Source organism: Podarcis bocagei, assembly GCF_964188305.1.
Source record: "Podarcis bocagei genome assembly, chromosome: 12".
Taxonomy (NCBI): Eukaryota; Metazoa; Chordata; class Lepidosauria; order Squamata; family Lacertidae; genus Podarcis; species Podarcis bocagei.
Window position 1 is genome coordinate 36,329,966 of NC_138137.1, and position 264,416 is coordinate 36,594,381.

The 264,416-nt window shown below is 43.7% G+C and overlaps 3 protein-coding genes and 3 long non-coding RNA genes across 12 annotated transcripts; 2 read left to right on the plus strand and 4 right to left on the minus strand.

Annotated features, from left to right (window-relative positions):
- Positions 1–3,317: 3,317 nt before the first annotated feature.
- On the minus strand, positions 3,318–132,627 carry ITGA8 (integrin subunit alpha 8). 2 transcript variants are annotated; one of them, XM_081163149.1, is made up of 31 exons: positions 132,359–132,627; positions 125,871–125,995; positions 106,167–106,267; positions 96,810–96,933; positions 95,775–95,836; positions 94,189–94,234; positions 93,328–93,453; positions 92,403–92,447; positions 90,875–90,918; positions 89,744–89,800; positions 89,164–89,216; positions 83,441–83,646; positions 82,738–82,929; positions 73,195–73,240; positions 69,699–69,806; positions 60,905–60,960; positions 59,551–59,705; positions 58,497–58,634; positions 57,923–57,990; positions 56,422–56,569; positions 49,630–49,722; positions 46,350–46,429; positions 44,667–44,747; positions 41,001–41,106; positions 39,797–39,955; positions 37,764–37,886; positions 34,053–34,166; positions 24,402–24,503; positions 11,476–11,598; positions 3,889–6,418; positions 3,318–3,763 (listed from the first exon to the last, which is right to left on the minus strand). In XM_081163149.1, the coding sequence occupies exons 1-30, from the start codon at positions 132,610–132,612 to the stop codon at positions 6,332–6,334; spliced, it is 3,222 nt and encodes a 1,073-aa protein (XP_081019275.1). In that variant the 5' UTR covers positions 132,613–132,627; the 3' UTR covers positions 3,318–3,763; positions 3,889–6,331. The 2 variants fall into 2 exon arrangements, with proteins under 2 accessions (XP_081019275.1, XP_081019276.1); XM_081163150.1 differs by lacking the exons at positions 3,318–3,763; positions 3,889–6,418; positions 11,476–11,598; positions 24,402–24,503 and adding an exon at positions 31,417–32,005.
- LOC308569440 lies at positions 7,178–8,939 on the plus strand. The gene is made up of 2 exons (XR_014000736.1): positions 7,178–7,238; positions 7,549–8,939. It is a non-coding gene; the product is annotated as an uncharacterized lncRNA (long non-coding RNA).
- Positions 132,628–138,577: 5,950 nt separating the features above from the next.
- MINDY3 (MINDY lysine 48 deubiquitinase 3) lies at positions 138,578–178,571 on the minus strand. Its single transcript, XM_081163278.1, has 16 exons — positions 178,374–178,571; positions 177,902–178,161; positions 171,664–171,743; positions 170,955–171,012; positions 169,890–170,063; positions 160,368–160,419; positions 159,139–159,253; positions 157,651–157,724; positions 157,197–157,276; positions 152,378–152,448; positions 149,369–149,449; positions 143,303–143,375; positions 142,207–142,279; positions 141,278–141,365; positions 140,862–140,933; positions 138,578–139,785 (listed from the first exon to the last, which is right to left on the minus strand). The coding sequence occupies exons 2-16, from the start codon at positions 177,996–177,998 to the stop codon at positions 139,636–139,638; spliced, it is 1,338 nt and encodes a 445-aa protein (XP_081019404.1). The 5' UTR covers positions 177,999–178,161; positions 178,374–178,571; the 3' UTR covers positions 138,578–139,635.
- Positions 178,572–178,727: 156 nt separating this feature from the next.
- On the plus strand, positions 178,728–204,628 carry LOC308569413 (uncharacterized protein). Of its 5 annotated transcripts, XR_014000700.1 has the most exons (5): positions 178,728–178,855; positions 185,032–185,201; positions 202,046–202,222; positions 203,549–203,635; positions 204,527–204,628. XR_014000700.1 is itself a non-coding variant. In XM_081163363.1 (4 exons), exons 1-4 carry the CDS (start codon positions 178,829–178,831, stop codon positions 204,570–204,572), a joined length of 420 nt encoding a protein of 139 aa, XP_081019489.1. In that variant the 5' UTR covers positions 178,728–178,828; the 3' UTR covers positions 204,573–204,616. The 5 variants fall into 5 exon arrangements, 2 of the variants coding, with proteins under 2 accessions (XP_081019489.1, XP_081019490.1); XR_014000701.1 differs by lacking the exons at positions 203,549–203,635; positions 204,527–204,628 and adding an exon at positions 181,950–181,985 and having other exon boundaries at positions 202,046–203,275; XM_081163363.1 differs by lacking the exon at positions 203,549–203,635 and having other exon boundaries at positions 204,527–204,616.
- A 10,927-nt stretch (positions 204,629–215,555) lies between these two features.
- On the minus strand, positions 215,556–219,931 carry LOC308569820. Its single transcript, XR_014000885.1, has 4 exons — positions 219,830–219,931; positions 218,025–218,188; positions 216,439–216,629; positions 215,556–215,798 (listed from the first exon to the last, which is right to left on the minus strand). It is a non-coding gene; the product is annotated as an uncharacterized lncRNA (long non-coding RNA).
- Positions 219,932–222,039: 2,108 nt separating this feature from the next.
- LOC308569819 lies at positions 222,040–223,838 on the minus strand. 2 transcript variants are annotated; one of them, XR_014000883.1, is made up of 3 exons: positions 223,776–223,838; positions 223,096–223,300; positions 222,040–222,153 (listed from the first exon to the last, which is right to left on the minus strand). It is a non-coding gene; the product is annotated as an uncharacterized lncRNA (long non-coding RNA). The 2 variants fall into 2 exon arrangements; XR_014000884.1 differs by having other exon boundaries at positions 223,742–223,818.
- Positions 223,839–264,416: the final 40,578 nt, after the last annotated feature.

Consider the following 264,416-nt stretch of genomic DNA (forward strand, 5'->3'; position numbering starts at 1 on the left):
AAGCACGTGCTTAGTTTGCTTACTGGGTAAACCAGCATTGTTTAGGTTTAACTATAATTTCAATGGGGTGAAAGCTAATTAGTAAAAAAGGAAACTCTGAATTATTATAATAATCTCCAGTGGATTTATCAGTTTTCTTGGTCTCGGGAGAAGAGTCTTTCTGGCAAAGCAACACTGCATTGATCTATCCTTGTTTGAATGGGGGCTGGGAGGCAGACTATGAGTGTAATGCTCCCTACTCTGATAAGGTGTATGGTGTTTATTTCCTATGGAATACAGTGGGATGAATTGAGTGTTGAATTTGATCCCTACCTAAATTCTTTCTCTGAATCAGCTTCTCTTTTTTGCGCTCGCACACAGGCACACACACACACACACACACACACACACAGTAGGGCAGCAACACAGAACAGCGATGTCTCTGCAATACAATACGAAGTCAGTCAAAACAAGCACCAGTCCTTAGATATTAAAAACATTCCTGCTGTGTCACATCATGGCGCCGGCATAAGCTAAAGTCAAGACTTTATATTGTCAAGAGGCACTAACTTCAGACTGCATTACAACATGGATGTTTGCCAGCAAGCATAAATAAAGAACTCGCTCATAAACAATATCTTGAGGCAGTATGTCAAGCAATTTTTTCTTTTTCTTTTTTGCAGAAAAGAAAGCTTGCTACGACCGTCTGTTTAGGACTCTCTGTTGTCCTGTTGATCGTTGAGTTTTAAGACAAGCTTTATAGCGGTTCCCAGATGCTGGTGTATCTGGCAACGGCAGTTGCAAGAAAATGAATGAGTAAACAGTTTGTAAAGCTTACGACTTGCTAGCTCCGGCATTATACACCTTCATTTGTATGCATCCAGATCCCAAGGTGGGATAGCCTTCTCAGCAGATTCCAGAGGTGTTCAGGCACCATTTTTGTGAGAACTGGATTTGAACAAAACCTGAATCTTGAGCCTTGGAGGAATTTTTGGATTGACAGAGGTGAAACAGGATCTGTATAGGGCTGCATAAGTCAAAGAAGGGAGTCCCAAAGTGCTCTGTGGTGCCACGCAGATACAGCCTCCACTATCCTCTGACCTACACTGCTTTTAACCTTCCCCTGCTTACTCCCTTCTGCTGACCTTCACAACAGGTTGCATCCAATGTTGCTTCTGCTGAGAGTGGGCCCATTAATTTGGCTGCTCATTTGTTTCTGTGTTCAGTTCAGGGAACCCACTTTCGTCCTAATAACTTAAGTGTCAGGGACTGGGCAGAGGAGAAATGGTGGAGAGCGCCTCCCCAGCTTGACCCTTCTCCAGTGAGGAGGAAGGGGAAGACGGTTTAGATTTACAACACGAGTTTGATGGAGGTCACAGCTCAGAGGCAGATGAAGGGAAAAATTTGGGAAATAATGGGAGAGGAGGAGGAAGAGGAGGAGGAAGCACCAGGGGGGCGACAGCTGATGGATACAGTGTCTTTAGAAAGCATTCCAGATCTTCCATCTCCCAGAACCCGGCAAGCCTTGAAAGTAGAAGAGCAAAGAGCACAAAGACAGAGGGCACTTAGCAGCATCCGTAGGAGAGACAATGAGATTGATGGATGAGAAAGTGGGGGAGACAGAGGTGGACATTCACTTGGGACAACGCCATTATCCAAGAGGCTGGATTCTATAGCCTCTCTCTGTAAATACTGAATAAAAAGTGGACAGTAAGAAACATTTCCTTGTCTTTGTCTACTCCTGGGCAACCAGCCAGGAGTCGCTGGCAGCAGCCTGACACTTTGGCCCTAACAGCTGAAAGACCAAGTCCTTCCTTACAGACCTTCCTGCAAGTTAAGATCAGCAGATGGGGCTCTCTTGGTAGGTCCACCTCTGTCAGACTTGAGGGTGGGGGTGCCTGAGATAACATTCTCTTTGGCTGCCCTTAAGTTGTGGAATACACACAGAAGTGCATTTGGCTTCTTCACTATACAGCTTTTAGCAAATGCTAAAGACACAATCCTTTACCTAGGCCTTTGATCCCTGAGATGTGTGTTTTCACCCTATTCCAGTGATTGTAATCTGTTTTGACTGGTTTTAATTTTGTTGTAACTTGCCCTGGGACCTGATAGTGAAGGGTGGGTAATAAATTTAAGACTAATAATTTCAATGGGTCTGCTCTGAGTAGAACCTACTTGGTTATGATCCTTGGAAACCCTTGGTTATGACAATGGAAACCTCAAACATGCTCAACCTCGTCAATTGATACACACATTTCTAGGATTGCATTCTGGTATATTAACTTTGGTCTGAGAACCAACCTCAAATGAAGACCTGGTCATACCCATACCTTCACATAGACATAGCATTTCTGAGCTTTCAGTTTCTGATTTATATCAACAAATCTAAGGAAACTGCTAAAAAGCTGCAGCCTTTGACAGCAGAAAAGCTACAAGGCTTCGGTGAGGGAGTGTAATATGCCAAGGACTAGAGATCTGAAAGTAAACAATGTCAGCTCATGCGCCTTACTTGCCTTCCTGTGACACTGTGCAGCTGCAGCCAATGGACTTCAGCCAAGCTAGTCGTGACTGATGTGCTTGTTTCCATTTCTGTAGCTTCCCATTACTGCTCTTCATTCAAAGAAATGTTAATGGCTAGGAACTAGGGATGTGAGGGAAATTTTGCTTGGGTTTGCCTTTTAATGTGCATCTTCCTAACTGAGGTTTCCTAAAACAGCATTTGAATAGAAATGCAGCTCTCATTTCTGGAAATGCTCTGAAACTTGCATTGAGTTTGCCCAATTAAAAATGTCTACTACATTGCATATATCAGGGGAAAGTGTACACAAATTGGACACAAAACTGTGTTCATTTGTGAAAATAACATGGCACAATGCCACTTGCAAAAATGTGTGAATAAGGAAAAAATGCACACTTAATCACTGACAAATATTTGTGACTTCCCCCCATGCAACTGATGCAGAAATGTGGTGATTTGAACTTAAGAAAAGAAAAACGAGTTACTAATATAATGTTGATCCCTATTGAATCAAATGCAAGTTCATTTGAATCCCAATTGCTCTGGGTGCTTCAATGAATGCCCAGTTGCTTTCTTGCACTGCGTTGATTCCATTCATTTAAATAGAGGAGCAGATCTGTAGGATGTGCAAATGATCTGCCTTCTCTATTGAAATGAATGGGATCAGCCTATGTAAGAAATCCATAGGATAGCCCTTGTAAAATCCCCATGGTAATAGGGAAGCAATGAGCCAGTTTCATTGTGTTAGTACATCTCGTGGCATCAGAGGACCCATATTAAACTGAAAACATTTTAAACACATGCTAACAAAGCCTGAAAGTAAGGCAGGGAAGTTATTTTTTTATTTGGTTGTTAATCAATATATTCAAAAGTTTTCAGAGAATCACAAATGCCAGTGTAAACATGCGCCAGGTACATAGATAATATAAAGTATTGCACATAGAAAAAATATATATCATCCACATTTCCTAATGATGTTTCATCTATCTGTAGTTGATGTGTAGGTGTTCAGCCAAGCCACCATTCTGGATAAACGATGGGTTTAAGTCAATAATTCAGCATTTAGAAAAGAGATACAACTCACTTCTTTTCCAAGGGTGGCTATGTGAATAAGCTGGCAAGGGGGTAGAAATCTGCAGCATGGTTTTGATACCTGAGGCAGTCATCCTCTGCATCTTATGAGTGCATAAGAGAAGTAAAAATGGTTGTAGCAAGAGGAAGTCCCCATCTTCACTGTCCTGCCTTGTTTCAACCAATAACTGATCCCTGCCCCCCTCTATTTAAACACATGCTAACAAAGCCTGAAAGTAAGACAGGGAAGTTATTTTTTTATTTGGTTGTTAATCAATATATTCAAAAGTTTTCAGAGAATCACAAACGCCAGTGTAAACATGCGCCAGGTATGGTTCTCTGTAAAAACATAGCTCAACAGTTAATTGGACGAGGGATTCAGGAGCCAATTGTCCATTTGTTCTTCCCAGTCTCTGGCAATAGTAGTTTGGGTTTTGGCAAGGCAACAATTAGGATAATGGGAACGATTGAACCTGGGTCATAGGGTGCTAAACATGATTTCAACAAGCCAGGCAGGGAGAAGGGAAGAAAGTGAGCAGTGTTAGTACTTTTCAGCACATTTACATTGAGAATTTTACTTGTGGATTCAAAGGATATGAGTATAGAAGGTACAGGAAGTTCAAAACCTCATGCAGATATATTTTAAAAAAACAATTTATCCCAGTGCATTCAGTTTTAAGCAAGGTTCACCATGAGTGGAAGCTAATCTGGTCCAGCCATTCCAAAGTCTATGGATTGGTGCCTATTATGAAAGCTCATGTTTACAGGAATACCTTGGAAATCTTCCTGGATTAGGTCCAATGATTATCCTGCTGAAATTACTGGGCCTAAACTAGTCTGAACAGGACTAATGCTAGATAAATTTGTAAGAGACAACAGGAAAACAAAAGTCAACTGTGGATAATAATAAAAAAGATCGTTGCAATTCAGAAACCAGGTGTGTACACGGTGCTCCTCCATGAGCCATGACCCCATTACTCTCAGTGGCACCCTGCTAGTTTCCACACATGAAAAGGAATGCACACAGATTAGCCCTCTCCATTGAAATTAATGGGAAACCATTCCATGTGCAGGAGTTCCCTACACACGCACCGCAGCTCTCATGTTAAAAAAGAGCCTTGCTGGATTGGGTTGTTAAAAGCCCAAGTCTCTCCAAATGGTTTGCTAAAAATCCAATAGTATGGAACTTCCTTAGGAAAGCTATGGGAGCAAAAAAAGAAAGACATGACCCTTACGTTGGTTTCAAACTAGATCTGGATACATTTATAAAGGTAATTTTTAATCTGTTATACAGATGTGCCACACTAGGATTAGGGGAGGTTTTGTTTCACTTTACATCTTCTTCACTTTGAATCATCAGTGGTTGTCTCAATTGGAAGCAGATGCTGAATGTTGGAAGCTCACTTGTGCCAGTGAGCCCAAGCTGAACTTTCCTTAAGAAGGCTTGGTGAACGGGGTTTGTTTTGCAGCAAAGGCTTAACTGATTTCGTTTAATTTACATTGGATGTTTTCTCCCAAATCAGGTTGGCCAGCTGATTTTTTTCGCTTTGCCCCACCTTATTGTATGTAGCTTAGGATCACAGGAAGCTGCCCAGTCAGACAATTGGCCCATCGAGCCCAGTATCATCTACAGTGATAAATGGCAATTCTCCAGATTTTCAGACAGGGGACACTCCCAGCCCTAAATGCAAATGTCAGGGACCTTCTGCATGCAAAGCAAGTGCCCTGTCATTGAGCCATTGCCCTTCTTATTTCACCTTACTAGCAGTAACTGGATTGTATTACTTGAGTATGCACAATTTACTACTGTCTTTTCTACAATTAGGCTGCAATCCTATATAGGCTTTGTTGGGAGTAAGTTCCAGACTTTCAACTGAGTATAGGATTGCACTCTGTGTCTCTAACATGGGATGCCAGACTTCTCTTTGCTTGGCAATCAGGATATAGTGGATAACCTTAATCTGCTATGTCCACGGTGTGGAGCGATTAAATAAATGGAAGATTCTATGTCATGTTTCTTAGGGTTCAGAGTTGAACTATAATCTTCAGGGTCACTTCCCAGGCCTGTGATCCTGCAGTTCTTTATCATACACTCCATCCTATAAAATAATATATACTTTTGCTTCCGTTCTGACTCTTATAACTGGTATATGGAATGTGCAGGATACATCCACTCTATTTACATGCAAAGTAATGTTATCATCAGTATAAAACTTCAGCGCCTATTTTGGTTAGGATGCCCAGTCTACAAAAAGATGGAAAAATAAATAATTGTGCCTCGCTTATGGAAAGTGTTTTAGAAGGCTACTTTTGCTTGTCAGAAGTACTTTCACAGTACCAACAATATTGCTTGTCTCCCTGAGCCAGAGTTTCATAGAAATTCCTATCCTTAGGGAGTCACCACAACATTATGCCATGATACAGTAGAGTTTTAACATTTTGTCTTTAAGCCATACAGCAACGCAGGCGATTCACCACCACATGGTCCAGACTACAGGAGTGCTTCTAATGCCGTCCACGTGTGAATGACTCAAGTGATCCTTTGTTTAAATAAAACTCTCTCTCTCTCTTTTTGCTGCTCATCAGCTGGTTACGTTTTTGAGGCAGTGATCATTGTTCTCGTCTTCCCTTCTAAGGTCATTTATGTAGTGAATGCGTAGAACTCTGCATAGTTTGGATTACGACCACATCTTGGCAAGAAAGTTCCTGGTAAGTGGAATCTGTTGTACTTTTCTGCTCTTGACCAGGACGACTCTCCTCTTCCTATGTGTCAGTAGTCTTGTCACTTGTCAGTTGCACCCTGTCAGCCATGTCATCTCGAGGGGGCCTTGCTCTGTCAAAGAAGCCGCACTGGAACAAAACAAAGAGTCATGTGTAGGCAAGTTGGCAAAGCAACCATCTTTTCTCCCTTTTTCAGGTCCTGCCCTCAGACTCAGACATTATGGCTTGGTGTCATACACCTGTATAAACATGCAGAGGAAATATATATGCATTGGCAGTGCTTTTGCCTTAAATTTTAACCAACCATCTCTGTATTAAAAACAAACCAACCAGTTTGGTTACCTGGTTCTGAGAAGTTTTCAAGCCTTAAAAAGATCTCACAACCAAATATCCAGGGATTCTAAACATTAAACCCCTTGCTGCCCCACTGGCTGCATATAGAATTATACCACACGGAAGCTGTTTGTAATAGGTATGAGTTACTGGTGCCTTTCTTGGTTAATTTGCCTTGTTAAAACTTTCTGACTGCACAGCCCCTTCTCATGGTGGCTGCCTCAGTCACTGGCAGAATCCGTCAGTGGGCGTTTCTTGAACCTCTTCCAACATAAAAGTTGTTTGACACCCAGTCTCCTCCTCCTCTCACTGCACGGGAGTCTTCTGTGCAGGGAAGGCGTGGGTAGCGGAGGACCTGGGCTCTCCTCACTGATGTCCAGTGAAGAGTCCTGGAGCCCTCTCTCCACTTCCCCCGTCTGCCTCCCTTTATCCCCGGTGTTGCGCTGATTGGCTTCCCCCTCTACTGAGCTGTTTCTCCCCCTGCTGCTGGGTCCTTCGCCAGCATAATCTGGGAGCCTCCCCTTCGCCTCTCGCTCCGATGTCAGTTCCCTGACACTGTTTTTAAATGCCTCCACAAATTTGTGTGATTGGCTAAGTGCAGCATGAGATTGAGGTTGTTTTCTGCTGCTCAAGAGAAGCGGACACGGAGCAATGGATTCAAACTACAAGAAAGAAGATTCCACCTAAACATTCGGAAGAACTTCCTGACAGTAAGAGCTGTTCGACAGTGGAATTTGCTGCCAAGGAGTGTGGTGGAGTCTCCTACTTTGGAGGTCTTTAAGCAGAGGCTTGACAACCATATGTCAGGAGTGCTCTGATGGTGTTTCCTGCTTGGCAGGGGGTTGGACTCGATGGCCCTTGTGGTCTCTTCCAACTCTATGATTCTATGATTCTATGATTCTATGATTCTATGATTCTATGAATAGCCCCCCCAAAAGCAGTCGGGGCTGCCTGTAGGAGCAATCACTGAAACGAAATGTTTCAGGGGGAATATCTGGTGTGGCATGAATTGCTCACAGCCACTGAGATCAATCAAGCTATTCTGGACTAAAGGCTATTGAGTTTGCACCTTGGCAACTCAATTAAAAAGCGAATTCATTTGAACAAACAGTCAAGGTGGTAACTGAAATGGAGAAGCCACTACAAGGTGATATTGTTTAAAAAAGCAGCAGCAGCAGCAAAAGGGCTGCTTGAATGTCCTGCAATGTCATAGTTATATGGACTCAGCCTGCTAAGTCATAAGCTCCTTGGAAATCTGCAATCTTATTCATTCTCGCAGCTTGCTTTTGAGTGAAGACTGAGCTGTGTCTTTCACAACAATGAACAGCCTTCTGAGCAAAAATTAATTGACCCACCTTGGCATCATTTATAACTTCAGCTATTTATCTGAATACGCCCTAAGCCTCCCATGCTATTCCAGATGTTGCCGCAGTGATGTATTGACAAGGCTGCTGGAAGATACCCTGGGACAAAGATACCCTGGGGAAATTGCAACTCTGTAGTTCTTCATCTTTGCAATGCGAACAACCTTTGGTTCTGTGATGGTGACCATGGAGCAAGTGTTGCTGGTGCTGGTGGAAACCAGGTGTTCAGCATCCGTGCTCTAGTCTGCAAACCTTCACAGCTGTGAGCCATGAATCATCTAGTGGGGTAGATCAGAACAGTTGGCGAGTGCTCTGCCGAGTCTTATCTGTTCACTTGCCATGTCATACAAACTTGCACTGTGGTTGACCTGTCCTGAAGTTGACCTGTTCTCAGAGGCAAGATGTAAGTGTGGGGTAGATGACGAAATGACAAGAGTTTGGTGTTGGGCAAGAGCCTCTCACCTGCTTGACTTACTAGTCTAAGCGACTGGATTTGATTATCTGCACCATCCTTTGGGGAGCTTTTAAGTTCAAACAGAGATGATATAAAGGAATGGAATGCATTTTAAAAATATTAAATCTCTGCATGGCAGTCTTTGAAATTATCTTTTGGAAGGATTAATAGGAACAAGAAGCACACTTGCTCTGTTCTTCTGAGTTACTGTGCCAAGCCCGGCCAACTTGTGACCCTCCAAGAAGAAAACAAGCCCACCCAACATGTGTGCCAGGGGCTCCACAGAGCTCCTGTTTTTGCTGTCTTCCTGCAAAAACAGAGGGGCAATCTAGCTTGGGCAGGATTTGGTCAGATTTTATACAGGCCTATCTGCCACGTATGGAGGATTTCCTTGCTGAACTGCCAACCTGATACCTTGGAACTGACATGATTTATTTCAGAAGCCAAAAGTCAATGTGAGAGTTCCTGAGCATTTTCTACATTCTTAATGTCAAACCTTTTTTAAAAAAAGATGGAAGGGAACAAAGAAGTTTGAAATGGACATGAAACAAGTGGTAAGGTAGATAAATATTTATTTTATTTTAAATCAGATGTTTCAGATTGTTTATTTTAACTGTATTGTATTAGGGTTGTTGTTGTTTTTAAAAAACAGTTCAAAACCAAATGTATGACCCTCTGTCAAACAATTTCATTTCTGCATTAAACTTGCTATTCTATGTTAACGGGAAACCCTGGGGAACAAGATTTGACTTCTGAGGTCAAGCATTATAAATATGAGAAAATAAACCATGTACGGCATTTATTATTGTTGCAAGTTATGAATATTCACCACTCTTATCTACCAAACAACATGAATATTTACATTTCATCTCATTACTGTTTGACACAATACTTGTCAGCTTTGCTTCTAAAAAGTTCAGGGCACAGTCTAGCACACTTAACTCTACAGAATTATGGCCCGTGTCTTCCATGAAATGATTTGCTTAGTGTCCTTGCACACGTACAAATAATAAAAAAATATATCTATTAAATTCATGCTAAACAGACATCACTCTGTAGTGCAAAAGGCATGTAGTGGGCTACATGACAGAAACTTTGGGTTATGATCTTAGCAAGATAAAAGTCCTGTTTAGTTGCCAACCAATATATTTTAATATTCGTAGCATTCAATTAGCATGCACTCTTGCTCAAGAAATGCATTAGTAATAAAATGGGAAATGTGATTTTGAATCAATTACTAAGGTTTTCTTCTTCTTCTTGGGGATTTAAGTAACCATTTAAATGGCCTTGATTTAAATTACTGCACTTGATATACGATCTTATCATAGTGTTAAAGTATGTCCAAACCAGATGGCTTTCTGGATTTTCTCACAGGATTGTTTTGGGGATAAAACAAGAAAGGGGAGAATTATGGGATGCTGCCTTGAGCTTGTTGGAAGAAAGGTGGGATATAAATGTAGCAAATAAAATGAATAAACATCTAGTTACACACAATTTTGGTATGTGGTATCTATGGTATTCTTAAAGATAAAATAATCAAGCCTGTAGAAGAATAAGTCTTGCTAAGCAGAGCCAGCACGTATCTGCAAGGACAAGTCCTGTCTCATGAAACGGTTAGAGTTCTTTGAGAGTGTCAACAAGTATATAGATAGAGGTGATCTGGTTGACTGACACAACGTATCTCGACTTTCAAAAATCTTTCAATAAGGTAGCTCACCAAAGACTCCTGGAATAAGAGGCGAATCTTGACCCTATTGTGGATCAAGATCTGGTTAAGGAGCAGACAGCAGGAATAAATGGGCAGTTCTCTGAATGCAGAGATGTAGAAACCGGTGTCTACCATGAATCGGGACCTGCACTTTTTAGCTAGTTCATAAAAAACCATCTAGAGTTAGGAGTGAGCAGTGAGGTGGCAAAGTTTGCTAATGATACTAAATGGTTCTAGGTTGTTTAAACAAAAAGAAATGGCAAATACTTCCAAAAGGACCATTCGCAGAGTGAATGGGCAGTAAAATGGCAAATGCGATTCAATGTAAACAAGTGTAAAGCGATGCTCCTATAGGAGGCAGTGATGGATAGCTTCAAAAGAGGATGAGACAAATTCATGGAGGAAGAGGCTATCAATGGCTACTAGCCATGATGACTGTGTTCTACCTCCACTGTCAGAGGCAGTAAAGCGTCTGAATATCAGTTGCTGGAAACTGTTGGTAGGCAGAGTGCTGTTGCAGGCTTCTTACAGGATGAATCTGATTGGCTACTGTGAGAACATGAAGCTAGACTAGATGCAGGCTCCCCATAAGCTCTTACAGAGGCCTATTTCAGTGGTGCTTACCAAGGGGGAAAGAAGGAAGGAAAGAGGAAAATGAAATAACTGGGAAAACATTGGATGAGGATTCAGAACTCAACATGGTCAGTAATAGGCATGATATAGACCACCGTGGGAAATGGCACCCATCAAGCTGGAATTAAAAACAACGTCTACACAGCAGAGACATAGTTTTAAGTACTTTGAAGTCAATTGTTTCCAAGTCCCTGAAACAAAAACTTGTAAACTGCTAGTGACTCAGTGATTGCAAGACTTTAGCGATGTAGTAAAAACATCAAACAGAGCCTACCAATATTAAAATAAAATCACTTGCAGCCTTAAAAAGATAACATTTCTTTTCCTCTGAAGGGGGTGCCCGGTCATGTTTCAAAAGATAATTCCTTGAGGTACTTTGGGAGAAACAAACCTAGAGATGCTTCACTGCAGCATGCTGCCGAAATCTAAATTCCCCAGACAAAAGAAGATCACAGGCCTTGGGAATCGCAGCCAATCTCTCACTGCTCACTTCTAGCTAGCCTTCAATAATGCAAACAAGCCACCTCTTTTGAAAGGTCAGAAACACAAACATGTCAGCGATCCAAAATAAATAACACACCCATCTCGTATGTCCATGATTATTTTGCTCAGAAGATCACACATTCCACCACCCCCACCTCCCCATTTTGTTTTGGTATCATCTTCTCTAGTTTAACACCATTCCATTACATACCTTCCACAATGCTAAGGTCAACATAGCCAAAACCAGCAGTCCAAGGAGTATGGCTAATATTATAACCCACAGCGGGATTATAAAGGAAATGTTTGGAGTAGCCCAAATAACAGATGTTTTGGTCTGAAATGGAAGATGAGAAGGGAAAAAAAGATGAAAGGGTAAAATGAAGATGAGTTATAATACAACCTGAAAGTGATTATATATGCAGAATTAGAAACTAATGGTGTATTCGTAAGTCCGCTGTTTTAAAAACTCAGCATACAGCATCTGCCAGAACTTCACAAAACTTAAGTTCTTGCAGTTCTAGTGAGTGGTACAGAACTATGTTTTATATAACCAAGTAGGCCCAATGAAATTAATGGACATGAGGTAGCCACACCTATTGATTTTAATAGGCCCACTTTGAGAAAAACCTATACAGTGGTTTCTCGGGTTACATACGCTTCAGGTTACATACGCTTCAGGTTACAGACTCCGCTAACCCAGAAATAGTACCTTGGGTTAAGAACTTTGCTTCAGGATGAGAACAGAAATGCTCTGGTGCCGCGGCGGCAGCACGAGGCCCCATTAGCTAAAGTGGTGCTTCAGGTTAAGAACAGTTTCAGGTTAAGAACGGACCTCCGGAATGAATTAAGTACTTAACCCGAGGTACCACTGTACATTTAAAGTAGTACCATACCACTTTAAACTGTCATGGCTTCCCCCAAAGAATCCTTGGAACTGTAGTCTGTTAAGGCTCTTGAGAGTGGCTAGGAGACCTTGGTTCCCCTCAAAGCTTGCTGGAGGCATCAGGTAGGATAAGAGTAAACAACCCTGTGGGGTAGGTTGAGAGATTGAGAGATGGTGACTTGTCCGAGCCCTCCCAGTAAGCTTTAATTGTTGCTAAGCAGCGGATCAAAGCTCAGCACTTTGACCACTACATCACATCGAGTCTCAATTTGGTTTTACTGCCATGGCTTCATCTCCAAACTGTAGTTTGTGTGGGAAATAGGAGCCACTTATCAAGGATTCTCAGCATCATTCTGCACTTAAGGTTCTATGCTTGTATCAGCCTTTCCCAACCTACGGCCATCCTGATGCTTTGATGACCTGCATCTCCCATTACTCCTGGCCATTGGTCATGCTGGCTGAGACTGATGGAAGCTGGGAGTCCAACAACAGCTGGAAGGGACCATATAGGAGAGGCCTGGCTTGCCAAGTCACTTTGAAGCAGACACATGTAGAAATACAGGTACATGTATTTTGTACTTGGGTATCTACCTGAATGCTATATGTCAGCTGAACTCAGAAAACCACAAGACCTAGGTTTGCTACAGTTAAACAGGTTTAAATTTATATTATAGCTTAAACCAAATAAATCTGAGCCTCTATAGGCAATGGAGTAAGCAAGAACGAATGTCAACATTGCAATGATTTGTATTAGACATTGTGGTCTCTAGTCAGCTGACACAGCTACATACCTTGGGCAATATGCCACTGGACAAAACTGCTAAGACAAAAGCACTCAGTCTTCTCATTACAGGAATAACATGAAAAGGGTAACATTAGCTTTCCTCCCTCCACTTTGAAAAAGCATTTGCTGTCATTTTTAAAGACCGTCTAGTACACTTTGTAAAGTGGCAGGTAACAAGTCTTTTACAACACATCACATATAAAAATAACTTGAAGTTCAACAGAAATATAAAATGTATTAACACCATTCCCCTACATTCTGGCTTAGCCCAGACCACAGAAGCTGGACCAAATAAATAGATCTTACAAAGCTTTTGAAATATACTTAAGGTTTGGCTTTACTGGGTCTCCAGAGGAAAATTATGTGCTTTCCAGCAAAGTCAAATTATATATATTTCTAATCCTGTACATTTTCCAACATTCTAAAGCTCTCTTTCGGTAGATGTATATATGAAATACCCAGTTTCCATCCATCTGAGGTTTATGGTTTTGCTGAACTCCGATGTTGCCCATTCAGATTAATGGTGTGTTAACTGGAATTTGAACACAGACTTCCTATTGTGTGTATACTATAGATGCAAGTGCCACTAGGGATTTTGAATGCATGCTTGCTATGTTGGCCTGTGAATCTTTCCTGCGGTCAGACTGGTGACCTACAATGGACTCCAGAGCACGTAGCTTTGACTATAGGTGAGGTCTGCAATGTCAGCAGTTTCTAAGCTGAGAAATCGCTTCCAAGTCAGTGCTACTCCTTTAGCTTTGTCCACTCTGTTTTCCTCATCTCCTGGTCTCCCCATTTGGAAAACCACCAACTCATCCTTTCTCTAAAGCAACCTGCATTTGCTCTTCATTAGTACAAGCCTTTCTGAATCAGCCACTTTCCCCCAATTGCCATACTGCAGCTTACCATATGGGGCAGTGGGTGGCAGTTCGTGACAGTACTTAAAATTACCTATCAACAATGATTCATGCCCAAACTCTCTACAATCTCTTGCTTCCAACAAAACAGTTCTCTGAGCTTTCCAGCACAAAAATTAAATAAAAAATAAATCTATTCTTCAGGTGTGAATAGAGGATTGAACACACTGAAGGCTGGGAATGAGTGGAAAGGCGAATGGTAGAAATCAGTGCCAGGGATAATTTAAGAGGAGCAGGTGGCATCAGAGCCTAGGACTTGCCGATCAGAAGGTCGGCGGTTCGAATCCCCATGATGGGGTGAGCTCCCGTTGCTCGGTCCCTGCTCCTGCCAACCTAGCAGTTCGAAAGCACGTCAAGTGCAAGTAGATAAATAGGTACTGCTCTGGCAGGAAGGTAAACGGCGTTTCTGTGCGCTGCTCTGGTTCGCCAGAAGCGGCTTAGTCATGCTGGTCACATGACCTGTACGCCGGCTCCCTCGGCCAGTAAAGCGAGGTGAGCACCGCAACCCCAGAGTCGGTCACGACTGGACCTAATGGTCAGGGGTCCCTTTACCTTTACCTTATGAGAAAGAGGACATCAGTTTACTATTTTCCTGAGAGCAGAAGAATACTTGAGATCCACCACTCCATTACTCCTGATCAAAGACCTAGATACCGTAGGTTTAAATGCCAATACAGAGAGACACATAACTGACAGCCATTTCAAAGATTTACCCAATTGGGCCTGTTGCATTCTGATTACATAGAGACAAGAGCTTTTAAGTGTAGCCAGAAACTGAGATATGCACATTGCAAATATTGAAAATAAAGCACCCCAACTTAAGGTAGTAAGCATTTCAGAGAAAGTCAAATACCCAACCCCCAAGACATCTAAATCTATAAGGGCTGACATAAGTCTGGGATTTGTCTGTTGAAAATGGTGTCTGGGCAGAATTTTTGAAAAGCAGTTGAAATGCCCAGATGTATGTCAGCTCATAACAGGGGGAATGAAGCTCAACTTTTCTGTCTAGATTTTCACTTTTTGAAATATGGCAACCCTACAATATATGGTGCAATGTGAATTTAAATAGCTCACTTTTCTAGTTGCTTTTGAGCACTGAATATTAACTGCGGAGGCTTCCTAGGTCAGTAAGTTCAGTGGTCGTGGTAGAAGGGGCTCATTTTAATTAGCTAATAAATATTTTTCAATGACTTTCCTTGTGTTCCTCAATAATGCTCTCTAGCTGGCATGGAAACATAAGGGCAGGATGAGTGAAGAAAAAGGTCAATGGCTCTCATTTGCAGCAATCCTCTACACAGAACTCTCAGTCAAGGAGACAAATGAACTAGTGCGGAAGGTTGCAGGATGTGGACGCTACAGACATTACAACATCTGGGACCAACTTGGCCAGAGAACAGAAGCAAGGATTTTTCTCTCCTCCAGGACAGATCTCGCTCAGCAGATATTTATGTTCTTTGTTACAGTGCCAGACATCTTAGTAATGCTCTTAAGCATGTAACCATTCCCCATTTCTCAAGTGGCAAGCAGTTTCAAGGGAGGCCCTAGTAGGTTTAGTTCCCATTGGATGAGAAAACAGTGGAGATGCAAGGATGAGGAACTGGGCTCAGCTGGTGAGCCGGATCCTTATTTCTCCCACCCCTTGTGGGTCAAGTGGGTGGGGCTGCTTACCTACCACAGTTTTGCCTGAAGCCGTAGCAACCAGGTGCAGTGAATCCCTTCTCAGCCCAGACTTAGCTGTACTGTACTGTCATTTATGATGCCAGGTGCAGGGCAGGCAGACAGACATGGCTTAGCCAAAATGGTCTGTCAGGCCAAACGAGGAAGCCTGGTGGGCCTCATTTGCAATAATATCATAATAGTTTATTATTTATACCCTGCCCATCTGGCTGGGTTTCCCCAGCCACTCTGAGTGGCTCCCAACAGATTAAAAACAGAACAAAACATCAAACATTAAAAACTTCCCTAAACAGCCCCCCCTCCAGTGACCTAAGGGGTCGTTGTCATGGTTGCTTTATTTACAAATACACAAGCAGAGCACAAATTGAGGTGAAGAGGCACCTTCTACAAGAGAGAATATAGTCACCATGCCTTGAAGCCATCATTAACATCAGTTTCCATGGCTTTATCCAATCCCCTTTTAAAACCACCTAGATTGGTGGCCATTACTGCATATTGTGATAGTGGCTTCCATAGTTTTAACTCTGTGCTATATGAAGAACCCTTTGTCAGTCCTGAATCGTCTCACGATCGACTTCATTGGATAACCTCAGGTTCTAGTATTCTAACAGAGAGAGAGAGAGAGAGAGAGAGAGAGAGAGAGAGAGAGAGAGAGAGAGACCTTCTATCAACTTTCTCCAAACCATTCAGGGAAATATGGTTGGCTCCAGATTTTAAAGAAAGCTTTTTTTTTTTTTTAAGCCATCTGTTTTCACTGGCTATTAATGGAAATGTTTTATTGTATATATTGCTGTCGAAGCTTTTGTTGGTGACTCCATTGGGTTTATTTAAACTGATTGTTTTATTGTAAACTTAATTGAATGTTTTCATTTTTTTGGAACTGATAAAACTGTATATTTGGTATTAAATGTAAGCCACCCTGGAAAGGCTATAATTTAGAGATACAGTGGACACTCGGGTTGCGAACGTGATCCGTGCGGGATGCACGTTCACAACCCGCAGAGTTCACAATCCGCGCCTGCAATTTTACCTAATGTACACATTTGTGCAAACAATTCTCCCCCAATACAATGCTTTTTTGTACATTATTCTCACTTATACAGTATATGCATTTTTATGCACCCTTTACTGTAGTATATGCATCTTCATACACGTTAAATGGCTGATGAGCTGCATTGCAAAATTCAGTGTAAATCTCAAAGGATGCCTGTGTTTTGGTTCATATATTGTTTTGGGAAATGTGAATCAGGAAGGTTTGGCTCTCAATGCAATCTGAATTGAATTTCTCCTGAGGGGATTAATGTTCATTTCATGGTTGCTGAATGTACCACCTAGAGCAGAATAATTATTTTTATTGTGATGGTCTGTGTGGCATTTCTACAGAATGTTGTAAGCCACAAGGCATTTTATTGTTCTGAACCAGGGCTCTGCAAGGTGGGTTAGGCCGAGGCATGACATTGTGTCTAAGGCCACCCATGCAGTGATCTTTATGAATGAGAAAAGATTTTTGCACCTGAACTTCCCATGCGTGGCTCTCAAACCTTTTCTCTTACGTAACTTGGGGCTTCCTGGCCTTCATTATTTTCTGCAGTTTTCAGAACATGCACATGTTCAGGTTTTTCTCCACTACCTTGAAGACTGGGGATACTTTTTTAAAGGAGAGAGAGAAGATGTTCTGATAAAATGACCCTATTTTGCATGAGAAAATCAGATTTCATCTTGTAAGGCAAGATGGCGGCCAGGCATATTTGGGTTTATAATATGTATTAAAGAAAGGGGCAATTCCAACAGTTGTCCTCCTTGCTGCTGACTTCTTTATGCTAGCTAAAGGCATTTCTGTTCACTGTTTAGAAGAAGTGATAATGGGAACCATATCAACATAGACGCTATGGAGACGCTTGAAGCCTTCTGCTATGTATAATGTTTTAATGTTGATTTTAGATTTTCATGCTGTATTTTATGAGGTGCTGCACTTTATGGACTGTATAAACCACCTTGGGGTCTGGTTAGATAAAGGGCAAGTAGAAAATAACCTATACTAGCTAAAATATTTTTTGCTAATAATCCTTGTCACGGGGAAACACATGAAGTGAGGAGCCACGCCATATACCAGCAAAGTCACTGACCTGTGCACATTGCATGCAGTACAGCAGTAGGAACATAGGAAGCTGCCTCATCATAGAATCAAAGAAAAAGGACCCCAAGGGTCATCTAGTCCAACCCCCTGCAATGCAGGAATCTCAACTAAAGCATCCATGACAGATGGCCCTCCAACCTCTGCTTAAAAACAGTGAATGAATGAGACTCTACAACCTCTCAAAGGAATCTGTTCCACCGTTGAACAGCTGTTATTGTCAGCAAGTTCTTCCTGATGCTTAGTCGGAATCTCATTTCTTGTAACTTGTGACAGCCCTTGAGATACTCCTCTTTTCCAGGCTAAACAAACCCAGCTTCTTCAACCGTTCCTCATAAGGCTGGTTTCCAGTCCCTTGATCATCTTTATTGCCCTCCTCTGCACACGCTCCAGCTAGCCTACATCCTTCTTAAATTGTGGTGCCCAGAACTGGACACAGTATTCCAGGTGTGTCTGACCAAGGCAGAATAGAGCAGTACTATTACTTCCCTTGACTGGGACACTATACTTCCGTTGATGCAGCCTAGAATAGCATTAGGGATTTTTTTTGCTGCTGCATCACACTGTTGACTCATGTTAAGTTTTTGGTCCACTAAGACCCCTAGATCCTTTTCACATGGCCATCCAGGTGTCCCCCATCTTATATTAGTGCAGCTGGTTCTTCCTGCTTAAGTGCAGAACCTTATACTGATGTCTTTAAACCGAGTCAGACCATTGGTCACTCTAGTCCAGTCCTGTCAACACTGACCTGCAGAGTCTCTCCAGGGTTTAAAACAGGAATCTTTCCCAGCTCTACCTACAGAAACTGGTGAGTGAACCTGGGATCACCTGAATGCCAAGCATTTACTCTAGCACTGATCTATGGTCTTTCCCTACCTCTATTGAAAGTGGTGTCGTACACCAATCTGGAGAAATGTGTTAAAACCCCCTTTCATTTAGCACAGAGATATGCCTTTATGATTGGAAAACTACTGGCATTTGTAGAAAGATGGTTGCATCGAACTACAGGCAAAGAGACAGAAGCGTCTGCCAACTGGACCACCCGCTATTCCCAAAGAGCATTTTATTTATGACTTCATGTAGGTGTTCGTTTTTCAACTTGGATGGCTCCACTATTTTCTCATGTGGTTTTAGGTTTAAGACAAGGCTGTGAGCCGAATGCCAGTTCAGAAGTGCTTTATCTCTTTTAACAACTTTTTTATTGCGGAGGGTAGGAGGCAATGCAAAGGACAGAGAAACTCTGAGAGATAGGAATGAAGTTGCTCAACTGATATTCCGTTGCCCATCCTTTTATCCAAGGTGGTCAGTGATGCAGCTGTGGAGCTTTTAATGCACATCATATGGTGTTTCTGGCAGAGCCCTTGTGATACAGACTGCCTGCCTCACATGGCCAAAGAGCTCCAAAGAGGAGAACATTTTTCTATCGAGGTAAGAAGGGTTATTCTGGAGAGGGCCCATGTTTTCCACAATATCAGTTGCATGGGAGCTAGAAGCTGCTTTGAAATGGGTCAGACTATTGTCCAGCTCATCTAATATTGTCTACTCTGAACTGGTGGTGAAGGACTAGGAATGAGACCTTGGTGTCAATAGTAGATAGCTCAATGAAGACGTCAACCCAATGTGTGGACGGCTGTGAAAAAGGCAGATTCCATGTTAAGGATCATTAGGAAAGGAATCAGAAACAAAACTGCCAATATCATAATGCCATTAGGTAAATCTGTGGTGCAGCCACACTTGGAAGACTGTGTATATATATTTCTGGTTGCAACCACACTGCTCCAGGAGATGCATAGTTGAAGGCTAGTTTTAACAGCATTACAGTGGTACCTTACAGTGGTACCTACGTGCATGCGCGTGACGTCATTTTGAGCATCTGCGCATGCACGAGCGGCGAAACCTGGAAGTAACACGCTCTTCAACTACTTCAACCCGAGGTATGACTGTACTTTTAGCGGCCTTCTGTCACTTCCTGCAGGGGCTAAGCCAGGCACCCCCAAACTCAGCCCTCCAGCTGTTTTGCGACTACAACTCCCATCATCCCTGACCACTGGTCCTGTTAGCTAGGGATGATGGGAGTTGTAGTCCCAAAACAGCTGGAAGGCTGAGTTTGGGGATGCCTGGGCTAAGGGCTATGCAGCACAAATATATATACAGATAGCCATTGTAGAACAAACTTTGCAGATTCAATACACTTCTCAAATCCTCACCGATTATCATTTTTGGTAAATGGCATCTGAATGGCCAAACTCTGACTTATCTATCACAGAGTTACAGTAGCTTTAGACTTACAGTAAATGAGCTATTCTTGTAGTGCGATTGGTGCTTGTGTGTATAATAGCCCCTTTCTCTGATCTTTAATCATTTCTGCTTAGAGGGGTTGAAAGATAACAAATTACTCTTTAATTGTTCTGTATGTTCCTCTCAGGCAAACATTTGCCATTTTTTTCTGTTTTGAAAAAGGGCCCAAAGTAGTAGATAAAAGCTCCCCTGAGTTTAGACTCAGAATTAATGTTGACATGTGTGTTTGCATATTATAACTCCCTTGTAGAAGTATACTTTGCAGGGAGAGCAAGCATGTTTAAAAGAAATGTGCCTGAACACTGATTCTGTAGAAGCATCACATCAGAGAGAGGGTAGAATTTAACTTTTACTTAGAGAAGACCTATCAAAATGAATGGATTTAACTTAGTTGTGTTCATCTATTTCAACGAGTCTGTTCTGAGGTAGGCCTAGTACTGAATTCTACCCAGAGGATTTAAACCTGGCTAGGGTTCAAGTGTTCACACACTATGCCAATAGAACACCAGGAGATACCAGTTACATGATTCAAGTACATTTCTCCCCCCTTTCTCCATTGTCTAAGAATTTGTTCAAGATAATATACGAAGGGCACAATCCATAGAAAGTTAACTGCATTTTAAAAATCCTACTAAAAATCATAGGAAATGAAATATTTTACTTTGGACTTTGCTATCGGTTAACTATGATGATAGTATTTCAAGATCATCCTCTATCTTCTTCCCTAAATGGCAATTGCTTAAATCTAGTCTGATTATATTGAAAACTCTGCTTTGTATGCAGGAGGTCCCAAGTCTCTAGCATCTTCAGGTAGGGCTGGGAAAGACTTCCTACCTGAAACCCCAGAGAATCTCTGCCAGTCAAGGTGGACAATACTGAGCTTGATGGACCACTGGTCTGACTCAGTCTGAAGCAGCTCTCTATGTTCTTTTGTACCAGCCACTGGGGAACAACAGTGGTAGAGGGTTATGGCCCTGATTTCCTGTTTGGGTTTTCCATAGACCATTGGTGGCGAACCTTGTCCCCCCAGAGTCCAAGTCCAATGATCAGGGATGATGGGAGATGCAGGTCAATGCCTGGAGGGCCAGAGGTTCCCTATCAATGTCACAAACAAGGGGCTGGCCACTAAGGGGAACAGGATGCAGGACTAGATTGGTCTGACAAAGCAGGTCTCTTCTGGCACATAACCCTGTGTAATCCATAATGCATGCAATGAACACATTCATGCACGAGACAGAAACATGCAGAGATATGACAGCTAGCTGAACTTCCAAGTCCACAGACAATATACCTTGGAATACCTTCCTGGAGACTACAGGGGAGGGAAATTGCCTTCCTGTCCTGTTTGGGAGCTTCCCAGAAACATCTGGAGGACCAGTGTTGGGGGGAAAATGTTGGACAAGTTGGGCCTTTGGTATGATTTAGGAAGAATCTTATTACACTTATCCTGGGACAACAGGCCCTGAATTAATTAATGTCAGCTTCTGATTTTATGTCGCAAGGGGTGGTCTAGGTTGAAGTGAGTTGAAAGGGAGTCAACAACCCTTGACAAGATCAGGAGTTCTTGGCTCCTGACTCATTTTCATTCATCAAGGGGTCATACAAACAATAGCAGGGTTGTTTTCTCTACAGCGTAGAATTTTTCTGCAGATAAGTGGTGCCTTGTGAATGACACAAGATAGCAAGGTGGGTTGACGGAAACACTGGAGCTTCTTATTCATGTATTTCAGGATAACAACCTTGTCATGGCCATCACCAATACTCCATACACCAAAACAATAAGCACAGCGTAAGTAGCAATAATAATAATAATAATAATAATAATAATAATAATAATAATAAGCAAGTATATATGTCATCATTCTGGATGATGATAATGTTGAAGCTTTAACGAATTTCCAAAGTCAAGGCGAGTTCTTAACCATGATTCTGTAAGCACGTTATAAGTAGCTAAACTTCAAACAAATATGATGATGATTATCAATCTGAATGACAATAGTGTTGAAGCTTTAATGAATTGCCAAATTCAAGGCAATTTCTGAACCATGATTCTGTAAAAACAGTGTAAGTAGCAAAACTTCACATGGATAGGATCATCATTCTGAATGATAACGTTGAAGTGTTAATGAATTTCCAAATTTTGTACTTACTTCAACTCTTGGCCTTCCAAATAAATCCTCCTAGACAAACACTGAATCCAGGACTGACTGACTTCAGGGGGGAAAGTATTGCTAAGAGAAACTTCAAAAGAACTTCTGCCTACAGCACATCAAGCTGCAGGGTTGGCAAACCTCCACTGCCAATGGCCAGATTTAGGAGGACATAAAAGCACTATCATTTTTCAAGAGTTTACAGTTGCTTTTGTGGGCATCTGGCAGTAAATCAGCTCTGTGGAATAATATGCTTCATTCTCAAGTAGTACTGTAAAAATGCTTATCTGATTATTCAGTATATCATCAGAGACCTGTTGAGAACAGCAGGCGATCACCTGTGGCAGAGCGCAATTGGAACGTAGCAGCCATTTTGAGTAACATGTGTTTCTGCTACAAAACACATGCAAGGTGGGTGGGTGCGGGGAAGCAGAAAGGGCTGGGATTTATCTTTGATTGTGGTATCTTTGAACCTCTTTGGATGAGCAATGAATATTAAGGATCAAAACGTTCTCCTTTGGAGCCTAAAGGTAAATCATCCCAGTACAGTAGGCATCAAAGAGAGAAGCCAGCCATGAGCTAGTCAAAAATTCCTGTCTATTGGCTGAACTCCTCCCCATCTGCATATACTTTTCTCATTATGGTGCTAGTCCTGCTGTATGGGGGAAACCACTCTTGTTCAGTGTGCGCAATCACTTTATTTCTTCTTATGCGCTTTTCTTTTCTTATAGAAAAAAAGACTTACACAGTAATATTTTTCTGTAACCGCTTAATAACTGAAGGAAAATGAAAATACAGTGGTACCTCAGGTTAAGTACTTAATTCATTCCGGAGGTCTGTTCTTAACTTGAAACTGTTCTTAACCTGAAGCACCACTTTAGCTAATGGGGCCTCCTGCTGCTGCCGCGCCACCAGAGCACGATTTCTGTTCTCATCCTGAAGCAAAGTTCTTTACCTGAAGCACTATTTCTGGATTAGCGGAGTGTGTAACCTGAAGCGTGTGTAACCTAAAGTGTATGTAACCTGAAGCATATGTAACCCGAGGTACCACTGTACCCTGAATATTTCACATAGGTCTAAGTCATATGTTTAATATATGAATATATATGAAATATATATTATCTGAAATACAGTGGTGCCTCGCAAGACGAAAATAATCTGTTCTGTGATTCTCTTCGTCTAGCGGTTTTTTCGTCTTGCGAAGCAAGCCCATTGAAGGATTAGCGGATTAGCGCTATTAGCGGCTTATCTGCTGATCGGATCAGCTGATAAGCGGCTTAGCGGCTTAGAAAAAGGGGGGGGGGGAGGAAAAAAAACCAGCAGGAACTCGCAAGACATTGTCGTCTTGCGAAGCAAGCCCATAGGAAATTCGTTTTGCGAAGCAGCTCCAAAACGGAAAACTCTTTCGTCTAGCGAGTTTTCCGTCTTGCGAGGCATTCGTCTTGTGGGGCACCACTGTATGTTTATTTGTGTGCAGTGCAAGAACTATATCAGAGTCCTGCGTCTTATATAGAAAGCACAAGAGAGCCCATGAGGAAACAACAATATAAAGTTAGCAGGTTGGGAGGCATGAAACCAGGAAGAGCTGAGGTTGGCTTGCTGATCACCCCACCCTCCACTGATTCCTTCTCCAAGCAGAAACAGGAAATGAGACCTCTGCCTCATTATAACTGAGTAAAGATGGGTCAAACCGTATTTAGCATGAACACATTAATCAATCATAGAAGCCTAGGACTACAAGCACAACTCTGTCATTCTGGAGTAATCTTACCCTTTCCAAAGGGCCTAATCGTGTGGTAAATGGCAGCAGACAGCCACAGTTGCTTGGCCTCCCTGCTGTAGGGCTGGCGGACCTCTGCCCCTTCACTTTCTGTTGGACCGCAGCTCCCATCAGGCCCAGCCACCATGGCCAATGGTTGGGGATGGTGGAAGTGGCAGTCCAGCAACATCTGGATGGCTGCAGGTTCGCCATCCTTGCCCGAGCCCTACAGACAATCGCCGCAGGTTCCCATTCTCTAACTGCATGGACTGAGTTCTGTCTAAATTAACCCATTCCCCCTTCTGAGCATCATTATTTCAGAAACTCAGCTGCATAGCAAACGTTACAGTTTATTTTAAACTCTCTCACACAAATAACCTTTAAATAGTACTCAAAGGATGGACCTGTACAAGAAACACAGGAAGGACTTATCTTGGATTTCCCATCTATAAATATTTCATACAGCAGCAACCAGGATGACCAAACAATGCACATGTTTTGCATCAGTGTGTTATTTGTTTTCTGTGCTACTCACTGCTATGCTTCCTTCAGGGAGTTTTGTTGGCTGAACTTTGTACGGCATCTTCTTCACTTCGAATGACACATTGACGGAAAGAGAGTAGTGGTCATTTTTCCTCTGGAACAAAAAAAGAAATACAGACAGAGGTTTTCAAATAATGTTTTGATTAGTCTGAGTTATCAGTTTGATCTCCCTTCTCATGTTGTAGAAATAGTATATACACGTGCTATACCATGTTCCCCAGAATAGCTGCATTTGCACAAATTGTGGCTTCATAACAAGCTAGGCTATGCATGAGTTCCATGTAAATCATGACTTACTGTATGTCCAGGCTTGTTTAGAAGTCGTTAACAATAGTTTCCTGGTGTGCACAGAGTGGGAAGCTATGGTTCACAGTGGCTTCCTGGTTTATTTCCCCACTTGAACTAATGTTTGCCTTATGAATCCTGGCTTGTTTGGATACCATAAACCATAGTTCTAAATTAGCACCTAACAAGAAGCTGTGGTTAACTGCAGCTTCTTAGTTTGTTTTTCCGCCTTGTGCAAAGGGGGTTAGGAGAGAAGGAAATGTATGCCAGGATGATTAATCCAGGATTTGATCATGCAGACCAAGTCTATAGCCATCTTTCTTTCAATCAACACACATAGTGTACATCAGCCTTTGCCAGCCTGGAGCCCTCCAGATGTTGCTAGACTCCAACTCCCATCAGCCCCACATGGCCAATGGTCGAGGTTGATGGGAGTTGTAGTCCAACTGCATCTGGAGGGCCAGTTTCCTCGGCCCTGTTCTAAAGCTTCCAATGTTTCTTGAAACGAGATTCTTTTCAGGGATGTTCTGTATGATATATTTCCCAATTTCATTCAGAAACTGAAATGAACATTTTGGTTATTTATTTAATTTATTTCCCACCCTTCCTCCTGAGCATCCAGGTAAATCCTTATGGCTTATAGAGGGATAATCCAGAACCTCTTTCACCTGTGATGGAGAGCCTGCAGTCCTCCAAATATTGTTGTACTACAACTCTCACAAACCCTGAGCATTGGACATGCTGGCTGGGTCTGATGGGAGTTGGAGCCCAGGAATATCTGGACATCTCCCATCCCTCCTCTACACACTTTCCTTGAAGTAAATTCCACTGAACTCAGTGGGGCTCTTTTCTGCTCAGACATGTATAGGATTGGACTGCAAGGGTTTCATTCTCAAAAGCTGCTCCATAGTTTGGCACCAGCAGCTCACAGACTTGTTGAGTGGCCGAGGAATGAATTGGCACAGCATCTGAATTATCCTAACAATACGATCCAAACACAGTTTTTGGCTGAATCCACATGGAAATCTCGCTTTCATGACAATTAAAATCACAACAGGCTCATGATGAAGTTTACTTGGTAACTTTAAAAGGGCGTGGGAGAAGAAGAGACCTCGGTTTCTATTCTTCTGAAAGTACAATGGTACCTCTGGTTAAGAACTTAATTCATTCCGGAGGTCCGTTCTTAACCTGAAACTGTTCTTAACCTAAGGTACCACTTTAGCTAATGGGGCCTCCCATTGTTGCCGCACCACTGCTGCACGATTTCTGTTCTCATCCTGAAGCAAAGTTCTTAACCCGAGGTTAGCGGAGTCTGTAACCTGAAGCATTTGTAACCTGAAGCGTTTGTAACCTGAGGTACCACTGTGTACTTCTGATCAAAAACAAACACAATACTCCCTACTTTTGGATGCATTTTAGACGACGGGAACGTAATTCAGAACACACAGCATTTCCTGTTTTGTTATCATATCATAACTTGGTTTCAGCTTTGGCAAAAATCCAGTTCTGAGACTTCATTGCCCACCTTACTCTCCTTTGTTTTGAAGGAGGATCTCCCTTCTCTGCTCCACAACCAACAGATTCAGGGGCTCGTTGTGTTATAACATTTTCAGTGAGGCCAGCATTCTCATCTCACCAGTGCAAAGTGTTTATATTCTTTGGAATTTCCGGCAGCATAAGCTTGCTCACCCCCACCCCATTATGTTAGGGCTACTTTCTGCCATTGCAGCTGCTGTTCAGAGCAGGCCTCCTTAAGTTATGTTATCTCTCATCAGCGAAGAGGATTTATGAGTACACTAATCCCTGACCTTTGCACTGGAAGGCGGGCCTTATACAAACCACACTCTCATTTGAAGGGGCATGTGCTTTTGAGAAATGTGTCATTGTTCCCCAAAGCTGAGAGCGAATTCTTTGCTTTCATTTTAGTAACAAGCAACTTTAGTAACTAAGCAATTTCACTGAATTTAAGTGTCGGCAACATCGGTGGTTTCCAAACATTTTGGGGCCAAAGAAATAACAAAGGGAAGTTGTCTAGACTTGGGGAAGGACAGGGTGATCCAGGAGGGGTGGCTGTGAAATACTCTGCTTCAGTGTAGCATCGTCTCCCATCCATACGACAGTATATGTCAGGAATGGACCATAGACAATGCTGAACCAAAACTGTCTTCTACATTGTTTTCCCTTTCGCAATTGTCAAAAGGCCAAATTTCAGCTGCCCAGGTGGTGTGGCAATAGCTTCGTTGTTTGGGAGTGCACCTTGAATATCCCAGAGAGAGCTACAAAGGTCCAGTTTTTATTTTATTTTTTTCTAGGAATCAGTATATTTGGGGTTATAGTGGTACCCCGCAAGACGAACGCCTTGCGAGACGAAAAACTCACAAAACGAAAGGTTTTTTCGTTTTCGAGTTGCCTCGCAAGACGAATTTCCCTATGGGCTTGCTTCGCAAAACGAAGCTTGCCCCGGGGACAGTGGGTCTTCTCTTTTGAAGCAAGGGGCGGCGGGGAGAAGCGATCTTCTCCCCGCAGCCCCAGGTCCGGGGACAGCGGGAAGCGCATCCCGCTGCCCCCGGACCTCTTTTGAAGCAAGGGGCTGCGGGGAGATAGCAATCTCCCCGCAGCCCCTTGCTTCAAAAGAGGTCCGGGGGCAGCGCGAAGCGCAGCGCTTCTTCCCCGCTGCCCCCGGACCTCTTTTGAAGCAAGGGGCTGCGGGGAGATCGCTTCTCCCGGTGCTCTGAAGCGGGGCGGGGGGGGCGGGAACACCTTCCCCCACCGCCCAGCTTCGGAACGGTGCTCCGAAGCGGGGCGGGGGGGTGGGAACACCTTCCCCCACCGCCCCGCATCGGAACGGTGCTCCGAAGCGGGGGGTGGGAACACCTTCCCCCACCGCCCCGCTTCGGAACGGTGCTCCGAAGCGGGGCAGGGGGGTGGGAACACCTTGCCCCACTTCGGAACGGTGCTCCGAAGCGGGGCGGGGGGGGGGCGGGAACACCTTCTGAAGGCTGGCGGGGGGCAAAAGTCTTTGTCCCCCCTGCCTGCCTTCCCAGGGGCTTTTAAATCGCCCCGGACAGAGGAGAAGTCCTCCGCTGTCCCAGGGTTTTTTAAAATGCTGGGGGTGGGAAGAAAAGCCCTTATCCCCCCCAGCCTTCAGAAGAGGTCCGGGGACAGACTGTCCCCGGACCTGGTCCGAAGGCGGTTTCCCTAGGAACGCATTAATTGATTTTCAATGCATTTCTATGGGAAACCGTGCATAGCAAGACGAAAAACTCGCAAGACGAAGAGACTTGCGGAACGAATTAATTTCGTCTTGCGAGGCACCACTGTATGTATGTACCAAATTTCCAGGCTTTCTTATGGTTTGTCAGGAAGCAAAGAGCAATTTTGATAATCCCACCAGACCCCAGTGTTTTTACAAATATAATGTCAGCATTGTAACTTATAAATCAGAGACCATCCTGTGATTCCCAGGTTTGGTCCATTCTGTAACCACGAGGTTTCAACCTAAAACAACAGTTCCCATTCCAATACATGACCTCCTACAATGTTTTTGTGTATCTCTTTCTTAGATCTTTCCCCTTCTCTGTTGTTTACAGCTACTGAATCCCCAGATGATCTCAAACATGTTTAATATTATTCCCCAAGCGTATGACCATAACATTTTTGCGCTGTTCAGTCTCATTCCATTTCTATTACTTGGGTTCAGGAGGTCGTCCCATTTGCCCTGTATAATTTCTTGACCTCCATCTGTAGTAATAATACTGCCTCCCTACTTGGGGTTATCAGCAAATGTCATCAATGTACTCCTACTTCCCTTGTACTTCCATTCCCAAAAATAAAATGGGTCTCACACACTTGTCCTTAAGGAGCTCTATTAATTACTTGACTTCAACTTAAAAGTCTACTTTTTGGCCAAAAAGGCTAGGGCATTCCCCCCTTTAACAACCCCCTAATCATTTTATACACAAGTTTTCCATTCTGATTGGTTACCCTCTATATACCATTGCATAAACAACTATATACAACTTTTAGAACACATCTGAAGGCAGCCCTGTATCAGGAAGTTTTGACGTTTTATCATATTTTTATATTTTGCTGGAAGCCGCACAGAGTGGCTGGGGAATATTATTATTATTATTATTATTATTAACCAAAATATAAATTTATTAGTTCTGCTGTATTTCCTTTGGGGAGCAATTTGGCTAAAACTCTTAAAACAGAAATTTTATTTGACCAAGAATTAGCTACTTGAAGAATGAAGAAAGGCTGCTTAATGAATGTATATGAATATGGCAGCCTTCAAAGAGTCTAGGGCAGCATTAAAATCTTGGCTATAAGATCCTATAAAGATTCTGCCTTTCCACTTTTTCAAAATTCTGCAGAGTGTTCATTCCAAAGCTCACATTAAGCAATTCAGCACCTCCAACCCCAGGGAGCGTTATATGCTCATCTGCTCACTTCCAAACAAGCTACTAAACATACAGCACTGCATGCAATTTATAGAGAGATTTTGAACGGAGAGCATATCCTGTCTTCCTCATTAATTTGACATTATCAGACCGTGAAGCGATACCCCACAGTGTCTAACTGATGGATGAGCAGTTAAGGGAATTAGCCATTTCCAAAGACCCTCTACAGTACATACGTCAACCTAAAAAATAAAAACTTTTTTTCACTGCAGTGTATGTTCTCTTTCGATGATGAGCCTGCCTTACTAACAGCAACTCCACCGCATGGTATTTCCTGGGGATTAACATCTGCCAGGACTTTTTTTTAAAAGTTGAACTGTGCCTTGGGCCACTGCATCCTCTCAGTTGCTTCCTAAGCTCCAAGACGTACTCTGGAATTCAATTTCGATCACTGAATGGAATCTGAAAGTGGGAGGGGGGATGGTACAATGTCTCATTTCAATATCCAATTTCAGACCCTCCAAGTGTCCCTGTTTTCCTGGGACAGTCCTGGATTTACAGAAGCCGTCGGTTTCTGATTTGATCCCAGAATGCCCCTATTTTCCTTAGGATGCCTTATTTTCATCGGAGAAATATTACTGGAGGGTATGGAGTTATGCGACCCCCCCAAGCCAGGGAGATAAGTAACTATACAACCTTTAGAAGACGTCTGAAGGCAGCCCTATTTAGGGAAGTTCTTTAATGTTTTTATATATGTTGGAAGTCCTCCCATCCGCTTCCCAAAGCCGGGCAAGTGCTAACTAGGCTTTGGGAAGAAGGAAGGAGGATTCTAGGATCTTGTCAGAGCCCTCATGCCTCCTCCCTGAAGTGCATACAGTGGTACCTCTGGTTAAGAACTTAATTCATTCCAGAGGTCCGTTCTTAACCTGAAACTGTTCTTAACCTGAGGTACCACTTTAGCTAATGGGGCCTCCCGCTGCCACCGAGCGATTTCTGTTCTCATCCTGAGGTAAAGTTCTTAACCCGAGGTACTACTTCTGGGTTAGCGGAGCCTGTAACCTGAAGCGTTTGTAACCCAAAGTGTTTGTAACCTCAGGTACCACTGTACTAGACTTTGGGAAGGAGGCAGCAAGGTGCCCTCTTGGCTGGGTGCCCTGTGAGGGGGGAGGAACTGGTTGTGATGCCCTAAATCTACCTCTGCGTGCATGTATTCAGCTGAATGCAAGCAGATGCCTCATTGCAGATGTTTGCACTAAATGCGCGGACATTGAGTAGGCAGGACCTAGTATCATAGAATAAAAGAATCCTAGAGGTGGAATAGGCAGCTGTTCCTTACAGGAATCAAACCTGCAACCTTGGTGTTAATCAGCGTCATGCTGTAACCAACCCACCTGTAGCATAAACTGTGTTGAAGCAGGGGCAGTTGCCCTTACCCATGTATTAATGGGTAGCATGTTGCTAGAACAAATATAAAACGTGTTTCTTCCCACCCTCTTCGGCACCGTGATCACAGAGTTATGCTCCAGTGGTTCAGCGATCTAGAGAGCTTCATGGTCTCCGCTTACAGTTGCACTCGTATCTTTATCACTCTCAGGAGGACCAACACCCTAAGCTAGGTATGTTCAAACATATACCTTCAATTGAGGTGTTGAAAATTCTGACCCTTAGAGTTTTGGCAAATGAAAAACACATGGGTGCCTGGATTCAAAAGAGTTAAGCACTTCCAACGCACGCTGAGAACAGTAACTGCCTGCATACTGGCCAGACTCATGCAGAGGTAATTTGGAAAGCACACCAACCTCCTGGCCCACCTAAGTAGTGAAAAACAATTTAACGAGTTCTTGGTAGGCATGTTGATGGATGATGGTGCCTGCTTTGGTCCCAATGAGGCACAACAGCAGAAGTCAATAACCCACTCGAACAGATACAGGGGTGGAGGCCAAGCAAGGCATATAAGGACAAAAGAGAGAGAGAAAGCGAGAGAAACATGCATCTGGCTTGCAGGTGGGAATGTTGAAAGGGGAGGAAGAAAAGACATTATTTTAGCCAGTTGGAACAGTTGACTGCATCAAGTAGGGTTCCTATTTTCCTCTCAAGAGGATCTGAATGATGTTCCAACCTTTGAAACTATATTGGCTCCTACACCAGAAGAGGCAGCCCCAGAGAACTTCATCTTGTTGAGTTACGTTTGAGGGAAAGCCGTCCCTTTCAGGAGGGAATACAAGTTGCTTGGAATTGCAAGTGGAGAGAGTGCTATTGCCCTTGGATCCTGCTTCCAAGAGGCTTCTGGTTTGGCCGCAGTGAGAACAGGAAGGTGCACTAGACCCCTTGGCCTGATCCAGCAACACCATCAACCTTCTTATAAGGGACAAAAATCCATGTTCCTTAATTGAGGCCTTGTGGTAGTTCTGAACTTTGCTCCCCAAACTGAAGCACACTGTGAAACAACATTTTCTGGTCATGTTATTGTAATAATGTTAGTCCTGCTTCACTGAAAAGAGGGAGAGGTTACACCTCATTTCCTCTGATGTCTGGCATATTTAGGTGGAGGAAAGTGAGAAATGTGCTGTTGCCATTTAAACACACACTTTGGGAATTCATTAGCACTCCTTCCCAGCTTGAGATCCAACTAGTAGGAACCAAGAAAATGACCCTGAACAAATGCCATGTAATATAAGCAATACTTCACTCCAAGATTATTATTTCAAAAATTGCATTGTGAGAGATCATTGCACACAAATGTTGTTTGTAAAAGGTAGAACAGCGTCAAACAAGTTAGGGACAAACTACACCAATGATTTATGTTCAGAAAAGCAGTTTCTGGAGCTGCTCTTTTGAATGTTGAAGGAGTTGCCTTATCACGTCCTTCTCCATATCTTCTCAACTCCAAATCTCCCTGAAAGAAGCTCTGAAATGTAGGGGGTGGATAAAATATTAAATATCCCTCCTCCTGCTGCTTCCCTATTCAAAATCACAGCTTCCTCAAGTTGCTGTTCAGGGCATCGACCCATATGCTTGCATGCAAAGTACAGTTTGCCTCTTTGACTAGAGTTTATTTTATAAACACATCAGATATATCATAAATTACATAAATGGAAAGCTAATAGAAGTCATAGTGGAAACACAATGTAGTCTTTCCAAATAAGGCTATTTCTTTTTTTGTATGAATTAGGCAATTGAAGATTTGCTGGTTCAGCAAGGCTGACTACAAAATTTAACATATGTTCTTGTTTGCATTCAAGCTTTGAAGGAAAGCCAGAAACTATCCTGTCCTTTCTTGGCTCTGATTCAACTGCCTTCATTATCTTTGTTGGCTCATTGGGAGACCCTAGGCTGCTTGTTTACCCAAACATGTTTAATCATCTCGCTTCATATTACTGCAGTTTGTGATAACATTTTAGGCTTTAAGGCGGCAGACTACAACTTGCAGTGAGGCTGATGTCACTTTAATATTTCAGAAAGTTAGAAAGTCATTCAATTTTTTTTAAAAAATCTATATAATTTATTCACTCTTTGAAATGAAACATGTGTTTTTTATTCCAAAAAAATAAATCACAATGGATTAAATACTCGGCAGGATTACACTTTTGTATCTGGAAGGAGAAGCTGCTGTTCCATTATTTTGTTTAATGTCATACTGAGCGACATAGGGTTGTTTGAAGAAGAAGAAAAGTGCTTCTCTTTTTAAAATTCCATTATCAGACATTTTGCACAGATAGTTGGTTAGACAGGCAACTGTGTAAGGCAAATTTGGGGGAATCGGATATATGCATTCAAGTTATGTGATCCCTGAAGCATTTCAGCTTATGCAGATGAGGGCAACTCTGGCTGCCTCAAAAGGAATGTTGCTGCTGGATCTACCTGTATGACACAGGTCTCTGCCAGCAGTGGATGCTGTGGTATGGCGGTACTCACCTGAACTCCCAGCAGCTGAGTCGTTGCTGCTTACTGAGAGAAGGGGTGCACTGGTGAGATGAGCGCAGTGCAAATGCACCAGCAAGGGTGCCAGATTGGCACTGCTGGTGGTGTTTGCACCATGCTGACCTCCCTGCCCACTTCAGAGGCTTAGCTGTTGAGGGGGCAGGTGAGCACCACCAGACCACCACAGCATCTATTACTGGTCCCTGAATCTTTCCTGAGGATCAATGAGATCCAGTGGATAACTGGAAATAAGGGTCACTTGCCTTTCCCCAATAATTTCAAGGCAGTGTCACACGTTACATTGAGAATGTCCTAGCATGCTGAGTATATATGTAAAAAAGAGTATGTCCTAGCATGCTGTTTACAGGAAAACTCTAGTGGAGAATTCGTAAACATTTCTCCCAAAAGGTGGGGCTGAGATTGTATTCCCCAAACAGTTAAGTTGTGCCCACACCATCTAGAAACTTCAAAGGTTTCTGAATGGCACAACCCAGAGCAGCTTGTTACTAGCGAAACGTGTAAGTGAGACAATTGACTGTCTCACCTTGGAATGAAAGGGATTCCCAAAGGTATTTCAACATTGGTTAGAAAGTTGAAATGTGGCACATACAAAAGAGGCATGCATTGTTTTACAGATAATGCTAAAAACTGAGATAGGAAATGTACCCCAAGCTTAAGACTTGGCCCTCTGGCATGGAGCAAGCCAAGCTGCACACAGAAGAGAAGACCGGTGTTTTGAAGTTCACTTTCGCCTTTACACACTTGAATTGGGGTTTGATTGGAGGAGATGAGATTTCTAGGGTCATTCAGGCCCAGGGAAAGGATGGGGAACCTATTGCTCTCCAGATGGTGTTGCACTACAGCTCCCATCAGCCTCAGCATGTGGAGGGCTGCAGGTTTTCCTACTCTAATCTACAAGCAGCCTGAAGCTATGATTTCAGAAGCCAGAGGGAAGCGTCATTTTGCAGTACATAATACACATACAATACACAAAACTGAAACATTTCCCAATATTTTAGCTTGCATTTTCTTACCTGTAGAAATGTTGAAGCCCACAAACGAGACCGTATTTTCAGTGCAGCACTTTTCCCTCTTTCTAAGAGTCCCACTGAACAAGTTATCATCAAGCACTCCACATTTGTGCAATTCTGTACAGGAAACAATACGGCATTCTAACTATCTTTTGGGATCTAGACAAATGCATTAACAGTGTGTCCTGCATGCCATGTGTATTCCCAGCAAGATGGATTTTCATTTTTGGAAAGGAAAAGTATACTGAATTTGTGTGGTTTTTTTTTAATTAAATAAAAAATAAAAAAGAATTACTTAAAATGCATATATAGTCATAAGAATTGAATCTATGTTTCCTTGGAGACACTTGTGTAGAACCTAGGTTTCCGCAGTGGAGAATTAGCAGATTTCATTCAACACAATACTCTCATGGTTTCATTTTTGTTATTTAACTAAAATCCCATGTAAACTTTAAAAATGAGGAAACAACATATTTGAATTTTACTTGGGGTTGAATTTTAGTGGGGTCTCCATTATGGTGGACTCTAATTCACCCCTTGGGTGAAAACCTTGTGTGTGGAAATCATGAAACATACATGGATGGGTCATCTAATTGGCTTAGTTAGGCTAAGACTACTGATGAGGTTTATGATAAGAATTATCAGTATTGAGGTTAGTTAGTGACACTGAGAGCTGATCAGCTGGAAGTGAGGATCAATTGAAGGGCACAAAGGAAGACACCTGCAACATACATACATATATTATGGCACAATAAACACCAAGTTGTAGAGCTTTTATGTTATCCCTGACTCCCCCAACACTGAAATTGACACTTTAATGTTACAGCTCCTCCAGACATCTTTTTTATTGCGCAATCATGATGATTTGTGCTCATGATGCTGTAGGAGTGGTCATATGCGAGCTAATTGTTTGCACCTGCAAAGATTTTTGGGGAGTCACACTGCTTCATTTTCAACCAGTGCATATCCTGTGACGTCTTGCTGAAATCCCTTAACTTTTTATACCCCACAAATGTTCTGTTTTTGGTTTGGTCCTGCTTTATAGCCCGTCCAGACAGCAATAATGTGGTAGCACTGGAGAAGAACCGCAGAAGCAGAATAAACCCACCACTAACACAGTATCACTGCTTCAAGAACATGTCACAGAATACACCCACAATAAAACAACAGTCTGGAGGGGCCCTGCAATTCTGTGTAATGATGCTCTTTCCGCACAATTGTATCTTAAGAGAGGAACTGGGTGCTTTGGATTGTGAACTCCCTAAATGGCGGTGCGAAGTTAAATTTGTACAGAAAATTACGTGATGCTACATAAACGTTCAGTTCTCCATGAGAGCTGAATGAGAGATTGTGTTTTCTCAACTTGTGTTTTCTCAGCTCCCATCCACTTCCTCAGCAGGGCCTTGATTATACAGAATTTACGGAAAGGCAATGTTTTAGAGGACATGTTTGTTTAGTTTCTCTTATTTAATCACTCTTTAATCTAGCTTGATTTGTTTATCTCTCTGTCTTGTAGGAGCAAGCAAGGTATGTATTATTTTTTCAATTCATAATCGCACTAGATGAAAGAAAGAGTCACATAATGACAGGCTTCAGCAGATATTCCAGGGGTTTTTTCAGATGTATATAATTTGCATTCTAAGGGTGATTTTGTTGTTAATATTGCAGGAACTGGATGAACTTATAAGCCCAGGATCCAAAGAACCTTGCAATTACTTTTCTGCGCTCACAGGGGTTTTAACACCCCCCCCATAGAAACATAAGACCCTTCCTGCCCTCCACCTTCCATATGGTAACTCTGCTTTTGAAACTCCCCTCCATTCCAAACACTGTTTGGCACTGAGCTTGCTGTTAGAGGGGGAAATATGTCAAAAATTCTACTATGCTAAGGCAAACCCTGTGGCTTGCCAGAAGTAGATTTTCTGAATCCCAGCCATGGGCTGCAATCCATGGACTTTAATATTACACAAGATTTTGAGCAGTTCAATATGTTTGTTCTCCCTCCATGCTGAGGGATGTTCCAGGATGTGCACAATGGAATTGCGTACAGGGGGCATTCCTTGCCCAAGAAACCAAGGCAGGCTGTCATGAGAGCCCCTGAGTGAGTACTGCAGGGGGATGCTGAGAACAGTGTAAGCAGCAGAGCACACACAAGATAAATGGTGTGCTCTTCTCTCCCTTTAATCATCTCTGTTCTACACTATCCAAAAGATGACATGAGAAAGAGACACAGTACCAAATGCTGTCAGGCTAAATCCAAGCACAATAGTAGTTGGAGCAAACTACTGAATAAAAGATCTGGTTCTGTTTGTTTTTACTATATAAAATGCAGATCCCCCACACAGTTAACATTGGGGCTAAGCATTTGCAGTTGTTGAATCTGTACTGGCAAACAGGCAGGCCAGTCATTGTGGGAGATAACAGATAATGAGGCATTAAACAGTTTTTACGGCTGAGCAGTAATATTTTACAAAAGGTGGTCTCCATGGAATTTAGAATACATTTTAGTTTGTCTCTGGCAATTAGAATAAGAAACCAAGATAACTGTAAGAAGATTTTCATACTGCCAAATTAAAACAATAACTGATTTCAGATTTTTCTCTTGAATTTCTTTCCTAGGGTTGCCATATTTCAAACAGTGAGAATCTGGATGGAAGAGTTGTTGAGCTCTCCCCCTCCCCATGCATAATCTGAATCCTGCTCCAAATCATTCCCTCTATTTGCAAAATTCAGGGGTGAGTGACAAACTCTATGCAGCCAAAATGGCACAAGGTACCAGTAGACTTGGTGCAATCTCAAGCTTTGCAGAGCGAAAAAAACAAAACCTAAGGGGGAGTGAAAAAACACACCCACCCTAAAGTTTGAGGGGAGGACAACTCACCTGCCCTCCCCCACAAATGAAAGAAATTAAGCTTCAAGAAAAAATAAAATGAAAACTTAAATGTTGGTCTTTTTAAAAAAAAATCTGGAAGAACTGGTAAGCAGAGTTTCTTGTTGGCAGCTGCCCTAGTGTTCAAAAAATAATACGTGACAGCTCAAACTGGGGAGGAGGATGGATGGATGTGCCCTGGCCATGCCCATCTCACCCTGACCTTCCTGTTGCAAGTGGGAAGATCTGAAGAGGGTTCCTTAGTGTGGCCCCGTCTGCACTATACCTTTAATGTGGTATCGTACCACTTTAAACAGTCATGGCTTCCCCAAAGAATCCTGGAAGCTGCAGTTTGCTAAAGGTGCCGAGAATTCGCAGGACCCTCCTTCAAAATCCTTGAAAATGAGGGAAGCCTGGGCAATATGTGAAATTATTATATTTAGATGTTTTGTTTTATTTAGATGATTTTGGGAAGCAACAGTATCTCTAACAGCGCATGGTGTCCACCACCTTTGGGTTACTGCCAGAAATTTCATATTTATTTGACCATTTAAAAATTGGTCATCGAGACTGCAGATCTGTGTGCTCAATTGCCAGACATTCCTTCACACAAGCTGTAGTTATATGTGGTAGGCCATAAACTATTACATAAGTGTTTCTGCTTCTGGTTCTTTCTCCGTGTAAGAACAGGCAGTTAAAGCTCACAGCATACTCCCCCAAACACGAAGGGAAGTGCAGTTGTCAATGGTCATACCAACACTAGAATAACAACAGCCTCCCACTCATCCTTAAGACTGCACCCAAAAGTCTTCAGTGTGCGGCACTGTAACTTTCATCCATCTCACCAGAACTTTTGCAGAGTTCTTTTGATAGTCCACCACTTTGGCTTCCCTCCGTCCAACATAGTGGGGAATGGAGGAGTTGCGTAAGAAAGCAGCGAGTTCAGGAGTGTCCTCTGGGACAGCAAACTGCAAAGGGAAAGAAGGAAGCGCTGTGAACATAACTCTGCAATTGCTCTCTAACAGAGATCTTGGGTTTGCTATTGACTTTTCTTCTTTTCGTTTAACAGCTCTACCCTGAGAGCTGATACTTTGCCCTCTTCTACTAGCAAGAGGATTAACTACAGCCAGGAAGGATACTGTAAAATATTTTGTTTTAAAGACTAGATAACAGGATTGGTTTGTTTCTTTTGCCATCTGATTAACTTTCATGATGATATTTTGCTTTAATTAAACTCCTGAGCCTAGGGTTCCATTTATTTTCATCCAGGCAGAAATTTACTACTGATTTCTAGAAATCTTGTGGGTAGTTGTTATTATTTTTTGGTACCAGTAAATACTTCTGGTATGATCAGGATCGAGTGTTTGTGTGTGTGTTTACTTTCTGGGAAATGAATTATTCCAACTGAGGACTTCCGCACTGCAATGTGGGGTGGGGGACCTTTGGATGAATGGCTCCAAATATAACATTTGTAGAATAAATCTTAGAACTTACATTTGTTTTTGTTGATATGTCAATTTTTTGTTCATAATTGCAATAAAATTATTTTAGTCTCATTTTTTTTGCTTCTCTGCAACATAAGGAGGACGTCAACTTTGGAAGAAGCAGAGAGAAATTGTATTCTGATGCGAGTCGTGCGACTAGAATAAATGTGCAATTTTTCACCAGGGCTGAACAAATTAAAGCAAAACATTATACAGCTCATATGACAATGCTGGCAATAAAAGTGACCCTGGTATTACTCCAGGAAACAAACAACTGGAAAGATCTCGTGGGAGAGCAATGAAGATAATAATACAGTTTAGAACACATCACACATGACAGAAAGAAGAAAAGCAGAAAGAAAAAGGCATAGTTGGGGGAAGTAAAAAGACAGAGGCAAAGACCTGCTTCATGTGACAGGGAGGGAGGGGCAGTTTCTCTTAGTTTCTCATTTTTTTGAATTTTAAATTCAGTTCTCCACATTTCCACATCACTTTGCAATTATTTTTGGGAAAAAGTTCTCATGAGGCTGGAGGAAAATCGCCCGGCTATAAGGTGTGAAGGCCGCTCCCCTCCAAGGCCTTTTCCACCTGGCCTAGGGAGCCACACTCACGCAGACCTACTATGTTAAATATGTATTCTGTAGTTGAGCTCCTTTGTAATGTTTGATTATGAAATCTTTAAGATAATTTTTTTTGTTTTCTGTTACGTTGCTTTGACTGTATACTCTATATTTGTCTTTCTTCAGATTGTTTTATTTATGTCTTATTGATTCAATATGCTGTAAACCGCTTTGGGATTTTTCTTGAAAATATAATGCAGTATAGAAATTAAATAAATAAATGAAACTAATAAATGAAACTTCATCAGCATTAAAGTGTTAATTTCTCCTAATATACAATTTTTTGTATGCAATTTTGCCTAATACACACATTTTTTGTATGCATTTCCTCCCTAATACATTTGTGCATGTTATTTTCACCAATACATGCATTTTTATGCATGCTGCTTGGCTTGAGAACTGTGTTGCAAAATTCAGAGAAGCTTTTGTATTTCAAACGATGGCTATGATTCAGCTCACATATTGTTTTAGAAAGGGGGAATTAGGTGAATTATTTAATTAGCCAAAGGCCTGGAAAGAAGAGGAATGTTCTTGCCTGGCACCTAAATATATGTAATGAAGGTGCCAAGTGAGCCTTCGTGGGGAGAGCATTCCACAAACTGGGAGCCACTGCAGAAAAGGCCCCTTCTCGTGTTGCCACCTTCCAGACCTCCTGTGGAGGAGGCAAACAAAGAAGGGCCCCAGATGACGATTGCAGAGTCCTGGTTGGAAGTTTGAGAAAATAAACAGTTGCTCCGTATAGGTGAACCAAGAAACTCCATGTAAGTCCCCTACCTTTATTTCCAAACTATTGATTGCAGAGCTTGTTTGACATTGCAGTGGTCCATGTGTCTGAATGTGAAGGATGTAAAGGAGGAATTCCTTTCTGCTCAGAACTGGCCACTCCACATACAAGACTGTATCATTGATGGCACTTGGCCCTATGTTCTGCAACTATGGAGTAGACACACACAAAGAGGAGAATAAATTGAACTGGAATCCTGCAGCCCAAGATGCAGCTTGTTCATTCACATCAATTCTGCCCCTTCCCTTCCCAATGTTTTCTGCTGCTTGTTGCCAGGTTGCAATGGTGTGGCGACAGAAGCCAAAACCAGCTGAATTCTCTTGCCATGCACTTGATTCTACCTAGCAATCCTATGTCCTCACAGCTCTCTTCATGGCATGCCAGCTTTCTCCTGGGTAATTGCTCACAGCCTATAAATTCTCTTGGCCTTTTGTGTAGCTTTTGAGCCAAACGTCTTTCTTGCTGGCTCCTCCTTTCAACTCTGGCTGTGTAAACACAGCTGGGTCATTCTTTTCCCAATTGAGAGCTAAGTTGGTGGTCAGGAATGATGGGAGTTGGAGTCTGGAAACATCTGGAGAGTCACAGGCTCTGTGTTCCCATTCTAGAGCTCTCCTCATTCCCTAATGCCCAATTGAGTTCTATTGAAACTTCTAGTTCCCAGCTGAATGTGGCCATATCTGGGGCAGGAGCATTGTGAAGGGTGGGAAAATCTCACCCATGTTCAGGTTAATTTGGTTGGAAGATGACCCAGAGTGGACTGACTCCTTTTCAGGTTTCAAGAAGTGGGGAAAAGAGTTTTTTAATAGGTGTGTTTATGTGTGATGTTCAAAGGCATGCTTTTCATGCTTAAAAACAACCTTTATTCTAATATAATTTCCTGTTATTAATACCGGATACCTCTTGACAAACGTGTGTATCATCTGGTTCCACATACAGTTCTGTCAATTTCAGTCTTGCCAAGGCAACTTCACTTTTTGTGGGTTTTGTGGTGGCTGTGCTTGAAACTGACAGAGGCACGTCTCATAAACAGCTCATGAGTTCACTCAGCATTGCGCATGCTAAGTGTTGCTGGCTGGCCAAAATCCCCATCTAGAACCCAAACACTGGCAAAGAATAATTTCACGGTTTGTCTGGGGAACATTATACCAACAAATCACTTGGAAGTCAATGGTTCATTTGTATATGCATATTTACCTGGTATATGTGCTCCACCAAAGGTCCAATCTCATCTTCTTTAGTGGGTTCATCCTTTGGTTCCCAGTTATGAATTGGCAAAATGATTTGTGGAGGATGGGAGACTCTGAAATGGTACAAAAGTATAGCCTTATCCGATCAATTGTCTGTTATACAAATGAAAAACATTAAATCTGATTTAAGAAAACGATGGTTATGTATGATAGCAACTAGAAATTGACTGCAAGCATGTGGAAATTTTTCTATGAGCATATACCGTCAGATGCCCATGTAGCTTTTTTAAAAGTGTGGGAGCATGGTATTGTGTTTAGCGAATGGTTATTTTCCCCAAACCATGCCCGCCTGCCCCACCCTTGATGTCATATGTGATGTCAGGTGAGAGGCAAGCAAAGGCGTGGCTGCCAGCACTTAAAAGTCAGTTTGAAGCAGTTTGCATTGAAAACTATTTGAAACACACTTCAAAGTGATGCCTCTTAGTGCCCATTAGCTGATCGGTGAGACATTGCCTTTGAAAGTCCATTTGCAAGCAGTTTTGTATTGAAATGGACTTCAAAAGGAGCCCCTTTCAAGTTGCCATATGAAGTCATAATGTTGTCAGATGAATGACAGGTGGTTGGCACTGCCCACCTCTCAAAGCAGACCCACAAGTGGTGAGGGAAGGAAGAATCTGGCCTGCTACCAGATCCAGTTCCCCACCCCGGTTTAAGGTGTCGGCCTAGAACAGGAACGGTGAACACATATGGCTAATTTTGTTAGACTGCAACTCCCATAACCTCTTGTTTTGCTGGCAGGGGCTGATGGGAGCTGTAGTCCAACAGTTCCTGGAGAGCCACTGGTTCCTTATCCCTAACCTAGAACCAGGGAGACACATGTTCAAATTCCTCTTGAGCCTGGAAACTTGCTGGACACCCTTGTGCTGGTCACTGTCTCTCTTAGCCTGACCCTTTGTGCAGCATTGCTGTGAGGCTATGTAGAGAACTACATACATTGGCAAGAGACATACTAGACTCAAAACTGATTGTAATTTGGCCTAGTAAACCAGGATCGAACAGTGGTAAACATGGTAATCTATGGTTTGCCACAAATCAGCAAGAGGGGGTAGAGGAGGAGATTGCACAATGCAATAGGAGGAGAAAGAACCTGAAACCAAAGGTTCCATTCTTGTAGAACCAAAACCTTGGTTTGACAGTACATCTGAATGTCAGATATGTTTATTATGGAATAATAAATAATAATGTGTTTATTATGGAAAACACCTACGTAACTGCAGCAAACTCAGTTGCTGTGAGAAGCAGCCTTATGCTTTGGTAGATGCTGACAAGGTTCAGCCTACCTCCTCCTCATTGCACCCCCCAAAATCCCCTTTCCTGTAGGTGAGCTTCTCCACCACAGCCAAGCTTCAGTCCTAGTTACCCAGCATCCATGTTTGAGGGAATAAAGAAAGAGGGAACGGGATGAATGTATAGATACTGCCTAGTAGGGCTTCCTTGCGTTCTGCCTCCCCAAAATGATACAACAGCTTGCCAAGGCTCTTGGTATGGCAGAGAGGAATATTAGGAATGTTGGGTTTCTCATTACGGCATGAATCTCCAGGCTTTAAGGAAGAGGCAATTGTGCATGAAATTAATCACAGGGCCCTTCCAAAGAGACCACCGCTCCATCTTCACACAAATGCCTGTTTGTTCAGCTTGAGGGGGGCACCTCTCAGTTTATAGAGAACATGCTTCAACAGTCTTTCTAAATAGTTAATAGCAATGCAAGGAACCAGACTGCAAAAATTACAATATATCCATTTAAATATACCCATGATTAACGATAAGGAAACATTACGATTATTTTATTATGGTGATGTCTGTTATGTTTTTCATTATGTTTTTTTATTATTGATGCTCTGCAATGTGTTCTTATTGTCGTACACCATCCAGGGCTCTTTTGATAAAGGGCAGTATATAAATTGAATAGATAACAGCAAGAATTTTAGTAAACATTTAATTTTCAAGGGAAATTGCTTTGTAAGAAGCAAAGGAAGGAAGGAAAGTTTAAGATGTGTTTGTCTAGCCAAAGATGTATTATTTCATAAACAACATCCATTTTAATACCCTTTAATACCCTTTGGAGATCATGAGACGTTATGTGATGTTCCCAAGTCCTGCAAAGGCAGGATGCACTTTTAGAAGCCGCAGAGTTATGGCTAAGACTGGCTATGCCCAGCCATAGGATTTTAACATCCTGTACTATTCTTTTTATTTCTTCACCTGCCTCCTTCTTAGCAACAGATGTTTACATTTAGGCACTTGACTCAAAGTAGATGCATAGGAATATGCACGCGTTTGATAAAAGTATACTTAAGATTGCTGATATTTTATTAAGGAAACTGGCCACTCTCCAGTGAATTGCTCAATTAGTTCCATGTGTCGTGTGGACCTTTAGCCATATTTCCACGAAGAAGTGTTCTCCATGCTGCAATGTGAACCGGTTTGGAAACTTGGAGAGCTTTCAAGAGCAATTTGTGAGACTGTGTGGGAATGTTGCTCCCAGGGAATACCGCTGAGTGCACAGAAGCCCTTGGGCAACCTGATGGAGTTCTCTGGGCTATGATCCACATCTAAACTCGATTAAGAAAACAAAGGCAGTGGGTCCGCCAGCTCCATTCTCTCTAACTTTTGAAAACATTTTCTAGAGTTCCTAGTTTAGGGATTCTGAATGCGAAGGAAGCACTAATGTCCGGTGCTAAACCAAATGTGCAGAAACAACCACAATGGACAACAGAGAAGGGCACATTGTGCCACCTGTCATGTAGCTCAAAGTTAGACAGAGGGAAGGGGGACAAATATACAAAGCACAGTAAGTTTTTAATCCCCATAACAAAGTTAATACACCTAGTCGCAAATATACAATCTGCCCATTTGTATGATGTGGTAGGGTCAGAACTTCAAGCTCCTGCGCATAGGACTTTTTTGTATGAGGAATTGTTCTGGCAGAATGAGAAATCAGTGGAAATTCCGAATGAGAAAGTTCTATTGAGCAGGGCTAGCCTGAGACTTTTGGGTGCCTGAGGCAAAGGACAGGAGGGTGCAAATGAACCCCGCAATCCATGTACAGAAGATGACTAGACTGGACCAGGGGCGCCAACTCGAACAAAGGTAAGCCCTGCCCTGCATAACTGATCACATGATGCGGTGCACACACACCATTTGAATGGCAATGCCCATCAACTTGGGGGTGGGAGGCTGGGTGGTTGGCCCCCTCAAATATTTTATTGGGAGGGCCAAAGACCCCTCAGTCCCTACAAGTTGGCTCCTATGATCCACACTGGCAATGGGACAGTGTTCTTCAACACATCCCAGGGTGGCAGGTGAGCTTGAGGGGGCACAGAGCAGTCTAGGCACAGGTAGGACCAAGTGACACACACAGATCTGTCATCTAACAGATGAGAATAGCTCAGGAAGAATTGTAGGTTGTTTTTCTTTCCACCTCACTCCAGCACCTGCAACCGATATATGACTCATTCTGCTTAATGGTAGGACCAGCTTCCTTTTGAGCCCAATCCCATTTTTGAACCAATCAACATTGTGGCCTAACTATTGCCCACTCACAGTAAACTAAGCAAACAGTTATGGTTAGGTTCTTTTTAAAATGTCCAGCCTGAATACAAAATGTACTTACCCTCTGACCTGGACTTGAGCTACTGCACTTATGTCGATCTGAAGGTCAACCCGATTACTGTTGGGATTAACCTTGTTGGAACTAAAAGAAATTTGTGCAGAGGTTAATTATGTTTCACATATATAAACCTGAAAGCATTTTTTGCTTAAGCTTATCGTGCTTTGGGCTATAGCACTTATCAAATTAACAATTCTCTCTCTGAGAGTTGGAGCAGGGTAGTGGAAGATGCACCCAACTGTCTGGGGCCATTGGAATAACAGATAAGGCCTGGGTCTTCATGAAACAAGGAAACATCACGTGTATATTGATAACTCTGAAGGAACTGGTTCTTCCTCCACAATCTTCTCCCAACATCCTAATTATAACCTACCCAAAATAGGATATAGGTTATAAAACCTTCCTTCCAACATTATTGGTCAATTGCTAAGAGAGGGGACATGGATCAAGGGGTAGCGATTATCACTCCTCAGTGAAAAGGAAGAAATATTAGAAATAAGAGAGAAAGCATTTGTGCCATACTTTGAAGAGTATACAAATATTTCCAGAGGGTCTATGCACCACCGAGCTGTCAAGCAGTACACCTGGAAAAATCACCTGTTGCATTAGCTTCAATCTTTGTAATATACCACCTGCTTTGTGATCTTTGTAATCTATCAGTTTATTCCAGAGTTACTTTGTCTAAAGAGAAATCACAGCTCTAACCACACTCCTGACTACTCATACAGGCTCATTTCACAAGTTTAAAAAATGCTAGCAATAGAGGCACACATTTAATTAAATGAATAAATATGTCTCATTTCTACTTCAAGTACCTATATATTATTATATCAACATGAAAATATATTTACTATGATAGTAATCAGATTACATGTTCCAGTAATGCAACAAAACCCAGGACTTCTGAAGACTGATCTTGTGATGTGGTTAGGAAACAACTCTAGAGTGATGATAGCTGCTCTTTGGAAAAGCCTCATGACATATGTCTCTTATCCAGTAATCTTTCCTTCTGTAGCAACTGCACCAAATTCATGGACATGTGGACTGGACCAGTGATAAACTGCCTTCTGCTTTGTAAACTTTCCTTGGACCATTCCTTTGCTACTACTGAGAATGATGGAGAATCTCTAGAGGAAAGTAACTATCTTTTGGAGGCTTTCCTACCCTTTCAAGGTAAGAAAAAGAAATTTTATGTCTTATCCCTCTGCTAAATACACACTATAGAGCAGAAATTACCAGCATGGTACCTCAACAGCACCCTTGAGGTCTTTTCTTGGTGCTCCTAAAGCCTTTAACATGTACACACACACACCAGCAACTTGGTCATGAGGTGGTGAATGAGATTACCTTTTTCTCCCTTGAAAAATACGTATGGCTAAAGGAGGAAGTTGGGAAAGTAGCACTCTTTCCTACTTCCTCTTTCAGCTTCATGCACTTTTCAATATAGTGGATACTCAGGTTGTGAACGTGATCCATGCAGGATGCGCAGGTTGCGATTCAGCACTTCTGCGCATGCGCAAAGCATGATTTAGCACTTCAGCGCATGCACGACCACCGAAACCTGGAAGTAACCCGTTCCGGTACTTCCAGGTTTTGGTGGTCCGAAACCTGAAAAAACGCAACCTGAAGTGTCTGTAACCCGAGGGATGACTGTACTCAGATTGAGTCTCCTGGATCACAGCTTACCTTCTCACTTGCAGTTCAAACTGGATGCTGAATTCGGCATTTTCAAAACGCTGAACGGTAAACCGGATGCCTGTAGAAAACTAGGAGTCAAAATTCACTAATTAGAACTGTGACCATTTGACTGCGCTACCTTTAAAGGCGGTAGCCCTCAGTTGGTCTAAATTGGACCCTAGATGGTGCCACTTGGAAATGCAAGGTATACCAACGTATAGGGGTGCAAATAATTCTTCAAGCTGTGGTTGCCCACTCCCTGCTCATCTACATAAAGAGCTAATAGGTATTCTTTTCCATAAAGAAATAAGATTGCCAGACTTGCTGTATACAATTAGAAGGGAGAATGAATAATTGTCCTCATATCCTTATAGGCTTCACTTAGGCATATGGTTGGCTTCTATGAGAACAGGATACTGGACTAGACAGGCCTCTGGCCTGTTCCAACAGGCTCTTATATTTTTAATGCACCTGCCCAAAAGTCATAACTTAGGTAATAATAATAACTGGGCCTTGGACCAGTATACCTGAAGAAGTGTCTCCACCCCCATCCTCCAGCCCAGACACTTATGGTCCAGCTCTGAGGGCCTTCCAGCAGTTCCCTCACTGCGAGAAGTGAGGGAACCAGGCAGAGGGCCTTCTCAGTAGTGGTGCTCGCCCTGTGGAACACTCTCATCAGATGTCAAGGAAATAAACAACTATCTGACTTTTAGAAGACTTCTGAAGGCAGCCCTGTTTAGGGAAGTTTTTAATGTTTGATGTTTTATTGTGTTTTTAATATTCTGTTGGGAGCTGCCCAACAGAAACCCAGCCAGTTGGGATCTATATATATGTGTGTGTGTGTGTGTGTGTGATTATTTTATTTTTACTTTTTTATTTGTGCCCTGCCCATCTGACTGAGTTGCCCCAGCCACTCTGGGCAGCTTCCAACATATATAAAAACACAATAAAACATTACATACGAAAAGGCTTCCCTATACAGGTAATATGCACTACATGAGCCTCACTTAGAGACTTTACATACAACAAAACTACACTCCTGTTGTAAGTTACTAATGAGTAGCAGATGACGCCTCTGCGTGGCGACAGTTTTTAAAGGTGCCTTTTGGTCCTTGACACTCCTGGTAATAAGAGGCAAATGAGGTTCACATATGCCACCAATAAAACTCCACAGAGACTAACACGCAGCGTTTTACTCAGTTTAGTAAGTGGGAACATAAGAAGAGCCCTTTGGGGTCAGATCAAAGGCCCATTTAGTCCAGCATCTCCAGCATCCTGTTAACGCAGTAATCAACCATATAATTATGGAAAGCCTGATATCAGGACCCGACTACAACAGCACTCTCCCCCATTTAAATCTTCCTTTAAATTCCTAGGAGTTTATCTCAGTGAAGACCTTACTTGGTAAATAAATACAACCCAGGTGGTTAAGAAAGCCCAACAGAGACTCCATCTCCTCAGAGTCTTGCGGAAGAACGATGTCAATCAACATTTGATGATCTCCTTCTACCGGTCAACAATAGAAAGTGTCCTTTCATACTGCATCACGGTGTGGTACACTGGTTTGACATATACTGATAGGAAGTGCCTACAGTGGGTGGTGAATACAGCACAAGATATTATGGGCTGTCCCGCGAATCTGCTGGATGAAATAGCGGAAGAACGTTGCCTCAGGAGAGTGAGGAAAATTCTCAGGGATGATTCACACCCTGGCCGGCACTTTCTTGATCTCCTGCCCTCAGGCAGAAGATATAGAAGCATGATTAGTCGCACCAACAGGGTAAAGAACAGCTTCTATCTGTGGGCTGTTAGGCTGCTGAATGAAAAGATAACAACAGGGCAACTGACTTTCGGGTTTGGTGTGCGTGCGTCAGTAAACGAGGGGAATTAAGACTAAGAGAGCTGAGTGGGGGGTGCTTGTGTAATCTCACTGTATACAAGTTGTACAAGTGACAATAAAGTATTTCAATTTGCGATTCCCAGCAAGCGGTATTCAGAGGCACACTGCCTAAACAGTGGATGTGGTAAACAGCCGTCAGGACTAATGGCAATTAACAGCCTTTATCCTACATGAATTTTCATACTCCCCCTTTTAAAGCTGTCCAATTTGGTGGCCGTTGTTACAGCGTCTGAAGTTAATTCAACAGTTTAGCTATGCCCTGTGTGGACAAACACTTCTTTTGTCTGCCCTGAGTCTTCCAACATTCCACTTTGTAGAATAGCTACAAGTTCCAGCACTGTGAGAGAAGGCGTAAAAACATTGCACACTTCTATCATGTCCCCACCCCCTTCAAACCTATTTTTTAATTGACAACCCCATCCTCATAGGGGAGCTGTTCCAACCAACCCGATAATCAGTTCTCTGGAACTTATCCATCAATAGATTTTACACCAAAGCCATAAATGTAGGTGAACACACTTTCATTTTTTAACACATGCAATTAAGTCTGCTTGAATTATCTATATATTCCCTGGCATTTCATGCAAAACAACAACAACAACAGTCATATATAATGGTCTTAAAGTCCATCCCATCACAGAAAATACCAAGGGGGTACCAGCAATTGCTGCTTTTCCCATTCATATTTTTGTTTGCAAATAAATGCACTTCTAATGTTAGTTGTGATTTGAATGACTCTGATGTAAACAAAACCATGATAACAATCAAGAGCAACATATTTTAGTGTTTCCACCCATCACAAATCAAATAATATAATCAGACCGTGGAAATTCTCAAGTGAATTGTCCTTAGTGGGGACATTCCTTTCCGAATCAGATGTATGTACCTACATTCAGTAATTGTTCAGAAGTGATGTAAGCCAGAGTATGTTGGAATAATCCTTGACAGTGCCATTTTTCACATGTCTTCTGAATAGACATGTAAAGAATTGCATTGTCAAGGATTATACAATGTATTAAGTGAGGCTTAGAGTTCAATGGGTTTATTATCAGGCAAATGGATAGGACTGGAGTCTAAATCTCAGTGCAAGCAATCAGACAGGTGTGCACTTAAGTACTCAGGTCCAATTAATTTGCCAGAATATGAGCTGATTACTTCAAATGGATTGTGGCCTGGTTCATAAATAAGTTAACCAATCAGTCTGTTATCTTTTTTAAAATATAATGTAACACTGTCTTCTATTATACGAACCATTTCCTGGCCAAATATATCTATTTTTAAAGCTGCCTCTTATTGACACAAATTCCCCTAATTGAGGCAGTTTTCCATTAACTCCCCCAAACAATTCAATTTGATAAAAATCAGCAAACGTTTCTGGTGTTGTCTTACATTTGTTCCAGCTGCCATGGGGTTCCCAAGGTCACAAATCACCATTCTAGTTTCATTTTCCATCTTGTAATCGCAGCTCAGCACGCGCAAGGCCTGTAACAAAAGAACACCAACAGGGAGGGCAAAAGTCAATCCAAAATGTATCCTGTTGGCAAAATGAATGGCTTTTAGATGGCAAGATTACTCCTGATTTCAAACACCTGCACAGAGGCCCAATCTTTCATTCATGCTTAAGGAAGGCTTGACACTTTGAAGAGAATCAAATAATATATCTGTCTTTTCTTTTTTGGAAGGAAAAATAAGATTTACATATTTATTTCTTGCATTATCTGCTCTTTCATTACAGATACGAAGAGAAAATATCTATGGAGTGAAGCCAAGTTGCTAGCAAAGTTGCATTGTCTGTGTACAACTATTGCAATGGAGCTGAGCTTTAGAAATTGTTTGCAATGCCCAAGAGCTTTGCAGAAGTGGGTGAGAATAATTTGCCTTTTCCAATGGCAATAGGAAAAGTATCTTTTTCACTACCATATTAATTTCAGTGGTGACATTTGTGCTTCTGATTGAAATGGAAGGTTCCCCCTTGGGGAGACTGTCAGAGCATTTTCTCCATGCAGTGGGCATAACAATTAAATAAAAGTTTCTTACCCCTGCTGGGTCCTGTTGTCTATACATGCCACACTTGCAAAGCAACACAGCCACCATCCCCAGATGGTGGATACACAATGTTAGATTGCAGAGCCTGCATGTCTCTGGGCCAGTGCAGGGAATAGGAATCTTTCAAATGTTATGTGTATCATGTGAAACAGTTAGTGGTCTCCATATTGGGGTTTTAGTATTTCCTAAGGGACTTAGCTCAGTGGTGGAGAAACTACTTTGCACACAGAAGGTCATAGCTTCAACCCCTGACAATTCTGTACTGTCCAACTTCTTCAAGCCCCAAATTGGGACATGTGTCTTCCAGGACGCGCTCCCAGGTGAGTCACGTGATCCGCACATTGCTCTCGCCCCTCCCCCAAAAGCGCTTTTTCAGGGGTGAGAGTGCAGTGTGAGAGCACGCAAGATTACAACACCCAAAATGGCTGCCGAGGTCTCATGTGAAAGAACGGGATGTCCCATTTTGAACAGGGCACTTGGAAGGTTTGCAATTCCAGACAGGGATCAGAAAGATGCCTGCCTCAAACCCTGGAGAGTTGCTGATAGTCAGCGTCAACAGTACTGAGTTAGATAAGACCAAACATCTGACTTGGCAGCTTCTCAGGCCCCTAGCAGCCCTCAAGAAGGAAAGATAGTGAATGGTGCCTTTCATTTAAGATGGACTTTCACAGATTCTGGTCCCACAGCCTCACTTGTCTACACACAGGTAGGGTGCTTCGAAAGTGTGAATTCAACTTGGATCTGTGTGTCAAAAAGGCATCCAAAAATGTCCCTTTTGTGGGTTTGTGTATGTGCGCAATTGATGTGTGTACAAATGGATGGATGGATCACGGCAGGTGTGGGAGTCAAAGAGTGTGCTGTAGTGATGATCTTAAGAGAGAAAGCATTTGTGGGAGACCAGCCCTGCCTGCCATGGCTCTGCCCTCAGACAGTTCTCCTTTGAGGGTACGCAGCCCTCAGTAGCAAAAATGTCGCTCACTCCTGATGCGTACATCACCTTACAGAAGGCACTCACAAACATTTAAAGAGCAGTTGTCAAACGGTTCCTGGATTTGGAAGAGGAAAGGCATGTAACAGGTGTTAGGGAACCTCAGCCCAGGCCATCCCACATCTGGTATGTAGAAACCTCTGGCTTTTGCATGGCTACTGTACAAAAGGCAACAGCCACATACCATATTTTTCCGTGTATAAGACGCCCCCTATTTTGGGGGACTCAAATTTAAGAAAATAGGGGGAGATGGCCGAAGTTGTTGAGCTTTATTTGGGGGGAATGCAGAAAATCACTAACCCGACAGATAAACACTGACAATCACTCGTGTTGCAAAAGCAAACAAGCGTCTGCCTGCTCACCACGTCCAATTGTTTTTTTTTTTAATATAAATTTTTTTATTGATTTTACAATTTTTTTTAAAACAATACAAACATATAAAAAGACATACACACACGTATAGTTTCATAACCTTCTTTTCGTAAACCATGTTTCTCAGACTTCCCCATACCTCCCCTTTCTGCATCCCAATGCCCAAAAGTTTTTAGCAACTCTAAATATTTCTGTCAGTCCTCTGTCCTCTTAATCTTTCCTTCACCACGTCCAATTGTTGCAGCAGCAGCCAATCCACAGCAGCCATTGCCACATCAACAAATCAACCACCCAATTACCGCAGCAGCAGCCAATCCAAAGCAGCCTTTCCCGCAGCCACCAATCACCCACCAAATCACCGCTGACAAGCTGCAGCTCGTAGCTGCAACCAATCACCCGCCCCCCTATGCACTATCTATGTATAAGACAACCCCCGTTTTTAAACATTAATTTAGAGTAAAAAATCATGGAATACATGGAAAAGTATGGTACATTGCACTGCCCACTTCTGCCTCTGGTGATGCCCATGTTTGGCTTCAGCCCACAGGCATGCAACCCATGGAAGGCATCCTCCAACAGAATGCAACCCTTGGGCTGAAAAAAGGTTCCCAACCCCGGGCATGTGGTGACGTCACAGGCACTAACCAATAGGCTACCTGTAACCAACAGGTTATCCCCATTCAAATCGAAGCTCTCTGAAGATACACACAACTGTTTTAATTTTCTTACTGGGGCCTGCCTTGGAAGGGAAACACCAATGAAGCTCTTTGGCTGCTCTTAAATTGTCACATCTGTCTTCGCTTTCTGAAAGGACTCAACTTATTTCTGCCCAAGAGAACAGAAGTAATTAGCACTCTACTAAAGAATTGTGCACTTCTTTGTTTTTCTCAATCACCCAGAGAAATCTGCTGCTGATGGATGCTCCAAAAGTGTTGAGGGCACATCTAGCTGTAGAAATGCAATAATTTAAGTACTGTGAATGCATCCAAGGATTGTGAAGTTACAGTCCTGCCACCCCTGTGTTCTGACTCTCAGCCCTGCGTTCTATCCACCCCATATCCCAGGCTACTTTTTGTTGCTTTGATGGTGCTCTTCTTTTTCTTTTTTCTTTTTTTAGACTAAAGACACTTCTGATCTTTCTGAGTATTATTATCTCTGGCCTCCTTTCTCTAGCCAGGTCATCTGTATAAACATAAGGGAACAGAGGGAGAAAGAACAGGGAGCTGTAAGACAGGAGAAGTTGCATAATAGGGGCTTGAACAAAAGAAAAAACAGACTTATTTGTCTTTCTTTGCCTTAATTCGTTGGCATCGTTAGCTAGAGAAATAAAATCATATGAGGAATGTATACGGCAGAACTTCTGAAAAACATGAGGCACTGTGCATGCCCCAGTGATTGTACTTTTACATACAGTGGCTCAGAAATGTGAGGAATCCTATGCTTTACATAACAGCCAGTTACTTTATCTTTAAGTAGGAAACTAGTTCCTGGCAGGGGTCACCAATGTGGCTCCTGGGAGCACACATGGGCCCAGAGAGGCCATTCCTGGCACCCACAGGATCTCACCCACCACTGAAATTAGACTTGAAAGAAGCAGTCTGTTGTAGCCAATGGAACAGGTAGAATGGTATACTTGGCTGTGGTCTGTGTGTGGTGTCCATGAAAGCTTCTCCAATGTCCTTCAAGACAGAGTGAGTTTCAAAGAACACTGGTGCCACAGCACACAAGGCCCTTTCCACCTGTGTTCTTTCTGATGTTGTTGGACTCCAATGCCCACCAGCCTCAGCATGGCCAATCATCAGGGATGATGGGACTTGCAGTCCAGTAATATCTGGAGGACCAGAAATTGCCCATCCCAACCCTATTCATCACCTTCCTTGACCATCCAAGGACCCCTTACACAGAACTGCCCAGGTGACCCTTATGCCTCATGCATGAATATGAAGTCTCTGTAAGACTTGGTAGCATGCGTTAGTTAGTCTTTTGTGTGTTTTCTTCACAGTATTTTTCTGCTTGCCCTTTGTTCCTTATCTCTATTAATGAAAACAAGGCATACCCAAGAAGCATCACACCACTGACCTAATGGATAAAGCTCAGTTCCTCCCCATATTTTAAACCCGCTTAGCTCAAAGGACAGCAAGATTGCAGAAATTGTACTGTAGAAATTATTCTTGTATCGGAGAATAAAGACCTGGGTATTTGCAAAGGAGAACAACTGACACATGTTCTATTGGCAGTTCCCATGTCACATATGCTAATCCATTAACACCTCCAAATATTTAGCCACACTAGCCTTTTACTAGATACTAGGAATGACTTTATTTTCCCTTTTGTAGGAACACATGGCTTATTTTTACCGCTCTGAACAGTAGCAAAACCTGACCAATTAACATCCGCACCAGTGCAACCTGGATCTGGTTTCAAGTGGAAACGAGAGGAATGTGGATGGAAATAGGCAACCTAGCAGAACTCCCGGATGAATGAAGCTGTGTAGGCTTTAAAACTGGCAGAGCTGCCTATGTGATGATGATTAATCACTGGCCACAAATGATTTCCCCAAAGGCCCGGATATTAATGGCCCGAGTGTTAGCTGTTGACATTCTAACGCCCTGCTCTGGCACGGAAAGTTACATGGAATTAAGTGCCAATAGCATCAAGGACACCTGCCCCTGGTGTGAGTGCATTTAAGACATGGAAACTGGTATTTCTTTCTCTCCCCTCCCCTCCCAGGGTGGTGGCAGCAGCTCTAATTAAGCTGATTTCCGCCCCCACCCCCCAGCTAGCAGCTAAACGTTTATTCCCCAAATGAGAAAAAACCACACAAACAAATGAAAATCCTCTGCTACACTGAGTTTCTGCTTTGACACAGATTTGTCTAGCCACAACAGTTGTTGTTGTTGTTACTATTTAAATATTCGTTAAATTTATAACTGCCCTTCCTCTTAAAGATGCCCTGGGTGACAAACAACAAGTGATAAAACACTAGCAACATCTCTAAAACATCTTAAACACTTTTTGAGTGACGGCATGAAATGATGTCACCATCGGTCCTAAGAGCCATTTCTGTACTTCACATTGTCTGGACAATTTTATCCTAAAGTAACTCCTACTATGTTTCGTTAACTGTGTTGTGCTATGATCCATGTATATGATGCACTTTTTCTATGCCAATAAAGGAGATTGATTGATTGATTGATTGATTGATTGATTGACATCTTAAACACATTTCCAATGCTGATTCTAATTCTAAGAGTCTGATTCTAAGAGTCTAATAGGCCAGCGCCTGAAAGACATTGAACGACAAAACAACCTGACTATCGTAAAGAAACTGTGCCCATGGTATACCTATTTTCCCCCTTCTCATTTTGATTCTCCAGCTTCATATTTGTCTAAACTAACCATCCCAAAATACAGACGTGCCTTTACATTGGCTAGATGGGATGTTCTTCCCTCTGCTGTACTCGAAGGTCGTTACCAAAAGACTCCATTTGAAAAACGACTCTGCCCATGTGGAGATGGTAACACGGAAACAGTGTCCCACGTCCTTCTTACTTGCCCCCTTTATAAAGACCTAAGGAATGAGATTATTACTCCACTCATTCTCTCCAACCCCGGCCGCTCACCAGACATTACACTGTATTTTCTATTATCTGATACGGATAGTCAGATAACAGAGAAGGTCGCGAGGTACATCGAGAGAGCTGCGAAATTGAGGGCCACCATCTGAGTGACAGACCTGTTCACCCGACGGACCTCCTTTTGCCTGTTCTTTTCTTCCTTTTATCCCTATTCTCACTTTTAACTCTTGTACAGCTGTGGCCTGTTGGCTTTGCTAATAAAGTTTTGAATTTGAATTTCCAATGCTGATTCTAACATACCTGCCTCAACAACTTACACCCTCATAATACAATAATAAAGCTTCATGCTGTGACCTTCACAACTGCACAAAAGACTGGACAGAACACCAAAACACATCTGGTAGCAAAAGGGTTAGGTTTTTAAATATTATTTTTAGAGATGAGTCTACAAATACAAGACAAAGCTTTGTTTAATTTAAAAATATAGCCTCTAAGAATAGCACAGTTCCTTTCTTGTCAACTGTTACAGACAGATCTTTCTTACCCCCTTCAGTGAGTTTTGCATCAGTAGAACAGGCTAAAGAAGAGGAGCAGGAAGTTATTTTCAACACAAGAAAAATATTTGATTCTCGAAAGGAAATTAACTTGGCACACCTTGGTTCCTTGGGGGGAGGGGAGGCGTGTCATGCTTTGAACTATCCAAAATAAAGTTCATGCTGTATCAGCTTGCAGGCTTTGTAGTCAGATGAATTGATATATGCTGCCCTGTAGTGAGCACATGAATTGTCTGTGTATTTAGGGGATAGAATTTCATCTCGGCTCCTCCAAAAGTGCCTCTAAACTTTTCAACTAAAACAAACTACGGCCAGCTCAGTTCAAGCTCCACTGCTGAACAACATTACAATAACCAGCCTTCCCTTGCCTGGTATCCTCCAGGTGATGTGGGACTACAAATCCCATCAGCCCCTGCCAGCATGGCCAATGGTCAGGGTGATAGAGGGCACCATATTGGGGGAGGCTACGATACATCTTTGTGTGAATAATTTTGTTAATTAAAAAATATTATTTTTCAGGGCCAGCTATCCCACTTGGTTCAAATAAATATAATATCTATGACTGCCATTGCTTTCCTCCCGCAAAGTGCCTGTATAGGTTTCTGCTATGCAGCCTCTGCTAGGGAAAAGGAATACATGTTACCTTGCTGTTACGCTCGACACCAGTGTAATCTGCCTCAGGGGGTATCTTAATATGGAGCTCAGCCTCATAGGCACCTTCGCCTTCGTTTCTTGAGTTGATCATAAGCGTGACACAGTTTTCCTCCCCAATTATGATCTGATCTCTATCCCTGTAAGACAGAAAACTCATTTTCATAACAGGTTTTCAAAATACACAACAGTGCCGATTTCTCAGCAAACTGAGATCCAGAAGAACCATCTCTTCGGCTGATGTGAGGAGTCATTCCTGTGTCATTATTGCCAAGCTGCACATTTCCTTTCACTTGTGGCTTTCAATTAGGGTGGACATAATGACATAAGAAAAGCCTGCTGGGTCAGGCCTGTGGCCCATCTAGTCCAGCAACCCCTTCTCATAGTGGCCAGTCGGATGCCTATGGGAAACCAGGGAGCAGGACATGAACACAACAGCACTCTCCCCTCCTGTGGTTTCCAGCAGCTGATAATCGGAAGCATTACGGTGTCCAACTGTGGAGGTAGAGCCAAGGTAAAGGTAAAGGACCCCTGGATGGTTAAGTCCAGCCAAAGGCGACTATGGGGTTGTGGCACTCATCTCGCTTTCAGGCCGAGGGAGCCAGCGTTTGTCCACAGACAGCTTTCCGGGTCATGTGGCCAGCATGACTAAACTTCTTCTGGCACAACAGACGGAAACCAGAGCGCACGGAAATGCTGTTTACCTTCCTGCTGCAGCAGTACCTATTTATCTACTTGCACTGGTGTACTTTTGAACAGCTAGGTTGGCAGAAGCTGGGACAAAGCAACGGAAGCTCACCCCATCGCAGGGATTTGAACCACCGACCTTCTGATCAGCAAGCCCAAGAGGCTCAGTGGTTTAGACCATAGCGCCACCCGCGTCCCCTGGAGGCAGAGCCTGGCCATCATGGCTAGTAGTCACTGATAGCCCTCTCCTCCATGAATTTGTCTAATCCTCTTTTAAAGCCGTCCAATATGCTGGCCTTTACTGCACTGCAGAGGTGTACTTTGGAAAAAAAGGATGCACGATGTGAGACTAAAATTGCTTTCAAGGAATGCCCTGAGGATGCAGGGTTTTTTTCACTCCCATCCTCGATCCAGACATGCTTCTCTGTAACAGTACCCTTTCAGCACTGTTGCCAGAAGAGAAGGCTGCAGCCTTGAGCAAAACCAATTACCCATGGCTTTGCTCAGGAAGAATATCCAAAACTTTTTTTGCTGAAATAAGCAAAATCTGAGCAAGCAGAGCTGTTAAAGAAGTGGCTTTGTTTTGTTTTGTGTTTAGATGTGACAAACCTTTGAAGCTACACATTTAGCGGCTGTAAAAAAAACCACCCTTAAAAGCTCATATCAGCATTCAATAGTTAAAATATCTGCTTCCTATCGGATGGGGCAATCTTGATGGGTTTCTCGTCCCCACCCCCTGCCCACATTTTAAATGAACACCTTTATTCCATTAAGTGCAAAACACAAGTTTATTTGCTCAAACTTACGGCACAGCGGAAAGTTTCAAGTCAGGAATGCACACGTTGTCTTCTCCACAATCCACAAGAATGTAAGCCTGCATTGTTCAAAACATGCATCACTCATGTTAGGGGCTCTGCTTGAAAGGAATCCCAGCCATTTCCTTTCCCTTCCTTCATGCTTGTTTGATAGCCATTAAAAATAAGTCCCTGAAAAGGCTGGATGCTTCCAAACCCCTGATTCCAATACAAAGAGCCAGTGGTGACTGGCTATATATGTAAAGGCATGTTAACGTACTGCATATTAAAAGAGTGAGCACATCTTTCTTTCATTGCTGTGAGGAATATGATTTACAGGCTGTTGCAGTTAGCTAGGGCTAAGAGAATGAGAACATTCAGGAAAAAACACAGGCTGAAAGAGGTTCGAGAAATTTCAGATAGGTCTGGTTCAATTAGCTCACCATAATGAACAAATTAAGCTCTTGTTGCGCACACTGAAAGAATGCTGAAACCCTGAACAAAGCTGCTTATAAAAGATGCCACACAGCATGGAAGCTTTCGTTAGCTGTTCGGAGGCATAAGAAATACGCATGCAAGACCCTACCTGCTCCCCGATGTAGTTTTCTTGGTAATAGTTCAATATTGGGTCAACAGCTGAACCATCTGAAAAGGTGGATTCATCCAAGCTGTAGTTCAAACTAATGCTGATTGGAGACAACTTATCTCGGTATTCAGTTTCATCCTGCGGGAGAGAAATCACATAGAAACTCTTCACTTACGTTGCACTTCATTAATGCATTGTGTGCGTGTGTGTGTGTGTAGTCTTTGTTTCAGCAATGAAGCAATTAATATCCTGATCCTATGGCTGTCTACTAAGAAGTGAGTAAGAATTTAGTTAAACTAGGTAAGTTTGCAGACGAATGCTGCTAAAGTCTCCAGAAAGTACAAAGAGCAAGTTACCTCACTTATAGCAAAATTTCCAAAACACACTGCTTCTGCAACATCCGCACTTGAGAAGCAGGTTGCTAATGTGTGCAGAGCCAGAACTATTTCAAAGCAGTAGTCTGCCATGATGTTGTACTTCTAAAGAGCTCAGTTCCCACAAGCTCTTTGCTGAAATGGAAGCAGCACACATGTGACCTATGGAAGGAATAGTGTTGATGTGTTCCATAGGAAAGGAGTCACATGCATCAGCTTTGAAAAACCACCATTACCTATAACATTCCTTTGTACGTAACCCAAAGGTGCCACCCAAACCCACTTGAGCAGATTCCCACTTGCTTAATCATTTGAATTGTCAAAATAACTCCAACTTGTTCATAATCAATAGCGTCTCTTTTTGAGTCTTTCTGAAAAGCTGCTCTCAGAAAACCAGTGATAACAAACTGTTTCCCCAGAACAGAAAGACCAGTGAGATAAAAGCACATATATATATATTTGGGAACTAACCTATAGAAAGCTCACAGTATAAGAGTTGCCACTGATATGGTAGTACAGCTCTTTCCACATCTGTAAAAACATCTGCCCATACAATATGGGGGTGTACTTATATTAGTTCTGTTGACAGTCCTAGTTTAATCATCCAGATAGTTACTATATTCTGAAAGAATTGCTCCCAAAGCAATAATTTTCTGGAAACAGCAAAGAGCAAAACTTACTCTGAGATAAACCACAAAGTCCTTGCAAGTGAGCCGCTTCTGCCTGTCTATTGTGAAGAGGAAGACATGCTGGGACTGATGGTAATCAAGCAAGAGGGCACGCTTAACAGCTCCTGTCACTTTTAACACATCTAGCTGGAGTTCAGCTCTCAGAGCTAAGGAGAACGTAAGCAAACCAAACATCATAAAAACAGTCAATTGGATGTTCCACTTCAAATTCTGATCTGGTTTTACAGATAGCTTATTATTTTTGTTTTATCAACATCCGTATTTCTGACAGAAGTTCACCATTTGTTCAGTTGACCAATGACTGTTTCCCAAAAGGAAATGGTTCAAATACTTCTTATGTCCTTACAGCACAAAATGACCATTTCAAAATAGTGTACAAAAATGCAAGCAATATTCTTTCAAGTAAAACGTTTTAATCAAGTACGGTAATAGCACTCAGCATGATGAGGTAAATGCCAGGGACCAGGCAATGCCCTTTCCCAAGGAACTCTGGGAATTGTAGTTCTGAGAGGGAAACAGAGGTCTCCTAACAATTCTCACCACCCTTAACAAACTACAGTTCCCTGAGTTCTTTGGGCAAAGCCGTGACTGCTTAAAGTGGTATGATACTCCTTCAATTGTACAATACAGATGGTGCCTACATTTGTAAAACCAGGGCTTTTCTTCATGGGGAACTCATAGGAACTCAATTCTGGCTCCTCTCTGGTGGGTGCCATTGCCATTCTAAGAGAACAAGGGAGGTGTTCATGGTGAGTTCCAGCACCTCTTTTTAAAAGAAAAATAACACTGTGTAAAACCCAATCCATCTGGTTTCTTTCAGGTTCAAGGACTGTGATTAGTACAAGGAGGCTGAATGCCTAGATGGGCATTCCCAGTGACTTCTAGAACCCAACTGGGCATGAAGTTAACAATCCCAGTGTGGGCTCTGGGACTTCCCTTTAATGAAAACAGCACCTTTGAAGGGTCAATCTTTGTCAGGACTGTGGCAAGGAGAGGCAGAGTGAAATTCCCCCTTCCCACCCAGATGGTGCTCAGGCTTCCCCATGGCTGCTATTTACATAGAACTCCCACATAGCTCAGTCAGCAGAGCGTGAGACTCAGGGCAGTGGGTTCAAGCCCCACGATGGGCAAAAGATTCCCACATTTGAGGGGGTTGGTCTAGATGACCCTCATGGTCCCTCCCAACTCTGCAATTCTATGATTCTTTGACCAACAGTTGAGGTTGTGTCTAGTTCGGCCCTAATGGAGCTTAACAGGGCAGGTATTGAAGGCAAGTTTAACTATGGCAACAGAAAGTCAGCTAATCTTAAACCACAATCTTTAAACAGATGTTAAAAAGTCTTACCTATTTTTTCTGAAATGCCTGGACCTTCAAAAGCCACACAGACGGTTACAGTAAAACTACAAAGGAAATGGGAAGAATAACATTAGAAGGTAAGGAGAGCCTATTGGATCAGGTCAGTGTCCCATCTAGTCCAGTGTCCTGTTCTCCCAGTGGCCAAACAGATACCATGGCAGGCCCCAAAGCAGGACTCAAGAGTGCCCTCTCTCCCTGCAGTTTCCAGCAAATATTCAGAAGCATACTGCCTCTGACAGTGGATGTGGAGCACAGTCATCAGGGTTAGTAGCCATTGGTAGCCCAATCCTCCATGAATTTCATGGAAACTCTCTTTTAAAGCTGTCCACAGTGCACTTGTTGAAATTCTGCATAGGAATATAGCTGTATCTATATATTATGACTTTTGGGTTTTGTTTCTCTCTTTTCAAAACTGCCATAAGAAAGTAACCTGCTCAAGATCCATGACACGGCCACCATCTTGAATTAATAACTATTCCATCTCCACAAGGACCTTAGGAGGGAACTCTAATTCTATAAAAATAACTTGGTTTTTTTTTAACCTTTACTGAATGATCATACTCACGAAACCAAATGAGTTTAAATGGAAGCCTGGGGGGCCACTAGGGGGCGCATTGGAAGATGGCTGACAATAACATCTCTCCGACCCACACGAGGTAATTTGGAGGCTATGATGGGGGTAATTAGCCTCCTTAACCCCCCCCCCAGGATTGGGGGGGCAGCCCTTGCCTGCTGTGCCCTATACCACCCCTGAATTTGTGGGGGTGGGGGCACTAGGCACAAAGCCCTCCTGTGGGATTTCGGCACTCCTGGACGCCGTCCCTGATTCGCGCCACTAGATGCAAGAACTTCAAAGAGTTTAAATGGAAGCCTTGGAAAAATAGAGGCCTCAAGACTTCAAGCAAGCCCTCTTGGACATAAATGCTATTGAAGAAACTGGAAGTTTGCCCTCTCATACATTTCCTATGAGGAAAGAGCATTAAACTCCTCTTTTACCTCACTTACAGAAGACAATGGAAGTCTTGCATGTGCAGGCCTTAGATTATTTTATTTATTACATTTATTTATCACATGGAGTTCAAAGTGGCATAAGTAGTTCTCATTACAGTTTATTCTCTTAATAACCCTGTTAGGGAGGTTGGGCTAAAAGACAGAGACTGGTCAAAGGTCACCCAGTGAGCTTTGAACCTGATTACATGTGCTTAAATGAACTGATCTTCAGTCTATAAAGCTGGCATGAACCAGCTAAGATAAATATGGGCCTATCTTCTAAGTCCAATCACACCAGGAACAAAATTTAAGCTAAATATTTTATATAACACATTTCTTCTGACATACCAAGTCAGACTTTCAAACCAAGCAATTCTTTTTTAGATAGAATATCCCAAATCATAAATTGAGAAGCCGCTGAGCTGCAAGACAATCCTTTGCATTATGAAAAGATAAATTTTTAATCAGGCTATGCTAAAAAGGCTTTCACAAACAACCACAGATGGATGTTAAATCATTATAACCAACTCTATCCTCTAGAAAAGTACAATTTCCTGCTAATCAGTGTTGCTGGAAATCCATCATTTGTGACTTGCTCCTGATGACAGGTCAATCTATGTGTTCAGAGGTGAAACTTGAAAAACAAAACCCCTTGTGAAAATTAAACAGGATAGCACGGAAATGTTCTCTATACACAACCTGAAAAATCTTCTTTGGTGTTTCCATTTTTTTGGGGGGGGGGAAATGTAATAATTTTATCATTTTACAAAAACTGCAGATTAAGTAGAAGACAGCTTCTTGGGCAAGACCTACTGTTCTTGCATTAGTCATTTTTATTTTCAGTTCCAAGTTACTAAATACATATCTATGGACACTAGAAGTTCAAAACCAGCAACATCACCTCTGGAACAACCTCTAATCTTATTAGAATTCCGTATCAGCTTCCTCTGACAGTCTTGCTGAAAAAGGACCACATCTGGGTTTCATATAACGTGCTTGACCTTATTCCACTTCTTCCTCCAGGGCAAACAATTTGCCACATATCATTAAGCAGGGCTTTCCCATAAACTCCAACGGTTGTTATGAAGGGTTATTTCAGAGCCTTGAAGAACCCCCAAATTCTGACCCATTTCCCTTGGAATTGCCAAGAGATGAATAACCTAATATTGCTTAATTTATGGAGCAGTGCAGAGTAGGAAATAATGGACATGACATGCATATGATCTAATGACTAAACCTGATCACAAATAAAAACTTTCTTATAGGGCAAACTGATCAACAATGCAGGACGTGTAAGGGAGACTGAATGGTTTTGAAATAGAAAAACGATTCACCCATATAGGTAGAATTAGTGAAACCTTTATATCTCCATTACTCATATGCCCAGTCCCTGATCCTCAACAGATTTCTTGACTCCACACATTCCCTGCCAAGAATGCTGAAGAAATCACAATTTGTACACCACAATTTCTGTCTCTCAAGCTATTTTACAGTTTGCTTGTTTTCCTCTTCCCTCCTCATCCATTTTACTTTTGTGTTGGGCCCTTTAAATTGTAAGCCTGTGGTCAGGGAGCGACTGCCTTATTTTTATTCTTATGAAAGCTGCTCTGGGAAAGTTTTTGTTTTAATGAAGCACCTTTACCCTTTCACCTCTATCTAGAACTCAGCTGCCAAAATCAATTATGTCTCATACTGCTCAGATCATGCAAAACTCCTCTTCAAATTCCTAGAATGGCTCTCCATTCCTTCTGCACTGAGAACAAAGTTTTTGTCTTTAGTTTTAGAACACTTCATATCCTTGGCCCACTCTGATTACTAACAATAAACTATGGTGTTTTTTCAAAAAATATATGTGGAATCCTACAGGAAAACCTCAGGCTTGCATACTCCTGCCCCACTCTCCTGGGACAGCAATAAGGAGATTGGAAGCTTTTGCTTCCATTTTCAACCAACTGTAATTCTGGGATATGTTCAAACCCGGATAAACTGTTGTTAGGCTTAACTACGACTGATGGAAAACAAGACAACCTCAAATCTTGGTTTATGAAGCTGCCTCTCATGGGACCTGACACCAGGGGTTACCAATTCCCCGAGGAAGACTCAGAGAATAAAGTATGCTTCACCCGGAAGATATTGCCCTACCATTGTTCTTGGACTTAGAAGATGAGTGCTCCAACTTCCTGACCAGGCAGAAGTCAACAGATACAAAATCAGGCACCACTGCTCTAATAACCAAAGGGATGTGTGGCCAACTATAGCTTTTCTGCTCAGGCAGCAATATGAGGGAAGGCACAAACCAGAAGGACCCATTGGGAGCTGTCCGTGGTTCTGCCCTCCCTGCCCTTTATTTAAGACTTCTCGGAGTCTTTCTGACATAGCCTGCTCAGAAGTCACTTGGCATGACCACATCTACATCTGAAGGCAGCCCTGTTTAGGGAAGCTTTTAATGTTTGATGGATCACTGTATTTTAATATTTTGTTGGAAGCCATCTAGAGTGGCTGGGGAAGCCCAGCCAGATGGGTGGGGTATAAATAATAAATTATTATTAATAATAATATAAATTATATTAATTTATAAATAATAAATTATTGCAGAGAACTGCAAGCCTCAGCCCCAATAAAAGAGGATTCTGGGTTGTTTCAGTAAGCCACCAGTTTAGGGTTTGGACATAAGAGGAAACTATGGTTAACTGGAAAGAGAAAGGAGAGCTTCCAAGATGGGAGGAGGGAATGCATGAGCCTGAGACTCATGAACATAATGATGAACCATAGTTTATTGTTATGCTTCAATGCAGCCACAAACTGTGCATTTCTTTCCTTGCAAATAACCATTGTTCCTCCCACTCTGACATCCTTGGCTACCTCTCCTGCTCCATTTTCCTATGCTGCTCTTATGCTTGGAAGTCCCATCAAGAACTCCAATGTGGTATCACTTCTTGCACTCCTTTCAAGTCCCTGTTCTTCTTCACTAAGTCCTCATCCCCCAGCCTACACAAATCCCTAAGTCTTTGATACTACCTTTGACCATATTCATCCCTCGCTGTTCTTGACTCTTCCATTCCTCCGCTATGGAAAGGAAAATGCTGAAACTAAGGTGCTGTACTTTAAGAAGCTGGCAGAGAAGTCAAACTGACCGCAGTGAACCGGGAGGGTTTATGACCATGGAGATTAATTTATAACTCTGTACAAAAACACATGCACATCCAGACCTATTCATAAATGCCAACTTTAGAACAATTAACGAATGGAAAAAAACTCTTCCATGTAAAGTTTGCATTGTTTTGGTGGCAAAGGGTCTAACACTTCACCCTGACAGTAAGGGGCTGATAAAAGATCTGTACAATGGACAACTGTAGATGAAGACAGATCTTATAAACTAGAAATTTCCTTCCCTTGGCCCGGAGTTACTCAAGGAGGTCAGACTAAAACAACTCTTATTTCCCTTCAACCCTGCCAGTGAATTTTCACACATACGAATCTGTATAAAGACAGGAACATTTGCAATATATATTTGTAAGACAATATGTTTCCTCATTTGTGATCTGCCCCCAACTATTTCTCAACTATTTCTCCTTAAAGTGTAACGCTGCAAATGTTTACTTGAAGCTAAGCCCTACTATATTCATTAGACCTTACTCCCTAATAAGTGTGTGTAGGTAGGATTGCCTCCTGACATACTGTTACAATATGCCTTCGTGCCTTCAGGATGTTCAGACTGCAAAAATGTTTACAATTGCTCCGATCAATAAAGATAAATGCTTAAACTCCACTACGGTTTGAGTTTCTAATTCAGGACTGGGGAAACTCAGGTCTGAGGGCCAAATACAGCTCTCCAGGCTTCTCTATCTGGTCCTTAGGACTCTCCCCAGGCCACAGCCCTCCTTGAGTGTTCTTGCCTCTTGGTTGTCTGGATGGAGGACAGAGAGGGGTGTATGTGTAGAAACTAGCCTACTGCGCCCAGATGGCATCTGCATTCATTTCTCCACCCACGTTTGTCCCTGGCCCTGCCCACCAGTGTCATGTGACTCCCCAGACGGTTGCCCAGCTGAAAATGCACTCCTTGGGTCTGAAAAAGGTTCCTTGCCCTTGTCCTAATTCAATGCCTACAATGATCCCAAGAGAGAAACTGGTTGTCCTCGTATCATAAAGCAGGGATGGGGAAGAAACCCAAGTCAGTTCACGTTTAGAATTGAATTAATCAGATCTGCGCTTTCTGAAGCAACATGAGAAGCAAAACACAGCCATCCTTCAAAATTCAGTTGTCCAAATTTTGCAATGCGGCTCTCCAACCAATGTTTGCAAAAATGCGTCTGTTAGGGGGATATGTGTATATTAAAATGAATATATTAGTGAAAATGCACTAGAGAGATTGCTTGTATAAATGTGCACCTTAGTCAAAAGTGCAGTGAAAAAATTGTTTATGAATTTGTACAAAAATTCGCCTTTTTATTTTATTTTAAAGTACACATTTCTGGAGAAACCTAGGGAACTGAATTTAAAATTGGAAAAATGAGAAATGGAGAGAACCAAAATTGACCGATCCTCCCATCTCTTATATGAGGCCTGCTTGGGTATACTGACCACATGTAAAGATTACATACAAGCGCAGCGGGGGTGAATGTGCTAAGCTCTGGCTCCCTATTAGAGGGTGAAGTCTGAAGCAGGGAGCCTCCTCTATGCATGGAGGTTCCTGTATGATTTAGAACCTTACAGAAGTGGGATTCTAGATCACACAGGGAGTCTTTGGGAATAGGAGAACCTCCTTGCTTCAGGCTTTGCTCTCCAACTCATGGAGACTGGTGGGAATAGTCACATGGGGGTGGAGCTTAGCAAGTTCATTTCTGCTCACATGTAGCCTTTACCTGTGAACAGGATGTCCAAACAGGATGCTCCTGAAAATGGATGCGAAGCCACCCAAAAAAACCTAGTGTTTATTTGAATCCAAATCAGAGCCAGTCCTCTCAAAATCTTTTGCACTTGGGACAGCTGAGTACAAAAATGGACTGAGAAAAAAAATTAAATTTGTAAGAAATCCTTAAGGTGCAATCACCTTTGCTCAGCTGTAATTTACAAGGGTGGGGGAAACCAGCTTCTCCCCCCTGTTTATAACTTCGCATTTTAACACATTTTAAGGCATGCTTGGTTTTAACAACATATTGGGGAGTTTTTCTGTCTCTGTAGGAAAACAAAGCATACACATTTTAATAACAATTTCCCACATGGTTAAAACAATATTTGCCTTATACTGGGATAGTGTACAGTAATCCAAATCTTTAGACTCCCTGAGCTTTTTCTGGTTAAGATGACCTCCTTTCATTCATTTTATTTTGAAATGTCAATCAACGGGCATTTTGCACAAGTTGCACAGCTGGCTAAGAGATACAGAAATCTATCCCATGGGGCAGAGGAAATATTTGTCTGTTGGAGTTTCCCTAATAATTGTTTGCATATGTACAACACGAGGTTATAACAACTACAGAGAAAAATTACAGCATAGAAAACTAACAGCTGCTCTTCCATCATTTCGAAGACAGGATTAAAAAGTTTTATAGTCGGAGTAAAAACCTTTAGGGAAGCATATTTTATAACAAAATGGTCAGGACCATAACCATCTATCTGTTGTGGCACCTATATAACATATACGATTATATATATCTATGAGAACATACACGTTGAAGCAGTTCCTTTCCCATGGAGTCAAGTTTCTACAGAGGTAGCAGAAATCAGAATATTATTCTGGTGCCTCCAGACCTTCAGAACCAATACAGGTGAATAAGAATCCTGAGATGGCAGAACGGACTGTGCCATGTCAGAATGTAGGCGAGGAATAAAATTTTGAATGCTCTCCCACATAATAATTCTCTGCAACTGAAAACAACAACAATAGCACACCAGGGAAAAGAATTCTAGCCCACACCACTTCCTCTATACCAGTTTTCTTCTTGCACGGGCAATTTTTGTTCCCCCCCCCCAATAGCGGAGCAATTAAAAAATGTTATTCCCTCATGATGGTCTGAAGTGGAACATTCCATTTTTTAACCTCATGACTGCGCCAGTGCTTCATGCACACCTCATTCTGATACATGTATAGATCAGGCATAAGCATAGTGTTACGATGGATCCATTTATTGATCCTAGCCAAGATTTCAGAATACCCCAAAAGGAGGGGGTCTACTGAACTTGTAGACTTGAGTGCCTTCTGGGGATAAAAGAGTCAGGTAGCTTTTTTTAAAAAAAATAATCTGTGTCTTCCTATGGACCCAGATACAATAAAACTGTAAAATATTTGTTGTTTGCTTGAAACTTCAAGCGCTGGTGTCCATTACTTCTGATGGTTCTGACAGACCCACAAATGTCAGTACCCTGGAGAATCCAATTCACATAGTTTACACCACAGCTTGCATTTACATTCCTGCAGAGCAGGCTTCCTCTAACTTTGGACTGCCTATAGGTTTTCAGGAATGTTACAACTCTTCGTATATAAGAAGCTGAAAGAGCACTTCCTGGTTATGGCATTCCATGTGGTGGGTATTACACTTAAAAGCCTCTGACCCTGCGCTTCAGTCCAAGCACACACAACATCTCACTGTCAGTGACAAAAGTCACCCAGTGTCTGCAGGTCTGGCAGGAACACATGGAGTCATGGTGTCTTGGACAAATGTGTAAACCAGGGGTCAGCAAACTTACCGTGTCTCGGGCCAGTGTCTCCAGCGCCGATTGCGCGGCAGGTTGGAGGGCGTGGGAGCGCTTGCCCTTAAGCGTGTGCACACGCTATTTCTGGCGCACTTCCGGGTCGGAGGAGCACTGGAAATAGCTTGTGTGCATGTGCACGGGCCTCCTCCGACCCGGATGTGCACCAGAAATAACGCTTGCGCATGCACAAATAACGCTTGCGCACAAGCTATTTCTGGTGCTCCTCTGACCCGGAAGTGAGCAGCCTCACAGCGCAGGGCCGGTAAGAGTGGGCGGCAGCAGTGGGCAGCGGGGGTCGCCGCGGGCCGGATAAACGAGTCCCTCGGGCCTTATCTGGCCCATGGGCCTTAGTTTGGGGACCCCTGATGTAAACTATGCAGTGATTTCATAATCCAATTCAAGATTCTGTATCATGGACAGGTGTGATTTGCTCCCCCAAAAGGTTTAATCTATTTAACAGCTGCCATTGGGTTTTATTTATTGCGCAGGAACTATGGAGTTTCAAGATCATAAGGTTAAGAGGACAGTCATAAGAACATAAGAAGAGCCTGCAGGATCAGGCCAATGGCCCATCTAGTCCAGCATCCTGTTCTCATGGTGGTCAACCAGATGCCTATGGGAAGCCTGCAAGCAGAGCCTGAATGCAACAGCTCTCTTTCCTGCTGTAGTTTCCAGCAACTGGAATTCAGAAGCTTAATGCCTCCAGCAGTGGAGCTGGAACACAGCCACCATGGCTGGTAGCCATGGTTAGCCTCATCTTCCATGGACTTGTCTAATCCTCTTTTGAAGCCAGCCAAGTTGGCGACCGTCACTGCCTCCTGTTGGAAGTGAATTCCATAGTTTAACTATGCAGCAATAGAAAGCAGCTTAAAATGGGAGGGGAAATGCCATGGCCCTGACATCTTGGGCTGCCAGCGCCCAGTTCTGGTGCACAGATGCTCACCTGCAAGCCGTCCTCACCCACTTCAGCGGAGGAGCTCTGTGAGCACACAGAGATGTGCCTCCTCTAAGATACGCATACAAAGGGGCTCAGTGCACAGAGTGCTGTGGATGTAAGACTCTGGTGTGGAAGACTCATCTGTTGTTATTGCCAACTTACCAAGCCACCAAAGTCACTGAGCCGGGAAGCTGGCAGGTTTTATTTTCCGGATTTACAATCACCGGCGTAAGCAAGAGCTGCGCATCAACTGTCACCACCGGCCTGGCTCTGCAGGGGAGAAAAGCAAAAGCTGAGCATGTAGAAAAGGAACAAGAGACAATAGAAGAGAGGAAGAAGAATATTCAGTTACTGTGGATGTTAATTACACGTGGGACCACAGAAAGCGTGAGTCACACTTCATGTATTAGTGCATATCGTAAACAATCAAACTCCTGCTGGGAGGTGCACGCACAGTGCCCACATTAGGAGCACACACATTTTTCCACAGGGACAGTGTGCAAGCCCACGCTTTGGAGGTTAATGACTCATTCATGTTCCCTGTGTTTGTATATCTGATTAAGATCTAGCCTAATTCTGTTAAGAGTGATTTGCTAAATGCATCTATGCACAAAGAGGCAAACCCGCACGTGCGGACAAGGCTAATATTATTAGAGCAATATATACACCACTTCCCAGCCAAAGCTTTAAAGTGTTGCCTTATACAGCTCTAACATGATGCAATATAAAACAATTGTAAATCCAGTAAAATAAGCAGCACAGACATCAAAGGTACATTAAAAATTGCTTACACACAAAGCAAGTGCACAGGAATTCTCTAAATATTTTCCTGAGCAGGATGGTCTCACATTACCTTTTGAAGGGCTGGAGGATCAGGAAAAGGGAAGCTTCTTTTTTGGGAAATATATTCCACAAAGAATGAATTACAGTGGTGCCTCGCAAGACAAAAAGAATCCATTCTGTGATTCTCTTTGTCTAGCGGTTTTTTCGTCTTGTGAAGCAAGCCCATTGACGGATTAGCGGATTAGCGCTATTAGTGGCTTTTAGTGGCTTATCGGCTTATCGGATCAGCTGATAAGCGGCATAGTGGCTTAGAAAAGGGGGGGGGGAGGAAAAAACCCCACAGGAACTCGCAAGACATTTTCGTCTTGTGAAGCAAGCCCATAGGAGATTCGTTTTGCGAAGTACCTCCAAAACGGAAAACTCTTTTGTCTAGTGAGTTTTCCGTCTTGCGAGGCATTCGTCTTGCAGGGCACCACTGTACCACTGTTAAGACCTGTTTGAACCTACCCCTGATTTCACTGTTATAGCAGAGAGGACTTATAACAGTGGCCTTGAATTTACATTTTAATGACAGCTTTATTCACAAAACAAGAGATGGCGTTAGTGTTGATCATACTCTGAATAGGCTCACTGAAATCAATGATCTTAAGTGCATTTCAGTGCACCAACTGTGGGTATAACTTAGTTGAATGTCACCCAATGTTTATCTTAAAGCCCAGCATGTGAGTCTACCATTGACATTTCACTTGTGAATTCATGGGCTTCCTGTATGTAATGAAGTGTCCTGAATGTGTGTATAAGAGCCTGTGCATGCAGGATTAGTATGCATCAGCCTTGTAAATAAGTCCACAAAATTTAGTAGCCTGGGGGAAAAAAACATCAACAAGCAAGCAAGCAAGCAAGCAAATAAATAAATAAATAAAGCCTTAACCTAGTCAAATTTGGTAAAGGAGGGATGGAGAGCTGTATTTCTGAGCTGGGTACGAAGAAGAGGATTGTTTCCTCCATCAACCTGCTTGATTTCTGTGCTGGACACAGAGGACCCATGTCTGCTAGCCAGCTCAGCGACCTGCATGAAATCTTCATCACCCATGGCTACAAGACCAGAGCTTAAATTCAAGTCTGATGCCCACTACAACTTCCATCAGTCTGAGCCAGGTCTGCCAGTGGTCAAGGATGATGAAGGCTGGAACCCAACAACATCTGGAGGGGACCACACTGCCACCCCCTGGTTCAATCAATGCATGGAGGTCATGAGTGGGGCCTATCATTGCAACCACGCTTCCCTTCCACATCTTGATCATACCAAGTTTTAGAACATCCACAAAGGACTGTTGTTGTCTCTCAACAATGTAACATTCTCCAGCAAAGAAATATTCTGTTTCAGTTCTGCCACATTTTGCATTTGTGACTCATATGATTTTTGGGAAGGAGAAAGGGAACTTTTTTCCAAACTGTTCTATGATACAAAGTAGCTGATAGATCTTAAGCCAAGTGGTCTACAAGCCAAGAAGGAGAAGAAGTCATAATAGAAAAAGCAGCTGGAAACAGTCCTGGCTACAAAAATAATTACTTAGAATCTCTCCAAGTAACTTGTAATTAAATGCATAGCTTTAATTCAACTCCCTAGGAAAAAACTAAATGGGAAGGTGAGAAGCCAGGATAGGCTTCCTTTCAAAATCCACAGACTGCAATAGCTGCATAAATAGAGTATGAGGAAATATAGCAGAATATAGCAGAGACAAACAATGAGGTGCCCTTAGATCTTTTTGAACTACAACTCCCATCAGTCCTAGCAAACATTATGAATGATCAGGGATAATGGGAGTTTTAGTCCGACAACATCTAGAGAGCACCACATTGGATACTTCAGGAGTCTATAATTTCTTTAGAGGGAGTACCGTGTGGATCATCTCTCAGATCAGTATATAAGAAATTAACTGTGTAAACCAAATACATTTAGAAAATAAAATGCCAGCACTACCGCCATTACTTCTACTGCTCCTACAATTAATTTCTTCAGACAAATTGTATTCAGATTGTAATGGCAATTTCCCCAGCTCAGTTTTATATTATTATACTATAATCATTCTAAAACGATTGTGGTGCCCCGCAAGACGAATGCCTCGCAAGACGAAAAACTCGCTAGACGAAAGGGTTTTTCGGTTTTGCGTTGCTTCGCTAGACGAATTTCCCTATGGGCTTGCTTCGCAAGACGAAAACGTCTTGCACTTTTTTCTTAAAGCCGCTTGAAGAGGCGCAGTTGCGACGGACCGTGCTTCGCAAGACGAAAAACATCGCAAGACGAAAAGACTCGCGGAACAAATTATTTTCGTCTTGCGAGGCACCACTGTACTACTTTTTCAAAATTGAGTTTTCTTTTTAATTGGGCTAAATGCTAAAATGCAGCTTTTTATGCAAAAAAAGGAGCATAAAAATGGAAGGATCTACCAATTTTGGGCCTCTTAGTTTTGTCATTTTCCCCATCTTAAATTCAATTCTCCCTCTTTCTGCAGCAAATTGTGAATATTTTTAATGAATCCTCATAAAAAAATTCCAACATTTTAATGCAAGTTCCTCCTAATAAACACATTTTTGCATACATGTTTGAATAATGTACACATTTTGGAAAACACTTTCTCCAAATAGAAGTGAATGTTAGAATATAATGCATGTCTGAATGTTATTTGGAGAACTTCAGTCGCAAAGTTCAGTGCAAATTTCAAAGGATGGCTCTGTTTCAGTTCTCATGTTGTTTCAGAGAGAGTGTATTTGGCAGATTCACATTTAAATGTAAATCGAATCTGTTTTCTCCCCAACCCCACCTGTGAGTGACAATGGCAGAATCTTTATGTATGCATAAAGTAGTACATACCTGTAAACAACTACCTTGCCAGCTCCAAATGCACCTACAATCAAATCTGGAAAACAATGATGAAAAGGAAACACTTAAACACAGGCAAAAATGGCAAAACATTTTCACTAGCTTAAAACTATGTGCATTGGAAAATTAATAAACTAACACATAGGCAACACTCACAGGAAAAAATGTCAATTTCATTAATTCACGTTAAATTCAGCCACCCTCCTCTTTACCCTGATATGAGTGGGCTGAGGTCCTCTGGCAAGTCAAGCAGATCTCTGTTCTTCAGTGACAGAAACACCCAGGACAAGCCTTCGACCAAGCCTTTCCTCTATAACTGGGATGGGAATCCTCTGGGCCATGGGACTAAATAAGCCCAGCACAGATCCCATTTTGGCCCATGAGGCTGTTTCTCCCAAACTACGCCCATGTTCCCTGATACCCAACGTTATACATGACATCAGGTGTAAGGCAGGAAAGGATGCGGCTCAAGGATGGGGATGCTTAAAGTGAGCTCCCAATTATACATTAGCAATTGGCTGTCAGTGGAAACCAGGGATGGAAAACCAGCTAGGAGGGGAAATAGAATGTATCCCCATGGAGGACGACACGATGGACTGGATCCTCATCTGCATTGCACAGCTAAAAGAGAATAACACTGTTCCCCTCACAAAGCTACAATTGTGTGGCAAGGCCCCGAACCCATCCCCTTTGTTGGAATAAAGACACTTGACCCCAGTATTTTTGGTTAATGGGCTAAAAAAAGGCCACAACTTTATTGGTTACAGAATGTGAGTGGCATTGGCTCAGGCATTGGAACCAAACCGACTGTATCTGACTCCTGCCCACCTGCAGGAAGTCTCAGAAGGGTTAACCACCAGTAGGGAGAGCCCCATTGATGCAAATCAACTAGAGCTCCCCCAGGGTCACTGATAGGGGTCGTGCCATGGCTCTAGCCCATGCCTGGGCTTTGGACAGGATCACACACCCCAGATTCCTTTAATGGAATAACCTTGAAATAGGAGGGGTAGGTGATGGCTTCTACCTCCCCTCACCTCCAATCTAATACTCCAATGCCTAACCGCATTAGAAGGGGTCTTCTAACAACCCTCAGCACCCTTAGCAGACTACAGGTGCCAGGAGACTTTGTGGGCAGCCATGACTGTTTAAAGTGGTACAATACTGCTTTAAATGTATGGTGCCGGCGGGACTCAGAATAGTTACTGGAGCACTTCACACTGCAATGTTTTGTCATAATTATTTCCATTGCATTCTTGTTTTACACGGTCCAGTTCAGCTCCATGGAAAATCAATTGGAAGTTTCCCTTTTGCATCTCTCGAGAAGGGATAGCTTTTAACATTCAGAATGCCAAAATCATTAATGCGATTGATAAACATTTTTGGTTCTGCAAAAGAAAACAATCAAAATCAAGTGTTTGAGCCGTCTATGTTATCTGAAGTCTGGCAGCACGGCTACCCTAAAAATAGAGAACACTTTAGTCATCTCAATCATATTTCTTCCCAGAAAATGCCACAGATAGTGTTTGCTAGCTGAAAGCAAAGTGTTTCACACAATGCAGAATATTTGCAGAAAAGAAAGGAGAGACAATAATCTTAAACTAAGTGCTCTGAATCCTTGTCAAATGAACTGGAAGATTAAATTATACTGTTCCATTTACTAGGGATTTGACTTTCTTTCTTTCTTTCTTTTTTCTTTCTTTCCTTTTTTTTATACAAAAAGGAGAACAAATCTCTGCGGCTTTGATCTCTGGAAAGAATTGCCTATAAATCATTACTAGGATATAGCCGACACTCCGCAGTGTTTTTGGACTTGATATTCCAACTTTGAATTCTATGCAAGCATTTCCACTTCCTAAAGGGAGTCATCATCTGCTCTCCATATAGGTAATGAATAATGCCCAGTGGTGCCTGGGGGATATGACTGAGTACTTAGGAAGTAATGAAATAACCATGGACAACTTTTTTTTTTTAAAAAAAGGTTCCATCAAACAAAATCCCAAGGTCCCTCGATTGCAGGCAAAGGAGACTTTCAGTCGTCCTCTGTGACCCCAGTTTGTTGACATAGGGCCACAGCAGACAACAGAACTGCAAGGACATAGTGTACCCCAGTGTGTACTGTATTTGAGTATATTATCCAGCAGGGGCAGCCTGAAGAGTTTCAGCACCTAAGGCAAAACACCCCACTGCCACCCCACGATGAAGACACAAACTCTATAAGGAGACTACCCCACCGGGTGGGGGGGGGGAGGATAGATCCTCCTGCCTAGCAGTAGAGCTTTGCATTGACTCTTCCCTTCAGGAGAAGCCAGTGCAAAGCTTCATCACTGCTGGGTGGGCTGGGGGAGATCTCCCCTCCCTGCCAGGTAGCAACGCTGGGTGGCAGAATGCCTCCCATCTCATCGACTCAGCAGGAGGGGAGGCGTTCCGCAGAGTTTTACCACTGGTCTCCCCACCCTCTCTGCCTCTAGAGGGTGGGGAGGCCAGTGGCAAAGCTGGGTGGTGGAAGAGGGTGACACCCCTTGCTGGGGGGGTTGCCTGAATTTTTTTGCTTTTGTTGCAACAAAGAGTCCTGTGACACCTTAATGACTAACAACTTCATCACAGCACAAACATACATGGACTACAGCCCACCTTATCAAAGGCAAGAGGTGTTTTTATGAGTTGCAGTCACACACACACACACAGAGAGAGAGAGAGAGAGAGAGAGAGAGAGAGAGAGAGAGAGAGAGTTTGGAGTAAGGTGGGTGGGAATTGTAAACAGTGAGGTTCAGAGGAAATAGCATGAAGAAAAGCACAGAGGTGATAAATGTGTTATTAACACTGGAGTAATAGTCCATCATGAAGTACCAACAGCCTAAAGTTGACAGGCCGCTGAATTGACCAAAACTAGGCATTGACTCCAAATGTCAACCTCTCTTTGGTGCTATTACTGACCACCTCCTATTGTTCTATTATAGGATGAACCTCCTCACCCAGATCGCCAGTGTTCTTGGCTAATGGTACCTCCACCTTGTCTGAATTAAGGTTCAGATTTTCAACTCCCATCTTCTGCTGAACTGACTCTAGACACCCGCTTCTCATGCCTGCCACCTCTCTGAAGTTGGGCAATTGCTGCTATGTCATGTTCACTATACTCTCCCCAAAATGGAAGCATATCGTAATTCTATAAATCAGAGGAATAAGGCATTTGCAATGAAGTGGTGACAAGCCAATTGCCAGTTCTTGGCTCCTGTCCATTCCCTTTGCAACCACAGCCATGATATGGCTCTGTATCAAAGCTGTTCCTTACTTAATTTTCTTTTTCCATTCTTTCCCTTCCAACCCACCGTTGTCTTGAACATCTCCTCTGAATAGATTCCATAATAAGATATATTCTAACTTGGATGGAAACGTGGTAGGTGGAGAATTGTTGGCACGTAGCTTACAACTCTCCAAATACTTTAAATCCTGCAAAAAATCCCTGCTACTAAGAAGCTGGAGAGAGGGGTCTCTTCCTCCTGTAGACCCTGATGTGTTCAGCATATGAAATAATCATACAACAGCATTTTAGGAAGAATAAGCAAGGCAGTTCATTTTTTAGGAATTGCTTTCCCCTTTACCATGGCTGTTACTTTCCTCAAACATTGCTGCAGCTGTTCTCGCAGCCTGTAAACAACAACAACCTACAATTAAACTCAAACCAAACCTAGACTATGACATAAAGACATGCTGGGCAGGCTGAGATTCAGTGCCCGCTCCAAGATTATCTGCGTTGAATGCATAAGGTAGTATATTTAATCCCCGGCACCTCCAGGTAGGGCTGGTGTCAGGGATTGGTCCTGATCTGAAGATTGGGGAATGCAATCACAGTCAGATCAACTCCTCTCAGAGGAGGAGAGGGAATAATCACCTCCCCGCCGCCTCCAGTGTTTTCAGAAGCAGAGAGAGAGGCAGACACAGAAACTGCACAGCTTAGAAAGGAGTTATTCAGTTATGAGATAAAGACAAGAGAACCAGAAGGGAGGGTACAGCTAGGAGAGACGTTAATCTCACCACAGACTCGGAGTTCCGAACGTATCAGAGAACAAAGGAGGTGGGGGGAGGGAGGAACTTCCCATTGGCACCATAGGTGTCAAATTTTCCCTTTTTTAAAAGGGAAATCCCCTTATTCTGAATAGGTTTTCTCGCAAGAAAAGGGAAAAGTTGACAGCTATGGTTGGCACCCTTCTTGCTGCGGAAGTCGGAAGGAGAGTTTAGAGTAGGTAACTGCCCTCCTTGCGGAGAGCTGTATATCTGTGCTTGCAACACAATGCCATAATAGAATGACTATAAATATATCAACTGCTCGTTAATTCTTATCTGTGAAGTTACAGAAGGGAGGGGGAGGACTCTCCATGACGGACAGCTGGGAAAGGCTGGAGAGCTGCTGCCAGTCAGCGTAGACAATACTGAGTTAGATGGACTGTTTTCCTCACTCAGCATATGGTAGCTTCTGATGTTTGTGTGTGTGAGTCTATGATGGAGAACACATGCCAGAATGATGACGACAATTCTATCCCACCTTTCCCTCAAGCAGCCCCCCCCCCTTCTCCATTTTACAACAACCCTATAAGATAGGTGTCAGGGAACTGACATCGGAGCTAGAGGCGGAGGGAAGGCTCTCAAATGATGCTGGAGAAGGGCCCAGCAGGGAGAAATGCAGCTCCGCAGATGGGGAAGCAAATCAGCGCAACACCAGGGATATAGAGGGGCTGATGGGGGAATCGGCGAGAGGGCTACAGGACTCTTCACCGGACACCAGCGGGGAAAGCACGGGTCCTCCGCTACCCACGCCCACCCTGCGCAGAAGACTTCCGCGCAGAGAGAGTAGGAGGAGACTGGGTGTCAAACAACTTTTATGTTGGAAAAGATTTAAGAAGCGCCCACTGACGGATTCTGCTAGCGACTGAGGCAGCCACGAAGTGAAGGGCTGCCCAGACTGAAAGGTTTAGCAAGGCAACAAAGCCTGGAGAGGCGGCAACTTACGCACAAGCAACCCATACACATTACAGTAGGTTAGGCTGAGAAACGGTGACTGTCACCCAGCGAGCTTCATGGTTGAGAGGGGGCTTGAACTCTGGTCTCCAAGGTCCTAGCTTGACACTCTAACCACTATGCCACATTGGCTCTCACTAGACATCTTCAGCTGGGCGCCATAGCTTGGAAGAAGTGGGGCATGAAAGCACAGAATTCTCTTGTGCTTCCTCTGACCCCCTTGGTTGCTCTGTGTAAACGGAGAATGGTGGAGTGGCAGGGCTGAGCCGCTCCCCAATATCTAGGGCCTTGGCAAATGCCAAACCATTATCATCATCTGGAACCAGTCTGCTTAGATGAACAGCTGAGGTGGTGACTAGTCCTGCTGCCCTGTTTTTTTCCCCTTGACTTGAACTACGTAGATCCTTCAACAGCCACCACAGGGCGTTTTTATCAGCAAGAAGGCTTTACATGGCGAATATTCACACACATTGCAGGCAAGGTGAGATGGTACGACCTTGCTTTTTATTTCTGTCATTAAATGGTTTAACAATCTTTAAGGAAAGAGCATGATAAATATCCCAGTAAATAAATATAAGGAATTCTGGTCAGAAATGTTTGTGTGGTTCTCCAAAGGGTGAATATTGTATATACTATCTAAGTCAACAAAGCTGATGAGCCAGATTTTTATTTTCCAAAAGGTTCATTTGCTGCTTAAATTTGCATCAGCAATGTAACAGCTACAGACGCATTCCATCTCTGAAAAGTAGGAAAAAGGTCTCACAAGCAATTGGTCTAAATTCAGAAATTAGCTCGACATGTTTAAATAATGCTCTACAATAGCCAAAATGGATGCTGCTATGATTAATCATTTAGGTATTTATATTCTCCGTGCCATGTTTATTATTTTAGCAGTTCACCAAAAATCTGATACAGAGCCCAGTTAGGTTTTCTAAAAATATGGATATATTCTAATTCAGCCTTCAACAACCTGATGTCCTCTAAATGTGCTGGATGACAACTTCCATGAACCCAGCCAACCATCCTCTCATTGGAATACTTGACCTTGGACTTTGCCTCAAGATAATTTTCAATGCGGACTTTGATGTTAAATATTAAAGTGAAGGAAAACAAATTTCCCGCTAAGCCCAGTTATCTCTGTTAATTCTGACAAATATACCCACTTATGTTTTTCAGATTCAAACACGACCTCCAATATTAGGTTTCAAAATATTTTTAAGGCTGCTGTCCTCAGCCCATGTATTTTCATTTTTGCTGGCACAAACAGGTACATTTTGAGCCAACAGCATATTTTTAACTGGGACATAGCGGCAGTTTTCTCCCCCCCCCCCCACTAGCGTATCTATTAGTGTAAAACTGTTAAGACTGGAAAAGGCATTAAAGTGCTTTGACTAAATTTTAAAATGAGGTCTGTTACCTGCTCATTCACTTATTTATTTAAAAGACTTTATACCACCCATTAGCAAAACTTCTGAATAGTTTACAAAACCAAAATAATAGACAAATAACATATAACATCATTAAAGCAACAACAACACCCTGCTTCATTAGATGGCAACAGAGTAATAAGTCCATGAATAGAAAAATATATTTCCCTGGTGAAAAAAAGATAACAATGTCAGCATCAGTTGGGAGGTGCTACCACTAAGAAGGCTCTTTTCATGGCCACCTTAGCTCAGACGGTGCATTTTGACTAAAGACTCTCAGGCAACTGACATACTTTAAAAGGATTAAATCTGCATCAACTTGGAAAAAAGTAAATAGTCTACTAAAGAAGAGAGGAAGAAAACACTTGTGTTTAGGTGAAAGATACATGCCATAGCGTGAACCCCCCTGAGACCTACAGTTGTAGGGCGGTATAATAATAATAAATAATAATAATAATAATAATAATAATAATAATAATAATAATAAGCATTCATTTGTGCTTGAGAGCAAAGGGGGAACTGCCTCTTCAAAGATGATATCAGTCACCCACAGTTTTTGCCAGTGGCACCGAGGGAGAGGTTATTTAATATCTAACTTTTTCTACGATCAAAGTTTCTCTTCCCATTAACCACTATTAGCCTTGGTGGGAAATCTGCAGCAATGCAGATACCAGTTATTTTGGGGTGGAATATTTCAGCTGGAGAAATGTTGATGCTCCAATTCAATACCTCCCTCCTCCAGAACAGCTTAAAAAGAAGTCAGAATAGCCAAAGGGTGTCAGGAGATTGGATCGTATTAGACTTATACTGTGGTAGCTGGACTGTTTGCTAGTTTGTTCTGGGACTGGTTTACATGAAGAACCAACTTCACCCACACCACCTCATAGACCTGCATCAGAGGCCCTGTTTCTGTGCACACCTGTGAGGGCAATGAGAGTGGTGGCCACATAGAGCAGGGCCTTCTCAGTGATGACCCCAGTTCTATGAAATTTGCTTCCTAGTAACATCAGTCAAGCTCCATCCCAATTCTTTTTCAAGCAGGACACCTGTTCTCTGCCTCTTTTATGGAGTATTTCAGGCTGCTTCATTCTGGGCTGGGCTGGGTGGGCTGCTGCTTCCACGTGCTGCCTAATTTTGAGGCTTTTGGGGTGTTTCAGAGCTTAACGTTTTATATGGTTTCAGACTGCTGTCGTGTGTGATGTTTGCTGCTTTGTGAGGAGAATTCGCCGAAAAACCAGGAGACAAATCTACCAAATAAAGGAACATCCAACCGATCTCCCGTGTGGTTTGGCCCAAGTCTTCTCTAGTTCTGTGGAACTTGTTTCCCAAGTAAGGGATGAGGAAGATTAAGCCTTTGTAGCGCTAAAAAACCCCAAAGGGGAATAAAAACACCACACATTTTGATCCTCGTTTTCTCCCTGTTTTCAAAGGCGACGCAAATGAGAACACAAAGCTACAAGCCCAGCCAGCTGGATTAAGGCAAACAAAGGGAGGGAGGGGGGAATAATCAGTGAAACAGTCACAGAACATAAACTATCCGAAAACATTAGTACAGTAGGTTAACAGAGCACAGTGGCAGAAGATATTTCAGGATGTTCGTCCAGCATTGTCCCATTAATTACAACGGGGCTTATGCCAGCAAAACAATCCTAAGGCTTGCACTACAGCAATTCTACTGTGTGGGTTGTGTTACAAATGCAGAGGGCCTTCTCAGACCCCAAGAAAAAGAAATGCTGCGGTTTGCCTTATCCTTCATCCCAGAGGAGTTGGGGGGGAGGGGTGAAATGGGAGAAAATCAAATTAAAATGATGTTGTGCATTTAGGCTACAGATGGTGTTGGAACGCTGCCCCAAACTGGATAAGCTCCACTTCAGAAATAAAGCGGGAGAGCTCCTATAGTGAAGCAGTTGTTGATAAATACCAGATGACATCAGTAAAATATTAATCGTTGAGGGAAAACATTCGAAACCAAACTAATTAAGGAAGAAAGATCCAGGCAAGCGAGCGACGAAGGAATATCTGGAACCAGGAAGTCCTCTCACCTCTTCCTGTTTCGAATAACTTTTTTAAAAAATACGTCCAATATTTAAATAATGCTTCTCCTCTTAAGTGCTCAAAGCGCTTTACATATCCTCTTAGTAATCCTTCGAATAACCTGGCAAGGTAACCAGAGGGGCTATTGTTTCCCTTGCTTGGGCTGAAAGACAGATGTTTGCCTAAAGCCATCCTGTGAGTTCGTAGCTCAGGAAACTTTTGGCTCTTAGCTCATCCCCTTAACCCCAATCTTATGAGGGAGTTCGCAGCAAGGGAGACCCTCTTCACTCGAAACTGGACAAACCATATTTAAACAACCTCCAAGCAGACAAAAGGAACTACCCCCTTCTTAGGCATACCAAGAGGATCCAACATGAGAGGCGAAATATCGTATCTGCTATTTCTGGTGCCTTTGTTCTGTTCTACAGTGACAATTTCATTATCAGTTTTGTTATCTTGGGAATTTTCACAATTAAGATCCAGGAAGTGCTGTAGCACAGTGGTAGAGCATCTGCTTTGCATGCAGAAGGTCCCAGGTTCAATCCCTGGTGTCTCCAGGTAGGAATGGAAGAGACACCTACCTGAAGTCCCAGACAGCTCTTGCCCAGTCAGTGTAATATTGTGCAATACGGACCGATGGTCTGGCTCCGTATAAGGCAGCTCCCTATGCTCCTATTTTTATTCTATTTTAATAACTTTCCAAAATGAGAAGGAAGCCATCGAAAGTGCAGAGAAGCAACTTTTTCATCCAGGCTTTCTGAGAGGGAACTGAAGGGTTACACGCTCCCCCTCTTCATTTCCGTCTTTTTTTAACAATTCAGGTGTTTTATGTTAATGTATCTATTTCAGTCCTTCTCGCATTTCTGGTGATTTCTCACAACAGGAAAGGGAGTATTTGTTCTGTCCAACTCCAAATTCTCAGAGAAGCAAAGCTAGATCCGCACACAAAAGAACAGCCCTGTTTGGGATTTTGACCTTGGCCTTTCCAAAAAGAAAATGATGCATTTTCCAGAGGTGGAAGGGGATGAAATCCCTTCTCTCTCGTGTGGAAGAACCTTACCTGGGTAATCATTCTTGTCTATGTCGGAGTCTCCTCTTAGTGTAAAACCAAATCCCGCAGGCATCGACTGGGAGGCCCACATACCGCGGAGAACCTGGGAAGGGTTAGGATTTAACCCATTATTAGCTCCGTTGAAAATGAGGACTTTCCCCCTTCTATCTTCTCCAGCAAATGGTGCTCCTATTGCAATGTCTGAAAAAGAACAAAGAGAGGTGGGAATATGGTGAGAGCTGCTTTAATTCCTCACGGGAGTGAAGATAGAGAGGCCTCTGCTTTAACTCTTCTTATGTGCCACAGCTACTTTTAATGCTCTTGTTTTGACTCCTTACTGCAATTTTAGTAATTTGGTTTTTTTAGAATATATTGATTATGTTCTAAGCCACCTTGGAAAGGAAGGTAATATCCTAAAAAGGTGGCTTTTTGCTCTCTTCATTTACCCTGGCTTTTGACACTTGAGATGTCTATTTTCAGAACCCACCTGAATCAAATTTATCACACATCCCTAGTCATCACACATTTAGCTTTTTTTTGGGGGGGGGTGTAGTCTCCCGCTCTTAAGAACACCTGGCTCAGTACAAACATATAAATCACATTCATTATTTTGGCCACTGCAAAGCAAACTGTCTTTGCAATTGAGCCATTCCCTTCTTCAACTGTCTTGAGCAATCTGTGCATAACCTCTAAAGAATACTTTGTGTAGTACCATTAAATCCATCCTGGTTTAGATCTCCAAGATGTGCGATGGAATTGCCAAATCTGCCGAACACCTCTGTGCCAGACAGCACCTGCGGTTCTCTGAAGTACAAGGCACTTTCTTGAAGGTAGAGATACACCTGCCCAACCTCCTTAGGATTGCTCTCAAATTCACGCTCCATAAAGAGAGGAGCACCGACGAGGATGTCATCCAACCTGGAGAGAGGAAAACAAGCAGAATGGTCAGTGCAAAATTCAGAGGAATCCTCCTCGCTTTAAAAATTAATGACTCTTATGCTTTCAGATGGCCTCCCCCAACCTGGTGCCCTCCAAATGTTGCTGGACTCCAATGACAATCCCAGACAGCATGTACAGCATCTAGGGGAGACCACAGGTTCCCCACCCTGGCACATGAAATACACTACTTTAGGTCAATGTCCAAGGGAACCAGGGAAGAGGACTGTGTGTTGGGCCAGAGTTTTCTCTAGAGTTCTCATCACTGCAGTCCTCATAACCAAAATTGGAAGCTACAGTTTCACTAAGAGCCAGTTGTGGAACCTACAGCCCCCCCCCCACGAGCCTGAATATTTCTAGCCCTATAGTTAAGAAGGAACACTAAACTATGGTGTAGCATTATGTGAATCAACCTCAGGCTTATCAGTTCCCCCTGCCTTCTCCTCCTCTGAAGATGATCATAAGCTTTGGCTTTCATTTTCAAGTAGTGCAGTTCAGCATCATGTCCAAACCAGGCAAACATAGTTGGCCTTAACTACAGTTTACTGGAACAAGCCAACTTCAAACTGTATTCATGGTTGCCTTGTTTTAGTGTATCATATTTAAAATCAAGGTTCAGATATAATGCTAAATAGTTGAAAGTGGGAATGAAAGTTTCCAATCTTTTGCTTCTGGCAGTGGTGGAGAGGAGGGAACTGCCAAGGCTCATGCACACAACACTGACCCGTTGTTTACCATTTACAACCAAACCAGTCCACTGGCAGCAAATATTTGCCCTACATGGTGCTCAGATTTGATACTGAAATCCCTGGTACATCACCAGGGCCAGATCAAGACATTTTGATGCCTGAAGCAAACAGCAAACTCCCACCCCTAGCTAGGGAAGAAGGGCTCAGTGGAGATCTACGCCAGGAATAAGGGGAGGAATAAAAATTTACATCAGGAACAAGGAGGGGAGGAGAAAGAGAACAGCAGCATCGCCAATTCACCTAGAGACTGCTGTAGAGGTGGCTTGAGAGGGGTTGCTGAGAAGACAGCAGCTCCAGCCCCAAGGAACATGCCACAGCTGTTGCTGCCACTGTGATAGCAGTCGTGGGCTGGATTTGCTGCCCCCATGACTCCTGCTGCTTGAGGCGGTCACCTCACCTTGCCTCACCTTGCCCTGCCTAGCACATCCAATAAAACACCAACAACTGCCTTGTGCTAGGTGCCACAGTTGTAGGAAATCTGTGGCAGCCATTTGGATTTTGCATAAGGCCTCCTGCACAGCCCTGCCCTAACATGGCCTCTCAAAGTCCCAGATGCAAAACATCTGGACTGCACAGGGGTTGAGAGGGATGCAGTGCGAATGACCCTGCAGCACCAGTATTGGGGGGTAGATCCCAGCACGGTCCCACTTGCAAATGGACTGTCCCCTTGCATCGGCATCATCTCCTTTGGTCTGATGAGCCCATGCTTCAGCGCGAGGACTCATTATTTATCAGGCTGTTCTTGTCACCGCTCACGATATTTCCTGTCCCATCCCTCCGTGTCCCAATTTGGAAAAACAAACAAAAACAATGATGTCAATTTCACTTCTATTTGTTCTCTCTCTCTCTCCCCCCTTCCAGCTTCTCCATTCCCCCTCCTCCAGTGTTCAAACAGTGTGTGGGGAGTTGTATGTTTTAAAACATCTGTTTGCTGTAGATTTTTTTAAAAAAAATGAAGAAGGTTTCTGCTTGTCTTCAGTTATAAATAGTTTCATTTGTTGGGCCAAACTCAAGCTAAAGCAGCAAGAGGAATGAGGCACTAGGCTGTGATCCCGTTCAGTGGTGAGAGAATCGTCTGAGCCACAACAGTGTTTTACTGATTTCCTGGCTGCGCCACGGTGCTGGATCGAGCAATTTGTTTGCTTCCATGCCTTCCCAGAGGAGAGGCAAGGCTGCTTCCTTCTTAACAGAACAGCATTCAAAAGCGCAAGCTGACCACCTGCTGAAATTTTATGCAATTCCTTTGGTGTGCCGCTGGGTAGTTAACAGCGGGAGCATGGAGTGGTGTCAAGAGGTTAGGGCCTTAGTATTTGAAGCTTTGATATAGTGCAAATAAAAGATTGCTAATGTATTTTTATTAGGCATGCGGTTTAACCCAATGCAAATAATTCTTTCCTGTGCTACGAAATCTCATGCACCTAAATCGCTCCCCAACTGGCACTGTTTGTTTCAGATACGGGTAAGCATCTATTTAGGGAGCACTAAGACCCTGCTCCCTGGAAGACTCCCTGGAAAAGACCCTGATGTTGGGAAAGATGGAGGGCACAAGGAGAAGGGGACGACAGAGGACGAGATGGTGGGACAGTGTTCTTGAAGCTACCAGCACGAATTTGACCAAACTGCGGGAGGCAGTGGAAGACAGGAGTGCCTGGCGTGCTCTGGTCCATGGGGTCACGAAGAGTCGGACACGACTAAACGACTAAACAACAACAACAACAAAGACACTGCTCAGTGGGTAAAGTGCTTGCTTCACATGCCAAAGGTTCAAGCCTCAATCCTTGGCAACTTCAGGGAGGGCAAGTAAAGGCTCCTATCTGAAAACCCTGAAGAGGCAGTCACCAACATCTGCCCATCAGTGACCTGTGGGGAGAGAAAAGCAACTAGAGCAGGAGGTTCCCACAGCAGTCTCTCATCATTCCAGATGAGCCCATGGGCCTAAGAAGGTTGACTACCAGGGCTAGGGAATCAAAAGCCTGGGGACCAAATGTGACCATCTAGTCCTTTCTCAACCTGTGGGTTCCCAGATGTTGTTGAACTACAACTCCCATCACCCCTAGCTAGCAAGGCCAGAGCTCAAGGATGATGGGAGTTGTAGTCAACAACATCTGGGGACCCACAGGTTGAGAACCGCTGATCTAGTCCTTTCTGTTTGGCCCTCAGGATTCTCCTCAGAGACCACCCTCTCCTTGAGTGCTTTTACTTGACTGGAATGTGTCCTTGCGCCATGGCCATGTTTTTGTTGGCTTGGAAGGAGGGTGGAAAGAGGTGCAGGTGCAGTAATCAGCCACTTCTGCCAGGCTTCACAAAAGGCAAAAGTCACATCCATGGCTCTGCCCACTTTCGCATCTGCTCCCACCCCCTACTGGCCTGCGGCCCCTGGGAGATTGCCTGTGAGAGAATGTGGCCCTCAGGCTGAGAATGGCTTCCCCACCCTGGGGTAGACAATGCTGAGCTAGATGACTTTATATGAGGCAGCCTCCTACACTCCCACCAACCAAAACTCAGTCCAGAACCTTTCTCAGTTTGAAGTGGGTAGACAAACACGGGTAGACAGACACAAAGGTCTGAAGCAAAATATTTTCGCCTCGTCCTTGTCTCAGACCTTTCGTTTTCCACCCACTCCCACCTCCAGCTGCGTGATAATTCCTTACAGATCTCTAACAGTGTTCCCTTCCTTGGTTGCTCTTAGCCAAGCTTGTAGAACTACCGTTTCTGAGCATTTCTAGAGATTTAAAGAAGATTTGGGAAGAACTGTCTAAACCAGCAGCTGCAGTGGCAGAAGCAAAAACACTAGGTAGCTTGAGCCGAGCTGCAATGGGAGAGTAATTGGTTTTGCTAAAAAAATAAAATCTGCTAAAACTTAAAGTTCGGCTGTGTTTCTTTACTGTTCTCCGTCCCCCAATTTTGAGGCTGAAGGCACAACCCTGTGGTACCTAGGAGGGCATCTCAGAGGCAATTCTCTCCCCTCTACCCATGAAGGAGGCGATCCCTACACACACACACACACACACACACACACACACACACACACCCCTAGCAGAAAGGAAGAGCAATCAATTCCTGCAGCTGGCATACATAATTTCCCTCCCATTGGGACCAACAGGAGGAATAATCAATAAAAGAAAATACCGGTCCAATATTAAAGCGAGGCAGTAGGGGCTGTTGTTCACTGGGACTGGTAGGGCAGCAGGCAAAGTGGCCAACAGATGGCAGGAAGAGACATTGGTTTTACAGTGGTACCTTACAGACACTTCAGGTTACAGACTCCGCTAACCCAGAAATAGTACCTCGGGTTAAGAACTTTGCTTCAGGATGAGAACAGAAATTGTGCAGCAGCAGCGCGGCGGCAGTGGGAGGCCCCGTTAGCTAACGTGGTGCTTCAGGTTAAGAACAGTTTCAGGTTAAGAACAGACCTCCAGAACGAATTAAGTTCTTAACCTGAGGTACCACTGTACTCTCATCGTCCTCTCTGCTGAGTTTGATGGTGACAACACTGAGACGGAGGAGAAGCTGCCAGCCTGGGCTGGATGTAAGTAAGAGAGCAAACAGATGGGCTGGGTTGGCTGAGAGTGGCCTGAGGTAGGTGAGGCAGTGCCCCACTCACTGCAATTCACCAGCTTCCATTTCAAAAGGAGGAGCACCCAGCTTACACCTTCTGCCCTACCAGCATGAGCCTGGCAGGGCTTTGGATTTGGCAGCCCCTCTGCCTTCCGTTCTCATTCATCCCACCCCCTTTCGAGCTGCTCTGCCTAGGAACTCATCTACTGGGGATACAATGGGAAGCACTCAAACACCTACACAGTAAATTAATACTTTTTAAAGAACAATGCATATTATAGTGCTTAAAATGGTGCAGGTACGGCAGGAAAGAAAGTGTTTCTTGCCATCAATGGTGCCATAGGCCTTAGCCAGTAGATGCCCAGACTCTCAGGCAGCCACAGTGCACGTGGTACCCGTTCCAAACTGATGCAATCACAGTGTGGGGTGGAATGGGATGGTTTTCCAGTGGCAGCCTTGTAAATCTAAGCAAACAAAAATTACTAGCCTACAAAAAAATTACTAGCCTCTTGGGTGTTGGACAGAGAACTCCAACTCTCCTCTGGCAGCACATTTGGTGTCTATGCTTGGCACGCAGCAGAGACAATGTGGTCCATCCCTACTCTCCAGCCCCCTCTCTCTCCGACATAAATTCCATGGATTCACCTGCATGACATTCCTGGTCGCCTCTGGTGAGCAGGCTATGTACTTAAAAACAAGGTCGAATCATTGCAGTTTAACAGATGTGCTAGCTAGGCAAAAGACGAATGCATCCCTGCAACACTCAAGTATACGGTTGTCTACAAAAGAGCTTATTAGAAAAATAGCTTTCCACCAAAGCTGAGAAAACCATAGGACCAAGGAATGAAACCCCATGAAAGAAAGACTAAGAGATTTATTTATTTTGGCTTTTGAGCAGGTTAATATTATTTTTTAGAAGTATGAAATCATAACCTGTGATATCTACTACTGCTGGAAAGTTTAGGAGGAAGGATGAAAAGATTTAGGAGTCTAATTCTAACTGAATATAAATAGCTAAGCTACAATCTCCCTCAAGGCGCTTAGTCCAGGGTGGTCCTGGAATAGTCTCATGGACTTCAGAGGGAGCGTTTTGGATTAAGTGGCTTGGACCCACTTGAAAACCCTAAATTAAACAGGACAGGAAAAGAAGATGGAGCACAGAATGAATACTTCTTTGTCTTTAGCAACTTACCCATCATTGTTAACATCTGACACTGCAACCGTGTATCCAAAGTAAGATGCCATCTGCAAATAAAGAGCATTTTTACATCAAGTATCCCTTTAAATGCTGTATTTGCAAATCATATCCCAAATCATATTGCAAAGGATCCCCCCAGACTGCCAGAGTTTTGCGGGAAAGATTTAAGCACATCCTGGGAGATTTAGGTTGGTGCAATTAAAGTGGATTAAAGTGTTCAGCTCCCTTCCTGCCAACAAATCCCCTTTAAAGAAGAGGCAGGCATTTTGCAGTTAGGAAGGTGATGAAGAAGTGCATTGAAAAGTGTGGAATGAATGCATGGTTAATGGAAATGTACACAAACACCCCACAATCAACTCAGGAGGGGTGGTCATTGTCATGCAACACCCCCACAAATGCTCTATAAAGACCAGGCAAAATCAGCCTCCAAGCAAACTTTGTGCAAGCAAATCTGGATGGATGCTGAACAAACAGGCCTGGGTGTCCAAATAGCGTTGCTTAAATTTGAGCTGCAACTGATTGGGCAGCATAGTATTCTCTGTTTGGAAATGCTGACATGGTTGAAATTTATTACCTGTTCACCGGTGAAATTCTGAATAAAGGTCAAATCCGTAGAATTTATAATCGAAACCTAGAAACAGAAAACAGGAAGCTGCGGGTTCATGCCACAAAGGGTTACATTCCAGGATAACTGCTGCAGTGCTACATCTCAAAACTTGTACTCCCACCATTCTAAATATACTATTCCCCAATATTTCAAATAAGTTCAGAAGACATGGAGCAATCCTCAGAAGTAAGTCTATTAGAGTAAGTCCCATGGAACTCACTTGAATTAATTTCTGAGTGGACCTCCTCAGGAAGGTTCTGTTTTTTGCCTACTTATTTGGAGGGTTAGGAGCATATAGGATTGTAGCCAAGTAACTAACGATCCAATGGTCCCTGGAAAGGAATCCCTGAAGGTATAGATTAGAGCAGGTCTCCCATGCTGCTCCACTGTCAGTTGTCTGATTCCAGGGAGGGACAGTGAAGACTATGAATGGTCCTGAATGGGGTAACTGTGCCCCTGAAGGACCAGGTATGCAGCCTGGGAGTCATTCTGGACTCACAGCTGTCTATGGAGGTGCAGGTCAATTCTGTGTACAGGGAAGCTGTTTATCAGCTCCATCTGGTATGCAGGCTGAGACCCTACTTGCCCACAGACTGTCTCGCCAGAGTGGTGCATGCTCTAGTTATCTCCTGCTTGGACTACTGCAATGTGCTCTACATGGGGCTACCTTTGAAGGTGACCTGGAAACTACAACTAATCCAGAATGCGGCAGCTAGGCTGGTGACTGGTAGCAGCCGCCGAGACCACATAACACCGGTCTTGAAAGACCTAGACTGAGCACACTGGTTCGTGCCTTGCATTTAGAATGATACATAACCTTTCCTCTTTGTAGTATCAGCAGCATCTGTGCTGAAATCCCATTTTAAAGTTCATCTCAGGGTAAGTGCTCAGCCACAGTTGGCAAATGAGAGGGGTTTTTCAATGAGTAGAAGTCTGTCATGGCTGAGATTAATTTAATTGTTATCACCATTATTATCATTATCATCAACATTACCATTATCAACAGTATCATTTCTATCTTTGGGGAAAACAAACACACCTTGTTCAGTTCTTATTTGTAAAGGGGGAGGAGGATAAAACATTTGGTAGATTACATACATAGCCAAAGTTCTGTGCACCTCTTGGGACTCCAGCTACCAGCTCTAAAGAGAAATTAACAAAGTCTGAAAATTAACTCAGTGCAATACCTGCTGACACAATAAATACTCAGAAACTACTAGTGGATAACCTTTATATTTGGGGGAGGAAACCAGTACTATTAAGAATATAATAAATATTAATGTATATTTGAATAGTGGTGCCTCGCAAGACAAAATTAATCCGTTCCGCGAGTCTCTTCGTCTTGTGGTTTTTTCGTCTTGCAAAGCACGGCTATTAGCGGCTTAGCGGCTATTAACGGCTTAGCAGCTTAGCGGCTTTAAGAAAAAGGAAACAAACTCGCAAGAACTCGCAAGACGTTTCGTCTTGCGAAGCAAGCCCATAGGGAAATTCGTCTTGCGGAACGACTCAAAAAATGGAAAACTCTTTCGTCTTGCGTGTTTTTCGTCTTGCGAGGCATTCGTCTTGTGAGGTACCACTGTACCAACATTCAATTAAAAAATCACCTACTAGATGCAAAAAATAGGAAATTTACTAGGGGTGCTATATTTCCAAAAGTGAAAAACTGGACAAAGTTGTTGATCTTTTTTTCCCTTTTCTTTTTTCACTGCTCGATTCCCAGACATATCTGGGGAATATAGCATGTCCTGAAATATTAACACACAGTTCCTCAATTCAGCTGACCTAAAGCTGCCTATACACGTACATGCAAAGCACATTTAAATCACATGGCTTCCCCCAAAGAATCCTGGGAACAGAGCAGTCCTTATCTTCTAAAGAAGGGGTGGGGAGGTTTTTTCCAGCCTAAGGGGCACACTCTCTCATAGACAGCCTCCCAAAGATAACATGACAAAAGTGGTTGGGCCTGAGGCAAAAGTGGGTGGAGCAATTGATGAGACTCTTTTTTTTTGCAAAGTAGGCTGCATTCCAGCCACACAAAATCCAGAGGTATCTATATACACACACACGTCCATCCTCCAGCCCAGCAGAAGCACTTAAGGAAGGTGAACAGCAAGGCTGTTGAGAGGGGTGTGTGGCCTGAGGAGGAGACATTACATGGGGAGTGTCCCAAGGGTCAGATGGAGAGGCCTGGAAGACCACATTTGGTTAAGGATGCTGGGAATTATAGGGATAAACTACAGTTCCCAGGAATCTTAGGTGGTTCCCAGACCTGAGATTCCCCATCCAGTTCTAAATATGTGCCTGCATGTTTCCAACTGTGATGAGTAAACCATGGCTGAAGTCAAACATGGTTCCACTGAAAGCTGTGGCTGGATGAAGTGTTGCCACAGTCATGGGAACTGATGTGAGCCACATCCTTGTCCGTGTGCTACATTTTTGTAAACAAAAGTGTATCTCAGGCCCTGCTGTTATTTATACAAATAAATTCTTTACACAGTTGCCAGGAGGAAATCCCATTAGACTCAATGGGGCTTACATCTATATAGGACTATATAGGGCATATATAGGACTGCACGTTAACCACAGACTGTAAACTTTTCACAGAAGGATATTATTGGCTTCTTACCTTGTTGAAAATCTCCAGTAAACTCACCAGCAGCCACTGAGTATCCTGTTGAAAAACAAACCAGCAAGCATGAAGCCCAACAAACCACTTCTGTCTGAAGAGACTCGTTTCTGGAAGGACAGCCAGATCCACCCTCTGTTTCAATAATCTCCGTTTTAAAAAAAGCTTTATAAACTAGAGTATCTAAGGCCAGGAAAGGGAAAACTATTTGTCAGGATTTTACAGCTAGCTTGGTTATATGTCTCAGAAGCTCAATAAATCTACAGAGTGAAGCAACTAGGAAAACGCATGACTGCAATTATTTCTCAAGACAAGCTCTAAGGGCATCAATGCTTTGCAATACACCTGGATGCAACAGTGATCTTGTCACAACCAGGGGTGCAAGAAGACACCGTTTTCCATTCCACACTATATTGGTAACATGCAGCACTGTTTCCATTCCACCGCAGCTCATCTTCCAACAAAAACTATGTGATTCATCTCACTATCCACTGCAGCAAAATTACATAACCTATGCAATTAATTGTGTTGTTGTGACGCTATTCCACCCTGTTCATTTCAGTGCAAAGGAAACGCAATGCAAACGAGGGGAAAGTGTAATCTATTATGTATCGTTCATGGAATGAAAGCAGCAGCAGCAGCAAATGCTGATCATATTCACTGGATTGATTTCCATTCCTGACATGGGGCAAATAATTGAACACCAGCAATTTCTACTCCTGTTTCCATTTCCTTCTGGGATTTTCTGACATCTCTAGTCACTAGCGGGGTGCACAACACCACTGTCTGTTTGTGTGTGCACTGAAAAGTGAAGGTATGCACATCTTTTATTTTACAGCATACATTGCACATTGGATATTTTCTGCTGGAGCAGGGTGAGCGTTATTTTAATATCCTATTTCCCCACAAGCATCATGCACCTTACCCAGATAGTTGTCGTCATATATTGACGGTGCCACTCCAGTTTGTTTTTCTCGGCTTAGCTTCTTCAGAATATTTTTGAAGGAGTAGTCTGTGATAATATCAGCTATGCTACTTGTGATAATCTGGCCTGTGGTTCAAAAATGGAATAGATTAAAGGGATCTGCAGAACAGCCAATTCAAGAATAACAATTAAGGTTACATTTCTAAACCACCACTATCATCTGTTATTTATTAAGCAAGCAATATGCAGTAAATATTCTGTTGGGAGCTGCCCAGAGTGGCTGGGGAAACCCAGCCAGATGGGCGGAGTATGCACGCATACATGTATGTATGTATGTATGTATGTATAAATAAATAAATAAATAAATAAATAAATACATAAATAAGTAGTTGTTGTTGTTATTTTGACAGGCCCAAGATCACCCAGTGAGGTTCATGGCTGTTTGGGGATTTGAACCTGTGTTCCCACAGTCCTACTCTAGCCACTACACCACAATGCTTCTCTGGCTCCGTGGCTCTACATATAAAATATGATATGCAAAAAGAAAAGAAAACTTGGGTGACATTTCCTTTGGGTGGGGGTGAGATCTTATTCTGACCTCTCCTTCCACTTGTAAACGGAACGGTTGCCAATTTTCAGGCATGTGAATAAGGATGGGCTTAAAAGTCATTACCATTGCACAGTTTAATGCCTCCTGTATGCATTAACTCAGAAGAAAGTCACCCTGGGTTCAATGGGACTTACTCCCCAGTGTGTAAGGCTAGGACCTCAGTCTCTTCACACTTGGCTTTTAAAGGCATTCATTTCACTTCACCTTTTAATTTATTTTGGGGTGGGGGCTATATAAATAGAAGAACGTACCTTGCCAATAAAAACTTCCAGGTCCCCCTAGTATGAGGTCTCCATTCTATATACAGGACAGATAACAGAGGCATTAAATTATGATTAATAATACATGAGAGATCAAAACCAAACATGTGAAAAAATGATTCAAATAATAAACCTTCATCAAATGGCATTGTTTATCCCATCCTCATCCAACTGAGGGCCCTCCAGGTGTTTTCTCTATGTTTTTAGCAATTATTGTTTTTATCTGTAAGCCGCCTTGAGTCCCATCAGGAAAAATAGTGGGTGGGGTATAAATAAATCTATACTACTAATAATTTTTGACTACAACTCACAACAGCCCCAGCCAGCATGGCTAAGGCTGTTGGGAGTTGTGGTCAAAAACATCTGGAGGGCACCAGGTTTCAAGAGACTGGTTTAGCCAGAGGCTGATTTAGCCAGCCGTAAAGCAGGGAGATGGTGGGACATGGGTGGCACTGTGGGTTAAACCACAGAGCCTTGCCGATCAGAAGGTCAGCAGTTCAAATCCCCGTGACGGGGTGAGCTCCCATTGCTCGGTCCCAGCTCCTGCCCACCTAGCAGTTCGAAAGCACGTCAAAGTGCAAGTAGATAAATAGGTACCACTCCAGCGGGAAGGTAAATGGTGTTTCTGTGCTCTGCTCTGGTTCGCCAGAAGCAGCTTAGTCATTCTGGCCAAATGACCCGGAAGCTGTACACCGGCTCCCTCGGCCAATAAAGCGAGATGAGTGCCGCAACCCCAGAGTCGGTCACGACTGGACCTAATGGTCAGGCATCCCTTTACCTTTACCTTTACCTTTACCTTAAAGGGGGGAGATGGGAGGAAAGCCCCAGGCGGCCATTTTGAAATCTCTGGAGTATATGCATCATGCCAACTGGAGCCTAAATTTTACCACCAAACAGAAGCTTCCTCATTTTATAGGGACGTACGGAAAATCAAGTCTCACATTCTCATTACAGCATGGTGTTTTTATTCCTTGGCATAGTAAGCTAGGTAAAGTGGAGAACATCTTCCAAGCACGGTAGGGACGTCAAAATTTGGATAAATTTGTCAGCCGAGAATTATGTTATTGCCAGGAGTGACCAGCACGGCAGGATAGTGGAACCACCCGCCTGACACTGCCATCGCTGCCACGTATGAGGACAGTGTGGAGTCACAGCAGGGTGGTGGTGAGCGTGGATCTGTGCAGGTGCACCGGTAGAATTGACTCTGCTGCTGCTTGCACACAGCCTCAGCACATTCTGAGTCCTGCCTACAGTTAGTATAAGAAAGGGAGAAATATTAGTATTGAAGAGTATTTGAATGAAACCCAATAGGTTCTAGACCAGGCATAGGCAACCTCGGCCCTCCAGATGTTTTGGGACTACAATTCCCATCATCCCTGACCACTGGTCCTGTTAGCTAGGGATGATGGGAGTTGTAGTCCCAAAACATCTGTAGGGCTGAGGTTGCCTATGCCTGTTCTAGACACCCAATACTATGTAAGGCGTTTTAAAAGAAAATTTTAATATGAGAATTGATGGATTGGTAGAAGGAAGTGATTAGACGATCCAGAGATAAGTCAACCAATGGGGGTTCTCACCTTGTAAAAGTCTAAGCTGAATCCTGCTTGACAGTAACCTTGTCCCTCAGGATCTGGATTGTCTGAAGGTACCAAAATATGATCACTGAATTAGATTCAATATACGGAGTGACTCAGACATTGTCTCAGCAAATGGAGAAGGCATTCCAAGAAGAAAGAGCTAACAGGCTGCAAATCTGATACAGGGTGTGTGTGTGTGTGTGTTTTGGGGGGTGCGTGCTGAAATTTAAGAACCAATTCCTGAAGCAATGTTGGTTTCAAACAAAAAAGTGGGGGGGGGGGAATCTGACCATCCAAAGCTGACATGAAAACCAGTATGTGAATTTTGCCAGGGAAATTTGAACCCCAAACAGTAAGTTCATGCTTGGGAATCGATTTGGCAGACCCAAAGGTGAATTTGAGATGTTCCATTTGTTTTGTCCCGAGTCAGAGAAATGACCTTGGATTGCACAGCCTTTATTGTAGTCCTATGAAGCTTTTCTACATTCCTGCACACACTTTGGGATGTGACACGCTCCTTCTCTTGTGCACTGAACAGTGACAGTCATCAGAAGGAGTGCAGGAATTGCACAATCCTCAGTTACTTAAAGAGTTCCCCGCTCCATACTGCGATGTAACCCATGGCTTGCTAGCTCACCAAACAACATGGTTTATCTTAGCGCAGGTTCAACCTGTAGGTCGCCAGTTCTATAAAAAGTTCCATTTGGAATAATCATCTGCTTTTAAAAGCTGGCTTCTGCTTATCAAGATCTGTTTGCTACATTTTTAAAGCTCTTTTAAATCGAGCCAGTTCTGTCTCCGCATGTCAAGGCAGCAACACCAGCTTCATCTCTGCTCTTTTAAGTAAATGTAAAAGCGTCCATGCAGAAATTTATAATTTGATGTCTCTCCTGAACTGAGATTCCCCCTTTGCAAGGAAATGCCTCTCTCAGTAAGAGCCATTTGGCTCACTGTACACCTGGCCGGACTGCGCGAGGATACGTATTGCAACTTCAGCTCTACAATGGCCAAATTCCGAAAAATCAAGCAGCGTACCGTTGCGACAAGGAGAGTACTCAGCGTAGGCACTGAAATTCTGAATTGCTACATAGCAGGTGCCAACGGGATCCTTTTCAGGGACTGCCCTCAGGGTCCTCCAGTGATACAGGGGAGCACAGGCCTATCAAAACAATACAAAATAAAGACAAAAGGTGTCGTGACTGTTTGGTTAGGCTCCTCCCTTCCTTGTCCATGACACGTCAGATGTGCCACTATAGTGGTACCTCGGGTTACATATGCTTTAGGTTACATATGCTTCAGGTTACAGACTCCAACAACCCAGAAATAGTACTTCAGGTTAAGAACTTTGCTTCAGGATGAGAACAGAAATTGTGCTCTGGCAGCGCAGTGGCAGCAGGAGGCCCCATTAGCTAAAGTGGTGCTTTAGGTTAAGAACAGTTTCAGGTTAAGAACGGACCTCTGGAATGAATTAAGTACTTAACCCGAGGTACCACTGTACATTTGCTCTTGTAATACCGGGTGCAAGCTCGCTTTTGCTTTTGCTTCAAGCACAATTAGGTGGGATTTTAATGAAGCCTCTTTTACATGCATAAGATCTAACCCCAAACAACTCTGCAGTTTAAGGGAACCTAGGCAGCAGAGCAAAGGCATGCACTGTACATGCCTCCATGAAAGGATGCTCTGGACTGCAGCCTTAGAATGCATTCTGATACGATACGATACGATACGATACGATACGATACTCTTTATTGTTATTGTCCCATACAGAACAATGAAATTGAAAAAATCTACATCAGGCATTCAAAAACCAACAAGCCTGCTATCCCAGCTATCCCAGCCTGGTTAGCCCCCTGAAAACTCTGATACCCCATAACTAAATACAATATACTTCCATAGAGACTACTATACACTGTGTTTAAAACCAAAATCACATTTGAATAGAAACTGTTTCTCAGGCGGCTAGTCCTAGTCTTTATAACGCTGTACCTTCTTCCAGAAGGCAGAAGCTGCAAGAGATCATTTCCGGGGTGCGCACTATCCTGCACTATCTCTGCACCATTCTGATGGTGAGGAAACAACCAGGAGCTGCTGCAAAAGCTTATTGCACAATGTCTGTGTTGGAATTCTGCCTGGGTCAGAGGAATGTGCCACAGCGTAGGCACCGGCAGATATTCCTGTCGACCTCCCCGCGTCTCCACTCTGCTGATAAGCAGGCGAGGTCCCGGCGATTCATCTCAGATGTGTGAGAGGAACACACCGTTCTCCCTCTCTCCCCTTTGGTGTCCCCCAGGGAGGGGAAAGAAGCAGACAGAAAACTATTTACATCCTTTATTTCTGTCTCTCATATCAGTACAGAGAAACACGTCTGCACTCGACAACAGCAAGAAGAAACTCCACACATGTACTTCCAGTACAGGTCATATGACACACACACTGAGCTAACATCCGGTGCTCAGTACAGAATGGACTGCCCCTTTGTTTCCATGGCAACAGTCACAAACATCCTGTCTGGCTTTCCAGCCACAAGCAGCTGACTGAGCTGCTGGAGCCTTTGCTTGCTGCAGCATTGGTGCTTTATGGTAACATACTCCCCCTAAAGTATCAATGCGTGCTGCGAGCAAAGCGTCATCCAGAGAAGAAAACAAACAGTTGTTATACTTATAACATTCCCCTGTTGTTTCAGTTCCACCCTTGGAACTACCCGCCACTGGTTTAACCAATGTACCTCTCTGGTTGTGTGACTTCGCATCACCTTGGTTATCAACTTTCTGTTGTGCCTTTGTCTCTGACTCAAACACAGCTTCAATCTGTCCTTGATCATTTACAACAGCAACATATGCAAGGTTAGCAAACTCCTTTGAATACCTCTTGGGTGGTACACCCTTCGTTGCTCTCTCAGACCTTCGTAAGAGCTGCTGCTCTTCTTTGCTTTCTGGTTCAGCCTCTGAACTCTCTGGAGAACCAGTACTAAGCTTAATCAGTGGTTTATCCTCCTTTTCTGAGGGTCTAGTCATTATTTGAGATTTCCTCTCAATGACTGTGACAACTGAGCTGTCTGAGCTATCAGTGTCATCATCATCAGTACCACTGAACTCAATTAGGTCAAACTCATCATCATCATCATCATCAGAATCATCTGTGGAAAAAGTGTGAACAATCACTCTCTCCCGTTCAGGAGCACTCTCTAGAAACTTTGTGAGAATCACCTGACCAGATTCAGACAAAATTACTCTGTAGAGACCTTTTTCATAACCCACAAAGATGCCTCTGGCATTCTTTACCCCACTTGGAGCTTCTGTTCTCACATGAGACCCGAAAACCTTAAAATAGGCAACAGAAGGTTTTCTATTAAACAGCTTCTCAAAAGGAGAACATCCCAACTCTGTTGAGACTTTTCTCAACCACACATGAAGATAGGACGCTAGCGATTCGGCCCAATAATCATGTGGCAAATGTGAACTCAGCAATTGCGCATGCATCCCCTTTTGCAATTCTTTGTTCACCCTAACACAGACACATTTCTTCCATGCTTCTTTGGAACTAGCAAGTTTGTGTCTTATCCCTTTTCCATCCAGGAACCTCTGGAAATCCTGTAAAAGAAAAACTGGCTTGTCATCTGTGAAAAGACAATCAATGTTAGCATCATGCATACTTTTAACCTTGTCACAAAACTCCTGAAACTTTTCTAAAGTTTCCTGCGGTTTCTTCATCAAGTAAACCCAAGAATAATTAGTGTAACAATCAACACACACAAGGTAATATTTTGCACCGCCTCTAGATGGTTCTAGAGGACCAACCACATCAGCATACACCCGCTGAAAAGCTCTGTGGACCTTCTTGGCCACCTTCTTGGTATTCACACTGGTCACACCTGCAAGAGAAATTTCGTTAGAATCAGAAGTATTACATTTTATGCAATCACTTTGATCAAAAGGCAACAAATACAGTCCATCTTTCTCTTTGGCAGTAAGAAACAGTTCTCCATCTTTGTAGATCTTGCATCTTTTAGCATCATAGTACAGTTTTAGTCCCTTCTTTGCAATCTGCGAAGCACTCAGCAGACTAAATTTCAGTTCTGGAACCAGGTAAACATCGCTTATAGTCAAGTTCAGACTCTCAAGATACACAGTTCCAATTCCGGTCGCTTCCAGTTCTTGACCGTTGGCTTGTTTCACAGTGAAGCTTTGCTTCCTCAACGTCGAAAACAGTTCTCTGTGTGGGCAGAGATGCTTCGTGGCACCCGTATCGATTATGAATGCGTACCCAACATCTGGCGTGGTTCCTTTCGCCATCATCACCTTTGCAGGTTTCACCTGGCACTTGGTACGGCTTTTGCTTGACGCCTCAGGCTTCGTAGAGCTGTTCTTGGCTCCTTTTGACTGCCGCGGCTTCTTACAGTTCCGCTGTAGATGCCCAGTCTGTCCACAATTATAGCATCGGACGGCACTCAATGCTATGGCATGCTCTCCAGTAGCATCAGCAGTGGGAAGATTTGAACTCTGTTCTTGCCTCCCTCTGTCTTTCACTTCCAGTGCAGCAAGTCTGTCGTGTTCGTTCAGGACGACGGCACACACCCTTTCCGCGGTTAGCTGCTGAGCAGGTAGCGAACCAAGCTGACTGGCAACAACCTTGTAGGTCCGGTTCAGGCTGTTTATCATCATGAAGCAAAACACTTCCTCCTGTAGACGGAAATTGCGTTCCACCATCTGTTGACGCAGGAACTTCATCTCTGTCAGGTGCGCTTGAATATCTCCATCAGGCGCTAATCTCAGATTGGTCAACTTCTCAAAATACAGCAACGCTGAAGAACCAGCATCTCTCTGATGCGTTGTACGCAGCGTGTTCCAAACCTCTTGCGCAAATTCCAAATGCTGTATATGCACAAGCTGCTCATCTGAGACACACATAATTATAGCAGTCCTAGCCTTCACATTCTGTGACTCCCAAGCACGCGTTGGTGCTGCAGGGATGGGATTCTCAATCACCCCAAACAGTCTCTGATTCTGCAGCAGGGCCTTCATCTTTACAGACCAAGATGAATAATTGTCATTGGTCAGGAGGGGTGGAGAAGGCAAGCCTCCCCCCTTCTTGGCATCCATTTTGAGTCCTTGCATTGACTCTAAAACACAAGCCTCTAAAATCCAATAGCTGGCTTGTTTACACGCTTGACACCTGGCAACTCTGACAATGGCTGCGTTGGAAAGTCCCTTCCAGCAGTTCGTGAGGACCTAGTCATAACAAAACTTTGTTTTCGCCTCTCTGAGGCATAGACTGACTGTCCAGCCCTCTCGAGTAACTTTCCATTTCTCCTCTCTGAGGCACAGCCTTCTGAAGGACGTTGCTTAGCAACAGCGCATTCCTTTCCTCGGACAGGAAACCACAAAAATGCCTGGTATGCAGGCCTCTTCTAAGTTGGAGCTGCTTTCCCACACACGCTCTCCGTGAAGCAGAGAATGAATCAATCTGCATTCACACTTCTAAGCCCTTAAAAGTCTCATACCTTGGGTATCGGCTTGGCTGTCAGCTTCTTCTGGTCAGCTTCTGGCTGCAGAGAATCAGCCTCTCAAATCAGGCTTCCATGGAGCAGAGGAGGACAATTCACCAGCCTCTCATGCAAATGTCCGATGGATCGAAGAAAACAGCAACCATCCTCTGCTACCACTGTTGGAATTCTGCCTGGGTCAGAGGAATGTGCCACAGCGTAGGCACCGGCAGATATTCCTGTCGACCTCCCCGCGTCTCCACTCTGCTGATAAGCAGGCGAGGTCCCGGCGATTCATCTCAGATGTGTGAGAGGAACACACCGTTCTCCCTCTCTCCCCTTTGGTGTCCCCCAGGGAGGGGAAAGAAGCAGACAGAAAACTATTTACATCCTTTATTTCTGTCTCTCATATCAGTACAGAGAAACACGTCTGCACTCGACAACAGCAAGAAGAAACTCCACACATGTACTTCCAGTACAGGTCATATGACACACACACTGAGCTAACATCCGGTGCTCAGTACAGAATGGACTGCCCCTTTGTTTCCATGGCAACAGTCACAAACATCCTGTCTGGCTTTCTAGCCACAAGCAGCTGACTGAGCTGCTGGAGCCTTTGCTTGCTGCAGCATTGGTGCTTTATGGTAACAGTCTGCATAGAGTAGAGGCACAAGCACCTGTAACAAACCTCAGCATTAGTGTTGGTAGTGACAGCAGTCTCCACCTTCATCTCCCCCTCTTCACTGACTTGCCTTGAGGAAAGGTTCTGATTTGTTCCTCAGAAGAAAGAATTGTGTGCCATTACTGCTTTGCCAAATCAGCCAGAACGCCCTTCCTCTTGTGGTCACCCAGCTCACCCCTCCAGGTGAAGTCCCCTGGAGAAGGGCTTTCTAGGATGATGTGGGCAGAGGTGGTCATTTTTCAAGTCGTTTAGCACTGTAACAGTTAACGCGATCACTCGACGTACAGCACAAGTGTGCTAGGTAGATGAAAGGATGGCAAGGAACCTCCCTACCTTGCAGAGTTGCTCTGCTCCCTCTTTCTATCAAAGAAGGAATGAAATGCTAATGGAGGAATCGTGACCTCTTCTGTCCTGCTAGAAAAATCTGGCAGGTGTGGCAAAAACCACTGATTGATAGGTTTTGCAAATAAACCCATTAGCCTTCTGCAATGACCAGAAATGGATTATCTTTACGTGCGCACACAAAAAAGCTTCTTCAGCAGTTCCACTGTCTCTCCCCCCCCAACCTATAGTCTTTAAATTGTGGTCTTTGGTGAGGGGAGATGTTGCTTTAATAGCAATCACATGGAGACAGGAGGTTCAGTCAGGATCCCACCGCAGATACAAATTTTTCAACCCTTCATCTCTTCACTGCGGTCCCCACGACCTCCTTGCAAAGCTGCAATTTATGTGTGGGAGGGAAGTTGGTTTGGCTCTAAGTGACAGTTTTCCCCCAACTCAAATAGCTTTCAGCATGGTGAATTTAGTTTGGGGATGACAGTGAGCCAGACCCTTGTGCCCTGATGAATGACCTTTTCAGAGAACAGGGCAGGATGTGTGCAACTTTGCTCCTGCTTCTAAATCCCTGTGCGACTTTTGATACTTTTGACCATGGTATCCTCCTGGACTGGCTCTCTGGGAATTGGGGACACTGTGTTACAGCGGTTTCAGTCCTAACTCTGAGACCGAGTCATGAGAGTAGCACTAGGAGAGTGCTTTTCAGCCCCTTGGTAGCTATGCTATGGGATGCCACAGGGCAATATCTGATCTCCATGCTATTTGATATCTATAGGAAGCTTCTAAGAGTGGTCATCAGGAATTTGAAGGCCAGGGGCCATCAGTATGCTTAGCTCTATTTCTCCTTAACATATTGTCAGAGCTGCTTCAAGATCCTAGCTCACAGAGGATCACGCTAGCCAGCGGTCATTAAGTAAAAGTCTTTATTGAGTTACAGTTTCCATTCCCAAGCTGCTGCGTGCAACTCTACGTCTAGTGGCTAGATCGGCGAAGCTCCGTCTGAGTCTCCGCCCCTTGTGCACCAACTTAATATCCTAGCCCTGCTCCACCTTTTCCGCCTGACTGCTCTCCTCTGGGTCCCTCTGCCCCCCGGGGTCTCTTCCTTCCGGGATTCTTCTGACGCCGACCCCCCGGAACTCCCTGTCTCCTTGCGCCGGGCTTTAGGACCTGGCTCCCTTTCCTGGCTGCCTACTGCGTCACTTTCCTGTGCATTTGAACTTGGCGCGCGCGCCCAACCTTCCACTTTCCGTCTGACCGTTTCTTCGCTCCCCGATGGAGGTGTGGCCACTCCTGACTCGTGCCCTCCCCCCTGTTGCGAGCTGCCAGCGCTTGATCTCTGGCGCTCCTCCTCTTCCCTGCTCTCTGGCTGTGACGCTGGTCCCGATTTCCAACTGCTCTCCTCTGAGTCCCCTCTGGCTCTATCTTCCTGGGGTGTCCCCCTAGGCTCCCCCCTTGCCCTGACCACTGGTGCTCCTTTCTGTGAATCTTCTGATTCACTGGAAAGACTCGGAGATCTCGGGTCGTCGTCATCACTCATCTTTTCTTCTGCCTCCTCCCCCTCGCTCTCTGTTTCCTCCCTTGCCCTTGCCTCTGCTCCTGAACCCCTGACACATATGAATTGAGAGAGGCCACATAGGCTCTGGATGCAGTGGTGAGATGGGTGAGAAAAAAACTAGCTGAGCTTAAATCTTGCTAAGATGGAAGCACTGTGGGTGTGTAGTTCCCATGTCCAAGAAACCGGTTGGCTACCCTGGATGGGGTTGAACTTCCCTCTAGAGGTGCAGGTTTGCAGTCTGTGGATGCTTCTGTCGCTGGAGGCCCAGGTAGCCTTGCTTGGAGGTTTTATACAATTAAATAGAGGACTGTCCTCTGAGAACCTTGAAATACAGAACTGTCCCCTGTTAAGTTGGCCACATGGTCACTCTATTCTCATTCACGGAAAGAATCAAAGCTATGCTGAGGGTTGTATGTATTTGTGTTTGATCTGACACTCTGGAAGAAAATGCTCCTTGCTCATCAACTAATATGCATGCATATGTTTAGGACTTTTATTTATTTTCGCATAATTTTTTTAAAAAAGCAAGAGTATATGCCAAAGGGAGAGAGAGACTGAAGGTGCCACTTTTGGAACCTGAGAGCTGCAATGGCTCAGAGGGAGGGCTGCTGGGAATCTGGCATACATGCTAGTAAAAAAAGGAGAGGTTGATGTTTTATTCATCACCTGTTTTATGTCAAAGGAAAAGAAATATTCTTTTCTGGGGTTAACCACATGAGTGACTACTGAAAGCAAGGCATTTCCTTTCAATGCACAGGCGCATTAGGAAATAATTCAAACCATTTTAAAACAAATCCCAAGACGACACTTGTTGCTTCATTAATTGTTTTGGGAAAATGAAGCATGACCAAATGCAAGGTTCACAGCGCAAGATGTTTTGATTCGTCATTTAAGAAAAGTGTTTTCATTTATTTATTTATTAAATCCTACGTGTCGGCTGCTAATGCAAAATGCCTGACTGTGCAGGGAACACATCACTATCACCTAACTAGTTAATAAAACTGCCCAAGAGAAAACAGAAGTAGATCGTTATGGATTTCCACCTGGGGGCTTCTAGTGGTGCTTGTAAAAAAGGCCTATAAAATCACAGCATCTACACCGAGACTTTTAAAAGAAATCTTTGGACTTACAGCCATGACTGCATTAACCCAACTGCAGTATAGCCAGAGCTGTACAATTGTGAAGTAGGGACAGAGATGAGGTCCAGGCAGTTGCTAGGGGAAAGCCAAAGCCCTTCCAGGTCTCTCCAAGCCATTTGCACCCTTGCCTTGATTGGCATAGACAGCAAAGTGTCATCCTAATAATCAACTACAAGCCCATCAACTTTGGGGGAAATACCTGCTGAAGATAATCAAATATTAAGCTATTGCCTCCTCTGAATACATCAGCACCAACATCTATCTACCTATCCATCCATCCATCCATCCATCCATCCATCCATCTATCTATCCATCCATATCTGTCTCCTGATATCATAGACTAGCTGGAAGATGAAGAGTATTGGAAGGCACCAACTGTGGAACTCCCAAGGGAACCCCCAGGGGAAGGAGTTTCAGAGCCAGGCATTGGTGGTGGGATGGCAATGAGTGCTCAGAGGAAGAAGAGGGAGCAGACTGGGAGGAGGAGGAGGTGTTGGAAGCAGAAGAGGTAACAGGGTTTAGTGAGCAGAAAGAGGCTGTGGCAGAGAGCAGTCCAGACTCAGAGGCAGGAGAGGAAGGTGGTCAGGAGACAGAGATGAGGTAGCCAGTTGAAGAATCCAGGGAGTCTTCCCCTCCTGCTACGACCGGCTACAAAATCAATGTGCCAAGATGCTGCAGGCTGTTAAAAATGTGATTGCATTTCTAAGAACCCCAGTTTCTGCTGATCTCTTTCACATCCATGTTCAAGGCCAGCCTTCCCCAGCATGGTGCCTTCCAGATGTCAAAATTACAACTCCCATCATCCCTGATGATTGCCATGCTGGCTGCAGCTGCTGGGAGTTGTAGTTTAAAACATCTGAGTGAAGAAGGCTGTTCCAGAGTATGTTGTAGGAAGTATAAAAGTTGCTGTTTCATTATGCATTTGATGCATCTTACTGATTCCTGTGTGCCCACCATGGATATACTAGTTATACATGGTTATACTAGTGAAGACATTCAGTGAATGCTTGAATTAATTATATCCCAAAGGGCTGCATCTTGTGGCATTCAGATTATTCCAAACCCAACCTGAGAAACTGCATACGCTGCATAGGCTTTGAAATATCAAAATCAGCTTCTTTGTGTTTTTTGAACATATATAATTGAATCAGAAGAAATGTTCCAGCAAAACGAATGCCAAAAAAGTGTCAAAACATACCACAACTTTTCCTTTATGAGCTCTGACTGTTGCTCCAAACCACTGCTTGGATTTAAACTCGATGGGCTCCCTTGTACCATTGACCTTGATTTTTCTGTTGTCTGGAAAAGAGAGAGAGAGAAAGTAGAATGCTTGCCAGGAAAGAACAGAAAAGTAAATTATTATATTCAGGATCATTTTCCTTAGGAGTTGGTATTTACAATGGGTTGGATCCAGACCAAGTTCACTGAGCTTAGGTCTCAACTAAACATGTCCCATTGATTTCAGTTAGAAATAAGTGCAAATCATTTTGTCTGGATCCAACCCAATAGCTATAAATATACATTCTTCCACTGAAATCCATGAAAATATACTTACTTCTAAGTATGATTAGCAGGAAGGTGTTGGCAGAAAAACAGCATTAGTTTTTCTGTCATTCTACAGCAGGGATGGGCACCCCATGCTGCTCTGTACAGTATATTGTTAGACTACAACTCCCATCATCCCTGATCACCAACCAGGCTGCATGGGGCTGATGGGAGTTGGAGTCCAGCAACAATTAGTTGGTCACAGGTTCATCATCCCTATTCTACAGGATGAAAGCTAAATTCACCTAGAAAGGTTACAGTTGATCAAGTCTTGGACTTAAGTCTTTCGGGTGTAATATCTTGTTGACTCACACAATTATCCTACTTCCTCACGTTTGCATGAACTCTGAGATGCACAGGGAGCTCTTGTGCAGAGCAGAACAGTCTCCCACAGCAGGAAGAGGGATGCTCCAGGTGTGCTCTTCAGGCACATAATGAAGCTCCACACCAGGGTGAGCGTCTGCTATTAGAACTCACTTCTATTTGTGCACATATTCAAAACAAGAAACAACACAGCTTGCTTCCAAATAACAAGCTTAGGATCAGGACAGGATATAAGCAGTTATCAAAGTTTTCCATTTTTCAGAATCATTCAAACATGCAGTTGGATGTGTTTTGGTTTTTTTAAAAAGAAGACGAGATAAGCAAAATGATCTGACCATATTTAGTTTAGCTGCAAAAATAACAACAACTAGGGAATTAATGTAAAAGCAACCTTGCCCAGCAATCCAGCCAGCCAGGAGATTCTATAATTTGTCAGTACTCAGATTGTAAATGAATCAAGTCACTAAAAAAGAGGAAAAAGATAATTTTTCAAAGAAGTCTCTTTGATTTCCCTCCCCCCGCCCTTTGGGAAGAGTTACAAAAGTGTGGTCCACTTCAGCCAGGCCAATGCCATTTCTCTCCAACTGTTATTCCACAACCAGCACTAAGGAAAGGAGAGGAACTTAGTCCTGATCAGTATTACTTGTGTCCCCCGCTGCCACAAGAGACAGCTCTTTAACACTGCTTTATATACACGTCGCAGTTGTCAGCCTAAGAGAAGCCATCTGGGTAAAAACCCAGTCCAATTATAATCCATTTCAGGTTTTTAATGAAAAGCAGACCTCCCTTTCTTTCACCCTTAGTCATCTGAAGTAAACTGATTTCCCACATGTTCCTAAACTATGTTCCTCCCTCGGCAGTCACTCCTAATGAACTTCTCTATCGATACCCAGAAGGAAACACGGAGCCTCCTCCTAGCCCCTTGGATCTGGGCAGCCCCTGCGCTGGTTTCTGGTTCGTATCAAGGAGCCACTCGACAGAGCCTAAACTTTTGTTATTCAAGCTAAGTAAGAATAAAAACACACATGCTGTCAAAGGAGGAATTTAAAGTATTTTTTCAACGTCAAATGATATTACATGCATTTACAGAACTGAAACACACACACAGGTCGGTACAGCAGTCAATACTTGGACCTGGTGCGGAGACAATGTCCTGGTCACCTAGCTATAGTGCCATAGGGGTTGAGGGTTCCCCTTTCCTACGCTTCCACCTTCTGTGATATGTCCCGGCTGTTGGATTGCATCACGGTTGTGTCAGTGCTAATGTGCTTGTGTCTACAGTGGGTGGACCACTGGTTGAGAAACTTGCCACAAACATTTTGTTTACAGCAGATCCTCAGACCTCTCTAACCTTGGCACTCTCCCCCGGCCATGCCCCCTCCCCAACCAAGCCCTCTCTCCCCAGGTCACACATCCCACCAGCCTTATTTCACCTGTTCCTTAAGTGTTTTTTGTCTGGCTAGAATGTCACACCACTGAACTGTCCCGATTCAAGCGAGACACCCCGGAATCACAGAAGCCATTCTGGCTTCTGATTGGATCCCAGAATGTCCCTTTTTGGGGGGTCTGGCCCTCTGGAGAGAATCAGCTGGCCCCATGAGAGCTAGGGACTAAAAAATAATAATTGAGCACCATAATTTGGATCACCTGGATGTTGGGTATGGAATATCCCCTTCAATTAAGATCATGCTTCTTGCTTGTAAGGATGGAGAATAAAGCAAGGGGGTGATGTGTGTGTGCAGAAACTAGACTATTGTAAATTATGCATTAATTACTCTGCTCGCTTTCACCTCTGGCCCTGCCTACCAATGTCATGTGGCCCTTGGAAGGTTTCCCAGAAGTTAATGAGCTGAAAAAGGTTCTCCAACCCTGACTTACAGCTTCCATGAATTTGGCACTGGAGCAAAACACCAACATTGTTGACAGCCCAAATGTCCAAAGTGGAAACATTCAACCTACCTGGATGGCCATGGGAGAAAGAGTAGCTTAAGACAGTGGATGGGATGACCAGCTGACTGTCCCTCACTATCCACTGTCCCTAACCTTGGGGGTGAGGGGTGGCTGTCACCAGTCACCTACTGATCTATGGGTCTTGAACTTTCACATGACACTGAAACCACAGCCAGTACCTGCCTTGCAGGCAGAAGTTCCCACGTTCAGTTTCTCGCGTCTCCCATTAGGGACGGGAACAGGTTCTGTCTGAGACCCTGGAGAACTGCTGTCAGTCAGAACAGACCATGCTGAGCTAGATGGAGCCATGGTCTGACTAAGGCAGCTTCTTATATAGCTATATCTGTCAGAACTTCGCCTCAGAATGGGTGGAGTAAAGGGCCAGAACATGACATTTTGCCACCTGAGGCAGAGCAACAAACTATGCTTTCCCTCCAAGATCTGCTGCAAGCATTAGTGATCTGGCTCATGAGTGAGAAGAAGCACAACAGTCTTGTGAGTGGGGTGCCAATAGGTTAAAGCCTTCCCTCTCTGCATTATATGGGGAGGTTTCAGAATGGAGGAAAGGGGGAAATAAAACCTTTTTTTGCCATCCCATTTTCCAGCACCTCTCCTTCCCAATATATAATAATGCTGAAGGGAGATTTGGAGGGTGGAGGAAATATACACAGGAGACTCTTTCTATTTGGGGTTGGGGGGGTTTTTTGGGGGGGGTAGACACACATTTCCCCTTAAACTTGCCCCTCCAGCCTTGTATCAACAGCACTCAGATATGGGGCTGGCAGGGAGCCCCAACCCCCTTCCCTAATATATTAAGAAAATTATGTGCCACCTCTTGGCCCTAAAAAGGTTGCCCCAAGGCAGCTCACAATGAAATCTCAACACTATTAAAAGGAGACTATTCAGAGCCACATTAAAAACAAATAAGAGTGGAGTATGGGTGCAAGATTAAAATACACGAAAAGCTGGGCAGAAAGTTTAAAACGTCTACAGGACAACTGAGGAGGAGCCAGGCCAACCTACTTTGGTAGGCAGAGTTCTATAATCAAGGTGATGCCACCCCCCCCCCCCCGCAAAAAAGGCCTCATTCTGAGTCCCACTGATGGCACCCTTGTTGGTGGTGGAACACAGAGCAAAGATGAGGGCAGTGGGTGCCTCTCTTAGTGCCACACTCTTGTGTTGCACCCTCACCCTGAAAAAAACTGGGGGGAGGGACCAAGATCGTGACACAGGTCACATGACTTGCGCAGGAATGCATCCCCTAAGACATGCGTCCTGATTTTTTTATCTGATAAGTTGGACAGTATGTCACCGGCAGAATTGGGCAAAATGACAGGAAGGATTCGAAACCTGTGGGACCAGAGATTTACAGAAGATTGGGAGAAGTATATGAATTATTTGAAGAGCAACTGTAATCAACAAATTATGCTAGTAGGACTACAAGAAGTTTTGTAAGGAGAAATATACAAAGTGTTACAAAGTAGAAAAAGATACAGATATTGGTTATGAGTTTGAAATGTAATATGGAAGATAAGAAATGCATACTGAGAGATTAGATTGGAAAATTTTCAGAAAGGATTGATGGAAGTCAAAAATTTGAATAAGATGTAAAAATATGTTTAATTACTGTTGAAAATGATACGTTAAAAAACTAATAAAAATTATATATATATATATATATATATATATATATATATAAAAGGACAGGATGTCACCGGGTTGTAGTGGGGACGAAGAAAACCAGGTATGCCAACTTGAGCAGCTTGGAGGAAAGTTGGGGTCTGAACATAGTCAACAAACAGCAGTAGTAAATAATACTTTGTAGTTTGCCTGGTTATGGGAGGAACCCCAGCTCAGTGTTAGAGCCAGGGCTTGCTCTGGAATAAATGGCGCCCCCTGTGGCCAGCACTGCAGCACTGTCAAGTTGTGTGGCTTGTTTGGGATTGCAAAGCCTAGAAGCATACAAGTCAGCCTTCTGCTCCCAGGCTTCCCCAGAGTCCAGACACACCCATGAAAAGGAACCAGAACAACCTCAACTTAATGTGAGCACACTCAACAACAACAACAAAAACCACCTTTATTATGGTCGTAGACCAGCAAAAGGAGGGAGGGGTACAATACTTTAAAATCATTTAAAATCTAAAAAACAAAAACACCTAAAAGGAGTTAAAACAGAATTTGTTGTTGTTGTTTGGTCGTTTAGTCATGTCCGACCCTTCGTGACCCCATGGACCAGAGCACGCCAGGCACTTCTGTCTTCCACTGCCTCCCGCATTTTGATCAAACTCATGCTGGTAGCTTCGAGAACACTATCTAACCATCTCGTCCTCTGTCGTCCCCTTCTCCTTGTGCCCTCCATCTTTCCCAACATCAGGGTCTTTTCCAGGGAGTCTTCTCTTCTCATGAGGTGGCCAAAGTATTGGAGCCTCAGCTTCACAATCTGTCCTTCCAGTGAGCACTCAGGGCTGATTTCCTTCAGAATGGATACGTTTGATCTTCTTGCAGTCCATGGGACTCTCAAGAGTCTCCTCCAGCACCATAATTCAAAAGCATCAATTATTCGACGATCAGCCTTCTTTATGGTCCAGCTCTCACTTCCATACATCACTACTGGGAAAACCATGGCTTTAACTATACTGACCTTTCTTGGCAAGGTGATGTCTCTGCTTTTTAAGATGCTGTCTAGGTTTGCCATTGCCTTTCTCCCAAGGAGCAGGCGTCTTTTAATTTCGTGACTGCTGTCACCATCTGCAGTGATCATGGAGCCCAAAAACGTAAAATCTCTCACTGCCTCCATTTCTTCCCCTTCTATTTGCCAGGAGGTGATGGGACCAGTGGCCATTATCTTCGGTTTTTTGATGTTGAGCTTCAGACCATATTTTGCACTCTCCTCTTTCACCCTCATTAAAAGGTTCTTTAATTCCTCCTCACTTTCTGCCATCAAGGTTGTGTCATCTGCATATCTGAGGTTGTTGATATTTCTTCTGGTGATCTTAATTCCGGCTTGGGATTCATCCAGTCCAGCCTTTCGCATGATGAATTCTGCATACAAGTTAAATAAGCAGGGAGACAATATACAGCCTTGCCGTACTCCTTTCCCAATTTTGAACCAATCAGTTGTTCCATATCCAGTTCTAACTGTAGTTTCTTGTCCCACATAGAGATTTCTCAGGAGACAGATGAGGTGATCAGGCACTCCCATTTCTTTAAGAACTTGCCATCCATAAGAATCCAAAAGAAGCTAAGAAAGTCTAAAAGAAGGGGTAGGAACATCAGACAAGAGTGAAAGAGCGCAAAAGGCTAGTACATGTAAGACCACAGATACCAGTCTACAAAGCACTCCAATACGAGTGCTCATTATATCTAGTTTGTAGCACAGGTCATCATCCGTTGAATCGTGAGAGCTGCTGTGCAGAATCTGGCAACGTTGTGTGTTATAGTAAGATTGGCATCTGAAAGCAGCAGGGAGGTATTGAATTGACCTGTGCGCCCTGGGTACTTAAGCAGTGGCTAGTATGAATGTCTCTATAATAAAGACACTGGAGAAGCACATGCTCTGTTGTTTATATTTGCCCAGAGTCACAGGGGCATTACCTCTCCAGATAAGCAATCTTCCTGTATCGGCCTTCAAAGACAGTCGAGGGGAGGGCATGACATAGAGCCAAGCCCTCCGGTGCTTAGGGACTTCTAGTTTATCTAGCTCTTCTAGTTTAGCTAGATATGCCATAGGGAAGGCAGAGTACCTGGAGGATTCATTGGCAATAAAAGTTGGGGTCCTGGCTAGATCAACTGGTGCTCAGTGTCTGCAACACTGAAAGCTTTGGCCTGTTCATGTCCCATGCTGAGTAGAAAACCTGGAGAGAAGCCATGATCTTAGTTTTCTGATAGTTGAGTTCTAGCTGGTTCTCCTTGCAGTATTGTGTTAATGCTCTCAGTGCTCTTTGGAGGCCAGTAGGCGTTCTTGAAAGTATTGCTGCATCGTCTGCATAGAGCAGTACAGAGATGTGTCTTCCAGCAAGCTTTGGAGGGTGTAAGTTTATGTTGTGCAGATGGCCCACCATGGAATTAATGTAAAAATTAAATAAGAGTGGGGCCAGTGTGCAGCCTTGCTTGACACCTTTCTCAGTTGCAATGGCATTAGTAAGATGGCCCCGTGGGGTTACATCTTACTTTGAGTGAGGTCCCTTCATGTAACATACATATTAGATGAAGCAGTCATGGGTCTATTGAGGTGGCCTCCTGTTTTCCCCAGCGTTTAGCTCTGGATATCACAAGCCCACTCAGTGAATACCAAGGGTCGCGTCCAATGTTAGTCCCATTTAGAACCAACCCATTAAAATCTATAACCTTGGTCACATAGAACCCAAGCCCAAATGCTCAGCTTGGTGTCCCCTTTGGCTTGGCACCCATAAGTTCCCCACCAGCACCATAGGTCCAGCCCTAGATAGAGCAAATAGGAGATTCCAGGTTCAATCCTTGATATCTCCAGCCCAAACATACGGTAGCTGCCTGAGACTGGTGCCAATCACAGAGGACAACACTGGGGAAAACAAGTTAACAGTATGCCCTGGCAAAGGACAGGGTCCTGTGTTCCTACGTAATACATTCCCCCCCCCTCTCTAAACAGCGGCAATTTGGCCACGGTCCTCCCTGAATGGAAAGCCCATAAAAGCAAACTATTTTTTGATTCACTGGGCAAACGGAGCCAAACGAGCAAAGCCTTGTGCTTTAAAGGTTTTCTTTTTGATTAAGCTAGCATATTTGAACGCATAAGTTGCTCAAGTATGCAGCTTTGATTGAAAACAAAAACTTCCAAAGCCTGAAACACAGACATGACCTTGGCTTAAAAGGAACAAGCCCTAGTCTCCTCCTAATAAGTAAATGTGCAGAAGTGCTTCTCGCCTGGTGCTTCTCTTCAGAGCACCCTTTCCCTCTGCCATTTGCCATAGCTCAGTGGAAAAGCATCTGCTTTGCGTGCAGAAGGTTTCAAGTTCAATCCCTGGCATCTCCAGGTTGGGCTGGGACAGACCCTTGTCTGAATCCCTGGAGAGCTGCTGCCTATCAATACCAAGCTCGATGGGCTACTGGTTGGACTTGTGTAAGGCAGATGCCTATGTTCCTATGCCACCCACCCCACCATCCTGTTCACAGCAGACCCAAGAAGGTGGTGCTGGTGATAAGGCCTCAGAGGATACTGTGCCCAGGGCCCCTTCAAACCTGACTGTGCTGGTCATAGAATCATAGAATCATAGAGTTGGAAGAGACCACAAGGGCCATCGAGTCCAACCCCCTGCCAAGCATGGGTTAACTGAGAGGCGAGGTCCGAGTCCAGTCCGAGGTAATAGGTGCAATATGAAGGCAGTCCGTAAAAGCTGAAGCTGGCTGTAGGGCAGGGAGTCAGGAGAGGTCAGAAGTGCAGGCCGGCAAACAGGACAAGGTTCAGGCAGGAACTGGCAACCTAAAAAGTTGCTCCCGCAACTTGGGACTGGGACATAGGGCGGCCCTGATGGCGGCCCTGATCCTCTGGTGACTCACCCCTTCTGGCCTGGAGGCGAGCACTCTTCCTGTGGGAACTTAGTTCCTTCCGCCTCTCTGCCCTGAGCCTCTGCAGCTCAGGAGAGGCTGGAGGGTTACCGGACTCAGAGGCAACCTCAGCTTCCTCTGACGAGGCTGGGAGGGGAGCACCTGCAGGCAAGGGTCCTCCATCACCTCAGGAGCCAGTGCAGACTCAGCTGGTGCCTGCACCTGAGGATCCAGCACAGGTGAGGACCCTTCAGGCTCATGCCCCAGCCCCAGCGAAGCTGGTTCTGGAGGCAGAGAACCCTGTGCAGGCTGGGATTCCTCAGGTTCAGAATCTGAGTCCGAATCCCAGGCCATCACACTGACTGAGACCGATATGGTACACCATGGTACAGAGACTTCCCTTCACAAAAGTCAACACCTTCCTTTACACCCTTACTAGTATCAGCTTTATTTGTTCCCTACAGCAGGGCTGAACCATGGCTCATTATTCCTAAAGTTGGAACTGCTACCATGAAGAGTTGGCCAAGTCTTCCCTGCACATGTTATGTGCAACAAAACAGTTGCATGGCACCATCATCAAATGGTGACACGCTAACATGTGGCTGTGCCAAATGTTCCCGACATGGAAGTGATTTCCATACATGGCAGTCTGAAATAGCCAGTGGAATCCAGGAAAACAGGGCAAGTAATTACAAACAGAGTGTCTGGGCTTCTGCAAATCCATAAAAGTACCACAAATAATGGAATACAGCTTAGAGAGCACTAAATTTAGTCTGTGCGTTTTTTTAAATAAAAAAAAGTACCACAGGAAGAAGAAATGATAAAAAGTAAAAATAAAATAGTATTCCGGTGGATTACTTTAATTCATCCAAATCTGAAAATCTAACTCAGTTGGCGGATATTTCCACTTCAGGAGCATTCTCCATAATGTCAGAAATTGCTTCATCCAAGACAATATCAACATCATGATTCTAAAGCCGCGCATGCACTATAGTTTCAACCTGTGCAATTTCCTTGGACTGCCAGTCCAATTCTTAAATTTAAAACTTGTAGCCCTCCCATCACCCCTGACCACTGGCCATACTGGCTGGGGCTAATGCGAGCTGAAGTAAAACAGAATCCAGAGGATTCTGGATCTCTGGGCTTAAGTTGAGAGCGGAGAGTGGATTTTTCAAGCCTTAGATCCAGGTTAACTAAACTGCTTCTCTTACTTTCTAAAAGTCACAGTCGACAACAGGAGCCACACATCCACCACACACACTTTTCCCGTCCATGGTTAGAGGTTCCTAAACGTCTTGTATCAAAAAGCAGTGAGACGGTGAGCTTTTCACTTCTTTTCTCCAGAAATAAATCCTGTCTTGTAGTTAATGTCCCACAGCGTCTCACCATCTTAACAGTGAATAGCTTCTCCGTGTAATTAAATCCCTGGCGTATCAGAATACATCCTCTCCTTTCCTTAAACAAGTACCTGGCTCTGGTTACAATCAGCTCTGTTCCTGGCCAAACTGACTCATGCTTTATCTCAGCTGCACACTTGGCCAAAGATCTTCCCTCCTGCAACTTGACAGTGAGGCAGCCTTCGCTTGAAAAGCACAACCTGTTTCGTCAAGGTGTGATTGAGCACACCCAAAGGGGAAGGAAAACCACCTAATCATTCAAGATTAGCAAAATCTCATTCCAACAATTCTGGGCTTCAGGAAAGGAAAAGAAGCTATTTTACAGTAAATTAAGATTTTTAAATATATATTTTTAGTGTGTCACATTTTTAACAGGATAGGGATTCAGAGATGGTACTGAACAAATATTCTTAAATTTAGAATTGTGAAGACAGTGTAGGGAAGTATTTTTGCATTGCTCTCCAGCTACCCCTTCCGGCCACTTCAGAGAACTGCAACAGGATCCTTATTTTCAAAGGCAGGTTGGCTTTATTAATTAATTAAAATGCTTCTAAGTCCACCTTTTTGCTGCAACAATCTCCAAGATGGCTCATTAAGCAAAACAACAACAACAACAACAACAACTCTCAAAATGTAAGTTGTGCTCCAGGTGGCGAGGGCAAGTGTAGCAACACCTCCAAAGAAGTTCTGAATATGCATGTTGATCAAGTCAGGAATGAGGCTTCTCAGTGGATAGCAGTGGTACCCAGCATAGAAGCCTTCAGGTGCTGTGGGCTACAACTTCCACCATATCTGGGCAGATAGAAAGGCATTTGAGTTCAGGACCTGAGGTTCTCAACCTCTGCAGTCCCAATGGCTCAGGGCTGCAACACCTCAATATAACCATCCTGGATTCTACATTCCCCATATAAACCATCCTGGACTTTGCATTCATCATCTGAGTCCTTTACTGGTATTCCTCCTCCACAAGAGGTCCGGAGGGTGGCAACAAGAGAATGGGCTTTTTCTGCAGTGGCTCCTCATTTGTGGAACGCTCTCCCCAGGGAGGTTTGTCTGGCACCTTCATTATAATCTTTAGGTGAAAATGTTCTTCTTCAACCAGGCCTTTGGCTGATTAATATTCTACAGCCTGTTAAATGTGGGTTTGTGTGTGTGCTTTGTTTTTGTCTTGGCTATTTATTTGTGCATTTATCCTGTAGTTTTATCTTGCGAATTGCCATGCTATCTTCGGGCGAAGGGCAGTGCATAATTTTAATTAATTAATTAATAATGCAGAGTCTATGTGCATACAGCAGGCTCCACAGCAAACGTTTGCCCATCAAAATGTGGAAGGCAGGAGAAACTGGCCTGAGGACATGACAAAAGGGGCAGGGCTAGCACACTCATCCCTGCCTTCCGCCTTATAATACTCATGCCTTTTGACAAAACAGCTTTATTGCATGAAGGAAACACCACATTTTGTAAACACATGGTGCACACATTGGTTGTGGGTCCCCAGCATCTCAAAAGCACCCCCCTCCCCAGGGCAAGTGTCCTCAGACTCACATTTCCCCTTCAAGCACTACAGCAGTCGCCAAGAGAGAAGCACCCGATGAGCAGCCAATTTGTAAAGCCTGAACTGACCCACAGGCATCCTTTTAACCCAAATGGAACTCAACTGCAGGTTGTCATCCCCCTAGATTTACTGGCTGTGAGCAATTCCTCTCCCTTCCTCCCTCTCCAATCAAACCAAAACATGCTCTTGGGTTTTCTGTTCTTTTCATTCTGCTGAAATCAGTGGGTACCTATTTGTATACACAAAACAACCAGAGGGAAGGATTTATGGACTTTCAGGAACTGAACCCAATAGCAGAGTAAGGCAATCAGGACATAGGCTTTGCTGCTGATGTTTTAAAGATGGAGGCATGGAAGAAATAAAATTAACCAAGGGGAAAGCTATTTACTCTTCTTGGAACCGGAATTATAACTGAGCTGTTTGCTCCCAGTTCAGCCAGCCTAAAACTAAAAATCTCAATTCTCAATTAAGGAGATTCAAAAAGGGGTGGGGCTTTTTGTAGGAATAAGCGTGTTAAAAATAAAGTGGAAGTTGTAAAAGGCCTAAGATCAACAGCTGTTGAAAGAAGCTGTGTGCAATCCTAGAATAGCATTTTCCTATATACCCTTCATGATCACCACTAGGGTTTTGGGATGGACTCTCATGGACTCTCCTTCACTGGAGGGTCTTGAAGAGAGGTTTGATGACTTTCTTTAGCTGTGATTCCTCCATTGCCTTGATGACTCTTTGAGCCCCTTCTGATGCTACAGTTCTAGTTGCAAGTGGATATTGGAAACAAAGGGGTGCCAAAGAAGAAAAAACAAGGCCTTTCAGAGTCTCCTATTAAAAAATATATTGGCTGTGCAATACTATGCATGCCTAGGAAGAAGTTATTTCTTTACTACATCTGTCTTTCCAAGAACCTTGAAATAATGGGCACCAGCCTTTCCAAATCTGATGTCCTCCATCTGTTATAGGACTCCAGTTCCCATCAGCCACAGTCCATATACCCAAGGGCCAGCCCTGTTGCACAATTTGATGTGTTTTTATGCCCACAAGGCCCACTTTTCATGTAAAGCACCCCCAAATTCCACAACATATTGCTTACCTTAGTGGGTGGCCTCTTAGGATGCCAAAGCGGCCATCCATAATCCCTGTGCTTATCACACTATGGATGGAATGGGTTGGGGGGATTTTGCATGCTCCATAGTTAAGCCATGCCTTCATTTCTTGCACCTGGAGCACAGCTTTTTGCTTTTAAAATTGAACTTCTTTGCTCCCAGAGAAAACAATGGGGACCTACTGTTATGGGTTTGAGAGGGGGACAGATTCCCCTAAAAGTCCTCGGTACAATATTCCCCCCATAATTTCTAAAGTTAGTAAATGTAGAAGGTTACTAGATGCTTGAAGTTTTCACTCAGCTGTGAGGCTGCTTAGCAGTGTAGTAATTCAGGCTGAATCAGTTCCCTGGAATTGCCTGGGGAGAAGAACTTTTATGCAGTATAAAGCAAGGTAATGGGTAATTGACACAAACAGTTACCCTGTGCTGGGCAGTGAAGGAGAGTGTGAGTCTCTCCTTCCATGAGGGAATGGTGAGCAGAGACAAAGGGCAGGTATGAGATCTTGGGGCTTTTGGTGGACAACTCCATGAAAATGATGACCCAGCTGTAAAAGGTGAGTAATGGTAAAGATTTGTAAGAGTATGTATGCTGGAAAGAAAGTAAGGGGGATTTTTTCTCTTTCTGTCAAAACAGCAGAACTCTGGGTTGTTTGGTGAAGCTGATTAGGGGAAAGCTCACAAGAGACAAATGAAGTACATCTTCACACGGTTAAACTATGGAATTGGCAGCCATAAAATGCGGCAGTGGGCACCACCTTAGGCAGCATTCAAGGGGGATTAGACAAATGCATAGAGGACAAGGCTATTAACCCATACTAATGATGGCTATTTGCTGCCTCCCGATTCAAGAACATAGGGTGCATGCTTCTTAATAGCACTTGCTGGAGAGCAACCAGCAAGGGAAGCTATTCCCCATTAGGGCAAAATAAATATTTCCCTAATGTTAGCTTGCAGGATTCCCACTGCCATCTGGTTGGCCACTGAGGAAAACAGGATGCTGGGCCAGATAGGCCTTTGGTCTGATCCCACAGGGGTCTTATTATGCTCAGATCCTCAGCAACAGCCATTCATAAACTTCCAGCATAAAGCCGCCGCAAGAGAGATCGTGCCGTTGCTCCAAGTCAGCCATGCATTCTGAAGCTTTGGGTGACAATGTTGCAATAGTTTCAAAATTGGACCAAAACAGAGGAATTGCTGTTATGGCTCTTTCACAAAGGCCGCTTGTAGGAAGTGTCCTCATCCCCTGCTCCTGCTCTGTCGACTTGTGCGGCAAGTATTGTTGGCGGAGGAAGCCAGAAACTCATCCAAGTGTGCTGTGGAGTCTCCACGCATTGAAAGGTTACAAGTCCCATAATGCTTTCTAAATGCCATCTTACTCAGAAAACATGTCTAAAGAGTCCTGTGCTCAGGGGTTAAGGACAAACTGGAAGCAGAGACTGAAATGTGGTCTTTTGAACCTCTTTCATTAGGAGCAGAGAAACCACAGGCCTGGGGACTAAATAGGGCTCTCTGGACTTGAGGCGTTCCTCAGACCCCACCCCTTCTCCCCAGGTGATGCTCTGCTCCTTCTTCAAGTGATTTTGCCTATCTGGAAACTATGACAAGGTCTCTTTCTTGCCTGGATCGGGGTGGGTGTATATAGAAGCCTGAAGCTTTTGCATTGCTGGAATGTGTTGTTGTTTAATCGTTTAGTCTTGTCCGACTCTTTGTGACCCCATGGACCAGAGCACGCCAGGCACTCCTGTCTTCCACTGCCTCCCGCCGCTTGGTCAAACTCATGCTGGTAGCTTCGAGAACACTAGAAGAAGAAGAAGAGTTTGGATTTGATATCCCGCCTTTCACTCCCCTTCAGGAGTCTCAAAGCGGCTAACAATCTCCTTTCCCTTCCTCCCCCACAACAAACACTCTGTGAGGTGAGTGGGGCTGAGAGACTTCAGAGAAGTGTGACTGGCCCAAGGTCACCCAGCAGCTGCATGTGGAGGAGCGGAGACGCGAACCCGGTTCCCCAGATTACGTGACTACCGCTCTTAACCACTACACCACACTATCCAACCATCTCGTCCTCTGGCGTCCCCTTCGCCTTGTGCCCTCAATTTTTCCCAACATCAGGGTCTTTTCCAGGGAGTCTTCTCTTCTCATGAGATGGCCAAGTATTGGAGCCTCAGCTTCACGATCTGTCCTTCCAGTGAGCACTCAGGGCTGATTTCCTTCAGAATGGATAGGTTTGATCTTCTTGCAGTCCATGGGACTCCCAAGAGTCTCCTCCAGCACCATAATTCAAAAGCATCAATTCTTTGGTGATCAGCCTTTTTATGGTCCAGCTCTCACTTCCATACATCACTACTGGGAAAACCATAGCTTTAACTATACGGACCTTTGTTGGCAAGGTGATGTCTCTGCTTTTTAAGATACTGGAATGTAGCCTATGTAGTCATTGCCCCAACCACTTTTGCCTCTGGCCTTGATTGCCACTGGCATGTGGCCCCTGAAAGGTTGCTAATGGTAGAATGTGGCTCTTGGACTGGACCTGCTTTAACTTCTTGCCTGTAGCTGTTGTCCAGAGTCCACACTCATGCAACACTAAGAGTTAATCATTTATTGTCTTTTTTGTACAAAAATAAATGAATTTCAAATTACGCCCAAACTAATTTTTTTTTATGTTACACTACGCTTTTGGATATTCAGACCTAAAATATTATGTATTAACACACCCCTGCCCACCCGACTCTCATTTTCTTTTTGAGGTCACACCCAGAACGTTGGTATTAGCAAACCCCAAGTCTATAAAATGACTGTAGTGTTTGTTCCAGTCCCATTTGTCTGTAATTAATGCCAGTTGGCTTCCATTCCCATTCTTCATTAAACTGGAAAATCTCTTTTTGCGAGTGGGAAAGGACCGAGCAGTGACGTAAGACATCAGAGGTTCAGCTCGGTGCCACCAAAATGTTTCCTTGTGTGGCTCTGACTAGTCATATTAAAATGACTTTTCTTTTGTTGCAAGATTTAGAGCCCAAAGTCTAGTCAAATGAACTGCAAGAAAACAGATTAAAACAACACAAGAAGCATGGCTACAGATGAAACTTGGCTCCTGGCTCATCCCTTGGTGGTGGACAGCTAAGAAAGAGAAGCTGGAGGGTTGTGGTCAGCATCACTCCCTAGGTCTCTGGTATCCCTGCTGTCATTGCATGACCAGCAGTGAGCCCAGGGGAGATGGTGTCTCATGGGGACAATGCTGTTGCATTTAGATTCCGCTTCCGGACTTTACATAGACATCTGGCTGCTCACTGTGAAGGCAGGATGCTTGACTAGATGGACCACTGGCCTGATCCAGTGGGATTCTTATGTTCTTAACACTGGATGTCACTGTCTCCAGGAGGCAGGGCTTCTCTTCATCCAGCCAGATGGAATTTGACTCCTGACTTGCCTCTGAATTTGGATGCTGGCGATGTGTGATGCTAGAGGCATATGATGTCAAAGTCTCCTCCACAGGTCTGTGGTGTTCTTGGTGCTGTTGTCCTTGCACACTCACAACAGGGCCTGGTGAAATAGTCTCTCTCTCTCTCGCTCTCTCTCTCTCTCTCTCTCTCTCTCTCTCTCGCTCTCTCTCTCTCTCTCACACACACACTCCCAGAAGCTACCAAGAGGTGCTACCTGTAGCTCCAGAGAGCATGGCTATATTAACGAGGTGAATTCTAATTACTTTCTAATTACTACATTATCTATTTTGGTGACTTCTCATACTCTTTTTTTTTTTAAGATACAGGTGCAGGACAAATTTGGGAAATGAGTCCATCACTACACTTTTGATGTCACTACGATACTTGAAAGTATGTGTGCTAGTCAACTAAAGCCATAATTCTAAGGAGACTTGATGGAGAAAGAATATGCTTATTGAATGGGCTTACTTCTAAGGAAACATTCTAAGGACAGCATGGCATAGCCAAACTCTCTCACACATATACTCATTAACGTAGATGTTTAACACTAGAGATTTTGTACATATTGTTCATCGTATTATTCCAAGACCTGAATGCTATTTCCTCTAGTTTAGTTCTGCATGAGTAACTCCAAATGTGCTTAAAGGGCCAGGATGTATTTCTGGGGTTGCAATACAGTAGTAGCCAAAGGAAGGTAGACAGAGATTATACAAATGTTAATGCAATCAATAGATTTGTGCTGTTAGCAATGTTTGAAACTCCCATTGTTCAAGGTGCATTTTGCAACAGGGAATTTCATTAGTGTGAGCAGTTTCTGAGCTCTGGGTGCAGTACTGTGCCCAAGATTTCAGATTAAAACCATAGAGTGGAAGGAAAGGAGGACCTTTTTCTGCCTCCCCACTTACAGCTACTCTATGAAGACTGGAGACGAGACCCTCTTAAGAATATTAGGTGGGTGGGCTTGGGAAGGACTAGACCATGTAAAAAATGAACATAATATTTTAGTTGCAATTCATTCATTTTCAGCTTTGTAGTCTCCTTATTAAAAAAGCATGCCTAGACATTCCATTGTTGCACCCATAACCTATATTCAAGGTTCCATTTAGCTCCTAGCTTTCATATCTCTGTTTCTAACACTGTCTCTTAGCATCCTACCTCCAACCTGTTTCTGCATTCCTGTGCTCCCTACTTCTGAGAGCATTGATCCACTACTGTTCGTTCCTTTCCTACAAACCTTTGCCTATAAATTCTCAGTTCTGAGGACCTGTTTTCATGACTGTATCTGCAAATGTTAGCTGCAGGGATAACTTTGTTCCTCTTGACTTCCACCTGTCCACAACCTGTGGCAAGGAGATCATGTGTGCTTGCCTACAGACATAGTAATCCAGGTCCTATTCTGCCACCACTAACTCACATTTAGGAGAGCTTACAGAAGTTTGTCAAAAGACATTATCATTCTGTGCACATTGGTGGCACATCAGCAGGCATACATGACCAGCTCTCAGTGGGCTAGGGAAGTGTTCTTCAACCTAGAGTTCAGGGATGATGGAAACTGTGGTTCAGCAACATCTGAAGGGTCAAAGGCTCCCTACACCTGCTGTGGGAAAACACATACGCAAAGAATGTAAGTAAACTCAACATTCTGGTTCTACAGCATGGACATTCCCTCAGTGTACCTATTTCTCAATCTGCTTTGCTTTTACTAGAGTCCCAAGGTCCATCAACTGGAACCTGCTGTAAAATAGTGACCAAGTGGTAGCAGTAGCAGACATGGCATGTTTAGGATTAAGGAGCAAGGCACCTCTGAACACAAGTTCAGCTTAGGAGTGTCCGTTTGGTACCAGAAATGAGTTCAGAACTCTTTAACACAGAAATCTGCTCTCTTTTTTTCTCTCCTTAAGCTTACTTAACAAGGACTTTCTTTTCCCTCTTTTAAGTGGGTTCCTGCAATAAAGAGGAAAAAGAAAGCCCTTGTTGTTGCAAATTTGAAACAATTGGGACCCAGGAATCCCTGCTGATCTACCACAGATCACCCAGGGCTCTACCAGTAGACCCTGATCCAACTTCTGCTCTGCTATAGATCCCAAAGTAAATTACTGAGAGATATGATTACAGCACCCTGTCACCTGGTCAAACATACCTCCCATTGGGGGAGTCTTGTTTGGTTGTAAAATAGAACTTTGACAACACACTTAAAAGTCTGGGAACTGGGGGATTCTTAAAGCTATTGTGGGGTAGGAACACCATTGTTTCTTTGTAACTGAGTCATTACAAAGGACTGTGTCCTTAAGATTTCTTTCTCTGTTGTCCCACAACCATTTCATGTGCTCAGGCAGGACATAGGGCGAATTACACAATACTGTACAATGTTTGTACCCATCTAAATTTTGCTTGTTGAGCTGAGTTTCACTTCCAGCCTCCTTACTGTACATGAGTCTGAAGGAGACCTCCCTCGGAAGATACTGGTGTGTCCATAGGTATCACCTTACTAATTTTGCCTCCCTCTCAGGGAAGTTTTGAAATAGATGTTTGCAGAAAGGGGGCTGGGTGTACCCATGTTCTCAAGAAAGCACCACTAAAGTTAAACTAAGTTCCAGGAATCATAGCCCCCATCCCTTCTAAAGATCAGATCTGACTAAATTAAAACCTTTCAGTTTTAATGTTTCAGAAGACACTAGCACTAAATGGTTTTCAAGGGCCATAAAGGGAAAACAACAGCAAACATAAACAGCCCGAATTGTCTCAAATGTGTTTTCCCTTTAATTAAATAGGAACCATCTGTCGGAGGGGGTGGGGGAGGGGTTTGAAGTGGATGCAATCCATCCATATGATGCCTACACTGGTTTCCACCCAGCCTCCATTATCCTGAAAGAAAGTTCTCCCCTCTGAAAAGAATTAAATAAGCATGCAGCACAAGGGTACCTTTTCGCCCCACCCAACCAGACAGAAATCTCCGCGCATATGGAGATGCAAAAGACTGGGTGCTAAACACTGAGTGCACACAGATTTCAGCTTCAGAGAGGAACACTGAACAAGGAGCTCACTATGTAAAACTCAAGGCCAGTCCTCTTAAAAAAGAAACACGAAACAAAAACAAGGACTCCAGTGTAAATCACATTGCATGAAAACATCCGGGGTGTGGGAAGGTTCAGGACACCCAGGAACGTTAGTGAAGGTGGAGAGCCTAAGACCACATTCACAACACCATGGTGCCACTTTAAAGACTTCTGACTTCCCCCAAATAATTATGGGAACTGTAGTTTGCCAAGGGCACTGAGCAGGGCTGGACCAATACATGTTGGCACCTGAGACATATCACAGAACGCTCCATGTCCCCTGCCATAGCAAAAAAGAGGTGAGTGAAAATCTATATCGGGAACGGGATGGGAATAATGAGCTACATCAGGAACAAGGGCGGTAGAAGACCAGCAGTGCCTCCTATTTGCCAGGAGGCTGCTGGCAATGGAGTGGGGGCACTGCCAAGGTAGTGCCTCCAAGGGGTGTGCCACAGCCATTGTTGCCACCACAGCAGCAGCAGGCTATTCATTTCTTGGAGACTTGATCTGGTGGCCCTGTAGATCCTGCCGCCTGAGGCAAGTTGCCTTACCTTGCCTCATGGGTGGGATAGTTCCTGTGCTGCGAGTTGTTAGGAGACCTTCATATCCCAGAGTTAAAATTTCCAGAGTGGTTGAACAATCAATCCTTCACAGGGAACTCTGGGAATTGTAACTCTGGGAGGGGGGAAGAAACTCTCAACACCCTTAACAAGCTATAGCTCCCAGAATTCTTTGGAGGAAGCCATGTTCAAAATAGTGTCATGGTGCTTTAAATGTATAGTATGAATGTGGCCTAAGTAGAAGCACTGGAGGTCATAGCACTGCTCTCTCTTTGGGGAACCCCATGGAATCCTTCCTCACAAAGCGCATACATACAAACACCCAAGAGTGGCAAAGTTGCAGAGAGTTAGATCACCATTGGAGGGAATGCCACAGGGAGTGGGCACAGCTTCATCAGAACTTGGGTTCAACTGCATGTTTCCATACCGATGTTGACACAGAACCAGTTCACTTACTTGTATTATCAAATGGGATCTGTTTACAGTCAGCTGCTGGCCAAGGGCAATGGTAGACTGCTCCTCCTTCCACGATGTCTGGCTGGGTAGTGTTGGCCTTAGGAGCTCCAACGAGGACACTTACTCTGCAAAACATCCATAGGCGTTCATGAACAAGGATGAAATATCAAAGGTCAGCTGTTTCATTGAAACATGGATGTTTGCTGAAGGCTAGCTCAATAGCTACCGTATTTTTCGCCCCATAAGACGCACTTTTTCCCCTCCAAAAATGAAGGGGAAATCGGGGTGCGTCTTATGGGGCGAATGCCTGCAAGCCTCGCGCGCCCGGCAGGAGGTCCGACCGGGTGCGCGAGGCTTGGGGCGGCAGCCTGTCGCCCGAAGCACGGGGAGCCCTCTGGAGGGCTCCCCCTGCTTCGGGCGAGTGTCTGCAAGCCTCGCGCACCCGGCAGGAGGTCCCACCGGGTGCGCGAGGCTTGGGGCGGCAGCGGACTGCTTGCGCGCACCGAGAAGCTTGGGGCGGGCTGAGCTCAGCTGGCCCCAAGCTTCTCGGTGCGCGCAAGCAGTCCGCTGCCGCCCCAAGCCTCCCGCACCCGGCAGGAGGTCCCGCTGGGTGCGCGAGGCTTGGGGCGGCAGCGGACTGCTTGCGCGCACCTAGAAGCTTGGGGCCAGCTGAGCTCAGCCCGCCCCAAGCTTCTCGGTGCGCGCAAGCAGTCCGCTGCCGCCCCAAGCCTCCCGCACCCGGCAGGAGGTCCCGCTGGGTGCGCGAGGCTTGGGGCGGCAGCGGACTGCTTGCGCGCACCTAGAAGCTTGGGGCCAGCTGAGCTCAGCCCGCCCCAAGCTTCTCGGTGCGCGCAAGCAGTCCGCTGCCGCCCCAAGCCTCCCGCACCCGGCAGGAGGTCCCGCTGGGTGCGCGAGGCTTGGGGCGGCAGCGGACTGCTTGCGCGCACCTAGAAGCTTGGGGCCAGCTGAGCTCAGCCCGCCCCAAGCTTCTCGGTGCGCGCAAGCAGTCCGCTGCCGCCCCAAGCCTCCCGCACCCGGCAGGAGGTCCCGCCGGGTGCGCGAGGCTTGGGGCGGCAGCGGACTGCTTGCGCGCACCTAGAAGCTTGGGGCGGGCTGAGCTCAGCTGGCCCCAAGCTTCTAGGTGCGCGCAAGCAGTCCGCTGCCGCCCCAAGCCTCCCGCACCCGGCAGGAGGTCCCGCTGGGTGCGCGAGGCTTGGGGCGGCAGCGGACTGCTTGCGCGCACCTAGAAGCTTGGGGCCAGCTGAGCTCAGCCCGCCCCAAGCTTCTCGGTGCGCGCAAGCAGTCCGCTGCCGCCCCAAGCCTCCCGCACCCGGCAGGAGGTCCCGCTGGGTGCGCGAGGCTTGGGGCGGCAGCGGACTGCTTGCGCGCACCTAGAAGCTTGGGGCCAGCTGAGCTCAGCCCGCCCCAAGCTTCTCGGTGCGCGCAAGCAGTCCGCTGCCGCCCCAAGCCTCCCGCACCCGGCAGGAGGTCCCGCTGGGTGCGCGAGGCTTGGGGCGGCAGCGGACTGCTTGCGCGCACCTAGAAGCTTGGGGCCAGCTGAGCTCAGCCCGCCCCAAGCTTCTCGGTGCGCGCAAGCAGTCCGCTGCCGCCCCAAGCCTCCCGCACCCGGCAGGAGGTCCCGCCGGGTGCGCGAGGCTTGGGGCGGCAGCGGACTGCTTGCGCGCACCTAGAAGCTTGGGGCGGGCTGAGCTCAGCTGGCCCCAAGCTTCTAGGTGCGCGCAAGCAGTCCGCTGCCGCCCCAAGCCTCGCGCACCCGGCGGGACCTCCTGCCGGGTGCGGGAGGCTTGGGGCGGCAGCGGACTGCTTGCCGGCATGCAGAAGCTTGGGGCGTGCTGAGCTCAGCACGCCCCAAGCTTCTAGGTGCGCGCAAGCAGTCCGCTGCCGCCCCAAGCCTTGCGCACCCAGCGGGACCTCCTGCCGGGTGCGGGAGGCTTGGGGCGGCAGCGGACTGCTTGCCGGCATGCAGAAGCTTGGGGCGTGCTGAGCTCAGCACGCCCCAAGCTTCTAGGTGCGCGCAAGCAGTCCGCTGCCGCCCCAAGCCGTGCGCACCCGGCGGGACCTCCTGCCGGGTGCGGGAGGCTTGGGGCGGCAGCGGACTGCTTGCCGGCATGCAGAAGCTTGGGGCGTGCTGAGCTCAGCACGCCCCAAGCTTCTAGGTGCGCGCAAGCAGTCCGCTGCCGCCCCAAGCCTTGCGCACCCAGCGGGACCTCCTGCCGGGTGCGGGAGGCTTGGGGCGGCAGCGGACTGCTTGCCGGCACGCAGAAGCTTGGGGCGTGCTGACCTCAGCTTGCCCCAAGCTTCTGGATTAGCGCAGCGCACCTGGGGGGGAAATAAATTTTTTTTCCTTTATTTCCCCCCCTAAAATCTAGGTGCGTCTTATGGGCCGGTGCGTCTTATGGGGCGAAAAATACGGTAATAAAAACAACAACAACTTATAAGCATTCAACAAGAATAAATAATGGCCAAGCACTTTTTGGAATAGGTAATTAAACAGTTGGTTGGTGAGCACTTAGAAAAGGATGCTGTGATTACTAAGACCCAGCCAGTGGCGTAGCGTGGGGGGTGCAGGGGGGGCCGGCCGCACCGGGCGCAACATCCGGGGGTTAGGGTTAGGGGGCGCAAATCCACGGGTTAGGGGGCGCAAATCCACGGGTTAGGGGGCGCAAATTACTTGCCTTGCCCCGGGTGCTGACAACCCACTCTACGCCACTGGACCCAGCATGGGTTTCTCAAAAACAAGTCATACCAGATGAATCTCATTTTGTTCTTTTTTGAGTTACAAGCTTGGTGGATAAGGGAATACTGTGGACATAGCGTGTCTTGATTTCAGGAAGGCTTTCGACAAAGTCCTCCATGATATTCTTGTGGAGAAGCTGGTAACCAAATCCAAAGAGTGCTCATGAACAGTTCCTAATCATCATTGAAAAAAAAGTGCTGCAGGGTTCTGTCCTAGGCCCATTGTTGTTCAACGTCTTTATAAATGACTTGGTTGAAGGTCTTGAGGGGATGCTAATCTAACATACATGCCACCTGGGAAGCTACGCCATGCATTCCGCCTTCTGCCTTGTTCTTTGAACATCTAAATAGGGTTACAGGACAACTTCTCCAGCAAGCTCATCATTAACATGCCCCCATGCCCTGCTGGTGGGTTTTGCACAAGCATTTGGCTTATCACTGCAGAACACAGGATGTTGGGCTAAACAGGCCTTTGGCCTGATCCAGCAGGGCTCTTCTTATGTTCTCAACTTATGGAAAATTCATTGCCACATTACATTGTGAGGTCCAGTAGAGTAGACAGCTTTCAAAGCAAAGATGAAAGGGATTCACAAGGGATAGGTCTCTCAGTGGTCATGACATTGCTACAAACAAGCTCTATGTATGTTTAGAGGCAGTGTACTACTCATCGCAAGAAGCTAGGAACAAACAAACAACTAGGGGTTGTGAACTGTTTGTGAGCCATCTGGGGGAAACTGCTGCGTAAACAGACTTTTGGCTTCACCAGGCAAATTCTGTTGATCTCAGTAAGAAGACCAAAGGGCTCATTCGGTACAGCATGAGACCCTTCATCTCAAGGTCATGGGTTCGAGCTCCACATTGGGTGAACAATTCCTGCATTACAAAGGGTTGGACTAGATGACCCTTGTGGCCCCCTTCCAGCTCTACAGTTCTATGATTCTGTGAGTCTATGAACTGACTCTCACATCACCACCATCCATTGGAGGCTGGTGCATTAGAGGCATCAGTCACTACTGTCAGCACCACCATCATATGCTGAAGGCAGAGAGGAGGCAGGTTTGAGGAACCCTGCCCTGCCACTGATGTTGTTGGACTCCAGCTTCCATCAGACCTAGCCACCATGGCCAATGGTGAGGAATGATGGGAGTTGTAGTCCAGCAACATCCGGAGGGCCACAGGTTTCCCATCCCTGCTTTAAGGTAAGTCAGTATTATTATCTCCCAATTTTGGAGACAGGAGGACTAAGGGCTGAGAAAGAATGCAAGTTAGTGGTGGAAGACTCCAACCAGGGGCTTTCATAGCTCTTAGACACTATGCTCCATTTGCTCAGTATAGGCGTTGGCCCCAAAGCTGGCCAATAAGCCATACACCAGCATCTTCCCTGCTCCAGCAAATCCGCTTGCAGATCTCCAATGTGATGCCAACATTCCATGGATTCATTACTCAAATATCGGGATGACTCTCTCCTGCCCCTGGTCCACATCCCCTCCAAATATTCGATAGACCCAGGAGCCATTCATATGTGTACATTCACCACTAGGTTACTGCAAACACCACATGTATGCAGGGACGCGGACTTAGAAAAAATATTGGGGGGGGCCCCGGGAAAGCTCATGAATAATAAATAAGCTCATGAATATGCAAATAAAGTGGCTCCGGCCCTAAATAGGGCAAGCCACGCCCCCAGCCAGCCGATTGGCTGGCTGGGAGGTGTGGCCAGTCGGGATTCCCCTGTTCTCGCGGGATTTCCGGCAGTGCCTTGGCAGTGGCGGTGGTGCTGTGAAGCAGCGAGGCAGGAGCCCCCGCCCCCGGGGATTCCCTAATCTCGCGGGGGACGGCCGGGGCTCTCCGATTAGGGCGCGCGGCTGGCTGGCTGGCGAAGGAGCAGGTGGGGAGGAGGCAGGGGACGGCGGCGGCGCTCTGCTGGAAGGGCGCCCGCCCGAGATTATTGGGGGGGCTGAGCCCCCCCAAAAATTTTTTTGAGGGGGCTCGAGCCCCCTCAAGCCCCATGGAGTCGGCGCCTATGTGTGAATGGGACATCAGAGATCAAACACTGCAAACAGAACTCATCTCAAGCACCATGCTTTTCAGTGGAGTAAATCTATGCCAGGCATAGACAAACTTGGCCCTCCAGATGTTTTGAGATGACAATTCCCATCATCCCTGACTACTGGTCCTGTTAGCTAGGGATGATGGGAGCTGTAGTCCCAAAACATCTGGAGGACTGAGTTTGCCTATGCCTGATCTATGCATTCTGCTACTACATGTACAGTAATACAGGGTAGACTGATGGCATGCAAGCCTGCCTATGGCCACACCTGGTCTCATCAAAGCAATCAGATCAGTCTATTCAACAATCCACAGCTTACAAGAGAGAGGTTTTAGTGCAGCACCACTGACATCTAGAAAGAGAGTCCACAGTACTACTATCAATAGAAAACTGCTGTGCACCTTAAATTGGACAATTGCAGTTTGATTTCCTGCCCAGTTAAGGCAAAGTAATTGGCTTTAATCCTGTCAAATTCAGTAGGGCTGAATCAGCAGAAAAATGCGCTTCTATTTAAGTCGCAGAAAGCATTTCACTGTAACACACACACAACTTGTTCTTAATGGGCTTCACAGATGCTTTATGAAATATACACAGTCTAAACCCAGGGGGTACATCTCACGTGACTTGCCAGTGATACTGTCAGGCTGTGCCACTGAGCCTATTTGTGCCCCTGACGCAGCCGCACAGAAACTCCTACTTAAAGCTAGATTTCTACAATTGCATTGATTTCAGCACCATGGCTGTGTACAGTATGGGCACCATGCATTTAAAGCAACCCCCCCCCCAATAATCCTGGAAACTTTAGTTTCCCTTCACAGAGCTACAACTCTCATCATCCTTGACAGACTGCAATTCCCAAGAATCTTTTGAGGGAGTGGGGTGGGATATGCTTTAAATGTGTTCTTCACATCAACCCCACGGATCGGTAGACCTGCACATTGTGACGCTGCTCTGGAGGAAAAGGATACTGGATGCCTCGCGATCTGTCCACATGCATCAAACAGCAAGAGACGCTGCATTTGGGTCAACGTAACTGCCTTGAAATCATTCCGGACTCTGCGATCTGGACTAAGAAGGATACAGGATCCACTCGATTCTCTAGTCCAGATCTCAGAAGACCTACCGGTGGACCTTCCCACCAGCCCATTGCAATCTCTCGCTGTATGATGAGTAGACCGTCCCATGCATGTCCACTCAGAAGTAAGCCCCATCGAGTTCAATGGGCTCACTCCCAGGTAAGTAGCCTTGCCTATGTACGCCTACTGGAAAGTATGTCTCGCTGGGCTCAGCGGAGCTGCTGACTTTCGAGTAAGCCAGCTGCAATCCCTTCGCTGACTTGGGAGTAAGTACTTCTTTGGACTTGCTTCCGAGTAGCCGCGCCTAGACGGCTACCGCTAGGAAGGAGTGCGCGCATTGCTCTTGGCCGCGGGCTCAGGGGCAGAGCATCTGCTTGGGATGTTCAGGTAGGAGCCGGGCAGAGTCCCTTGCCTGAAACCCCGGAGAGCCTCTGCTGGTCAATGCACCGAGCTCGATGGACCAGTGGGCCTGATCCTGCACAAGGCAACGTCCTCCGTCCTTCTCAAGGGCAGCCGACCGACTCCCACCAGCTCGCGAGGACCGGCGGCGAGGGCTCAGCGGCTGCGTATACTATATATACATAAAAGCGCCGGGCGCTACTTACGCGTGGGGCGCAGGGCTGTAAAAATCCAGCGCGTAGCCGAAGTAGCTGCCGTCGGGGCCGCCGTAGACGGCGAGCTTCTCCTGGTCCAGGTTGAAGGCGCGCAGCGTCCCGGCCAGCGGCGCCAGGAGCAGCAGCAGCGAGAGCAGCGCGCCGCCGCCTGCAGCGCAGCGCCCGCACCAAGGCGCCGCCGCCGCCGACGACCCGAGTAGCGGCAGCAGCGGCACCAGCAGCAGCCTCCGCCGCCGCCTCCACATCCTCCCGGCAGCCGCTCCCTCGCTCGCTCTCCTCAGGAGTCCCAAGCGGCGGCAGCAGCGAGGAGCTTGAAAGGCGCCGCTGGGAGCCTCGCCGGGCTACCTCTGGCCGCCGCCGCTGCCGCCCCCGCGCCTCGCTCTGCGCGCGCCGCCCGCCCGCCTGCCAGGAGGTGGCATGGCGAGGGAGGCGCAAAGCCCGCCGCCGCCGCTGGCCGTCGGGGCAGCGCGCGAGGAGTGCCTGACTGGGCGCCCCCTGGTGGCCTCGGCTGGGCCGCGACGGGGAGGGGAGGCGGGAGGGCCGAGCCCGCCAAACGCGGACGACCTCGCCGCCCTGCTGATGGCCCTTCCATTCCCCCCCCCAATTTTTTTTATTGGTTTTCACAACATTATAAACAAACAAACAAACAAACACATAAAACAAACAAATATAAATCATAGCCTTATTAAAAATTACACTTATTAACATTGTTAAGTGACTTCCTCCTTCTCCTTGGTTGAATTTCATTGCATGTCCTTTTAACTCCAAATCACAGTTCTTATAAAAATTTAACTTAAACATTAACATGAAATTAAACACATTAATTTATCACTTAACTTAAATAAAATCCTAAGCCAATTAAGTATCTGCAAGCTGTTTTCAGTTAATCGCGGATGGCCCTTCCAGAAGAGCATCCAGGCTGGAGCTTCTCTGGAGAGAAAGCTCGTTTCCCACAGAAGCAAGCGGCTGAGGTCACTTTACGGCGCCCACAAAGTCTGGCGTCCGCACGCTGCTCATTGTCTTCATTTGGCACTCTTGAGACTTGGCGTAGGGCCGTCACCGACTTGCACTGTTTCAGGGCCACTTGACTCCTCCGCGCTCCGTTTCTTCTTCCCGTCTACCCTCAGATACAGTTATTGCGCTTACAGCCTCTGCGTTTTCCTCCAAGGAGCCGGAGGTGGCCTCCCTGGTTCTCACCCTCCCAAACAACTACCCTGTGAAGTAGGTTAGACTGGCCCAATGTCACCCAGTGAACTTCATGGGGGACTGGGGATTTGAACCCTGGTCTCCCAGGTCCTGGGTCCAACCACATTGGCTACTGAGGCAATTCTTCATCCATCTGATGAAGCGGACGATGCTCCACAAAGCCTTATGCCAGGGGTCAGCAACCTAAGGCCCATGGGCTGGAAGCAGCCCACAGAGGTCGTTTGACGGGCCCACAAGCCGCCTGCTCACATGCTACTAAACCAGGGGCTCACTTCTGTGGTGCCAGAAATTGCGTCTGGCAGATCATGGGCGCGCACATGTGATCCAGCCCACAGAGGGATCTCCACGGGACCGATCTGGCCCAGGCAAGATAAACCTTGCTTGACCCCTGCCTTATGCCATAATACTCTCAAAAATGCCCCAAGAAAAATGCTGCTTTTTCTTCATCCCAGCATGATTCCTCCTACCCCCTTTTAGGACTTCTTGCTTTTCAACAAACTAAGAAAGCTGTGCTTTCCCCCAAAAGTCAAGCTGGGTATTCTTTTGCCAGAAGGAAGAATGAGGAATGGCAAAATCCTCAGAAAATGCTTATCTGTAGCCATTTTTCTCAGCTTTCAGGGTTTAAGTTAGGAGGGGAACCAGTGACCTTTCAGGATTTTTCTTAGGGGAGCAGTCTTTTGTTGGGGGGGGCAGAACCTCAGATTTGTATTGGTTTTATTGATGTTGCCAGATGCAGCCGGATGTTGCCAGACTCCAACCCCCATCAGACCCAGCCAGCATAGCCGATGGTCTGGGATGATGGAAGTTGTAGTCTGAAAACATCTGGATGACGACTGCTTCTCTATCCTTGGGTTAAAGCAAACTATTGACAACGTTCTCTCTCAAAAAAACCCCTATCTTTCCTGAGTTCCGTTTATCAGTGTTGTTAATATAGGTAGGACTAGTTTTCACTAAAACAAAGGGAGATACACCGTGATGGAGCCAAATGGTCTGGTGTGTTTTTTTCTGGCATGAGAAAAAGGCCCTCCTCACGCACATCTGGGTACTTCTCTAAAACCAGCTTATCTTGTAGCTTTTGGCAGGACAAACAAAAAGCCGTGGAAGGAGAGAGATGGAGGAGTCAGTTGAGAACATTCTGAACGAAGGCATTTAAAACAAAGTCAGAGACAGTGTGGGGTGCATTTATATATATAGCAGTGGTGTGAATGCATATGAGAGTGGCAGGCAGAATTACTTGGCCACATGCAACGACTGCAAGCAAAGAGCAAAATTTATTTCCAAGGTTAAGTACAGCGCCTTAAGCTGTCATCACCAGCTTGCCCTGCCTCATGCTATTTGACTTTTGAGACGCTCCTATCAGCTGCAGTGTTAAGTGAGATGTAACCAGAGCTGTTGTGCAGATTTTTAAGGGTGAAATGAACACATCAACTTCCCATAGCGGTGGGAATGGAGCCACGGAGGCCTCTCAAACTCAAGAGGGGGAAGGGAAACATTTGGCCCTCTTTCAGCATAACTATGACAAAACAATCACATCAGCTACATTACAATTGCCGTATTTTTCGCTCTATAACACGCACCTGACCATAACACGCATGTAGTTTTTAGAGGGGAAAAATCCGTAGGCATGCCACCCGTAGGCATTCCCTCCATAACACGCACAGACATTTCCCCTTACTTTCTAGGAGGAAAAAAGTGAGTGTTATGGTGCAAAAAATACGGTAATTTATTTCCCAACATCTGGTTGTTTTCTTAAAAAAGAATAAAATCGGCTGAAATTTTAAAAAGCAGGATGAAATAATCTGATAAAAAGGAAAATTTTAGTTGAGAAACTTATGGCAAATGTGAAACCTTATTAAATCTTTATTTCTGGTACAGTGGTACCTCGGGTTACATATGTTTTAGGTTACAGACTCCGCTAACCCAGAAATATTACCTCGGGTTAAGAACTTTGCTTCAGGATGAGAACAGAAATTGTGCTCCAGCGGCGCGGCAGCAGCAGGAGGCCCCATTAACTAAAGTGGTGCTTCAGGTTAAGAACAGTTTCAGGTTAAGTCCGGACATCCGGAACGAATTAAGTACGTAACCAGAGGTACCACTCTACTTCAAACAGGTGAATATGGTTTGACAGAGTTGTAGCTAATAGTGAACTGTAAGACAGGGGTGGGGACGATTTTTCACATCAAGGGCCATAATGGGCCATAGGGGTCACTGTTTTTCCAACCAAGGCAAGACGTGGAAGCGACAACCATTTTGCATCTGTCCAACTGATGTGTGGGACGTTGGTGGTGCTGTGGGTTAAACCACAGAGCCTAGGACTTGCCGATCAGAAGGTTGGTGGTTCGAATCCCTGTGACAGGGTGAGCTCCCGTTGCTCGGTCTCTGCTCCTGCCAACCTAGCAGTTTGAAAGCACGTCAAAGTGCAAGTAGATAAATGGGTACCACTCCTGCGGGAAGGTAAACGGCGTTTCCGTACGCAGCTCTGGTTTGCCAGAAGTGGCTTAGTCATGCTGGCCACATGACCCAGAAGCTGTACGCCGGCTCCCTCGGCCAATAAAGTGAGATGAGCGCCGCAACCCCAGAGTCGGCCACAACTGGACCTAATGCCCAGGGGTCCCTTTACCTTTTTAACTGATGTATAACCACCGATGGGCAGGTCCTTTTTGACTTGGAAGAGGGCAGAATGGGGGCAGAGCAGGCTAATGTGGGTTCTGCAGATGCACACTGGGACCCGGAACGGAACCCCCGTGCAAAATGCTCACTGCCTCTATCGCCTTTCTTTTTGAACTATAGCAATTATCCCTAAATTGGCAGCAAGACACATATTAGCACATGCAATGTATTATGCAAACCTATGCAATGTATTATGCAAACCTGAGCCCGGCTTCGGCTGGGGAGGGCGGGATATAAATAAAATTTATTATTATTATTATTATTATTATTATTATTATTATTATTTTTGCGGTGCATAAGTAACTACCCTACTGCCAGCAGAGGAAGGGTATGGACCTTTGGTTCCCTGTTTGAGAGAGACAGTCATTCTGACACATCAGTAAGTTTTGCAATTATGTCTGGTTCTGGAGGGGAGCATTAAAAAAAATGAGAGTAAGAACAAAAGCAGCAGCAGTATCCTGTAACAGAAGGAAGTTGTTACCTCTCTTCTTTAGTCTATCTCTTGAGGAAAAGCAAGCCAGTAACTGTGAAATATGGAGAGACAGTTGACCTTGAACCTCTGCTGCTCCAGGGTAGTGAGTGCATTGAAATAAAGCAGGGAAAGAAATAATGTCACCCCCTGCCCGATATAATTACCCTAACAAAAATCGTTATCTCCCAGAACAAGGGCAGGGTCTCTGAAGGGGGGGGGGCGGTGTTTCCAAAGGAAACTCTGATCAAGCCAAACACACTTTTCCCACAGAGGGCCTGAGTTTATTTTACAGGGCCCTTGCCCACCCAGAAGAACAAACAATCCAAACCAAACTCCCAGGGCTCTCTCTCGCCATCTTCCCCTCAAAGTCAACATGAAAAATATGGGGCCATCTTAAAACACAAACAAGATAGCATTTGTGCTCTTCAATACCCCTTTGCTTCATTGGCTAAGGATGCTTCAAGTGTCTGATCCCTCTGCAGTCAACCCAGCTTCATCGGGGAAAACAGAGTTCAACTGCACTTGATTCTCTCTCTCTCCAGAAAGAGAGTCTCTGCTGGGATTTGACAATGAAACTCTACATATCAGTTCTGGGCCTGCTACTTCATTTTTCCACGGGTGCTACTGAGGAATGCAAATGACACAGTGTTAAAACAGGGGGGGGTTGAGTTTTGTTAGATATTTGGCAGCAAATTGCAGACATTGTCAAACATGATACAAAATAGCACAATTAGGTTAATGGTACTGATAAGTACCCAAGACAAATTTCTGCAAGGAAAATGATGTGCTTTGGATATTATAAAACAGAGCCACAGACTACAGTGCCAGTTACAGGATCATGAGACTGGGGTGCGGGTTACAAACCTCTAATAACGAACTGGAACAACTTGGTTTCAACAGCATTTTACTGCTACTAAAGCACATGCTAGACCTTCCTAGACATATGACTCCTGCATAATAGTGCATTTGTAACCTTCAGTAATATGCCTTTTCTCCTGCAGTCCAAGCATTTCTAGCCATCTCCAACTGTTCTTTTTGGAGAAAATAACTGCAAGCCAAGAGCAGCTGAGACTATTAGCATAACACATCCTCCTAATAGTTATTTTGTATTTGCCAGAGTACAGCAACATTGTTTTTTTTTTAAAAAAATCTGCAAGTTACCATCTCACCTTTTCAAACAGTTCTGGCCTTTTGAAAAAATACTATTTGGAAAGGTGTTTATCAGTAGTACAGTCCCTGGTCAACGAAAGGCTCCTTTTAATAGCTCTTATTTCTGCAGAACAGCTGCATAGATTGGCAAGAACGTTTTGTATTTGAGAAGATGCACATTTTCTGCCTCGTCTGGTGGACTAAAGCAAGGACTGAGGAGAGGTTAAGAATAGTGAATCAGGTTGCATTATAATAATGGATGTCTGAATATTTTTGCTAGGGCAAAGTAGCCCATTTATTGAAAGGAAAAACAAGAAGATTGTTTACTCCCAAACTCATTAGAATATGCCTGAAGTGTGTGCGTTTTAAAATAAAAATTCTGTGCAACATCAATAGCACTTGGGCCCAGGAATTTCTGTGAAGAGCTCCATGCACGTGACGCTGCCTCTACCACTGAAGTGAACAGAGAAGCCTTGAAACACAGGAACTTCAGGTGGAAGTGGGAGATGAGAACATCAATGGGCACGATGTATCACTCTGAAGGCCACACAACACCTTTCCTTAACATTCTGAAAAACAGGGTAGCCTTAAGTATGACTTAAGTATAATATACCATTACTCAATAGCCATAGAGTTACTCTATGACATTAAAAAATAACAAATAAAAGTGACCAAATTTGATAGGCAAGGAGGCAAAAATCACTAGTTCACTATTTGGTAGATTTTTATTAAGCCCTGCTAGAGAATAAATAATGGACTATACTACTTGAATAACAGATGTTTTCATGCATGTAACACATACAATAGTGCTGGTTTATGTTTTTTGTTAGGACATGTTGAGAAGAGGTATTTGGCAATAATAACATGAACAGCTTCAAAAATCGCAGCACAAATTCTCTCTGCTGTTAAGGCTTTTTTATATTTCCTTTATACAATATCAAATATTATTCTTATTATTTTTCTATTCTTCTTAAATCTTGCTTTGACTTTCAGTGTGCCAAATATGTAAATTCTGGGAACAATACAACTGCCAATAAATAGCATTAATCATTTATAATTAGCCATTTTAAAAACAAAAAATACCCCACATCATTTTTTTTTGCTGTTTGTGCAAAGCCATGTAGATGAGTCTTAAGATTTCTAGAAGAGAGCAGCAGAAATTTAACTCATCTAAACATATTCAGTGCAAATGCCAATCTAGTCCCAAAGTTGTGATACTGCAGTGTATGCCAAAACCCACCCAACAGCTGCCTTGAATAAGCCCTGAGAACTGGGTAAAAGCTACCATGCTCTTGCACAGCTCTCATCCATCCTTTTTAGTGGGGTACATGTACGGCAATTTCCTGATGGGTTGTGCCCTAAGGCAGAATGATCCAAATAAAACAGATGGCCAAACCAATGAGTAAACGGGTGAATACTATGATGATGTTTAAGACCAATTTCATCTAATATGCAGATACTGCACTACTAGACCATTTTCCAGGTTATTTTTGGGCTGAACAAGGAGGCTCTGGGTGAGAACTCACAATAACTGTACTACAATGGCCAAAGAGGAACTAGTTGGTATAATACAAATCAATCCAATTGTTAAAAAAATTAAATAGTCTAATCAACACTGAAAAGTGTTTATTTACAGTTTCTCGGTGACACCAGTGTATAGCCACACAATCAAAAGTATAGTTTGCTTGTTTTTTTTTAAATAAAGGCAGCTGCCTACCGAATGCTCATTCAAAATGTTGGATATTTATAAGTACATGGTCTTTTCTTAGCATCAATTTAACGAAGGGGATCGATCTGTGGTCCAGAGTAGTTCTATGTATGGCCATTTAGTCTGCAAACAGCGCTTGACTGGAGTATCATCAGTTTGTAGCATTGGGTCTTCAAAGCCCATAATCACTGCTGTGCCTTCGACGTACATGACCTGTGAAAATGTAATTATCTTATTTAATCTCCTGTTCCAAAGAAATACCATGTTATTTTAAAGACCAAAAACCAAGCCATTCTATTTTTAAAAGATCACTTCGAGAGCAAAGGTTCAAATCAATTTAAATCTTCTGCACCTTCTTAACAAGATGAAATGAAACACTCATAGAACTCTTACGTTTTGGTGCCGTACTACACGTTCACTATTAACCAGAAGCATACATGAAGAAAGGATATAAGAGGGACTCTAGAACCAGCTTGGTCTTTAGTTTATTAGTCTCTTATGGGGTGATGGAACATGGGGCCTTGAGGACAGGCTGTAGGGAAGAAAGAGACACCTAAACTTTTAGCCCTTAGTCTGACTGAGCTTGCTCTGCTGCCAACATGCAGAGGCAGCATGTGGAATTCTCCACCTCCATTAATTTTGGAACGAGCAGGTGGGGAGTCTTTTAAAAAAACCCAACACAGTTGTGCACATCTCAGGGATCCACCTAAATCTGCAGAAATCTCCCTGGGCCTGTTTTTTCACTCAGTGCGCCTACACAGGGAACACTACATAGTTTACAATATGAGATGGGATGGGAACCATATCTCTAGGCACCTAAACTGAAATGGGTGAGAAAACCCTACAGCAATGGACACAAAACAGATTATTCCATAAAATAAAAGCTAGTTCCGTAATAATTTATGTTTTAAATAAAGCAAAGCTGGAAAATTGTTTTAGTGATTAGTGCAACAACTGCCTGGTACCCTCCCCCAACTCTTTTCTTGACATTTTGAAGCACAGTTATTAAAAATTTCATAATTCTAAATTCGCTTCTTATTTGGCGGAGAGAACTGGTGACAAAACACTGACATTTCCAAATGCCTCCGTAATCATTTGCATTTCCGTAGTTTTCTATTTGTTCTTTTTTCCCCTAAGAACTTGTGTCACCAGCCAAATGGTAAGTGGTGGTTTTATCACACTGTGGAATGCCCACTTAGAAATAGGCTGAACCCAACTTATTTCCATGGGATATCTGCTATAACAGGCAGCTGCCTAATTAGGTGTATGAGAAGTCACTGCTGCCATACCTTTTCACTGTAATTAGATTGCTTCAATCCATTGTAGTGGTATACAGTGAATGATTCTTGAACCTTGGACTCCTAAGAGAACACACAAGACAGTTACTTTCAAGTCATAGGTTAATATCATTGAAGGTATTTGTTCCCTTTCTCCACTTCGAATGAAACAAGAAACTATAGTTAATGGGAGAGTTCCTGGTTTCTTTGCTGACTTATGAAAGGAGGACTGAAGCAGCTGCATGAAGAGGCTGCATGCGTGGATATATAGATCATTCCTAGCTTGACTTATTAAGCCAAAATACGATCATCCAAATGCAGCCATAATGTATACATTATACATTAACTACAGAATGGTGAATGCATCACTGACCCACATTTGTTTAAAAATGCCCTAATGCAAGAATAGAAAGAAGGGATTACATTACCTGCTCAGGGAAAAATTCTTGAAGAAAGGGACCTAGTAATATGATTCCTAGTCCTTCTGGGTCTAATTTCGTTTTCATGAGATTTACACTGAGATAAGATGAACAACACAAAAATATCAGTGTGGTGCATTCATATTCTTGCATGACTAAGCTCTATGGTTCTACAACACTTTTAAATGCCAAAAACAATCAGGCTGTTGTATTTAGAATCCTAATAGCAATTGCAAAAGAATGGCATCTGGTTGCCAAATAAAAGAGTCATTTTTAAACCAAAGTAATCTTATTTAAAATCAATGTAGCAACAACAATTGACACACTACGCCTTATTAGGTAAAGCTTTCAGAAAAAGTACACCGTCTTAATTCCTTGGATTTTGCAGCAGAAGAGAGTGAAAATAAGTCTTGAGCATTAACACACACATCGTTTTTCTAACTGTCCTGAGAAGACCCACCCTTGTTTTATCTATTTGACAGGCCACAATGAACAGAATTAAGCATGCAGAGATGGGGGATTTGTAGCCCTCTAGATGTTGCTAGACTACAGCTCCTATCATCACTAACAACTGACCATTATGCCTGAGGCCAGTAAGAGTCCAACAGCACAGAGGTTCCCCATCCCTGCACTAAAATAGACTGAGGAAAGAACACTGCATTTACATTGCACATTTTACATTCATCTTTGATACAATATTACATTCATGCTGAGAAGGAAATAACCAAGCATTTCTCCATTCATGTGAATGAAAATCTCTCTCTCTAAAACTAGTTTTGAATTTGTATGTAAGCACCTTGCTCCTTACAAGTACAGCTGATACATATTGAATTAGTTGTGTACGCTGTAGCAAAAAACAACAACCATTTAGGTGGAATTTCATCCTGGCAAAGATTTTTTTAAACAGTGTTCTAAAACAGCTGCCAATTTGTGCTTACTATTCAGGATCTGATACAAGGTCCAAAGCCTTCATTACATCTTCTAGAAGACTGTCTGGTATAAAACCATTATCTGAAAAAATAAGGAAATGTCATTAGCATGAACTAGCAGGTGTCCAAGAATTAAAAATATTTATATGGGCTGATTAATACTGCCTATTCTGAAATGGGAAGTAATGCGCATTTCTCTAAATATGGATATGAAAAAGCAGACTTTGAAAATGCAATTTCTTGGAAATAACTACTTCTCTAATGATTTTCAGGGCATTGTAACTTGCAGTTGCAATTTTAACCAAGCATAGCAATGCATTTACTTTTTGAATGAGAGAACTGCATTCCTGCAAGAGAGCATATCAAACAATGCAAAGTTTCATTTAATGAGCCAAGGCCAAACACCATAAGAAATGAGAAAGCGTGAATATAACTATCTATTTGATACTAAATTCGTGCAATTTATATTCTCTGTGGAGTAAAAGGGATAACTGATAGTATCTGAATGCTTTTGAAAACATATTGTGAACTTGTCAGAGAGTGCTTTTTTCTATCATCATGTCACAATGCATACTCTTCTATTGGTCACTAAGAGCAAGACTTTCTCTATTTTATGCCTACTTTAAATCATCCGATTGTCCTAATTTGGCACCTTAACATTTAAGAGTGAACTCATTTGCATTTGGGTACAAGCAAGCATAGGGGACGCAGATGGCACTGTGGGTTAAACCACAGAGCCTAGGACTTGCCGATCAGAAGGCCGGCAGTTTGAATCCCTGCGACGGGGTGAGCCCCCGTTGTTCGGTCCTAGCTCCTGCCAACCTAGCAGTTCAAAAGCACAAAGTGCAAGTAGATAAATAGGTACCACTCCAGCGGGAAGGTAAACGGCGTTTCCGGGCGCTGCTCTGGTTCATCAGAAGCAGCTTAGTCATGCTGGCCACATGACCTGGAAGCTGTCTGCGGACGAACGCCGGCTCCCTCGGCCAATAAAGCGAGATGAGCGCTGCAACCGCAGAGTTGGTCACGACTGGACCTAATGGTCAGGGGTCCCTTTACCTTTACCTTTTACAAGTAAGCATACATAGGATCATACTACATATCTTACCTTCAGGGTCATACGTTTGAAAGACTCGTCTCGCTTGTTCTGAGGGAGCTTCAGGAGCAACAAGAGCTAAATCCTTAAGAGAGAATTCCACAAGATTAAATACATCACTGGAAAAATGATGAAAAGCAATAAACACAAACAATGAAATGCAGAATGTCATCTTAATAAATGAAACATCTAGGAAAGTGAGGCATTTGTTTGTTTGTTTTATTACTAATAGAAATTGGTAATTAATAATCAACCCTAGTGAACAGCAGGACCAAGCCACAGTAGTAGTAAAAGATGTTCCAGTAAGTGAAAGGCCAAAATGGTTCAGTTCAGACACAACAGCAAACAATAGTTAAGAAAGCTCTATTACAGTTTTAAATCATGTCCAAGTTGATAAACCATTGTTTACAATATAGTGACAAACAAAAATCACAAATTGTAATTTGAAATAACTTTGCAGAAACATTGTTTGGCACAGTATCAATTGACCAACCATAATTGTGGCTGTTTCTCTACCATCAGGGCTGACTGCTTGTACAGACTAGTGTGCTGAGCGGATAAGCAGTTCTAAAGCATGGCTTGCTATCTAGATCAGGGATCAGCAAACTTTCAGCAGGGGGCCGGTCCACTGTCCCTCAGACCTTGTGGGGGGCCGGACTCTATATATATAATTAACGAATTCCTATGCCCCACAAATAACTCAGAGATGCATTTTAAATAAAAGCGCACATTCTACTCATGTAGAAACACCAGGCAGGCCCCACAAATAACCCAGAGATGCATTTTAAATAAAAGGACACATTCTACCCATGTAAAAACACACTGATTCCCGGACCGTCCCCGGGCCAGATTTAGAAGGCGATTGGGCCGCATCCAGCCCCCGGGCCTTAGTTTGCCTACCCATGATCTAGACGGTTATTAGTGCAAACTATGGTGTGACACTGAGCTACTGTATGCTTTCAGCACCAGAAACAGTGCATAAAGGGACTTACTGGATTATACAAAACAATAAAGAAAGCAATGATTACATATCTCACAAAGCAGTGCACACACCCACACATACACAGTGCTGCTATTTCAATTTTAGGTCTAGGGGCACTCAAATTAGAGTGCTTTGGATTTTTTTCAATCAAACAGTTCTCATGAGTTGAATGGTTAGCTGCTCCTTTTCTCCCAGTTCCTTCCCCCTCCTTTTCTCTATTCCCAGTGCCAAATTTCAGTGGTTATTATAAGCATTACAGTGGGCAAAGGGGGAAAGTATAATTCTTTCTTCCCAATCCTAAACTGATAATTGGGATAGAGAAAGAAGCAGCAAAGGTCTGGGGATGGTAGCTACCCCAAGAAAACACCGGGGCAGGTCTAGGGAAGAAGTAGACCTGGCAGTGATCCTTGCTCTGTCAAAAGCAACAGCCGCAGTGATTTATGAGGTAAGCGGGGAGCTCAACAAAAAGGCTCTACCACACTTCCTTGTCTTATTATGGAGGCTCTTGCTGCAGATATAAGTGGAGCAGGCTGCTTCTGCAATCCTGTCTTATGCTATGCTTAGTCTGCACCAAACATGCTCCACACCCCAATCAAAAAGTACAGCTTTAATTTTTGCAACATTTGTATTTTGTAAAAAGCAAGCAATTCATTCACTTTGGGCAGCAACACTTATTTAAAAAACAAAATATCCCAAAAATGAACTTCATCTGCCAAGCATTTACAACTTCTGCCAAACACAAGCACCCAGACCTTGCAAAACTGTTGTCTAACAACATCCCAACCCCCAAATCTTCCATAGAAGGAAATCCTATCATTAGTTTACCAAGCATTGTTCAAGTACACCATGTCCTAAAGGCAAAGAGGTTCATGTTTTACCCTTTGGACTTTGTAATATTCCTGCCCAAAACCATTTTGCTGTATTTATAAATGCTATTCTGATAACACAAATTTATTTTAGAATCTCATGTTTACCCTTGGAGGCAAACACACACCGTTAGTACATTGTAAAAAAATCTCAGCCGCTTTTGTTCTCAAAAATCAAAAACAGCACATACAATCTCTGTAATAACTGCAGAGCTGATAAACATCATTAAAAAAATACATCACTTTTTAAAAAAAACTTTCTAAATACCATGGCTCTAAAAACAGTACATAGCTGTGGACAGACGCTGTCATTAAACTAGCTAAAAGACAAGACATATTAAGCTTAAATACCCTAAGAAGGAACAATATGGGCATAGACTAACTAGCACAGAGGTTTTCAACCTTTTGGGGTTCACCTCTCCCTTGACCAACTACATTCTTTCTGTGGCACACTGTGGGGCTCAGCAGCCCAGTTATGCCACCCCTTGCCTGCAGAGCAGCCTCTCACACTTTTTCAAATAGCCTCCTCTCCTTGGGAGTCCTCCAGGCAGCAGCTGCTGCCCGCCCCAAAGAGAGGTGCATTCGCCTTATAGCCAGTGCTGCTGCAACAAATGGCTGTGTAAGCCTTTGGGAGGCAGAGACATGAGAGGGCATCAGAGGAAAGAGGGACAGAGGCCAGTGTTGCCTGCAGCACCCCTGACCATCGTTCAAGGCTCCCCAGGGTACCACAGCACACTGGTTGTAAACCACCGGACGAGCAGACTGCTTAAAATTCTTAAGATCCAGAACCATTTAGGACCAATGTCTCTCAGCTGCTCACTCTACCCTCACCACAGAGTCTTCCACCTACATCCTAAATCTGAATTAGGCAGGGATGGTAGAACAATTGTGACAGCAACATAGAATCATAGAATTGCAGAGCTGGAAGAAACCACGAGGATCATCTAGTCCAACCCCTTTTGCCCAATATGGGGCTCATACCCACAACCCTGAAAGTCTCATGCTCTACCGACTGAGATGTACAGAAGTACAAGACACTGCACAAGTTGTAAGACTTTCCAACTCCAGCAGAGCTAATGTTATACCAGAGTCATTGTGAGGCTGAAAAATTATACTTAAATTACAGCTTGCCTTCCAATAAAACTTAAGGTATGAAGATCACATCCACTGATTTTGCTTTAAGCAGGTGCTACTCCCAACAGGAGGGCTCCTAAACCATTGACGCAGTTTTAAAGAAGCAAATATTTTCACAAATTATAGCACGTTTTCATTTTGTAAGAATTACTATTTCTTGTTTACTTGATTTTCTGGAGGACACAGCAACACAGCATTAATTTTATTATCAATTTGCTAAGTTATTCTTATTCTTATTATTTATGGGCTTAGCTCATGGTCATAAGATATCGGTGTTAGTGGTTTGCTAGATTGTCCTTGATTCAGCAAAGGTGAGATGTGTGTGGGTCATATTCTTAATTGGGACTTATGCATGAAAAAGGATGCTGGAAACATTCTGGGCAATATCCAAGTTGCTCAATCCCATAGTAGACCATGGAAATTAATATTACTTAAGGCCATTGATTTCATTGGATTGGGCTCTGTTTACACCAAGTTTCAGAACAAAATCAAGATATTTTTATCTGAAAGCTTCCAAAATTCATGACTTCCTCCTCCCAAACTAGCACTGATCTAATCTAGGGTGTAATATCCAGTGTTAAAAAACAAGAGAAAGATTCAGCAATTCTGGATGTATTGGTGTGTCTTGGCAGGAAGATTTAGAGTCTTTAGAATGTTCTTACACATCCTTCTTGTCTGGAACTGCTGTCTTAAGTAAAAATCAAAAGCATTCATATGTGTATATGCAAAGATCTTCATCTCCACACAAAGGAGACAATTAAGAGAATGCAAAACAAGCTTATCACAGCTTCAAAGAGGAGTATGAAATGGATTTGCAAGGGTATTAATTGCACTTGTAAAGAATGAAACTGAATGCTGTATCCAAGGTTATATGCAGTGTAGGTGGGCAGGCAGCAGCTGTCACATGCATTACTGTTTGTGCAATAATCAAACAGCTAACAGAAGACAAACTGATTTTAGTAAAGCTTTGTCATCCATGTAATTGTATCAGTGCCGACATTACTATTAGACGTATGTTAAGGTATTTAAACCTCAGCTGGAAAGCACGCAGCAGGCAACACAAATCCAAATTAAAGTCCAAAGACTAATGCTTCATTCACACTCAGGAGTACGGTGGGATCTGAACAGCTTTGTCAAGTATTTGCTACCAGTTGCTGCATCTTGTGCTGCATTAGAGGCTATAGTGGACACCAACCAAGTTAATTTTTGAGATGGGTGGCAGAGCTACAGTGTGCACATGAAAAGAACACATAGTTCTTTGGATCCTAACTATATATACTGTAATGAATCTACAGAGACCAGAGAAGGACACAACTGCCTCCATTTTCAAGTGGTAGAGTCTCAAAAAAAGAGAGTCTATCACAAGCCTTTTCTCTTTCTATAGATTGACCCTTATTTAAATAAGCTAAAAAATACAGGTTAGTCATAGATATGAAGTGGTATTTGGTAATTAGTTAATAATATACAATGCATTGCAATTTAATTCAAGAACTATGGGATATATGCCTAAACACCACAAACAAAACCCATTTTAGAACTTTGGTTTTGTTTTGTTTTTTGCTTTTTTAAAAAATATGTTGCTCTTCAGTTAAAATGCTTCCAGGCACTGAATTATGTTAAAATAGAATGTGCCAATTTATGGGGTTTTTTTCTCTGGGAGTGCCTTATGTATCTTCTATGAAGTTGCATTTCTTACAAAAAAGAATTGGATTCTGCATAACTGATTTCAGCACACTATTTTTTTTTGCTAACTAACCTTGTCAGCATAGACTTTAAATATGGTAGTCCAAAAGGTCACTGTTCATGGCTGAATGTAGACCATTAAAAGGTAATTGTATATACCTCTAGGTGGTAGAACAAATTATTTCCTTTGGGGGAGGGGTCTATCAGCTTTTCTTCAAGATTTTAGCAGCAAAGTGTAAAATCACAGAAAAATGTTTTTTATGTTATGTAGGTATAAAACACTAAAGTGCTGAAATACAAATATTCAAAAAGTGAGAAATCATGTTTTATAACTAAAGATATACTAATCTTTCTTCATATTACAGTCTCTTTAAAATTACAGGGTCAAGCAATGGAATCATTAACATCAAACACTGAAGTTAACCATTAGAATGTTTCTGTGCTGCCTTTGTGTTACCTCCAATTTTAACATGATATTACAGATTACTGCAACAAAGTACTGAAAACAACATGCCCATTATCAGCTTTGACTAAAAAATGTGCAACATCTCCAGTGCTAAAAAAATAATTAAAGTTTCTCTGGTCCTCTTGCAAGTTTGGGAGCACTCTGGGACAAGCGCAAACACTTAGACAGGCATAGATAAACTCCGGCCCTCCAGATGTTTGGGACTACAATTCCCATCATTCCTGAACACTGGTCTTGTTAGCTAGGGATGATGGGAATTGTAATCCCAAACATCTGGAGGGTCGGAGTTTGCCTATGTCTGTTCTTAGTATTAATAAATATTCCAACTATTATCTTGAATTCCCTAGCTTCCACCTCCCCAAATACCCCTGTTCTTGGATGCTTTCCTACAGTCATTTTTGAAAAAACCACACAGATCCTGCAGTTTCACACTTATCCAGAGGTTAGCTGTAACACAGAATTCATGCTCATCTAAGTCCAGAAAGCAGGAGGAAAATGTCATCCTTTCCATTCACCAAAGATCAGTGGAATGTAGCTGCAGCACACCCCATCCCTTGTTTTGATGAAGTTTCAGGATCAGTAAGAGAAAAATGTATTACTTCCACACTTGGTAAGACATAGATTGCAATGCTCAATACATAGCTTTGCACAAATAGCCATGTATGGTAATAGTTTTAGCCAAGCAGAAGGGTCTTTGGGACTTGATTTCTAACTACTCAGAAAAACTCAAGAAGATCCTGAAGATGAGTTGTTTTCAACCATACTGACTGAGTAGTTTGCTTAAGACATTCTCAGAAATCCAGTATGTTTTCCTGTAACATGTATGCCAATAAATTAGTTTAAACCTTCAGTGCTGTGTAAGAAGAGTATACTGTTTGAACTGTAGACTTAAAATAAGATGTATTTGACCTAGGGTGATGAAATGAAACAAAAGAAAGGAATCCTACCTTGGCAAAAAAGACGGTGAGATGAGTTTCACTGCCAAGTATCCAAATAGGGAACTTTGGGGACTTCAAATAGGAGCCAACCTAAAATGAAAAGAAAAAATATGTAGCAAATCCATAACCTAACACCATACAACATTTTGTCCTCAAATATTGCAGTGTACGCTGGGCTAATAGTACTCTGCAACAGAATAGCTCTGCACCCCGAGAAAATAAAAAACAGACATAGGTTGGCTAATTAAACCATCTATGGCCTTTTAAACTGTGTGTGGGGTATTGTTATTGTTTGTTACTGTTGAATGTCTTTTTGTATTTTAAGCTGCCCTGTGATCCTCCAACGAGGGTGGTATAGGAATTTAATAAATAATAATAATGCTGCTTATTTTGTATTCCAAAATCCAGGTCAGATTTCCCCATATGTATGAAGGAGCTTGGTCTGAAAGGACTAAAGGAGGAGACAGGTACAAAAATTTGTGAAAGCTAGCTATGTACAGTATTCATCACTGTGACCCCTGATTCCTAGATACTGTGTTTGGATCCTGCTTTACCAGACAAAACTGCATGTTGCATTCTAATAGCCATCATCATGAACACCACCATATTTATTAATAATAACAACCAACATGAAACTTCTTTTAAAAAAAAGTAAAATCAGAATTGGCCACTGTGAGAACAGGATGCTGGATTAGATGGGCCATTGACTGGATTCAGAAGACTACTCTTATGTTCTTAATTATCAGGATGAATTCTGTATTATAATGAATGATGTACTTGCATGGTAACCACAAATACATGTGCAAAAACTAAATTTAGGGTTCCAAAGATTTATTGGGGTTTTTTTATGCACAAAATAAGTAAGTTTCAGAGCTGAACAAGTGCATGAGTGATCCTCAGAGGGACAAATCAGTGTAGATGCTTCAGTAAAATATCTAATATATTGAGTGTAATTCCTGCACCTGCAGGATTCCTATAGCTGTTTTCCCATCTTCCCCTGCTTACAAGGGCCCATTAAGAGTGAATGGTAAGTTCAGAGCAAATTATTAATGGTTTGAAACAAAATTTATACTGATGCAAGAGGGAAAGCTGGTGCACATGGATTTCTTAACTACCGTATTTTTCGGACTATTGGACGCACCGGTCCATAGGACGCACCTAGATTTGGGGGGGGAAATAAAGGGGGGAAAAATTTATCCCCCCCCCCCGCCAGGCGCGGGGCTGGGGCGGGGAAGCCCGAGCTTCCCCCTCCCCCAGAACGGGACTCAGAGCCATGCCGAAGCTGCGCGCAGCTTTGGCATCGCTCTGGGAGCTTGCGGGGCTGGGGGAGGAGGAAGCCTTCCGCCAGCCTTCTAACCAAGTTGGGGGACAGCGGGAAGGGCGCGCTGCGCCTCTCCCGCTGTCCCCCGAGCTTGTGGGGCTGGCGGTGGGGCTCTCCTGAAGCCTGGAGGTTGTGGGGCTGGTGGGGGGGAGAAGCAGGCTTGCTTCTCCCACCCCCAGCCTCCAGATAAGGTCGCGGAATAGCGGGATGGCGGAGCGCTGCCATCCCGCGATTCCCCGACCTGATCTGGAGGTTGTGGGGCTGGTGGGGGGGAGAAGCAGGTTTGCTTCTCCCACCCCCAGCCTCCAGATCAGGTCGTGGAATAGCGGGATGGCGGAGCGCTGCCATCCCGCGATTCCCCGACCTGATCTGGAGGTTGTGGGGATGGTGGGGGGGAGAAGCAGGCTTGCTTCTCCCACCCCCAGCCTCCAGATCAGGTCGTGGAATAGCGGGATGGCGGAGCGCTGCCATCCCGCGATTCCCCGACCTGATCTGGAGGTTGTGGGGATGGTGGGGGGGAGAAGCAGGCTTGCTTCTCCCACCCCCAGCCTCCAGATCAGGTCGCGGAATAGCGGGATGGCGGAGTGCTGCCATCCCGCGATTCCCCGACCTGATCTGGAGGTTGTGGGGATGGTGGGGGGGAGAAGCAGGCTTGCTTCTCCCACCCCCAGCCTCCAGATCAGGTCGTGGAATAGCGGGATGGCGGAGCGCTGCCATCCCGCTATTCCCCGACCTGATCTGGAGGTTGTGGGGATGGTGGGGGGGGGGGAAGAAGCAGGCTTGCTTCTCCCACCCCCAGATCAGGTCGGGGAATAGCGGGATGGCGGCGCTTCGCCATCCCCCTATCCCCCGAGCTTGTGGGGCTGGGGGGGGGGGAGAAGCAGGCTTGCTTCTCCCCCCGCCAGCCTCCAGATCAGGTTGGGGAATAGCGGGGTGGCGGCTCTGCACCTCCCCGCTGTCCCCAGCTTTTGGGTGCAGGCTGCTGCCTGCAAGCCTTGCGAGCCCGCGGGACATCCCGCCGGGCTTGCAAGACTTGGGATAGCTTCCTGAAGCCTGGAGAGCGAGAGGGGTCGGTGCGCACGGACCCCTCTCGCTCTCCAGGCTTCAGCAAAAGCCTGCATTCGCACCATAGGACGCACACACATTTCCCCTTCATTTTTGGAGGGGAAAAAGTGCGTCCTATAGTGCGAAAAATACGGTACATAAATAACTTTTCATAGGCAAGGGGAGGTGAGAAAACAGGCATTCATTGATCCTGTGATAATTCTTAGGTGGACTAGATTGTGCCTTTTAGATTCTTGTGACAGGAGAGGGAAGCGAAAGACAGACATAACTTGTAACTCTGAATAAGCTAAGTTTCTTCATTGCTTACTCATTAGCAAGACATATGACTTTGCTGTTGCTAAAAAATGGTGATTCTAAAAAAGTTTTTAAACTTGAGATTTGAAAAATTCAGATGACATATGCTTCATCTGTGATTTCTCTTCAACAGTTAAAGGATGAAGTTGAAATACCAAGTTTTCAAAGGAATTTCTTTCTGGAGCTAACACCATGCTTTTACATAAGGAGCGATATCCAATTAAGTCATACTGAGACAGAAATACCTACAGAAATAAATTGACTTCAATTATTTCAATGGGTCTACTCTTAAGTCTGAATAACACAGAATATCACCCAATGACTTTGAACTATCTTACCTTACAGTATCTTAGAGATTCCATAAGTGTCAAAAAACCAACAGTTGCTTGTTTATGTATTCCAAGTAGTTCTGAAGAGAAATAGAACTCTGTATTAGATTGCAAAATTTGAGTCATGCTACAGTTTCCTTCTTAAAACATGCCATGACACTTTGGCCTACAATCAATCATGTAACAGAGGACATAAAAGCTAGGCAGAGAAATAAGGGTGCAATCCTATTCCTAAAATCTTCTGACTGAATAGACCTTGGAAGTGACAAAACTACTGCCTGACTCATGGAGAGCAAATCGTGTTGATGGAATGAGATATCTACCCCCAGAATGATGGTGGAAGGCTAGAGACAGAGGCCAAAGTATGGTGGTGGAGGGGGGGGCATTCTTGGCCCAAGCCCTATTACAAATTTTCAAGAGTAACTTATCATGGAAATCAAGTCATAACAACAGAACAAAAAACTGATAAACACATACAACAGAAGAATTATTTCTCTCTTTTGTTTACAAGAGGCTTTTTGTTGATGCCAAATATATGATGAACTCTTAAAAGCAAACAGTGCTAAGAACTAGAACATCCTTCTCAATGGGCTTTTTCTTTCCATTGCCAACTTGTCCTCTGTGCAGAAAATTCTGAAGAAAATTGGCTTGTAAAAAGGCCACTCTAAGAAAAACTGAAAACACAGTTGGTGTACTACAAATTTATCTGAACTCAAGAGCATGCTGTTAACATACCAGCAAAATCTGCCCCAAGCCTGCCTGCTTAACTTGAGGCAAACTCCTCCTCTCCCCCAGCCCGTTTTGCATTCTGTAAGGGAGAGTTGCGTGGCGATTCCCGCCCCCTCCCACGGATGGCATAAATAAAGACACCGGACACCAGAACTTAGGTTAATGGGCGAAAATGGTCACAACTTTATTGTTTACAAGTAAGAGTGGTATTGGCTTTTAGGCATTGGCCCTAACAGACTATCCGGGAGTGGCTTTATAAAACATCTCAAGAAAGGTGCACATATGTTGCCTGGACAAGTGGTTCCCCAAACCTCCCCCCTCCCACTATGAACCACTTGAAAATCAGTACTTTTGTTTATTATTATTATTATTTCTTTAATTGACTGATTAATCAAAATTGAGTGGGGAGGAAAATAAGAACAATAGAAAAGAAGAGGAAGTACCAACATTTAGTGTGTTGGCAGAAGAAACTGAGATGTTTTTGAGTAAAGGACTGAATGATGTTGAGGTATGAATGTGAACTCTAAAGTTATTTTCTTAGAAAATAAAAAGGAGAGTAAACATGCATCTGGAATGTTTCAATGAGACGGAAACATGGAAGGTGCCTAAAGAAGCCAGGGTGGCTATCTAAAGAACTTTTAACTGAGTTAAGATTAAAAAAGGATGTGTACAAAAAATGGAAAAGGGGGGAAACCACCAAAGAGGAATTCAAACAAATAGCCAGCACATGTAGACACAAAGTCAGAAGAGCTAAAGCACAGAATGAACTCAGGCTTGCTAGAGAGGTTAAAAGCAACAAAAAAGGCTTCTATGGGTATGTTCGTAGCAAAAGGAAGAACAAAGAAACAGTGGGGTCACTCAGAGGAGAAGATGGTGAAATGCAAACAGGGGACACAGAAAGGGCTGAACTCCTCAATGCCTTCTTTGCCTCAGTCTTCTCCGATAAGGAAAACAATGCCCGACCTGAAGAATTTGGAACAAATGATTCAGCAAAGGAAACACAGCCCAGAATAACTAAGGAGATAGTACAAGAATACTTGGCTAGTTTAGATGTATTCAAGTCTCCAGGGCCAGATGAACTGCATCCAAGAGTATTAAAAGAACTGGCAGATGTGATCTCAGAACCACTGGCAGTCATCTTTGAGAATTCCTGGAGAACAGGCGAAGTCCCGGCAGACTGGAGGAGGGCAAATGTTGCCCCTATTTTCAAAAAGGGGAAAAGAGAGGACCCAAATAATTACCGCCCAGTCAGTCTGACATCAATACCAGGGAAGATTCTGGAGCAGATCATTAAGCAAACAGTCTGTGCGCACCTAGAAAGGAATGCTGTGATCACCAATAGTCAGCATGGATTTCTGAAAAATAAGTCATGTCAGACTAACCTGATCTCGTTTTTTGACAGAATTACAAGCCTGGTAGATGAAGGGAATGCAGTGGATGTAGCCTACCTTGATTTCAGCAAGGCATTTGACAAGGTGCCCCATGATATTCTTGTAAAGAAACTGGTAAAATGCGGTCTTGACTATGCTACGACTCAGTGGATTTGTAACTGGCTGACTGACCGAACCCAAAGAGTGCTCATCAATGGTTCCTCTTCATCCTGGAGAAGAGTGACTAGTGGGGTGCCACAGGGTTCTGTCTTGGGCCCGGTCTTATTCAACATCTTTATCAACGACTTGGATGATGGACTCAAGGGCATCCTAATCAAATTTGCAGATGACACCAAACTGGGAGGGGTGGCTAACACCCCAGAGGACAGGATCACACTTCAAAACGACCTTGACAGATTAGAGAACTGGGCCAAAACAAACAAGATGAATTTTAACAGGGAGAAATGTAAAGTATTGCACTTGGGCAAAAAAAATGAGAGGCACAAATACAAGATGGGTGACACCTGGCTTGAGAGCAGTACATGTGAAAAGGATCTAGGAGTCTTGGTTGACCACAAACTTGACATGAGCCAACAGTGTGACGCGGCAGCTAAAAAAGCCAATGCAATTCTGGGCTGCATCAATAGGAGTATAGCATCTAGATCAAGGGAAGTAATAGTGCCACTGTATTCTGCTCTGGTCAGACCTCACCTGGAGTACTGTGTCCAGTTCTGGGCACCACAATTCAAGAAGGACACTGACAAACTGGAACGTGTCCAGAGGAGGGCAACCAAAATGGTCAAAGGCCTGGAAACGATGCCTTATGAGGAACGGCTAAGGGAGCTGGGCATGTTTAGCCTGGAGAAGAGGAGGTTAAGGGGTGATATGATAGCCATGTTCAAATATATAAAAGGATGTCACATAGAGGAGGGAGAAAGGTTGTTTTCTGCTGCTCCAGAGAAGCGGACACGGAGCAATGGATCCAAACTACAAGAAAGAAGATTCCACCTAAACATTAGGAAGAACTTCCTGACAGTAAGAGCTGTTCGACAGTGGAATTTGCTGCCAAGGAGTGTGGTGGAGTCTCCTACTTTGGAGGTCTTTAAGCAGAGGCTTGACAACCATATGTCAGGAGTGCTCTGATGGTGTTTCCTGCTTGGCAGGGGGTTGGACTCGATGGCCCTTGTGGTCTCTTCCAACTCTATGATTCTATGATTCTATGATTCTATGGAATGCTCACAGGGATATAATTTTAGAGAAGGGCCAAACAGGAGCAGAAAAACAAGTTGGCAAGGAAAGGGTTAAAAATCACCCAAGAGTACTTTTTGTTTGTTTCTTTGTTTAAAAGAGTGGCCTTTGGGGCTTCATTGCATACATTTGTGGGTAACATACAATTTGATTTTTAGCCACTTTTGCCCAAGGAATACATTAGTACCCAATCAGGTAAGTACTACAGACCCCGTTTTTCAAAAGCCAAGCCATGAAAAAGGATATCTCTATGGTAGTTTTTGTTATGTGAATGATGCCATGAAACTCTGGGTGGGTTGCACAGACCTCCTGGGGTCTGCAGACCACCAGTTGGGAACCACTGCATTACTGTATTGTATCTAGGCTGTATCTGAACATTACAGAAAAAAGTCAGGATTATCAGCAACTCTATACCGATTTTCTTCATTGTTAATCTTGAAATTCTGGAAAGACGAAACAAACTACTGCGCTACATTTTCAAGTTTCCTCATCCTTTTTCAGTGATTCATTTATAACCAAATGGCTATATATGGCAATATACTAGGGACAAACACTCTGTGGGCAAACAGATCAGATTGGGTGGGGTGGGGGGAGTGACATGGGGATTAAATTAGTGAACATTTTACATGTATTTATTTTTCATTCTACTAAGAGCATAGTTCTAGATTCAAGGAAGAATTCTATCAAGTTTCTTATAAGCACATTGTCAAAGAGCTTGATTACATGAAACCACTACCAGCCTTCCTATTTCAAGATATATTAAAGGGGAAACAAAGGCACTGCATAGCTATCTCACAGTAAATACCTTGTGCAATGTCTCTCATAGCAACTAGATGACTTTGGAGAGGTTTACCCACATTCTAAACTCTTCACTTATTTTTCTTCCTTAGGACCTACTGCCATCTTGTGGTAAACTAAAGAGTACAAGTTTCCTTGTACTGTACAGATGCTTCAGGTTACAGACGCCACTAACCCAGAAATAGTACCTCGGATTAAGAACTTTGCTTCAAGATGAGAACAGACATTGTGCGGCAGCGGCGGGGCGGCGGCAGGAGGCCCCATTAGCTAAAGTGGTACCTCAGGTTAAGAACAGTTTCAGGTTAAGAACAGACCTCCAGAACGAATTAAGTTCTTAACCCGAGGTACCACTGTATACAATACTGGTAATTAGCTAACATGGGCTAATTCGAACTCCTGACACCCCAGACTCCTTGAAGAAATTTATTAAAGCCCAGCATTCAAATCTCACAGAACTCAGTGGGGAGGCAATTTACCAAAAACGAATGACTAGAATTTTGCAGTCAAGTAGCATTTTGAAGTGGAGTAATATGTCAATATTCATAAATAGACAAAAAGAAACACAAGCATTCGTATAAAGCCATAGTTTTAGTTTGTAAGAACTATATACAATTCAAATACAAAACATTTAGTATATCTCTTGATGCTGCATCACAGCAAAGTCATATCAAGTACAAACTTACTCATTCCTGAGCATTCCCTGTCTCCATCCCAGACGTTAGATACTGCATGCCCCGTCAACAGGAGGTTAATTAAGCTTTGGCTTAATATGAAGAAAACAAGCTTTTAGATTTGCAATTTGCATTAACATTTTTCTAAACAAATTAATTTTGATGGCACTACAACTTTTTTCTTGAAAAGCACATAGGGAGATAAAGCAAGCTACAACATGCACTTAACTCTTTTCAGAAGGTCTAGGTTCAATTTCAGTTCATCTGGTATAAAATCATACCTCTAACACAACGGTGCTAACAATATGAGATGCTTCCAGATGAAATGATAAAAAACCAGTCCCACATATTCACCATCAATTCCTTTGTAATTAATAACGGCTGAAACTGTGTTTCTAAAGTATGATTTGTTCAGAAAACAGGCAGTACTTTCCTTAAGGAAAGTATAGGACTAACCAGAGCTTACCTTCCATGACCATACACTGGATCTATTAATGGCTCAGTTGAATCTTCAATTTCATTTTTTATGTTTTCAATGCCCTAGAAAACAGGAACGCTTTCTGGTATATTTACTGGCATAGTGGCCACATCTTCCTGCTAAGAAATATTTTTTTCTTTTAACAAATAACCAACCCTTAACATTTTGTCAACAAACCTAAATATTAGTATCAGGAAAAACTGATACATATGGTTAGTTTGCCCTTCATTTTGACTAACTTGTTCCAACAAGATAAATGAATTGTCATTCAGGCTGTCACTGAACAAGCAAAGGATTAAACTGGGCATAGGACAGAGGGGCGCATGCAAGTCTTGGCCCAGTGCTCCTTAGAGAAGCCAGCTGCAGTTTAGATCTTCGTAAAATGAGCCCAAAAGTCTGAATGAGTTAAAAAAAACCACACACCATATTTTTCCGGGTATAAGACCGCCCCCATGTATAAGACGACCCCTATTTTTTTAACCCAAAATTAAGAAATTAAGTTGTTTAGCTTTTGGGGGGCATGGGGAAAGTCACTTCTGCCAACCGCTCACCCGCCTGCCCGCCACTGCCAATCGCTTGCCACAGCCACTGCCGATTGCACACCTCGCCGCAGCCGCCAATTGTCTGCCCGCTCGCTGCTACCAATAGCCCACCCGCCCACTTGTTGCAGCTGCCAATCGCCTGCCCGCCTCACCACGGCTGCCAATCGCTTGCCCAATTGCCACAGCCACAACCAATCGCCAGCAGACCTTGCCGCAGCCACCAATCACCCGCCCAATCGCCGCTGCCAATCTCCTGCTTGCTGCTGCCATTAATCACACGTCTCCCCTTTGCATTCACTATGCCTTGTTTTTTTTTTAAGTGAGACACTGCTGTCATAGATATTGTGAGCTTGGGGGGTGGGGAGAGAGGAGTAGTGATTCTTCATTATTTTGCTTAGTGTATGTGCAAAGTTTTTGTGTCAGCGTTGCGACGATGGGTTCTTTACTTTTCTGTTTGTTTTTGTTCACATGTTCTTGATTTAGTTGCTTAGAAGCAGCTCCCACAACTCAAAAACCTGATAAGGCAGGGTTCCTACTTGCAGGGAGGTTTCACAGTACATTCAGTCAAACAAGCTTAAAAATGCCCTTCAAACCTATGCACTGATCAAAACAAAGATCTAAAAAGCAGCTGGCTTGGGGACACCCCCCCCACCCCATCCATGATTAACAAGTGCCTATACAAAGCTCAAGGTTCTCCCACAGTGTAAAATTAACAGTTTACAGTATTAAAACATCTAATTGTAGATTATGAAACCAAAATGGGAAGATCAGGCCAAACAACAGGGAGTTAATAAATATGCCTGCCTCATGCAGGCACACACATGGTACTGAAGGTGATGGGATGGAGGAAACAAGCACCTTTAATCCCCTTCCTTGCTTCCTTTTTTTTTTTGTTAGTTTAAGAAAACAAACATTTTTAAAAATAGAAACAAACCTTTGTCAGTATCACAGAATACAGAAAAAGCAACACTCCAAATTTGTTTGTCCAGACTGAATACTGATTCCAAACTGCTTCTTTGAAATCAGGAAAGCTTGTGAATGACTGCTTGCTGAAGATTAAAAAGAAAAGTCCATTAGACATGGAACTGGGCTTTGACAGAGTTCAATTTTTTATTTGTTAGCTGACTAGCAACAAAATGCAAGATAACGTAAGGTGCAACTGAATGCTTAAGGCATGCAATAGTATCTGTGACCAATACATTTGCAACACAATTAGCAGCAACTGTCTTAATGGAGAAAAAAATAATGGTTATAGCATGTACACAGTACAAGTAGTGTCAATATGGCAGCACGCGTCACAATTTTAGAAGCCTGGTTTTGATTTTTCACCTGAAAAGTTCTCATACGACAGTGAAAATTGGCAGATGTTAGATTTAGGTCATCACAACTTTAATGACTACTTAAAATTTTGTTCTTGTTGGTAAAGACACAATGGGCAGATAGTAGCATTTGCCCTTATAAATTTTCTCAAATAGCAAATGCCTAATTAAGCTAATAGCCCCATATTGAACTCAGTTCAGAAAGCTGTAAGTACAGAAGACTGTATGCCTAATGCTGTGCTTACACAATGTTCCCTTCCATCACAAACCCCACACATTCAATTGGTAATGTAAGTTCAGGAGTTGAATTGTGCCAAGAGAATTCACTTAGATACCTCTCACAGCACAGGCACATTGAGATGTCCTCAAAGTGTGAATCACTGATTGGTGGGGATATGGGTCTGTCCATCTTTCATTCCCAACTTAGCTTTTGAGCATCTGGGAAGTGTAACCTGAGTTCACGTTAAGATAGATACTGCTGAATTGTGGTGACTGAGTAAGAAACTGGATTGCTTAAAACCATGCAGTTTTTTTCTAAATACATGTGGCTCACAGGACAATTTTGTATTCAGGCCACTTGAAATGTTCAACCATGACTCTTCTAAGCTAATGCTGAAATTTTAAAATAAACGCCTGAATTAAAGCAGCAACAAAATCAAGTTAAAATTACAGATTTGGATAGTCACAGTTGTTTTGATCTTAAAGCAATAGCTTTCTTGAGCCTAATTATCTTTTAAACCTTGATGTTCAACTGCATTAAGTATGAGGCTTACACCTGAAAGAAGTTTTGTTTACTGGGGAACTACAAGATAGTGTATTTTAAGTGTTCCAACATGTTACTTACTGAATTAATGAATGAAATCGCTCAAAGCCAAGCTCTTCGACAGCCAAGGCAGCTATACACAAGAGACACTTTTCAGCACCACACATGGCAAAAAGTGACACAAGAAACACACAGCAAGCTAGAATACTTCCAAGTCTTTCATAATTTAACCCCAACCCCCACCCTCTTTTGGACCAATTTCCACTTGTATAGTTACATGGCGCAAGCCAATTTAATGTAACCCAGTTAGGTCTCCACAATACAGGTACAAACAATTTAGCAATATTGAGTCTAGACTAGCAAACCATTAGTTCAATAGCCTTGAAAACTTTCAAGTTGTGCATAAATTATGACAACCACAGCAGGGAGGTCACCAAGTGCAAGCAAAATGAACACACAATTCTGCTATTTGAGTAAATTTTCCACAAGAGCAAGCGAGTAGTTATACAGATAACTTCAGAGCAGAACCGGTGTTAAGACAGCTGTATTTTCATTCCATTTCTCTCAACACATTTTGCTTCGGAACAACTAATTAGAAAAATATATTTTAAGCAATGCTCTTTTTAAAGATAACTATCCTCTATTATTCTACTCAAGTATGTGTTAAGTGACCCAAAAGTAGGAAAAAATACAGCATTTAGTGCCTTCCTAGGTTCAGACTTTATACCACCTTTCCCTCATCCTCTGTAATTAAATTAGAAGTGGGGTTTTCCTTTACCCAACTGATGCCTTCCCAGTTAACTAATGTGTTACCAAGTATTAGTGAAATGGGCTCAGCATAACATCATACCTGCATGGGAACCACATATATGTTGCTTTGAGTGATGGGAGACAGAATATAACATATAGTGGAATCTCAGGTTGCAGACGTAATCCATGACAGAGGCACGTCCACAACCCGCAGCTTTTGCATCCTGTCCTGAAGTGCCGCGTCTGCGCAGGTGCAATTTGGCGCTTCTGCACATGCGCGAAGCATGATTTAGCGCTTTTGCGCATACGCAAGCGGCGAAACCCGGAAGTAAACTGTTCCGGTACTTCCGGGTTTCCCTCAGTCCGCAACCAGAAAACACGTAACCTGAAGCGGCCATAACATGAGGTATGACTGTAATATAAAACTCAACATCTAGGAAAACTAGTGCAGAAACTAATGTTATCTGTATCACTGTTAATATGGGGTCCTAAGGAAAAGGTGATAGCGGCAGCTTCTGTAATTCTTATTACATGACAAGAATGGCAAGCCCTCAAAATCAGACTAGCAGGATTCATCTTTTATGGAAGATACCTTTGAATTGTACTAATTAACAAGTGTCACTTTGGGAAGTGAAGAACACTGAAATTGTTACATACAGCTTTAGTAACAAATGCCTATTCTGGGACATTCACCAGGTACGAACAGCAGGCCTTACTGCAGTGGTTCCCAAACTTTCCCTTCCTCATGGAACACTTGAACATTGCAGAGAATCTTGGCAGACCATTTAATCATTTTTCTGCCTGCTGTAGCAATTTATAATGTGCTTAATGCTCTGGTTTTAATTGTACTTTTACAGACATGCTGTGGACCACTTGAATGAAGCTCAGGGACCACCAGTGGTCTGCAGATCACTGTTTGGGAACCCCTGCCTCAGTGAAAAGTGTTCTAAAATTAATTACTGCACCAATTAATTATTGGTGCACCAATTAATTATTGCACCAATCACATCCAATAAAACCAATTAAATTATGAGCACCACAACCTGAGGGACTTATGATATAAAGGTATTTCTGAACCTGTGAATTAGCACTATTACAGTCAATGAATGGCAAACAAATCATAGTTGTGCACAACATAAAGCAGATGAAACAAGTAGACTTTGCATTGGCAATCTGTGGATCAGTTACTGTTGCCAATTTCACTGACCCTGCTGAACTGAATGGAATGGTAAGAACAGTATGTCAAGTGATGGACTATGATTAGAGGAACACAAGTGCTGTTGAGAGTAAAAGTCCTGTATAAAACAGGAAGGTTTGAATTAAGTTGCCTGATTCACTATTTAAGGAATATAAAATGGGAAATGGGAAGCTTTAATATAAAGTATCTGTACAAAAAAATTGATTTACTAAAGTTCCAAGGGGTTGTTTTTTTGCAGCAAACAACACACGCCATAAAATGTATTAGGGCTCTATGGTTACTAGAAAAAGAATCTGTTATAGTTTAGTTTCATCAGAAGTGTGTAGACAAACAAGGGAAAGTCACTGACTTTTCAGCTAACAGTTTTTTTCCATATCTGTTCTTTGGGGGATGAGGAAGAAACCACAAGTCCTAAAAATTTATATAAAGATATTGCCCTGGGTCATAGTTTTTCAGCCACAGAAGAATACTCCAGTATGTATGCAGAGAAGCATGTGAATGGGAAGGTAAAAACTGCCAGTTTTCCCTCCCAGCAGCATCCCTTGTGCCCTTTGGGAGGCTGCCACCAGAAGGGGGAGCTGAAAAGGCCTTGTGAGGAACACTTTTTATGGTACTTTGCATATATTCCTAAATATACATGCCTTTCTTCCTACAATAAGTTGTGGCTTCAAAATTGGTATGCATTGAGGAAAATGAAATTTGAGTAAAAGTCAAATACGAAAAACATGCCTGACAGGCAAAATGCAGGCAGGTGATCTGGTGTTAGTGTAGAGAGGAAAGAGAGGAAGCAGAAAGTTACAGGTGTTTATTTTCTTTACAAACTAGCAGAAAGTATTCTGTATAGCAAGTTTCAATATTACATCCCATTTTATGAACTCAAGGCCAATTTCTACACTGCATTTTACAGTCACTTTGTGCAACCAGGAAACTCAAGTCAAATCCCTCCCTCAAATTTAATTCACTGTATGACAGAGACAGCAGTGTGAGAAAGAATACCAGGCTAAATCTTAAAAATGACAATCATCTTAAAAATACTATTCATACCATTACAGAGTGTGTGTGTGTAAGAGTGGGTGTTGAATGTCTGTCTATGTCTACAGGGCTCCAAAACCTGAAGGAGAAGTGGGGCCACACTCTGGCCCCAACACCAAAGCTGCATGCTTCCTCATCCCTGCCTTTCATGCAGGGCATCTGAAGGGAGCTACAATCACAATAGGGCATTATGTTTTCTTATTGCTCCAGTTTTGTAAGACTGTTGAATAAATGCTAGTTATTCAGTACTGGATATTACTTGTAACCTTATTCCAATAGGTCTTTTCTGTCCTATCCTGCCCTTTGCAGTTCCTGTGTGCCCGCCAAATAACTCCAGAGGGTTGGGAGACCCTCCAGAGCAGATGTGGATGTCCCATCACACCTACTGGTGAGACACTGGAACTTTCCTAAGATTTGAAGTGGGTTTCCACTACCCAAAGTCAAAACTGAGTACCGTCTGCTGGTGTTCTGAAATAGTAAGCTGTGGCTTATCAAAACTGGAAGAGAAAGCTTCCAAAGTTCTTCTTGTCAGCTTTGCCAGAGTGGAAAAGCAGCATGTGAGCAGAGTGGGAGGCAAAACTCATTCACATAATGCTAAGCTATGGTGTAGCATTACATATCTGAAAAAAGAAGGAAGTACATAGAGGCATACAGGACAATGTCCTGGCAACTGCTACTACTTAAAGGTCTAAAACTGATAAATGATGATATTATCAATCACTTCATGGTTACTATCAGCAGCAGGCAAGCCAAAATGCACCCAAATGAGACTTTTGGTTTTGGGCTTGGCTACCAAATGGTGGTATTCAGTACAATCCAAAGTACGGTGATGAGTCATAGTGAATACAAATTATCTGGGACTGCCAGACAGCCTACTAGGTGGCAGAAGCAGCAGTGGCAGAAACAGCTTGCCATGACCACGGTTAAAGGGAAGTCTTCTTTCTGCATATAACTGTTAAGTCTCTTTCTGCACAAAACTGCTCCATTTTGGGGAAGCCTTGCTCCTCTTTTCTCATGCTTTCTGAGAAGTTCTGCTTGTAGGCTTTTCCCTGCTTTTGCACACACTGTACGAACCTGCTCTTCACGCCTAGCTGACCACATCCACAGAACTTGATTGTTACATTGTCTCATGCTATGATCAATCATTAGTAACAGACATCCCAAGCTCATGGAAAACAAACTGTACTTGCTCTCCATGCCTAGCTGACCATAACTATAGAACCCAATTGTTATATTGTTTGTGCCAATTAATCCCTAGTTACAATTCAATTAGGAGGCTTCATGCCTGTCTAGTTCTAGCACCGATTCTCAGCCTTCTCTCCATCAATGATAAATGATCACATGTAATCCCCACCTTTCAGATGTAATTCCCGCCTTAGTACTTATGTTAACCAATTACAAGTTTCTGTGTGTATGTATCAACCAATCAACCACAGGCCCACCTGTGGCAATGCTTGCAATATTCAATAAAATAGGCTCTCAGGGTCCGCCCTGACAGACGCCTCATGTTACACCTGCCTCTCTCGTCTCCCGTGATTTTTCATTTCTACATCTGGTGACCCGACGTGCCAGATCCCTTGCGCAGCCGAAGCAGTCAGCCAGCCTCATACTTCACTCGACTGGAGAAGTCTTAGCCGGCTACACCGTGAGTATGGGGGGGGGGGAGCTTACAAAGTCCCAGAAAGTGCATGCTACTGAACTGCTTCATTTAGTCAGACAGAGAGGTGCAGGTGCTCATGTTTCTTTAAAGGAAATTGAACGTTTGTTATGTGAGATTGCATTCCAATGCCCCTGGTACCCTGAGGCAGGCTCCTTGGGGGTAGAGGCATGGCAAAAGATTGGAAAAACCTTTTTTGCAGAGCCCAGGGCTCCTATCCACTGTCTGCTAACTTGGCAGAAGTGCGCAGATGCCGTGGCAAAATTTGGACCTCAGGCGTCCCAGGCGTCTCCCTCGGCCCCTGCATCTCTGTCTGTTGGAGACAACCCCCCTCCTTATCCTAAGCTTTTGCCTCCTGCACAATCCTGCCAATCCCTCCCTCCTTTGCCTGCTTCCAACCCATCCACCCCCCCTTCCCCCCCTCCTGCATCTGCTCATACAGGAGCTGTCCCGCAGCCCACAACCACCACCCCCATTCCCCCTTCCCTCCCTCCTGTGTTTCCTTTGCCTGCATCCGCTTCTTCAGAAGCTGGGTCTCAGCCAACATCCACTTCCCCCCCTCTTTCTTCCCCCCCACTTTCTTCCCTCCCTCCTTCCACCCCTCCCTTGCCTGCCTCAGCTCCTGCCTGTTTCACGGGAGCTGTCCGTGTTGCACTTTCCCAGGCAAGGCAGAAAGGGCTCCTATCCTTAGAGGAAGAGTCTGAATGGGCTGGGGTGTTGCCATCTGCTTTCCCTATTTCTTATGCAAACCCAGGCACAGCACAACAACAGGTGCTATATGAAACCCTTTCTTATTCTGTAATGCGAGAATTAAGAAGGGCCATTGTTGATTCTGGTCTCAAATCCTCATATGTAACAGGAATGCTGGAGGGAATAGCAACTGCTTCAACTGCAATTGCCCAGGTCATTTTGCTAAACAATGCAGAGCCCCTGGCAGGGGTGCAAACAGGAATGGTGATGCCAATAAGGCTAAGCCTTCCAAGAAATGCCCAAAGTGCGGTAAAGGCTATCATTGGGCAAATCAGTGCAGGAGTTCGGGAAACTCCTTAGGGGCCCCACTCCCGGGCCAGGACAAATAGGGAGCCCTCCGCCGTTAGTCTCCACTATTAAAACCATCTCAAAGGATACACGCTCTGATTTTACCATCGACTTAATTAATCAAAAAACCAAAGACACTGTTTTTACCTGGTGAAATTGTGCTTATGACCACCCAATTGGCAGGCCCACTACCTCCTAAAGTCGCAGGTTTAATTTTACCCAAATTTTCTGCGGCCAAAGAAGGAATCCAGGTTATTCCAGGAGTTCTGGATCCTTTATCCCACTCTTGATATCGCCGCTCTGTGAAATTGACTAACGATTGTGATGCTTTTGTCTCCTTTTTCAGTAGGTCTGAATATATCTCTTTAGTTGTTTCTCTCTTAGGAGTCCCTGGATTGGCTGTACGGAATCGTATGAACATTAATTCTTCAGCTTATTCTGCAGAAAAAGCCCTGAATTTTACTTTGGAAGCTCTTCACCTTTTGAATAAAGAACAGAGTGGACTACATAATGGACTTTTACAAAATTGTGCTATTGATTATCTATTGATGATTCATCATTATGGATGTGAATAAGTTGACATGTGTTGTTTTAATATTACTGATAATTCCAAAGCCATCCAAAAGCAGATCTCTCATTTGCAAAATCTTACATATCACATTAAACAAGACATTGGATTTTCTGGCCTCTGGGATTCTTTCACCCAGTGGCTTACTGCTTGGCTACCTAATCTTACCTGGCTTCGTAATCTCTTTCAATACGCCCTTGTCATTATATGCATCTTAATTTTGTTATGTTGCTTCCTTCAATGCGTTCCTGGCCTCATAAGTCTTTTCTCTCGGCTTCTCTCTCCCCCTCAACCACCTAATAAACTCCTTGCTGCCTACTTTGCGAAATGGCAACACCAACAGTAAAACTAAGGTGAGATGTGGACGGGCTTATTTTGGGCATGCGTTGGCAAACCACGTATCCCGAAGTATTCTTGTCCCATCGATCCTGGACGGATTTATTTTGGGTATGCGTTGGCAAACCACGTATCCCGAAATATTTTTGTCCCATCGACCCTGGCGAACTTATTTTGGGCATTTGTTGGCACACCACTAATCCTGAAATATTTTTGCCTTATCTACCCAGAATGCCTCGCAAACAAGAAAAGAAAGGGGGAGATAAAGGGAAGTCTTCTTTCTGCATATAACTGTTAAGTCTCTTTCTGCACAAAACTGCTCCATTTTGGGGAAGCCTTGCTCCTCTTTTCTCATGCTTTCTGAGAAGTTCTGCTTGTAGGCTTTTCCCTGCTTTTGCACACACTGTACGAACCTGCTCTTCACGCCTAGCTGACCACATCCACAGAACTTGATTGTTACATTGTCTCATGCTATGATCAATCATTAGTAACAGACATCCCAAGCTCATGGAAAACAAACTGTACTTGCTCTCCATGCCTAGCTGACCATAACTATAGAACCCAATTGTTATATTGTTTGTGCCAATTAATCCCTAGTTACAATTCAATTAGGAGGCTTCATGCCTGTCTAGTTCTAGCTCCGATTCTCAGCCTTCTCTCCATCAATGATAAATGATCACATGTAATCCCCACCTTTCAGATGTAATTCCCGCCTTAGTACTTATGTTAACCAATTACAAGTTTCTGTGTGTATGTATCAACCAATCAACCACAGGCCCACCTGTGGCAATGCTTGCAATATTCAATAAAATAGGCTCTCAGGGTCCGCCCTGACAGACGCCTCATGTTACACCTGCCTCTCTCGTCTCCCGTGATTTTTCATTTCTACACACGGTACATGTTGGCAGTAGCGGTGACAACCTGCAAAGCCTCGTGGTGGCGCCCCAATCAGTGGCAACTTGCGAGGCCTTGTGGCGGCAACGGGAGGGAGCAGCTGTAGCAGAGGCAGCCTGCAAGGCCTCGCAGTGGTGGCACAAACTGTGGTGGCCTGTGAGGCCTTGTAGCAGTGAGAGTGAGTGACTGCAGTAGCAGCAGCGGACTGTGGGGACTTGCAGCAGCAATGGGAGGCAGTGGCAGTAGTGGTGGCGGCCTGCAAGGATGGGAGATGGCAGCAGTAGCAAAAGTCCCTGTTGCGATGCGTTTTGACTTGCCTGCTGATGAAACTGTATGTGTGATGATTGATAATATTGTCATTTAACCGCTTTAGACCTCTTTAGTAGCAGCAGTTGCTTGGACATTGTCCTGTTTGCCTCTGTATAGATCCATCCTTATTTCTGACATTGTGGATGATTTCATCCATGATGACATTGCAGTGTTTAGCTGATGATATTGTGAGGTTTAGCTGGTGATAACATTGCAGTGTTTAACTGGTGAGTTATTGCAATGTTGATTATTGCCTAGCCCTTACACACATTTTGATTCACGATATATTGCCAGCTCAAATATTATGAAACAATGATCAAACTGGTTTTGGACGATATGTTGATGTATCACCCAGCCCTACTGTAAGGAGCAAGGGCAAGACCCACTATGTGAGCAGATGCCCACCTGTGTAATGTGAGATGTCACCAAAAGTTCCCTATATTGAATAAGTGTGGGTTTGCTTGTTGGTTTTAAAAGCATGTACTTAGAACCTGATAATGGATACTGAATACTTGTGTTACCGATATTTATTAAATATGTGCCCATTCTGTTGCAATTAAATCAGGAAAGAATAGAAAAGTACAAATCGCGAGCTGCTGAAACTAAGCTGGTAAATGTCACACAATTATGCAGAAGCAGATACCAGTGATAGGAATGTGGTGTTCTCTTTTACTAAAAGGTATCCATAATAGGAGTTTTCAGAATGTCATAGAATTATAGTGGTTTTCCAGCATTCTCTTTTTTTAAAGTAGCTTTTTAAATAAGAATATTTCAAAATGCAATGACATGATGATAAAGTGTATTTATGTGAGGGGGAAGGTTCAATTTCTCCTTTTATTTTCATGACCCATGTATGAATAAATTTACTTACTTAAGAGAAAATGTTTTGGCAAGAATATCAGAACACTAATCACATGCAAGAGTCTTTAAATTATTTCTTGTCATAGCAACTCTCCTCTACTGACTGCCCATTGTGAATGACCTAATGATATCATATTAAATTGACTGCAGGTGGAAACTAAATAAATGTGTTAAAATAACCCAAAGTAACTATGGAACACACAAGGGTAGTAAGATAAATTTAACAGCGAAAAGTCGTTTCCAAATCATTCACACTGGTCCTTCTCAATTAAATATATATTTAATAGAACTGACAATTGATCAGTCGATCAATCTTATGCTTAATAAATATTAAACTGATGAAAATTTGCATATGAATACTTCTGAAATTCTTAAGTTATGCACATGTCACATGAAGCAGATAGAGGAATGTCTCTTCAATATTATACCTCACACCTACAGCATTTCTAAATTATTGTATCAGAAAAATATTGCTATACAGTCTGCTGCCTGATTCATTAGGGGCACCATTTTATTAAGTCAAAATGTGTTTATAAATTCCAATTATTATAAACCTAATATTCAATAGCTAAGGGTTGCCTAGCACCATAAAATGGGATGCAACACTAGGCTTGAGGGTTTGTCAATGTCCTTAGATCAGGGGTGGCTAACCTGTGACTCCTCAGATGTTGTTGAACTACAACTCCCATCAGTCTGAGCCAACATGGCCAATTGTCAGGAATGATGGGAATCAAGTTCAGTGACTTCAGGGGAGGGGATGCTGCACAGGTTAGCCCACCCTGCCTTAGATCAATGACACTTAAATGAGTCTGTATTGAGCTTAATTTATGAAACTGAAGAACAACTAGTGCCAGGATAAGAGATCTGGCATACAATAAAAAGCATTCTTAAAAACAAAATAAAGCTTGTTAACAAAACCAAAGCAGTGTTCAGAATCGTATTACACAAGGCATATCTTACAAGGCTGGTCCTCTTGGTGGCTTGATTCAGCAGAACTATCAGAAATACTAGCAGTTTCTTCAGCAGTCCTTCCTCTTCGCCATGTTACCAAACAGTATGATTCTGAATTATCAGAGGAAGCCAGTTCCAAAATATCACTTAAGGTATGACAGAGGAGATTCTTCTGCTCTTCCTCTGAAATATTCAAAGTCAGAACAAACACAAATTTTGACAGTGAACATGCATGCAAAACATCTGGCAATGTTCATACTACTCAGGGTTTTCCTTAAACCCTGGCAGCTTTAAGGCAGACTAGGAGAAGGATTGGCAACTGGTGGTTTCCAGGTCAAATCTATATCTTGAGGCTACCTAGACCCCTAATCTACCAGTCCAATTTTTCTACTTAATTCAGCAGGAGGATAAGAGTAGGAAAATGGAACAAGGGAGGCATGATGCGGAGCAGAAAGGATCTGTTTACAGTTCATGTTATGATCACAATACAAATGAGTTCAACCTTAAGAACCAGTTTTTCTTTGCATTTATAATTTGACAACTTTGGCAGATTCCAGTTCACTGTTTTTTCTAGGGGGGAAACTAAACATACACACAATTTCTACTGAGCCTTAGAAAATCAAGGGTAATGGGCAAAGGTTCTTTATTCATCAGAGTTCCAAGTGCCTCTACTTATCCCAATTGAATACAATGATCAATGAGGGTAAGTCCACCTTCTCCAGTCCTAAGATAAGAGAAACAAGTTCAGCAGAAACAGTAAGACAAACTGTGTAGTAAGAATAAAGAATATACAGTGACATTTATGCCACTTGCCTAATTTACATGACAATTCCATTTGCAGGATTTGGACTTTCTTAAGCCCCACTTAAATTTTGTAATGCTGAATTCTATACCCTCTATTTCAAAACCATCAGCAAATAATGCATTTGTACACTAATTGTAACATCAAATTACTGCAGAAGCATATTGCTAATAGCTCATGAATAATAGTGAACTATAATTTAGCTTAGCACTGTGTAATTTGCTGGCAAGTACTATATCAAAACCCTCTTGTGGAGGTAGATTTATGGTTACCTTGACATTGTCTCCAGGTAGATTTCTCACAAGTAAAAAGCTTCTTCAGAAGGAATGCCTTATATTAAAGATAACATTGACATATCAGATATATGATTTGTTCTTCAGTGGTGCAAAGTTCCATTTTCAATATCAGTTTAACTTCTTTTTAAAAAAAATAAAATACATTCCTAGCTACAGAAGGCCTTTTCCCCTATGCAAAGGTACAATTTACTTTTTTGCTCACTATCACTAAATTATTTACATAGCTACGGGATTAGAAATTGCTTTACTATAACAGCATGATAAATTTTCTCATGCAATTATATCATTCTCTCCGAATCTTACGAATGTTTGAAGCATTTGATGGCCAATGTAGAGGACTAGATATCTGCCCCTACCTAAAACATAAAATGAACTTTATCAAGAGTTAAGTGCTGCAGGAACTCACGGAACAGGTTAGTTCTCAGATCTGTATCTGCAACTGATTTAAGTACGCATGTTGATTTTATGTATTATGTTAATACTGCAGACAACAGTGGCTCAAAACAGCAGCACTGGTAGTGTTCAATCTGTACTACTTCAACAGAGAATAATCACCTAAAGTAAACCCAACCAATATATATTTGTCATAGTGTTTACTTTAGGTTTTCACATAAGCCAAAGGACAGAAGGCAAAAATAGGTATGTTTCAAATTTACATAGTTTCCACAAGCTTCTATAGTATTACCTGAATGGGTGCAATCACAGCACAAGGGCCTCCTTCAAATTGTTCTAATGCAGTTGATTCTGATTCACTAAATACAAACCCTAATAGGAGGAACCAAAATAATGGGTTAGTTGTTTCCAAAGAAAAATGTCCATTAATAGAACAGTCTTTCATACTTATTCCTTGTCAGAGTCAAACTGAGTTCTGAGTTCTACTTTCAATATTCTGTCTCTGCCTAATAAAACTCAAACAACCCTGCTCAGTTCTTTTAACGGTATCAATTCATTGTACTGATGCTTTCAAGAAGCTGCATCAACCCCAGCCTAATTTTCGGAGTGGTAGTAGGTAATTATCATTTCCTAGTGTTTATATCCTTACTTATCCTACCTTCTGTTAGAAATGTGCAAATGTTATTCAGTCTGGCTTGGTAAAGGCCATCAAATCCTCATTCCAATACAAGTGCTGCAGTGACAGGAATACCTTTATTCTATCTATCTATCTATCTATCTATCTATCTATCTATCTATCTATCTATACACACACATATACATATATTCATATATATCACTACATTTCTTCTTAAACCAGAACCTAAGCAAGTTCCAACATTGTAAAAGAAATCTTTTTCTTAATGTTTTAAGAAAAGGTCCTAGGGACAAAGTATAAATAAATGACTGGGGGCGGGGGAGTGGAAACCTACATGGTAATGTCCATATACTGGTGGGCGGGTGAGAGGACACAGTCATGGTCTCATCAAATGACTACCTTCAACTGGGTTCAACAAATAATAAATTCCATCTGAACACAGATATCCTAACTCCCCAATGGTACATTCCAGCCACACACAGAAACTGTGCTCTGCAGTTTTGCTCAATTTTGTATTGAACTCCATGCACTTTCTAGGTCATATTCAATCTAGAGCAGTGTATTGCTTTGACACAAATGAGGTATTGGAGTGAAGAGAGTGTACAAATATGTCGCTTTTGCTTAGCTTTTCCAGTAGCTAAATGGAACCATGAAACAAACCAAAAACAATGGATACAAGTTTCATCTGCCATTTCAATATAATGGGTGAAGGGGGTATTTTTACAGGACACAAAGATTTACAAGGATACTGTAGGAAATGGTAAACAAGTACAGTCCATCTCTGAAGCAGGTCAACATAAAAAGCAAGACTTGCATGTAATTCCAAGGACTCTATGAACTTTTTACAAACAAACAAACTTGCATTGAGCTCAGCAGCAGCTCTAAAATTGTTATATGAAAGGACAGCAAAACAAGGCCAGGTTTTCTGACTTAACAATAACTGAAGCTTATATTAACACAAAGGCACTGTAAAGCTTGAAAGCTTCTATTCCAGTCTAAGCGAGTTGCTGGGTGAAAGGGGGTGGGAAAAAGCTGCAATAGAACCAAAACCAGAAAAATCCAACTTAGGGAAGAAGGAAGTTAAGAATAAAATATATTAACCAAGTCAACAGAACAGGTGGCAACAGTCATCTATTTAACAGACACTGCAGCGTATACTGTATTTGTGACAGAGGTGTTTATCCTGTCTTACCAGAAATCTTCTAGCAGGTCACACAACTTTCTCATATATCACAAAACAATTTTTCCATCCTGTGCAAACACAGAAATTGCAGCTGACTATACCCCCCGTCACTCAAGTTCACACACTGTCTACATGAGTGAGTACACGAGAATGTGATTTATTATGTACACAAAAGGACCAGGGTGGTGATCAAAATGTTTTTTATCCAACCTTTGCAAAAAGAAAATTCTTCTTCAAATTAATTACTTAGCTGGGATTTCTTCAACTTACGTTTCTTTCTTATTGATCCTTCAATTATAGGCACAAATATTTTAAATTATAACCAAACAAGCTTGCACTTCTGACCAAATTATTTCAGTACAGCCAGTACCGTATTTTTCGCTCTGTAAGACGCACCAGACCACAAGACGCACCTAGTTTTTGGAGGAGGAAAACAAGGAAAAAAATATTCTGAATCTCAGAAGCCAGAACATCAAGAGGGATCTCACTGTAATCCCTCTTGCTGTTCTGGCTTCTGGGATAGCTGCGCATTCGCTCCATAAGACGCACACACATTTCCCCTTACTTTTTAGGAGGGAAAAAGTGAGTCCTATAGAGCAAAAAATACGGTAATTACTAATTTAATAGCCAGTGTTTTTCTGAAGGCAACATGGAGCCCTAACATAACCCTAATCTGCTCATGAAAACAAATTCACTGATTAGCTCCTTAAAACAGACAACTGCCAGAACATACTACTTGCCCATCCCTTTCTTATCAACATATCCAGCTGCCAGGTCCCTCAATCAAACAGACTTTAATATAAAAGCACTGACAGCAGCAGCCAAACTACAGAACCTAAGATAATAGCTTAACAATAATAAGTAACATAGTTACAAGCACATATAAGCTCCAAAATGTTAACTGAGCATGCACACACACAGAGAAATGCAATCAATGCAATACCTGTTTATAACATTCCTCTCTATGTAAAACAGGAAAATAAATTTTAAAAGCTTTCGTGTGCATGCACACTTCTTCAGATATCTGGTATCTGAAGAAGTATGCATGCACACAAAAGCTTATACCCAGAACAAACTTAGTTGCTCTCTAAGGTGCTACTGGACATTTTTAAAATATATATATATATTTATTTCAACTGCGTCAGACCAACACGGCTACCTACCTGAATGTAAAAGAGGAAATAAAAGGAAAATAGCCGTTCCCAAGAGGGGACAACATAATGCGTGATTATTGTTTCAGCAGCCAACACACAAAGGAGAGCAGTTGTAGAAAAATAAAGGACAAATCACATTGGTCTAGAATGCATATCACATTAAACCATCACATTGGTCTAGAATGCATATCACATTAAACCATAGTTTAAACAGGCTATAGTGCTACTGCACACTGCTCAAAGTTCCTGTGGTGTTCTTCTCCTGCTCCTATTGCTCCACAGACAAAACAAGCCAGAGTCTGGCCTGTTATCTGAACCCAGGCTCATTGCTTGTTTCCTTCAAACCAACCATGAACAGAAATCAAGGTTTGTTCTTGGTTTAACCCTCGTGGCATGGCTTGAGAAGAACAAACCACAAGCCCAGGTTTGAACAATATGACAAGCCAAATTTTGGCTTGTTTTGTTTGTTGCGCAGCAGGAAGATTGAAGGAGGACCACCTTAGGAACCTATGAGCAGCATATACCACCTCACTGCTCATTCACATTGAACCACAATCTATTTTTAATGTGATGTACGAAGTAGGCCACTGGAAGCAAACAGGAGCATTTCTATAACACCAACACATTTTGAACATGGTCATAACCACAAATGCATATTTTATTGATGATGAAACATGAACTGTGGCCAGAACTGAACTGAGGAGAGCAATTAGCAGCAGCATTCTGCTGCAAGAAGCCAAACTTCCAACTAATCGTTCTTCTTCTCTTCCCTCAGTTACCTTTTATTGCAAAACAAATTATTTCATTAGAGTGGTTTGCCATGCATCTGAGATTCAAGTTAATGGAAATGATGGAATGGGCTAAGACAGGCTTCCTCAACCTCGACCCTCCAGATGTTTTAAGACTACAATTCCCATCATCCCTGGCCACTGGTCCTGCTAGCTAGGGGTCATGGGAGTTGTAGGCCAAAAACATCTGGAGGGCCGAGGGTGAGGAAGCCTGGGCTAAGATATTGTCAACCCAGAAACAATAACCTTAGGGGGTGCCTTTTTTGTAGATTTACCAAGGAGTTAGTTACCTGGGTACAACATTTGGAATGGTGGAGACGATGTATACTGCAAAGACAAGAGTAACTACATATGTTACTGCCCAATTAATTCATTTAACATGTTTACATTTCCATTTAACTTATCAGTGCTACATGAGCATATACTGGCTAGGTCGCACCAGCAGCTATTTTAAATGGGCTATAGGGCTGAATCATCTTGTGGTGTCCACAAAATTTAGCAATTTCCAATTACAGGGTGGCACTTCTAAAAGGACATTATAAAATATTGTCAAATGAAAAATACGGAGAAATTAAAATGAGGACCATATTAACTTTCTAGAAAGATTACATGGATGATTCCTAAATGCTGTTTTTTAGAGGGAGCTTTCGGTGCCATGCCCAAACACAGTAATTATTATTGGATAAATATTTGCACTTCATTGTTTCTATTGCCAGTGCTGTAATAGGCAATTCAAAGCTTTTATTAACCTCTTGGGAGTCAGTAGTATGGACACAATCCATAATTTTTTTCTACCAAGATCACAGCACATCAACTTTTAGCTTACAAAAAAAAATCTCCCGAAGCAAAACAGAATGAACAGAATAACTTGCAAGGTTTTTATATTCATTATTCATGGACAAGCTGTTGATAGCAGTGTTTGCTATCAATGCAATCAATGCTACATCATTATATGCATAGAGTAAGCCAAGTCAAGCTTAGAGGAGAGGAAATGTTGAAACCTTTTTCTACATATTCCACAGCAATCTAGACTATAAATGTGAAATTATACTAAAAGGATATAACATCCCAAGTCCATGCAGTACTTAGAAGAAAGCCTTGCTAACAAATCAAAAAGTATTTCAGATTCTTGGGCAAGAGCACCAATTTTCCAGCTCTGTGAAACCAGACCAAAAGCATAACATGCAATACAACATGGCAGAAATTTATCAGAACAACTAATGGTTAGAATGACCATCTTAAGGAAACCCAGGACCCTTAACTTATACACATGACGGAATAGCACCAATGTTACCCAACCATGTAGGATAGTTATTACAAATAGCAATAAAACTGTGCTGAACATAGTAGCACTGTTTACAACATGGAGCTGGGAGAAAATTACTAGTTTGTTCTTGACCACAGGCAAAGGAGCAGCAGATGTATCTTGTCACCTACTGGGTTTAGAGCTGGGTGACATCAGCTTTTCAACATCATGGTGTATCGCCAACCAAACATCACAGTTTGGTGATATACCGTGATGTTGAAAAAACAAGATGCATTGGCTTCTACCCACGAGACACCAGGTGAAACTGGCCCAGCTTTCACCTTGAGAGCTGAGGCAGTTTCACCCAGGATCGCAGGCTAGGACAATGCAGATTGTTTGTGCCGCTCAGCTGAGGGGAGGTCCCCCCCCAGCTGAGACAGCCCCAGTGCTCTCACCACTCATGTGCCTCATATGCGAAGCATTGGGGCTCCTTTGAATGCCCGCTGTGGGGAGTGGCAAGCGTGCTCCCCTCAGCTGAGCAGTTTCAAAGAGCCCCCACCCCGCTTGCAGAAGCCAGTGCCGGGCTGGGCTGGGGGCTCCTTTAACTGCTCGACTGAGGCAGCGGCAGTTGCACACTCCTCAGTTGAGCAGTTTAAAGATGCAGAGGGAGGAACAAACTGTATTGGTGCCTCACCAATACAGCTTGTTTCTCCCCCTCTATCGTATGAGGGCAGAGTGGGATGGCGGTTTCAGTCAGAGATATAGGAACTCTTGACTCCCTCCAGCAGACGCTGCTAGCAGAGGGACTCGGGAGCAGAGGCAGTTTCACCAGCGATATACTGCTGAGTGAAACCGACATCACGGTCTGCTCCTCATACTGGTCCTGGGCAATATATCACCCAGGCCTAACTGGGTGGCAAATACACCCTTTCCCAATAGTTAATATACCAAAGACTTTTACAGACAAAGAGAAAGGGTTTGCCAACCTTATGGTGCAAAAGATATCCCCAGCTCATACATAGATAGGGTGGGTGCGAGGAGGCAAATGACACATCTTAACAGCTATCATGATGACTGTGCCACCACTAGGTATATTTGGGTCCCTTCCTGCCCATTTCAAAACAGGGGAATAACAGGCAAAGGAAGATGTATCAAGGGGATAAAATCTATCTCAGCTCACTACTTATAGTGCAAAAAGGGGGGGGGGGACAGAAGAGCAAGAAGGGTGGAGATCCCTTATTCTCCCAAGTCACAAACCACCCACCTCTCTGCCATGATGCAGTTCAAGGCTGGGCCAGCTGGGAGCGCTTGTCATGCCAGACACTACCGACGGCATCACGCTTCCCACCAGCGCCTGGACGAGGAAAGGGGGAGAAGGAAAGAGCACAGGGGTCCAAAGGCAAGAAGATGTGTGTGCAGGAGGCGGAGGGAGGGGGTGTGAAAGGGGAATGTGAAAGTGAATGAAGGTGGGAGGGAGGATCAGCGATGCGGGGGGGGGGGAGAGGAGGAGGCCGGGACGTACCTTGTGCCCACCGGCAGAAGATGGTGTCGGCGAGGCCCTGCGTGCCGGGCTTCTTGCCCCACACCAGGTGGACGACCTCCTGCCCCAAGTCAGCCATGGCGGCGGCTCCCGGCGGCGGCGGAAAGGCGGCAGCGGCGGTACAGGCGACGGAGGGGCGGCGGCCAACCTGCGTTCGCTGAACATGGGCAGGAGGCGGAGGAAGCGGCGGCGAGTCTCTCGAGCGGCGGCAAAGCGGACTCCTCACGAGGCAGCTGCCGGGCCTGAAGGGGAAGAAGCGGAGGATGCTGAGGAAGGGGGACAGGGGGCAGACGGAGGCCCAGCGCCGCCCGTTGAGGCGCTTCTCCCTCGACAGAAGGCCGCGCCGCCTTCCCCCCGGATTCACCTCAGACGCCGCGCCTGAGGAGGCCGCGCTTCCCCGTGAGGGGCCGCCTGGACCGACTCCCCCGTCGGCGTCGCGGCTGCTTATACTGACCGGCCTTTCTGCTCTTCCTCCCTCACTGGTGCGCGCGCGCCCGCCTGCCTCACCCGCTCCCTTCCTCAGGGCTCAGTAGTAATACTGAATGGTGGGGTTGGGCACTACGGGCAGCCCCCATTGGAGCAGCTCTTTGACAAGCAGGCACCCCGTCGAATGGGAGGCGTCGAAGCTGGGCTCACTTTGTCCCCCCGCCCATCCTGACTCGGGGAGTTAACAACACGGTCAGAAGCGGGGCGGGGAAGGGAAGGGATGCACACAAACACGCTCGGCCGCACGCCAATCAACAACAGGGCTGGCTGTGATTCGACTGAGCTGCGCGACAGGCATGTAGGCAGGCCAATCCAGGGCGGGCGGGCGGAGCCGGAGAAAGAGCGAGATGCTCATTCATAGGGTGGGTACAAAGAAGGGCTCGTTTCAAAGTGGGAGAGTCCCGCCCGGCTCTCGTTTCCTGGATGAATGCTCTGTGCGCGAGTGTCCATGTAAAAATGGGAAGAGTCGGGTTGGATTCCTGTTTTTTTAGTTTTGGAGGTTTAAAAATATTGCATAATAGAATTTAGAAAGGGAGGATGAAGAGCATATTAAGTCAACACAACCCATAACATACCAATTACGAAACAAAACTAAAAAATTCCTTCCAGTAGCACCTTTGTTGTTGTTTAGTCGTTTAGTCGTGTCCGACTCTTCGTGACCCCAGGGACCAGAGCACGCCAGGCAGTCTTCCACTGCCTCCCGCAGTTTGGTCAGACTCATGCTGGTAGCTTCGAGAACACTATCCACCCATCTCGTCCTCTGTCGTCCCCTTCTCCTTGTGCCCTCCATCTTTCCCAACATCAGGGTCTTTTCCAGGGAGTCTTCTCTTCCAATGAGGTGGCCAAAGTATTGGAGCCTCAGCTTCAGGATCTGTTCTTCCAGTGAGCACTCAGGGCTGATTTCCTTCAGAATGGATAGGTTTGATCTTCTTGCAGTCCATGGGACTTTCAAGAGTCTCCTCCAGCACCATAATTCAAAAGCATCAATTTTTCGGTGATCAGCCTTCTTTATGGTCCAGCTCTCACTTCCATACATCACTACTGGCACCTTAGAGACCAAGTAAGTTTGTTATTGGTATGAGCTTTCGTGTGCATGCACGAAAAAAGCTCGTTCAGTGCATATACACGAAAGCTCGTACCAATAACAAACTTACTTGGTCTCTAAGGTGCTACTGGATGGATTTTTTAAATTTTGTTTCAACTACGGCCAACCAACACGGCTACCTACCTGTAACTATACCAATTACAATCCAATAATGTAAAGAAAGAAAAAGCAGTTGGTTGCACAGGTTCAATGCCGGTGGATCAGCTTTGGGGCCAAGTCCCCCCCCCCCCAGGAAGTGCTGGACAAAGCACTTTTTGACAGGTGGGTGGTACATAATTCATACCCTCCAACATTTCTTAGGTGGAAATAGGGACATTCTATTTATCATCATCAAGAGCAATTTTTATTATTTATACCCCATCCATCTGACTGGGTTGCCCTGGCCACTTTGGGCTGCTTCCAACTTATATGAAAACATAATAAAACATTAAAAATTAAAAAGCTTCCCTCTACAAGGCTGCCTTCAGATGTCTTCTAAAAGTTGCATACAGTCATACCTCAGGTTGTGAATGTGATCCATGCGGGAAGCACGTTCGCAACCCGCAGCGTAAAGCACTGCGCATGCGCGTGACGCGATCCGGCACTTCTGTGCATGCGTGTGATGTCATTTTGTGTTTCTGTGCATACGTGAGTGCCGAAACCCAGAAGTAACCCATTCCGGTACTTCCGGGTTCGGCACGGTCCACTACTCGAAAACATGCAACCCGCAGCGTTCATAACCTGAGGTATGACTGCAGTTATTTAGCTCCTTGCCTCGGGGGGGGGGGTCGCATGATAGTCTAAATTGCTGTAAGTGAGCCATCAGGAGTCTCATTGTGCATTTCTCAGCATCTAATCCAGTTCAGCCCTAAGAATGAGGCCTTTCTTGAGCTTATGTAACATCCCTTTTTCTGCTTGATTGCCATTTGAGCACTGAAGTACTTGAAAGGGTATCACGTGTGTGTGTGTGTGTGTGTGTGTTTGTAAAATAGTAGTGGAAAAGTGCCAGCAGTAGAAAACTGGGCTTGATGGAAAGAAAGAGGAATAGGAAACAATTTCCAGTGGGGTAACCATTTTTGCCTGCAGCAACAAAAACACAGTTTGTGGCCCTTTTAAAAGACTAGCAAATTTATAATGATATAAGCTGTTATGAAGTGGAGCCCACTTCATCAGATACGTGACATGTTATCCAAGGTACAGCAGTATACTTTTGACAGCAGAGGATTCTTAGCACTGAGGATGGAGGAAAATGAAATGCATAATAATAATAATAATAATAATAATAATAATAATAATAATAATACAGATTCTGATGATTATATGAAAAATCAAATCAATAGAGAGACCATTCACAAAGCAGCATTGAAGACAACACAAACATCCTGGTGTTGGCAACCTAATTAATATTTGCAGAGGTCGGGGGTGGGGGCTGTTCTTTTATCTCAGTTCAGGTCACAGGTGAAAAAACTGAACTTCTTAAGAAGTATAATTCAGCAGTTCCACACTGGAATTTCTCTTCAGTCATCGATCGTTCAAGTGTGGCCACTGTAAGTTCAGTGGACCATATTTTCCCATTTATTGATAACTCTCAAGATATAGATACTGCTGTTTCTTTTCTCAGCTGCCCTGAGGGGAATCATAGGTATTATGAAAATTCACAAACTGTAGTAGACTACACACACGTAAATGGAGATGATGGAAAGTTCTACCAACACAATCCATTCTTTCCCTTTAAAAAAAATATCTGGCATGGAATTGGACAGGGGTAGGGAACCTCTGCCTGACTAGGCCTCTTCATTTGGCCCACAAGACTATTATCCCCACCTGCCCCACACCTGATGGCATATGTGGCATCAGGTGTGGGGCAGGTAGAAGTATACCTGATCCCTGCAAAAAAGCAGAATTAATCAGCTTGTGGCAAATACTTGCACTTCTGTGCAACCTGCCTGTGTTGTGGTAATGGATCAGACCCCATATTTGATACTCCTATTAATAATTTCCCTCAACCTAATGTAGCCCAGCTGAGCCTATTGCCTGGGGAATGAAGGCATCACTTTTCCTATCAGATTCCCTCATCATGAGAGGCAACACAGGCCAGATTCACACACTGATCTTCTGGTTCCCTCACCTTCTATCTTAAAACAGCATGACTGTCTCCCTTGATAAACCATAAAACTTTTAAGCTTATTGTAAAGCCATAAAACCTTCAATGGACAACATCTGTTGCAAGCAATAAGCCACACTTACAACAAATCCATAAACTACATGTGTTTTAAAAATGCTAATTGCTCCCAATTAGGCAGGAAGGTTTGTTTTCACGGAGACAGCAAGCTGCCTCAGAATCTTTAACTGACAACTTTTAGCATGCCCAGTTGCACACCAGACATGTTTCCATGTCCAAAAGATTGAACGAATGTTATTCTAATAGTGGAATTTATTATTTTTCTTTTATGCATCCAGAGATCCTGTGGAAAAGCCATCCTGCTATAATTTACTGTAAGTTTGATTTCCACTTATAATTGTGGTAGTTAGCAATGAAGTTTAGGAATGGATTGTGGATTTATATTCTTCAAAGGAAAATTTAGTATAAATATTCCTTCTTTGGGGCATCTTGCCAGTCTTCTCTTGGAATGACTCACAACTAGCAACCAGGTAATTATGGATTAAGAATGCATAATTCGATACAATGTCCCCTTACTTGCCCCCCCTTCGCTTACCCCTTTTCCCCTGATTGAGAGGGGGTGCCATTTTGTGCTTTGCGTCAGGTGCCGAAATGTCTCACGCCATCCCTAGCTTGGAACTAGCCAGTGTCCTTTTTAAAAGTCCTTTAATTTTCAAAGCAATACTGCTGATCTAACACCAGGTGTCAATGCTGCTCTTCCAAGTATCGGAGTTCCTATGTGGGACCTATTTCATGAATATTCTCTGCACTTCCTCTGGCCTTTGATTTTGGTTTGGGTCCATTAGCTGCTGCTTTATATCAATATCTTATATGGCTGGTGCATCAAATACTCTACTGCATCTGCTCACGGTAGCTCTTCACTGCAGTCTTGCAGAACCCGGATAAGATTTTAAAATCAAGATTAACTCTGAGTTAATTAAATTGAAGCCATGTGAAGGAGAAGTGTGTTTCTACCTAGAATGGCTTGTCCTTAAAATGATGGCTTCTGTTTTCTCAAGTTTTGCTCCCTTTTTTGAAAAAAAGGGACACAGTCTATAAATTGCTGGCATAGCTCACTAGACTTTGAGTAAGTCACTATCAGTGTAATCTATTTCAGAAGCTTACTACTGAATCACCACTGTGAGTTCCTTAGAGTTAGTGTTGGGGTAGCAGCTAGATTGTTGGACTAGCACCTGAGATTGTTGTTGTTTAGTCATGTCCAACTCTTTGTGACCCCATGGACCAGAGCACGCCAGGCACTCCTGTCTTCCACTGCCTCCCGCAGTTTGGTCAAACTCATGCTGGTAGCTTCGAGAATACTATCCAACCATCTCGTCCCCCGTCGTCCCCTTCTCCTTGTGCCCTCAATCTTTCCCAGCATCAGGGTCTTTTCCAGGGAATCCTCTCTTCTCATGAGGTGGCCAAAGTATTGGAGCCTCAGCTTCAGGATCTGTTCTTCCAGTGAGCACTCAGGGCTGATTTCCTTCAGAATGGATAGGTTTGATCTTCTTGCAGTCCATGGGACTCTCAAGAGTCTCCTCCAGCACCATAATTCAAAAGCATCAATTCTTCGGCGATCAGCCTTCTTTATGGTCCAGGTCTCATTTCCATACATCACTACTGGGAAAACCATAGCTTTAACTATACGGATCTTTGTTGGCAAGGCGATGTCTTTGCTTTTTAAGATGCTGTCTAAGTTTGTCATTGCCTTGCCATGGCGAAGGGGCTTGAATAACTCAGAGAAGCTATGAACTATGCCGTGCAGGCCCTGAGATACTACGGTTCAAATCTCCACTCAGCCATGAAGCACACTTGAGTGACCTTGGATCAGTCACTTACACTCAGCCTAACCTACGTCACAGGGTTGTTGTAAGGATAAAATGGAAGAGGAAGAGAAGTATGTATGCCACCTTGAGCTCCTTGAAGGAAAGGTGGGATATAACTACAATCAATCAATCAATCAATCAATCAATCAATCAATAACATTATATAAAAGCTACATAAACATCAGGAAGGACTTTCTGACAATTAGAGCCTGTTTGACAGTGGAACAGGCTCCCACAACAGGTGGTGGACTCTCCTTCCTTGGAGGTTGGATGGCCACCTCTCATGTATGATCTAGTTGAGATTCCTGCCTTGCAGGGGGTTCGACTAGAATGACCCAATGCAGTCGTTTCCAACTCTACAATTCTTTGTTTCTCTGATTTGCATTTAATAGTGACTTGCTCAGCCTGAGGTTCACATTCCCTCCTTGGCATATTTCTGGTTGTAGGCATGACCTATGGAAGAAGCAATGCCTTCTTTGGGTGTTAATACTCTGAACGCTTCCATCTTAAGCTTGAGTTGTATATATGGACAAATAAACCTATATCATAAAGACACCATGGTATCTGCTGTCTCTCATTCCGAAGGAAACACAAACTCTGGAATCTCTCACTGCTCAGAGATTGGGCTGGCATGCAACAATATGTACATAAGCAGGAGTTCTTGTAAACAGACTGTGGTGGCATAGTGGAGGGATGCAGAAGGCCCAATCCATATATATAGTACACCAAGCCCAGGGTATCCCCTGACAGCCTTGCTAGTTGTTAACATTGTGTTTATGATTTGATTCAGCTCCAAAGTAGTTTCATGGTTGAGCCACCCCGATATTAATGGTTTGCAAACAGATTTAAAACAGCAACAACTTGCAGGCAATCTTAAATATGGATGTTGAGACAATAATGGGGTGGGGGTGAGAGGAATATAATAAGGTTTCATAAAGCTTTTTTTTTCTTTTCATGTAGATAGCTTGTATACGGCAAGTCGAGTTCAGTATAGACAAAGAGGAAATAATTAATCTGGGAGCAAGAGACCAGCCCAGGAAATGTGTGCCAAATGGAGCAATCAGCCCATATATTGGCTAGGGAGAGCAGCGGGGAATTTATTGTGGAAAGATCTCAAGACCGATCAGGTCAGTGCATAGCTTCAGTGACAACCGAGGGTGAGCAATTTACTAGGTTGAATAACGGACCCACGCAGAATACAAAAGCAAAAGTAATGGAACTTTGGTTAGAATGCAGAGGAATAACAGTCAGAAGTGTGTCCTGAGCTGTCCAATGGTTTGTGCAGATATCCACAATTTTAGCTGGGAGCTGGAAATGCACTCCCTAATATTTTGTGCCCAGAAATAAGAAAACTGCATTTCCCCCCTCTGCCATTCCCCATCGCATAACAAGAAAAGAAATTGCATTTGAAAATGATAAAAGGGAAGAGAAATTATCATGGGTGGGGAAGTAAGGTTAGTGCTGACTTCAGCTTACTTTTGAAGTGGCTAAGAGGTGCTTGTGAGTCTCTCTTCATTCATCCTACAAATATTACTCAGTTGTTTGCACTTTGCAGACTTCCCAGGTTCCCATGCTTCCTGCAAACTCCATGATGTCCTTGACAAACCTTTCCTGTAAATGCCGAAAGCGCGATTCTGCCTACCAAGTGCCTGGGTTGGGCATTGATTGTAAAATAGCAACAACAACAACCTTTCCCCCATTTAGAAGAAATAATTGCAGAAAGAGGTAAGGAGTAAACTTCCCTTAAAAACAAAATCAGCCAGTACACTAATCTCACGCAAAAGGTAGTCACCCTCCCCGGCTTCCCATACTTTGATTAAAAGACAGGAGAAGATACGAAGGAAAGGTAAGTCTTCCCATAGGAGTTCTTCAGATCAGGAAGCTCAGGCATCTTGGGCAACTAGAGAGCTATGGGAAGGGGAGGGGGGAAAGCACTACACACAGTGATTAAGTAAACTCAGTCCTGTTGTTGTTGTTGTTTAGTCGTTTAGTCATGTCCGGCTCTTCGTGACCCCATGGACCAGAGCACGCCAGGCACTCCTGTCTTCCACTGCCTCCTGCAGTTTGGTCAAACTCATGCTGGTAGCTTCAAGAACACTGTCCAACCATCTCGTCCTCTGTCGTCCCCTTCTCCTTGTGCCCTCAATCTTTCCCAACACCAGGGTCTTTTCCAGGGAGTTTTCTCTTCTCATGAGGTTGGCCAAAGTATTGGAGCCTCAGCTTCAGGATCTGTCCTTCCAGTGAGCACTCAGGGCTGATTTCTTTACAAATGGATAGGTTTGATTCTACACCCACCAAAATCCCCAATAATTTATAAAGTATCTTGTGAAAGATTTCACATTTTTCCTGTAATCTTGACAGCCTCCCCCTTTCTTGTCTGATGGCTTGTCTCACCTTGTGTCATGGCGATGGCTCAGCCATCACTTGTCTCTGTTCTTGGGTGGCATCTTTCTAAGCCCAGTTCCCAATGAAGCTTGTTTGACTTCATATTTACTAATTTCAGGATTTATAGGGAGAACCCAGGAATTTTGAGGGATCCTTGCCCCCTGCAAACCCATAACACTATGAATAGCTGGGAGGACAGGAAGATGCAAAGAGCTAGCCATTCTTAATTATAGTAAGTTTATGACCTACTGGGGATATAAAACATCCTATTGATTTCTCCTGCAGCTTGTATTAGTGGTAATCATCTTTTATCTAGAGGGAATGGAAAGTAAAATGTTTTATAGTTCTGTTTCTATGGAAGCTCCTAATTCTAATTGCCAACAGGCTTTTTAAAGAAATTGCTCTTACGCTAAATTCTGACAATGTATTTTTAGCCCAAAGGCACATTTTGATTTTTGTGCTCATCCTGAACTAGGCATTAAAATGCTGTCAGTGGATGGATATGCACCACAGATTGAAAACTACTTGATCTAGAACAATACTCATAATTTAGTAGGATCATGCAATCCTGTGTACGGTTTCCTTGGAGGAAGTCCCATTGAGCTCAGCGATGCTCATTTCTGACTGCTGAGGTTCAGCTTGCAAAACACAGCGAGCTTTAGCAAAAGACCTTCAGCCGGCTGAAATTCAATCATTAGCTTCCAATCAGGAACATTCTCAAAGAAGTGTTGCCATTTAAGATGAAACTCAACAAGAAAAAATATCCAGCCTCGTTTCCCTCATCTATGATTCTATGATTTCCTGAATTGTTCCATGATCATTCTGACACAATCAAACAGTAAAACTTGAAAGCTTTGTTATTATCTCATCCACTTGCTAGATACAGGAGGGTCTGTCAATTACCCTGGCACTGCAGCAGATGATGTCATTGCTCTAGCTTGGCGGGCGGTGGGATCCTAGAGCTTCCCTCTTCTTCATTCCTCTTCTATTACATCAATGCACACAAGGGTAGGAATAAGAGAAACATAGTTTCCTTAATGATGGGTATTCACCCACCTACCTTTTCATCAGTAGTGGATGAAGTCATGGGGCGGGTGCATTTACCTGGCCTCCAGGCAGGTGAGTCACCCCTGGTTACTGAGAGGGGCAAGGTGGGTATGGTGCGAACACACCAGCAGAGCCAATCCAGCATTCCTGCCTATGCGTTTGCAGCATGCTGCCCTCTCTGCTGCCTCACCCTTCCCTTTCCTGGTAAGTAGAAGTGACTCATCTGCTGGGAGGTTAGGTAAGGGTCTCTCAGCCACCCCACTGTCCACTATTGCTTCTCATTATTCATGGTGGTGGGCATATCTGGTGTTACACAAGTGATAGTTACAGTCTGAGTCTATACCTCTGTGACAACAGGATGCTGGATTTGATGTGCCACGGGCCTAATTCAGCAGGATCTTTTTATCTTCTTAAATGTTTTTTTTTAAAAAAAAAAGGGGGGGGGAGAGAAATAAATAAATAAATGCAGTCGTACCTTGGTTTCCGAACAGCTTAGTTCCCGAATGTTTTGGCTCCCGAACGTCGCAAACCCAGTAGTGACTGTCCTGGTTTGAAAACTATTTTTGGAAGCCAAACATCCGATGGGGCTTCCGCAGCTTCTGATTGGTTGCAGGAGCTTCCTGCAGCCAATCAGAAGCCGTGATTTGGTTTTTGAACATTTTGGAAGTCGAACGGACTTCTGGAATGCATTCTGTTCGACTTCTAAGGTACGACTGTCGTGACCCGCAGTGGAAAATCAGAGAATATACGTTCTTACACGTAACAGAGAAATATAAAACTTTTAAGTTGACAAGTTTGTCAAGAATTGTTGTGTGCAATCCTGACCTCATAGAATCAATTGGAACATTGCCATTGATTTCGGTGGGAGGGAAAGTGCTGTGTGTTCTGCCTCATCGGCATAATGACTGTGACAAAATCCATATTTATTTACATAGCCAATAACTGATAGTCAGTGGCAATAAGAAAGTTTTGAAAGATACAGACTTATTAATGTTGCCAGGAAGTGAGAATCAACTGGTGTTTCGTTTGTTCATTTATCTTCAGCTCTTTAAAAGAATCAAGTCATGTATGATATGGTTTACTTAACAAATACTGCATGAGCATTGTTAGAATTTGCGGACAAAACACCCAGGTTACATAACAGGTGTGTAAGAACAATCACATGCCTGCTTTCTCCAGCCTCTGGATACTGTCAGATTCTAGCTTCCATCAGTCCAGGACCAACATAGTCAATGGTCAGAGATGATGGGAGATAGCAGATCAGCACTGCTGCCTGCATTTTGGACTGTCCTTGGCAATGGAAGCTGTCACTGTGAGCTTCTGCTCTTCAGAATTTGCCAGCGCACCAGCACAAAACAGTGCTGACCCCAGCACAAGAAGTGTACATTTGTCCTCTTCCGCTGATCTCACTGAAGGGCTGGTTCACACATGAGGCTGAATTTCTTATCCAGGAATGACCAGAATTTCATGCCTGGATTCACATGGAGAAAGTAGGGTGTGGCACAAATCTTTCCCAGCTTTACTCAGCAATTGAAGCTAGGATCTTTTTAAAAATGCCATGCAGGTGCTGTACCCTCCCTTAACGTCACTTCCTGTATTTATTAAAATATATGCAATCAAAATGGAATAACATGAAGCCGTCATATGTGATCATGTAGCTGATTGAGATATTTGGTCTTGGGGGACTTTCAGCAAAGTGGGAGCAGATGGACAAAAGCTTTGTAGGTTGATATATAACTACTATGTACCCCAAGTTAACTTGCTTTTGGCCAACATATGTAATGGCAATGGTTTTGCCAGCCATATCTATAATTTTTGCCATACAGCGGTTACACGAGTGCAGTGGAAATTAGGAGCACAGGAACCTGCCGTATGCTTAGTCAGATCATTGGTCCATTGAGCTCAGCATTGCCCAACATTGACAGGCAGCAGATCTCCAGAATGTGAGGGAGGGATTTCCCAACTCTACCTGGGAAGTTTCATTTCAACCCAAATGGTACCTAAATCTTGTGAAATAAAAATAACTTATCTGTGCAAAGCAGATGCTCTACCACTGAGCTGTGGCCGTTCCCTTAGAAAGTGTGGTTACCCTCCAAAATTATGGAAGTACCCAAGAGGCTGCTGCTGTGATTGTGTAGCATTGGAAGAGTTTGTTCTTTACATTGCCTCAAAAGGAGTCAGGCCCAATCCTGGATTCTTTGCAGGCGCTTAGTGGTAGATTTTATTTATTTATTTTCTTAAATTTCTGTCCTGCCTTTCTTCTGTGATGGAGCCCAAGGTGACACACACACACACACACAAATGGTTCTCACCCCTTGCCTTTTCCTGTAAGACCTATTGCAGTCGTTAAGAGTCGTCAACAGGCTCATCTCAGCTATCTGCCAATCTCCCATTCCCACCACCCTTCTGAGTAATACTCCTCCCCACCTTCTCTCTATATAGAAGGATCTGGCAACTTCTGTTTCAGTGTATCTGAAGAAGTGTGCATGCACACGAAAGCTCATACCAAGAACTAACTTAGTTGGTCTTTAAGGTGCTACTGGAAGGAATTTTTTTATTTTGACTATGGCAGACCAACACGGCTACTTATCTGTAAATGGTTCCCAGTCACTGAAGAGACACAGATCTGCTTAGTTGCAGGAAGGTGGCCACCTCTTTTACCTTCATGCCCTGAGATTTCTGAAACCAGCCTCTACAATGTATTGTCAGGTGCAGTAGTGACCTTGAGCACTCCCATTGTTTTAAAAACAGTAATTTGGAAATGGGCTTTTGTTCGCTTAAGAATCATTCCGTCCCACGTTTCTGCCACAAGAGGGCACTGTAGTTCTTAACATAGTGTGAGCATCAGAGCTGTTTAATTTGCTAAACTCGAGCAAGATTCTATGGTGGAACAAGGGAACAGATAAGAATTTAAGTACCAGTGTGAGACGCTAGCTTATGCTAGTTGAACATGGTGATGTGCCAAAATTTGTCCTCTAATTTCTCAAAAGTTTTTTTCTGCAGCAAAAGAGGGTTCCATTATTCTGCTCCTTGCTTGGAGCTAGGGATGAACAAAAGCACAGTTTCCTATTCCTCCCTGTATTCGGTGCATACAGCCCTGTTTCTGTTCAACTGCAGGTCATCTTCTGCCACAAACTATGCTATTCATTTTGCTGTCCACCATGGTGAAATCATGTAACTTATTTAATTAATCACTGTCATTATGTTATTCCATCCCATTCATTTCAATGCAAAGGAAACACAACATAAATTGAATCATTACAAAATTTGCAAACTGACAGCAACAACAGTAACAAATATTGATTTCTGGATTCATTTGCTTTCTGGACATGGGATGAATAAGAAAACATTGGCAATTTCTGTTCCCATTTTATTAAAATTATCCATACCAAGGGCACTTTAAAAATTCATATCATTTGGGGTGGGATGAGCTTACCTTATCATTGTGAGGTGGCTGTAGCTCACGTGCATATTTCAATTAAGCATCTCTGCAGCCTCCTTAGCTGCCTCAACTTCCTGACCTGAAAAAGCCCCAAGGAAGAAGTTAACTATTGACATCATCCCATGAGCTTTAACTGAAGCATGAGAATCCAAGGAGGTCCCTTATTGAGCCCCTTCTGTGCAGGCACTGATTTTGTTTTTAATGAAAGTCCTACCTTTTATCTTTCAAAAACCAAAAAACCCTCTCTCACTGATTTATTTAAAGAGGGCCCTCCCAACTTTCCTGTTCTTACAGAAAGCCAAGGTAAGGGTGTCACTGAAGTTTTTTTAAGGAAACATCAGCATCCAGGGAGGCTGCACAGTGCAGACCACTGGAGAGTCGATTTGCAGAAAAAAAGAAGGGGCACCCACAAAGACCCTTTGGCCACCTTGAAAGTAAGGTTAGCAGAACAGAAACCCTGAACCTTGTCCATGAGAATTTCCCTGAAATGTTCTTTCCTCTTTCACCATTTTTGAATGTAATTTCTCATAAATTTATAGTGTGTGTGTGTGTGTGTGTGTGTGTGTGTGAGAGAGAGAGAGAGAGAGAGAGAGAGAGAGAGAGAGAGAGAGAGAGAGAGAGAGAGAAATATTCAGCACAGCATTTCTGGAAGACCTGGCTTGAAAGTTTCAAACACTCAGCAGCTCAGCTATGCTTTTCCACAACATTCATGACTTTGAAAGAAGAGTCTTGCCAGGATTGAAAGTTTAGAATTCAAAAGCTTATATCTTATTAAAGATGACAAACCACAGAGCCCAATTTTAGTGTCTAGTGGACATGCCCAAATAAGTGCCGATTGAAAAGTCGCTGGTTGTGTTGGGATAAAGAACAATAACAACTGGGGTCCCTAGAAGCCAATGCAAGAGCAATTAGGAAATAGAAAAATGGCATGGTATTATGCTCAATAAATATGTATAAACCATAAACTACAGAAATAAAAAAATGAATAATACAAATCAGAAGATTACACACCAGGAGGGAAAAAAAATCATTTTGACTGCTCAGTCTTCTTCAATTTAGTCTGTTTCCTCAGTAGTCCTTGGAGAGTGTGATAACCTTAAACTCTGGAAGAGGCATTCCAGTTCTTGTGCTTTTCTGGCAAATAAAGCTTGTCTCCCCCATGCAGCTGCTTTTACCTTGACAAATTATTTAACTGTAAGTACAACTTATTATTATATATCCAACACAGTATCTGTCTGTCTGTCTCTCTGTCTGTCTCTTGCACTTTCCCAATATGAACCATCCAATATTTCACTCAACTTCTGCACATAAACTTCTCTCAGAAAAAAAAAGACAGAATAAACACAACTTTCTGAAAACCTAATTTATAACAGCTATGATAATGCCTTCGAAGGTGATTAATTACCAGCAGATGTTACAGGTATGAAATTAACTCAAACTTGACATTGAATCCATTAGGACTTACAGAAGTTAAAGGGAACATTCAATGAACTTCACGCTTATTGAATGTGGGTCTTGCCCTTTGAAATGAGACATCAAGAGACCACAGGGCTGTTTACAACACAAAGTACAAAATACATAATATTGTATAACAGAAGTTTTTTTTTGTGTGTTTTTTTAAAGACAACACCACCACCATACTTTAAAAGGCCATAGACTGGTTAACATTTGAAGATACAGTGGTACCTTGGATTAAGAACTTAATTCATTCTGGAGGACCGTTCTTAACCTGAAACTGTTTTTAACCTGAGGTACCACTTTACCTAATGGGGCCTCCAGCTGCCGCCGCCGCACGATTTCTGTTCTCATCCTGAGGGAAAGTTCTTAACCCGAGGTACTATTTCTGGATTAGCAGAATCTGTAACCTGAAGTGTCTGTTACCTGAAGCGTCTGTAACCTGAGGTACCACTGTATGTTACAAAGGTACCAAGCGAGGCTCCTTTGGGAAAGCATTCCACAAACAGGGAGCCACCACATACGAATCTGCTCTATGACAACAAAAGCATACAATTCTGCTGGAGTATGTTGATGTTCTAAAAAAAATATGTAGTTAATGGGGCCTCCGTGGAATTAGTGTGACGCTTACCCTTACACTTGCTAATATTCATTCTTCAAGTTCTGCTGCTCTGCTCCATTTGTAAAACTACTGAGGCCAAATATCGTACCATCCTTAGGATGAATAAGAATGGTAGGGAACTTCTGGTTTAGGAAACCTATACTGAATAGTTTTACTAACTGTCAATCTATTAATGTAATATGTGGTATTTTGTATCCTTGCTTATTAATCTCTGTGGGACAAACTAGTAGAGCTTCAAGAACTCATATAGTGGGTATATGAGTAAGATCCGCAGTAATACCATGACAAAAGCAGCTGCATGGAAAAAAACACCCCTTTATTTGCCAGAAAATCACAGGAAGAACCAGGACTTGAATGTTACCACTCTCTCCAAGGACAATGGGATAAAACAGACTGAATTCAAAATGACTGAGCGGTCCAAACAGATTTTTTTCTAACAGGGTGCCGTCTTCTGATTTGTATCATTTGGGGTTTTCTTTCTGCATATTCATTGCTGTAGTTTATAAATATTGAGTATAATGCTGTGCCATTTTTTATTTTCTGGGTCTCATAATTGTTTTTGCACTGGCTGTGTTGGGCTTTCTGTGGAAACCAGGTTACGCGATAGGCAATATTGGGAAGAAAAAAAAACTAGGGAGTTAGTAGCAATTAATACATATTCCGTTGTTTTTCTTGGGCTTTTGTTTCCTTTAAACCTATAATCTGTGAACTAGAAGGACCTCACCTAGTCTGGCCAGAAATAAATTGGTGAGCCACAAGTGGGAGCTGCAATAAAATGTTGCAGGATGAAGTGCTGCTGCTCCAGGATTCCACTTCATTCCATGTCCCCACCCTGACTGGTTTTATTTCTCCCTCACCTCCAAGACCATTAAGCAAGCTTAGTCCTCACTGAACTATTTTGGGGGGTTCACATCCCTCATCCCCCCTTTTAAAAATCCTATCCACCTTGAGGTTTCCCCAGACCTCCGATATCTCCTTCATGTCCAGTTTTGGCTTCATACAGGGCTGGTACCAGATTTCAGGGGCCCCTCAGCACAGTGCCATTGATGCCCCCCATCTCTAAGACACACACACACACACACTGCAGACCTCAGCCTCACCTCAGCAGGGAGTGGTGACACAGCCAGTTTGGGTCAATGAAGGTTCACTCTGAGCCCCTGGGACACTAGGCCCGTATCTGACCTGGCCGGCTGCTGGCACCAGGCCTGGCTACATACACAATGGCACTCACAGACTGAACCTCATAAACAGAAGGAATGATGCCAGGATTCAGCTTGTGAAAGCCACCTGGGAATGTAACCTGCAATCCATCCGCTGCGACACATTTTAATCTTATGAACGTTTCAGTGACTCAAATGCTTTCTGATCTTCCAAGGACCAGCTGATCCAATAAAAGATACGGCGGCACCAATTCCACTTCGAAAAGGAGATTGGTTTGAGGACAGCCGAGAGAAATTTCATCCTAATATATATATTTTTCCCTCGAGAAAATTGTCGGCAAGTGAGAAATAAGGTATATAGCGAAAGGGCCAGTATGCGCCACCCCGCGCTCCCAACTGCCAGAAGAGCTCTGCAAGTCTGTTATTATGACGATACAAAAGGAAGAGAGTGAATAGGTGATGCAGAGACATTATGGCAAAGCTTGTCCTGAGATGTCCTAGCCATTCTTTGGAGACTTGATGAGAAAGAGCCTGACATTCACATACTCCATTGGGTGACAGGAAATAGCTGGAGCTGAAATGCATTCTATTGAATAGCATGAGGCTCAATGGCAGTGAAGTGTATAGCAGCAGATATTGTTATTTTGACCTAAGGAGTCGTACTATCCCGCCTTGAGTATAAAATAGAGAGGATGGGTCTGAACTGCAAACTCCTTTTCTTCGCTGAAATTAGAGGCAAGGAAGAATTCTTGACAGTGTATTAGCATACTCTGAACATAGATTTTAATGCTACTTCCCTGTAAACTCTAATTAAGATCTGGGCTGGGGGTGGGGAAACCTCCACAGCAATCCTGTCTCTCCTAGCACAAAAATGTTCTTGCTAATACTGAACGTTGGTAGTGAGTGTCAACAGGAGTAGAACCCAAATGGGACCACTGAGAAGAGGAGCCACTATGCTTGGATGATACCTGAGCATTCCAGAACGAGAGAGAAAAAGAGGGGGGGGACAAACATTCAGGGGGGCAGCCCTCTCCCCAGCAGCCCAACGAGGGTTGAGCATTCTCGCCACAGAACACTGACAGTTAGTTGGAAAAGAAGACCAGGAGTTAGCCAGTGTGGTGTAGTGGTTAAGAGCGGTGGACTCGTAATCTGGTGAACTGGGTTCGCTTCCCCGCTCCTCCACATGCAGCTGCTGGGTGACCTTAGGCTAGTCACACTTCTCTGAAGTCTCTCAGCCCCACTCACCTCACATAGTGTTTGTTGTGCGGGAGGAAGGGAAAGGAGATTGTTAGCCGCTTTGAGACTCCTTAGGGTAGTTATAAAGCGGGATATCAAATCCAAATTATTCTTCTTCTTCTTAGTGGGGAAATAGGATATTTTGCTTGGGGAGAAGGACTGGCTGGAATCCTAAACAGGAGGAGGAAGGGATGTCAGAGAATTCCAATGAAATGGGAGTGGAAATTGTCAATGTTTGCTTATTCATCCCATGTCTGGGATGAAAATCAATCCAGGGAATACGATCTGTATTCGCTGCGGCTGCTGCTTTCAGTCTGCAAATTATATGTAACTGATTACGTCTCTCTCCCCCCCACCCTTGCATTTGCATTTAATTTCCTTCGCATTCAAATGAATGGGGCGGAATAACATAATAGCAATGCATTCCATAATTAATTACATAAACTTTGTAAACTATGCCATTTTGCCACAGATGAACAGTGTCTTTCTTTTTTTGGTGGTAGATGAGCGTCAGCGAAATGGAAGCAGTGGTACATGCAATGAACCAGAGTGGAAAGGAAAACTGTGGCTCCTTACATCCCTTAGGATGGAGTATAGGATATGCTGCAATATTTTATTGCGGTTTTCATTTGTGCCATTCTAACAGTCCAATCCCAAAGATGGATTCATATGCCAAAGTGACTGACCAGGTCAAATACTTTGCATACAGAAGATTCTAAACTCAACCCTTGGCATCTCCAGCTAAAAGACAGTGATGGAAGAGACTTCTACTTGATAATAATTTATTACTGAAAAGATGCCCATCCGACTGGGTCGCCCCAGCCACTCTGGGCGGCTTCCAGCAAAATATAAAAACAGAACAAAACACCAGACATTGAAAACTTCCCAATACAAGGCTGCCTTCAGATGTCTTCTAAAAGTCAGATAGTTGTTTATTTCCTTGACATCTGATGGGAGGGTGTTCCACAGGACAGGCACCACTACTGAGAAGGCCCTCTGCCTGGTTCCTTGTAACTTCATTTCTTGCAGTGAGGGAACCGCCAGAAGGCCCTTGGAGCTGGACCTCAGTGTCCGGGCTGAATGACGGGGGTGGAGACATTTCTTCAGGTATACAGGGCCAAGGCCATTGTATACCATGCTGCTTGTTTTTAGGTCATGCCATGATGAAATTTGGACACTGTGCATGCTAAGCAGCTCCAGAGCAGCTCAGACATAGCACTTAGACATGCTTTACCAACATATTACATGGTTACGTTCTACCTCCAGGGCAGGAGTCAGTGTGCATTTGTAAACCCATTCCTGGGAATCGGAAGCAGAGAGAGTGCTGTTGCACTGAGCTCCTTCTTGCGGGCTGTCTGTAAGCTGGTTGGCCACTGTGAGAACAAGCTCCTCAACTAGATAGGCTCTGGCCTGATCCTGCAGGACTCTTGCTACATTATTAGCTTAGATTAGAGTTATCCAATGTGGTGTCCTTCAGATATCTGTGCTCCCACCTTTCTAGCTGGCTGGGGCTGATGGGAATTGCCACCCACAGCATCTAGAGGGTACCACATTAGTACTTGACCCTGATTGAAAAAAGTAAATTTCTTTCATCATATCAATTAGCCTTGGTTCAAATCCAAGAAGCTACAGTATAATGTTTGGGGCAGGATGCTAACCTCTTTCATTTTAGATGTGATCAAAACAGTTTAACTTTCAAATTTATTGTTTGGGTAAGTTATCCCACTCCCACCCCATGCTTATACTTCTATATTTAATTTTATTCAGAAGTAAATGGTAGTTATAAAACATTATCGTCTCACTTGGGAACTAAGAAAACCAACAAAGCACAGGGCAAAGGCATTTAAATCACGACCCAGACACTCCATCACCGTCCAACTTTACATCCATTTAAAAGGGCATTATGTGCCATTTTCACCCTATAAACAAAGAAAGGATAAAATATAAGAATTTATTGTTGCTAATAAAGAAAAGAGACAGTGGGATGGGGGAAAAAAGGAGTTGAAATAATTTAACAACTTTTTGCAGTTCAGCAGATATCACAAACATGGAACACCCCAAACAGTCCATTATACATTTTAATTCACAGTATAATATCTCTTCACTTTGTATAGAAAGTCAAAACAATGTCATTAATTACGCTGTGATTTTTAGGATTTGCCTAAAGTGCAAATCTTGAGTTTGCTAGAACGGTTTCTGTTTATGTAATGTAGAAACAAGGGTAGCATGTGTTGCTGTTGTTTTAAAGAAACCCCTAAACTTTACTTTAAGAAACACAGCATATGTTTCTTGAATTTCAATCGAACTTGAAAGTTTCAAATGGCTTTTAATTCATGATTTCCCCCCCTGCCATTTCTCGCTGTGCGCGACAATAAAAACAACAATCACATAGGTGAGGATGGAGGAGGAATTCAATTCAGTTATCATTTAAAGGCAAACCTACCTAATCTATACATCCCCAAACAATATGAGAACCAAAACACAGTTGTCCTGCGAAATATCATACTTCTCCAAATTTTGCAATGCAGTTCTCCAACCTATGTGTACAAAAATAAAAATACTGGGGGCAAAGTGTCCATTAAAAGAACGTTATTAGTGAAAACAATATACAACAATGTATTTTTTTAAGGATAAATAGCTTTGCAAATATGTGTATGTTAGGCAAAATTGCATATGAACATGTATTTATTAGATGATATTTGCATTAAAATGCATGAATCTTCATGGATACTATTTTTATAGTCACAACTTGATATGGAAATGTAGATTTGAAAACAAGGAACAGAAAGTTCACCCATCTAGATGCAAAGGTTAAGATAGTCTTCCCCAACATGGTGCCCTCCAGATGTTTAGGACTACAACACCCATCACATATTGGCTGAGGTTGATGGAAGCTGTAGTCCAGAACATCTGGTTGCTGAAAGTTAGGTTACAAAAAATGCATTGAAACCTATGCGAGCTTATTGTATACCCAGAGTAGCATATAACCATGAATCATCTTGCCAGGGAAGTATGGGAATTGTAACTGTGTGAGGGGGATAGGCGTCTCCTAAGAACTTTTCAACACCCTTGACAAACTACAGCTCCCAGAATTCCTTGGGGGAAGCCATGATTGTTTAAAGTGGCATGGCACTACTTTAAATGGATGGTGCTGATGTGAACAAAGTGCCAATTCAATTTAAAACAAATAGCAGCACAGCAACACCTCAGAAATAAAAGGGTTTGTGGTATGGAGGAGCCACCTGTGGCATCTTTTGTCCCTAAGAAACTGACCCCAAAGAGAAGTTTCTCGCTGCTTGGTGAGAGGGGCGCAAAACTCTATGCAGAGAGTTTCTGGTTTAGTTCCCTTCTGATGAAACCTGTCATTGATAAAAGAGAGTTCAAGCTTCACTAAACCAATTAAAATGTTTTTTGGCCTCAGGAGGTAAATAAAAACACATGATAGAACTAAAGCAGAGTGGAGAGTGGTAATCAGTACAGTAGTTCGGTATTGAACAATATTGAACACTGTAACAATAACACATAATAAATCACTTTGAAAGCTGCATTCGATATATTTTTTCCAAGGACGAACGAAGTATACTCGCGAGGATTGAAAGAAGGCCCTCTGTTGGCTTCATGATTTGTATTAGGAAGAAATGGCAATTTCTTTTTAAAAGGAAAACTTTCCCCTCTTGCACTGTACAACGTTCCTGCTATAGCAAGGGAAGTGGGTGGATTGAGTTAAAAGCTTGTGCTTGACGTAGTACCTTTGAGCAACTGCACACATTACATGCCTAGGAGAACACCAAAACACTGTGATTGTGATAAACACATGAATTTATGAGCAGATACTTAAGGGATATGTGACCAAACCTCTTGGCTGCAATTGTAGCTCCTTTGCTCTCGTCTTTGTGGCATAAGCAATCAAACGAGGAAGCTTCTAATTCAAGGATGATCCCCCTTGTGCTGGAGAAGGTGTTTGGAATATATATTTTTTCAAGCGTGGTGGGAATGCAGAATAGTAAATGTGGTTTGGTCTTAGTATTTGGCACAATTTCATCAATAATGGGTCGACTCCTGTTGCTTGACCCTTCCCTTTCACTGTTATCACTGGAAAGTGACCTTAATCCAACAGGTAAGCATAAAAATATTGTCTTATTTTTGCTGGTGGCTCAGATGGTCATTACTCAATAAAGGAAATGATGTACAGTGCTATCTAAAGAGGCATGGTTCAATAATGTTTGGGATATAGCCCCATCTGAACATCTTACACAACACAGATTAGTGGGGAGAGGTGAAGCACAGAAAGAACAGCTTGAGGAAATGTGGTTTTTATTTTTATTTTCCTTTATTAACAAGGACTCAGAATTCTCAGGCCCACGCAATACCCAGGTCCCACTTTGCAGGGGCTATGCTGATGCGTAATAGTCACACAAAACTAGTAATGATTCTGCTAAGATAATGTAATAAATTTGCTGTGCTCTGGTCTGACTCTGTGCTAAGTATTCTATAACCTGTATCTGTAACTAAATTCAACTGTGTATGGTTTCTTGAAGTTCTTTATTTTGTTCTCTTGAAATCAATACAAAATTATTAAAGGGTAGGGAATGGCTTACCCTTTTCAGGCAGAGAGCTGCATTGCTCTGTTGTAACACCTTTGAGGGCCACATGCTGGGGTGGGCCTGGGCAAAAAGTAGATGTGGCCATACACAGTCTTAGGCATGTGTGTAGATGCCATCAGTGTATCCTGATTTGCTTGCTCAAAGCTTACATGGTGGTTAGACTATGTTCGGTCTTCGTTGCACATTTGTTTGTGTGCTGGTTCTATGACAATGAACATTCATCCTGGTTTGCTTGCAGATTGTGTACATGTCTTCCCATGAATCGCTCATTCATCCCACACTTTTCAATACATTGCCCCACCACCTTCCTAACTTCAAAATATGAGTGTGTTTAAGTGAATTTGTTGCGCTAGGGCAACAGAATACTTTAATCCAGCATTTCCCAATCTGATGGTCCCAATCCACAAGTGCAGGTAGGTTGCATACTTTATAAATGAACTCAAAATATCCTGTGATCAGATAAAGCAAAACTGAATAATTTTGTAAGTACTATAAATATTTCAACAATTCCACATTAGATAAACTTTTGCTGGGGTGCATCAAGTAATGGTTATAAAATAAGCAAACGCAGTTGAAATGTGCTAAATCGATGGCTGTATTTACAGTACCTAAGGCCGAAATTCATGTGGGAATGAACTGATGGGTCACCATGCCAAATAAATTTGAACTTTTGGGTTGCCATACCCCAAAGGTTGGGAACCACGGCTTTAATCCACTTTAATTGCAAAAACCTAAATCTCCAGTGTGCACTTATTCCTTCCTGCAAAATAGTGACAGTCTGGAGACATCCCATGATTATTTGAAGAACAGAAAGGGCAATTTCCCCACCCAGCTCAACACTGTGATGTGCTGCCTGGTGCTGCCTTTGATTTGTTTGTGGGGTCAAAAGAAAATGTGCCAGGCCGCAACTTGTGGCTTGCCACACTATGCGCCAATTAACCATTTCATCCTTACTGGGAAACTATAGTTATGATCTTTGGAACAAGTCATGATCTTATGTCAACTTTAAACCATAAGCAGCAGTGAAAAAGAATTAGGAGAATTGCCTGAGAATTCCCAGTTCCACACATTCAGATCACAAATACCTTAGTGCCAGAGAGCAGAAACCACAGGGAAATTATGGGGCGAGGAGGATGTAGCATGAGAACAAATCTTCATGGATTTAATATCACGCCGAGCTCTTTATAGTAAAACTTGTTCAGGTTACTCTCTCAGAGATTTGGGAGGATGCAGGTCAGCTAAGCTGTTATATAGCTTGCTCTTGAGCTGGACTTTGGATTGTGTGGAAAACTCCGATGGGAAATATGCTTGATTTGGTTTTAACTCCCAGAGGACAACAGTCTTCATCATGAGAAGAATCACAAGGCTCTATTAGCCTTTGCTGCTCAGCGCAAAAGCCCCAACACAACGTTTTCTCACCTTCCTAGAGGACTGTCAGAGGTCAAATGCAGGGAGTCCAATCTGGCGAGGTGTTGTGTGATGCTGTTTGCCACAGCACCTTCATTTGGGGAGATGTTTCTGAGTAGCACGTTCTGTTTCTGCTTTGCCAGTCTGGCAACTCCATTGGAAATAAATAATTACACTGACATTTGAGGGGAAAATAACTTGAAAACGACCCACTGTTTGTTGCTGGGAGAAGCTTTTCACACTATAGTACACGAGGAACTGGAATTCACTGATTATAGGCCAAGAAAGGCTTGGTTGATGTAACAGACCCTCAACCAAGGGGTTTCGTGTCTCCCTGAGAAAGAGTATGGGCAGTTTTAACTCTACCATTAGGCAGATTGGGGTGACTACCTCAGACAGCTACTTTTGGGTGTCACGAAAGGGCAGCAAATGGTTAAGGTATTATTGCTGCATTTTCACTGCCACACAACTTTAGATGATATGATGTTGCATCCAATGCTAGTCCTACTCTGAGGAGACACATTGAAATTAAGGAACCAAAGTTAGTCACATCCATCAGCTTCTAAAGGCCTACTTTGAGTAGAACTAGCATTGGATGCAACTCATTAGTATTCTTTTATATGCCACTTAAAGCTAAAATAGGAGTCAAAGTGGTTTACAAGTATGAAACATATACAAACATCACTAAGCACCGCCACGGTAGGGAGGAGCCATTTGCTGCTCTGCTTTAGTGATAGGAAGTCTTGGGCCATCCCTGGAGATGTCTGGACTTCTTCTGCCAACCAAGTTTGTGGGCATAACCAAGCTGCACAATTAAACCTTGCCTAAGGTAATTCCCCCTTCCCAGAAGATCCCTGGCAATCCGGTCATGAGAATGCGGTGCTGACTGGGAATCTTTAGTGGAGATTAGACACTGTAAGTTCGCATAATTCTTTGGTGAAAGCCATGACTGTCAAGCTAGTGTAAAAGTCAATCTATGTTATTGCAGGGATAAGGGATTGGTTGCTGGAATGCTGCTCCCATCATCCTCCACCTGATGGGAGTTGGAGTCCCACAGTATATGGAGCATCACAGGTTTTCTATGCCTGTGTTATAGGATAGATAGGTCTAGAGAATGTTTTTGTGTTTGTGTGCTTTAACTAAAGATTCTACTGCTTAATTTGACCTCTAAATATAATTTAATGTAAAACAAATCATCTCTATTTTGTCAGTGATCTCCAAACTCCAGCTGGCCAAAAGTTCACTTTTGAGAACTTTTCATCCCATCACCAGTATCAACAGCCCGAAACCAAAATAAAACCTGCCTATAGGACTGAAGAAGAAGAAGAAGAAGAAGAAGAAGAAGAAGAAGAAGAAGAAGACAGGTTACAAAAGAATGAAATGTTGAAGTACCTACTCAAGGATAAATTTGCTTTTTCCTGTTTTTGTTTTCAAAGCACATTGTGGTAGAAGCTTTGGATGGCAGAAATGTAAAACATCCAGTACTTAATATTATCTGTTTTATGCATGATGTGAATGGCTGTGCAACGCAGCTTTACTATTCCCAATTAATTGTGGAAAAATACTGCTTCCATTAGTAGCACAGTAAAAGGTAGCCCAGCACTAATGATAATAAATTGCAGCATTTTTAACAGAAATGGAACAGTTCTTTAAATTGCTTTTTGCCTTGCAGTATGAGTGTGGTTGAAAAATAATTTAACCCTCCATTCCTTTTTTGTGTGTCTTTATTTTGCATGATGCCATTATACCTAGCCCATACAATGTCAGGTTAATAATAATGATATTGTAATATTAATGCAAGGAGGGGGGGGGGACTATACGTTTTGATGAATAATGGCCCTGTGTTTTTGGATCCCCTTGCCAAGTCATATTAAAATGACAAATAATTGCAATTGCTTTGCAGAGGAATGAAACAGGCTCTGTAGTCAAAAAGCGCATTAGGGACCAGGGGTGTCCATTTGTTATCCTTTGTCAGGAAAACATGGTCCTTAATGAAAGGGAATGAAGGGACACTGATTGAGGACAGTGACACTAAGCCTCTTTCTCTGCAAGAGCCCTGACGTGGGTATTAAGAAGCAGATTGAAAGGTTAAGGCACAACTTTGGAAACTCGAGAATCTGAAATAATACACCTCTTGTCGCTTGCCAAAACTGCCATTGAAAAAACAAAATAAAACCACAAGTTTGGGTGCCCTGATCATCAGAGGTCACAACGGACCAGAAAGCAGATGGCAGGTGCTGCAGAGAAATGCCCCTTGAAAAACAGAAACAAAATAGAGGTTGCTGTTTTTGTTTTTTTAAGAAGCCTTGTTTCCATTTCCCTGCCTGTCTTCCTAAGTGCTTTTCCTCCCTTCGACTCATTCTCTCCCTCGCCACTGTTCCTGCAGCTAACAGCCTCAGCTGGGGCATTTTCCTGAGTATTAATAAGTATACTGGAGAGAGTTGATGGTCTGAGGTCCACTCCAGCCTTACGGAACGGAATCAGTCATTTGAAGAGCAGATCTTCAGCTGGTGCTGATTGCCGGTTGGTTGACTGGAGTCGACAGACACATGCCAATTTCTCAGCCCCCCAGGTGCTGGCTGGCTCCGCTGCTCCCCTCAGCCACTGCAGCTGAGCTCTCATTTGCTTTCACCTGGCAGTAAGGACTCGGATCCTGGCTGCCCCGGGCAGCGACAAAGCTCCTCTCTTTCAAAGCTTTGCTTTTCCCTCTGCAGGGAACCATCTGAAACCAAAACTCCATGACCTGTGCAAAAGAGCTTTTTTAAAATGGCAGCAGATTCTGGGAGCACGTGGAAAAGATGGTGGGTCTCTATCTCCCTCTCTTCTCTAGTGTGACCTCTCTCTCCTGTGCCACCTGAGGCCATAGCTGCACATCTACCTGGCTTTGTAACCCCTCCATTTCCCAGAGAGTCAGCAGATGAGCAATGTGCTCTGCCATCTCTGCTTCTGGTAGATATAGGAGCATGGGAAGTTGCCATATACCAGCTTGGACTTTTTTTTAACTGCTAGCCCACTGTTGTCTGCTCTGAATGGTAGGATCTCAGGCCATCATCTGCTGCTGAACCCTTTTAACTGAATATGCCAGGGGTTGAATGTGGGACTTTCTGACGCAGGGGTAGGGAATTTTAGTCCTGGGGGTCCAAATCCAGCCCTCCAGGCTTCTCTGCCTGGCCCCTGGAGCTCTCCTCAGGCCACACTCCTCATCGACCTTGCTTCATTTCCATTTCCCACAATGCCACGGGCCAATGCTATGTGAAGGAATTATGGGAAATTATCATGGTGGCTGTCTCTGCAGCCCACCTGGCACCCTTCAGATGTTTTGGACTACAATTCCCATCATCCCCAAGTAGCACAACCATGTTGGCTGGGGAAGATTGAAGTTGTAGTCCAAAACACCTGGATGGCGCCATGTTGGAGAAGGCTGATGTAGGGAATTGCAATGGATTGGGAAAACTGCTGGTTTAGTTAATATCTTAGAGAGACTTAAATCCCACCTCCCTCCACACACACCTTCTGCTGAGGTTTTCTTGACAATGACAAGAGGGACAAATTGTTCATAGATCTTATGTGGCATCTCAGATACAGTGTATTTTCAGTTCTGTAATTTTCATGTGCAGTGCTTGGACTGGTAGGAGGAAGAGACAGAATGCCAATATATTGGTGAATAATGGGCTTATTTTTCTTGTTCACAGTCTGATCTTTCTGGACTTTCATCCTCAGAACTCCTCGTTCTCGTGAGACTGGAGTAGATGACCCAGTGATGTGGACTGGAGTCTGTCTAAATTTGAAGGAATTCAGTGTGGGGGGAATGTAACATTTAAAAGATAAAGAAGGGGGGGGGGTGTTCTTGAAAAATACTACTGTCTTGTGTAACCCATGATTATATGTTAATGAATATGTGTCGCATTTACGCTGTTTTCCAGTTGGGCAAAAACTCTGAACTGAAGGAAGACTTTGTAGTATTATTATTATTATTATTATTATTATTATTATTATTATACAGTCATACCTCATGCTATGTTTGCTTCAGGTTGCGCATTATCAGGTTGCGTCCTACCGGAAAGGATTACTTCCGGGTTTCGCCGCTCGTGCATGCGCAGACACGCAAAATAATGTCACACGCATGTGCACAAGCAGCGAATCGCGACCTGCGCGTGTGCAGACGCGGGGTGCGTTCCTTTCAGGTTGCGAACGGGGCTCCAGAACGGATCCTGTTTGAAACCAGAGGTACCACTGTATATGTGAAAATGAACATATGAAGACCCCAGCTGGATCATGCTCATGACCCGTCTAGTCCAGCATCCTGTTCTCACAGTGGCTACTCCAATGCCTATGGGAAATACCCAAGCAGGACCTGAGGGCATGAATTCTAGCAACTGGCGTTCTTATCTCCAGCTTTGGAGGTATATCACATAGCCATTGTGGCTTTGGACCCCCAGCCATGGCTAAGGGCAAGGAACAGTAGTCAGACACCAACAGGGCAGCTTCAAGGGGAGCAGGGCTCCCACGTGATTGAGGACATCATAAAAGCAGCAGGTGACAGATTAGAAGCAAGTCTAATTTATTTATTTTTAAAAAATGTAAACCCCAAAGACGCCACAGCACTCTTTGAGGGTTTATCTACAGCAAATTTACACAACTATCTCGGGCATTTTGAGCAGTAGCAAGTTTTCATTACACACACATCAGGTGATAATCTAGCAAGTCATGGAATCGTGGAATTGTTGAGTTGGAAAGGGTCCCGGGGTCAACTAGTCCAGGCCCCTGCAATGCCGGAATCTCCACTTTGTTCCCTTCCCGGCAATTCTTTTACACAAAACAGATACAGAGACTGGAATGTGAAGAGTTTCACTTTGCCATCTGTCTCTACTTTCCCCTTCTTCTTTCCCCCTCCCCCCCTTCTCTTTCCTTTCTGCCCTTTCCTCTGCCTTAATTTAATAGGAAAACCAGTCACACAAGATGCCAGGCAGACAAATGTACTGAAGCCCTGTTAACATTTAATCTCTTTTTAGATAGATGCAAATATTGCTGTCAATGGTATCGGAGCCGGGTCCAGCAATCATTCAAGAAGCCTGCTCATCCATTTTCCAAGCCCGTACTCATTACAATCAGTCACTGAAAATTGCGATCCAGAATATTCATTCTTGATGAAAACAATGGAATTAAGCCACCCAGCTTCAGAGAATTGCTTTCATATTCAAGCAGCACTACAGACATACAGACACCTCGCTGATGATTTTACTGCCCTGAAGAAAATATATTGCTCCTGCCAGAAACCTGTCTTTTGGTGCTTTGTCACTTACGAGTGATGATAAAATTCCAACAGAGAGACTTCTTTTTAATCTTACAGGTCATCGTTTGTACTCTGGACAGTCTTCCCTTTTGTCCTCATTTAGTCTAGATAAGGAGGAAATTCTTTTTAGTTGCCTCCAAACTTTGAAACCACACTCAAAAATCAAAGCCAGGTTTCAGGTGGAGCACACTTTCACAAAAGTCCTACCAACCCACCCACTTTTTTGCATGGGTAATCTTTTACATAATAGTTAGGACACAGCACTACCAGGTACACTTCTGATTGCTAGATAGAGCCATATAGTACTTGAAGTGAAATCTAATCCATGCAATACCTTGACGAATACTATCTGCAGAATAATTATATGCTCATTCACACATTACACAGAACACAGGTACAAAAGAGTGGTTTGTGCTGGTGTTGTATGAGTAGCTGTATGAGCTTACATCTCAGCTCTTTGCGTACACAGATTCTTCACTCCCTGAACACAACATGTGAATGCTCTTATCATTATCTAGTTTGGCTCACCATCAGTCAGTATTGTGAAATTCTTACAGAAATCGCTCTCCTTTGTCTAATCTAGGAACACAGAGTTGCCAGAAGAAAATGACTACAATTGCTGCTGAATAAAACCACAATTTCCTCACAAATATCAAAGGAAAGGACTGTTGCAAAGAAGTAAACTTGAAGGGGTTATTGGCAGACGCACCAGTTTTAAGGTGCCCAGTCAGTATTGACCTTTCTGTTACACAAACTGTATAATAATAATTTCCCAGGCCTTTCTCTCTTAGATACACTGCTAAAATATCCAAACTTTGCTAGTGTTTCCAATGTTTTTCTCATGCTCTTGGTTGACTGCAACTCCCATCAACCCTAACTATTGGCTGTGTTGGCTGGGGCTGATGGGAGTTGGAGTCCAACAGCATGTGGAGGGCATCACACTGGCTGCCCGTCCTCTAGCAACACACTAGGAAACAATCTAGGCTGGGGATATGCACAGGAAGAGGCGGGCCTTGTGTAGATGGGGACAGGGTCAGCGTCAGGTTTGAGGGGGTCCTGGCCAGTGTCCCTCTAGTGGCCCCCCTTCTCAGACAGTAATTCCTGGTGTGTTTATCTGGCTGCAATGACAGTGCTGAACACTGAATGGGGTTTGTATGTGTGCATCTAACAACATTTACACTTCCCACAATGCCTCAGAAAGACACTAGGACCATGTCACCTGACTCTGCATGTCACCTGACTCTACATGTCACCTGACTCAGGTGCTGGGCTTGGGGGAGGGGGTGGAATAGGAGGCCTGGGGACAGGCATTAACTCTGGGAAATACCAGGTGCTAAGCTGCTGGCAGCTGCCCAAGGATGCTAGGTAAGAATACTTCTACTGGCTCAAAGAACATAAACAATTAATTTTAAAATAATCACAGTTGAGGCACAGAGCCTCTAACAGCAGTCAATCATCTTATCAATAAACAAAAACAAACAGGAGCGGTCCTTCCTATGCTGCCCCTTGAAGGCAGGGTCCCCCCCCTACAACTACAGCCATACCTCTGAAGTCGAACGCCTTGCAAGACGAACGTCTTGGCTCCCGAACGCCGCAAACATTTTTTGGAACCCGAACGCCTATCGCGACTTCTGCGGCTTCCGATTAGCTGCAGGAGCTTCCTGCAGCCAATCGGAAGCCGTGCCTTGGTTCCAGAATGTTTTGGAAGTCGAATGGACTTACGGAACGGATTCCGTTCGGCTTCCGAGGTACGACTGTATTAACTCTTTGCTCTCCCAATACTGCTGGGTGCACTTTACCACAACAGATAACAACGCTGCACACATCTAACAATGCTGATGAGCCCCAATTGATATCAATTGATACCAGCAAAACTACCAGCAGAAGAGCTGCTGTATGATAGTGGCTTAAGAGACTGAACTCTGAATCAGGAAGTCCATGGTTCCAGTGTTGCCTCTGCTATAAGCCCACAAGGTTTAGACAAGTGGGCTTTGCAGGGGGTTGTGGACTAGGGTCCCTTCCAACTCTATGATTCTCTTTCTCTCAGCCTCAGTCCCCCCCCCCCCACTATCCACAATATGGGGGCTTACAAGGTGGTCGTAAGTGAGTCAGTAAGGGAGTCAGTGTGGTGTAGTGGTTAAGAGCGGTAGTCTTGTAATCTGGTGAACCGGGTTCGATTCCCTGCTCCTCCACATGCAGCTGCTGGGTGACCTTGGGCTACTCACACTTCTCTGAAGTCTCTCAGCCCCACTCACCTCACAGAGTGTTTGTTGTGGGGGAGGAAGGGAAAGGAGATTGTCAGCTGCTTTGAGACTCCTTCGGGTAGTAATAAAGCGGGATATCAAATCCAAACTCTTCTTCTTTTTCATAAGGATTACAGCTTAGACAAGGTATTGTTTTTAGATTAAAAAACAGAGCAAAGTGTCATAGGCAAAGATCCTCCTGAAGGAAAATGTCTCTGCCAGCTAGCAAAACATCCTAAGGGAAAGGAGTAAGATGAACTTCCTTTGGAACCCATGTCTAATCCCGACATGCAACAGGAACACTTATGCATATACCCCTTGCAAAGCTCCATCGAAATTCTTTTACGCATCCCGATGAACCACTTTGGATCGCCCTAGCTGCAAAAATCATCCCTAGCCAAAAGAAGCAGCAGTATGGCAGTGAAGCTTTGTACAAAACCCACCAGCTGTTCTGATTCAGTATGACTAAGGTGCACAATAGTCCTTTGATTCACATAATTGTCTGCCAGTGTGACCCCTATTTCAGTGTCATTTCAATAGGAAATGCAGTTACTGAGCAATGGGGGAAAGACTTAGCAACATCGTCACACTCATGAATAAGATGTCAGATTCTAAAGCGAGAGGTGTTTAAATGAAAGGATGATGCAAAGACGAGAAAAAGCACTGTTGCATTGCTTAGCTCACAAGTGGGCAGAAGGCAGATAGGTACTTACTAGTAGATAGATCTCTGGGTGATTTGCAATAGATCAGCAAAGATTTCTGACTCTTATTTCTGTTATTACAGAAATTTCTGTTTATTTCTATTATTACAGAAATAACAAATTGACTTGTTTTCACTGAAATTAGACTCTGGAAATGAAGAAAACCAGGAGCAAACTTTTCTGTGAATGCCCTGTGAGCATTTTCCACCCGATCCTATATGCGGCGCTGTTTCTGTTCCATTGCAGCTCATCTTCTGCTAAAGATGACATTATTTGTCTCCTGTGCTTTGGTGAAATTATATAAAATGTGTCATTTATATAATTCTTTGTCACCTTTTAGCTTTAAGTGAGAATATCAAAAGACAAACCACTTCGAGGTTTTCCCCCTGACAATCAAGCAGTGTAGAAATTTTATGAAATAAATAATAAATAAAGATCCCAAATACAATAGTCTGATATTTATAAAGAATTTATTTTAAAAAACAACAACGTTACTACTCAGCACCAATAATAATTATTATATTTTCCTAGGAATGCGGATGAAACAACTGCTTGTCAGTGGTTCAAACAATTGCATATTTCCTTGGTGTTTATGTAGCCTATAACCCATGACACCTGCACTGCAATTCCATACATGTCTACTCAGAAGTAAGTCACATTGAGTTCAATGGGGCTTACATCCACGTAAGCTTAAATAGGATTGCAACCTGTGTCTTTTCACCCCATTTCCTCATTCTGTGTGGAAGCAAAGCAGAAAAGTGCCACAACACCATGAATTAATATTAATCCAGTTTAGAACTGTAATGTCTTGAGAAGGGGGAAGGGGAGATTATTCAAACCTCTGGGCTATATATAAAAGCTAATTATAATCTATAATGGTGTGCTGTCTTTGATCACTAGCAACACATCTGGTTGCTGTTAATTTACTTTTGCATCTCAGTTCCCAGTGTAGGAATAACTAAATTAAAACTTAATCCAAGGATGCAGCGAGATGAAAAATCTTTATTAGTCACAATACTATAGGTGTGTGTGTGTGTGTGATTTGCTTCTAACCTATAGTTCTGAGCCACTATGTATTGACAGATGAATATGAGACATTTATTGGCTCTGTGGGACTCGCACAAAGGGCTTTGATTGGCTGGAATTCTTGCTTTGTTTGAAGGTTATGTGAAGACTTTGTCATTCACCGTCAGCACGCTGACAAGCTCTGTCCTCTGAAAGGTTTGTCTGGATTCTAGCAGACAAACACAAGACACACGGCATGTGATGTTCAATTATTTTCTCCCGTCACTATCACTCATTAAAAGGCCTGCATGATCCACAGCTTTTGTCACTGGTCACTAAGGGTCCCAGGATTGGCAAGAGTTTAATAATCAATAAATACTATGCGATTGCATGGATTGGAACATAGATCTCTGCAGTTCTGCCTCAAAACCAGGGCTTGCAAGATTCTGCAAATATGCAACAAAGGATAGGGTGTATTATTTAGTAAGGCATATGGACGGATGAATCCATCCATTTCAGTTTCTCTCATTTTCCCGGTCTTGGGTTCAGTTTGCCCCATTTCTATATCAGCTTGCAATTTTGTTTAAAAAGTCCTTGTGAAAAATTGGCAGCATTTTAGGGCACATTTGCAGTTTCACCTAATATACACACTTCTGTAAAATGTTAAAAGGCACGAAAAGCCATTGGTTGATAAGGGGGTTGGGAGGAATATGAAATCCTGGCCCTGCTATGAACAAATGCAGAAGATTACCTGATTTACGAGGATTTATAAAATTTCAAGGTGCCCCAGGCAGAAGACTCTGCAGGTAACAATGAGTATATATTTGATTATGGGCTTAGGGGGAGAGACAGAGAGAGAGAGAGAATGGTCCATCAAGTCTCAATAATTCTTTTAGAAACTGTCCTGAAAATAGACGTTTTCCATTACTGGTAAATAGAGCTTGCACTGTGGGAAAAATAAGATTGCAATTCCTGGATGCAACAGGAAGTGACCCTTCTTCTAAGTTCAAGTTTAAGGATAGTGTAGGGATTGCAAACATGGTACCCTCCTGGTTTGGGGAGGGTACAGCTCCTACCCACTTCGCCCACAGTTGGACATGCTGTCTGGGGCCAAAGGGAGTTGTAGGCCAACAATATCCAGAGGGGAGCACATTGGCTATCGCTTAGAATCATAGAAGGAACCACAAGGGTCATCTAGTCCAATCCTCTGCAATGCAGGAATCTTTTGCCCAGTGGGGGGCTCATACCCACAACTCTGAGATTAAGAGTCCCGTGCTCTACAGACTAAGCCATCCCCCCAGCTATCTGAGCTATAGCTCTGATATACAGTAGTGGCATGTCCATAACTTGGCATTCCATCCCAGTTGCTGCTTGCCTTTGCGCAGAGCTCAAACTTCGGCCTCTGTGGTGAGAGGTATACTTCATGGTTCTGCTTTTGAATGTTTGCCTCCTATGAAAGCTCAAAGAATGTGGAATAAAAGAACTTAGCATAAGATGCACCCATGCAGTTAAGTGAATCACCCAACTGATGCTACCAGTCAAGACAATAATCCAATTTACACTGTGTAAATTCAGAAAGGAGTGCAAACACAAACTATGGAGAGAGAAATGGGTGTTTGTATGGGTGGCCCAGCCCTTAAAAGGTAAAGGTAAGAGACCCCTAACAGTTAAGTCCAGTCGCAAACGACTCTGGGGTTGCGGCGCTCATCTCACTTTACAGGCCGAGGAAGCCAGCATTTGTCCGCAGACAGTTTTTCCGGGTCATGTGGCCAGCATGCCTAAGCCGCTTCTGGCAAAACCAGAGCAGTGCATGGAAATGCCGTTTACCTTCCCGCTGGAGCGGTACCTATTTATCTACTTGCACTTGACGTGCTTTTGAACTGCTAGGTTGGCAGGAGCTGGGACCAAGCAATGGGAGCTCACCCCGTTGCAGGGATTCGAACAGTCGACCTTCCGACCAGCAAGCCCAAGGCTCAGTGGTTTAGACCACAGCGCTACCCGCATCCCATGGCCCAGCACTTACTTCCAAATAAATATGTTAACAGTTAATTGAATTAGGCGTTTGATATATATACCTTGTCTTTACACAAAAGAATCGTTTTGTGTGTATAGGATTTGGCATGCCAGTTTTGTTCCCTAATAAACCCACATTCTCAGGAAAGAGATTAGGATCTGGACAAAGGCTGTTGGCATCACACATGCCAGACAAATGTCATTTTCTGGCTACATTTGAAAACCCAGTGCTCTGGAACTTCCCCCTGAGTGGAATTAATTTGCCAGAAAAAAATTAATTCAGCTCATGCAGTGGCCTAAAAAGAAAACAAGAAAACAACTTCAGAATTCTGCTATGGCTCATCATACTTGATGAAGGTAATGAAGGCAAAAGAAAGAAAGAAAGAAAGAAAGAAAGAAAGAAAGAAAGAAAGAAAGAAAGAGGAAGGGAGGGAAGGGAGGAAGGAAGGAAGGAAGGAAGGAAGGAAGGAAGGAAGGAAGGAAGGAAGGAAGGAGACAAAGCTAATAATTTTGCATATGTTGGGAGAATCATAGAATTGTAGAAGGGATCCTCAGGGTCATCTAGTCCAACCCACTGTAATACAGGAATCATAACTAATTGTAGATAGTAAGTTTCCTCCATTAATTCTTAATTGTCCATATGACAATTCTTAATCACTGCCTTCCCACCCATTTCTTCTCCCCCAGTCTGGATTTTCTCATACATTTTCCTTTTTGAGGTATCCATGGGCACATAGGTGCCAACTCCCTGCAGCCCTAGGTGCCCGAGCACCCACAAAATTCCCCATGAAGGGGCAAGTCACCCACACATATCAGTGCCAGGACGATGCACACTGCATGACACCCACGGCCAAGGGCACCCATGGTTGTGGGGCCAAGTTGGCATTCCTGTCTCGGCATGGGTTGAGGGAGGGGAATGCTTTATTTTAATAAAAAGAAACAAAAGATAACATTGATTTTTAACAACATGAACGGCATGGGCATTAGGGAAGTTTTCTAGAAGGGTTGTGAGATCTCTCCCACCCCAAACACTGGTAAGGATGGAGGAAAAGCCTGACATTGTTTGCATTTTAATGAAAAGCTACCTAATTCACATTTCTCAGCTCCATGGTAGGAGGCAATACAGTCATACCTTGGGTTGAAGTAGCTTTGGGTTAAGCATTTTCGGGTTACGCTCCGTGGAGACCCGGAAGTAACATAACATCTTGAAGGTCCCAGGCCACAGAGAGGTTAGGCTGGCCTCAACTAGAGCCAGGGCTTTTTCGGCTGTGGCTCCGATCTGGTGGAACACTCTGGCACAAGAGACTAGGGCCCTGCGGGACTTGACATCTTTCCGCAGGGCCTGCAAGACAGAGCTGTTCCACCAGGCCTTTGGCCAGGGCACAGCCTGACTCCCTCCTTCGGCAATCTTCGCGGAGCTCTGGTCCAATGGTTGCCAGTGGTTTGCTCTGAATTAATTTTATAATGAATGATTTTAGAGTGTTGTGTTGTGTTGTACTGTTGTACTGTTTTATTGTTGTTAGCCGCCCTGAGCCCGGCTTCGGCTGGGGAGGGCGGGATATAAATTATTATTATTATTATTATTATTATTATTATTATTATTATTATTATTATTATAGTGCATTACTTCTGGGTTTTGCCGCTTGTGCATGCGCAGACGCTCAATATGTCACAAAATTCCCCATGAAGGGGCCGGGCACCCACAAATTTCAGTGCCAGGGCCATGCACGCTGCATGGCACCCACGGCCAAGGGCACCCATGGTCTTGGGGCCAAGTTGGCACTCCTGATTCCATTCATCATTAACTGCTGGTCACCTTCCAAAACTCTTGCCATTTCTGTACAGACCTGTGTACAGTTTGGCATTGGTCTTCCACGGCTGCCCACATGACACTGCTGAAGATTTATCTTCCTTTGCTAAAACGAGTCATTGGATTTATCTCTTTCAGTATCATAGGTCTTCATTCAGTCAAATAAACCACATTTTGATTACCACCCTGGAAAGATATAAATGCTAAATACTGTTTAACTTTATTTTACGAGATGGAAATATATATATATTTTCCTTTTCTAGTGACCTTTTATTGCCTTGCGAATAAAAAAATAATTTACCAGGCAGAAATAACAGCCAGAGGAAGAGGCGATTTATGAGCATGCCAACTCCACTAAAACCAAAGGATAAACATAATGGTCTCAGAACAAAAATAGTGGATTATCTATTTCGGTAGTCTCAAAACCCGGGGGTGGAAAACCCACATTGGCTCCCAAAATCAGAGGCTACCTCATTTCATTACTCTGTAGGGGAAAGAGCATTTGCCACTTCTCTCTGTATTTAAAACTCTTGCCTGCTAACCAGAAAAAAATTAACTGGATTAGTATGAATATACAGTACTTTAAACAACTGTGTTGTAACTGTTCATGAAATGGGAGAGCAAGTGGAATCAGCAGCTACTTTGGGTCCTAGCATGTCACTAAAGATTGCTTTTGTAAGTTCTACTTTTTGTTTTGCTGAAAGGCTTTTTGGAGGCTCAGATGAACCGCACCCCATTCACTGACAGAATGGGTCGTGGGTGTTGTGGGGGCAGAGGCTAGACTTACCCCTTCCCAGCAACATGCAACAGAGACCGTGTCCCCCACCCCATTCCATCCATGTGTTATGCCAGCATGTGAAAAGTATCTACACACATAATATCAAAGTATCCACGCAGGACAGGACTGGGGAGCTGTTGGCTCTCTAAATGGACTACAGTGGTACCTCGGGTTACATACGCTTCAGGTTACAGACTCCGCTAACCCAGAAATAGTACCTCGGGTTAAGAACTTTGCTTCAGGATGAGAACAGAAATCGTGCTCCAGCGGCGCGGCAGCAGCAGGAGGCCCCATTAGCTAAAGTGGTGCTTCAGGTTAAGAACAGTTTCAGGTTAAGAACGGACCTCTGGAATGAATTAAGTACTTAACCCGAGTTGTACAGTGGACAACTCCCATAATCCCTAACAGTTGACTCTGCTGGCTAGGGATGATGGGAATTGCAGTTCAACAACATCTGGAGGGCCGAAGGTTCCCCAGCCCTGACAGAGTTTCCAAGGTCATTCCCCCTCCGATGGAGGAACTGTTTATGTGTAGTGACCCTTCCACATGCTGTCTGAATGTGCAGATAGCAGGTGGGCATGGCTACCAAGTACATTGGCAGGGGGGACACAGCCAGACTACACAACACTGCTAATGCAGTTCTTTCAAGATGGCATGATCTGAAATCTCCTTCTTGGAACTTACTGCTACAGAGTGGTGAACAGCATGCATTTTTCAGCAAAAAGGCCACATTGGGAGGTAGAAGTTCAAACTGCAGAAGCAGCAAAGGGTGCAAGCTCCACATCTTTGGCCAGATGGATCACCTAATGGTAGCTCCTCCATGCCATATGAATTTTAGTTAGCCTGTATTCAGTCTGCAATTATACTCAGTAGTAGGATATAGGTGCTGCAAGCTGGGATTTGGCGTCTAGCGCATTCATTCAAGCCGTGAGGTTTATGAATGCAAATGAGCTGAAGTCTTCTAATTGTTGTTCCTATTGGAGGTCACTTCTCTCAGGAAGAGAAGCGTGTGGCAACATTGTGAAGCGGCCCATAAATGGTGGAAAGAATGGATCAGAGCAGATTCAGAGTGGTTCAGATAGATTATAACAATGATGATGCCTCTTTGACTTGGGCATAACCTGTAATAATAATAATAATAATAATAATAATAATAATAATAATAATAATAATAATAATAATAATTTATATCCCACCCATCTGGCTGGGTTTCCCCAGCCACTCTGGGCAACATATAAACCACAACAAAACATCAAACATGAAGAAACAAGATATCCTATACAAGCAACAAACAAACCAATAAATCAATAAAAACCAATAACAATGATAATAACAATAACAAGTTTACAGTTATACCCAAATTAAAATTAACCACCAAGCCCAACTAAACATTTAACCAACACTAACCCAACAAAAATGAAACAGATGAGCCAAAATTAGAAGCATTTAAAACATTTGAAAACATTTTAGCCAGTTGCCCCAGCGCAAGAGTTGCTCCAGCCCTGTTCCTCTGGCCTCCCAGGAGCCTCTTTTAGCTGTTCAGGGTGAGTGTGGCCAGGTGGGAATTGGCCTTGTAGCAGGGATCAGGTCTTCCTTCCAGCACTCAGGCAGCATCCTGTGGGGTCTTCTTTTTTGGTCAGAAAACATCTGTATTAACTTTGCTTTGGAAAAAATCCTTCTTATTTCTGGATGCTTATGCACTTATATTCCTGTGGTGTGAGGACTAACTGTTGGACAGGAAAAGCATGCAAAGAGACTTACGATTCAAGGCTGGAAGGATAACGCCCACCATCCATGGACTCCACGGTCTGAAAACCTTCCTGCACTTGAACATATATGTTATCATCATCGATGTTTGCACGGAAGAGCTCCGCCGGCAGCACGGCCCAGGGAAATATTTCGGAGGCTGTTGAAGTTGCTCATCTCGACGCGAGTCTCTTTTCAAGTGCGCGCTGAAAATCCCAGTATACGTAAATATTTATAAGTGTATGAATGCCTGATAGAATGTAGAGTTTAATTACATTCCATTATTTATAAGAAGACATTTATTAATTTATTTAAAATGTACATTTTAAATACAGCGCCCTGACGCTCAGCCCGTTTCAGAATTCACCGGCCATTCGATAGGGAACTTGAAAGGAAAGGAGCGTCGCTGGGATATTTAAGCGCTCGGCACAAATATTGTTTAATGAACGTGCGGAGATTTACCTAGTGGCCTCTTTTTGCAGCCTTGGCTCTAGATCGGGAGGGTGAGAGAGCTCCTTCCTTCCAAAGGGAGCTTTAGAGGGAAAGCAGTGGAAGGAAGCCAAAATCGAGCAGATCCAGGTGTGCAAATCTTTTGGATTGCTGATTGTTTGTTCACAAGCTCTTCCCTGCCCTGTGATCACCCCAGATGAATTACAGCCCAGACTTAGGCTGCATATACACCATACATTTAAAGCACATTCTACACCCAAATAATTCTGGGAGCTGTGGTTTGTTAAGTGTAGCTCTGTATGGGGTAAGCCATAGTTCCCAGGATTCTTGGAGGGATATGTGTGTTTTAAATGCGTATGACACAGCCCTATTTATCTTAGTCCCCATCCACACCATACATTTAAAGCAGTATTATACCACTTTAAGCAGTCATGACATTCCCCCAGGAATTCTGGGAGATGTAGTTTATTCGAATTGTTAGGAGATCCCCCAATTCCACACCCAGAGCAATAATTCTCAGAGTGGTGTACCAACCACTCCCTCTTCACAGGGAATCCCTAATGGAATTTCAACACATTTTATTCTCCTGGAAACCTTTGCAAATTGGGACTCTTCTGTTGTTTGGGAGATAATTCCAAGAGTACTGATTGTACTGCATATGCAGATCAGTGCTAGAAGAAACATTTCTTTGACCTGCAGTCTAGAGAATCCTTTTTCGTAGAGACAGAACAAAACTGCCGCCTTGGGTTTGCAGCCATTGCATGTTGCTAGAAGTTTGCCGGTTTGCCAATGCAGTACTGTGGTACCTCAGGTTAAGTACTTAATTCGTTCCGGAGGTCCATTCTTAACCTGAAACTGTTCTTAACCTGAGGTACCACTTTAGCTAATGGGGCCTCCTGCTGCCACCGCGCTGCCACCGCACGATTTCTGTTCTCATCCTGAAGCAAAGTTCTTAACCCAAGGTACTATTTCTGGGTTAGTGGAGTCTGTAACCTGAAGCGTATGTAACCTGAAGCGTATGTAACCCGAGGTACCACTGTACAAACCTTATCACCAGCTGGGTGGCTGGTTAGCTATCAGAGTCCTTTCTTATTGATCTGCCTGAAATCTTTTCTCACTTTGCAGATGTGAGTGGCTTGAAGGGACGCTACCTGAAATGTTTAAGTGCCACATTCCTGAAGCCAGCTCTTAAGCTGAAGGTGGTTAGGCATCTCTAAGGTACTATCAGCCGGCCTGGTCATAAATCACTGAGCCTTGTTGTTTACTACTCTGACTGATCTCCAGAACTAGGATCAATGCAGCTCATTCCTCAGATCTGAAACAAGCACATATAAGAGAAGATGTCAGGAAAGACCGTTTTAAAAAGAAGGTCACGCCTAACCATGTCTCAGGCCCTAGAAATATTTCTTACAGCCCCCCTGGGGAAGATCACATTGTGTTGCTTGGAGGGCGACATTGTGCCGGCTGGGAAGACAACAAGTCCAATCGTTTTGTGTTGCTGTTGTTATTTTAATGGATCCTGTAACACAAGGGTGAGGAAAGTTTCTGCTGAGAGCCACATTCCCTTGGAGGTAATCTGTTGGAGGATGCAAGTCAGCAGTGGGCCAGAACAAAGGTGGATGGGCCACTCCTTTCTCTTTCCATTTCCCCCCTTTGTCTCTTTCTCCTTCTCCTTGTCTCCTGCCCCCTCCCTCCTTCCTCCTCCAAACCTGGTGGGCTGCTGAGAGAGGGGTAGATCACCAGTTGCAGGAAACCATGGGAGGGGAGAGTGGTCTTGTGATTGAGCCCTGTTGGACTCATGTTCTTACATTTTCACTCTTGATCAAACAAAATAATTCCCTGCCACTATTTCATCTCTCCACCCCTTTTGGTTCCCCCTCTCTCATCCTTCTTTCCCTTTGGGCTCCCCCCCACCCTGGTGTAAATTTACCAGGAGTCAGTGAACTTTTTCAGCAGGGGGCCGGTCCACTGTCCCTCAGACCTTGTGGGGGGCCGGATTACATCTTGGGAAAAAAAGATGAACGAATTCCTATGCCCCACAAATAACCCAGAGATGCATTTTAAATAAAAGCACACATTCTACTCATGTAAAAACACCAGGCAGGCCCCACAAATAACCCAGAGATGCATTTTAAATAAAAGCACACATTCTACTCATGTAAAAACACCAGGCAGGCCCCACAAATAACCCAGAGATGCATTTTAAATAAAAGCACACATTCTACTCATGTAAAAACACCAGGCAGGCCCCACAAATAACCCAGAGATGCATTTTAAATAAAAGCACACATTCTACTCATGTAAAAACATGCTGATTCCCAAACCGTCCGCGGGCTGGATTGAGAAGGCGATTGGTCCGCATCTGTTTGCCTTTGTTTGCCTACCCATAATTTAGGCACCCCATCCATATAGCAAGTCTCAGCCATGGTTTCCCCTCCTTTGCACACTCACTTCGTATATAAGTGGCTTTTGGGCTGGATTGAGACACTCCCCCTGAATGTACAGATGCATATGCTGAGATTTGTGTGACCTGCATGTAGACCTGATTTTGAGGGGTGAGAATGGCCCAAATGCTAAGCATTATATCTGATTCCAAATGAAGTCCAGATGGTATCCAAATACAGATGAAAACCTGCTTCTTGATGTCAGGAACCGTAATGCAAAATGAGTAGCAAATAAACAACATTCCAAAACCCATAGTAGGTTTGATGGGTTAAATCCCATTGCAGGACAGATAATAAGAGTGATGGTTTGGTCCTTTCCCATCACAATATGAGAGAATGTATCTAGGGATCCAGAAGCAGATGTTTGAAATCCTATACTTAGATGCCTTCTGGGTTTTTAATAGTACAAAACGTAGGCCCTCCCTCCTTGTATCAATAAGGATAATGAACCATTTTAAAAGGCAAAAGGGTTATAACAGTGGAAGCAAACACTACCTCTCTAGTGTGCATACCCAATGATGGTCGTCCGTCCCCATCCCCTATCCCCCAATCTCTTTTACAAAAGCTTCCAGGCAAGCAAAATTCCCACTAACTAATGCTGATTGCAGTCCTCTTTGAGAAGAAATAATGGAAAGGAATCAGCTGATGAAGGAAATGAATGGTGTCCAATTACAGCAAATGGTGATAAATAGAAACACATTGGAGTTGCTTACACTCACACTAATGCAAACTGGTCGGTCTAATGTATCTTTCTTTCTTTCTTTCTTTCTTTCTTTCTTTCTTTCTTTCTTTCTTTCTTTCTGCTCTCTCTCTCTCTAAATAGGGCAACTTGTTGTTCCAAATCCAATGTTAAAAATGATCAATTGGGAGGAGTACATCTGTCTGATCAGCAAGCAGATAGCAACGCTTGGTGGTGGTAAGGAGACAAATGCCAGCTCAGCATAAACTGCTACCAATCTCTGCTTCTTCACAATGCTTCTTCACAAGTTTTGGGTGTTTATTTTACTCGCATGACTCTTAATTCTCACAAGGAAAGTGGGGGGGGGGGTCGGGTCACCCTCTCTGGCTCCCTTCACCGCATCAGTGTCATCAGTGTCCCGTAAGTTGAAAAGTGGACGGGCCTTAGCAGCAGGGAGACTCCCCTCCTCATGGATGTAGTGTGAATTTGAAGTGCCTGTGTGAGTGTCTGGAGGCGGTTGGAGGATGGGTGGCGGCTAACGGATTGAGGCTGAATCCTGACAAGACAGAAGCACTGTTTTTGGGGGATAGGGGGTGGGCTGGTGTGCAGGACTCCCTGGTCCTGAATGGGGTAACTGTGTCCCTGAAGGACCAGGTGCGCAGCCTGGGAGTCATTTTTGACTCACAGCTGTCCATTGGAGGTGCAGGTCAATTCTGTGTCCAGGGCAGCTGTCTACCAGCTCCACCTGGTACGCAGGCTGAGACCCTACCTGCTTGCTAGAGTGGTGCATGCTCTAGTTATCTCCCGCTTGGACTACTGCAATGCACTCTATGTGGGGCTACCTTTGAACGTGACCCAGAAACTACAACTAATCTAGAATTTGGCAGCTAGAGTGGTGACTGGGAGTGGCTGCCGAGACCATATAACACCGGTCCTGAAAGACCTACATTGGCTCCCAGTACATTTCCAAGCACAATTCAAAGTGTTGGTGCTGTACTTTAAAGCCCTAAACGGCCTTGGCCCAGTATACCTGAAGGAGCGTCTCCACCTCCATCACTCAGCCTGGACACTGAGGTCCAGCGCCGAGGGCCTTCTGGAGGTTCCCTCACTGCAAGAAGTAAAGTTACAGGGAACCAGGCAGAGGGCCTTCTTGGTAGTGGCACCCGCCCTGTGGAACACCCTCCCACCAGATGTCAAAGAGAAAAACAACTACCAGACTTTTAGAAGACAGCCCTGAAGGCAGCCCTGTTTAGCAAAGTTTTTAATGACTGATGTTTTAATCTGTATTTTTAATCTTTTGTTGGAAGCCACCCAGAGTGGCTGGGGAAACCCAGCCAGATGGGCGGGGTATAAATATAATAATAATAATAATAATAATAATAATAATAATAATAATAATAATAATAATAATAATAATAATAATAAAGTCCTCTCCCATCTCTGGGTGTATGTACCTCCATAGCACAGGGGGAATAAGTTCAACCCTTCGTCTTGCTTGGGTCGCAAGTCCAAGCTGCTAGGTTGAGTTTATGTCCTGTTGACATAAACACAGCCATTGATGTTCTCCTGACTCCTGCAACTTCCTGGCATTAGGGCAGACCTGGTAGACAGTAGTTTTCATGATTCTGTCCTGCTTTTAATGTTTCTTTTATTAAATAATGTTTTTTTTCCTGTTGTCGCGCACCACTCTGATATGTAAATACCTTTATGTAAAGTGTGCAAATACTTCTATAAATAAATAAACAGAAGTGTCTGTGAGAGGCCAAATGCTTATTTGGGAGAGTGAGGAACTGCTTTCTCTTCCACTTCCCTTCCTGCTTGTAGTGCTGTTAATTGCACAGATTAATATCAGTTAATGCCTATGCCATAGTTTTAATGAAACTGAACGGAAAGCAAATAGATTCTCACGTGTATTTCCATTGTCTGTGTCGTAAACATTCTATGAGGGATAAACAATCTCATTGCCTATGTCTGCATTAGATCTCTTGCAGCTGTGCAAGCATCTGTGGCTACACATGAAGGCGGCTGATGTCACTGCGGGAATGGATAACGCGACAATATCTGCTCTTCCCCGGTGGCGACAGGCAGCCTTTCTTTAGCATTTAAGTTTCCGGAGAGACGCCTCGTTATTTCAAATTGATGGAGAAGGAAAGGAATCTGAAAAGACACCAGATGAAGGTAGATTCTAGTGTTGTATGAGGGGGGGGGGAGCAGTTCAAGAACAAAACAGCTGGGTTCTCCAGGTTGAAAATATCCATATTGCAGCCTGTCCTTATACTGAGCTGCCTCATAATGTCACATCACGGGTCCATCTAGTTCCATATTCTCAACATGGATTGGTAGTTTCAGGTAAGGGGCATTGAACTTGGCACCGTCTGCATGAAAAGCAAGTGCTCTACAAAGGAGCTGATACCCTCCTGCTCAATGGATGCCAAACCTTCAGCTGATTCATACACAGTCGTTGTTTTTTTAGTTGGGATATATTTGGGTGAGCACAGTGAGCACAGTATCACCTCATTCTCTCACAGGGAAGTGTTTCTATGACTGTTGTGAGCATCGTAAAAAGGGGTAAAGGACCCCTGGACAGTTAAGTCCAGTCAAAGGTGACTCTGGGGTTGCAGCGCTCATCTCGGCTTTCAGGCTGTGGGAGCCGGCGTTTGTACACAAACAGCTTTCCGGGTCGCGTGGCCAGCATGACTAAACCACTTCTGGCACAACAGGATACTGTGACGGAAACCAGAGCACATGGAAATGCCATTTACCTTCCCGCTGCAGAGGTACCTATTTATCTACTTGCACTGGCATGCTTTCGAACTGCTATGAAGCGTAGAAAATTAAGCTTCTTAAATGAGAAATGATACTTCTCAAAAAGAACTTCAGATGTGAACAGGTTATATCCCACTAAGAAAAATATCTGACTGCACTATCTAAATTAAACACAGCTGGTTTTGCCCCATACATGCAGTGTGGGGTAGGTAAGGATGAAGCTCAGCCGAAAGTGAGTTTTGCAGGAAATGCTGATCCGGTTTGGCAAAGGGGGAAAGGGTCACCTGACATCATTGTGACATCAGGTAATTGACAGGACAATGACCCACTCACCTTTCACACTTGATATGTTGCAGGGTGGGAGAGATAAAGATCCAGGCTGCTGATTGGATGCAGTTCCCCACTCCTGTGATAAGTAGACGCCAGTCAGCATGGCTGTATTAAACTAGAAAAGAACAGCTTTGGACATTATTGCAGGAGTGCTTCAGCTGAATGGGGCATCGTTCTTTCATTCTGCCAGCAGAGCTTCCTGTAACACCTAAAGGAGAATCCGAACTATTATTTATTCATCATAAACCCACTTTAATAACTAAATTATTAACCCAATTTATTTATAGACAAGCCTTCATTACAGGGTAATCCCAGGATGGTTTCCAATAAGTGTCTTAAACACAACAAAACACATGACTGCATAATGAAATGAAATGTTTAAGTGGGACAGTTACCAGCCCTCCACTCTTTCCCATCTCAGGCACTGTGTTGGTCTGTAAAGGGAGTTGAGGGTCACCTGGGGGGGGGGAGGCCTTAAGTGCTTCCCGTTTCCTGGTGCCACCCTCCCCTGTATTTGGAGCCTGGCGGGCCATGCGTGGAAGCACTCAGACAATACTGTGCTGCTGTCTGTGAACTGCTTGCCAACTGTTTCCAATTCAAAGTGCTGGTTTTGACCTATAAAGCCTTAAATAGCCCAGGGCCTCAGTACCTCAAGGGCTCTGTCTCTCCCCATATGAACCAACCCGGACTCTGAGATTGTCATCTGAGGTCCTTCTTTGAGTGCCCCCCTCCAAAGGACAGTGGTGGCTCACCTAGCATCATCATTACATCTCCTATCGGAATAGGCTCTGTTTATGTTCCCAGGACGTCGATTGTATGAAGCATATCCTACTGCATTGTGGGCAATATGAACAAGCAAGGGATCAACTGATCAAACCCTTACTGGCAAATTTGCCGGGAAAATCTGAAACCTCCCATATTAAATATCTTTTGGAAGACGGGTCAAATGATCTTACACTGGCCATGGCAAAGTTTCTTTTGGAGGTTATAAGAAACAAAGACCATTATGCCCTAGATAAAAGGAAAATGACTGCCTTGGTTTCTTCCATCTGTCTGTCTGGTCATTTTAACTGTATCTAGTTTTGAAATTGTTTTGTTGGTCTTTGGACAGCAATAAAGTTTTGATTTGATATTTTCAGGTGCCAGGCAAGAAACATTCCTTTTTTAACCAGGCTTTTAACTATCTACAGCTTTTTCCTGTGGGTGGGATGTTTTAATGTAGGGTTTTGTTTAATTATGTTTGTTTTGGGGAGTTTTACTTAACATATTGTAAATTGCTTTGAGTTGACATGGCAAGAAAGCACATAATAAATTTAATAAGTAATAATAATAATATACATCAGTCTCAGGTTGCTCAGGGCTTAAAATTGTGGCTGGCAACATATAGGCAGCCAGCCAGCACAGATCCCATAGAACAAGTGTTAAATGGATGCATGCAGGAGCACCTCTCAGCAGCATTCTGCAACAGCTACAATTTCCAAACCAACTTCAAGGGAAGCCCCACGTAGACTGTATTACAGTAGTCAAGACATGAGGTTACCAGGGCATGAAGCATTGTGGCAAAGCTATCATGGTCCAGAATCAGGGCATATTCAACATCTGCGATCTGTGCCTTTCCTCCATGCTAAAAAGTTTTGCAAGCTGAATGCAGAAGCCACACATGCATTTCAGCGGTGGCACTTCAGATAATGTTTAAAGCCCCTCTGTTTTTTAATCCAGTCTGTCTCAACATACAATAGAGTCCAGCAAGTTGTACAGGTGGATTGCAACAGGACCAAAAGGTGTGGGTTTGTGAATGTTTTGGAGAGGATTTTCTCCTTCCTAGTGCACAGCAAAAGTTTGCATTCAATTAGTTTGAGAGTATTTGCTTCTCAAAGCTAAAGTGTTCCGTTTTGCTGAGCTGGGTCATCAGTGGAGGAGCGTAACATCCATCTTGCGGCCTACTTGAGTCAGGTCTTTTAATTAATGACTTGGGAATCTGCTTTATCTTTTAAAAGATAAAATCTAATTGTGGTTCAAATTAGACTGTCTAATGAACGTGACCACAAAGCAATCGATCAAAAGATATAGGGGAAACAGCGGTGACTACATTAAATAAGCCTCTTGTTTGTTTTGCATAAGTATCTAAGAGGATCATCACTAGGTATATTGATGCTTTCTTTAGTGGAATTTCAGCCAATTATATCCGTGTGGCTCCAAGACTTTTAAGCACATATTTAAAGAATTGCAAGATCCAAATAAATGCATTGTTCACACACCTTTTTATATGTAGTGTAGGGAGAAAAATACTGAAGGCATGAACCAGCCAAAGTTAGGGCTTCTAAGAACTAAAGATATCAAAGGGAGTGTTCATCACATTCTGAAGTCTGCCCTGTGGAAATCAGTGGAACTCAAAAATGCTCTGTGCTTCTAGGCATTTGTTTTTTCCTCAGAAAGTTACCTCAGTTTCCTTAAGAGCATAAATACCCCCTCACTCATACACACTTGAGGATTCATGTGGCAGCGTTTACTCAAACACCCTCTGTCTGATTTTCCTTTTCATGATACAGTCCCCAAAACTTCAACTTCCAAGGCAAATTAGACCAGATGCTGCTGTGCTTATGACCAGTTTTCTGGTTTACCACAGGCATCTGGCTGGCCACTGAAAGAAGAGAATGTTGAATTCACCGGGCAATTGACCTGATCCATATGTCTTAGGTGAATGCATTTGTATATTTTTATTTCAAAACAAAACAGTAAATAGCTGTGATGGGAGGCATCAATGCAGTACGGGGGGGGGCAGGGGGCAGGGAGGAATTAAGCCTTTTGGCAGTGCTGTTTTCCCAATCGACCCTCCCTCCCATAACCCCCTCAAGCTGCTATTTGCCCCAGGTAGAAAACTGCTGTGAGCACAAATTTCTGCTTCCCTTCTGGGCAAACAGCAGCTCAATGATAGAGGGCAGCGTTTTTCTGTCAGGAAAACTAAGAGAGAAAGGGTGAAGCCCCTTTGCATCCACTGCGGTACCACAGCAGCTATTTGCTCTCTCTCTCTCTGTGTGTGTGTATGTGTGTAAAATTAAAGGCAGGAAAATGCAGTCCTGCATTTCACTTATCATCTAGTTCAACATTTCCTTGGTGGGCCTTAATGCACTTTCAGCTGTTTGTTTGTAGAATTGTTTAGTTTTATGCATGGTCCTGGCCCCAAGCCCCAGCCAGGTTAAGCCTTTACTGACAAAGAAGCACTTACAGGAGCACAGCTCCAATAGTGCTCCGGATACACACGCATACAAGCTTTAGCCTCTAGGCCATGGGTAGGCAAACTAAGGCCTGGGGGCCGGATGCGGCCCAATCGCCTTCTAAATCCAGCCCGCGGATGGTCCGGGAATCAGCGTGTTTTTACATGGGTAGAATGTGTCCTTTTATTTAAACTGTATCTCTGGATTATTTATGGGGCCTGCCTGGTGTTTTTACATTAGCAGAATGTGTGCTTTTATTTAAATTGCATTTCTGGGTTATTTGTGGGGCATAGGAATTCGTTCAATTTCCCCCCCCCCCAAAAAAAACCATAGTCTGGCCCCCCACAAGGTCTGAAGGAGAGTGGACCGGCCCCCTGCTGAAAAAGTTTGCTGACCCCAGATTTGTGGTCTGAGGAGCAGTTGCAGCAACAGAGGAAACCACACACCCCAAGCTTATTACATTTATCTGATGGCGCACACGTGTGCAACCTGAGGGTCTGCCCATTCAGAAGCTGTTGCTGCTCTTCCTCCTTCCAGGAGACAGCAGGGTTCACTGGCCCATCCCTTGCAGAAGAGTCTCTTCCTCCTCAGCCACCTCCTGTGCACTTCCATCCATCTTGGGCTGCCCTGCCCCTTCCTCCTCTTCCTGTCCAGACTCCTGCCTTGCAGGTGTCACTAAACCCCATAGATCACTGGTCTGCTCTCCTGGGTCGCTCTCCTGGCTGGCTCCCTGCCTCCTCACTCTTCAGAGCCCTGCCACTCCCTCACATTCATGATCAGGGGTCAGCAGACTTTTTCAGCAGGGGGCCGGTCCACTGTCCCTCAGACTTTGTGGGGTGCTGGACTATATTTTGAAAAAAGATATGAACGAATTCCTATGCCCCACAAATAACCCAGAGATGTATTTTTAAATAAAAGGACACATTCTACTCATGTAAAGACATGCTGATTCTCGGATCATCTGTGGGCCAGATTTAGAAGGTGATTGGGCTGGATCCGGCCCCCAGGCCTTAGTTTGCCTACCCATGTTCATCATGATGATTCAAAAATAGCCTAATGGGAAAGGAAAGTGGTGCCCTCTTTTTATTAGGCCGGGAATGAACTGTTTTATAGCATTTGTACAAAGGGTGAACAAACCACGCAGAATCCTAAAAGTTCACAAAGCCGCCAAAGAAGCTGTGCCTTGCAGCTTTAAGGGAAGGCTGCATTCAACAGCTGCAATATTCAACAATGCAGACTACAGCACTAAGCTGTAAATGGTCCTAAAAAGGAATTTGCCAGTCTCAATTCCTAATGGCCAAGAAAGGAATTAATATCCCCAAACATGGCCCCCTTTTCCTTTAATGAGCAGGAGAGAATATGGGAATAGAGTGGATGTCAGAAGGACAGACGGAGGCCAGGAATAACAGGCATTAGCAGACCTGGAAAGCAGAGATTTTGCTTTTCAGTAGTGTCAATCTGTAAAATATGAGATCTCAGAATAAAAGCATTGAATCAGCATAACAAGAAACAAAAGGGGAGGCGCTGTACGCGTCTGCAGGGAGGGGGCACACAGCAGAACAGCAGAAGCAGAAAAATGAATAAGTGCAATACATTGACAAATGGGGCTCACAGGAAGAAATGCAGCTGTCACACTCAGGTTTGTTTCAGAAACTGAGGAAAATGACACTCATTTGTGCAAGTTGTCAGTTTCCTGGAAGGGGGAAAAAGAGTCTATAAAAGACTGCAATGAGCTTGGTACTCTGCTTTCAAAATGTCTTTTATTGGCATGCATAATAGTGCTCACCCTTTTCTCAACACTTTGTGGGGTGTTGATGGTGGTTCTGCATGCATTCCCTTGCAACAAACTGGTGAGAGAGGTCGGTGTTATTAGCCCCACATCGTAGATGGGAAGCCTGGAGAGGATTTGCCTAAGGCCACTGACTTGAGCCCATAATCCCAGAACCTCGTAGAATCTAGACTACGCTCTTAGCCACTGGACTACTGAGAATGTCCATCTTCTTTGGACGTAAGCCACCAGAGTCAAGTACAGTGGTACCTCAGGTTAAGTACTTAATTCGTTCTGGAGGTCCGTTCTTAACCTGAAACTGTTCTTAACCTGAAGCACCACTTTAGCTAATGGGGCCTCCTGCTGCTGCTGCGCCGCCGGAGCCCGATTTCTGTTCTCATCCTGAAGCAAAGTTCTTAACCTGAAGCACTATTTCTGGGTTAGTGGAGTCTGTAACCTGAAGCGTCTGTAACCTGAAGCTTATGTAACCCGAGTTACCACTGTACTGTATAAGCTAGGAAGATTTCCAGTTTGGGGGGGCCTTTGGCAAAATGCATTTGGTGGTCTCCCACCTACATCAGTGGGTTCTGATGGACTTACTTGGTGGTGACAAGAGGAAAAAGTGTTCTGAATCAGTGGCAAGTGGCTAGAAGCCACCATTTAAATTTCCCATAATGCCCCTGGCAAAGTTGTGTCAGGGACACTGAGGGAAAATTAATGTGGTGGCTCCCAGACCCTGGCAGTTTTTAAAAAGAGGGGCTCAAGGCAGGTGTCTGAGGATGTCACACATAGGAGCTAACTCCTAGGGGCCAATGTCCCTTCGTCCCCCCCCATAAAATATTTGAGGGGGCTGGGTCCCCACAAAATTGATGGGCATTGCCAGAATGGCATTGCCATTCTGAATAGGGTAACTGTGCCCCTGAAGGACCAGGTGCGTAGCCTGGGAGTCATTTTGGACTCACAGCTGTCCATGGAGGCGCAGGTCAATTCTGTATCCAGGGCAGCTGTCTACCAACTCCACCTGGTACGCAGGCTGAGACCCTACCTGCCCGCAGACTGTCTGGCCAGAGTGGTGCATGCTCTAGTTATCTCCCGCTTGGACTACTGCAATGCGCTCTACGTGGGGCTACCTTTGAAGGTGACTCGGAAACTACAGCTAATCCAGAATGCGGCAGCTAGACTGGTGACTGGGGGCGGCCGCCGAGACCACATAACACCGGTCTTGAAAGACCTACATTGGCTCCCAGTACGTTTCCGAGCACAATTCAAAGTGCTGGTGTTGACCTTTAAAGCCCTAAACGGCTTCGGCCCAGTATACCTGAAGGAGCGTCTCCACCCCCATCGTTCTGCCCGGACACTGAGGTCCAGCGCCGAGGGCCTTCTGGCGGTTCCCTCCCTGCAAGAAGTGAGGTTACAGGGAAGCAGGCAGAGGGCCTTTTCGGTGGTGGCGCCCGCCCTGTGGAATGCCCTCCCATCGGATGTCAAGGTGATGGACAACTACCTGACATTCAGAAGACATCTTAAGGCGGCCCTATTCAGGGAAGCTTTTAATGTATGATATTTTAGTGTTTTTTGGTTTCTGTGGAAGCCGCCCAGAGTGGCTGGGGAAACCCAGCCAGATGGGCGGGGTACAAATAAATAATAATAATAATAATAATAATAATAATAATAATAATAATAATTATTATTATTATTATTATTATTCAAATGGTGTGTGTGTGCTGTGTCTTATGATCGATTATGCAGGGGGGGGCTTACCTGCCCCTCCCCCAATATTTTATTCAAGTTGGCACCCCTAATGCCACGTGCTGACACCTGAGTAGGAGGGAGGAGGGGGGAAAGCTTGGTTTGCCCCTGAATAATTCACACTACATCCGTATATAATTTTCAGTGCAGCATGTGGCAAACATCACCGTAAAGAATACTTCTTCTGAGATGACACCCCCAGCAATGTGCAGACAGCCTATAAAAACAAAGAAATATGCTTCTTGCTTCATAACTATCATTTTTACATGCAAATTCATGCAACTATAATGGTTACTTGGTCAAGAAGCCTATGATTAATAGACTAAGACTGCAATTCAACCCCCCTTTCGGCTGGACCTACAACAGCACAGATCTCCTCATTCTGCCTGCAGCATGGGGTCCCCACCAATCGTAGCAGCCCCAACAAAAAGCCCCCTAATGGGGCATTCCAGGAGCAAGGTGGGGCTGAGCTGACCTGGGATCTGCTGGATCCTGAGCCAGCCCCACTGCTGTCACTTGACATTGGTTGGTACACTTGTTCCAGAATAGCACCGTAATTTGCTTGCCACCCCCCACTGTCTTCCGACCCAGCTGGCAGAGGGAGATTTAGGGGAGTCTGACTGGTTTGCCTGCACTGGGTGTCAAGCCAAGAGAGGCATTCTGCAGGGGGTGCTGCGATAATGACAGACAATGGAAGGTGGGAGGCAGGGCACCTTCGAAATTTCAGAGCCCAAAGTCTGCCACTGCGGCTGGCATGAGTGTCAGGGCTGTGGATGTGGCGATAGCCCTGCTGCTCTCTTTAAACCCGTTGTTGCCCATCCAGGGTTTGGACTGCAGTGTGAGAACCCATTAATCTGGTGACAGGCCTAATCAAAACCATCGCAGAGAGCCTTTGGCAAATCTCTTCTATCAACCTAACTTACTTTTCGAGACTAAACAAAGATGTGCTGTTTGTGATACGATATGTGTCATTCGTAATTGCATCTCACTGTGTGTGTGTGTGTGTTTTAAATTAATAGGAGGCTTGGGGTGATTTTCACAGGGATCACAGTGCATGGGGAGGGGGAGATTTAACCCTTTCCTTCCCTGCCATGGTTCTCTATGCTCCGCCAAATGCCTCCCTCCATCTTTTGCCAAAGCCACTGTTAGCTATAGAAGGAAAGTTTCTATTGGGCACTAATGGAAGCTTTCGTTGCCTTCGGGACTAGTAGGAAATAGGAAGGGGAGTGATTTTCACTGGACCTGTGGGAAGGGGAAGAGTTAAACTGCCCCTCCCCACGTGTTGTGGTTCCGATGAAAATGATCCTCCCATTTGCCTATAATTAATTTAAATTTGAAAGGAAACAGGCAGAGTTGCTAATGACAAACTTAACTTTATGTCTCATTTGCCCCAGACCAGCTGATAGTCAGACAGATTTGGGTCGCAACACTTCTCATCCTCCATACTACACTGAGCATGTTGGGGGAATAGAAAATTGTGATATAAATGTTTCTTTTTGATATATATATATATATATATATATATATATATATATATGTAGGTTTTGGTGTCTTCGGGTGTCTTCCCGTGTAAGAGTTGGGGTGTCTAGGCGACGTTTCGACGAGGTCTCACTCGTCATCTTCAGGCTGGTGCTTTCGGCTTCTTGTTACTGGAACAGAGCAGGATCTCAGTGTTTGAGTTCCTATAAATACTGTTGAGGGGGTGTGGTGCAGAGAAGAAGTTCCCAGGTTATTGTGCCTTTTCTTCTTTTGTTCCTTAATTACTTGGGGGATATCTTGAGTGATATCTTGAGTGATATTCTGAGTACCACTTAGGTGGGTCATTAAGTGTGGATTAGTTGCTATAGCTTTCGTGTCTTGACCTTTTGAGCTTGTGAAGAGATTTTTCTGAGAAGATGGCTGTACTGCACTGAGTTGTGCTCTGGCTTGGCTTCGTGTATAGGGGCGAGCTGTGGTTTTGTGCCCTGTGCCAGCCAGATCTGTGTAGGGATTGCAGGGGGGTGCAGCATCCGGAGGTGCCACTATGGTTTGGCACCTCCGGATGCTGCACCCCCCTGCAATCCCTACACAGATCTGGCTGGCACAGGGCACAAAACCACAGCTCGCCCCTATACACGAAGCCAAGCCAGAGCACAACTCAGTGCAGTACAGCCATCTTCTCAGAAAAATCTCTTCACAAGCTCAAAAGGTCAAGACACGAAAGCTATAGCAACTAATCCACACTTAATGACCCACCTAAGTGGTACTCAGAATATCACTCAAGATATCACTCAAGATATCCCCCAAGTAATTAAGGAACAAAAGAAGAAAAGGCACAATAACCTGGGAACTTCTTCTCTGCACCACACCCCCTCAACAGTATTTATAGGAACTCAAACACTGAGATCCTGCTCTGTTCCAGTAACAAGAAGCCGAAAGCACCAGCCTGAAGATGACGAGTGAGACCTCGTCGAAACGTCGCCTAGACACCCCAACTCTTACACGGGAAGACACCCGAAGACACCAAAACCTACATTCCTGTACCCGTGAAAATCTACGAAAGCAAATATATATATATATATATATATATATATATATTTGCTTTCGTAGATTTTCACGGGTACAGGAATGTAGGTTTTGGTGTCTTCGGGTGTCTTCCCGTGTAAGAGTTGGGGTGTCTAGGCGACGTTTCGACGAGGTCTCACTCGTCATCTTCAGGCTGGTGCTTTTGGCTTCTTGTTACTAGAACAGAGCAGGATCTCAGTATTTATAGGAACTCAAACACTGAGATCCTGCTCTGTTCTAGTAACAAGAAGCCGAAAGCACCAGCCTGAAGATGACGAGTGAGACCTCGTCGAAACGTCGCCTAGACACCCCAACTCTTACACGGGAAGACACCCGAAGACACCAAAACCTACATATATATATATATATATATATATATATATATATATATATATATATATATATTTGGGGCAGCTCCAGAATGTGTTTAGCCTTCCTGCTATTCATGTACAGCTCTGTGATTCACAACTGTTTCCTGGTTGTTTTGTATTCATTTCATGAAAATAATTGTTGAATTTTTTCAAAATTTATTTTTAACCCAACACCACTAAGGCTTTGGAACAAATGATCAATGTCAAACAAATCACTTTGCTGACAAGAAAAGAGATATGGGGCAATATGAGCCTTTCAAATAGTTCAGGCAGGGGGATGTGAAGGATAAGATTAGGATCTAAAAGAGATTTGATCGCCATCATCTCAACAACAGGATGTTGACAGCTAGAATAAATAACTTCTCGGGAGCAACTTGTTAAACTGGGTTTAAAAAAGGGATGTGTAATGATGTGGCCCACTCCAATACCTCCTCCCAATCAGATTATATTTTATTACTCAGCCGAACTGTACGGCATGATTCAGTTTGCGGTTAACTAAAGGAGGTCGCACGGCATAAGAAACTCATATCTCCTAGCAGCATCTTGGCAGAAATTGCAGAGGGAAGAGAAAGTGGCTGATGTCAGGCAAACACCAGAAGCTGCCTGATAGCTGCCAGGCTATTTGTCCACTGAGCCCCGATTTGTCTGCTGCTGGATTTTCAGTGTCTCTAATCTCCTCACCCCACCCCACTACCTGGAGGGATTGGTCTACCTCTGACCCATGCCAATTTCATGTGTGCCCTGATCCACGTCAATCTCACATGTGTTGATTTATGAATCCCTTCTGCTTCTTTTTGGCACCAAACAGCTTTTTTAAATATTTAAAAAATCCATATGAAAATGTATATTTAAATGCGCAAACACATATTTAAATAATATTTTATCTCACTGCATTTTAAATGTATTTTATCTTAAAATATGTATTTTTCAACATTTTTGGGTTTGGGATTGTTATTTTTATAGCTGTATTGTAAAATTTGGAGATGTGCAAAATCCACAGTGTAATTATGTTCTGTTATATGTATTGGTCCAGTGTGGTGTAGTGGTTAAGAGCAGTAGACTCATAATCTGGTGAACTGTGTTCGATTCCCTGCTCCTCCACATGCAGCTGCTTGGGCCAGTCACACTTCTCTGCAGTCTCTCAGCCTCACTCACTTCACAGAGTGTTTGTTGTGGGGGAGGAAGGGAAAGGAGAATGTTAGCCGCTTTGAGACTCCTTAGGGTAGTGATAAAGCGGGATATCAAATCCAAACTCTTCTTCTTCTTCTTCTTCTTCCAGGAGACACAAATTAGGACAATTTAGTTAAAAACGTGAACCAAACAAATTTCTCTTCCTTAGCTACACAGTCCCTTTATACCCCAGGACTCCAGGGATTTACCCTGGAGCCTTCTGCATAAGAAGCATGTGCCCTACCACTGTGCAATAGTCTCTCTCCTTAAATTAAATAAATTTTAAAAATGAAGAGATGAAAGGGTCCTTTTCACACCCTTTCTAGAAAACAGCACTGTCTTTAAATCTAGCTAAGACATCTAATATCTTTGGTGCTATCCTTCATGGGCCTATCTTCATATGCCTGGCAATTAGTTTGCCACTGGGAATCTGAACTCCACAGAGGCTGTGTTAGCCACTTGTGCAAATGGTTTGGGGCAATTTTATCCATGCCAAGGGGAATGTGCCATTCTGGGGTGGCAATTAGGCTTATCTCCTGGTGGGTCCAAGTGTGATGCTCACCTGGCTCAACTGGAATGTACATCCTTGAATAAAGGACAATGCTTTATTGTCAGTGTGGTGTAGTGGTTAAGAGTAGTAGACTCGTAATCTGGTGAACCAGGTTCGCGTCTCTGCTCCTCCACATGCTGCTGCTGGGTGATCTTGGGCTAGTCACAGTTCTCTGAAGTCTCTCAGCCTCACTCACCTCACAGAGTGTTTGTTGTTGGGGAGGAAGGGAAACAAGAATGTTAGCCGTTCTGAGACTCCTTCGGGTAGTGATAAAGCGGGATATCAAATCCAAACTCTTCCTCTCTTCTTCTTCTTCCTTCTTGAAGGTTCTCCACAGGCATCTTGTTGGCCACCGTGAGAACAGGATACTGGACTTCCAGAGGAGGAAATGGCAGATTGACTGTCTTCCTGTTGGTTCTCCACTGATGGAAGATAATTGTGTGGTGACTGATGGTAGTCAGAAAGAAGGTCTGGCTGTCAAATCACTCTGGCTCATCTTTAGGTTCTTACAAATTCTGGATTAGAGATGGACCTTTGGTCTGAACCAACAGGGCTCTCCTGTTGGTTGACACTTGTCTAGCCATCTCAGATTTTGAGTTTGCAGCATTGCCTAGGTCGGGGGGGGGGGGCAGGGAGAGAACTTCTGTAGTCCTGCCTTTTTTCCAAGTTGGCACTGTGTCCCAGCCAATTCAGAAGAGACCGCGCAGTCCAGCAGCATTCAGAAAATAGCAATTAGACGGTCACCTAAAATGAATGAGTAACCGGTTCCCCAGCGGGAGTCATACACTGCTGTAATTATGAAAGAGACAGTAGGTGCACCAGGAGGCCACAGTGAGAAAAATAAATTAAAATTAGACCAGTTCACAATTGCTCTGTTCTCAGCAGACCAGCTTAGTGTGCCTGATTGGGGTTTTAAGCAGCACACTCTGAATTCCAGTGTTTTCTTCTTCTTCTTTTTATTATTATTATTATTATTCTTTTCTTTTTTCCCCAAGGGGCAGCTCATGCTTCATCTTGGCTTTCCCTGAATGCATTCTTCCTCCCAATAACTGTTGACAGGTCTAGCCCTGTAACCATCTGCCTTGTGAAGTAATGAGACCAAATGAAATGGAGCCTGGGAAGAAATGGGGGGGAATTAACATTCTTTCCTTAATCTATTAATAACTGAAAAGTGTTGATTTTGGTGACAGCCTGATACTTGATTGTGAAGCATATTGGTTAATTAGGAGAATCATAATGAAGGTTAGATGAAAATGTGTACATCCCTCCAGAAATATACATTAAAAAAATAATAATGAAAGAAAATAAGCACAGTATGATTTATTCTCACAGGCGGGGGGAAAAAACCCTCTTCAACAAGAATGTATGAAAAATACTAATAAAAGAAAGCAAAATTTGTTTTTCAATGCATTTGTTGTTTTTTAACTGAGGAAAACACATCTGTACAGCTAAAATGAGGCTGCAGCTTAAAGTCTCTCACAAACGGAAGGATTCGCAAGCTCCCCTCAACAGTTTGAGGTGTTGCTTGGTGACAATGTCTTGCATAACAGGAGCCTGGCCATGAAAACATCTGAATTGCTTTGGCTGTACTTTCCTTTTGGTGGTGATATGGTGTGAGGAAAATTCAGTGCCTCTCCCACATAGATCTATGACTGGCAGTACACTGCTCATTTTAAGGAATCTTTTTTTTCCTTCCCAAAACCCAAGGTGGAGCTACTTAAGATAAAGCAAGCCGTCACAGCAGAAGATGCAGACTCATTGCTGGCAGCTGGAGTGCAGCAACATCTGGAGGGCCGCAAGTTTGAGGCCTCTCGAAGCCTTCATCTACCTTAACCTCATCTTCTCCTTCACCTTTGCTTCTGCTTTTACTGAGTCAACCTGCAATGCTATACCCACTCACCTGGGAGAAAGGATTGTGTTGTTAGCGGCTTCTTTTGATCTCACAGTTTTGAGACTTGATCATTGCCTGATGCCATTTCCAGACAGGGACCTGAATTCTTGCCTGTGACCGTGAACCCCCCTACCCACTGACCAGGATCCTTCCGATAGACAATTTTCAAGTCTCCTGAGAGCTACTTTTGTGGTGGCTAAATTAATTAGCGAGCTCAACATTTAATTGTCAGATGTTTATCCTTCCTCTTACTAGTGCGTGGCATTTCCTGGCATCTGTCATAACTTGTCGCTGTCACCAAGGAGACATTAATTTCACATATAGATGACCCATATTTAAGGGAGGGAAGAGAAATTCAATGCAGTTCACATTTAAAGGCGAACCTACCCAATTTGCATTTTCCCAAACAGCACCCAGACAGAAACACTGCCATCCTTTGAAATTCACACGTCTCTGGATTCTCCAACCAAGGATGGTACAGAAATGCACACATTAGGGTAAAATGTGCATAAAAATGCATGTCTTCATGCAAATAACAAAAGTGCATTTTCTTCAGGGAAGCCAAGCCTTATGAAGAACGATTGAGGGAGATGGGCATGTTTAGCCTGGATAAGTGGAGACTGAGTGGAGATAGGATAGCCAACTTCAAATATCTCAAGGGCTGTCACATGGACGAAGGGAGCAAGCTTGCTTTCTCCTGTTCCAGAGGGTAGAACTCAAACCAGTGGCTTCAAGTTACGAAAAAGGAGATTCTGACGATACACCAGGAAGAACTTTCTGGCAGTAAGTCTTGCTTGACACTGGAACGGACTCCCTCAGGAGGTTGTGGACTTTTCTTCATTGGAGGTTTTTAAAGCAGAGGTTGGAGGGCCATCTGTCACGGATGCTTTAATTGAGATTTCTGCATTGCAGGGGGGCTGGACTAGATGACCCTCAACGTCCCTTCCAAATCTACAATTCTATGAGGAAATACAAAACCAGTTGTGTCCTCGCTGCTGGGGATTTCAGGTCTTCACTATGTATTTGGGCAAAAGCTTAGTGAAGGACATATATTACACAAGCTGTGAATGCATCGCATCAGATCAGAAATGAGTCCTGGGCCTCTTTTGATCCACAAGGTGGTGCCACTGTGATAAGCATTCTAGAGCAGAGCGAATGCAAGAGAAGGAGGAGGTTAAATGGCAGTATACTAATTACTAATGTTCAGGATCTGATAAATTATATATTCTTGTTTCAAAACAGTATTTCTGTGCTGTTAGTTTCTAATTGCTTGAGGAAAAGCTTTTCCTGCTGGATTCTGTTGAAAAATGACCCTTATTGTATGTAGATTCCTATATCCAGCACACACACCACAAAATCCTGAAGTAAAATTATTTGGGGGAAAAATAAAAAATTGTCCAGTAGCACCCTAGAGAACAAGTAAGTTAAGGTGCTACTGGACAATTTTTTATTTTTATTTTTATTTTTGACCAACACAGCTACCTACCTGAATCTAAAATTATTTGATTACAGTTACACAGGTAGGTAGCCGTGTTGGTCTGCCGTAGTCAAAACAAAATAAAAAAATTCCTTCCAGTAGCACCTTAGAGACCAACTAAGTTTAATATTGGTATGAGCTTTTGTGTGCATGCACACTTCTTCAGATACACTGAAACAGAAGTCACCAGACCTTTATATATAGTGAGAGGGTGAGGAGGGGTATTACTCAGAAGGGTGGCGGGAATGGGTGATTGGCTGATAGGTGTGGTAAACCTGTTGATGACTGTTAATGACTGCAATTGGTCTTACAGGAAAAAGCAAGGCGTGAGATGGCAAAAAAAAGCTTTATCATGTATAATGAGATAAGAATCCAATGTCTCTGTTCAGATCAGGTCTCTCCATGGTTTTAAATTTGGTAATAGGTTGCAATTCAGCAACTTCTTTTTCCAGTCTATTTCTGAAATTCTTTTGTAATAAGACAGCTACTTTGAGATCTTGTATAGAATGTCTTGGGAGGTTGAAGTGTTCTCCTACTGGTTTCTCTGTCTTGTGATTCCTGATGTCAGGTTTATGTCCATTTATCCTTTGGCGTAGGGTTTGGCCTGTTTGTCCAATATAATAATAATAATAATAATAATAATAATAATAATAATAATAATAATAATTTATTATTTATACCCCGCCCATCTGGCTGGGCTTCCCCAGCCACTCTGGGCGGCTTCCAAAAATATATATATTAAAATACTGTACTACATTAAACATTAAAAGCCTCCCTAAACAGGGCCGCCTTCAGATGTCTTCTAAAAGTCTGGTAGTTGTTGTTGTTATATAGAGAGCTGAAGGGCACTGTTGGCATTTGATGGCATGCACAATGTTAGAAGATGAGCAATTAAATAGTCCTGAGATGGTATGTTTGATTTTGTTGGGGCCAGTAATGGTGTTGTCCGGGTGTATGTGGCAGCAAAGTTGGCATCCGGGTTTATTGCAGGCTCTGGTACTAGTGTCCATGTTAAGTCTGGTGCAATGATGGGCGGGTGGCAGTGAGTGATCAAAAGTGCATAAGGGCCCATCAGTGGGATAGTGGGAGAGAGGGCATGGTGAGCCCCAAGGAAGGAAGGGGCCGAGAGCCAAGAGAGAGAGTGGCCTGAGAGGGGGCAGGACTTCCATTGAGGTCATGTCCCAATTTGCCTTACCAGGATGCTGGAGGTATGGCATGGTCACCTATGAGAAACTTCCTGGGAAGCCCATGGTGGACGCCAGGGATGGGGAACTCATGGTCCTGCAGATGGACTCCAACTCCCATCAGCCTCAGTCAGTATAGCCAGTGGTCAGGAATGATGGGAGCTGGAGTTCAGCATTACCTGGAGGTCCCCAACCCTGCCTTAAGCAGTTGACTCATGGAGGAAAGGCAGGATGTAAAAAGAACAAATAAAGTGTTCCATCTTCCTGCCATCGGTTTACACTTTCAGAGTTTGTCAGTGCTGGTTTCCGTAGGCCCAGTCAAGGTTGAAGGGGTGAAGAGGGAAGCAGAAGGCGAACGCCTTCAGGGACAGAGGCTGCTTATTAGAACCAGAGTTTTAAGGAGCCTGAAATTTCCCCTTGACAGGTGCAGGAAGCACCTCTATCCTTTGCCTGTGCTGAGTTCCTTCACTTTTGTAATTAAAGCTTCGTTTGAGGAGCCCCTGCTGTTTCCTTCTTCTCCCAGAAATGCTGACAGAGGCTTCTTAGGCGAACCATGACAATATTTCTAACACCTCTGCATTTGGTTTGGGGTGGTTTTTTTTAATCAAGTGCCAACAAATAACAGCATCTACCTTTGCAGTTAAATTGCAACTCTGTGAAGAAAAAGGGGAAAGCAGGGAGTCCTTGGGCAGCCTTTTCTCTGTTTTGAAGGCTGCTTCAAAGTACAGTGGTACCTCGGGTTACAGACGCTTCAGGTTACAGACTCCGCTAACCCGGAAGTAGTACCTCGGATTAAGAACTTTGCTTCAGGATGAGAACAGAAATCACGCGGTGGCAGTGCGGCAGCAGCAGGAGACCCCATTAGCTAAAGTGGTACCTCAGGTTAAGAACAGTTTCAGGTTAAGAACGGATCTCCAGAGCAAATTAAGTTCTTAACCTGAGGTACCACTGTACAGACTTTATAATACAGGGAGTGGGGAACCTGTGGCCCCCAGAAACTGCTGAACTATAACTCCTGTCAGCCCCAACAAGCCTGGCAAATGGCCAAGGATGGTGGGAATTGTAGTTCAGCAACTTCTGGAGGGCCAAAGGTTCCCCACACCTGTTTTAAGGAGAGCAGCATCTCAATCCAGCCACCATCTATTTGTTTGCAGGCACAATTCAAAGTTCTGGCATTAACCTTCAAAGCCCTAAATGGCTTAGGTCCATCCTGGTGGTGCCCTCTAGACATTATTGAACTCCAATTCTCATCAGTCCCAGCCAGCATGACCAATAGTCAAGGATTATGGGAGTTGTGGTCCAGCAACATCAGGTGCACACTCGGCTGGGAAAGGCTGTCTTAAGGATTGATACCCTCCACTGCATTCTGCCCACTGTCTAAGGTCCTATAGGAAGATGGAAGAGCAGCTGGGAGGGACAATGACAGGGCTCTCTCAGATTACGGAACACCTTCATACAAACATTAGAAGAACCTGCTAGATCAGACCAACGATCCATTTATTCCAGCATCCTGTTCGCACAGTGGCCACCCAGATGCCTGTGGGAAGCCCTTGTACAACAAGAACCCTCCCCTTCCATTACTGCCTCTGTAGCTAGCAGCCTTTGACAGCCTTATCCTCCACAAATTTGTCCAGTCCTCTTTTAAAGCCACCCAAGTTGGTGGCCATCACTGCTTCCTGTGGGAATGAGTTCCATAGTCCTCTCCCAGCCCCATGACATGTGGCTGGCCCCATCTCTCATGTCGTCTTCTTGTTGCCACTCATTAAATATCTTCCTTATTTATGGCAGGTTTTTATATGATGAGGCAGACAATGTTTTCATAAGTAATAGTTTCCTTAAACACCTGGCCCTGTCTCTTTTTGGGAAGAGGGCCAGACAGAGAGGTCTAGGGGGCCACATTTGACCTCTGGGTCTAAGGGTCCTTCTGGAATTGTAATGTTATAAATAAGATGTCTCGGGTGACATTTTTATACTAGAATGGCAGAGTAGACATGTTTTACTAAATAAATAAAGATTTTTTTTATCTTATTTGGTTCTCAGTAGTGGTTCTCTGGCTCTATTCAGAAGAAGAAGAAAGAAATTCCCCCACCTGCACTATATATTTAATGCAGCATTCACTGGGAAGAAGGGTGGATTGTTAAACCAGAATGCCTGAAGCAATCTCTCTTCTTCCTTGCTCATAGTGACATCCTTGGCCTCTTGGAGAACATAATTCAGTGGTGGAGCACCTGCTCTGAATGCAGAAGGGCCCAGGGCCAATCATCCCCAGGTAGGGCTGGGAAAGGCCTCGGTCTGAAGCCCTGGAGAGCTGCTGCCAATCAGAATAGACATTTCTGAGCTAAATGGGCCAATGGGCTGGCTCAGTATAAGGCAGGCCTCTATGTTTCTACACGCCCAGAACACGATCTATTGGACGGAAGGGAAGGCAGGCTGCTAGACATTGCCATGCCCTGCCTTTTAACTTAATCGCTCAGCACAAAGTGCTGACTGCAGGACAAATTCTTCTCTTCTTACAGTAGAAATGATAGCGCTCCTGGTACCTATATCCCTAAATGGGAAGTTATGAGCTTTTGTGCCCGAGGGTCAGCAAATGCTGTGGGGTCAATTCCTGCATTTCTGATTTATGGTCTGTGCCGAGAGGGGTGCCTCCATAAAAATGGCTATTTATGCCCAGGCTCCTTGCATTTCACTCATGAATTATATAGGGCAATCCTAAGATTGGCACTTAAACTAAATGTATATCATAGTTATGATGTGAATTACATTTTAATTCTTCACTCTTGGTTTCTCCAAAATAATTCCAGAGGGCATGCAGAATGGTCACGTGGGTTTTAGTGCTCCCATTGGAATGTCAAAGAACAGGGTTTGGAGCCCAGGTCTCCTCGGCAAGGGGCCTAGCTGTGTAGCAAGTTATTGCTTTAGGTTTTATTAAATTAGAATGCTTTAACCAATTAGCACTGATCATGAAGGGGCCTCCTCATGCCATCGCTGTGAGAGAAGCAACCCACCGCATGTGCAAATTCAGAATGGCATTTTGGCTTTATTTAAATGAAAAGCTGACTCAGGAGGCTGCAGTTTGGAGTGGCGGCAAGGAGAGCGACTTAACCCTTTCCCTTGGTACCTTTTCAGTGCTTTAAATCTTTCCTTCTGCCCCCTTTTATCTAGAATGATTTAGGGGATAAAGGCAGTTTGGGGCAGCGTTCTGAATAGGAACACGGCTGATAGGGGAAGGGATGAGCAACTTGCTCCCCCCGAAATTTCTCCATTCAGAATTGAAGCTTCCATAGTTATATTATATTTTTATTTTGAGGGGAAACACACGTTTCTTTGGCTTCGTAAAATGCATTTCATGGTCCCTGTACTACGCAACACCTTTGCCTCTGAAATATATGCTAGTAACCATCAGTGTTTCAGATCCTTTTGCCAGGCTTCCCTGGACACATAAGATCAGTCCCTGCTTATGTGTCGGAATGCTTCAAATTCATGTGTTTATTTGTTTTCATATCCTTTTATACCACTGTTTTGATGTTTCATTTTTGTTTTAATGATACTGATTGTTGTTGTTTTTACATTGTACACCATTTAGAGACATTTAAAATATTAAGCAGTTCTTTTTAAATGAAAGAAACTCGATTTTTTTATTGAGTTTTTTAAAAAATGTTGCACATTGCGTAACTGCAGACACAGCTGCATGACATTATATGAATTCACAGGAATAAACCAGTGAAATAAAAACACACCACCCCCATATCATGCTGCGTATTCAAGAGAAGTTTAAATTGACTTTTTAAAAGGGTGGACAAAGGCTATGAGTATTATTACAGTGTTCAGTGTTTAGTTGAAAGAGAGTTAAGACCACAAATCGTTCAGAAACAAGTCATGGCAGAAATAAGTCATACCAGAAACGTAAGTGATGAAGGGATACTATTTAGTTGCAAATTGTTTGGTTCCTCTATGAACTCTTTGTCCACTATCCTTTGCCATAGGAATGGAATGTTATATCGCCAGTGCTTGGCTACTTCCACATGAGGAGCAGCCAGAAATAAAGCTATTAAATCTTTGTATACAACTTTGTCCATAGTCTCAGGGTAAAATGACAACTCGGATTCAATGGTATTAGTTGTGTAAAGCTCCTCAATGAGATCTCTTGGAATACTCTTTGCCAGAATGTATTCATCACTGGGCAGTTCCACCCCATGTGGCAAAAAGTACCTTCCATATTGTATTCCCTCCGATAGGTAAGTTATTATTTATTTGATGTTGTTTTACTCACTGTCAAATGATGTTCAGTATGCTCTCGAATATGCGCAGAGACTGTTTTTGACGGTGGTTTTTACCACATCAGTCTCCACTGAATATCCTACTTAAATTTTTACAGGTATGTCATCTTCCTACATGGCTATAAAACCCATAAAGGAGTTGCTGGTTTCTGACAGTAACATTCTATATGATGTAAAACTCATGCTTTTTAAGGCTCTCTCTCTCTCCCTTTTCATAAGTACTCTCAAAATACATGAGATTTTAAAAGGCCTCTCCAGAGCGAGCAATTCTTGAACTCAGTGCCCAAATTTCTATTGCTTGGAACCAGGCCAAATAAATCTCCAATTTACATACATATATACAATTTTATTTGTATGCTGCCTTTCCATAGTTCAAACCACGCTCAGTAACATGAAAAAATACATAATGGCAACATAACAAAAGTAGTCATAAACAATAAATAAAACATAAATAAAATACACAACCAAATTGAACAATTTCCACACAAATCATAAGATAATATAAGAATACAAAAGAAAATCAACAACAGCAACACCCCCTGCCCCTGCTCCTGCCCCACATAACCCCCTAAACAATATCCCAGCAGCCTCAGCTTTTGTAGCTGGAGTCAGTCAGGGCCCTGCCTCCCAGGCCTGGTGGGAAAGGCCAGGAAGGCAGGGAGCAGGTCTTCCAGGTCTCACAGCCAAGATGGCTTCATTGGAGAGAGGGGAGGTGCCACCTGCTTTGAATTTAGCCACCAACTGCACCTGAGCTAGAGGAACTCCTTTTTCAAATACTGTAGATCAATAGGCCCATACAAACCCTCATCTGCCCATCCTTTATATTATTTGAAGTTATTTTCTTCTCTATTGAGTGGGTGATACAGGAAGGGCAGTGATGGGGATTGTTTTGGTGATAAAGCTCTAGCCAACTTCTTCCATATTAGGACAGTGGTTTCATTAAAAAGAAAAAAAGGACTACCTACCTCTTTTAGACATTGCAGAGATATTTTCATAAAAGCAGGTGCTCTGTAGTAATGGTGAGTGTGCTGAAGTTCAATAGTCATATAATCAATCTCTTTATTTCCTAATAATAATAATAATAATTTATTATTTATCCCCCGCCCATCTGGCAGGGTTTCCCCAGCGACTCTGGGTGGCTTCCAACAAAACAGTAAAATACAATAGTCTGTCAAACGTTAAAAGCTTCCCTAAACAGGGCTGTATGAGTTGTTTATTTATTTATTTTATTTAAACCATTTTTAAAATCTCCAAGCATTGTACAAAAGAAAAACTAGAGCAAAAATGACAAGCTTGTGACAAGTTCTGTTCCAGTTATACAAAGGAAAGTAGTGTTGGTGTTTCTTGCCATCTTGTGCCCTGTGGTTTTCTGCAGCAATGTGTTCCAAAGATTTAGTATTTTACCACATGACCAGAATATATGTACAAAATCCGCTTGAGCTTTCTTGCATCTCCAAGAGTTCATATTCACTTAATAAATTTTGCCTCATTTATATGCCACTGGTATACAAAACTGAAAACATTTTATTTAAGGTTAACACTTATCAGCAAAGATGATATTGTTTTGAGCAACCAAGACCACACATCTTGTTCCATAGAAAAATTATCGCTTGCCAAGTCTTTTTCCCGTTTCCTTTTCAAAGTTGGTTGTAATTGATTTAATGTAGTCTCTGGTGGTAGTAGATAAATTTTTTCTAATTTTTTTTTTTAGTTTCAGTTAATCAGAAGAGTTTCAAAATGCTATCCATGTGGCAGTCCATATTTCAATCTTAATTGCTCAGCAATGTGACTTATTTGAAACTACTGGCGAAATGTGAGTTTCACTGAGTCTAGTTGTATTACTGCTTGTTCCATAGAATCATAGAATTGTAGAGTTGGAAGGGACCCCAAGGGATGGAGAGAGAGAGAGAGAGAGAGAGAGAGAGAGAGAGAGAGAGAGAGAGAGAGAGAGCTATATTTGGAGCCTGTTTTTGATTATATTGGCACTACACTTTCAAAATTGATTTAGTTGATGATAAGCAATTAGAGTCCATACTATATGCTTTTGATTTAAACCACAGTAGCTCCCATAATTGTTTCTAGTAGAATCCTCACTCCACTTTAATTAAAAGCTTGCTATTGCTGCTCATAGTACTTTGCAATATCAGGAATTCCAGGACCTCCATTACTAGTTGTCATTTTTTAATGAAGGTTTTCATTAGCGGTTCCATGTGGCTTGCTTGCCCATATAAATTTCATAATTTTCTACTGGGGGTCTTTTCCCCCAGTGTGGTAGGAGCTTTTGCTGTGGACTGTCATAGCTGGGTATGCTGAGCATCTTATCAAGGCTCAGTGTCTATGGATTCTCACTATATCTTGCTCAGTTTATTGGGCTGGGTATATTGAGCATCTGTTGAGCACCTTTTGCAGGAAGTCTGGAGGCGATGTAGTTTGTGTTCTCCCCAGCAGGGGCTGAGCTTTCACATCCACCAGTGTGGCGGTCCATCCATCCATTCCCCAGAGAGAGTCAACATTTTCAAACCCACCTAAGAAAATTAACTCTTGTTGTTTGCCTGCTTTCACACAGTGCAAAAAGGAGGCTTTTTTTAGCAACCCTGACTGTTAATTGGGACCTGGTTTTGTGATATTGGAAAGCACTTGATTGCATGAGGATAAAGGGAAGGGAAGTAGAAATTAGGGAACTGTTGCTTGTAACAAGAGTGGTCCTTTTAATTAATAATAATGATTTCAAAAAGACAGGCTGCAGGCAGTCTTGCAAATGGCCATTCAAAGAGCATCAAGAGTTCACTCCATATTGCTCTTAATTACCATGCCATATGCTCTCGCTCTCTCTGAGTTTTCCCAGAATTAACACTGTCTTGTTGGGCATTATCAAATCTGCTGTTGAAGAGAAGGTGGAATATATTGTTGCACGCTACCTCAGTCTCTGAGTGGTGTGAGATTCTAGGGGGTTCCTGGCAGCTTACCCCAGGTTCCTGTTTCCTTTTGGAAATGAGGCACAATGGAGACTGTGGTGTCTTTATGATAGATGGTTTATTTACACATAATATACAACCTGAGCCTACGATGGAGGGGTTCACAGCATTAGCACCCGAAAAGGGTCTTGTTTCGCCAAGCCATGGCTTTGGAGATTTCAAACATTGCTCACACTCTCTCTCCCGCATGCTGCTTTGCTTCTAGCTCACATCACTGCCACTTTCTGCTCTATAACTCTGGCTTTTTCTGCTAAGGGAGGGACTCCACCCATTTGCGCCTTGCACTAAGCCCTTTAATCCCCCATCACCTCACCAGGAAGCTAGTTTAGCTATTCCCAGATTTAGAAGGCTTGATTAGCTTTTAACACTTGCTGGATCCAGGGCTTAGAAGGGTCTGGCATACATCTTAACGCCCCAAACTCATAACAAGATGCAGTTTTGTCAGCACAGGAGCATTGCTGCCAGTGGAGGTGATGAAATGTGGGGGGGGGGAGGGGTTCAAGCTAAACTTTTTCAAAAAATCTGATGGATATTTTCACACAACTTACTGTACTTCAACATAAGATAAATATTTCTGTTTCTTAGGTCCTGCACAGCAAACCTGATTCTGAAAATGGAACATTTTCATGCACAAACGCAAATGTGCTGGAAGGCAATCAATTTTCTCGGCAAACTTTTGACCAGCTATTTATCTCCTTTGTGGGGTATCAGCCTGCTCTGCCAATTCACAGCATGTATACTGTACACCATGCACTTTCTTCACTGTCATAGATGTTTCTCTACTTTCTTTTTGCAGACAAAAATTAAATCATGAGAGGTAGCCATCGTTCTGAGGGCCAAACTCCACATGCAGCAGGGAGATCAGGAGCTGGGAATCCAGTGGGTTGGAGGCACACTTGCCCTTCCATGTGCAGAAAGGATCAAGATCCAGCAGAAGCTCCCAGTGTGGGAAGAGGGGAGATATTTTGTGCAGATTCCGCATTCTCCCTCCCCTCCTGGAATAGGCTTTTGGGGGCTTTATGGGAAAGGGGGAATCTACACAATTCACCTCCCTCTTTCCTCCAGCAGGAGAGTACTGCAGCCTGGATTCAATCCATATCTCCCCCCCCCTTTTTTTGAAAAAAAAGCCAAAATGCGGAAACATGTTGGACTATGGTCCTGGTGCAGGTGGAGGGGGCTTTAGTCCCTTCCTCGCCAGTGGAAATCCTCTCACGCCCCCTGTAGAGGAGGGGAAAGTATGTCAATTGCCTGTATGTTTTCCCTTCTGTGTTTCAAAGCAGCTGGGGGGTGGGGAATCAAAGCAGGACAAAGCAGAACCCCCCTCCCTGTAACATCATGGACCCCATGGAAATCTCCCCCTTCATAGGTGGGTTATGGGAGGGACGTTCCCTACAGGCAGTAGGGATGGACAAAGTCATCATTTTCCATTCTGCCCTTCATCCACTGCATGCAGTGCTGTTTTTGTTGTGCTGCAGTTTGTCTTCTTCCAAAAGCAACATTATTCCTTTCACTTTATTCTGTGATGAAATTATGTAACTTAAGTAAATTATTTTGCCCTTATGTTATTCCACCCCATTTACTTCAATGCAAATGTGGGGGAATGTAATCAATTACCTATCACTGCACACCGAAGGCATGAACAGTGAATACCAGTCATATTCATTGGATTGAATTCCATTCTGGACATAGGACAAATAAGCAAACATTGCCAATTTTCACTCTTATTTTCATTGAAATTGCTGGGCATCTCAAACTGGCAGATCCCCTTTTTCCAAAGAGAACTAGGATAACTTGCCACAGGTTCGGATGAACCGTCTAGCCAAACCTCCAGGATTTCTGACCCTTTGGGAGGATTTCCAAACCCAACTGATGAGGACCCCTCACTAAAAATATTAAACCATAAAATATACTCCCCCCCCCAAGCCCAGTGTGCACAGAACTTAACAACTCCTTATGAAATAGCTTTAGCTCAGGAAGTTAGCAGAACAACTGTGCTGTCTAGCATGTGGGAGAGGATTTTAGTGAAAAAATCTGGACAGATTTCTTTCAGCTCAATTAAGCCAAGTATACAGAATTTTATTTTGGAAAGGCAGGGAGAGAGGGAGGGAGGCAAAGGGAACACAAAATAAATTGTGCACATAGTGAAACACAAATAAACTCAAAAATTCAGTCTAACTTAGCTAGTTACAGTTAACCTGCTTGCACAGAATATTGGGGTTTCAGAACATGTGCAGAGTTGCACACAGAAAAGATGGCTTGTGAGATTGGAAAGGCATCTTTGATTCCCCATTTGGATGGTTTCAAGAAGACAAAAGCCTCTCAATTCTATGGGACCCTGACACCTATGAAAACCACCCTCTTAATGGAGATAGCATTTGGGACCAATTGTGAGAGCAGCTCCATCTCTGATGTAAGTGGTCTAGGTAGCCAATAAGAATTTATTTAGAGGTTGTTTCTACCCTGTTCCCAGGGAACACTGGGGGGAAGTGCCCTCATTTCTTCTTAGGTCACATCCCACAAATACAATTATGTTCTATAGCACTGTTCCAGAAAAAACCTTTCTAGAAAAAAAGATGGAAGCCTATAACAAACCCTATATTATGATGTGTAGACCACATTTGTCATTGCTATGGAACTTCTGAATAAGCATGTATCTGATGTATATTAGAGTTGTAAGGAAGTCCGCTACTCATCTCAGAGCTACAATTAGCAGAAAGGTTTAGCAATCAATCCCTCTTCACAGGGAACTCTGGGAATTGCAGCTCTGTGAGGGGAATAGGTCTCCTCAGAACTCTCAGCACTCTTAACAAACTGCTTCCTAGAATTCTTTGGGGGCAAGCACGACTCTTAAAGTGGCATAATAGTGCTTCAAATGTCTGGTGTGGAGATGTGGTTGAGAATCATGCTATTTTACTGAATTTTCCTGCATGTGACTGAATCCCACCCGAAATAGTGACACCCCCCCACACCTTGGCCCCCAACCTGCTGCTAATCCCATCAGGCCACTTTAAAATATAATGTTTCATAACAGACTTGTGAGGAAATGGAGCTTACTTCTCTATAGCTATCCCCAGGAATGATAAATGTGCACCAGAGACAATGAACAAAGGACAAACAGTATCGGTCTTTTTGCAAACCAACATAATTGAGCTCTACAGGGCTGCTGGTATTTCACTGAAAGATGTTGGTGTCCAAATTGGTGGGAGAGAACAAATGAGCAGAGGAAAAGACAGTGGTGGCGGCAGAACCCCCCCCCTTCAGTTTTGTTTTCCCCACATGGGGCTACCAGGCTTGTTCTTGTCTTCCATCCTCCTAAGAAACATACGGAAAGACTGAGAGAAATCAGGGCACTCTTGGTAAACAAGAAGAGGGGCCCCCATATTTTTTTAAAAATGGACATTGCAGAAAAGAGTCCTCCATTTCATTGACAGCCTGATTTTATTTTCTGCTATGCTTCTGCAGTACGAGAGCAAGGGAATGGAATAAGAAAGTTTCTACCATCCAGGGATATGGAACCTGCAGTCCTCTAGATATTATTTGACTAAGCCCACAGTCACCCCATAGGACCTGGAGTCCAATAACATCTGAGGGCCACAGGCTCCACCAGCCCAGCACTGCACCATGGGTTCCACGACTGATGTTTGCTCCTGCTCTGGAAAACTGTGAAATGTTTATTTGGCAGCAGGCAGGACGCAGGTGGCGCTGTGGGTTAAATCACAGAGCCTAGGGCTTGCCAATCAGAAGGTCGGCGGTTCGAATCCCCACGACGGGGTGAGCTCCCATTGCTCGGTCCCTGCTCCTGCCAACCTAGCAGTTTGAAAGCACATCAAAGTGCAAGTAGATAAATAGGTACTGCTCCAGCGGGAAGGTAAACGACGTTTCCGTGCACTGCTGTGGTTCGTCATGCTGGCCACATGACCCAAAAGCTGTATGCCGGCTCCCTCGGCCAATAAAGCGAGATGAGCGCCGCAACCCCAGAGTCAGCCACGACTGGACCTAATGGTCAGGGGTCCCTTTATCTTTAGAGTACAGGAACAGGGACCGCAGAGGTGCTGGTGGTGTCATTTTATTTATGTGGCAGTACTTAAGGGCTGCTTTTCCAGTGGAACCCAGCAAAGCTGCAGCAGTGCTGGAAAACAGAAATCCAGGATTAGTAGGCAAGGAAGCTCCTTTACAGAGCAGGCCACCTACATAATAGGTCAGGGATGCAGAACCTATGGTCTTCCAGATGTTGTTGGACTTCTTAAACAGAGTTGATTTCTTACTAGCTATAGTTACATTATGCAATCTGAATGTGCCGGTTTGTGGTTAAATTCCTCCCTGAAACAGCAACAGTCTGAATGCACCTTGTGTTCTGTTTTGGGTATGTTTCCACAAGGTCAAGACCCCTTATCCAGATGCAGAACAAACATTTTTTATACGCCACAGCTGTTAATGCCTTGACCTTCCCCCGCTGCAAATCTGAAATGGTTAAAACATTAGGTTTTAACTTACGTTGCCTTGGGTTTACTTTTCACCCTGTTCCGAAATGTCAAACATTAACTGTGACTTCTCATGTATTCTGGAAGCAGTGCAGGGTGAGGTTAATTCCCAAGGTCAAAGCTTGGTGACCTTTCCCACCCTTTTAATTTTCCGTAGTCACGGCATCCTCATTTGAATGATCAGTTTCACCCAACAGGACTTTGCCTAGGAATTTCGAAAGAGTGAAGAGTATAAAGGAGTAATTAAAGCAGTCTGTTTCTCCAGCACGTTCTGTCTGTTTCTTCTTTTCATTATTAGATGTGATGACACATTTGCCTGTGTGGCTTCCTGCAGATGGCACAGAAATTTTGCGATCAACTGGTAAACCAACTGTCATCTCGGATCACAGCTTTTCATATTGTTTCCCCTGTGTAATGGGTCTTTCTTTAATGAAGGCGCCTGTAAATCACGCCCCCCCGCCCAGTTCTTCAAGTGATACTGTAACAGACTAATAAGCAATGCTACAAAAATTAAAGTTTATCACATTTAACCGGAAATATTCAGCACAACATGATACCCTGGGCTAAATGAGATGAGATGAGCAGAATGCTGTCTTTTGGGGAGAAAGCTCTCAGAGCAGGCAAGGGCCCAGGGCAGTCTCCAGACATTTTGAAGGTGACCAGCTGTCAGGAGCTGGAGTCAAGCGCAGGTCAGCAATAAAACAATAAAGCCTTCGATGGCAGTGAAGTTAATTCTTTATTCAAAGAAACAAAAAACTCGTCATTGTCCCACCACCAATCCCCTGGCTCTGAACCTTCTCCCCCCTCTCCTCTACATCCAGCCAGTCCATTACATCACCCTCATTGTAGCAAGAGATTTCCACTGCCCACCCCAATTATCCCACAATGCCCCCCCCTTCCACACAAACCAGAAGCAGTTGGTGGCACATGGTGGTGGCACATACCTGACCTCCTGTCACCAGTGTCGCTGTGGCTTACCAGGTGAGATGGTGGGGAGATTAGCTGCACTGTAAGAACCCATCCTGTGTTCCTGCTGGCGTCCTTACACCATGCTGACCTTGTGCCTCCACCTTCTCTCTCAGTGGTGCCAGTGATGGGAGGTCAGGTAAGTGCTACTCCACTGACCATCACTGATACAAATACAGCTATGCTGCAGTGAGACTGACCATGTGTCCTACTTTACAGAGAACAGTCCTCTGTATGAAAGGAGTCTTCTCTTGGAAGGACTGTCCAGTCTGAATCCTGTTTACAGACAAAGAACTCTAAGGAGGGAGGGCAACAGGGGACTGAGAATGGCCTTCTGACAGCTCCTGTCCAGCAGACTCAGCAGGCATAAAGGTGACTGGTCACAGCCTTCTCCGCTATGGTGAGATGCATTATTTTCTATTCATAATTTCTAATTTTGCACCTATATGTACAGGAAGTGCAGCCGTGAGCTAGCCCAAGCCTGATCCCCTCTCCTGCTCTCTTCCACCCTTCATGGCAGCAGTAATAGTGACCAGTGGTCAGTCTACAAAGCCTTTGTCTCAGGCTTCTCCTGAACATGGAACATGGAAGCTGCCTTATACGGAGTCAGATCATTGGTCCATCTTGCCCAGTATTGTCAATTCCGACTGGGAGCAGCTTTTGGGGGGTCAGGCAGTCCAGCCTGGAGATGTCGGGGATTGAACTTGGGATGTTCTGCTCACAAGGCAGATGCTCTACCACCGAGCTGTGACCCCTCACTGACTATGTACATAATTATGTAAGAGAAGCAAATTCCATCCATTCCTGATCAATGTCTGACCAGTCAGACATTTTCCTTGTTATTCCAAGAACAGAGTGGAGCTTGGCAAACTTGTTAAAGCAAGTGATTCATGCTGTGATATAATTCTCCTCCACTCCCCCACCTCTACAAATGATCCAGGGATAGACTCCGCGTTTGACAAATGTGTTTGATATTTAAAATGGTGCTCCCTCCACCCAAGCTGTGTTTCTGTCTTTTGTTTGCCAACTATTCTCTTCAGAAAACTGCACTTTGCAAATGATCGCCTAACACCAGAGACTCTGTTCAAGTCCATTAGCTTTCCTTGTGGCAAGGAGTGTCACCAGTCTGTTGCGTTTGATCCCTCACTATTTAAATGTTTGTTAAAACACAGGGTGTGATAGGCCTCAGTAAGAGTTGCCAGGATCTCCCTGTAGTAGCTTGAGTGCCTGGGATTCTTGGGAATGAGAATCAGGATACAGAATAAGCTTAATAAGATATAGCATGGGTGTGGGTGGCACGGTGGTCTAAACCACTGAGCCTCTTGGGCTTGCCGATCGTAAGGTCAGCAGTTCGAATCTGTGTGACAGGGTGAGCTCCCGTTTCTTCGTCCCAGCTCCTGCCAACCTAGTAGTAGTAGTAGTAGTAGTAGTAGTAGTAATAATAATAATAATAATAATAATAATAATAATAATAATAATAATTTATTATTTATACCCCACCCATCTTACTGGGCTTCCCCAGTGACTCTGGGTGGCTTCCAACAAAATATTAAAATAGAGTAATGCATCAAACATTAAAAGCTTCCCTAAACAGTTCCCTAGCAGTTCAAAAGCACACCAGTGCAAGTAGATAAATAGGTATTACTGTGGCAGGAAGGAAAATGGTGTCTCCATGTGCTCTTGCATTCGTCACTGTGTTCCGTTGCTCCAGAAGTGGTTCAGTCATGCTGGCCACATGACCTGGAAAGCTGTCTGCAGACAAACACTGGCTCCCTTGGCCTGGAAGCAGAGATGAGCACAGCACCCCATACTCAAATTCAACTGGACTTAACTATCCAAGGGTCCTTTACTGACTTTTACCTTGCACTCGTGGTTTATAATGTTAAGGAAGGGTTAAGGAATAATTTTCATAACATAGATGGCATACCCTCCAACATTTCTCCAATGAAAAAAGGGGCATCCTAAGGATAAGCGGGACTTTCTGGGATCAAATCAGAAACAGGGATGGCTTCTCCAAATCAGGGACATCCCTGGAAAATAGGGACACTTGGAGAGTCTGAGATGGACACATTATGTTTTGCCTGTAATGTTAACAATTCGTTATTAAAAATTGACCCAGAGGATGCTGCAGAGCAACCAGGAACTGGCAATTGGGAAACTGTGTTGTAATGGACCAAACATGGTAAAGAAGGTTTTTAATTTACCATCATGCCCTGTGACATTTTAGAACAATATATCTAATATCATTCTAATAACGTTTAAAAGGTGTTAAAGTGTGTATTGGGGTGTGAGGAATTCAAATCTGCTATTATTGTTGTGACTGGACAGCATTTAGCTTGTTACGTCCATGTTTAATGAAGAAGCACATAACCTGCTTTTGGAAAACTAAAGATTTTTAATTTTACCTTCTGAAAATGTCAGGTAATGCTAAATAATAGCAATAATAATAATATAACTGCAAGTACTTGACAATCATTTTTAATGATTTCTGTGCAATTTTGCACACATTTTACTTGCAAAGCAAAATTAAATTATATTAATTTAACCAAATCATATTTTGAATTCCCAAGTCATGTTACAACTTTTTAGCACCCCTCATTTTTGCAGTTTGAAAGCTGAAAAATTCAACATATTCTACTGCTGAATTAAGAAGATGTGATACACACATACCTTAGTCCACGATGGCAAAGCAGAGCAAGATTAAAACTCGGGGGTAGGGTGGAAATGTTGCGAAAATTAAATATCCACCCCATAATCTGACACAGTTCTCTTGTTTCTTTAATACGTTGAAATAAACAGTTTGCTCCAAAATCAAATATGTTTCCTTGGGGTCTTGTTAAATAGCTGAATGTAAATTGCAATTGGAACTGACTATTAAAGATCTTGGTGGAGTAGGTTAAACATCTGCTCAATTTATTACAATTTTATTTGTACTTTAGCTGTAACTGGTGCAATTAAGCCAATCAGAGCAAGCGAATCAAATCTAATTTGCTCTCTAATGGAGTAAAAAGGAATGAATAAACACAGTTCTACTAGATCCAAATGATTAAATATGTCTCTGAGGGTCTTCCCTCCTCCCTTCATCTCAGTCTACAAAAAATAGGGCGCTCGTGCTATAATTAACCACTTAGGAGTGAGGCAAACTAGTCTGAACAGAGATTCATTTTTCATAGGTTTTCACAAGGAAGCTAAGCATAGTGCTGGGGATTTAATGAATTGGGTTCTTGTCGGAAAACGGATAAGTTTACACTTCTTGTAAAATCATTTGCTTGCTATCCAAATTTGTTATGCGACTGGTAAGAAAATGAGGACTGTGTTAATATAGATTGCATTTTTTAAAAAGGGGAATTGTGATGATTTTGGGGTGTTTTTCCCCCCATAACCAGACAATGAAATAACTGGCAACACAATCCTAGGTCCCTCTGCTGAGTTCAGTGGGGAGAACATAGTGGACACACATAGGGCAGCACTGTAAATCTGGTTCTTTTATAACCACTTCTTTTAGACTGAATTGGGAACCTGGGGTCTTCCAGATGTTGGACTACAGCTCACAAAATCCCTGCTGGCTAGAGCTGATGAGAGAGAGAGTCCGAAAACCATCTGGAAGGTACCAGGGCTGCCAACCCTATTTAAGACCGCCACATGGTAAACGGAAATGAGAAACAAACTTGGAATGGTAAAGGAACTGAGTTATAATTCCTCATTCATTACAGTTTGCTCTGAGAAAGCGCTTCACTATTTCTCTCTACTTTCCCACACCCCTGTAAGAAAAATAAAATCTGACATTGCGTAACTGCGTGTATTAGTTTGGCTCTCAGGGAGAAGTCTAGGCTCAACCTTTCTCTCAGAGATGATTGCTATGTGCGGAAATTATTTTTTATATGGTTGTTGTATGTTCAAGTTATTCATTTCTTCATTTAAATGGTTTGCATTCCGCCGACAGGCTGGCTCAGCCATTCGGTAGAGTGGGGCAGCTGCCTCGGGTAGCTGATTTAGGGGGTCCTGAAAGGACAGAAAGCTAATAGCTATTTAATTTAATTGGGGCGAGGGAGGTATGGCGGTGGGGGCAGATGTTATAGGCGAAGGGGATCGAGATATGGATATGCTAGTACCCCTTCCAATCTGCGCCTCATCCCGAGGGACGAGGGTAGGGTTAGCAAGGATTACTCACCTCCGTCACTGGTGCTGTGCAATGCCAGGTCTATAGGCAACAAAACCGCCACCCTGCGAGATTTCTTCACCTCACAGGGGGTCAACCTGGCTTGTGTGATGGAGACCTGGGTGCGCGAAGGGGCAACAGTTACCTTATGAGAGATGGCGCCTCCGGGTTTCTCCGTCCTCCACCAGTCGCGGACTGTGGGCCGGGGGGGAGGGGTGGCATTATTAATCCGGGAAGATTGTCCTTTCAGGGCTCTACCATCGCCATCGATCCCCGGCATTGAATGTGTTGGCCTAGTGTGGGGCTCCAAGGAGAGCTTGGTTGTCTGGCTGGTGTACCGGCCACCTAGCGCACCAGCAGCCACCCTGTCAGGCCTATTGGAGGCGGTGGCCGGCTAGGCCTTGGAGTTCCCTAACCTATTGGTATTGGGGGACTTCAACATCCATGCTGATGCCACTCCCTCCTCACAGGCTCTGGACCTGGTGTCTTCCATGGCGACACTAGGGCTCTCCCAGTTTGTTTCGGGCCCTACACATCAAGCAGGCCACACACTGGATTTGATCTTTGGTGTAGGTATAGATGTGATCATGTCTCCTTCGATGAAGGTGCCATGGTCTGATCACTACGCTCTGAAAGCCAGGATTGACTTTCCACCCCCACCCTGCTTAGGTGGTGAGCCGATTTGGGCTCGCCTGCAGAGGCTGATGGACCCTCATAGATTCCGCCAAGCCTTGCGGGACCTTGCTCCCCCTGGCGACTCATTGACTGAGCTTGTTGAGGGCTGGAATATCCAGCTCCTGGCAGCCATTGATGAGATCGCACCTAAGCGCCCTCTGCGACCCCGCAGAAACCGGGCTCCCTGGTTTACCGAGGAGCTCCAGAAAATGAAGCGGGACCTCAGACGGCTAGAGCGAGTATGGCGGGGTGCCCGTGACGGAGCTTCAAGAACATCTTATAGGGCTTTTATGAAAACCTATGAGATGGCAGTGAAGGCTGCTAAGAAGTCTTACTTCTCAGCCTCCATTGCATCCGCTAGCTCTCGCCCGGCGCAATTATTTAGTATAATCAGGTCTTTAACGTCCTTTGAGGGACAGCCAAATTTAAATAACAATTTGAGACACAGCTGTGAGGCATTTGCGAGCTTTTTTGCGGAGAAGGTCTTGTTGCTCCGCCATGACTTCCCTGCCAATTTGGATACAATAAAGGAACTGGAGGCCCCTTGACTGTCCTCGGGTCCAGTATTGGACCACTTTGACCGGATATCCCCAGCCAATTTGGACAGACTCCTCCAAGCTGGAAAGCCCACCACCTGTCCTCTCGACCCGTGCCCGTCTTAGCTGATTAGAGCGTGTCCAGACGAGGTGCGGGCCCTCCTGGGGGATATCATCAATTTGTCCCTTGGCACGGGGACATTCCCAGGGGAACTGAAGGAGGCAGTGGTGCGCCCGCTCTTAAAGAAAACATCATTAGATCCTTTAGATCTATCCAATTACCGCCCGGTTTCAAATCTTCCGTTCCTGGGTAAGGTGATTGAGAGAGTTGTTGCTGAACAGCTTGGTGGGTTTCTGGATGAAACATCGGCTCTGGATCCATTACAGTCCGGCTTCCGCACTGGTCATGGGACCGAGACGGCTCTGGTTGCCCTAACAGATGATCTTCGTAGACAGCTGGATCGAGGCGGGTCGGGGCTGCTGATTCTTTTAGATCTGTCAGCAGCTTTCGACATGGTCGATCACGAACTCCTGGACCACCGCCTTGCCGACGTGGGGATCCAGGGCACAGTCCTTCAATGGCTGCACTCGTTTCTCTCTGGTCGGGGACAGAGGGTGGCGCTTGGGGGGGAATTGTCATCGCGCCACTCCTTGGTGTGTGGAGTACCTCAGGGTGCGATACTCTCCCCAATGCTTTTCAACATCTTTATGTGCCCCCTCGCCCAGCTTGTCCGGAGTTTTGGGCTGGGTTGCCATCAGTATGCCGATGACACCCAACTCTATCTGTTGATGGATGGCCATCCTGACTTGGCCCCAGACACACTGACCAGATGTTTGGAAGCTGTGGCTGGATGGTTACGTGGGAGCCGGTTGAAGCTAAATCCTTCAAAGACAGGGGTCCTGTGGCTGGGACGGGACGATATGGGATTGGGGGGGCAACTCCCATCTCTTGCGGGGGCGCAATTAGTGCCAGCACCGTCCATTAAGAGTTTGGGTGTAATCTTTGACACCTCCCTTTCCATGGAGGCGCAGATTGCAGCTATAACAAAGGTGGCATTTTTCCATCTCTGCCAAGCTAAGCAGTTGGCTCCTTATCTCTCTTGCCCTGACCTAGCCACTGTGATCCACGCGACGGTCACCTCCAGACTGGATTATTGTAACTCGCTCTACGTGGGGCTGCCCTTGAGACTGACCCAGAAACTCCAGCGGGTGCAGAATGCCGCGGCGAGACTCCTTATGGGGGTCTTCGCTGCGAGATCATATCCATCCGGTACTATACCAGCTGCACTGGCTCCCGGTGGAGTACAGGATCAGGTTTAAGGTGCTGGTTTTAACCTTTAAAGCCCTATACGGCCTAGGACCCTCGTACCTACGGGACCGCCTCTCCTGCTATGCCCCACAGAGAAACTTACGGTCTTCAAACAAAAACATCTTGAAGGTCCCAGGCCACAGAGAAGTTAGGCTGGCCTCAACTAGAGCCAGGGCTTTTTCGGCTGTGGCTCCGATCTGGTGGAACACTCTGTCACAAGAGACTAGGGCCCTGTGGGACTTGACATCTTTCCGCAGGGCCTGCAAGACAGAGCTGTTCCACCAGGCCTTTGGCCAGGGCACAGCCTGACTCCCTCGGCAATCTTCGCGGAGCTCTGGCCCAATGGTTGGCAGTGGCTTGATTTGAATTAATTTTATAATGAATGATTTTAGAGTGTTGTTTGTGCTGTACTTTTGTACTGTTTTATTGTTGTTAGCCGCCCTGAGCCCGGCTTCGGCTGGGGAGGGTGGGATATAAATAAAATTATTTACTATTGTTGTTGTTGTTGTAATGTTTACTTCTAAGGAGAGGTGAGTCTGGAATTTTCTGACTCAGGTACCAATATTACTTTGCCAGCCTTGGATACAACACTCCTTGATCTAGAGAAAGAGGCATTATCTGCTGCTGTGCATCTGGCATGGATCTTGGCATGGGCAAAAATGTTAATTTCAATTTCTCATTTTTCCAATACAGTTGTATCTTGGTTTTCGAACGCCTTGCAACTCGAACGTTTTGGCCCCCGGATGCCGCAAACCTGAAAGTGAGTGTTCCAGTTTGCAAATGATCTTTAGAACTGAACGTCCAACGCGACTTCCGCGGCTTCCGATTGGCTGCAGGAGCTTCCTGACTGTATAAAGTTTGGTTCTCCAGTTTCACATCAGTTTATGTTTGTGTGTGTGTGTGTATGTGTGTGTGTGTGTGTGTGCTTTAAATTCTTATGAAAATTTACCAGCATTTTAGTGCAAATTTCTGCAAATATACACATTTTTGTAGGCAATTTATTTTTGCTAACATATGCATTCATATATGCACACTTTGCCATAGTATATGACCTTTTTTTTTTAACACATCACTTGATTGGAGGATTGTATTGCAAAACTGAGAGAATTTTGAATCTGAAGGGTGGGTGTGTTTCAGAAACTGGGAAGTAGGCAAGCCTGCTTTTAAATGAGAACTGAATCCCATTTCTCCATCATCTCTACTGGGACCTGACCTGATAGGATCCTGATGGGATCTCATCTTCAAAACCACTATTTTCATTCCACCCAGAGCTGGCTCAACCATTAGGTGGCTCAACCACTATTTTTTAATTTTTAAAAAAGCAGCGATATACCTGAAAGTCTTTTGAAACTATGAATGTGCTAAGAGGCACTTAAACAACTGAACTCCCACAGATGGCTAAAAGTCAGTAACTTCCAAGAAAGCAGACACACATCCCCTGCCCCATAGAAGTGGTAAAGGTAAAGGGACCCCTGACCATTAGGTCCAGTCGTGGCTGACTCTGGGGTTGCGGCGCTCATCTCACTTTATTGGCCGAGGGAGCTGGCGTACAGCTTCCGGGTCATGTGGCCAACATGACTAAGCCACTTTTGGCAAACCAGAGCAGCGCACGGAAATGCCGTTTACCTTCCTGCCGAAGCAGTACCTATTTATCTACTGGCACTTTGACGTGCTTTTGAACTGCTAGGTGGGCAGGAGCAGGGACCGAGCAACGGGAGCTCACCCCGTCGTGGGGATTCGAACTGCCGACCTTCTGATCGGCAAGTCCTAGGCTCTGTAGGTTAACCCACAGTGCCACCCACATCCCACCTAAGTGGTACAGCCCCACAAAAGGGCAACCACTTGATCGTGTTGCTTGTGTGAACTTGCTTCAATAGATTTTAAACCTATGTGTAGTATGTAAAATGCAGGGTGATTCTGTGTCTCTTGAAAGCCACATGCTCATAAATGTGAATTTAGAGTGCCATATGAATTCTCTTTCCTCGTTAGCTTAATTATTCGTCGTGACTTCAAACTAGTTTGCAACTTTGAAAAATAAACATCTCAGCTTTGCCTTGGCAAGTTGTCCAAGTATATTGCTCAACTCCCCACTCTATATTAAAAAGGTGAAGAAAAACTGTAGGCAAAAATGCTGAAGTTAAATTTCTGCTCAGGTCCTGAAGGGTAGAGTATATGCCTACAGATTTCGTTTTCTTCAACGTGATTCAGCCTCTAACAAATGCTTCAGCTTTGCATTGACATTTATCATTTAGTTGCAGTGCCACAATCTATAACCCCTTTGGAGCTACTCTTCACAGCCTTCTTAAGAAAATATTTCCTGGAAGCCAAGAGGGAACTGACACTCTTTTTTTGTTAAGATGAAAACCAGGTCGCAAAAGGAAGTAAGGAAGAGATCAGAGCCAGTATCAAACCACTGCTCTTTAAGAATTAGGATACTGGAAGAGGCAATACGTACTCGTATGAAGATGATTTTAAATAAGAACCAAACAGCAAGGTTATATTCTCACTATATCAAGGAAACAGGTTGTGCGTTTGGTCACAGGCTGCAGGGTGTTTATCCCATAATGAAATTGGGTTTTGGTTTGCTTTGAAGGCAACAAGCAGGAAGGTGGGGCTTATCTCTTTACCTCCCATTGTGGTTGGAATGGAAATGAACCCTGCCTAGGAAGCTGAAGACTCCCCCCCCCCTCAGATTCCTAGCACTGTGGGTGGGTGTCTAATCGCCACTCCATTCTAAGGGTGTGTGTGTGTGTGTAGAGATAAGTCTGTCCTTCCCATGAACTGCTTTCACAGTGAGAATTGGCCTATAACGAAATAATAATAAAAAGTTTAAAATAACTTTTGCTTAAAAAACAACAACCCAGAAGCTTTCTTATTAGGAATTACAGGTTTTGTTGTTTAGTCGTTTAGTCGTGTCCGACTCTTCGTGACCCCATGGACCAGAGCACGCCAGGCACTCCTGTCTTCCACTGTCTCCCGCAGTTTGGTCAGACTCATCTTTGTAGCTTCTAGAACACTGTCCAACCATCTCGACCTCTGTCGTCCCCTTCTCCTTGTGCCCTCAATCTTTCCCAACATCAGGGTCTTTTCCAGGGAGTCTTCTCTTCTCATGAGGTGGCCAAAGTATTGAGCCTCAGCTTCACGATCTGTCCTTCCAGTGAGCGCTCAGGGCTAATTTCCTTAAGAATGGATGCGTTTGATCTTCTTTTTTTTTTAATAGAAATTTTTATTGGTTTTTCACCTTTTATAAAGACAAATACACACAAAAAAGACAAAAGACAAAAACATGTATAATTTCAGAAAATCCTACTTTCCTAACCTTGTTCCCTGACTTCCCCCCACCCCCCTTCATGCATCCCCATTCCCAGAATTGTGTCAGCAAATTGGTATTTCTCTTCTTAATCATCTTAAAATTACCTCTTTTATAAAAAAAAAGTAAATTTTTTCTAAGTTGGACTCAAGTTCTCTTCCATTGATTTCCCAATTTGTCTTAAATAAAAGTCATATTAACTAAACCCAAAGGTCTTGAGTGTTTTTACAATTCTATTCTTCCCTCCCTCCCATCCCCGGTTTTCGTCCCTTCCCAGTACATATCCAAAATATCAGTTCTTAGCCTGGGTTCCTCACGTCCGAGGCTTTCAAGTCTCTTTCAGTCCCTCTCCGCCGGTCTTGTTGGTAATCCTTTATGTCGGTCGTCGAGTCTCGAAAAAGTTCTGTCACCATCCAACCATATTCTCTTCCCACAAGAACATTTGGAAACAGCTGCTGGAAAATTTCCACAAAGTCTGCATCTTCAGAGTCAAAGTCAAGGTGGAGGCCCCCATCATATTTCTTTATTTTAAGTTCCTGTGTTCCATAAACTCCCGGGGCCTCCTCCTTCATCTTTTGCATCTTTCGCAGATTTGTGTTAGATGTAATCCAAAAGTCTCCTTGTTTATATTCCACAGATGTCAGCTTCTGGTTGGTACTTTCCAACTTTACTTTCTCTTTTTCTTGTTTAGTCTCTTCCACTTCTTTAGATATCATTTCCGATTCAGCTGTGGATTCTTTCTCATCCAGGTCCTCAATACATTCAGCAGAGCTGCTTGTTCCAGAAGTCAAGGTCATGAGTTGTTTATTCATAGCCAGACTCTGCTCTTGTAAGACTCCCACCAGATGAAACATTCTTTCGATTTCCACTAGTAACTTTCCATCCACAGCCATTGTAATTTCACAGAATTCCCCCTAGAGGGAATCTAGTTACTTAGTAATCTTTCTCCAACAATCCTCCAACTTATTATTACTTTGTTTCCAACAATTTTAACTCAATTGCAACTCATTTTAATCCAGAGGGATCTTAAATAACGATTTTTCCACTTAAATTGTCCGTTTGACAGCTTTGACAGCTGTCAAACTCCGCACCTCTTCCACAAGCTCAAAAACAGGACGCTCCCGGGCCCGGGAGGGGGGGGGGTTGTTTACAACTGAAAGAAAGCTTCCAACACTCCACTCTCCAGCTCAAAATTTCTTTTTGCCAAATCTTGGAAGTTAATGTCTTTTTCAACTCACCCCACAAAGGGTAGGCACTCCAGCTTAGTTCTTATATCGTTGCTTTAGATCGTCTGCAAGAAGGGGGGGTGCGGACTTCCTTTTAGCACACCCCCTGGTCGTCTCAAATTCACGGGATAATATTCATAAAGTCCAATTCCGTTTTACTCACGGGTTGTTCTTTTCAGTCCGAATTTCAAGGAAGGGAATCAGCGCTCTCCAGTCATGGCTCGTGGCTTCGCTCAACCGAGGTAGCGATCGACTCTCAGCACCACGCCACCCTCCGTATCCTCTCCGCAGCCTTTAAAAAGGCTCTTCGTGAATCGGGGGGGCGCTTAAGGTGCCCACCGAGTCTTCAGTCCGCAGGCTTCAGCACCTGCGGTTTTTGAGGGTCCCCGCGTCGCCGGCGCGGCAAGACCCGTCCTCAGTTGAGCCGATTCCCTCCGCAGCTCGGAGGGAATCCGCCATTTCCAGATCGCGCCAACCCGGAAGTTCGCGTTTGATCTTCTTGCAGTCCACGGGACTCTCAAGAGTCCTCCAGCACCATAATTCAAAAGCATCAATTCTTCGGCGATCAGCCTTCTTTATGGTCCAGCTCTCACTTCCATACATCACTACTGGGAAAACCATGGCTTTAACTATATGGACCTTTGTTGGCAAGGTGATGTCTCTGCTTTTTAAGACGCTGTCTAGGTTTGCCATCGCCTTTCTCCCAAGGAGCAGGCGTCTTTTAATTTCGTGACTGCTGTCACCATCTGCAGTGATCATGGAGCCCAAGAAATTAAAATCCCTCACTGCCTCCATTTCTTCCCCTTCAATTTGCCAGGAGGTGATGGGCCCAGTGGTCATGATCTTCATTTTTTTGATGTTGAGCTTCAGACCATATTTTGCGCTCTCCTCTTTCACCCTCATTAAAAGGTTCTTTAATTCCTCCTCATCTGCCATCAAGGTTGTGTCATCTGCATATCTGAGGTTGTTGATATTTCTTCCGGCAATCTTAATTCTGGTTTGGGATTCATCCAGCCCAGCCTTTCACATGATGAATGCTGCATATAAGTTAAATAAGCAGGGAGACAATATGCAGCCTTGTCGTGCTCCTTTCCCAATTTTGAACCAATCAGTTGTTCCATAACCAGTTCTAACTGTAGCTTCTTGTCCCACATAGAGATTTCTCAGGAGTCAGATGAGGTGATCAGGCATTCCCATTTCTTTAAGAACTTGCCATAGTTTGCTGTGGTCGACACAGTCAAAGGCTTTTGCATAGTCAATGAAGCAAAAGTAGATGTCTTTCTGGAACTCTCTAGCTTTCTCCATAATCCAGCGCATGTTTGCAATTTGGTCTCTGGTTCCTCTGCCTCTTCTAAATCCAGCTTGCACTTCTGGGAGTTCTCGGTCCATATACTGCTTGAGCCTTCCTTGTAGAATTTTAAGCATAACCTTGCTAGCATGAGTGCAATTGTGCGGTAGTTGGAGCATTCTTTGGCACTGCTTTGGGATTGG

Coding starts and splice junctions, on each gene's coding strand:
- ITGA8 (XM_081163149.1), bottom strand. CDS start 132,612: ATGTGGAGGCGGCGGCGGAGGCTGCTGCTGGTGCCGCTGCTGCCGCTA. Junction 125,996..132,358: donor TACAGCCCTGCGCCCCACGC/GTAAGTAGCGCC, acceptor GATGTTTTGCAG/AGTAAGTGTCCTCGTTGGAG. Junction 94,235..95,774: donor TCAGCTTAGACTTTTACAAG/GTGAGAACCCCC, acceptor TCCTGTATATAG/AATGGAGACCTCATACTAGG.
- MINDY3 (XM_081163278.1), bottom strand. CDS start 177,998: ATGGCTGACTTGGGGCAGGAGGTCGTCCACCTGGTGTGGGGCAAGAAG. Junction 157,725..159,138: donor ATTCTGTGATACTGACAAAG/GTTTGTTTCTAT, acceptor CCTGTTTTCTAG/GGCATTGAAAACATAAAAAA. Junction 149,450..152,377: donor AATCTCTAAGATACTGTAAG/GTAAGATAGTTC, acceptor TTTTCATTTTAG/GTTGGCTCCTATTTGAAGTC.
- LOC308569413 (XM_081163363.1), top strand. CDS start 178,829: ATGAATGCTCTGTGCGCGAGTGTCCAT. Junction 178,856..185,031: donor CTCTGTGCGCGAGTGTCCAT/GTAAAAATGGGA, acceptor TGCACTTTGCAG/ACTTCCCAGGTTCCCATGCT. Junction 202,223..204,526: donor CAAAAGAATGAAATGTTGAA/GTACCTACTCAA, acceptor TCTTGTTCACAG/TCTGATCTTTCTGGACTTTC.